General features: G+C 41.5%; 12 protein-coding genes across 18 annotated transcripts in view; 7 read left to right on the forward strand and 5 right to left on the reverse strand.

The window, feature by feature from the left end:
• Positions 1-9,134: 9,134 nt before the first annotated feature.
• pwwp2b (PWWP domain containing 2B) lies at positions 9,135-16,703 on the reverse strand. 2 transcript variants are annotated; one of them, XM_072391441.1, is made up of 3 exons: positions 16,274-16,703; positions 12,342-14,066; positions 9,135-10,437 (listed from the first exon to the last, which is right to left on the reverse strand). In XM_072391441.1, exons 1-3 carry the CDS (start codon positions 16,411-16,413, stop codon positions 10,431-10,433), a joined length of 1,872 nt encoding a protein of 623 aa, XP_072247542.1. In that variant the 5' UTR covers positions 16,414-16,703; the 3' UTR covers positions 9,135-10,430. The 2 variants fall into 2 exon arrangements, with proteins under 2 accessions (XP_072247542.1, XP_072247543.1); XM_072391442.1 differs by having other exon boundaries at positions 12,338-14,066.
• Positions 16,704-17,204: 501 nt separating this feature from the next.
• LOC140312641 (leucine-rich repeat-containing protein 27-like) lies at positions 17,205-30,653 on the reverse strand. The gene is made up of 10 exons (XM_072390411.1): positions 30,450-30,653; positions 30,200-30,330; positions 29,824-29,882; positions 29,356-29,508; positions 28,366-28,558; positions 19,373-19,483; positions 18,992-19,097; positions 18,365-18,456; positions 17,684-17,813; positions 17,205-17,579 (listed from the first exon to the last, which is right to left on the reverse strand). Exons 1-10 carry the CDS (start codon positions 30,651-30,653, stop codon positions 17,523-17,525), a joined length of 1,236 nt encoding a protein of 411 aa, XP_072246512.1. The 3' UTR covers positions 17,205-17,522.
• A 1,451-nt stretch (positions 30,654-32,104) lies between these two features.
• Positions 32,105-111,253, forward strand: LOC140313372 (serine/threonine-protein kinase 32C-like). The gene is made up of 12 exons (XM_072391450.1): positions 32,105-32,496; positions 58,496-58,551; positions 81,039-81,190; positions 91,488-91,661; positions 97,055-97,092; positions 97,882-97,971; positions 98,262-98,365; positions 98,499-98,615; positions 103,247-103,372; positions 103,645-103,773; positions 106,541-106,608; positions 108,322-111,253. Exons 1-12 carry the CDS (start codon positions 32,415-32,417, stop codon positions 108,527-108,529), a joined length of 1,344 nt encoding a protein of 447 aa, XP_072247551.1. The 5' UTR covers positions 32,105-32,414; the 3' UTR covers positions 108,530-111,253.
• A 766-nt stretch (positions 111,254-112,019) lies between these two features.
• LOC140313378 (placenta-specific protein 9-like) lies at positions 112,020-119,591 on the reverse strand. Of its 2 annotated transcripts, XM_072391457.1 has the most exons (4): positions 119,401-119,591; positions 118,586-118,675; positions 113,870-113,961; positions 112,020-113,528 (listed from the first exon to the last, which is right to left on the reverse strand). In XM_072391457.1, the coding sequence occupies exons 2-4, from the start codon at positions 118,647-118,649 to the stop codon at positions 113,379-113,381; spliced, it is 306 nt and encodes a 101-aa protein (XP_072247558.1). In that variant the 5' UTR covers positions 118,650-118,675; positions 119,401-119,591; the 3' UTR covers positions 112,020-113,378. The 2 variants fall into 2 exon arrangements, with proteins under 2 accessions (XP_072247558.1, XP_072247557.1); XM_072391456.1 differs by lacking the exon at positions 119,401-119,591 and having other exon boundaries at positions 118,586-118,871.
• A 7,820-nt stretch (positions 119,592-127,411) lies between these two features.
• Positions 127,412-132,779, forward strand: LOC140312642 (L-threonine ammonia-lyase-like). Its single transcript, XM_072390412.1, has 10 exons — positions 127,412-127,579; positions 128,600-128,716; positions 129,057-129,298; positions 129,501-129,666; positions 130,252-130,351; positions 130,563-130,638; positions 130,856-130,981; positions 131,265-131,432; positions 131,530-131,587; positions 132,596-132,779. The coding sequence occupies exons 1-10, from the start codon at positions 127,445-127,447 to the stop codon at positions 132,692-132,694; spliced, it is 1,287 nt and encodes a 428-aa protein (XP_072246513.1). The 5' UTR covers positions 127,412-127,444; the 3' UTR covers positions 132,695-132,779.
• A 3,703-nt stretch (positions 132,780-136,482) lies between these two features.
• tmem254 (transmembrane protein 254) lies at positions 136,483-140,738 on the reverse strand. Its single transcript, XM_072391444.1, has 4 exons — positions 140,569-140,738; positions 139,062-139,165; positions 137,110-137,169; positions 136,483-136,897 (listed from the first exon to the last, which is right to left on the reverse strand). The coding sequence occupies exons 1-4, from the start codon at positions 140,653-140,655 to the stop codon at positions 136,777-136,779; spliced, it is 372 nt and encodes a 123-aa protein (XP_072247545.1). The 5' UTR covers positions 140,656-140,738; the 3' UTR covers positions 136,483-136,776.
• A 2,812-nt stretch (positions 140,739-143,550) lies between these two features.
• Positions 143,551-146,106, forward strand: LOC140312510 (uncharacterized). The gene is made up of 4 exons (XM_072390305.1): positions 143,551-143,659; positions 143,761-143,807; positions 144,465-144,674; positions 145,088-146,106. Exons 1-4 carry the CDS (start codon positions 143,551-143,553, stop codon positions 145,829-145,831), a joined length of 1,110 nt encoding a protein of 369 aa, XP_072246406.1. The 3' UTR covers positions 145,832-146,106.
• Positions 146,107-159,314: 13,208 nt separating this feature from the next.
• Positions 159,315-181,241, forward strand: rhoq (ras homolog family member Q). The gene is made up of 5 exons (XM_072391452.1): positions 159,315-159,880; positions 160,219-160,277; positions 173,020-173,184; positions 176,090-176,185; positions 178,547-181,241. Exons 1-5 carry the CDS (start codon positions 159,739-159,741, stop codon positions 178,706-178,708), a joined length of 624 nt encoding a protein of 207 aa, XP_072247553.1. The 5' UTR covers positions 159,315-159,738; the 3' UTR covers positions 178,709-181,241.
• Positions 181,242-190,336: 9,095 nt separating this feature from the next.
• Positions 190,337-203,609, forward strand: socs5b (suppressor of cytokine signaling 5b). 3 transcript variants are annotated; one of them, XM_072391447.1, is made up of 2 exons: positions 190,337-190,728; positions 197,015-203,609. In XM_072391447.1, exon 2 carries the CDS (start codon positions 197,027-197,029, stop codon positions 198,710-198,712), a length of 1,686 nt encoding a protein of 561 aa, XP_072247548.1. In that variant the 5' UTR covers positions 190,337-190,728; positions 197,015-197,026; the 3' UTR covers positions 198,713-203,609. The 3 variants fall into 3 exon arrangements, with proteins under 3 accessions (XP_072247548.1, XP_072247547.1, XP_072247546.1); XM_072391446.1 differs by having other exon boundaries at positions 190,337-190,524; positions 197,008-203,609; XM_072391445.1 differs by having other exon boundaries at positions 190,338-190,728; positions 197,008-203,609.
• Positions 203,610-229,585: 25,976 nt separating this feature from the next.
• On the forward strand, positions 229,586-231,632 carry prop1 (PROP paired-like homeobox 1). The gene is made up of 3 exons (XM_072390413.1): positions 229,586-229,758; positions 230,580-230,809; positions 230,955-231,632. Exons 1-3 carry the CDS (start codon positions 229,602-229,604, stop codon positions 231,324-231,326), a joined length of 759 nt encoding a protein of 252 aa, XP_072246514.1. The 5' UTR covers positions 229,586-229,601; the 3' UTR covers positions 231,327-231,632.
• Positions 231,633-232,737: 1,105 nt separating this feature from the next.
• mcfd2 (multiple coagulation factor deficiency 2, ER cargo receptor complex subunit) lies at positions 232,738-235,639 on the reverse strand. 2 transcript variants are annotated; one of them, XM_072391454.1, is made up of 4 exons: positions 235,530-235,634; positions 234,733-234,915; positions 234,445-234,604; positions 232,738-234,322 (listed from the first exon to the last, which is right to left on the reverse strand). In XM_072391454.1, the coding sequence occupies exons 2-4, from the start codon at positions 234,912-234,914 to the stop codon at positions 234,191-234,193; spliced, it is 474 nt and encodes a 157-aa protein (XP_072247555.1). In that variant the 5' UTR covers position 234,915; positions 235,530-235,634; the 3' UTR covers positions 232,738-234,190. The 2 variants fall into 2 exon arrangements, with proteins under 2 accessions (XP_072247555.1, XP_072247554.1); XM_072391453.1 differs by having other exon boundaries at positions 232,739-234,322; positions 234,733-234,918; positions 235,530-235,639.
• A 1,042-nt stretch (positions 235,640-236,681) lies between these two features.
• Positions 236,682-288,358, forward strand: part of ttc7a (tetratricopeptide repeat domain 7A) — a 60,169-nt gene continuing 8,492 nt past the window's right edge. The window contains exons 1-20 of one of the 2 annotated variants that reach the window (XM_072391448.1): positions 236,682-236,964; positions 237,195-237,384; positions 242,064-242,227; positions 242,416-242,584; positions 246,979-247,109; positions 247,524-247,648; positions 249,440-249,518; positions 249,652-249,821; positions 251,983-252,046; positions 252,250-252,387; positions 255,088-255,171; positions 255,988-256,092; positions 259,584-259,701; positions 260,163-260,220; positions 261,744-261,816; positions 261,906-262,066; positions 270,766-270,882; positions 272,397-272,509; positions 273,060-273,194; positions 282,023-282,225. In XM_072391448.1, coding sequence (XP_072247549.1) covers positions 237,255-237,384; positions 242,064-242,227; positions 242,416-242,584; positions 246,979-247,109; positions 247,524-247,648; positions 249,440-249,518; positions 249,652-249,821; positions 251,983-252,046; positions 252,250-252,387; positions 255,088-255,171; positions 255,988-256,092; positions 259,584-259,701; positions 260,163-260,220; positions 261,744-261,816; positions 261,906-262,066; positions 270,766-270,882; positions 272,397-272,509; positions 273,060-273,194; positions 282,023-282,225 — 2,337 coding nt within the window. In that variant the 5' untranslated portion in view covers positions 236,682-236,964; positions 237,195-237,254. Of the gene's footprint in view, positions 236,965-237,194; positions 237,385-242,063; positions 242,228-242,415; positions 242,585-246,978; positions 247,110-247,523; positions 247,649-249,439; positions 249,519-249,651; positions 249,822-251,407; positions 251,855-251,982; positions 252,047-252,249; positions 252,388-255,087; positions 255,172-255,987; positions 256,093-259,583; positions 259,702-260,162; positions 260,221-261,743; positions 261,817-261,905; positions 262,067-270,765; positions 270,883-272,396; positions 272,510-273,059; positions 273,195-282,022; positions 282,226-288,358 lie in introns of those variants that run through there. The other variant, XM_072391449.1, reaches the window with a different exon arrangement.

Below are 288,358 nucleotides of genomic sequence, written 5' to 3' on the forward strand. Positions count from 1 at the left end.
TGTGTGAGGTGAGGAACGTTTTATTCCTGTAACGATGAACTTCTATTTGTTCTGAATGGATGGCACAGGCCTCTTTACAGTAACTTGTTGACCCCATCTTCACTGGAGCTTCTTGTTTAAGCTCAAGGTTTAGCTCCGTTCCGGAGGACAATTCCATTAACATCCGGATCATGTTACCCCTCGCACGGGACCACCCAACGTGCCTAATCTGGGGTAGCAGACATGTTGTCTATACAACTTCAGGACAGGTTTGCTTTCTTAGCCTTGGCTCTGTTCTGCGCCTGCATCCCGTCACACTGAGCTCATATAGGCCAGGCTTCTTCCAAAGTTAATTAAGGCCACAGCTTGCATGGAGGCATATCATTAGGAGTAATTGCACACGGCATCCCGCTGCCATGTGCCTTCCTTTATTTTTCTTTTTTTATTGTTCCAGATTTAGGCTGCACTGATCCACGAAGGGGCAGCACACAGCTCCACATGCTGCGAATAGGAACATGGAGGGGTAGGAGCGATGCAACTCCATTTCTCTGTGTGTGAGCATGTGGTCACATCTGTTAATGGGAGGAATCACTTTCTACGTCTGACAGCGTGTTAAAGACACCTTTGTGTAAACAGCACATGTTGTCAGATGGTACAGTTTCCTATCAACTCCAGGAAACACAGGGATTACCAAGAAGCAGAGCATGTTTGTTGTGTAAGCACGTGTATGTATTTGGGTGTATTTATTTTTATATCAACAGTGGTTCTCTTGTCCCCTCCTGCTTGTGGAACTGGTTGGAGCATACTGAACTGTAAACTATGGAGTTTTCAGTGCAGGAGTATTAAACCCGAGTGAAGGCATATGACTAACTTCAGAGAGATCCACTTGGAAAGTAGATTACTGCAGTACGTTGACATTCCACCTGTTTGGAGATGGAACTCTGGGTTTATGTAATCCCAAATGGGTTTCTATTACAGTATTATACAAGGAACCATCTGGCGGCTCACTGATATGCCTGCACTGCTACAGGATGCTAAAACACAATACAAAAAGTGCAAGCAATTGAAATAGGGCAGCATTTAAATCTCCCTCCAGCATTAAAAACACGTTTAATGTCAACGAGATGGCTTTTATGTGAGCCATGCGAATTGAGTGGAAGCGTGCAAGCTCAGCAGAAACTTTACTCTCCTGGTCTAGCCCAACAATCCAGGAGCTTGTGGTTTCTACAACGAGCGAGCTACTGGCCGGGTCTCACCGATTGCTCTGGCTTCCCGCTTGGCCTAACTTCTGCTGTGTGCCACTTATCACAGGAACTGACTTTACACTTGGAGCTCTGGGCTGGGCACCACTGGTAAATTGGCCAACCTTCTGGAGCTAGTAGCTCCTGGATCATTGAAAGCAAACAAAAAGTGAATGCTGCACATATGATCTCCTATAACTTATTTGACATTCTTGAGAACTGGTCTCTAGTTCAAATATATATGAATGAATTAGATTTTTGTTTACTGAACACATGACTAACTGACTAACTTAACTGACTAAACAAGTCTTTGAATAGTAGGCCTACTGTACAAGCTAGCATATTGTAGCTACGCTAACAAAGTATCCAGACATGTTTGCTAGTTTTAAAGGTCCGCTTTGTAACATTTAGGGCAATGTATTGGCAGAAATTAAATGCAATATGCATAAACATGATTACATTATTGTGTGGAATCTTGTGAATACAAGAATTGTTTTGTTTTCATCACTTTAGAACCAAGCAATTTAAACCCAAAGATGCCACATGTCCTTTTTTTTGGGGGGGGGGGGGGGGGGGGGGTTCAGCAGTTTACACAATTTTCTGAGCTGGGGTTATGATTTCAAATCTTCCGAGCCCCAAAATACTGTCAAAGCTTGAAAGCATAACGTACAAGTTTGGAACCAGAGATGCAAGGGTGTAACACACATCCTTTTAAAATAATTTCTCATGGCACAGCATTATAATTAATCCCAAGATTAAGATAAAATTAGTTTGGATCAAGTTTATCCATGCCTCATGCATGTTACAGCCACATGGGACCTTGCCCAACATTGCGAGTGCAACGACACAACATATTTCGGTTATGTGGCCACAGTTTAGTTATCACATTCCCACACAATACTGACTTACGGTCACATTCCCACGAACAAGGACATATGTTGCGTGCAATAAAGTTTTTTCCACCAATGTCACCAGAGGTGTTCTGTACTTAAATATGAGGATTTGAGGAAATGATGTAATAGAAAGTTCATATTGTTGCAATCTTAGCATGCAAGAAAATACAAGTATGTGGCAGCTTCTGCACCTTCTCTGTTAGAATTTAAAGCCCATAAATGTTATATATTCGGTCAGGTTATTTTTCATTTTCTATTTATGGTTACTTGTCAAGGACATGTTTAGAGATACACTCCCAAGATACAATATGCAGTGTTTCAAGGGTAAAGATTTGGAGCATTAACTTACTGTTAACACTGGCTTCATGACTGCTTTAGATGTTGTGATAACTGCAAAGGGAGAGTAGTAGAAAATGTCAATTTGACTGCTCAATTCATTCTGAATATTAATCTTTTGATAAAGTGGACAGTAGTGGCTAGTTCTCTTCTGCCAACACAAGCAAAAAGTAGCCTTGACTGAACATTTGCTGAAGTACAAAATATTATAGCTTTATACTTTAGCTATTCATTCACTTTATGTTGAAACTTGACTGGAAAAGGCTCTTTCAAGAGAAAGTGAGTGGCTCTCAAAAGAGCCTTTATTGAATTTTGATAAGGAAGGGTAGTGACAAGTGATGGTTGCAGAGACGTTAAGGAGAGAACATCAGGTTACATTGTACTGCCAGGGCACGTTGTCAGCTACGAAGAAGTAAAAGAGAAGTAGCTGAAGGCTTCCCATAAAGCTCTAACCTCATGGGTGGAGTGTTTGGCATCCACTCTCCTGACACAATAAAATGCAGCAATGATTTCTTCCTCCAGGAGGAAACAAGTATTTGGTCGGGAGCTCCACTTTTGGAAGTTTTGAAGGGCCACAGTGTCACGTTGGGTGTTGTGCGGTGCGTGGTGAAGGGAGGACCCGGACACAGATATTTAAATGAAAACTGGATTTATTCCAAAGAAACTAACAAAAAGCGTGGCAAAGCCAGAATACGAAAAACCTAAGCTGTGACTATGAAAAAACTCTTGGCAAACAAAACCTGACGAGGACTAGGACTAGCACTAGCACTAGCACTAGCACTAGCACTAGCACTAGCACTAGCACTAGCACTAGCACTAGCACTAGCACTAGCACTAGGACTAGCACTAGGACTAGGAAAACCTGACATGGACAACTGTGGCATCGATGACAGCGAGGATATCACACTGAACATAAAAAACCTGGAAACTAAATACTGAGGGGAGGTGATTCAGTGGTGAGTGCAGCTGAGACAAAACGCAGGTGATGTGGATTAAGCTGATGACCGGGGCAAGAGTGACTGAGGGAAAAAACATGGCAAAACTAAAGGCTAAACAGAAACCTAAAACATGATAAACTTATAGACATGACACACAGTTGCTTTACCATGGCAATAAGATCCTGTCGATACTCCCATTGTGGGGCAAGAGGTCCAAAGGCATTCTCAACCCCTTCTTTGACTTATGAAAGCTGGTAGTGAAAGTTGTAGTTGTCTTTGTATGGAGTTTTCTTCCTGTGTATCAACTTTAAAGTCAATTCAGAGACTGGGGGTTAAGTTCCCAGGAGAGGAGCAACTGGTGGGAGTTTCAGCTTCTCTTCCTGCAGGGCTTGTCCAAACGCAAGGAGAACAAGGGTCTCCTCATCAATGTTAGGGTCAAAAGCTTTTGCATTCACAACCCTGAACAGATATCTTCAACCCACACTTGCCCAAAGCACAACAGAGAATATTCCTTTGTAATAAAAAACGCTGGCAGCCTAAACTATGCGGTGCCCAAATTACCACGTTGCTATTGCTCCCCACATTGCTGGGAAAGTTCCACTTGGGGTTGGGGGTTGAAAGTCAGGGGATATGCCAATCAGCAGCCTCTGGTACAGACATTCAAAGTGCCTTTTTTTTTTGATAATGACTTTTTTTTTTATATAAATAACTTCAAAACTTACACTCAAGCGGATTTTTCTCATAAGAACATAGCCATTATAATCAAATGACTTGGAAATATAGAGAAATTAGTCAGATGACAGTTATCAATACAGAGCACTAGCAGGGGTAATGTTGCTGGGTACATATGCAATGCATACAAACCAGGATCTCACAATCTCCCAACAACAAAATGGAACGCTCCAAGTTTTGACCTAAACTCTACGACCATGTGATCACAAAGACCAGCGCAAGATATTCTATCTGAAATGGTGATGAGCTTTTTGAGTGTTCTTTAGCCACTGTAGTCTTTAGTTTTCTTTCCCTTATACATTTGGAGGTGGAGCATATTCAGTTTACTGCATTATTCTATTTATGCCACTAGTTTTTCTCAATTTCTACATATGATGGTGTTGTTTGCATTTGCAGTTTCTAATGTTTGGCATATCTACTAAATATGATTTCTTTTTTTTTGTGTATTTGTATGTTTTATTAAGTTACGCTGCAGTAAATGCTCTTGACCACTGTAACAATTGGCTCTTTCTGGTCAAGTGACTTGGTCAAACAGTTTGTAAGAATGCACATTCCTGAATAAAATAATCTTATCTCATTAAATACAGAAGTAAAACATCCTTGCCAAAATCCCAGTTGTGAATTTTCCTCTTCACAGCCAAGATCCACAGTGTCAAGCTATGTTGGCTCCACTTCAATAAAAACTGCCCCCACTGTGACAAATCTCTCCACAGTGGTCACTGCTCCTCTGCCTGCAGGTCTTACAGCAAACACAGATTCTTTGTTTCACACATTTTGTATGGATCTGTATGTGTTGATTTGCTTGACTCCACAGCGAGAGCTACAGCTGCAGAGCAATAGATGTATGCTATGTAAGGACTGTGCAGCAATAGCACTGCTGCAAAAGAAAGGTCACGGGCCCCAGTGCAGCTGTTTTACTTGCATCGATGGTCGACACACCTACGTTAAACAATCTGGTTGATCTTTTTAAATCAACAGAGACCAGCTTGCTGTCTCTGCTGGTTGCAGTCTTTAAGCAAAACTAGTCAAACAATCTCCTGTCATTTCATTGTAAAGGATAGATAGGAGATGAGTAAAGTGTCTACAACAATAGACCAAACCTGTTAAACAGTATATTTGCCACATTCTTTTCATCAGAAAGTAAGGTCTGGTAATTGTGTGAATTCTAATTTTTCATAAAGAATATTTGCTCAGCTTTTAGTACAAAAATATTATGTATTTGTAAAAGATTCCTTAAAAATTGACAAGATCAGACTATGACCAATTTTTAAAGGTGAAAAGCATTTTGATAAAGTTTACACTGAATCTCAAAGGCACCTTATCAGGTAGGACTTTTCTAAATGAAAGTAGTATCGTAGTACTGGCCTTTACACTTAAAATACCTTTTTTTCTAGTACACAACTAAGCCTTCATTTTCCCTAGAGAAACAGAGTAGCAAGTTATGAAATATCTGGCAATAGACACGGCCATGTCAGAGGTATGAAAGAGAGCAGGCAAAATAAGCCTCTACAGTAAAACGATATGATCAGGAAATAGCCATGCAGGCATGGGTCACCTCACCTTGACCAGCCTATCCACAGAGCTGCGCACACTAGTTATGCAACTGACATACTTAACCAGTCCTATTTATGACACAAAGCAATAAATCAACGTACATGACATGAACACAGTTGGGAATAGCCTAAAGGTTTGGTGAGGAGTGTGGAGTGAGAAAAGAGAAGTAAAAATGTACAGGATTTACAGGAGATTTCTACTAATCTGGTATAACCTGCGATGCCACTCAAGTATTTTTTTGCATTTTAGGTTTTAAAAAGGTTTTCCAATTATTTCAGTTAAGGGAGAACAGAAAGAACCCAAAGCAGCAGCGTCCTTTCAAGCAGAGCAAACCAACTTAATAAAACTGGATGACATGATCCCAGAGAAATCAGTGGGCAAGTGTTTGAAATACTATCTCAAACTTGTGCCTTGTAAAACACACCAAAGGCCATGGGCCAAGGCTTATTGCATGAGAAGGTTAAAGTATTATTTGACACTTCTGCTGTCTCATCTAATTGAATTAGAACATTGATGTCTCTTTAACATCTATGCAAGTTATTATGTTTACAGTAAGTGGCCTGTTACTTAGCTTAAATGCGCTGACCAGCCTAGCTGTGTCTCAGTCTTTTTGCTATGTTAGCAGTAAGCTAATTCTGGATTCACAGTATAAAAAGTTTTATTGTAACACCAAAACATGCTGAACTTTGGGAAAATTTATTGTTTGTTTGCATTTACAGTAAAAGAGGCCAGTAGTTGGCCTATTTCCATGGTCTCCTCCTAACGAACAAATACAAACAATTAGCTAAGTAGGAGGAGGCGCTGTGACTCCTAGCATGTTGACAGTGTTGAATTATTTCCAGGCCAACTAATCTAAAACATCATTTAGGAGAATCAACTAACTTTTGACTCTTACTTTAAGCTTAATTCAAAATAACATTTCTATATTATATTGTCAGACTGCTTTATAACATTTTGAATTCAAGTCTTTTGACTTCATGAGATGAATCATTGTTTTTCTGAGTAACAAGATACGAAGCAGACTTCCTAGCATTGATTGTAGTTTTCAAAGTAAGACTCCTTAAGAGAATTTTTGCCTTAATTTGAAGAATGGATACGTGGCAGAAACATGCCTCTTATTTGCAGAATGACAGTTTACAGAGTTTCTTTTTTTCGTTCATAATAACCTATGAAGATTATACTTAATCCCTACAAGTGCACATGATCTACGTAGATCTTCGACGCTGACTTTGTAGTTAATGTTGGAAGAGGGATGGCTGTAAATAGCTCTTTTCAAACTAAGCATGATTACCGCAGAGTAAGTAAAAGTAAGTAGAGAGCAAATCTGTCCTTACAGAAAGAACAGTTTCATGTAAATTTATTGAACTTCTTTTCTCACTTAACAAGTTAAATACACACCCATCCATTAAACTGGCACAGCATGTAAAATTGGCGTGGGATGAACCAATCCAACACTTTACATTTTTGTAAAGATAGGGAGCTTCTGAGACACTCCATTTCTTTACATTTTGGCTCCGAAGAGCCAGACGGTTTTGTAGTCTTCATCAGGCTTTCTGAAGTTTTTCTTTGGACATTGGCTGCTTATTCGCTCATTTTCAGTCCAGTCCTCGTACCTGATCATGTGCTTTTCTTTTGTTTGTTAAGCCACTAAACACTGACCAGTGACTCATTCCAGAATAAAAAAAGGCCCCCTAACTCAAGGGATAAACCAGCGTTGTGTCCACACATAACATACAACAAAGAACCAATTTCAAATTGTATATTTCGACACTTACAAGCAGCGTGTAACAAGTACATATTTGTTCCCATTTCTTTAGTTGCATATATGAAAAATGCCAAACAGTTTGACAGACATTAAAATAGTATTTTTGCATCAACTAGGTCATTTCCAAAGGCCTATTAACAGGCATGTCAGCATGTGCAGTGTGTCCTTAAAAAAGAAAGAAAAAATGAGTAAACTGGAAAGTGGGGGACAAAAGGAAGTGTAAGGCCTAAAAAAAAACAAAAAAAACATCTAAAAGCAATGCCCTTAATAGCTTTGAGAAAACCTGACAAAAGACCTGACAGATGCATCTGGCCCTTCAGTTGATCCATCTACTGCTCACTGAAGCCTCGTCACAATAAGAGTCTCCGTGGAAAGATGGCTGTCAAGAAGCCATCCTTAAGGAGGTCAAACAGGGAGAAAAGGCTGAGGTATGTCAAATGACACAAGACCTGGACTGAAAATAACTGGCAACAGGTCTTTATGGAGTGATAAATCCTCCTCAGAACCCCGACTTAAACGCCATTGAGTCAGAGTCGGATCATCGAGACAGACAACGGAACAAGAGGCAGCCAACATCCAAAGAAGAGCTTTGCAATGTCCTTCAAGACGCCTGAAGAACTATTCCTGAAGACTATTGGATTGACTATCAAGCACGTTAGAAAAGTATTAACTGTTTTTGCCTTATATACTGAATTTACAGTTATGTTTGCACCCACATGTTTTCCTGGCAATATATCAAGAAATCTGTAGTCCCAAAGACATTTCTGTGACACTGTGGGAGTTATTTGACTCTGACAAAAAAAGAAAGGCAATGCTTTAATAAGCCGAGTGGGAGTCTTCATGATGAATATTAGGGTTTAGGTGACATTGGAAAAACCCCTGAAGGCTTAACCATAAATTGTATCATTGAGGGAAAAAAACCACTAACTGCACTAACGACCTTTACCACAGAAACATGAGCCCTTCTGTTAATGGGTGACAAAGTGACTGATCCACAAGTGCACAAATATTGCTTGTATATTTTATTTTATGTACAGTACATGTAAAAAAAGGAAAAAAAAAACCAAAAAACTAAACCAAAAAAAAAAAAAAAACCAAAAAAAAAAAATCGTAGCCAATAACATTGACCGACACAGGCAACAGTAGACAACCACGTTGCTCATACTTGGAAAAATTCTGACGGCCGTTTCCCCTCTCAGGCATACATGAAGACTCTCGCACCGCGTCGCAGTTCGTGCGAGGCTGTCTGGGAACTAGCTGCGCTTAACAGTCGGCCCCAAAGATTATTAAAAATGGGAAAGAGAGCTTCAGCTGCTCCTCTTCAAAAAAGAAAAACAGAAGAGAAAATACAAAAAGAAAAATTCTGTCCGTGACAGGGAGCCTTATTTTTCCTCATTTCCAAACTGGCAGAAAGCAGACGAGCTTGTTGGCAAGCGTCGCAAGTGTGTGCAGCCTTAAGATTCAATTTCTAATACAGACCGGGTTGCGACTGACAGCCGTGGCCTCTTGCCTTCACTGACCCCCCCCACCCCGCCTTAAACCAACAGCACTGCTTTCGACACAAAAGTCACTAAAGGTCAGCGTCGCTCGTCTGCATTTACCCAATGACTCAATGGAACCAAATGCTCCAACTGGTAGCGAGCCGGCTTTTCTTCAGCCCAATCAGCAGCTGAATTCACAGTATTCTTACAGCATGATTTATTTATTTATTCCCTCCCAACTAAAGTCATAAAGCTATAACAGATAATGCATAAGGGGCTTAGACACACTTCTTCACCAAAATTTTCTCCAGTGGAAATGTCAAACGAGGATTTCTGTAGTGTGTGTGTGTGTGTGTGTGTGGTTGGTAAGCTGAGAGAAAACAGACCCGAGTCCAAATGCAAGAATACAGTGCACACAACCGTCTGCGTCTGGTGTCCCCACGATTCTTACTTTATAATGAAAACCAAAACATTAAATAAAAATAAAAAAAGGAAGGTTTTTTTTTTGTATTTCCAAAGCCACGGATAGTCAACCACACAGCCTTCTCAACTCTCCTGCTGCCCATCAGGACTGTATCTCGCAATAGTGTTTCAGACAGTGAGCTTACAGCAGGCCACCAAGGTACAGATAAAGTGCTTTTTCTTAAATGTGTCGCTTTAAATAATTCAATGTAAAAATGGTTCTCAGGATAGATGAAGAGTGTTGGGCAGGAGGAGAGTACAGACTCCGAGAGTTGCGAATGAAAAGGAAGAGCGAGAGACGCAAAACGATTCTGGAGAAGGATAGACTTCCGTATAAATACACCCACGAAAAATCCAACTAATGTCACACGAGGGCTACAAGGATGGAAACACTGTGGTCACTAAACAGGCTGGAGCAGTCACTACTGTCTCTGGATGGAGCCGTTCACATTTTCATAAGATTCAGGGTAAGACTTTCGGCTGTGGTGAAAGGTCTCGTTTTTTTTTCCCCAGGGAAAGGAGAGGAAGAGGAGGAGGATGAAGGTCATCCGAAGATGACACCGGCTCCCTTTCTGGAAGAGTCGGATCTCGGCAAGGACCACGATCACGACAGCAGCACATCAGGAGGTTTTTGAGACTTTAGTAGAAAGGTCAGCTGACTGGATCTTAACAAACCTTTACAGAGAATAAATACATTCGGGTCCTTGTAGTGTTGCTATTCGGCTCTACTGAAATATGATTAAACCTAGGAGAGAAAGAAAAAAGAAAGAAAGAAAGAAAGAAAGAAAGAAAAAAGCAGAATAGTTCAGTTCATAGCAGACCATGAGATGCCTGACGATTTTTTTTTCTTCCTCTTTTTTTCTGCTCCCTTATCCAGTCTCAACATCACTCCATCTTGGCGGCCATTTTTCCACCAGCCTGAAAAAAAAAAAAAAAAAAAAAGAAGACGGCACATAAATAGTAGCCGTGGTAACCGCACGTACTCCCTCCTGGGCCTTGATGACAGAGTCTGAGGATTCAGAAAAACCTCCGTGATCTCTCCTCAGTCCTCAGCTTCTACACGAGAGAGAGAGAGAGAGAGAGAGAGAGAGAGAGAAAAACAAAAAGGGGGGGAGAAGACAGCACACAGTAAAGACAATGAGCAAACAAGGCAGGTCACACAAGTGGAACGGATGTGGCTCTCGACATATCTTGTCCGCCATCTAAAGATTAGGGGGCAAGTGAAGTGAATGTCAGCTACTTTCCAACCGGTTGAAACCTCTGTTTCACTGCCTGGGCGAGAAAGAAACACTTCCTTTATGAGGTGTGGAAAAAGCACCAAATATAGGCTCGTCTTCACCCCTCACTGTTTATTCAGAGCAACGACTAACCTCCTCCAGGCTGCCGAGCCCAGGACAGAGTAAACAGAAGGGCTGGAAGCGACCCGTCTGCCCCCTTAACATTTGACAATATTTAACGTTTGGGTCAGTGTCGCGGACCTGCAGCCGGGCTGCCTTTGGTTCAGTGCCCCCCCCAGACACTAGAGGAAGGAGCTCGGCAATGCGCTTTTCAGACTGAAGAGAACTGCATTAACTGCACAAAAGCAATGTGGTCTACTCAGTGCGAGCCACTTTCTGACGTTACGCTTTAAAAGCTCCTCATGAGAGTCGGCAGGCAAACATATGCCGTGATAAAGGAGAGGGTGAAATGTAAAGACTTCCGAGTGTTGGAGGGTGTGAACATTTTCATTCAAGAATGGTGATATATGATATATAAGCATCTTATTTTCTAGGATTATTTCCTACTTTCCCTGCGACCCAGGAGTGGATTAAGCAGGTGTATGGATGGATTTCTTACTTTATAACTGATAAGAATAAGTAATTACAGTCCACCTACTGTCAGCCAGGGTCAGCAGTTAAAATCTCTGCTTCCATATACGGTAGTTTACCACGAGAAAATTCGTAATAAAGCCCTTCTTATTTGATCATTATCTGTATCTGTTATCAGACAACAAAGTGAGTCAGAAATGGCAACCAAAACAACACTTATTTAAACTATACGTTAACCAGCAATCACTGATTTTACATATGCGAATCTCTGGGTGGGGAAAAAGACACTGCTGCTCCTCTGCCAGGTGGAGAGAAGTGAAAAAAGTGCTGCTCTGGCGACACTCATCTGGGGAATCTGGCCACGGTTTGTTTAACATGCCGCCACATTCGAAACAAGTTGCTTTTATGAAAAGTGGGGCAGGCTAAGTTGGGATCCATGACAAACACTTGCAGTCTGAAGCTCACCTTGTTGCTGACACATGCAGAGGCAAAGGCAGGGGTGTGGCTGCATGTGGAGCAACACACAGCGGCAGCGTTACAGAGGAAACCGACGGCAACAGAGTCTGTCAGAGCTAATGCTGTTGTCTGATTTTTGAAAAATCTTTTTGAAAGAATCGAGAACATTAACTATAAGTCAGTATAACACCCAGTCCTTGATGTGAGGTGTCATTTACACGTGATTGTGAGACTGCTCCCTCGTTCTTTCTGGCTGTTCATGACATAACTGCCTTTCAAGTGATGGGGGGGGGGAGTTTTCTCTTGTGCCTGTCATAATGTTGACGTCTGAAATGATTACACTTGCGGATTTTGACTGATACACTACCTTAAGTCATCATAATAGCAGTTGACAAGTGATTTTCCGTAGGTCAGCTTTGGAAGTGCTTAACTGACTAATACTCGCAGCTTGAGTCATGCGTACGGTGTTTTTCCACATGACCAACCTGCCATCTGTACTCTGTAACCAACTCATTTGTTACCTACGTTAGTTTTCACTGAGTCAGACTGGTCACTCATGGTTAATCATGAACCAACTAGTCGGGCCACCGAATCCTAAACGGAGTACGTGACTGAAGCCATCTGACAATAACTTCCTGTTTTTCTTTCAGGTTCACTGAAGGCGTGTAGAGGCGAGACATACAAAAACTAACCTACGTGTCGCAGTGGGTGAGCAGCGATGCGATCTCTGGACCCATGTGACCCACAGCCTTGGCTGCCTCCAAGATGGCTCTCCGGTACATCCCTTTCTTCTTGCGGTTGAAACGGGACCTGAAGAGCTCTCTGAAGGGCGAAAGTTTGGCAACGGACAGCTGGGAGGTGGTGGGTGAACCGAACCACGCCACCTTCGCTTGGGGCCACTGAGCCTCGCAAGTGGCCGTCTCCTGTTTGCGAGTGCCGCTGATGCTGAGCACGCGTGCTGGCCACCAGGGGAAGCCGTGGATCTTCCCCCAAACAATGTCACCCACCGCCACAGCGTGACCCTCCTCCGTTACACATTTCGTCATGCTGCGGGTGTGAAGGCGCACAGTGAGCGGCGGCACCGTCTTGCAGTCGTCCAGAGGAGTTACAGAGGATGAGGTTACGGAGAGGTCTTCGCCCGGTGCCAGATCACACAGCTCAGGTGAGGTGCCGTCAGAGCTGAAGGACTTGGACTCATCTAGGCTGTCGCTGCTGCAGACCGACAGGCTAGAAGAATCCGCTTTACGCTTACGGAAATTGATCAAAAGGGTGAGGTCGCTATGGCTGCGCTCTGCCTCTTCTCCAGAGCTCCCTGACCATAACTCCAGAGAGTTCTTCCCTTCACCAGAGTCTTCAGAGTGGGGGAGACATGGACCAGGCCCTCTGGGGCTTCGTCTCCTTGTGTCTCCGACGAGTTCTGCCTCATACTCGACCATGGTCTCCTCACCGTCCCTCTGAGGAGGCCTCAAGCGGATCTTTGGAGGTGGCGAGTCTTGACCCACATTTGCAAAAGGCCTGGTTAGTTTCAGTTTGGGAATAGACACGGTGAGGCCAGACCTTGTGGCATCTAGAATGTGCCGCTGTTCCTTGGTGGTATCGGCAGACGCCTTGCCATTTTCTCCCACACCATTCTGCACCAGCTGTTTGGGGCAGAATGGCTTGACTGAACCGTGAACTCGTGAGGGGATCTTTATAACCTCCCCCTTTCCCTGTGGAGTGCTGTATGAAATCTTTATGACGGGACTGTGGGGGATAACATCACCTGCAGGGTACTTTTCCCCATCAGCTTCACCCCTTTTGTCCTTTCTGAGGCGTTTACTGTCCAAGCTGGTGCTATTTTCTCGTCTTTTGGTGTCCTTGGCTGCAACAACATCCTCTTTTCTTGACAGCTTAGATGCAGTGTCCTTATAATCGCCCTCATCGTCACTCTGGAGGGCATTCTCTTTTCTAGAAGTCTTGGTGTTGCTCATGCCATCTTTGCTGTCCTCATCACTATTTAACGTGTTCTTGCACTTTTCACAAAGTACCTGCCGTGGCCGCAGACGGATGGTACTCATGGTCATACGACCAGGCTCTCGCGTCCGCCTCTTCTTTCTCTTGATTGGTCGCGGAGGGGGTTGAGGTACCCATTGGCTGTAGGTGTTGCGCACCCATAAAGGCTGAGGGAAAGGGGCTCCTTCAAAATAAGGAGGATAAGGAGTCTGTCCAGCTGGAAGTGGTGTGGGGACGGGGCAGGGCAGAGGTGTCGTAGGTATGCTGCTTTCAGGAAGCGTATTTTCATCCTTTGGTCTGTGTGAAGCCTGGCTGGGGGATTTGGAAACGGGATCCTCACTCAAAATTTCCGGGATTTCACAAGGTGGTTTAGATATGGGGCAGTTCCCGAGTTTTGCTGTGAGATCAGGTAGACAGAACAGCCCAGTCCTAAGAAAATAGAGATAAAGACACTGTTAATTCATTAATAACTGTGGATGTTATCATTTCTCAGTGTTACATTCGAGCTTGTGTAGGCCAGCAACATCTTGCTAAAGCGATGACACTGTAATGCCGTGCTTTGCTTTTCACCCTGTCAGCCAACTTGAGGTTAGTGAGACAGAATAACAACAAAAAGAAAAAGAAGCCTTATTATTTAGCCAAAAGACCTCCAAAAGCTGTCTGAAATTAAACCTACAAGGACTACACCCAGTGTAGGCTTTTTGAAACAGAAAAAAACCTCTTTCACCATTTTTGTTCTACTAAGACGAGTCGACTGACACCACTCTCCCTGTCACCTGTGTGCTGAAAGTTGTTAGCGTGTAGGGGTTGGGGTCTGCTGTGCGATCCATGCAGTGATCTGTCGTTCTGCCTGAGGCTACAAAAGTAGAGCAATAGTATCACTGACTATCTCTGGGTGATTGTATGCGCCCCCTTTTCATACCCCAAGAGCAACAAACAGGTCTAATGAGGGCCCAAATGTCAAGAAGACTTTAAGAGGTGGCTGGCAGGGAAAAGTAACATGGCTGTGCAGCTTTAGTCAGGAGACAGCAGACAAAGAGTCTACAGGATGCCCAGGACCCCCCCTCCCTCCCTCTCTCCCCAACATCTGACTGAACAAAAACAATCCCATGAATCACTCGGGATTCACAGATGTAGCCAGGAGATTTCAGTTTGTTTTTGCATCCATGTCTATTTGGGGCTCACGTGTGGCGAGATTATTAATTAGTGCACATTTGGGGAGCCCATTTTCCTCCCCAAGAGAGGCAGCTGGCAGGGATCTCTGAATAAAAAGTCTCTTGGTGAGGTTTGCTCCTCTCACCTATATATATATATATATATATATATATATATATATATACGCGCCCCTGAAGCTGCCAAATATTATCATTCACTGTGACTGACACGGCACAAACAGTGCAGCCTGTGACAAGGAACACACAGTGCTGGTTAGGGCGCACAATATGACCAGCCATGATTCACTGCTTTGCTGCCATTTCATTATGTGTACAGTGTAACTCGATGGTGGAGATAAGCTTGTTATGAAGGAACCTAAGTATGACATTTATTTTAAAAAAACAAAACAAAACAAAAAAAAAAAGGCAGGAAAACAAAGCCAGGAAATTAATTTCCCTGAGCTGAAAAGGAAGAAGACGACAAATTTTGCCTGACGGAGGCCTGAAATATAGATCTATTGTGAGTAACCTCAAGGCCTGTCTTTTCCCTTTTGGGCGAGTTATTCTCAGGGCACCTTGGACTCTTGCATAAAGAAGGGGTAAAGCTGGTCAGATTTTGATTCTGCTAGTCTATAAATAGTCTAAAGCCAGTGGCTGTTTAGATGCACAACACTAAGAGCGACACAAGGTGTATACATGTGACAAAACAGCAAGAGGGCCAGACAAGTAAAGCTACTGATACATGCCAAATTATACTTGGATGTTCCTCTCATATGAACAACAGGGTTGTTGTCAAAGAAGGGGTCTTTTAAATCAAACAAGAGCCTACAATGGCAACAACTTATGAAAGCTTTGTTTATGTAAGAGGATCATAGTTGGGATTCATCAAATTCCAGTTTGGTCGTTTTCCCATTGTTTCTACAGATTTGAAATGATAGGCTCAAACAGGGCCATATCTCAAATCAGAGCCATCAATTGAGGATTTTAAAACACTGCTGCAGAAAAACTAGTACGTATTCATTTGTGTGTACTGCATGTAAATGAGACTGATATACTGATACTCTTCAGTCAAAGCCTACTTTTTAATGAATACGTCTTAGCTGCTCTATATTTGATGAAGCTAACAATAAGCTATAGATGAACCCAGTAACAGAAGCTGCTGTACAGCACAAGTCTTTAACAATCTCTGAAGACTGGGCTACTATCATGACAAAGTTATTCACCAAAGTGATATAACCCATTTCATTGTCTCGTTATGGGGTAAAATGTTAAGAGTTTTCCATTAGCCAGCAGGCTAGCCGACAGCTACCTTGTCAGCTACAATAACCTGTGTCTTTTTTTTTTTTTGAAGGCCCAGCTTGCTAGCAGATAGCTAAGGAGCTAACTTTGACTTAGCATCAAAGGTAGATTAGCCGTTAGCACAGTTTGGCAAAAAAATATTTCTAACAGGAATATAAAGAAAATGGAAGGAATAACACTCACTTTTTGCCGGAATCGAGTAATATCCCCGTGTAGTTCCTTTCTCGGTAGGTAAGCGTCACCACCAGTGTATCGTTAACTATATGATCGATAGTGACAGGTATCCGAGAGCCGGCCCGCAGCTCCTCGGCCGCAGCCTCCATGTTTCCCGGGATGAATTGTCCGGCTCCGCGGTACTCGATCCCGGCCAAGGGAGCCACGGTCGCGTCGGCCCAAGATCCGTCTCCCTTCGCTAATGGAGCAGTAGGCTACACCAGGGCATAAAATGACGCCATCACCCCCACCAAGTCAATTACAACAGTACTGCTACCGCTGACATCACGCTCGCTGTGCTACAGGAGCAAAAAATCTCTCAAGACAAGGCCTACCCTTTCTCTGTCTCACTCTGCGACGTTTGATGGCATTCATTACCGCGGAGTTCATCTCCGGAATGCCTCAGTTTATCCAACAAAGACTTAATAGCGTTTGCGTTCGAAACACTCTTCTGTCATTACATATCTGATCAAAGTCTGATCAAACATGAAGGCATTTTCAAATAAGTTGTAAAACACAAGGTAATAGAATCTGATGAGGAATAAGAGGACTTGCATTCACATGTTCATTACAGAAGGTGCAGCTAAAAATTATTTATGCTTTTATGGCGCCACTGATTCTGCTGTTTAGCAAAAAATAGGCTTTAAACTGTCAAATTTGGCAACCCAGTTGAAATGTGCTCTGATGCAAGTAATTATTACTCCAGCAGTACAAATTCCGTTGGGCTACAACTGGGATGTTCACCATCATTTTTCATGTCGAATTTTTTTATACACATTCGACATTCTAAAGCTTATTTGACTGCGTGTGGCAGTTCTTATCAAAGAGGTGCTCCTTTGTATGTCTGATGAAGCAATGATCCTTTTAACTACAGAACACACACACACACACACACTGTAAATGCAACATTATCATATTTATTTTGTATGAGTAACAGGACTTATGTAAAGGAGAGAGGTGTCTTGCATAAGTCCAAGAAAAAGGGAAAAAAGACAGGAGAACTGGAATAGATCATTTCTAATCACCCCACTGCCCACTTCAGAGGTTTATTTTTGAAACACAAGGATTATGATGACCATTCAGAAGGGATTAGTCTTTTCAATTGATTTTGAGCATGTATTCAATACCACAAAAACCCACAACACCAGGTGAGCTATCCCTTTCATCTATAAAGAAACCCGTGTCAGGTATCTGCTGTGAAGACGGTGAAACAGTTTCCCTAATGTCTCCATAGATTTTTCTTCCTCTCGAGAAGTCGTTCTTGTAACTTCCTCATCTGTCAGTCAAAGAGAGAGAGAGAGAGAGAGGAAAAAAGGTCAGTAATGGGATTTACATACTGCTGGCTTTTGTCAATAGCCAACATTGAATCATAGGCCTCACCTCTTCCAGATCCTCCTCTGCCGCTGCCATCTGCTCGGTCATAGAGCCCCTGGGATTCCTGCGTCTCTCCTGTATCCTCTCAACACGGGCACGGATCTGCCGCTCCAGCTCCCGGGCAGATCTTGAGCGGCTAACAGGTGTAAAGTCAAAATCAAAAGTTCTAACCAAAAGACTCAGTGTCTGGATGCTATGGTATGGCCGATGGCATTGGAAGCTTTACAGTTGGCCAACAGCAGATTAAGGAGGGCAGGGGCTGCAGCTGATTGTTTTCTCCTTGGTTATGATTGATTCAATCAGTGGAAACAGAACAGCACACGCTGAGCTATCTGATCTTGATCAGCAGTCTTTTTTTTTTTTTTAAAGCCATTACGTTATTAAAGAAAGAACAAAAGAAGCTGCTTATCTTCCATGATGCCTGCACAGCCTCTCTTTGCCCACTAGGTGTCTCTAGCGTTACACCTTCATCAGCACGACTCACAATGGGAAACCAATCAATGTGCCCTTTGAGGGATATTTTCATGCCTACAAGTATGTGCTGTACATTCTTAATGATAGAATGGAGATATTATCCTGTAAACATGCTGATAGAAAACAAACTAAAGCAAAGAAACACTGCTGGCCTGGTTTAGATTTTCTGAAGTGTACTCAACAGTATTTTGGTCCTTCAGAAGTCTTGTTTACCTGTGCTGTTCTGTCTCTGTGGTGGACCCATCAAGAGCCTGCCTCTGTAAGATACCGCCGCTGTCCTTCGGACCAGGTTTTGGATCTGCTTCCTGTAACAGAGCGGGAGGGGGGGTGGGATCTTTGTGCCATGAACAACAGTGTTTTCCTTTTGATTGCAGAGCTTGTGTACATAAAGGATGACACAGCTGTTGCATTATACAAAGCTACAGCCGGCAGCTACAGTTGGAGAGCCGCAGCATAACGGCCTCATTGTGTTAAATGTTTTTTTTTCAGAGCTTAGTCACAGTGGTGTTGCTTTTAAAAAATGATGGGCTGCTCTTCAACTACATGCATTAAAATGTAGCTGATGGCCAAATGACTCCAAACCATCCACCTGTGGTTGTCTGCAGCGTGTGTTTCGACAGCTACGTACTGCTGTCACTGAAATCTGTTGCTGTCATATTATCAATGCAGGCTCCCATTGCGCAACTAACTGACAACTCACTCATTGGCATCAAACTTATTTATACTGTTACGATATCATATTTACCATTTAACTTCTTTTACCAGCGGGGATAGAGGTGGCGCTCTGCTGCCCCCTGGTGGTTGGCAGGTTGACAGGTAAAAATTGGATCCCACACCTACCTCTTGCTTTTTTTGTCTGTCCTGTTTCTTCTGTTTGTGCTCTGATATTTTCCTCTCCTGTGTCGCTTTTGCTTGCGTACGCCACCTTTGAAGAGCCTCTTGACTCCTACAGGGAGAGTCAGATAAGCAGAGTAATCGATTCATGTCGTGGAAAATAGTTTCTGGGTTTAGAAAATTGCTCCCCATTGATAACACCGTCACTGACCGCTTATCTGGGCCAGTTCACTAATGCAAAGTGTTTGCTTTCTGAATAAACATTCTGACTTCCCGGTGTCAGTATTTTGTACTGCTCGTGAAATCGCTTTTGATGGCCGAGATAAAGCTACACAGACAAAAGATTCGAGGCAAAATTCGATTAAACTGAGGCTGAAATCAGCTTACATTTTCCTCTGCTCCAGAAAAGCCTGCCTCTTTTCTTGTGGCCTCTTCCACGGCTGAGTGTCATACAGAGGAAGCTCTGGAATTATGCCGGCCTTTGTTGTTGTTGTTTTCCTGAGAGAAGAAGTCAAAAGAGAATGCTCCATTTTCATTGCTCTCCAGAGTTCTGAGCCCCAGTGGACACAGCTTTGGGAGATTTTTTTAATAACCTGGGCACGTCTGTGGAGAGTGTCATTAAAGTGTTTAGCTCACCTTTTCCAAGGTATTATGCCCTCCACACTGTGGAACTAAAGTTATCTCCAGCAAGAACAAATTCATCTCTTTCATTGTACCACTGGATCGAAAATAGCAGGATATATGGAAGGTAATAAGAAAGTATTCTCAACTGATATTTGCTACCTGGCTCCACTGTACACACAAAAAAAGGAGGCTCAAACAACCCTTACAAAAGGGGGTATCATTTAAGGTTTTTCTCTGCTTAAATCTGCTTAAAGATTTATACCCTTCTCAGTAATTCGTGATAAAGCACACATTTTTCCACCCCAGCAGTCAAATAGTTCTTATACCACCCCCAAAAAAGGAAAATAAATAAATAAATAAATATAGGTGCAATGAGTCTTCCACTCACTTTTATTTCACTGCATCCAGCATGAACCCAAGATAATTCATGTTATCTCTTCAACTTAATGTCCATCGCTCACAAACATCCATTTTTTTTTCATTTCAGGCCTGCAACACATTCCACAAACAGGTTGCTGCAGTGCAGCTTTTACCACTTTGTAAAGTCATCATTCCGTCTTAGAATCCTTAAAAGATGTTCCGGCATCGAAGGTTCTGAGCAAGAAAGAGTTTCAGTTGTTATTTTGTTCCAATCCTCCTACAGTTCAGAGCCCCCTTTGTCTGATTTTTCAAACTCCAAATATCAACTCCCTCTCTGTCGGGAACAGGTCAGGACTACGAGCAGGTCAGTACCCTCCTATTCCTCAGACATGCCTGTGTAATGTGAGAAGAGTGTGGTTTTGCATTCTCCTGTTGAAAAGATGTGGTCTTGAAAATCTCAGAGAACTTTCCTGCATTGATGCCCGCATCGCAGAGGTGTACGTGAGCCACAGTGCCTGGCTTTAGGACCTGTTGCTGATAACAGCCACAAAGTTTTTCCCCCAACAAAGATCTGGAATACCGATCTGTGCGATAGATGCTTCCGAGCCTAAAGAAGTCGATGCCGCCTCTGGACAGAGTTAACACAGTAAAGTTTTAAAGAGGATTTTGTGAATGTTACTCTGGATTATAGTGCTTGACAAAGACTTTCCACAGTCATCCCTTGCCTATGTGATTAGATTAATCAACGAAGAAAGACAGCTGCTGATGCACTTTAGGCTTTTTCTTTCTTCCAGATTCCTCGGTTAGTTGATATCATGCACTGTAAACCGGTAATCATGTAAATCCCTTCCAATCTTTCCTTGAGGAACATGTTGTTCCTACACATTTCAACGATTGTCTCACACATTTGTAGACAAACCGGTGATCTTTTGTCCGTATTTGCTCCTCAAAGACCTGATTGCACGATTACAGTCACCTGCTCAAACCAGCTGTTTGAAAAAAACACCTGATATATGTTAGTATTGTGTCAAGTATGCTACACATTAGCCACCAGCTCATGTATGATTATCAATATTTTTGAGACCAAATTTCCAGCCCTAAACTGTCCCCGCCCAAGCTTTTTTAGGTTGATGAGACAAAACATGAAATATCCTGGATTCATATTGTTTGCAGTCAAATAACTAAATGCCAGAATTACTAAAATTTTCTTTTTCAATGCGTATTTTCTGTACCGTTCCCATTTTACTAACTGGAATTTTGGACCACTCCTCCCTGCTTTTCTCCATAGTTTCAGCTCTGGGCTCTGATCATATGTTTTGGATCACTTTGTTATGTTTGAAGGTGTGATGCAGCCCCACTGCAGATATGTTTCAGACTGCCTGATGTTTTCCTCCAGAATAACAATGAACGCCCCATTTCTCATAATTCCTTTCATGCTGACAAGGCTGCCTGCGCTACTGCTTGAAGAGAATTCCCAAAGCATTACACTCCCTTCACCCTGTGTTACTGTGAAGATGTTCTTGTGGCTGAAGGCTTCTCATCTCTTTCACCAAATGATAGCAACATTTTTATGTCCTTATGGACCTTGAAAAATCCTTAAATATTAGGACTACATGGAAATTGTTGTGGAAACCAGGTGAATAAATAAAAAATTGGAAGACAAAAAAAAACTTCTAAAGGGGCCAGGAGATGGCAAGCAGAGAACATGAACAATATTTTGGAGACTAGACTTAAATCGTATCGATCATACGTAAAGAAAGTAAAGACCAAAGTGATGGCAAGACAGCCTTCCAACCCCAAAGACCTGAAAATCACTAAAGAAGACGAGTGATCCGGAGTCACAGTAGAGATGACTGTTTGCCATGACTGCAAATTAAGGGTTATTACAGAGCAAGTATGAATAACTGTTTCCACTAAAACTGTGGAGAAAAAGAAGTCATTCACACCTGTAATGACTTAAGAAGGAATTTAGTAAATCTATATAGTTTTCCTACATGGTCTCTTTTTTTGTGAACTGATCAAAGCATCCTGCCATAAATGTAGCTTTGTTTAAACAGACAACACCAAAATCATTGCATGCACGGTGTCATGATTTTGCCAGTTTGAAATGACTGCAAAATAAACACTAAAATAATCCTCGAGCTGCAAATAAATGATCAAGTAATAAACTAAAATCAACTGATAATGAAAGAATAACTGGAACTGTAGTCATCTTGAATGACAATCCCTACATCTTGAATGTAAACAAGATAAAGGCCAGCAGAGCAGACTCTGTTTTCTTGAGGAATTTATATCCTTTAATGTTTGCAGTGAATCAAATGTAGTCTACGTCTGCAGTGGAGAGAGCAATTTCCCTTGCTGCCATCTGTTGGAGCAGCAGCATCAGAGCAATTGATTAAATAAACTGAACAAACTTATAAAGAGGGCTGGCTATGGAGCGCCTGGAGCTGATTATGCCAAAAAAAAAAAAAATCAGCTCTATGCACAACAAAATAAAAAAGGATGTAATTATGGAGAGAACTGCACACCCGCTACATAACATGTGAGGGATCAAGCAACAAAGTATGTTCAGTCAGAGGCTTCTTCACTTTCGCTGCAACAAAGAGCGTAAGTAAGTTTTCTTTTTTCAATAACCGATTACTATAATCTGTTATTAATTCTTTATGTTTTATATTATTTTTATATTTACATGTACATATTATATATATGTATATATTTTTAATATATATACACTGTTAAAAAATAAAGGGAACGCCGAAACAACACAGTGTAACTCCAAGTCAATCACACTTCAGTCCAGTTAGGAAGCATCACTGATGGCTGGGTTGCCCTGGAATCGCCACAGTATGGGTGGGTTGGTGCAGGTCCTGGTGCCGGGCTTGTTGCTCTGGGACCTCCAAGGTGTCCGCAAATAGTTGGTTTTTTTTCAGGGTGTTGGGGCGTGCGGTGGGGGGGGGGGGGGTGCTTTTCCCCTGTTGGGGGGGGCCTGGGTGATGGTGGGTCTCAGGCCCGGGCTGCTGCGACTGGTGTGACCGGGTGGTTTGTTTGTTTGTTTTTTGTTGTTGTTTGTTTGTTTTTTGTAGAGGTCCTCCGGGGTGGGGTGGGGCGGGATGGGTACCTTCTGGGGGTACAGTAGCTCCCGGAATATGGTCGCTGCAGGCCCCGAGCCTGGTGGACATCAGCCCCTCCTGCCCTGGGTTGGCTCCCAGGTAGCGGGGATGCCTACTGCAGCCAGTCCCTGGCTGCCCTCTCCGGGGGAGAGTAGCTCCCCCGGTGTATATCCCCATACCCCTCTCCCTTCTGGCTCCTGTACACAGCCCACACTCACACATGAAGGGTTTTGGGGGCGTGTGTGTTCGGTGGGGTGTAGTGGATGGGGCCACGTAGGTGGTCCCCTTTGGTTGCACTCTGCAGTTCCCCGCCCCTGTTTTAATTACACCTTAGACATTACTACTTATCAAACACACTCACACACACACATTAGGTCTTGGGGGGTGGTTACACTGAGTGGCATCTGGTGGGCGGGGCTCTTTGGGTATGTAGGCTGCCCAGAGGGCCGTGCTCCCAGTCCTACAAGTTTGGCTGCCCCTCAATTTTAATCGCTCACTATTAGAAAATATTGAAGAGCCAGAGGGGTGAGAGGAGGGGTCTTCTTCCCACACCCCTGCTTCCTGGTTGCTGCTCGGGGCGGGAGGGGCCAAGAGGATTAATTAATTATTCTGCTGGTTCGGGGTCTGTGGTGGCTGGGGGGCTGCTGGCCCCCTGGTGTGCCCGCTGCGCTACACCCCAGCGGAGTCGAGGGAGGGAGGACGTGTGGATGTATGGGACGTGAAAGTGTGGTAATGATTGGGCCTGGGTCTGGGACTTGCTGTCGCCTGGCCTGCCTGTGCTTCTCCCGATGGGGGGGCGGCGTTGCCTCTCCCCGCTGCTCGCGACTTCACCCACCTGTGGGCACGTCTTGACTCCCAGGGCACTTGGCCAGGGGCGCTGTGGCAGGCGCTGACCCACTGTGTGGCTGTCTGGGGCGCTTGGCCCTCCCGGGTATTGGGTGGGGGCTCTGCCGGGGGGTTTGGGGGCGCTCGGGCTCCTGGGGCCCGGGTCCAGTGCACGGCCCGTGTCTGGGCGGCTGGGGCCTGGCGGGGTCGGTGGGCTGTTGCCCCTGGCTCTCGGAGGGCCTCTGCCCTATGCTTATGGGGGCTCTTTCCGGGGGCTTCCTCTGCAGTCTTCTGGGTGGATGCGTGGTTGTCCCTGTGGTGGGCTTCCTGGGTTCTGTGCTCTGTGGGGGCTGCTGGTGGCCTGGGTCTTGTGGCCCTCTCTGCCTGCTTCTTATTGCTGGGGGGGGGGGGCTGTGGATTGTGACCCTGTACGCTTATACACTCATAACTAAGCACGGTTATCATGTAGGTCCTGTGCCATGGGTGTTGCATGTTCTCACACACACACACACATTCATTAGTCCAGTAGCATGGTCACTAAGCAGTTGATGTATTATCATGTCGTCTCAGGTCATCTATATCCACAGTTGTGTTGTATGCGATTGCTGCTACTTGTGCTTGTTTTTGTTTGTTTGTGTGTTTGTTTTTTCTCTGCTTGTCTGCTTTCAGGTGCTCCTGGTGGCGCTATGGCTGGATTCCCCTCAGAGGCCATGGATTGTTGTCTGTTTTGTTTTTTACAGGTGTAGCAGCTGGTTGTCTGGTTTTTGTTTCTATTTTTGTTCTGCTTCCTCTTCTTTCCTCTTCTTCTTTCCTTGTCCCCCGGTCCGGTTCAGTTCTATTACATGTCATATATTGTCAACAGAAATAAATAAATGGGCATCAAGGGGAGCTTTACATTTATAAAACTTCCCTTGACAAAGCAAATCTGTTTGGCATCAAAGGTATTCAGACTACAATTCTGCTGCCATAATGCTGAACAGGACAAGGGGAAAAAAAGAAAAAAATCACTGATTGTGAATCAATTTCACCTGCTGTTGTGCAAATGGAATCAGACAACAGATGGAAATGAGAGGCAATTAGCAAGTCAACCCCTATAAAGGAGTGGTTCTGCAGGTGGTGACCACAGACCATGACTCTGTTCTCATCCTTTCTGCCTGATGTTTTGGTCACTTTTGCATTTTATCAGCACTCGCACCCCTAAAGGTGGCATGAAGCGGTGTCTACATCCAACAGAAGTTACTCAGGTAGTGAAGCTCATCCAGCATGGCACATCAATGCGAGCTGTGGCAAGGTTTGCTGTGTCTCTCAGCACAGCGTCCAGAGCATGGAGGAGATACCAGGAAACATGGAGGGGGCCGTAGGAGGGCAGCAACCCAGCAGCTGGACTGCTACGTCCCCCTTTGTGTAAGGAGGAACAGGAGGAGCACTGCCAGAGCCCTGCAAACTGACCTCCAGCAGGCCACTGATATGCATGTTTCTGCTCAAACTGTCAGAAACAGACTCCATGAGGGTGGTACGAGGGCCTAACATCCACAGGTGGGGCTTGTGCTTACAGCCCAACACCGTGCAGGGCCATTGGCATTTGCCAGAGAACACCAAAATTGGCAGATTCGCCATTGGCGCCCTGTGCTCTTCACGGATGGCAGCATGTGAGCACATGTGTCAGACGTGACAGAGTCTGGAGATCCCGAGAAGAAGGTTCTGCTGCCTGCAACATGACCGGTTTGGCGGTGGGTCAGTAATGGTGTGGGGAGGCATTTCTTTGGAGGGCCGCACAGCCCTCTATGGGCTGGCCAGAGGTACCCTGACTGCCATTAGGTACCAGTTCAGATCCTCAGACCCATTGTTAGACCATAAACTGGTGCAGTGGGCCCTGGGTTCCTTCTGATGCATGACAATGCTAGGCCTCATGTGACTGAAGTGTGTCAGCAGTTCCTGCATGATGTAGGCACTGCTGTTATGGACTGGCCTGCCCGTTCCCCAGACCTGAATCCAATCAGCCACATCTGAGACATCATGTCTCGTTCCATCCACCAACACCACGTTGCACCACAGACTGTGCAGGAGTTGACTGATGCTTTAATCCAGGTCTGGGAGGAGATCCCTCGGGAGAACATCCACTGCCTCATCAGGACCATGCCCAGGCGTTAAACAGGCATGTGGAGGCCACACACACGACTGAGACTCATTTTGACTTCTCTTGAGGAATTTCCACTGAAGCTGGATCAGCCTGTGATGTGATTTTTTTTCCCCACTTTTATTTGAGTATGATTCCAAATCCAGACCTACATGGGATAATAATTTTGATTTACATTGATCACTTTTATGTTATTTTGTTCTCACCGCATTCCACTATGCAATGAATAACGATTTTCAACTGGAATATTTAATTAATCGAGATCTAGGAAGTGTTTTTTTGGTGTTCCCTTTATTTTATTTTTTTGAGCAATGAATATACACGCACATATATATATATATATATATATACAATTAAATTTTTTTCTTTTTTTTTTATTGTAGCTGACTTTCTAAAGATTTTTCCATGTTGGTTATGTATGCTGTGCTGGTTATGGGGCTTCTACTGGGAATTCTGGCACTTATAAACATCTGTTAAGATGAGTAACCATGCCAACCGGAAAGTTGTTTACATGTGGGAGCAGTAAGTAAGTAAGTAATGCCCAGAATAAGAGCCCAAATCTAGAATATTTAAAGAGAAGACGTCTATGATGTAGGGCAGGAGCAAAATAGTGAGCATGGAGGAGGAAGTTTAAACCATTCCTTCCTTTCATCATTATGAGGAACGTAAAGATCACTGACATAAAATAAAAGAGCTTGGAGCACTTATGAGGAAACTGAAGGAATAACGGAAATGCGTTTCACGGAAACAGCCACAGGAACATATTTTAGGCTCCGATGTGTGCTTTCACACATTAAGCTAGCATCTCAGAACGCGCCACTCTAACCAATGGTGCTGTTGCCACAGAGCTAATTCCACGATGTTGGCTTGATGTGTGAAAGAACACAGTGATGCTGTTCCTCCTCTGTTTGCCATGAATGAATTACAAGGATGAACAATGACAGGTTAACGAAGACGGCTTTCGTGAAAAGAGAACGCATGTGTGAGTAAGGCTTAAATTAGCATGAGTGCGTCTGTGTGGGCGTGCACTCCAAATGGGGAGTGGCTTAGAACAAGGATGGGAGGGGGGAACTGTGGGAGACTGCTTTGTTTCAAAATTCTGGCAGTTTTTTCTTTGCCTGCTGCAGCTTTAATGGTGATCACTGCAGGTGACAACCACGTCTCTCTCCGTCTGCTGCACTTCCAATGTTGGACAGTTGTTTCCCTCAATAATTCATGGTGCAACAATAACGATTTCTCTTTGGAGATTAATGAAGTATTATCAAAGGCGGTTGAATATCATGAGCTGAGTGTTGTCGGCAGTGATTTACTTATTCCAAAAATAGACTTGCTACTTTGCTTTCTGACTTGATCAGTGTGTATATACAGTTTGTTCTGGAGAAGACCTGCAAGTCTGTCACTGTCACAAGAACGTCCGAAAACAAATATTTGGCTGCCTGCTTCTGTGTGAGTTATCAACACTCTACCTGAAAAGTAAGTTTCAGTTTCTCTTATGCTCTGTAATCTAAGCTGTCTGCTACAAAATCAAATCCACAAATAGAGTATAAATAAACTTTCCATACATCGAAAAAATGTATTGAAATATATTTGAATAGATGGTTCTTTGGTAAATTAATTACAAAATGTCTTACAACCTCAGAAAGAACCATTTATATATATTGGCACAGAACATACTGTACTATACAGTACTGTTTGGAAGTTGGTGAGAAGGAAAAAAGTTCAGCGGATGTTGAGGGTGGAAGAAAGAAGAATACATTTTGGTGGGACTTTTCTTAAATGGGATAAATGGGTGACACCAAAACGGCGGCTTATTTAATCCTCAACAGGTCATTTAGTCGACCGATAGGTGCAGTTTGTCGCTTCATAGTGACTGGATGTCAGATGGTTGATATCAGCAACTTGACCAATAAATATCTAATGCATAAAAGTGGTTGTTTTTTTAAAAACCTTTGCTCAACGGTGAAAGTGCACATACCGGCACCTATGAAGTTCACGACTTAACATGCAGTATCTTGCTTTGTAAGCATGTTTGAAAACTGTAGAGTGAATAAACTGAATACCTTTTCACATGGGGTTAAAGGTGGCTGTTTTTCATCAGACCACATGTGAGGCAACCCCCTACAACTGCAGGAAGTAATCGATCTCGGCCAGAAAAAGATGACAAATGAGCTTTAGAGCTAGTGGAAAGCAAATCTTTCAACCTTCCTAAATTTTCTCCATTCCCTGTTTATATGCTAAGCCAGAAGTAGCTCTTTACTAAGTAATTTCCAGATACTCATATCACAAATCTCTTAGCTTTTTCACAGTTGAACACCTTTACTTACCTTTTGGTGATAGATGGAAGCCTTGGCTTTGGTGTTTTATCACCATGTGGCATTAAGCCCAGCTCAGCTTTGTCCAGTAGGATAAACTTGTCTTTGAGTTCCCTAAACTTTTGCATCTCGTGCTCATCCACTGACTCCTCCTGCTCATCAGTGTTGGACCCCATCAGTTCCGACAGCTGGAGCTTCTCCACCACTGGCGATGAAACAACCATGGCAACAAGCACGCTGTGAGGGCTGAAGATACTGGCAACAATCATCACTGTCTACAGCGACTGTGGCCGGTGCAAACACATTATGACCTGACAGGATACTGACTTTACTAAGCAGGTGCACACAAGTCATCACGGCAGGTAAAACATTTCTGTCTGCGCATCTACTGTATGCACTTGTGAGTGACACACTCAAATAACACTCAAACAGGCTAAATATTCCATATGGTCACACCTGAAAAAGTGATATTGCTGTATGTAAAAATGAAGCCTGTGCTGCACATTCAGATCTGCTGGACTTACACTCTGAGCCAATTACAGTAAATAAAAAGGAGATTTCCCACTGAGGACCGGGGTCTTGTCAGTAATAACCCTGCAAGCGAGGAGATAAATAATTTGATTGAGAGGTCTGGCTCTGCTCATTGTGCAGCAGCAGCTTCTCCTGTGGAGGGCTGTCTTGGGCTTCTCACAGTGATTACCTCCAGACAGTGCTCAGTGACAGAGAGTTCCTGTTTAAAGCCCGCAGGTTATCGATCATTTTCATCTGGCTAAAAATATTACAGAGCTAGAAGCTGGAGCAGTAGGGGGGGGGGGGGGGGGGGGGGGGGTTGTGGAGAGTCAGCTGAGTGGCACAAGCCGTCTCCAAGGTAACAGAAGTCACGCCAGTAAAGTGGTACCAGGGCGAGGAGCTATTTTTGTTACCATCCGTCCTATCTTTGGCAAAAAGAGCAGATGGCGAGAGAGCATGTGCTGCTGCAAAGTTAAGGTGCCTTTGATTCACCTGGAGAAGTCTTCCTCGCACTAACTGGTCGCTCCGCTAGAGCTCTCCGTAAGTACTGCAGGATGGACCGGAGTCCCTGGTGCACGACGTCTTGTGGAGGAAATTGGATGGGGCAATCCCTCAGGTTCAGGCCTCTGAGGGTAATCACGTTTCCTGGAAAACAAAGGCAAATGCTGCTGTTTGTAGAGGCTTACACTCTGCTACGTAACTGACTCTCTTATCCCGATTAGTTTAGAATGATAGCGGAAGAGGCTTGCATACGGTAAAGTCCTAATTACCAATATTAATATGCATGACAGCAGCAGTGCGGTAGCAGAGATAACGGCAACTACACCGTCTAAACCACCTTTTTCTTATTTATTAAATGATGTAAATGTGATGTATTTGGTACTCGACAATCATAGAACAAAAATAAAATCTATCGTTTAAAAGCGTGAGACAGGACTGAAGTGACTGAACTCAACTCACCCAGCTCTAGTGGAAGCTCTGAGATAGGATTCCCTTCTAGCAGCAGTGTTTGCAAAGACCTACATGAACACAGATGCAGATTAAGCTGAAGTTTGATTTATCCCAAGCGGAACGATGCACAGTAAAAGCACAGGAAGAGATGCTGCAAAGCAAGCTTTGGTTTGCTTTGATTCTTAATGGCCACAGTAAATGCGTTCATTTCGTTGGCCTGTGCACTCGTTTCATAGCCTCAAGAGAATCCTGCAACCAAAGAATGAAACATAACATAGTCCCATGGTGGCTTCATGAATTCATTTCCTTTAAAAGGGAACCACAGATGAAAAATAGCCCTGGATAACAAATAAAAAAGTAAAGCACAGTTGCAGAAGAGCCTGACCTGTGAGAGCCAATTTCAACAGGAAGCGATGTAATTTGGTTTTTTCTGAGGTCCAGCCACTGCAGCAAGGGCAAGCTGATGAACATTGTGTCTGGGATGCTGCAGATCTGGTTGCCTTCCAGACTCAGATACTAAACATGACAAAGTAAGAATGAGTAGATCACGCAGAACAATACTTATGCTGCTGTATAGAATATTTTACAGCAGACAAGATGTGGCTGTAGTTTAAAGTACAAACAATCAAACCGACTGTTAGGAAGCCACTTTTCAGAACTCGGCCTGGAACTTGTTTGAGGTTGGATCTCCTCAGACATAGCATCTCTGTGGAGAAGCCCTCAGCGGACTCCTGCCGCTCAGCGTCCTCAGCCGCAACGCTTTGGCTCTGCGGTTTGACGACAGTGTTCCCAAAGACGAAGCGTGGCTGCACAGAGTCCTCTTTCTCTGGGGGAGTCATTGTCGAAGCGATGCGGAGACGTGTTTTGGATTGAAACCGCTACTCGGGAGGGGTTCGAGTGTCTTTTAGCTGCCGCGGTTTCCTCTCTGTCACTAGAAATTACATTTCGCTGTTCAGTCGAACTGGAGCTAACGTTAGCGAACAACACGCTCCTTTTAACTCAAAATAAACACTTTTTTTTTTAAAAGGAAAAGAAAACATGAGCTTACTTTTGCCAAAAGCCTAACAAGTTTCACGCCGTAACCATGGCAACGAGTCCACACAAACTACGGCAACCGCCCGCGGGCAATACAAGTTTTTGGTCGCTAAGTTCCAACCAGACATTCGTTGATATTTCATTGAAATGTTAAATGTTGCCTCTCTGTTCATTGTAACGCGGTAGAACTATGACGCATTTAATTTTGATTCCATTCTATCTGTCGACATTAGATTTTGTGACATGCATAAACACATAATGTAGATAAAGTGTTAATCCCCCTTTCCCCCCCTCAGTGGTCCGGCTCCACCCATACATCTTCTAATGAGAATGAAATAATTCACCGGTGTTTATTTGGATTAGTGGTGGCCAGCACTTGTCCACTGCTTTCACCTAAGCTGAAAAACCCTCCGCTCTATACTGAGGTCCCCCCGCCTCACTTTCCCTCTCACGTAGGCTTATTTTATGTGTTCATACTGTATGTATGATAGTCTGTGAGTAGACCGTCGTCGGCTGCAATCACTGGCCAGCAGCAGTCACATTACTTACTTACGTCAAGTTTGGTAGAATGCTGAGAAGTAACTTCCGGTTGTGACTTTCATCTTAAAAGCCTCCTTTGCAAACAGACAACGGACTGAAAAGAAAGTAGTCACACAGAGAAGTGTTCGAACATTATGTCTGTTTATCCCTGGCTTTTTCTGAACAAAACCCACAGTGTGGAACGTTGCTCTTTGAATCCGTCATTCAAATTCAATACGATTTTTTTTAAAGTGCTCAAAAATCTGTGTTCATCAGACTGACATATTAAAGTATAGATCACAGAAAGATGTATCAAACAACCGAAATTAGATTCGAACACGTTCATAAGTAGCCCTAAAAATGACTAATTTAACTGAACAGCTACAAAGGCAGAGGATGACTAAAATGAGACATCCCAAATAGGAAATAAAAGTGATGGAAAACATAACAAAACAAAACAAAGGCGTGTTTCTGTGAATCTGGGGAGGGTATTCCAAAACAATGCCATAGGGTATTATTTGATAATATTGTCCAAACTTTAACCTCTAAATTAATTCTAAATGAACTGAATTAGGCAATCTGCTGTTTAAATGGAAACAGACCACATGACCAATGAGAAACCGTGGTATCATAGTGCGTTTTCTTTCTTTTATTTTAAAGCAACACTAACACACTTCCTGTTTCGGTTGAGCTAACTGTGTGCACCTTCACGCGGCTCCCACTCTCGGCACCGACTGTTGGTTTGGCTGCGGAAGACAACTGAGCACTACCAACACATTCCAACCTACGGCTCCAACTCAACGGAACTGTCTTTGTTTTGCATATTACCCGCTCCGTCGGCACGTGCTTGACGTCTCCGCCGCTTTCAAAAGACTTTGACTCGCGCGGCTTAAGATTGGTCGGCGGAGCATAATTGGGCAGAGAAAGCGAAATAACGGACTCCGTTTGGGTGACATGCACGACTGGTATTTCTTTCTTTTAAGGAGGGTGTCCAACGCAGGGCTGTAGTTTCTCTTCCAGAGGCGAGGAATGCTATCTGAGCATCAATGTTTCACTGGGGCAAGTGGAAGAAAAGGATGGGCGCCAATAGTTCTTCTAAGAGGCCGGTTTTCGACGAAAAGGAAGATGGTAAGTGATGGAGAAAGTCGAGCGCGGGGTTTCATTTGACGCTTCCTACACGAGCGCCACAGTTGTAGCTAAGAATGAGTCATGTTAAAGTACACTTGTTAGTGTCAGAGCATGCAGCACCGCAACCAAGTTGCCAAAGTTTCCGTTCCAGGTTGACTTTCAGGTTGCTGGAGCTAAAAGGAGGAGCGACCAAAGTTTGTTTTGGAAATGCTGGGGGCGTGAAATCCAACTTCACTCTCAACCAACTGTACAGTGAATTGTATCACCGGAAGACGACAAGACATCGCATACATAGATAGATACATATGCGTATATATATGCATTGCACTGGCAAAGTAAGTTTTAAAACAAAGATTTTCCCCTTATTGCAGAAAGTTTGGCGTGTCTTTCATGGCACGATGACGACATCTCGACGCACGCTGTGAGAGAACACACAAATGCCTTAATGCACCTTTTTTGGGAATGTGGACTGGCTTGGGGAGAAAAGCAAAAAAAGGCGCGTTATTGGCATAATTAAGTCACCATTAACGTCACGCGTGGAAATAGTATTAATTCATGACGATCTTGTCAGGGTGTTTGAAGGGGGTGGGGGTGGGGGGGGGGGAGCGAGCCCCTTGGCAGAACAGCCGGTCGGCTCAGCAGTGAATCTCTGTGATGGACTCCAGAAATGTTGCTGCAGAGCTGTCATATTGGAACGATCTGGCCAAGTTGCAGGCAAAACTTGGGGAAATGAGGTCATTTCACTGCAGGGCTGTGGTCATAAAAGTGTGTGTGTGTTTGGAGTGTTGAGTGCACCTTCTTCCAAGGATAACCCAATTAGGCCAATAGCATCTTGTCAGTCCAGCTCCAGTTCAGTCTACCATCAAGGCGAGTGAGGAGTGGCCCTACAGCTTTAAGTGGCATGCTCTGCCCTTTACAGCTGCTGATCAAAGCTAAGCCCCACATCTCGAATGTATTAAGGTTCAGAGACATTCCTGGGCTGACTGACTCTCTGTTACTCAAGGAGAAACCTGATGACCGATGGCTGAACCTCTCAGTGTGGAGGTGGTGTTTCTCAGTCTCGAATGAGTCATCTTTATGATTCAGTCTCTGCGTCTTCCACAAAAGCAGGTGCCGCCTCGCTCTCTGACCCACAAAGGGGTAACCACAGTGCTGTGCAGGATGAGAGCCGTCATTGTCCTGATCGCTGCCGTTGCCATAGCCTCCGTCATCACGCATACGGACTGGATCTGTTCTGGATCTGTTCTGCAGAGCAAAGGTGCTGTTGATGGAATCCCCACACCATGCTGGCATCATGGGGCATGTAATCGAGTGTGTGCGCTTGTATGCAACAATGAAAAATAAAGAATACACAGTGAGTGGAGCTTTTGAAAGAGTTAAAATCACACTTGTGAGCGCTCCGGCACCGCCTTTGTAAAACAGCTGCTTCTCTCTCACCCCGCGCGTTGTTCAAAGAGCTGCTGAGAGCTGATAACAGCCTGAGCGAATCCTGGTGCACTGCGTTGTGGATGCAGACTTAAAGTGTCTACATGTCTCTTGCTGCTTGTCATGTCTCTTAGAAACAGTACAACCCCCCTCACCCCCCGGCCTCTTGGAAGACAGCATGCGGCCTACATTAGGCAGTAATATTAGAGCGGCTTTTGGCTCAAAAAGGCTGCAAACATAATCAAGCGGTCAGGTTGATGTCCAAGCGTAGCTGCCAGAAGGGCTTTTTTGGCAGCTAGTTTGATTAGCAGAGGAAGGCTGTGGAATTGATTGAGGTACACATCCTGCCTGTTTGATCGTTGCTCTCTTTCACTGACACTGTTTGACAACAGCACCCTGGGTGGGAAATGGCGCTAGCGGTTTGATAAATAGTGATTAATTCTCATCTAGGAGGTACCTAATCATGGGTTTATCCTCATCTGAGAGATGCTGGGTCTTCTTGAATTGTAGAGCTCTCATTGCATGTTTTTGGAAATGGTGAAATGGCGGTTTCTTGCCCCGAGTGAGATGAGAAGATTGAGACCACACACTTATTTTAGCTTAGAAATAAAGACCATGGCTCCTGGAAGAAAATGCACGGAATCGCTCATCGGTCTTGGAGGATGTTCGTTCAGTCGTTTTTTTTCGTAAAAAGAAGGAAGGAAAAACACAAATCACAGAAGCCTCGTAGAGCTGTCATTGAACAGCTGACAATGTAAGGGAGGAGGGGGCACAATCCCTCAATCGTGAAGAAGAAGTGATGGAATCACCTTGTGCTTTGCATTTGTCAAACAGATAGCTGCACAGATCTAAATCTGTGGACATGTCTGGAGTTTAAAGATAGTGCTTCATCTTAACAAGCTGTTGCGCCGGGCTGATTGACAGGATACAACGTCCAAACAAGAGAGCTGTCAGTTGCAACAGTGAAAAGGATGATGGAAAAAAAAAATCCTTCCAGATGGTAATTTAACTCTCTGCGAGGCAAAATATGTTGGTCGTTCCCCGTCAGCTGTGTCCACAGTTTGGAGCCAACCAACAACATGGGGAAGGACGTTAAAAGGAAACGTATAGGTTGAGCAAGTAGGAAAAACTGAAAGAACGGATGGGTGAAATGCTAACTACCTGATGGCGCAGGCTGTGCAGATTCTGTTTAACTATTAGCCAGACTCCAGCTGAAGGGGCACTTCACACACTCTGAGGGCCCCATTGGAACAAGGAGCAGTGCCAGCCCGTCGCTTTTTAGAAGAGGCCACTTGTTGTGAGCGCGCTCCAGTTTGCGGGAGAGTGTGTAGAATTGAACGTTTGAAATTTTTTTTTCTTTTTCCTTTTCCTTTGCTTTAAAGTATCCACAAAGTCCTCAAAAAGCGCGCATGATTGTTAATGCAGAGCGTGCTGTTAATTGGGATGTGTCTGTTTGTTGCGTCATTTTGTTTGATCATTCTTGTTAAGCCAAAGGCAAATTTCCACTTCTGTGGACATTAAACATCTATCCTTCATGTAGGTGTGTGTGTGTGTGTGTGTGCCAGACTGCTCTTCCCATCAAGCATAACTGTCTGAGGCAGCGAAAGTAGATTTGGTTGAGGATAAAGATAGATGCGGAGAGAGACGGCTGATTACTGCCACTGAATACTGAGGCACTCGCATTCTTTCATCTTTGTCACAGACTCTCAATTTCTCTCACTTTTTTTTTTTTTTTTATAATTCAGTAGAGCATCTTGGCTGCCTTTCGTTACCGGCCTGCTCTCACAGTGGCGTTTGCTGTAATTTGCCACAGAAGCATCACTTCTGATATGGGAAGAATGTCCCGGTGGTAGTGTGATGCCACCTGGTTTGTCTTCATGCTTCTAATTGTCAGATGCAGAGTAACAGTTGATTTCCAAAAATGTTGCCACACAAACTTAAACGGCTCGGCCTCTTTGTTTCGTAAAGGCACTTAGCTTTGACCTGTGAATCAGTCAAACATAAGAAAAATGATTAAACTTAGTAAGGAACTCATTCTGTTTGATACATGTTGCAAAGACGCATCATTTGTTTCCATTTTTCCCCCCTGAAACTATTCAGAGACAGGAAATCGATGTCGAGATTCAGCGTCGGTGGAAGGCTGCCTGCTGATGGAAAAAAAAAAAGGATACCTGAACACACCACAAAGGCCTCATCCAACTGCGAGATCTATGCCTGTGTGAGAGGATGTTATTCTCTAATGTAGCAGGGGGCTGGAATATATTTGGATGCCAAGGAGGGAAGCCATGAGACCACATTGATCAAACAATTCATCAGATTAATTGATCAATAAATCGCCGCATGCTTTGTGCTTTTGGGTTGTGTCATACAGCGCCGGTCTCTCTTGAATCATAGCTGTCTGCTCGTCTTCACCCCCACTTGGCCGGGTTCTTGTGAGAAAGCGTTTCTTGTTTTGGAGGCGGAGATGACAAATGAGAGGAGACTTTGTGTGACATGTTGATTTAGTTGCTTTCTGTCATCACTGCTGCCTCCCTTCTGGTGCAGTCATTGGCTGCTACAAACAGCCAATCAGAGTGGTATGTCTTGCAGGCAGATCTCCATTCCACAAGTTGAATCAGCTGGAGACAAAAAAATAAATAAAGGAATAAATCCACAGCTGGATTCTACTGTGCCGATGGTGCATTATACTCTGAAGGCTGATGTTCCCAGCGGCTGATTGTTGGCAAAGCGTAACAGGATCTTTCTCTGGAATCATTTTCTCTTACATCCAAAGTCGGAATTGAACATACAAGCACTGAAAGGAGTTGCGTCGACATTTGGCATTTTGGATGCAAGCACCGGAGGAAGATGAAACGGCACGTTTTGACAGTCAGATTTTAGGAAATAAATTGAGACGTTTATGTAACCCGAGAGAAGAACGTCAGCGCTGTAAGCACCTGCGCTGTCAAAGCAGTTGGAAACACCGATGAACACAATTAAAGCGGTGCAGTCAATCATAGATACATTTAATTTTTATTCAGATTTTGCCTTAGTTGAAAGTACAAAGGGAGACAAGTCAGATGTTGTTTCTTGTTGCATAAACTTGCCTCATTTTGCCTACAAAAAGGAATCTGTGTAAGTTTATTCTCTGAATATGATGTAATTATTACACTGATCCATCACTACATTTAAATATGAGTACATGTTAATGCTGACTGCTTGTAAGTGTGGTCCAACAGTGTTTTTACGTCTCGACTGCAGCTGCTGTTCCTGTTGACAGCTTTGTGCTGACGTTTTCCCTGCAGACGTTTTGACTTGTCGCAGCAGGAAAATCACGGCGGTTGCTAATAACATTAACAATGGATCTGTTCTGCTCAAATGTCTCCGCGAGCCCGGATGAACAACAACACCACCTGAAATGGAATTGGCATTTATAGCCATCCTTTTCCCCACCGGAGCAAAGAAGAAAATGTGTTCCACGACGAAGGCCCCTCTGTGGTCAGCCGTGACATTTTCTGTGCTGTTTGTGTTTTCATAATGGATCGAAAGCTCTCCTACAACATCTTCCATATCCTTGTAAAAGCTGGTCCCAAAGTCGCATATGTGCGCCGTGTCCATCTCTCCGGGCTTATGTAACCTTGTTTGCTTCAGGTGATGTGCAGGTGATGACAGTTGTAGCAGCTCCAGGGCCAGAGCGAAGGAGTCTTCAAAGAGATTAACTCAGCTTGATGCTGACATCAGAGAGAGAAAAGGTCGCTCTTGCTTGTTGATTTGTGTGTGTGTCCACCTGATTCTGTAAAGGGAGGACGGATTAAGACGAGGGGAATACATTGAAGCAGGCTTTGTGGGTTGGAGGAGTGTCTGTTTGGCTCCTCTCGCTTCCATTGATTGCTTTGTCTTCCCTCTCTGCTGTTGTTGGACATGTTTGCTCTTTGCTGACCTGTTGAGAGAGAATGAGCCCACAGAGCTTTATTATAGACCATAAATCTGCTTCGTTTTGTCACTGTGAATTGATAAGAGGTGGTTCCAATAAAGCTAACAAACCCTCTAGGTGCCGCTGCAGCAGTTGTTAGTTCAGTATGAGACTTACTTAGTTGATGGGGAAATGTATCTCTTTCTTTCAGCTCATTCCCACTGCTTCTGTTGCTGAGCTGGTTCATGACAAACGGAAGACAAGTGGTGCTTTCGCACAGGTAGCCTGAATGAAGCTGTAAGTACATTTTCGCCGTGCTCAGGCTCAGGAGGGCTCGTAGCAACTGAGGAAGATCGGAAATTACAGTCAACACCAGTTGCTTGAAAGGCTAATATAAACTCTCTGTAGTTTGTAATCCCATTTATTACGCAGCGTTTGCTCGTGTGTGTGTGCTGCCTAATTGTGTTTGTGGGGAGGCCCCCGTGCACTGTAGTGAGACAAACCCTAAGATCCAACATTTCATTTAACAGCCAGCTCAGACGTTATTGCCCACTGAAACCAATTAAAAGCACTTTTAAGATTGTCTCAGATGGTAAAATTGTAGTCTGACTGGCTGGCTTGGCACATAAAAGTTTTTACTTCTTGGTTAAGTTACTGGGAGATTACTGACTGTCAGCTCCCTCTGTTATTGGTGTGAATGAATTAGTTCAGTCTCAGAATAAGTTGTTTATGAAACACAAATTTGTAGCAAAAGTCATCCCAGGGCACTTTACAGAGTAAAGTGTTCTATTCAAGTTTCATTGAATGCAGTCCAATTTGTTGTAACAGTATTGATATAAAGCTAGTTTGAAATAAAATAGCCCAGCTTAGTTTAAGGAAATCAACAGATTGCATTGAATCTTCAGCCCCCCCCATCCTGAGCACGAGTGCTGCAGAGGGCCACAGGGGAGAGGAGAATTCCCTTTTAACAGGACGAGACCTTCAATGCAACCAGAATCAGGGAGGGTGGCCATCAGCTTCAACCAACTGCGGCGGGAAAGTCCATACCATCTGACTGTGGTAAGGCACCACAGCAGTGATGGTCATTGTTATCCAGTTGTTTTTCAACGTGTTTGATGACTCACAGGTTAAAATAAAGCCCAGGTTGATGCAAAGTTATAATGCTTTCAATGTCCATCAATGCTGTTAGTCCGAACAGTAAAAAAAAAGTAGCTGCTGCTGTCTGTGCTCCCTGGAGAGCCTGGTCCCATCTTTACCTCTATGTTTGTCAGCAACAAGCTGAGCTGCACTTTACTAAAACTTCTCACTGATGACATTCTTACATGGAGCTACTTTGTGAACAAAATGTGACAAAATTCTGTGGAAGAGTGTTGCCACAAAACCTTGCGAGGTTTGTAAACAATGCTGCGATGGATAACCACACTCGGCTGGAAGATATTTTCCAGCACTTTGTATTACAAACGAGTCAGCTACTCGGGGACACGGCTTGACTCAGCACTTCTGTTTGCTCCGCTGTGATGTGTATTCTGCTACATGTGCTGCACTTAGAGCTGAGAGAGGTAGTGATGCATTCCGTGTTGCTCTGCTGGACAAACCAGCGATTCTATATCATCCCCAGGCTTCTTACAGGCCAACACGTTTACAATACTGGACTGATGTAGGCCGAATGATTTAGGCTCCGTTTATAAACGAGAGAATGAGGTTCGAGGAAGGTCCTTTGACAGGATGGACGGCCACTTTGATGTCGCAATACCACACCACCCCCCATCACCGCAAGTCTTTATGTGAGCTTGGTTTGTCACACACGCTATATTTACATGCACGCAACAAACACAATTTAATAAGAGAAGTTGGTGAGAGGCAGGTAATCAGAAACCATGTGTAAAACCCTGGCTGACATGCTGTTGGCTAATCAGATTTCTCCCCAACCTCAGTCATATTTCTTAACAGAGAGGGCTTTGGATCTAATTAATTTGGACACTAGTATGCATTACTACACATAACAGTCGACTCTGTCATCCAGCTGCACTTTCCCTGTCTTAAGTCTGTCATGCCAAGTGCCTTTATTAAAGCTCAGTCCTACTTACTGTGAAGTACTCGTTAGGTTATGTTTTTCCACCTGGAATCTAGCCATTTTAATCAGGTTCTCTTAATCCCTTTCCCCCAGTAAAGAAGTCTTACCGTTACCAAAGTTGCTCATGTAAATGCAAACACATGTTCTCTCTCTTGAAATACTCCACACTGAATGGCCGCTGAATGGCAACACTTATTAAATCTGACAGACTCCTCCCTTCCAGCTGGCTCTTACTCCCCCCGAGGCTGCAACTCGGCTGCAACTCGGCTGCATTTCTTAAATCAGAGGTCTGTCAAAACAGCCTCTTTACCGTTAACAGGTGTCAGAAAAGACATTTCTGAGTAGTTTTCCAGTCAGAAACAGGTGTTTCGCAGGGAAGGTTGTGAAAACTGGATTATAGCTGATGCATCATGTGAGTGCACACCTGACTGGTGAACTGAATATGCAGCTCTGTCCTGAATACCTGTAAGAACTAACAGAAGTCAGGTGTATCTGGGCCAGAACACTGTGTGTCCTGCCTCTGACTCGAGAAAGAGCTGCTATGGGGGAAAAACTAGGCCATGCTGTCCTTCTCCTCTCACCTTAGACGCGTGCACTTAAATGCAGCACTGTGCATGTTGTGCTTCAGCACAAGCAGTGTTTTGACATTTTAAAGTATTAAATCTCCTTCTGTAATTCCAAAGCTACAGCGTGGCCTTTCTCTTCCATTTGAGGTCTTGTTGCAACCTTTTGACTCGCTGTCGTGTGCTGTTCATCCTCTACTCTTTCTTTTAGCAAACCCATGCGTTGCAACGCACGTCTGCACATTGAACATTTCATGGATTCTTGGATTGAAAGAGAAGATACATTTTCAACTGTCAACGTGCTTTTCATTTTGCTCAAAACAAATGATGCTGTCTTCTTTTGTCACAGCTCAGTATCTATACTGTGCGCTTTTTTTTTCTTTCCACCTTACAGTAAAGCTCTCGATTTGCAGTCTAGCTTGACTGTCTTTCTTTTCTCACAAAGGCTGTTCGTGACTCCCTCAACTGCAACCCCCCCCCCACCTCCCAGGACTGTGCTCTAAATAGATCCCTAATGTATCTGTGAACAGTCAAAAGGTTGGTATGGCATTTTAACCCTGGAGTGTGGTCCTTTTCTTCTCTGTGATGTGTCACAGCTCAGTGGTTTGTGAAACCAGGTCCCACTGAAAATACACCAGAGCGGTGGCAGTGGTTGTGTTCACTGTAGTTCTTAATTGGAAGAACATTTTTGAAAGTAAACAGGATGCAGGGAGTTTGAACTGTGTGGTGACTGTTGACAAACCTGATTATGCATCGGCCGCTGTGTGTGTACAGATTTACTCGCTGTGTGTAATATTTCTAATTGTTTTCATGTGCCATGGTTCCACTTGAAAATTTCTAGGACCTAAAAGGTTCCTTTCAGCCGTTTATTAGAGCACAATGGATTTTTTTATTTTTATATTTTTTCTTGCTGAATTTGACTAAATGTTGCCCACACATAGATTTCACTTAGCAGGTGAATTAATGACCACAAAAGTACATTTGCTGACCACCTTTCAACATTGTTTTTACTTTTATTCTAATACCGAGGGCAAAACACCATCCGCAACTGACTGCTACATTGAGTATAGGTGCTAATCAGTTTTTCGGCTCTCTGGGTTATTTGTTGCGAGTCGGTCAGCCACTCGAACCAGAACTTGAAGCAGGTTAGAGAACTAGTGCATGTGCTGATTCGCAAAGCTGGCAGAGGCTACAGATTAGATCAGCGATGTCATAAAGTATGCCTGTGATGAGATAACAGCCTTCAAATGCCAGCTTCAGCTTCAGTTGGAGTGTGTCCGCGGGACGAGAGACTCGCTGAGAGGCAGCTGAGTACATTATTTATCTGTCACAAATTTCACAGTAGCATCATGTATCCGTGCAAGTAGAATCAACTTTTCTGGGGAGCAGAATTATTAAGCAAACTGATTCTGTTGTCAACTGAGAATAATATACAACAGTGATGCCATAAAAGGACGCGCACCTGCAACAACGGTATGAAGGAGATACTAGCCATGCTGCCGTTAATTGTCATTTACGTGGAGTTAGGGTTAGAAAAAAACACTGAGTCAGTGCAAGAGGAGTTATGCCAAAACGGATTTAAATGGATGAAATGCTAGTAAGTTAAGAGATTTCTGGTGCTATTGCCTAGATTAGCTACTTAGATGGACTGGCTCCACCCATTTCTTAGCTTTCTAGAAGACTTCTCTTTATTGTAGAATAACTTGCCATGCAAACTGGAGCTAAGGTTCCTAGCTCTTGGAGAAAGTTCCTGTAGTGGAAACATGGCTGTAATAATGTGGAGGTTAACTTGGTGTCAGCTTGTCCAACTGAATTACAAAGAGGTACATAAAATTACAAAAAAAAAAAACACATTTAGTTATACTTCAAAATACTTTATATATAACTAACTTTATCAACAGTATATTGTTTATGTTTTTTTTCATAAGTTTCAGGATAAATTAACAAAAAGAGCACCGTATGAGGAGAGGTTTGCCTGTTTTTACGAAATATAGGTTTTTACCTTTTCTATTTTTTTCAGTCCACCATTTCATTTTACACAATACAGCTTTTTTCTTAAATTAGGAAGGGCTGTTACACGTGTTGTTTGTGTATTTATTTGCACAGCTGCGCTTTGTGGTGCAGGAAGAAGAAAACCAGAGGGGTTTTAATTTGATTCAGCCTTTGGTTGATTCGATTCAGTCATTTGATTGTAAGTGCTTGTGTCATCGTACGTGTGTTTCATGTGTTGTATATCGCCATTCGGTCTAGAAATACTGGGATATGAAGTGTGGTTCATACTGTCAGCCCTTTAGCCACACTGGGCTGATCTGCGCACACAAGTATGTGCAACTTGTTTAATTTCTGACCACAGCAGTCTACAAAGTCAGCATAGAGTCACAAAACAGCAGACCTGCTGATAATTAGGGGTGGAAAGTTTACAGTAATAATGACACTGGTTCTGCTCGTTTCCTCCCTGCTTACCACTCATTGAGTTTCAGGGTTCAGGACCATGGACAGCACTGAAGCTGTGACTTGTAGTAATAATAACCCGAATGAAGACAACATAATCAACTTTTCTCACGTCCAACAACAACCACAGGAAACTGTCCTCCGCCTCTTTCCTCCTCCACCACGCTCGATCTGCTCCCTGCAGCTCCTCAGAACACCTTTCCGCATCATGTCACATTCAACATTTAAGACGTGCTGTGTTCAAGCAGAAAATATTTGACACAAACAACCTACCGCAAAACGTAAAAATCACACAATAGATTCAAACACTCCTTCTCATAATTGGCATTCTGGAAAAAAAAATCTGCATGAATGCATAAGCTTGAGGGCCAATGGCAGAAAATACCGTCCTAGCTTTTCATGCGCTCACTTACCACTGCAACTCTCTAGTTAATCCTGTTAGTAACTCCGGCCTGGAGGCTAAAACCAACAAGTCCTTTTTATTACCGATTCATCTGCAAATTACCGTAAAAAGTGTCCTTCACAGCTCATTAGTATTAACAGTGAAGTCTGCCCAGAAGTAAAAGGATAAGCTCAAAGTAGCTGCCCAACAGATCTTTACGCAGAGATTTTATAGTACAAATAATCTGAGACAGAGAACAACACACACTATAAGATGGTACCAGCACAAATCACTGAGAAAAAAAACAACTGCCCCCCCTCCCTCCCATGAATAAAATCCTATTTTTTTCCGCCTCTAACAGACACCCAACTGTGAAAGCAACATTGTTGTTGACATCCTGAAACTACCTTTTCACGTGCTGGTTGATGACCTTTTAGGGGTCGACTAGAGCTGTCCAATAAATCCATTCCTTTCTCACTGTGGAAACGTGACACGACGCTGCAGGAATAACTTACACTAAGACTGACTTTTGGTGTAGACGATCCATACGTATTGTCTGGACCCTGATGTAATAATAGGCTAGAAGAGTCTAAGTTCAGCACTGTGCTGGTACTAATGAGCCAAGACATGATGCACACACAACTTGCCGATTCTGGCCCGGGAGTTGTGAATCACAGTGACTTAATTATGCTGAAACAGGGACTAGATGATGTGGCAGCACTGAAACGTAACAGAGTAAAACACTCGCACACACAGAGGATCCATTGCCATGGTAACTTCAGAAGTTTTCACATGGTCCAGATGATGTTTTTTGTGAGAGTTTCCGTGCTACGGTACAGAATCAGCCTCTGAAGTGTCCTCGTCTTGCTAAGACAGACTTAGTCTTGACAGCCTTTAGTGCTATATGGCCCCCGTAGTGTTGAATATGCTTTTGGGCCTTTTTGTTTGTTACCTAGATGGTGGTGAGCCAAGACTTACTTTCTTCATTAGAAGTTATACCTTCATGTTAATGAATATAATGGCTGTTTGTCATTATAGATTTAGAATTGGATTAATTTAGTTGTGGAGGCATTGGCTACTTTTAGGCTCGAGCTGTCTGTCAGTCGTGACTAATTTAGTTTAAAGAAATTCAAAAGCTCTTCCACTCCTCGCAACACAAATTTTGAATTTCAACAGTAGATTTAGTTATTCTACCTACTTTTTTTTTTTTTAGTTGTTGTGGTATTTTTAAACATTATATGGTCAGAACTCGGGTTGCAAATTTCCAGGAATTTATGAGAATTAAGTGAATAAACTGGAAATGTTCCAAATTGAAGGTTTGCAATATATAAGTACAGTTGGTAGAAAAAAAAAATACATGTATATATATTTAGCATGATCTTGGCTAAAACAATGCAAATACAGTAGGGTGTCTATGCTATTCCTCAATCACAGGCACGTGGCACACTACTTACTGTAGGGCTGTTGAGGCCACAATAGTGCATTCTTCAGTCACAAAAAACAGATGATTTTGATACTCTTTTGAGCCACACCTTTGAGCCCAAAGGTTACATTAAGTCAAATAAGTTTTGATGATATTGTTAGGTCGATATATATTTGATTGATGGTGTTTATCTAGCATCTATTAAATCAAAATGTATTCAAACAGCAGCTAGCTAACTGATAAACCAAATATGCAAAATCTAAGCTAGCTAGCACCCTCACATTAAAGAGGCTATCTAATCATGGTGCTAGCTGCCTCAAATGTGATGCTCTTTCTTCTGCCTCCTGCTAGACCGTTTTTTTTAATCATCTTGTGCAACTGAAAAAATGCTACATATGCGATCCCGTGCGTGTCTTTGTTTAAGTGTAAATGATCTGCAGTGGACATTTACTGGAAATTTCCTGCCCCTTTTCCAAACCCAGTCAGAATACATTTGTTGTCAGCAAATAAGTGTATTGGGTTTGGGTGTCGATTTCTCTGGGTATGGAGAAAGTTGGATTTCTGCACCTGTCCTGGAAAACGTGAAAAGGGGAATTTGATAGATCTGCTCAAACACAACAGAAAACAGAGAAACACTATGAGTGAGCTATGTTATACATTTCAACATCGTTGAAACAAATGCAAATACCAGAAAATACTAGACACTCAAAAAGCCGCTTTCACCTACAGGTTCAGTGGTAAATAACGAGAGTAGCAGCACAAGTAGGAAAAGACAAGGAAAAATGCAGTTTCTGAGGAAGTAGCAAAACTACAGTGTGGTGCAAAAATCTTTCTCCCTTTATATTCTTTAGATATTCCCTGGAAAAACAGAAATGGATGCAAACATTAATCTAAAAAACATCAAATAAGCTAAAAACAGAGTGTGCAGTTCTAACGAGCTTGAAAGTCAGTAGTTGGTATGACCAGTCTTTGCAACAGGCATCTAGTCCCTCTAGTTAGATGCCTTTTTAATGCTTGGATAATTCATAGGTCAGGGTCAAGTGGCTTAACAGGCAAAAGATTCTTCCCTCTGAAAATGGTCGGGGAAAAGGACTGGAGTCAAAATTCCAAACAAAAACTTTAGGAGAACCCTCAGAAAGCCTGGAGACCTACTGCTCAAGACTACTTTAAAGGATTGCAGGAAGTCTGGCTTCCTGGAAGCAGAATACTGTCCAAAGGGCTGGATAAAGACTGCAGTGTCGTCATCCACATAAGTCGGGGAAGTACTGTAGAAAGTAGAGGATCGATAAAGGTTTTTGAAGTGATCACGCACGACTGCTCAGGAAAGAGAAAAAAAAACTGTCATTTCTCTCAGCTGATATTGAAGCACCAAATTGCACTTTGGCAGCTGATGTGCACATCCCTAATCTGTGCCTTCTGTTGATGTTCCCCAAGGCACCAACCCATCCAGTTCACTCTAATTTGATAAGTAACCGTAGCAACAAGGTATGGTGTAGGAGTCACAAGCCCCTTCAGTTGTTTGTGAATAGAAGTTCATCACATTAGCAAGACACACACACACACACACACACACACACACACACACACACACACACGCACAGAGTCTTGAAATAGCCTTAATGGCTGCTTTAATTTTTCAGTAGTAAGACTCTTTTGTGTTATCCTAAAAGCTGCCCACCAGATGGAAATTAAAAAACAAAAAACAAAAAGCCACTCTGAAGGTAATTAATGCACATCCAAGAAGACTGGAGATGGTACAAGCAAATGACTCACCGCTGGAATTTGGTGCATAGTTGCACCGGCACATCCTCCGTGTCTCTGTAGCCGTAGCTCCCTCTCCAATTATCAGCAGAGATCCATAGCAGAAACTGTCGTGCCTGTGAGGACGCTGGGCTCTGTAGTGCTCATGAATATTCATGCGCTGCTCTGGTTAGAGAGCCCCAATTTAACTCGTATTAGCGCTCCAGTGTGCAAGGAGAAAATAATGATGATAGCTGTACACTGATGATAGTGATTTAAGTCAACAAGTTCATCAAATGTGGCCCTCAGCGCGCTGCCGAGGCACTTTCCTGCCGTGCCAGTGTGAAATATAAGACTGCAAAGATTCTTAGGGGTTTTTATTTAGATTTTTTTTCATTTGCTACATGCAGATATCTTACAAAGGCAGTTACCCGTAGTTTTTCCTCACTATAAACAATCAGGGGAAGTTGACTGACTCATATTACTGACAGTACTTTGTAGAAGTGCTTGACAAGGAATTCCTGTCGACTTGTCTGAGGTGTCATAGAACACTAAAATTAGTAAATTAAAATGATAAGTTAATATTTGATGATGCGACTGTCTGGAGTTACATCTGAGTAAATCCAAAGAAGTTCAAACTGTTCGCTTTCAAGTCAAACTAAAAAAAAAAAGCGCACACAAAGACTTGGTGTCAATGTAATATGTCATAAAACCCTATGAGATGTCAAATCAAGCAATAGCCTCATAGATTTTCACTGTAAAATCATTTTGTGGGATGCCATGTACAGCAAACGCTCAGCCGTGAAGTTACCATGGCAGAGCAGCTGGAAATACAGATCCACCTCAGAGTTTTGACACTGAAGACAGTGACAATGTTCATTCACTACATTCACACCTACGCGACAGACCTCACAAGTGTGAGCCTGAAGGGCGTAGAAAAGAGCAGGAAAGCTGAGAAATGGGTAAAATGTCATCCATCAGAGAGATTTATTATTTTTTCTCTTTTTGAGAGGAGAACAAGTGGAGAGCTGTGCCATTGTGCTGGTAAGTTACCCATGTTGGCTAAACATTACTAAAACTGCTTGCAGGACTGAAAAGTCTGCCATCACATGTCAGAATATATCAAAGAAATAAGAGAGGTTGTATACTGCTGGAATATTAAACACGGACAAAAGCTGCACCCAATACCTGAGGATCAGCTGGAAGACTGTTAGTCATGTCACACATTTTTTGATGAAGCAAAGCTGTGTTTTACAATGCATGAGTGGGGGAAGGAAATCAAGAGAGAAGAGAGCGAAACAAAAGATTCAACTAGAAAACATGACTGAGGATACGCTGTTTGATCCTCTGTTGCCGTAGGTTTGTACACCTGTGCGGCAGCCTGACTCAATCACTGTCATTTACTAATCTCACATGATTCTGGCTTCTACATCACGCCTGTCACTCCATAAAGCATCGGAGCACATAATAGTCTTGTCTAAAACGAATACCACACACGGTCAATTTTGTTGTTACAGCTGAATCCGTTAAGTCCCGTCTCTTCACCGGCACAAAGCGCATCCAGGCTGAAAATGGCTCTGTTAGCGCTCCTAAGTCAGAAAAGCTCTGTGTCTTGAAAGGCGTTTGTGCCACCTGCACGAACAAAATGGTTTGAGGATGAAAACTGCATGAAAGCCCTACTAATATGGTCTCAACCCAAACTCCACTGTCACTTATACTGCTTTGGTGACAAAGGAGGCATTTTTAGGAGTGTTGCTCTGACTTGATACTTTTTCTGCATTTTTTTTTAATGTTCACATTTTATAAATTGGTAACTTTCAAACACACATTTGCCGCTAATGTTACACATGTACTTATGCATGTAGCACGTTGCTCTTTAGCCTAAAATGTAATGTTTTGCAGAGAAGGCTAAGTTAATTCTTTCATTTTTACCAAACAGCAATTGAAACAACAACTAAAATGGTAATTTAAAAAAAAACAAAAAACATTTCAAGTCAATTTAATTTTTATTCTTTAAGGTAAATGATATAATGATATTTGATGTTTGCTATGCAGAATAAGTGGTTTGTTGCACTTTATGATAGTTTTCTCGACAAAAAAATCTTAATAGCGAAAAGACAAAACACATATTCTTTCATGATCAGGAGTAATGGTATTTTAGGTAGATTCTCTGAAATTCATAACTTCATCCAAATTTGTCAACAACCTGAATATAGCTTGATTTGCACCACAACCTCCTCTATTAAGATGATCTTCAAGCTCAACGTGCTTAAAATCCAGCTGGCTGCTAATGTAATGACTGCAGCTAGCACATATCTCTTTATCACCATCCAAGACACGCAGCCTTCCCTTTGCTGATCAAAAGAATGTGTCTTTCCCCTATGCACTTTAACAAGAGTCCCATCAATAAAGATCAGAGCGAGGTCAAGATCAGGATGGCCTTTAACCGGCGTTCACGCTCGGAAAATCCCAGTGGCAGATTGAGAGGAATTTTTCAGTAAGTCCTTGTGTTGCTGCCTCTCTCGGTCCATTCAGTTGGATGTTCAGTATGAAAGACTCTGTGTGTCCCTGCAGCAGCTCTACTACTACACACCATGAAATATGGCTTACTGCTGCCTTTGAATATTCAGTGATCATGTGGTTGTTTTCATAATGCAGATCTTACAGTGATCTTGATTGCACAATCAAGGGTCACACGAGCTCAGTCTGATCCTTTTGATGTTGCCTGTGTGGCGATATTAAACTGCGGCGGTGACAACTTGATGTTAGCATAAAGCCCTTATCCTTTCCAACTGTGTCATCTGTCGATGCTACGAAGCTTCCAGGCATGCGGCGTATTGGTTGTGTGCACTGTGTTTGCAAATGGAAACACGCCGGCAAAATCAGAGTAGTACTTTGTACGCATAGTGATGATGTAGCGCAGAGCAGACAGCGTGGGATAGGAATATAAGCAGGAAAAGGATCGATGCTAGGAGATTTCTTTTTATGCCAGTCCAATCTTATGAGTTTTATTTTCAGTTTTCTTAATCATAATCACCCACCCATTATTTCAAAATTCAGGTATGGAATGCATCGCTATATCCAGTGATGATGTTAAGTGCACACTGATGTGGGGCTGAGTCGCCTCTGTTTGGCGTGGGGGGAATTTCCAAAGAGGAAAAGCAGCGGGTCAAAGAGAATGTCAACTGCCCTGACAAGGAAATACTGAGTGGTGAAAAGGGACCTGGCTCCATTGAATTTGGTGCTATTGCATAGATCAGTCCGCTGAGCGCCGCTGACATCATAGGTATTGGTTTTGCCTCCCTATCAGGATAGGGCTTTGCCTGCCGCACGGTCCCTGGTAGCGCCCTAGCTCTGTTCAGTTCAGGTGACAGCAGAGCAGTATCGTTGGTCCAGTTTATTGATCACTTAGGGATTCTCTTCCAGTTATCCTCTTGGGGGAATCAAGGGTGAAATTGGAGGCAGCAGAATGGAGAATGAGATGTTGTGGGTGATGCTTTGATTTACAGAGGAATGCATCTCCTTGCGTACCTCCCCCTTAGTGGTTGTAAAATACATTTAGTGGTTTATATATTCAACGCTCAGCTTTAGCTGTCAGTTTTTCAAAATGGGCAGTATTTTATAAATAATGCTTTTTCTACTGGAAAAGTCCAGCTGAAGCTAATGGTCAGGGCATGGTGACATATTGGCTATTGACTGAGCTAATATGTCACCTGTATTTAATCCCACCTTGACTCTTAAGCTGATGACATTGCATCACTAACAGAACCGCTTGTTATTTAGCTGTTTTTGCTGCAGAAGCTGTCCAGCATCTCCTTGTGCTGGACCACGGGATGGTGTTCGTATGAGTGGAAGTCATTGCTTCTGATCGATGGCCACTCCTCCTCCTCGCTCACTAACCTCCTTGTGCCAGGAGCAGTGACCGTGATGGGGATTAATAAAGAATGTCTCATGAAAATTCCATTATCTTAGGATTCATGATTAATGCACAAACATGACTATAAAGGCCAAATTTCTATTAATTTTATGTATTCTTGGAATTTCTGTCTGTTTCAGCAGATTCTTCCTTTGTTTGATATGAGTTTTTAATTACAAGCACTTTAACAGAGATGCACTTTTGGAATTTTCATAGAAGTTGGCTAATTATGAAAAACAAAAAAGAACAAAGCACATTTTTTGACAGACTGCGTTAGACCCAAAAACTTTCACTCGTATTTGCAATCAGCAACCTTAATTACCCCCTTCATGGTGTGTTTCTTTTTGCTCTTCACGGTATCCTCCACGCAGTTTGCCTCATCGAGCCTTCTCTCTTTGCTCTTTCATCATCCACTGTATTACAGTTGATTTAAAAAAAATTCGATATCTTGTTAGTTTGAAATGAGCTGTAAGGGGTTTGCTCTTGTTCTGGTAACTACAATCGCGTTCATTTTTGCTTCAGATATAAGATGACTCGACACTTTCAGGCCTTTGCTCAGCCTGCGTTTTAAGCTGTTAAAAGGATCACGGATCAAAAGAAATCTCGAGATACTGCTTTAGAAAACACCTTCTTTGTTAATGGTGTACAACTGCGAGTGGAAATCAGAAACTCAAATGTTTGCGCCCATTTGACGCCAATTACCAGTTGTCAAAGCGGCATAAAGCTGAAACGCACATTTGTTCATATAGGAATTTATTGGTCACACTGTTGGGCTGATAAAAACTTTGCATTAACGTCTCCCTGACCTTTGAAACCCACCTCAGCTCGGTCAACGGAGCCACTCCAGTCTGCCAAATTGCTGGTCTGTGTCACAGTAACCTTCAGGGGTTAATAGGTAAGTATTTGTGATCATGTGGTCATGTGAGCAGAATCATATCAATAAGTAGTAAAAAAAAAAACAAACCCAGAAATACTTGGTATTGGATCCAGTTATTGGCTCGGTTGATAAAAGGTCAACAGCCAAAGAATCATCAAAGGTAGCTTTGAAATTCCAGTACGGGACTGGGTTAAACACATGTGGAATCACCAGCTCTCCCCCCTTTGCTGCTCGCACCCCACTCTGAAACTCCCTCTTTTGATGCAACTTAACACAGTCAATCAATAACAGCTTCCCCACAGAAGCCAAACACCCATGGAGGAACCATTTGGTGCCAACTCAGCACACCGTCCCTGCGTGTGAGCAGCTCGCAGCCCCCAGAGTGGGGGGGGAAATCTTCTCCTGTTGCCTTCATGATCAAACAACTTGAGTTGCCTGCAGCATTTGGTTCTGGCTGTTAGTGCACGGTCCAATGAAACCTGAGAGTGCTCCAAGGCTCCAGCACGCTGTAGAAGCGCTTGTTTCCTATTCAGCCTCGCTCACAGCTACCTCGTCGGATTCTCTGGAGTACCACTTGACCGTGATACGACACAATTTACAAATGCATTCAGCAGGGTTTCATTGATTCCAGGCAGATTTTCAGAAATGTTATCTGAAGAGCAGATAAAGGTAACAGAAGCCTTTTTTTTTTCCTCAGCGTCATGCATCATGAAGAGTCTGCCTGTTTGCTTAACAAATCGCTGCCCTCCGTCCTTCAATCATTTGTTTCAACAGCTGCTTTTTTGTTGGACCTAGAAAACAGTAATGGCCAAACCAAATTTGTCAATATATTTGACAGGTGACGAAAAGTGTTGCAGTGCAGCATTTGGGCCTGCGTGAAGCTCTTTTTTGCACTTCACCTCTGGTGTTTGGTTTCACTGCTCAGCCATCACACAGGCAGCTCACTATATGTTGTGATATATATTGACACAAAGGACCTCCATTACCTCCCTCTCAGTTCTTCTTCCCAGCATGTGTTAGTCAGCCTACCACAGAAAGCGAATGTAACAGGAAAACAACAAGTCCGTCCAAATTATCCTCTTATGGTGGATCAAGGCCCGAACCTTTTTTGCTCCTTAATCTGAGGTCCTTTTAACGGAGTGGGGATGCCTTTGTTTTGCCTCACATTACCCAATGACTCATGCTTCCAGGAAGCGTTACAGAAGACTGGCTTCATGGATCAATCATGGAAAAAAAAAAGGTGGATGGCTATGATTGGGCTGTTAGAGGATGGCGAATGAACATTTCGTGACTTTCCTTAGTAAATATCATCTGACACATGACATCCACAGGGAGTCTGAGTGCTGTGTGAGTGGTTGAGCTCTTCATTTTGACGTCAGATTCGGGTTTTGTTTATCTTTGTGGAAAGTGAACTCATGTGGAGAAAGTTTTACAGTTGGGTGAATCCTCTTAAGGGCTGGTAACTTAATGGTCATGGTTATATAATCTGACCTTTTTTTTATTTTTGACTCACAAAAAGGGTTAAAAAAATCTGATGGGGGGTAATCTCTTACAGATTATATGATACTATACGATAAATTAGATTAATTCACATATTTCCTTAATTTTGACATGATGGATTGTTTGTCTTTAGAACATTATAACACTGTGTTTCAAATAAATAATGTACTTTACATATGATTACCTGTCTTTTCTATTCCAAGTCAAAATCCTCAAGTTTTACTGGAGAATACAAGGTAAAGTCTTCGATCAGATCCAAAGGAATAAAGCCGGTTTTAATACAAATGCAACAACAGAAACACCCTCTATACTGCAGCCTTTCCTTTCCTGTGTGTGTGTGTGTGTGTGTGTGTGTGTGTATATAGTAAATAATTCTTCTCATCACTTTAGCTGAGTGAAGCAGATGCCCAAAGCACAGCAGCTTTGTCCAGCTGTTTAATGATATGGCTTTTAATGTATTCTCCCCACTGTCTGTTATGAATTAGTCTTCACTCAGTCCCCACAATGTGAGTGCTTCTGTTAATACTAAAACAATGACATTGCCTGTGTGGCCTTCTGGAAACGAGGCAGTTGGAAAATATCCGCTTTCCAGAATCCAGTCATGCCCAGTGAAATGGACATCGAGGCTTGAATATGGTTCGGATGTGCAACTTGACCATAAATCTAATGCGTTAGAGCAGTGTGATACGCTTTAAATCTACTTTTCTCTCTTTGCACACTGTGTTCAGCTTTGGAAATGCTGCTTGAGAGAAATATTTATAGCCAGTGAGTTGGTAGCAGGGGTCAGTTAATGTAATCGCCTGCCTAAATCCAACATTTTTTCGACCGTGCTTCTTGGCACCATCTTTTGCAGTAAAGGAGGCTTGTTGGTTTTGTGATATCAATCTGTTTGTTTGTGAGGCCAAAGTGGACACGATGGTCCGTTGTTGTAGACTTTGAGTCTGATACTCTGAATCATTGGCGCTGTAAAGGTTGGCACTGGTTCAGATGGTAAAAAGGATTACTGGTGTGACCTGTCTTCGTGGGAGCAGGCTTTTCACACAGTTTGAAGTGCACGCTACTCAGCTTCTTGTCGGATGTTAAAAAGTCAAAATAGCTCCACACCACAGAATTCCTCTAACCCTTCCTTTCAACATTGTCCTATTGTTTTGAGCCTTTGGGCTGTTTCCATTGGGATGTCTTCTTCAGTAACACCGTTGAGTTATTGTTATGGAGTTGCTCAAACACGAGCACGTGGGCTGCCTTCTCTGATCGACCACGCCTCATAATTCTACCCATCGATAAAAAGTTATTTTACTGTTATTGTCTTTATCCTTGTATTGTCCAGCCTTAGCAACATACCACCAGGCTGCAGTGCCATGAAACTAGAAATCTAGAATTGGAAATAAGTTGAAGCGTGAATGAAGTTGAAATGAATCTATCCACGACTTTCCGTGACTGCACCATAAATAAGGTGCAGGGGTAGACATTGTTCCTTGGTCAGTAAGTATTTTTTAGAGTCACGGTTCGGTACTTATTCTCTTTAAGAGTAATGGCCCAAATAAAAGACAAGATTGAATTAATGCCGAAATTCATTTGCGGCGAGAGACTACGAAGATGCACAATCAGTTGTTAAAACACAATTTAGAGTAAAGTGATGATTAGTTTTAGGTCTGGCTTTTGAAAGAAAAGACGTGTTCGGAAGGCCGGAAAACAAAAGTCTATGATTGCTTTCTGATGGCTTCTCCTGAACCTTGGGATTGCTTTTGGTTTACTCAAGCGTGCATGGAAACAGATTAGTAAAGAATGAAAGAAGTGAGATAGTGTCTGCAATCCTGACCCATCAGGATGTAAAGTGGGTGTAAATATCGTATTATCCAAAGGACTCTGTCCCTTAAATACTGAAGACAGAATCTTCTCTGAGAACAGGGTGTTTCCTAAGTTCCTCAACGAAGCACAAACATCGGAATGTACCGGCGTGAAAGTCAGAGGAAACATTTCATCATTTTCATTGCTGCTAAATCTGTAGACCCACCAAGACGCAATTACATTTTTCCTCATATTTCACTTAATCCCTTTTCAATATCACACAGAGTTATGTTCATAGTCACGTCTCACTGTGTCAGAACGAGGGTGAAGTCAGGGCCACGCCATATGAGAGGATTAGCCATGTGCTGAGAAGAAGACGGAGAAGGGAGAATCCACGTTAGATTAGCCTCTGCTTTCTCCAGACAAAACACAGACGACACAGCTTTGTCTTTTGTCCAGAAATAGCGAGCATTATGGGATTTACAGGTAGGCTGTAGAGGAGCCCAGCATGTGCTTTTTTACCCCCTCTCTTGATTGCTCTTTGTCTGCACGGACAGGGGCCTGAACAGAGAGCGGTGCGAGCTTCAGAAGCTGACGGAATTTTAGGGCGGAGCTGCATGAGTTAGCATCAGGCCTGCTGTGCCCATATCTGTGTAGAGCAACGCTACACACACACACACACACACACACACACACACACACACACACACACACACACACACACACACACACACACACACACAAACACACCAGAAGCAGAGGCCAGTCTCCATCATTAAAACAGAAGACCAGGAGAAGGTCGGTTAGTGGCCTTCCTTGTCCCCCCCTTCATCAAATGTGTACCACAGCTAATCATTAAGTCATAAATAAGTGCTAATGGCATTGATAATTTTTTTCTTGATGTGATGCAACGATGCAACCCTTAAAAAAAAAGCAACCATTTTAATCAATAAGATAAGATTTAGCATGTGGTACTTAGCAGTTGTTACCACTGCTTATAAGGGCAACTGTTGCACAGCTGTTACTAGTTATAGTTAATTTTTCCAAGTTGCTTCTCTGTTCTCTTACTGCTTGTGTATTTATGCTCGAATAATCAAAAAGTGATATTTTCTTTGTCTGAAACGAAGGAGTTTGCTTTGTCCTTTTGTTTGTAAAAGACCAACAGAGAAACTAGTGTTTCGCTAATCTGGAGTTCAGGTTTTCCTCCATTGACGGATTACAAGGTAATTAGCTTTGTAGCTATAAATTAATTAACAACAGCTGAGGAACGAAGTTGTTTGAATCATTTTTTTAAATGCCTACACATTTCATATCATCATCTTAAGCTGATGGAAGCTTCTTAAAAGCCTTTCATCAGAGCTGGCATGCAGCCTTCCTTTGAAAAGCTAACGCTAACATTAGCTTCAGTAACTACAGTGCAAAGCTAACTGGGCCTAACGCTAAGGTTAGTGCTTCTGAAATTCCTGTGATTATGTTGTTATATATAGATTGAAATTATGTGTGGCACTAATTCAGGTCCTAAATATATTAAAAATAATAACCATTTAAATAATTTGCCACATAATGTGTGTGGGGGAAAAAAAATGCAATTTGATATTTTCCCCGAATTGTACAGCCCCTGCAGGGACAAATTACCCAAAACCTTTCATATAACTATTTATTATTTAGTATTTATCCGCAGCGTCTTTTGAGTTGCATTACATAGGATTTTTTTATTTATCTATGTCCGCTTATATGAATTCCTCATCAAAGATTGTAAAGCTCTTGCCATCAGTCTTACTCAACTACTTCCCACTGGGAATATTGTGATGATTCAATCAAACTGCATATCTGAAACATCCAACTATACTGTGCTAAAGTTTACATTGGAAAAAAAATTAAATGAATGATTGCAGGGCAGTGAGCAGGATCCTGAAATAAGACTTATGCCTCTGCTCTAATGATCTTATATAAGAAGCCACTATTCCAAAGAAGTACTTTCATTTCATGGGATAAGAATAACTCAACAACAGCTGGGCGGATGACTGTGAAATTGCATGCAGATCTCTGTGACTTAATCAGCTGTACTTGTGTTAAGCTCGAAGGTGTTAATCAGCGAATGCAATCGTGCAATAAACGTTAAACATTTGCATGTTATCGTGTTAGCATGATCACTGTGTCTTAGCTTGCAAGTGTTAGCATTTTCTTTACCCACTTAAAATATCTAGACTCCAAAGGCCAATGTATAGATTCTGTGTGCACCTCTGCAGACCAGATCATTAGAACTTTACACATTTGCACGCTACGTCATTCATACCGCACTTCAGTTATGAGCTCATCTTTCAGGCTGCCACGTTCCACAATAAATGATTCCGAGGGACGATGAATGTCATGAATGATCAAAGTGTGGATAATGGATAATCTCTTCGCACACCCCCTCATTAAACCTAATAAGGTCCTTATAAGGTCGAAGCTACTTTTTTTCTTTTTTGTCCCCCAGGTCTACTTGTGTAAAATAGTTTATGTAACCTTAACCCTACATATTAAAACCTATACATCTTTTTTTTTTTAATAACAGGGAGAGATGGAAAAAAAGAGAAAATTTAAACCAAGACACGTAAAAAAAAATCCTGTTTTCACTGGGGATTCAGATGTCAACTATGATAATTTACACCGTTGCTCATCCTGATTGTTTTTACCTTTTTGAATTAGAAAACGCCTTTGTGTGAAAACTACATTTCATCATAGGCTGTTAACCGATTACCTACTGTGTAACTTTTCAGTACTCAGTTGGCCAAACAAAGAGTTTTTGTGAAAAATACATTCCCTGCAGTGGAATTGGGCTGCCGTTTAACGGACATTGGCTGAATCTGCAGCTGCAGGCTAATCCTGTCAATGTCAGATGTGTAGATTGCAGTCAACAAGCTGAATGTCGGCCGATACATCGGTGATACATCAGTTGACATCGGAAGCATTAGCTGGGCTAAACCTCGCAGTTGTTGGCTGCAGTGACAGAGGGTTGAGGCCAACATCCCACTCTTTGTCTCTCCAACACTATTTATAATACACAGGACACAGATGCAGGATCTTTCAGTATAAGACAGTTTATTAAATAAACCTCTTATGAGTCTCCTGACAGAGAAAAATTAGGCTTGAGGCTAGTGTAACTATAAAACTTAATGAAAATCAAACTCACTCCATGCCAGGAGGAAAACGAAAGACTATAAAAGATTATCTTTAAACTCTACGCACTCGTCTAACGAGGCGGAACAAACAAATGACGCTCTCCTGAAAACGGAGGCACTATGAAACTTTACAGAAAACTAAACACTCTCCGTCTAATGGAGGTTCCATGAAATTACAAATCACTAAACGCAACCGCCCCTTTAATGGAGGTGCTATGAAACATTATAAACAAAAGATCACTCCCAAATGGAGGAAACCAAAAGAGACTATGAACTTTAAACGAATCTAAACTATGACTGTGGTTCAAAACTTTACAAACAAAAGATCACTGAAGGAGGAACGCTCAACTTCAAAGGACAAGGTAATCGCGACACTGGAAATGGCGAGGATGATGAACTCTCATAAGACTGTAGCGACACACTGGCACAAGACAAGGGAAACGCAGACTATTTGAACACACGGGGAGCCAAAGGGAACAGGTGGAATCAGGGAAGACAATCAGACCGTTGTTGCTTTTCTAAGTTGAGCGGCTAACCATTAAACGCGATGACTTCTTGTTAACACAAAGTTTCTGTCCCATTAAACCGGAGGAACATTGAACAAAGAACTTCAGCACTGACTGTCCAACGGAAATGATCAAATCAATGCTTATAGTTCGTGTGTTAATTTCAAAGTTTAAGTTCGAATCAGCATCAGAGTGAGAACAACAGGAAATGTGGCCCTGAGGAAATACTTTGATCAAACTTATTATTTTCTCCTTTTTGCTGAAATCTCTGATGAATCTTTTCTCTTTGTCTTCACAGTAAACTTTGACCACTTCCAGATCTTACGAGCCATTGGAAAAGGGAGCTTTGGAAAGGTAATATAGCTTTTTTATTTGTGCGCGTGCATGTTTGAGTGTGTGTGTACGTGCTCTGGACCCTTAATTACCCACCACATTCATTATCTCTAAAGAATCGGAGATGCCGGCTGAACTGGCTGAGAGAGATTCTGCTTTACACCTCATCACATTATGGCGCTTAAAAGATTATTAATTTTTCTGTTTTAATAACCGTATTCAACAGAGCTTATGTAATTCCTTCTGTAAAGTCACTTTGAGGACAGCCAATTAGCTTTCTCATCTCGTGGCAGCCAACCTGTTGGGAGTTCTGACCCGACTTCTCCATTTAATTACAGAGCAGCACATTACTGTGGCTGCATTTGTCTTCATGTTCATTGGCGGAGCTGAATACAATGGGGAGAAAACATTGCGTGTGTGTGTGTGTGTGGGTGTGGCATACTGTGAAACCAAATTACTGCTGTTCTTTTCAACACATTTTTTAGAATCAATTATGTTTACCAACGATGATATTGGCACCTGGGACAGACATTATGTTAGTTGAAGAATTTCCCTCTCTTTGCACTGAATGCCCGTATCGGGCTTCTGTAATGACTTTTGGGCGTAATGTGTTTTGCATCAACACACAGCTGAGCGGCGAAGATTGGAACAGTTTTTCCTCATATTATATCCAAAACATCAAAGCTAATATTTGTCCTTTGAAGCTGCTTGTGTCTTTGTGCGCCTTTTACAAATTCTTTCTGCTTTGCCTCTCTCAAATTACAATCTTTTCTTCTTTAAAAACATGTCCCTTGGTTATGATAAGTCATCGCACAATGCCAAATGCATTAGCATGTTAATTCCTACTTATTGCTGCTGTCACTCCCCTTGTGATACTAAAGGAACTCTGCTAAGCTAGGAAGCAGAATACACTGCGATTTTTTTTGTATTTCATCATCATTTGCACTTAATCTAATATCTCAAAGTAATCTCCACATGTAAATAACATGTTTATTATTATTATCATTATTGTTTGTTTATTTTTAGGATCTAAGTGTTGGTCCAAAAGCATTAGCTAAGCCAAGAACTTATAGCTCTGTTTAAAGAGTGCAGCGTCAAGATGCTCTGGCAACTAAGCTAACTCTGCTCCAAAGCTGTCATTGCAGGAAAAAGAATGAACCGTAGATTGTCTTTCAGAATACCTTCACAGTGCAGGTAAAACAGTATACATGCATGTACAGTGGCATGCAGAAGTTTGGGCACCACTGGCCAAATTTTCTGTCAATGTGAACAGTGAAGATTTCCAAAAGATCTCCAAAAGACAAAAGGAAAAGCAGCACCCTGCAAAACAATGTGAACCCCTGAGCTCTCAGATAACTTTAACTAAGGGATTTGAGAAAGGTTGCACATTTCAAGGCTTTATAAATACCCAGACTCCTCTAACCTTGTCCCAACAATCAGCAGCTATGGGTTCCACAGTTCTACACAAGCCTGCTAATGAAGTATTGATCTGAATCAGGTGTGTGGAAGCAGGGAAACATCTAAAACCTGCAGGACAGCGGCCCTCGAGGACCGGATGTGGACATCCCCGCTCGAAGCAGTTGCTTAACACACAAAGCAGGAGAAGGCTATTAGAAGATAGCAAGTGTTTTTAGGTACTTATTTCCTCAGTTTGAAATGTAATTAAGAAATGGTAGTGAACAGGAACTGTGGAGGGCAGGATTGCTAGAAAAGCAAGTCAGAAGCCCCGTTTGACTGCAGAAGACCTCCAGGAAGTTTTGGCAGACTCTGGAGTTACACTATCTTATTCTTTACACTGTGGTACACTGTGATACACACGGGGCACATTTCACGGGTCGAGGGAATAATGGATTCAATTAAATGAAGCAAACATAACACCATCTGTAAAAAAGCTGAAGTTGAAAAGAGGATGGCTTCTGCAAATGGATGTAAAGCCTCAAGAGGCTCAAGCTGAAGGTTTTGCCCTCAGTGTCCTGACCTAAACATCATTAAAAATCTGTGAATAGACTTTAAAAGACGGCCCGGGAATGTCACAGAACTGGAAAACTTTTGTCAGGAAGAATGGACAAAAATCCCTCAAATGGGAAGTGAAAGACTCTTGGCTGGCTACAAAAAGTGTTTTACAAGCTGTGGTAGTTGCCAAAGAGGGTGCTCCCAGGTACTAACGTGCCCAAACCTAACCCCTTTTCCCTTTTTTTGTCATTTTGAAAATCACAATCAACTGTTCACATTAAAAGAAATGTTGACCAGGGGTGCCCAAACTTTTGCATGCCACTGTGTCTAGTTCAAATATGTAATAAGAAGCGATATATGAGTGTTTTGTGGAATGCATGGATGAGAAAATGCATTGTTTAGGACCTAAATCGAGTTAAAAGGTGCTAAGTGTCGACCCTTTACCATTTCACCGTTTGTACCTTCTTCTAAAGAGACAAACTGCACTCGCACAGACAGATAAATGCTCAGAGACGTGCAGAGGAAGTTTGTCCTTGCCAGAGGTCACATTGTTTTTGTTTTCTGGCCCACTGTGGCCACACTCTGTGTTCCTGCTGCTTCTAAACACCGAACAGCACAAGTTTCCAGCTTCTCATAAAACACACTTAACTGGGCGGGGATTTGGTTGGAAGATGTTTGAACAAACCAAGGTGGAATTTCATATTTTTAGACTAGTCTTAACACCTTTGATTGTTGCCTTTTGTGTCATAAAGTATAGCTTTAGTCTCTGTACTATACTTTTCAAGAAATGAAATGTTGTGTATTGTGTGTGTAGCTGGAAATGGAAGAGAGGTGTTTATCTCACCGTGGCTTGAAACACAATCTTTACACTGTAGCCTGTGTAGGTAATCCAAGAAGGAGGTTCTGTACTGTAGATGTGTGTGTGTGGACTTGTGAAAGTGTTAAAATGAATCTTGCGGGGCTTGCTCCTGCATGGCAGGGAGTCCTGAGTGATGTTGGACTTGAGAAAGGAAAACGGAGGATTCCTTCTCACCCAAGAGCCATTTGCAACCACAGGAGACTCTGCTTCTCAATGCACTTCATATCCGTTTTGTTGTGCACTTTGCAGTCTTTTATATACATCAGCGTCTTCGTTTCAATCTCACTCTTTAATCTCAAAAGATTCTCTTTGGGTATTTCGTTCCTGTCTTCAAACTTTTGAAGACGAGGTTTTTTGTTCTTTTTTAAATCTCACTGTGGCCGCACTGCTCTCAGTGAACAATTTACTCTGCTATGTGTCCCAGGCTGACAGGTTGTTTAAGAGATGTGGTGATACCTTAAAACGGCGGTTTGAAAATTCAGTGGTTGAACATTATATTGTGAGACACATCCCCTGGCAGCCAATTAGGAATACTGGCAGCCAAAGACCCGGCGTCAAAAATCCCCCGCTGCTACACCTGCTGCCTGTTAATATGGAGTGATGCCACAGGTGTGTGCTCATACTGACACAAACTCTACTTGAAAAGCCAAACTCAGGACTCAATAAATCAATTGATATAACAAACACAAGGTCCGCAGCTAACTGCTGGTGCTGTTTGTGTCGGCTTTCAGCAAACCATTCCTGTAGGTCTGTCCAATTTTGAGTTATTTTGGTAATTTATTTAGGATTTATTCAGTAAATATCTTTACTGCGAGCGTTAAATTCAAAATTACAGCAAAAAGCAAACAGGACTGTGGTTAAAATGCATGCTGAGCCAATGGTAGCGCATGTGTTGTTGTCGCTGTGTGTAAAACAACATTCAAACTGAGATATCTGCGATCGCTTCAGTCAGGACGGGAGGCGCGAGCTGCGATGGTTGAGCCAGCAGCATGACCGGTTGGGAGAGAGAGCGCAGATGGTGACAAGACGTCAATCTCTGATTATTTTGCGGTGGTTAACATAGAAATACATGCCACCTGTGGAAATGTGTAACAGTGACATGAACAGATTTTTGAGTTCATTCATCTTAAGCTTTTTTTTTTCTTCTATTTTGACTGCTCAGTGAGCTGCCATTTGTGAGCCCCGACACTCCATTGAGAATCAGTGTTTCAAACCTTCAGATCTGCCTCAACCACCCAGCAGTTTAGGCCTCAAAGGAAAGAGGCACATTGTTGAAATAGCTCCTTACAGAAAAGCCGCAGTGTGTTGAGTTCTGGATGCTGTTGGTCAAAATGCACCTATAGACTCATGCCAGAGTTGGCCCTCTCAGTCCCGTCTTAATGGTGTTAGTGTATTTCTCTCCTCTGATTATATTTCCCTTGTTGTTTTCGATTGTTTTTGAGCTACAATTTTAGTGAAAACTGTTCAAATCTTTGTCACACACACTTGTTTTACTCCCTCTGTCAGCAGAAAGTAAGACTTTAAGTGGGGAGGGGGGGTGTTAATTTTCATTTAAAAGCATAACCACTGTCAAACGGTTAGTAAATTATCTTTTATTCTTATGATTTACTTCTTTGATCTGTCACTGTTTCTCAAACCTCCGCTGCCATTATGGTGCGTTGGATGGTAATTGGGAAACTCGGCTTTGTAAGGTTAAAGAAAATGCCACAAGGATTCAGATTTCTGTCAGTAATTAGAGTAAGGCTTCCCTAAAAGCTAAATGCTTCTGAAATACAATCAATGCAGCATTACTCTGTAACGAAGGGGTTGGAAAGGCTTACTTTTAAATTCTACATTTACAAACCTTGACTGTTTATTATACCTTTCATTTTGTGTTTTTTATTTCTAGCACTTTACAGACGATTTAAGTGAAAAATGGAGAAAAGTCTGATGAAAATAGAGTAGAGACGATTGGAGAGGGACACAAAGTAGGACTTGTAAGTGGTTTATACTGAAGTCTGTCTCAACAAAGGGCAAACACTTGTCCCTGCAGCCGTCTCAACAATGGCCTTCTGTCGCTCTTCCTGTGGATTCCTTCACAGAATCCACAGGAAGACTGACAGAGGGCTGAAGCATCTCCAACAGTGAGCTGATGACCACTCCATACGTCAACCGTGTGCCACCAAAAACAGACTATGAAGAGGTCTACGGTGTGGAGGGACAGAGAGGATGCATTACAAAAAATGCAACCAAGCAGGCTCTCTGCCTTTTTGGTCAGGTCAGGTTGGTGCTTGTTAATTAATTTCAGGTGCTGGAATACTTCACTTCCAGTTAATGTTGTTTTAAGAGATTGTCAGTGAAGTAACCTATATCAGCAAAGTGATGTAGTATCATTAAGGATAAAATATGGCATTAATATTACTTGAATGCCCACATCCTCTCCGTACTTCTCCCTCTGATGTTTCGGAGCATCTGCACTCTGGCAGATGGGGTGAGGAGTGACAGTAGCAAGGTGTGATTCATTCTTAAGCAAAGCTCGCTTGTGACATGACTGCTACAGCTCTGGAAGGTCCACGTACAGCCTTAGAATCGAGATAATTGCCTGCTTCGTCTTCTCTCCCCACCTTTTCCTCATGAGCATGGCACTATGCCCCCCCCCCCTGTGCCGCTCCATCTTTTCGCCTCCGGCAGCGTTGGAGGACTGGTGTTTCAGCTGAAGGGCTCATTAAAGCCTGTGCGGGGGGGGGGTAGACCCTCAAGGGGGGACATGACAGTCATCGGTCCTGACAGCAGTTTAGTGACAGCTCCCTAATGCCAGCAGTCACATGGACAGGTTAACATCGAAACAGAGAGAGGCGAGGCGGATGCTGAGAGACGAGGAAGGTCAGAGGTAGTGGAGGAACTCAGCTGGTGGTTTCTACATCTTCATTCCCTTTGCCATGCGGGCATTTCACTTGGAATAAACCTCATTAGGGCACAGTGTGATGGAGGTAGAAAAACTGAGACTGGCGGTGGCAGTAAGTGGGTGTTGGAAGAGACACAAGGGCAAAAGGACAGCAAGAGATACGGTGACATGCTCATCATATTGGAGAAAGGTACCAGCGGCAGTGGAAAGGACAGTCGATGATGAAGCCTTTGTGAGCATTTTCTCTCTTTGTTAGTGCTGCAGGGCTTCTAGTCAGCACGCTCGGTGTCCACCTACCTCTATAGACTGACAGTGGAGCCAGATATTGCTTCTATAGCCTTCTCCCTCCCCATTTACGTTCTAGCTTCAGGTGTGAAGCAGAGAATTCGTTTTACAAAGTGCAGCTTTGCAGCCCAGCCGAAGTGTAGCCCTGGGCAACCCTTTAGCCTAAAAAAACGCCGGCTGTTCCTTCACACTTAACCCTCGGTAGCTTTTGCAGTACACAGCTCTAATGCACAGCCGCTAAAAAGAAGCAGGGACCATATGGATAAAATGACTCGAGGACTTGGAAATCTGTTTGGAGACATTTCCAGGGAGCTTGTTTTTCTCTTTGCTTATTTTTGCTTTATAATTCTTACTGTATTTTTGTTGATATGTTGGCTGAGATTCTGAAATTTACAAAAAAAAAAAAGATAGATAATTTGAAGGCATAGATATTAACATTCCTGCCAGCGGGATATCACATACGTGGTAATGCTGGAAGTCACAAAGTCACTGTGACCTCTGTAAGTTTCCACTGCAGTCTGCATCTTACTTAAAAAGTTTTACAAAGTTCTGTACACATACACACTAATGAGCTATCTACCCTGAGTGTTGCAACATTTCCACTAACAGCCTGGTTAAACTCTTGCCTGTATTCATTATCATTCCAGCCATTCTTCCTCTGAGAATACCTCAAGTATCAGTATTCACATGTATACACATCATTATTTAATCCGCTGCCTGTCTTAGCCGGACATAGGAGGGAGTTTTGTTTCGCCTCCACATTTTTTATATCTGTGAAGGTCCATGGAGAATGAATTACTGTGGCAGGAGTCAGCATTTTGCGTCTCAGGATAAGGTTATATTTTCTGATTTGAAATCTCATCCAAATCTGTGATAGAATAAGTTGTTTGGCTTTAAAAGTTCAGATAAGAATTCCATCAAATTGTGGTCGGTGTCCTTTCATCGTCGGTGCACCCTGCCTCGCCTGGACACGAGGGAACACCAGACACAGACATAAAGATGTTCAATGAATCATTTTAGGATCCTGAAAAAGAAAAAAGACACCATAACCACCAAAAGTAAGGAGGACTATTGACAGTTTGAAAAGCCCCTGCCTTGCATAACACTTCCTCAGCTGAGGTTTGGAGGAAGGGTAAAACTCAGTTTTTAAGTTCATATGAATGGCCACATAATAGGCCATATAGGCCATCTGAATGGGTCACATGAGTGAGAGGAAAACTGATTTAAATTGATCAAGTGCTGGGTTGTTTAGCTCACTAGCCAAGTTACCTATACCAAGGGTTTAATTGATGACAATCTTACTTGAAAAAATCATATTCTGTCTATTTCTAATAAGATTGTAAAGAATAAGATTGGAGTAATCGGAAGAAAACGGGATCTATTGCCTGGTAAAATCTTGATTAATTTATATTATACTATTATCTATCCTTTCATTTAATTTTGTAATATTAATTAGGCATTTAGTACTTTCAAGAGCTCCCTCAATTGTATTCTCACCTTACAAAAACAATTCATCTAAATGATAACATTTTCTAACAGATTCGCTAGATCCACAGCCCTGTTTCAGTCCCCGAGTATTCCTTCCTATTTTTGCCGTAAATATGTTTCAAATATGTATTTTTGTTTATCTGTCCTATCTGTTTCCAGACTGTATTTCAGTTCAATTTCCAGATTCATCATTTCAACACCAGGTCAGCAAATAATCTCCATTTTTCAAGCCTACCTTTACTCAGTTCTCAATTAGGCTTAGAGGGCCTCACTTTTGGAATTCATTACCAATTCACCTCAGAAATTGTACAAGCATAAAATCATTTAAGAAACAATTAATTCACTTTCTATTGGCCCAGTTAAGCAGTTAAGCACCCACATATTTTCTTTACACCACCACACAATATTGCTTTTCTCTCTCTCTTTTCTAATTGTTGTTCTTCACATTATTGTAAATTAAGTTTATGTTGAATGTGTATCTTTAGGAGGACCACTTGATAAGCCCGTAGGGTTTTTTTTGTTTCTCCTGCACATTTGCTTTATCTATTGTATTCTTCGTATGTTTTTTTGTTGTTGTTGTTTTACCTTTTAATATGCCATTTTATATAGCTTTCATTTGCTAATAAATAAATAAAATAAAACAGATAAAAACACTAGAATTACTCCAAGGTTGGCATTTTACATTACATTTACTGAATAAGTGTACAACTTAGCAATCCTTTGATATTTGTTAAACACATTAGTTAGTCATCACCCCAACAGCGTTTCTTTCTCGGGTTCATCCAGTAAACGTTCATCAGACTCCTTCAAGACCTTAAAGTCTGGTGGAGCTGCTTTCACTGATCCAGTATTACACAAACCTGAAATAGCTTAATAATGAGAAGCGGGTGAAGATTAAAGTCACACGGGGGGGGGTTAACATAAAAATGATAATGGCCCCATCAACTCAATTATATTGTAATGATGCTGCCTCTCACATTACCATCTTTCATCTCTGTTAGATAGGATGATTCAGTCAGTTTCTGTGTGAAGACATGAAAGCCAGGTAAGGGAGCAAATGTTTTTGTCTGCTGTTGCACTTTCCTGAAAGAAAATGTGTTTTATGCATCTTAACACCAGCTGCTACCAACAGCTGAAAAAAAACTCCCGGGCGCAGTCATTATTTTAGCCAGTACATATGCAGTTGCTGGTAGTGGGTAGACCTAGAAGCAACGGTTTCGTTCTACATCTGAAATCAAGGACACTCATTTTCAAATATTATTTAAAGGTTGTAAATAAGGAGTATTAAATCTGCCTCATATGGTGTCATTGTAAATGGCATACATGCTCTGCGAGAACAAAAAGCTTAAAGTCGGAGCACGAAAATATGTTACGGTTGTGCGACACACTGAGAACTGTGTTGAATTGTGGAGTCGGACTGTTAAACATTTTCCTATAAATTTTCTGTTCAGCATTTTCGGAACCAGGTCTCCATGATGTTGTAGAGCTCAAGATAAGTGGGTATTTCAGGGAAGCAAAATTTAACCTTACTCACACTAATATTATGAATAAGCCTAACACATTAGCTTCAAACTATGTATCTGAAAACTAGCTAGCTAACTGTTCTGCAGGTAGGAAACACAATGTGAATTACTTTTGTGAAAAGCCAGCACTGCGTTGCGGAGTGCTGGCTTTTTTTTTTGTGCTGAGGCGCAATGGTATGGAGTTGAGGATCACCGCCAACACCTGTCTCATTTTTCACATATTAGTTATACCATTTTTTATCTGAGACTGATGGAATTTACTGTACATCAGTACACAAAGGCACCGTCTGAATTGAGTCTTTCTGCTTGTATGCCCATGCTATGCCAATATCTTGGCTGAATTCTTGGCAGGACATACCAGTCATGGTAGATGACTTTTAACATGTGCGTTTGTAATTCTACATCAAATTAACCGGATTTACCCTGTCATGCGATTAATTTGAGCAGATTTGGGGATCTGTCACTCAGGGTCCCTGATGCCCTCAGCCTTTCAGAGCAGAGAACTTCCAATTTTATTATGATTTTAAAACCTAATTCTATCTACTTGGTGAAGGCTCTAAACATTATTTACCTACCAAGCCATATGTTTGGCACATAGATGCGGTGGTTAATGACCCTGTTTTTTTGGTGTTGTGACTAACTGAAACTCTTATTTCTTTTTGCTTTACTCAAACTTTGATAGCAATGGGGGCTAAGGCATAACAAAATAAGTCAGTTTGGGGAAAAAAGCTGGCATGTCAGTGTTGTGATCGGTCCCACAGGGATTGGAATGGTGCACTGAGTGACATTTCTATACAGACAGCTCAGGAGAGGAAACCTCAGAGAGAGGACCAGAGGTGTGAGCTGTCAGAACTGACAGCTGAACTGAAATACCATGTCAAGTCTCTGTCATTAACAAGTCAGGGATCAGTTTAACAGGGAGGGTGTCAGTCAGTGCAGATTTACTGAAAATCGACTGGTCCTCAGTTTTAACTTTAACAGAAGACATACAGTTTCTGCGAGGTCACGGCAGTATGAGTTACCTAACAGCATCTATTTCCGTCAGGATGATCTCAAACAACATAGCAGATAAGTGCTTGCAAATTCTTCCATGTTAATGCATATGTATGAGATACTTCATCCTTAATGAAACCCTCAGTTACTCCTCTAACGTCGTCAGTACATCTGAAGAGAATATACTGGAGATAAGCCTTACTTCTCTCTTCAGGCTCTCTTCAGGCGCTCTTTGTGCATCTGTATTCTCTTTCACTTTGATGCATGTAATGCTCATTATGCTGTCCTTATATTTCCCCACCTTCATACATGAGCGGCTTCAAAGCCTTTCTGTTTGTTCAATTCAAACTGGAGGTAAGCTCATTTATACGTTTGTGCTTTGAGAGCAAATTTCTCCTCTTTGGTGTCTTTTCCCAAGAGGTGTTTTTAGAATATTCATATTAGTTAAATCCCATCTATTTAAAGTTTTGCTTCAGTTTTACACACAAAACACTATATTTAGACGTCTTGTGCTTCTAATGTCAATTTTATAACCCCCCCCCTTTAAATTCTGCTGGTGTACTGCAGGCAAGACAACCAATTGTTTAGATATAGATCGGTATGGGGGCAGAATAAACAGCTTGGGGTTTAGCTAGGACTGCTGAATTATTACATCAACTCACTCGGGAACTTTGACAAAGTCACAAAGTTGGCAACAGTGGAGAGAAGTTGTGAGCAAGTGCAGCTCACCTTGCTCCTGACAAATGCAGAGAGTAGGGCCAGCAAAACTTTACCAGCAGAACAGATCGAGTCCTACTGTGCTGGCATGCTAATCAATTAGAGGTCGATTCATTGCTGTGGGAATGTCCAACAGATGCGTAAAACCTACTTCCCTTCAGGAATTGCCCTCAGTATATTGAAATATTTCATATCCTCGATTTTGGATAGACTGCTCTGGGTCCCAGAAAGTTTGATAAAGTATGTATTGCATACCAGCATCCAACCCAACAAGCAATCATAGTGACTGATCATACTAACATACAAATAAGGTCTCCTTTTGAACATGGAACAATCGCAATGATTATTTACATTTTTTCTTACTTTTGCTCATAAGTCCAATCCATGACTTCTCTTACTGATGGTCACGCCTGCAGTAATAGTTCATCTTGCAGCTGAAGAAATGGATAGCCCCGCTCAGTAAACACTCACTTTTCCTGCAGGCTGACAGCAGGACACATCCAGTGGAATGAACCAAATGAAAGTGCAAATTGCTCCTTCTTCCCCCTGGATGACATGTTTATTAGACCCTGAAATTGTATTTGCCTGGCTTGCCTCTTTGAAAGCACTCTTTCCAAAATTTATGCAGAATTTTGGCGACAAGAGCATATATGGACGAGGAGAGTGTATGTTTCCAGGTTTTGCCGCACTTGTAACAACTCTTTTTCAATCACAGCTCACGGGCGTTAATCCATTGCACCATCAGCGAGAACATTCTGAAGCTTAAATTGAAGGAATGATGGAGGTCAGCACCTTATGTGCAGTATACTTCTGGTGAAGTTCATAGAAAAAAACTCAATCTGCTCTGTCTCTCTCCCATCCTCCCTCCTCTCAGGCAGCAGTCTTCTGTCTGTCCGTGCTGCTGCCATGTGTCTCAGTCAAGAGCTTTCGGTCGATTTGGCACTCGGCTGACCTAGAAAACACAAAAACTGCAGCTTCCAGTGTGCGTCCACTAAATTTAAAACCCAGCCTTTTCTCCTTGGTGCCTTGTTGTCCCAGGAGCTTTAGACCTCCTGACAACAATTGATAGGACGGTAATCTAAAGCAGAACAGTGAAGGGGATGAGGAGCAGGGCAAAGGCGCCGGATTGGAAAGGTAAACAACGCACAGACATCCCTCGGATTTCACAGCGATGCACCGCTTTGAAGCGCAACATGAAAGAGTCGAAGACCAAGTGATGTGTTCAGCTAATAAGCATTTAATAAGGCTGTGTGTTCAAGAGCACGTAACATTGAGATTAATCAGTGGGAGGTCTGGGTACAAATAGAAGAGCAGAGAGATGGGTTCAGAGCGAGATCACTTTTTTTTTACACACTGAAGATTTAAAGTTGCCAAAGGGGCTTTTGGTTTTATGCTCATTTGTTTAGGCTGCTGCCAAGAGTTCAGGTACACAAACACACCTACAGGATTCAGACTACTTTGTTGGGACTCTTTCAGGACTTTGATTCCCAGTGTTTTGAGATTAACTTAGTACCTGGTATGGCATATCAACTATATGTACTTTTCATCCGGGCGAACATAGATGTTGATGACGACTTCACTTAGGCAAGTAGCATCTAAGAGGATTGCAAAGTGGGACCTGATCATGGGACTTCTGCGTAGGTTTAAGTTTTGGGCATCAGTTTTCCACTTTTCATCAGATTGGCGAACTGTACCTTGGGATTTGTTGTTTCCATGTATGGAAAAAAAGCATTTTTAATGGTAATTTAACTAGGAAGAGTTTCATTGTTATCAAATCATCACGATCATAATACGGAACTCAGCTGAGAAACAAAGATCCAACTGTTAATACACATGCAGCATGAATAAACATGCTGATGAATTCATTAGTCATGCTTACAATAAGTGATTCATGCCCACATGTGAGATATTAGTGACTTGTGTTGTAAACTGTATGCTGGAAGCAGCGGTTTCAGTAACCTGTTAGAATCTGTTAGACTCAACAGTGACCGTGAGCTCATGAAGCAGAAACTTAAAGCAGCAAAAAGGAATTAAGCCACACTTAAATGTATTATTCGTGCCATCCGTTCCTTTTCTTACAGTAGTTATGATTGTGTTCGGATATTAAACTACTTCTCTCATATTATTCTTTTCATATTATGGATTCACTTTTACTGTATGAGTTGTGCAGTTATGGCAGTCTGAACTCAATGTTTTCTTTGAGCGAGAAAGTCAGCGCCGATGCCAGTATGACAGCCAAACAAGTGGGAGTCATTAAAAAGAGTCAGATGAGCTCCTTTTTGAATGCTGCATTTAAGATTAGGAAAAACGCAAAAATAAACTGCATCACAATGACAGCAAGAAATCCATATAAGCCATACTGTTGCCTTCTATCACAGTAATATATTGATATGCCACCCTGCTCTGTTATTGGATACCATAAATCAGCTGTAATGCCTCTGAAACCATCATGAGCCCTCTGGGGGTGCTGCTGCCAAGGTTTACAGCCACTGCAATACTTGAAATTCAATTGCTTTCCTGTGTCAAGTGTCCCTCAGCAAGGCTCGACACTCTCACCTTTCACTGACTTATCTGTGTTCATCGTAAAAGCCGCAACTAAGACTGGAGTTGTACTTGGTGGGATCTAATAACTCCTCTGTGATGGATGAAACACATTGTTAAAGGGTAGTTATGAACTTCCCGGTTTCCTGTTTTAAACATGGCTTGCAGCTTTCTCCTGTCGGCCTGTCAGCCTCACTCTGCCTCAGCCCCCCCTCCCCTCCTCCACACACACACATATTCTGTAATAACCGGCAGCGTAATGCTGAATTAAGCTAACAAAAGGTTACTGAATGTCTTGGGCCTCCAATCAAGATGAAGTTTTGAAGAAACGGTATGAGAGGGTGCCTCTTGGGCTTCATTAAGCTAAACAAAGGAATTACGAGCATGCAAAGCAGAAAGAAGTCATGTGGGAGACTTTTAGAAACATTTCCTCCAGCCCCAATGATATCAGATGCTTTTAAGTCTAGAGTATTAATCATGTTTTGATTTCAATTCTCCAACACCCCGTGGAATCATTATCCAGTGACCTACCGAATTAACATCCTCCGCCCATCCGGCAACTGGGCGAAAAGACCGAAGTTAGTGCCGGACTCATCATCTCAGCGGAATTTAAAATTAGTCTCATGATCTGCAGTAGATGGGTCATGCTAGCAGATAGGTCACCCTGAGTCTCAGCGGAATTTTCCGGCAAATTCTTCAGACTCACAGGGTCACATACATTTTTAATTTTTCCTTCTTTTTTTTGTATGTATAAAATACTCTTAATTTCTGCCACTTTCTTTCGAAAGATTCTCAATTTCAGCAATTTTGAGCCATTTTTACCCTCCCTGCTGGTTCTGTGCGCTGAATCTTTGATTATCTGTTTAATATGAACTGCTGAATTATTAATGGGTTGCTGTTTCTTTTTTTTTTTTAATCAGATCACTGCTAGATTCAGAACTGAGTTTATAAGTAGCTTCTCCTGTAATTGCTAATCATATTAGCTCTGTAAAGCATCCTCAGAGTTATTACACCATATGGGTGTATAACAGCGCTGGCTTTATTAAGAATATAGGAAGTTTTCTGGTGTTTTGTGGTAAGAACTGAGTCTCTCTGCCTGCCAGGTGCCCGTGGCTGACCCATGAAGATTAACTGCAGGAAACAGCCTGCTGAGTTCCTCATTATTGGTGCCGTTCTCCTTTCTTAGCACTGATTAAACAATGATTGTGCTGCTGGAAAAACAAAGTTAATGTCATGCTTCAGAGCTTAAAAGAATTAAAAGCAAGCTGTTGTGATGCAAAGCAGGGTTTCTTTCTGCAGCTTTTTCTGACAGACGGACACTATCATCTGTGGCACATCTTCCTGTGCCGCGTCCTTTCCTTTAAAATCCTCCACATCAAAAGGTTCTGCCCTTCTAACACTGTCCACAGAGAAATCGATAGGTCCCACCTTAATGTTTATCGTGTGTGCGCCTATTGGACCACCTTTAAAAAGCTCTCTTTAGGAGAGATAAATGGGTGCTACGTGCAGCTGGTGGTCGGAGATTACAGCCAACGTTGTGACAAGATTTCAGCCCGAGCCATGGCTGTCATCCTTCCGACTGCCTGCTGCCTGGAGACCGAATCTGAAAAGAAACCCTGTACACAGCCCATATCACTGACCGACTACCCCCTCCCCCTTAATTGTGTTTGCTCATTAACCACAATGCCATTCAAGTTCCCTGCTGCATGAAAGCAGTCTGATAGGTGCAGTGCTGAATTCATTGTCACTTGAACTAAAAAGAGTTTTACCTAAGCTCTGCAGAAACACTGTTCAAAGTTCAAACACTGTTGCACATTTAGTCTTCGACTGTAAACGAGGCTTCTGTTGGTCTTAATACAACCTCAGATCAAGAAAGGTTTGGATGGTGTGCAAAATGCAATAAAAGGAATGCTTTGACTTGTATTTCAGTGCAGACAGTATGAACCGAATGTATTTCATGTTTTGTTTCAAATGAATTTTATTGGTTTAAAACGTCATTTAAAGAACTTAAGTTTTACATTTCAGGCCTATAAACTGAAACCGTAAAGTTCTCATTCCTTTTCCCAACACTAAAGATGATGTGCAGGCTTTGAGAATACCAAGCAATGACGCAACATCCCTGGAAAATGTGTGGTTTTAAAGGTAGCAAATGTTGCATTGAGATCTCGATGTACTTTTCTGCATTAATGCTGCCTCTGAGCCCAAAGAATCCAATTCCGCCTTTGGACAAGGTTATCGTAAAGCTTCCCTTTAGCATAGTTAAGTGTTAAGTGTCATTTGTGGATGTAACGCCATGTTGTAGCGGCTGACAAAGATGTTCATGTTGCAGTATCAGCCGTTGATGAATGAAGGCTCTTGATGCCTTGCTGTTCTTAGGCTACGTTCAAACTGCATGTCAAATGTGGCCCATATCTGAGTTGTTTTTTTTTTGTTTTTTTTGTTCATATGCGACACGGGTTTATTTTTTTTCATGTCAGTGCAAACAGCAAAAATCACATGAAATCCCGATTTGTGCCACTTTAGTATGGGTCATAAATTGGATACAGATTGGATATGATTTTTTTGCAACGAAGCCTCAGTCTGTACGGTCAAATCGCAATTAATGCGACTTCTACCTGACTCTTGATCAATGTTTGTCACAATTTGGCGCAGAAGGAGGTCACCACATGCGTCTGTCTCTTTTAAACATGATGGACGAGAACACAGACTTTAGCCAGCGGGGGACATAAGAAGCATTTGGGAGGATAATTCCTGTATCTACTGACATCGGTTCAGCGCAGTAACCTGTTCACACTGAAATCTTATACTGACCACATTAAAAAAGGAATGAACAAGCCAACAAAAAGTAGATATTGAGTCACTTACTAATTTACGTAGTTTCCATCTACATGTTTGAATGATGCAAATGTTGACATATTGTAAGATAGTCATTAAACTTGGTTGAAAGTGGTGGACTAAAAGCAAAACACTAAAGTGAAGCAGAAACAAACAAAGCCGATAAAACATTTCCCTTAAATGTTCTTACTGCACCGGACAGATGAAAAACGGCCTGTCAAAAACACTGAATGTGGCCAGGGCAATTTGGAGGCCGACTTAGATGAATACATAAAACTGTCAAATCCTCATGTTTTCTACATCCTCTCCTATTGTTGCGCTTTGACTGGAGCTCTTTGGAGGTGCTTTGCACCAAAAACCAATTGTTGACATTAATGTTGGTGGAGGGAATTATTCTATGTATTTTTTTTTGTCTTTTGGTGTCACTTGTTGTCGATTCTGTGAATATAGAATATTTTCTGATTTTTATCATCATAATCTCTTTGGCAAATGAACCTCCTCGGGGCACCTCAGTGGTGTCATGTACTTCTGTGCACCAGTGCATTTTTACACAGATCAAAACACACCCTAAGAGTTCAGACGAAGCAGATTTAACAGATGTTTGTGTCCTGCTTACTTTGTTTATTTGGGAGCCACGTTTTTTGGCTTCAGTGAAGCAACGCGTCTTCCTTTGGGTGGATAAACTTACGTTGGCTTGAGGATAGTAAATCCAGCGCTTGATAATTTATTACCCAGCTTTTTCCCTACATCCAGTCAGCTAGTAAAGAGCTTTGGCCTGAGAAAGCACAACCAACCTCGTCTCTGGCCAGTGTTCAAAGGTATTCTGTGAATTAGAATTTAACACTGCAAACTTTGCAATAGTTTCCAGGCTTAATGTGGCCATTAGCCTTTCTAAGGTAATATTACAAGATGAATTTGGTAAACTTTAGCATCCACGGCTGCTGATAGCTGGTCTTTGCCAGTGGCTCAGTCACATGCTGGCATGTCACAGCGATAGCTGCAATCTTCCATCTCAGCTGATTTGAGTCTTGCTGAAAATGTCTCCATTCATATGCAAATGGTGGCAAAACTTTCCGCCTCAATCCTCTCGCCTCTAAATTGTTACTTTTTTCCTTGCCCTATTCAAAACTCGTCTGATGCATTGAATTGCTAATATACTCTATGAATACATGAATAAATTCCTTTTAAAGTCATCGTTTTACTCGGCTGACCGGATCCTGAGGATTGCACATAATTTGAGTCTAATGGGGGAAGACTGAATGCAGGATATCTGATTGGTAGGGAAATGAGGCGTTTTACAGTCCATACAACTTACACACAATCAATAATGATAATGCTCTGAAATGGCCGATGCAGTTTTCTGTAAAAGAATAGTCTCTAAACACGGTCAGCACATGGAGTCACATAAAGGACAACACAAGCCTATTCAAAATAACAGGGATTGTATGACATTTGACATCGTACAGAAACCTCGAGACGGCAGATCCTCCCCTTCGCATCCCTGTCGGCTCTTTTTAGAGACATGAATATTTCATGAGTGAAAGTATTTCCTTCAGTATTTGCTTACAGTAGTCCCAGCCACTGGGGAGCACAAGCCGGTGTATTTCTCGTGCTGGTCCCAGGTCTGGATAAATGGTGAGGGTTGCGTCAGGAGGGGCATCCGGCGTAAAACGTGCCAAATCGACTCGCTGTGGCGACCCCCTAACCCTAAACCTAATGAAGGGAGAGGCTGAAAGAAGAAGAAGAAGATGATTTGCTTACAGTCGTATTAACTCGCCCTACTGAGCAACAAGCTCAGAGCTCCAAGGTTTCTCTGGGTTCATATTTAAGTTGGCAGCGGACATTTCCGTAACGTTATCAGGAAGTTCCATGAGAAAATTGACAGTTTTCAACATGATTTTCAGCAGTTCGGTCCTCTTATGTGATGGAAGGATTGATGAGAACAAATTAAAAACTCACAGGCATTTTAATCACTGGCAGAAATGAAAGAAATGAATGCTGACACTGAAGATGACTCACTGAACGAGATTCCATCGGGCTCTTTTATGACAGACGAACAGGAGCAGCTGCAACAGTAGTACTGACAGGATGTAGTAATTCTTTTTTTATGAGCTTTCAGAGAAATATTGCAGAGCACACTGTGTAAATCTGGATTGATAACTGAGAACACATGAAACACTCGTTATTTGTGCCCTTTTCTAAATGAAACCGGTCGGTTTTAGATAAATTTTTCTATTAACAAGGTTTCATTCCTTCATCACACTGTGGCTCAAACCAAACTTAGAATATAGCGTGGTATAATAGGATATAATCTTTTCAAGATTGCATTACATTTGCATAGAAATTGTGTTTTTTTCCTCCTCCGTGCTGTTTTCACCTTAACGGATGGCATCGCTGGGAAAATTGTTTTCTCTTCCAGTGAATGAAAATAAATGTTATGTCCAATCAGTGCTGTGAGCGCAACCACGATTTCCAGTCTGTCACTCATGCCTCGTTTAAAGTTGGCTCCTGCTTTACGGTTTGTCGCCTGGACAGTGAATGGGTGGGTGGATGGTTCACAGTGTAGTGAATTGTGCTGAACTGGCTGGTGGTTTGCAATGGAAATGGACCTTTTCTTGAAAAACTCGTCTTTTGTTCCCTGAAAAAATGATCATAGGAACTGTTGCTGCGCGTTATTGAGCTGAGGGCTTAAAAGGAGAGATTTTTAAGATCTAAAGTGTGGTTAAGCTGAAATCCGTCATTTTTAGATTTTCATATCGTAACAAAGAATATGTTTAGCATCGTGGAAATGCAAATTTTTGAAAATCTTTGTTTGAGACCTTTAAACAGGTGACGTCTGAGTGATCGCTCGCCCGCTGCAAATCTGGCAAAACTTCGGGACAAACGACTCTGGTGCTGCCAAGCGGGACCGAGATTTCTCTCCCACGGCAGGAACACCTTCCTCTGCTTCCACACTCCTCCGTTGGTGGGAGAGAAAAGCGGCAGCATTAGTACATGTGCGGTCTTATGGTTGCGGCTTGTTTGGCAGGCTGCCGCATTTTATACACTTCCATCTTTGTCTCTGAGTGATCATTACACATGAAGTAACCTAAATCCCAGTCGACTTTCACTTATCTGAATGACGGGTTGTGTTGAATTGATTCTATTGATTAATTGTTGTTGTTTTTTTGTTCCTTTTTCTTCCACCTGCTGAGTTTGTCTCACTAAAGTCTGATGAGGCGCTTTCATGAACGTTTCAAAGTGGGTTTGAAGGTGCACCGTGAGAGATCCAGACATTTTCAAAGAGGGGAAATCAGGTTCCTTGCTGTAGGGTATGCTTTACAGTGGCAGGGGCCGGCTTATCTTTTTTTTCTGACAGCATATTTTCCAGACTTGTGTTTGGTTGCACGATTTCAAATCTCATTTCTCCATAACAAGTGACAGTTGTGGCCCTGTGGAGCGAAGAAACTGAAAACCAGCTGATGATCATGACTCGGGAGACACCTGCTCTGTTTGACGGTCTTCCACTTTCCCTCACTGTATCACATATGTTGTATCGCCCCCTTCTGCACTGGCAAGCTATGTCTTCTTTAGACTGTCCGCCCTGGGTGGCAGTTGGAAGTTGTCTTTGCGGTGTGTTCAAGTGTTCTTTCATTTGTCCAGACGCTGGTGTTGCGTGGGAACCTCTCATCAGCGCTGGGTTCCTCACGCCATTTTGCTGTAGAAGGGCCCTAACGGAGCTTTCATCACGAACACACGGTTGAATTGATGAAGGAGAAGCAAAAGGTTTGAACAAATAAAGGACACAAGTGGTGAAAGTCTGAACAGGGAGAATCCAGAAAGAGGAAACTGGAGAGGCAGCGACAGAAGTGCCACAGATTTGAGCTGTGCTTGAGGAAGCCATGAGCACAATTATGTTGATGGTGTTTTACACCGTAATGGGTCTCCTCCTGCCATCATTCACATAATGTCTATTTCAACGCCTCATTTACCCTGGTGCTCAATCTTAAAACCTTTTTTTCCATTTACATTAAGTGGAAAAAATAAGTGGGTGGGGGAGGCGAACATTTTTTATTCATCACCGAGCGTAATTTCAGTGTAATGTGAATAAAACAAACGTGCATTTTGAAGCAACTCATTTCAGGCTGTTATCATCGTTTTCATGGAGAATGTTGGAGAGCGCATCTGCACAGCTGCACAAATATCCATCTGGATGGAAGAGAAACCTCGCCCTCCAGTTGGCACTTTTCCCCCTTTTTGAGAGAATGAAAGAGACAAATGAGGAAATGACTCGCCGAATTTTTCAGTTTTATCAGAGCCGCATAAGATGGCCATTAGCCATCTGACTGTAATGAGACCCGTGGAAAGATCCTTGGGTGGACAGTTCAGTCCAGCTAAGGACTAGTGTTCATGTTCTGTAAAAGGCGGTCACTTACTTCACATTAGTCAGAGACGGGTTTTAGAACTGCAACAACAGCAGAGGCGTTTGTTCCAGAAGAATTTTGATAGTTATTTTGAAATATGCTCATGCTTTGGTCTTTTTTCCTCTTTTTGACTGTGTTTACATGCACGCTGGAGGCCAGGTTAGTGGAGTAAATTAAGTTGAGAAGAAAAACAAAGGTGCACTTAAGAATGCAGGTGGTTGATAATCAGATTCGACCCTCACCCTCCACAGTAACTGCAGGCTAAAGCTGGCATATTTTAAATGTGATACAAGGATGAGTAATGTTGTTCCTGCTGTTCCGCTGCCACTCTCCGTGCTCACATGCTCGTGGTGGACGTAGAATCTTAAATAGATGAATAACAAGCTTGTGCCAGACAAACGGAGCTGCTTTCTCTTTTATAAAATCCAGGATTTTCTTAACCTGTTTCTCCAGTAATTAAAAACTTTTTTGTTTTTGTTTTCCTTTTGGTCCACTTAAGCATTTTATCAATGGTATAAAATCTGGTGGCAAACACTCGTTCAGATTAAATCGTAGAATTCATAGAAGACCGTACAAAGAGACACAAAAGTTCCCTGAAAGAGCTGGAAGAGTACGTACTCCTTTTCTGTGGAAGCTGCAGGGACCCCTCTCTTAAAGAAAGCCCACTCTGCTCTGATTGGCCAGCTCCACTGGCCTGAACAGGCACCGCCCACCATTCTTCACCAGCTCTTCTAGTGACTTTTTCTGGATTTATTGCCATAGTAAAACTATAAAAACATAGAATAAAAATAAAAACACAACAGTACAGATAAGATGCAGCTGTTTATTTGAAAGAAAAAAAATAGTCCACACACTTTAATGTTTTTGCTTTCCTTGGATGGACAGAAAGAAACATCTGTAGCAGCTCTCTGCCTTATGGATGAGGCCAATCATGACGACTGTAGAGCAACTCTAACGCGTGTAAATCCGATTTGGAAAGAAAGTGACTAAACTTTCAAAGATTGCCCCAGATATGTTCCAGTTACATTGTTTATTCATTCATTGAATTTTCATGCATTGCTAAACTACAGTTGTAACGGTCCTGGTCTCCTGGTTCACAGTTAAAAAGTTTCCTGATAAATCGAGCGGGTGATGAAGGAAAAAGCCCACTAAAAATCACAATAAACCAGCCGTAGGTCCGCCCTCAGTTTTGAACGACATTTTTGATTCACACAACTGTGCCAGCGGTGTATAAGATGGGCTACAAGCTGATCTGAAATCTTAGACTGTCAGTACGAACCTGTTAATATGCAACCAGCGTATCCTCCTTTTTGTAATAATCCTACAGGCCCTCAGGCTTTATACGCCTCCAGACTTTGCTTTGTGAACTCCCGGCACACATATATCAAGTATATTGAGTATTTACCAGATGTTAATATCTGCGGTCCACTGATTCTTTACTCCCAATCCCTCGCCTGGCAGCGGCAGCCATGTTGAATGTTTTTTTTTTTTTCAATAAAACAAAGATGTAGGTGTATTCCCTCTTTACCCGAGGAATCCTCTGTGCTCATGTTGGGTTTCAAAGCTCAGCGTGCAGCCTTAACACCAATATCTGTCCACAAGGCAGCGCTTCCAGTAGACCTGTTAAATGGCTCCAAACCAAAACCACCAAACTCCTTTTGATTAAATAACAAGGTCATTTGTTTGGAGGCGCTGTCGGCTACACACCTCATGTTTGGAAATGAAGTTCATCAGAGCGGCTCAGCGTGTCAGCATTTTGTAGGGTATCCATCACATTAATCAACAGCTGAAGGAGGCCGCGTGCTGTTTTGAAAACATCTTTTATTTGCACGGCAGCGTGGTCGCCTTTTATGGAGCTGAAACTCAGCTCAGACGCCCTGGCAATAAGATCTGTGCACACACCGAGTCTCTGTCCGAGCTTGTTTTTGTGTGCTAATCTTTTAAACACATTTATCTTTTGCTAACGTGGTTGTATTTGTCTCTCTTTTCCTCTTCCTCCCCTCTCCTTCTCCACTCTGTCTTCGCAGGTATGCATTGTGCAAAAGAGGGACACGGAGAAGATGTACGCCATGAAGTACATGAACAAACAGCAGTGCATAGAGAGAGATGAGGTCCGAAACGTCTTTAGAGAGCTTGAGATCCTACAGGAAATTGAACATGTTTTTTTAGTAAATCTCTGGTGACTATCCTATGTTTTTACACTTTCAGTGTGGTCTGATGTTGTCTGTGTCGGTCGCCTGCTTTGCCTGTGTGTGCATTTTGCATGCTCAGCCTCCCAGATTCCCAGAAGACGCTTGCATGCTTACTTTTAAATCTGTTGCAGCTTTTAAATAGACGTACAGTTAGGGAATATTATGTTCCTTGTGTTGCACGCACGCACTTGGCACTAAGGGATATATAAAAGAAAAAGAAGTTTGGTTTAATTAGGGCTTGAAACAAAGCCATTAAGTTAAGAAACTATTTACACAAGAGAGATATTTTAGGATTTTAATTCTGAGCCTCGTGAAGTACAAATCTGATAATTACTGTGCTTTGAAATTACCTTACTCTTCCCTCGAGTCTGATATGTGGGTGAATAGAGGCTGCTTTCATTATTCAACGCTCATTTTCACACGGGACACATTTCTAAATGTAATTGGGGACCTGGCACGGCATTCACGGCATATTACACAAAGCACTTTACTCCACTGTAAATGGTCAAATAGTCACACACGTTCCTCTCTTCCCTGAGCAATCGCTGCCAGAATATTTTGTCTTCGACGCGTTCCATGATGAATTGATTGTGTTCAGAGTGTGCGGACGAACCGAGGCAAAGTCACGCCCTGGGCTCATTGTCTCAATAAGCTCTGAATGATTTAAGTTCAGCCGAAAGCACATTTTTTTGCCTGCTAGAGAAGCTCCTCCTCACCTCTGAACAAACTGAGGGCGATTTTAATGAGTGTACAGTAGTGGATCAGTATTTTTTCTTCTTTTTCTTACTTTTAATTCCCTGCGGGACGGCATGGCTGCCAGAACCTCCTGTGTGCTAGTTTTCCAGGCTCCACTCTCCCTCTCATACTCCGCATCCAGCACTATTTTAAGTGCCCATTAGTGACAAACATACTATATAATTTCATCTATGTGGGAATTAGAAGTTTCACACCTCCTCTCCCCACTCGTGAGATGCTCCAATATGGGCCTGTCCATCTTAACGGGGGCACATAGCAGCCATGTACCAGCCTCCCTCTTACCGGAGTTTTTATGAAGTTTTTATGAAGTTTGTACCTTTTTAGAGAGTTCTCATAATTTTGTTTGGAACTGTTATTTTTGACAGAAAAGACAAACAAGAATGATCATTTAGAAATCGTAGAGCTTCACTTTGACACCGGTTGCTCGAGCCAATGTTTACTGATCTCGTTCCTCTTCTCTTCTCGTCTTTTCTGGACGGAAGAAGAGCAGTCATCTCAAAAATTGGTTGGACAAGTGAAATGTGCCGTCAGTACTGCAGGAATAGCATCTGAAAGATCGTTTGTTGATTTTTTTCAAGCGATTTCAGAGTTGTAGACTGAATTTGGGAAGAATCTCATGAGAGTTGTGGCGCACTCTGTGATCAAAGTGGTCATAAACCTCAGTCCAGGCCGTTTCAAGGCAGTCTTTGTTTTATGCAAACTGTGTTGTTCAGGTGCTTCAGGTTGTTACCTCCAAACGAGAAGCAACTAATTGCTTTACGGGTTTTGGTTTCGCGAATAGTGACCCCACAACTTCAGCCTGAGACCTAAAACTTAGCGACTTTGTCTTTAGATGTGAGAGGCTGTCGGGCGAAAGTCTTTTTAAAATCTTTTTCAAGTCTTTTCAAAGTTGTCTCGTGTATGGGAGGGATTACTTACAGTTTTATTGGATTTTAATGGATCGTTGCTTGTAGAGACAGACCTGCGTACACTCACCTCTCATCAGTACTTGCATCTTTTTTAATGGCTGCACTTGCAGAGTGTGCCAAAGGTTTGCGAGGTCAAAGCAGGGACCATAAATTCAGCTGCAGTAAAGAGTTTAAATACAAAATCTGGCTTCAGACAAACTGTTCAGCTTCTGGCCTCTTCTTGACAGCACTTCAACACCTACATGTTTAACTTCTAGAGCAGATTTAGCCAACTGAACGAGAGCATTCACGATAATCATACAAAGCAAGAGAAATGCGTTAATCTGACTTTGGCAAATTTACACAGACTTGCTGATCATATTGTGCAGTATGAAGCTGGACGTGAAAGTGAGCACAGGCATAAAGTTTTTTTTACTGATTCACTGCCAGTACCCTGAAGAATTGGGAGTGGGAGGATAGAAGTGAAGGAGACGATGGTGAGCGTCAGCTTGGAGGAAAGAGACCTTGGCAGAGCGAAGGCAGGTAGGTTGACTGAGCTGAGTAGGCGGCAGAAGAGAAAAAAGGGTCTAAGGCAATGATTGAATGGCAGTAGAGAACGGAAGCTTTGCAGAGAGAAACGGTGTTGTCCAAACAAGTAAGCAAACTGCTTCAAAAGGAAAGCGAACATGTTGAGCAGTCTGGAAAGGATAAACAGCAGCTTAGATCAACAGACAAAGGGGAGTGTCAAGGAAAGAATGAAGTATACACACACACACACACACACAGTAGAGCAACAAAGACACCTGGAAAGGTATAACTTTCTCTGGATACTTGGCAGGTAGGTTTTTTTTCAAGCATCATGGAGAACTTGCACATTACTCTGTGGTATTCTTTTTTAAAATTGTAATTCGGGGGTCGTGTTGATTCCGTTGGGCCACATCAGTCCTCTTTGCTCTCTCAGTACTTTTGATTAACCGCTCTGAATCACGCACAGCACTCGGACTTGTTTGCATTGCTGCATCTGTAACTGTGACGATCCAGCTGTTCAGGGAAGGAGCGAGAAATGTCTGCGTTTACTCTGTATTAACATTTCTAAAAGAGGATGCCATGTAATCTCTCAGTACCTCGGTAGTTTGCAGGTGTAGTTTGCAAGCATGTTGATGCATTAAAAATTAAAAATGGTTTTAGTCCAACCAAAACTGATTTGCCTGAAATTGTAACAAACTGAGCTTCTCAAAACTGGGGTGAGTTGCTCCTGAAATTAAATGTTCAACTGGGCCTAAGCTCTCTGAACAGGGAATTCTATTAAAGTGTGACGTTCTCCCACAGACCAAGTCAGAAGTGGCAGAATATCGTAAACATTTTCTTCCACGGCCCACATACGGCCCAGACATACTTTGCTCCCATGCGTGGATACTCGACTCCTTATATAGCCATGTCGAGTGTAACCGGAGGTACACTCAGCTGTGCGTGTCACTGTGCAGTGTCCCAAGCTAACAGAGTGAGCCATAGAAAATACTTTAGAATAGAATAGAATACTATTCTGACTGGAGGCTGGAATTGAACAATCTTCTAGTCGGATGTCTCCAAAAAATAGTTTGATTTGGATTAATCTTAATCCACACAGTAGCTTCATATAGGACTACCCTTAAGATCTTTTAAAGGGACTAAAGCCTTATATAAATTAGTGCTCTCTGTACACATAAATGTGTAGTAAATTAGTAATTTCTGCTGCATTTTATGGAGTTTCATCTGAGCATCTGCACATGACGGCATTATGTTGCCCCTGTGCACATCGCATTGACTAACTGCTTTGTTTTCCTGCCTGCTTGAGACAACATCTCAGGCTGGCTGAGATGAGATTGGACTGATGCGAACTCTGCCTCATTCTCCTATTGTCTCTCGTACTGTATAACTAAGAGGAACGTAATTGGTTCACTACGTGGGCATGCTATTTTCCCTAACCCTGGGAGAGCTGACAGTTGCCTTATCTGTTGGCTCCTCAAACAGAACATTACAATTTCTGGCACTTGGCATTTGAGCTTTCAGTACATTATTAATGGATGTGCGATAGACCAGCTGGGGTTTCTGGGAACTGGCAATTCTCAAAAGCAAACAATATAAAAGGATGCAACTCATGAAAAATGCCAGCTTTGATTGAGCTTCATAGGAGTATTTTTATTGATAGAAATTAAGGAGTGAGCCAAAGAAACTGCCAACCAGCATCGGAGAGAATACAGGAAAATAGACCAAAAATGCTGTCGGTTGAAATAATGACCGCCACAACCACATAGTGGGGAGAGCATCAGGCAAAGAGAAAGGGAGCAAAATAGAGCAGGAAAAGTATTTTGCATTGTTTTGTTTTGTCAAAGCAGACTAAGAGGATTTGTAAGATATCCTCCAGCTCATACCTACATGCTCAGGCACACTTTGTGTCTGGAAATGGGGTTCTGCTTTCATTGAGTCATCCCGAATTGTGCTGTGCTTTTGAAGCACCGGCTTCAAAAGAAATGCATTTGGAAGCAACCTTGTGAAAGCCCACACTGAATCCCATCAGCCGGGGAAAGGCAGCCTTAAGCAGGCAGGATGTTAAGTCTGCAACCCACGGTAATTGCTGCGACCATTCCCTCACTGCACAGAAACCTTGTGTAGGAGTCCAGGGTACTCCGACTGGATTACTTCAGAGGTAGTAAATTTAACCCTCATCCGCTGCACCCACCAAATCCACACAAATTCTTGTAAGTATTTGCAATGCATGAGAAAACACAGATCTCTTATTTCCCTGATGATGTCGGAAACCGTAAAGTGCAAAGGTCATCTCTTCTCAAGCGTAAGAGGAGAAATAACAGCAGCAGGGCTAGTACAGTACTTAATTATAAAAGCTAGACTTTAACTCAAGACAAAATCACAATATCACTTTAAAACTGCATCACCTGTTGCCCCTAAAGGTCCAGAGACACACCACTGAATCAAGACTGAACAGGCAGTGCCACAGTGTTGCAGCAAATGCTATCAAAGGGTGTGAGCTTCACCAGTCTCCTGGGCTCCCCTTAAAGTATTGTTAAGGCAGTAGGGGTAAAAGGGGTGAGTAAACTGGAGCCAGAGTGCAGCGCCTTCTACACAATGCCAGTCCCTTCATGAGTCAGAAAGCGAGCGGGAGCAGTGTTGAGGATGGATTTGCCCTATCCTTTTCAGCCTCCATTAGGAATATTGATTTCAGGCCTAGATGGAACAAGGCCTTGGGAGAATGTGGAACAAATCAGTCAGCAGTTTTAACAAGCCCTGTAATAGGGTAGGGGTCGGGGAGATGGATAGATAAATAGATGGATAGTTGAAACAGTTAGTGCAGACGGTAGTGCAAAAAAACAGAGGATCTGATGGAATATGAGCTCAGGTGCCTTTTTTGTGCGCCTTGGAGTGGGTTGCAGATTGTCGATGAAGGACAGCAGTTTGTTTAATGACCTCATGTCACTCACTGACTCCAGTGTCACCTTGTTCACACCAACAATGGTTTCAGCTTGAGTGTATTGACCCTGTTGACATCTCTGGCTCGGATGTAGGTCACGACATTGCAGATGGAACTTGCGCAGACTGGGAGAGGATCTCCAGTATCTTGCTCCACGCCATGAAAGATCTGCTCTCCGTCAGAAAGTAGAGTCCATCTGCTTCTTGTGCTCAGTGTTGGTGTTGTAATGTCCTTCGGGTTGACACCAAAAGCACTTGTGCTCGACATTTCGAACTTACTTAAAATATATATAGTATCAGCCTCAGTTCTTGTCCTTCTTGGCAGAAGTAGATGTTTCATAATAGATTACTCCACATAGGCATCCTATGGTTCTCTATGCTCCTGACATCTTCCCGTCTCTAATCAGAGAAGCTCTGTACTGGAAGTCTTTGGCACTGCGCAGAGTGAACAGGACCGACTGCAGGACAGTCCCCTGTGGTACCCTTCCTACAGGTTATGTTCTGGTATTTCTGAAAAACTGTGCTACAGCTACTTTTGAAGGGGGACTTTTTGTAGGACATTCAAAGTGCACTTTGTGAAAGCAGGCCAGTGGAGGTGTTGTCTTAGGGCAACTGCTTGGAGGTAACACTCAGTCACACAATTGTTGGACGAATCCTCACAGGAGCATAGAAGTGTCTTGTGATTGAGTCACGTAGCCAGTCATCAACTTTATGTAGGCCAGTGAAACTCTGCAGACAGCTCGAGCCAACAGAATCACAAGCTCATGTTTTTTCTCTCGCTTTTTCCTCAAAACTGTTTCTCCTCTTCTGCTGTCCACCTATTTCCCTCTCTGCTCCCTGCCTCCCAGGGCTCATTTGTCATTGTGGCCTCATTATTTCAACCAGTTCCATGTGCTCCTCCCAGCCAGCTAACCCGCCTCTCTTCACTGCTGTGACTGTCCCAGCTTTGTCCCATCCTGGCGTTTCCACGTGACCTCCACGTGGTTTTGGACAGTAACGGCTCTGCCCTGTCCCCAAATAACTGCAAGGCATTCGTTCATTCATGCTCCTGTTTGCTCATTGTAAAGAACCACTCTATAATCTCCCATCACTGCAAGTACAGGGCACACCTTAAATAAGAATAGCGATTAAACATATTGACCCATTTCAGCATCTCAGGATGAAAAGATCTACAAACTGAAAAAAGAGTGTGAAGCTCTCTTATAAAATCAAAGTTTACAAAGGAGTGGTTCTGCATTATTATTATCAAGGCTTTTTCCAACCTCAATGTACACACAACTTGGCGATGTCAAACATAACGACAGCAATCTGTTACGCAGTTTATTGCATTGCGTCCGTGTTGATTACTTTTATTTCGTTCTTCCCTATCAGATTTTATGTCAAAAAGGTTTTATTTTCTTGGACATTCTGGTGTGTTGTGAGGTTCAGTCAGTGCCTGCGATGGGCTCGTGACCCGAAACTGATTTAAGACTGTCTAGAAGATGGATGGATGGATGGTTCATTCAGTTATTTTTGCATTGAAACAGCTTGAGAAATGTCTGTTACAGAGTTATGTTTTAGTTTCCTTTTTTTATTTACTGGACATTTTAGAGCCTGGACTTTTTCATTTTTTACTATGAAGTTCAAGCAGTGCTATTCCTTTTTATCAGTCTCAGGATGTTTCAGAAAGATACTGGATAAAGTTATCAGGGAGAAGACGGATGTTTATTCTTCCATACAGTGTTTGTACGTAGCCTAACAAATGGCAGTAAGTTCACACACAGTCCTCCCTTCATTGTGTTGTTGGTTTTGCACACCGAGAAGTGAAAGACGTAATTACATTTAGAGCAAAATGGAGGACTTAAGTGATGCTTAAACCTATTTTTCTCATTTCACATGGTGCCTTTTAACCTGCTTCAACAGATACAAGAGCAGAGTATATGCCATTAAAATCTCTTCGAACTCTCTTCTCAAACAAGTGCCCTTCAACTAATGTGTCTCCTTTCTCTTGCCACAGTTCCTTCATTTGTATTCCTTTCATCCCGATGAAGTCTTTTGCTTAAATTGTCAGCTCTGTCAAATTTGTGGAAATTCACATTGTGCTGATTTGGAGCAAAGAGTTGCCACAAACTGCGAAGACATTGTTTGTGTTCCCTCTGCCATGCTTTGTGAAAGCCTCGGAAGGTGTCACGGCTCGTCAGTGCTGGAGCTTTCACATGTTCCAGTTGTTGGCCCTTATCTGACATCTCCCCATCACCTCGGCGAGGGCAAGGAAAGAAGTGACAACCGCAGAAAGCTGCTGCAGACTCTCTGAGGAGCCCAGATATTTCACCGGTGGACTGGGAAGATCATTGTGCGGGGCTCAGAGATAGCAAGGGCCGCCTCAGAGGAAGCTCATCTGTCAACTGGATACCGGGAATCAGACTGTGACAACGAGGTGATAAAAAGGTGGCGGTGAGGAATCCCTGCCAAAGGCAAACAACATCCTGTGGCTGGCCATCTGCTGGGGCTGCTCTGTGTTTTAATAATGAAGCGGATCTTTAAAGGGTCAGGCCAGGTTGGTTTACCGTGGCTGATGTAGGTGGTTTTACAGTCATTTCCTATTGAGTGCCTGTGACAGCACCAGCAGGGAGTAGTAAATGTGGGAGTATTGAATGAAGAAACAGCAGGATTTTTTCCAGTTAGGTGGTAAAGCTCTTCATATTACATCCTGGAAAAGGTCAGTGTTATTTTAGTCCATTGTGTACAAAGTGTGCCTTTCAAACCCGTACTATACATTATTTTCGAAGCAGAGAAATCACCTAGAGGACTGCAAATGTTTTCTTTCTTTGCTTCCTCAGACCCAAAGATGGAATGATTTTTATCTCTGCTGCAAACTCAGAACCCTTTTCACGTAGAGATGCAGGAAATTACACCTGAATATAAGCAATCAGAATGTCCTTGAGGGAATTCAGGGCTTCACTTGAAGATGCAGAGGAAACCTGCTGCTATAAATAGACACACAGTATAAGAGCTTTAATAGAAAATCGATAACTGTCACAGTCGCAATCAGTAGGCCAAATTTGGTAATAAATATCACCAAAGGCTCCGATTGTTTTCCCTCCCGGGGAGGGGGGCTTTTAAGTTATTGGTCTGTTTAACTTTGTTGACTCTTTAGGATCTGTTGTACTAAAATAATTTATTCACTCATCATTCTCATAATATTTTGTTCAATGTGTGGGGCAGAAATTGTTGAGCGTTCCAAATCCCCACAAGTGGACCCGAGCGTCCTTCAAATGAGGCGCATCAAGTAAAGATGAGCTTTCGTTAAGCTCGGATTCAGCAAACACTTTTCTCCTTTTGTGTTTCCCCAAGTACCTCACATGTTTATCATAGTAAAGATCGATGTTGGTCATGTTAAGAGCCGGCTGGGAAACGCAGACTCATTCCCACAATATCCAACCCACAGTTTAAAAAATAAGTATCGCTTCAATGTCAAATAAAAATTGCATCAAAATGCCTTTTTTTTTCTTACAAACAATCCTGTTAAACTTCTTGAGTGAACATGGTTTGAAAATGACCTGCGGAAACCTGACATTTTTCAGCATTGGAACTTTGGGCAGCGTCTAACAGGATTTCTGTATCTGTGAGACATGGCTCCACTCAATCTGATTGTGAATTATCACAAAGGTGGAAAACCATACAGAAGGATTGATGGCAAACAAAAAATCACCGGAAACACCGTAATCGGGAGCTATGGGACGAGCCATTGTCCCACTAATTAGAGCGGCAGCTGCGTCCTTCTGAAATGAAACCAGGAGTGGCGTAATACTTACAAAGTCTATCTTCAGAGTTAGATCCAGAGATATCAGCGGACAGCAAAGATTATTTGACAGCTCAGACGGTGCAAGATATCCTTTGTGGGTGCCTTTGAGAGGAAGAAAAAAAAAAACTTGCTAAACCTTTGAAACAAAAAATATTTCTCAACAGGATGGGAAAAATATGCCTGTTAAATATTGGGAGCTCATTCTTTGCCAGGATAAAAAAAACAAAAACATAAATGACCTCAGTATAGATGAGGTCCAGCATGTTTGGAGTGAGTCTGGCCCAGACCACCACTATGAATGCATAGCTCTGACTGTGAAGCATGGAGGTGGGAGTGTGATGATATGGAGCTGTAGAAATTTCCCTTATAGACATCTCCAAAAAGGCCTGCGAATATGCCAAAAATGCTGACTGACAAGATCATGGGGTTGGCTAAGGAGGTGAAGCCCAGTATCACAGCCATCCTCAACACAGCGCCAGATTCCTCAGAGAGCCTTTAAATAAGTAAAGGATTGACCTGGCCAAGTTTGTTGTATGACTTCAATCCAGTGGGCGAACTCTGGGATATTTAAAGGAGACGTATTATGCCCTTTTTTTACAAGCTGCCACAATGTCCTTAAGTCTTAATTAAATTAATGTGACACACAATGGTCAAAATGCCCCATAGAGACAATACAACAGCCTTTTTTTTTTTCGACTTTGTTGATTGTAGAATGATTCATTCCACTTCTCTCTTTTGTCTGGTCTGTCTCTTTTGGTATTTGTAGTACTCCGTAACCCTGGAGCCACAGTATAACCATATGAGACAACAATACAGTCAATAGCCTGAGATCTAACATTAGCACACACAGTCAAACATGCTCGCACTGCCTCCTCCAAACTGACAAGAGAGCCAGTTTGATTTCACTGTCCAATACTTACGTTTCCCTCATCTACAGTTCTACCACGGACAACTGGTTCGGATCCCTGCAGGCAAAGTATTATTTGTTGAAGTGGCCCCAGGATGTGAAAACAAGATACCACGTAACCAACAAGTATATCATAACAGCGTCGATAAAATGACAGAATGACTCAGTTAGGGTTAGACAGTCATTACTGGAGCTAAAATACAAGCTTTTTACAATGTGATCAAGAGCGTGAATAGGACTTTTTGTTTATTATTTTTTTTATGGTTCTATGCAACAATTTCTGTCCATGTGTGGCTTGCCTTAAACATGCATGTCATGAGCTTTGCATATGGAATGTACTGTGTGTAATGCATGCAAAAGTATTCAAGGCCACGTATGGTATACGTTTGCTTTAATGTGCTCAGTGTTTGCTTCCGTCTGTCAGCATGCGTTTTCTCCTCCCTGAGACCCTGTCACTGAGTGCTGTGTGGTGCCGCTGCTCCCAGGTACTCATTCCAGGACGAGGAGGACATGTTCATGGTGGTTGACCTCCTACTGGGAGGAGACCTGCGCTACCACCTGCAGCAGAACGTCCAGTTCAGCGAGGACGCTGTCAAACTCTACCTCTGTGAGATGACACTGGCGCTGGACTACCTGCAGAACCAGCACATCATCCACAGGTACAACAGTCTTTGTTTTTATGTTGCTATTGCTGCCCCACAGTTTTGTTTATCCTGGGTTTATCAGAATTTGTTTCTTTATGAACAACCACGGTCTCACACACTGCAGCAATTTGATCGATTGTTAGTATGTAAAATAGTGTTTAAAGCCGCCTTGATTTTAATCAGTAAAACTCAAAATTCGGCATGAATTTACAAGGTGATTCTGAGATAATTATGTTTTTATTTATATGAAAACTTGCCACACAGTGGAATCCATCAGACCCTTGGCAGGTTTTCAGGTTTTAGACTTGATGAAACAGTGAAAACACAAACTCCCAAATGCACCAGTTCAAGCATTTACATCTTCCTTATTTACTGACAGTACTGTGAAAATATGCCAACTGCACTGTTGCAAACCCATTACATAATTTTGTGTAAGCACAATGAAAAAAAAAAAAGCCTCTGGTTTTATTGGTGTAAGCAGTTAGTCAGAACCACAAAGCCACAGTGCCATTTTAGATTAGCAACACATACAATTATTTAGGCCACAAACATGACTTCTTTGTTTCGGTGTAGATATTCTTTATACACCCACCTCCGTCATGTCCTCTTGACTTATCTCACCTGCACCCATACTGATCTCACAGTTCAGGATCACGATATGTCACCTTACTTTGCATTAATCTGTCAGATGGTTACATACTGCCCTACAGTTCTTTAGAGAAGCTTAGTCATGTTTTATTTTGACTGTTTGCTAAATTTTGCACCAATTTAAATGTCTTTAAAGACTCGTTCCCATAGCTTGATGAAGAATGAGCATTGTCCTCTCATTCCATTTATTAAAAGTCCTATCACTTATAAAAAGTGCAATTAAGACATATTAACATAATTTCTCCTTTAGCTTTAGTGAATTATTCCTGTTTCTTTGCCAGTTAATCACTCAAAGCCTTCTGGGCAGATTTGCATAAAACTTTTACCTGGGGTCAACTTAGAAATGATTCTTTTTTTTATTTTTTTTTATGCCTATCCGGATTTGGAATCAGGAATTTTTTTTTTTTCCCATCCAGCCTTGGCATGTATGCTCAGACCTGCTCTTGGATTTACTTTACATATCTAAAGATAAAACAGGCGTCTTTTTCTAAATGGTGCCACAGATCACCTTCAATCAGCGCAGCCTCACTATCTGCAGCTATCTGCCCAGATATGCTGAGCACAGCAATACACCACAGTAAGCGTGCGCGTGTGTGTGTGTGTGTATGAGAGAGTGCAGTCCACTAAATAAAAGAGTTAGATCCCCACAGATTGAGGATTTACTACCACAGATGGCTGAAAAATAGTTTGAACAATGTTCAAAACCTTATCTGAGCTACATTTTTTTTTCTTCAAACAAGTGTGTGTGTGTGTGTGTATGTGTGTGAGAGTGTGTAAAAACATTACACAAATATTGTGTGGACATAAATGTGTTTTAGTCACACTGTGGAGCTCTGCCTCACTTTTGGGGATGAAAAAAGGCAAACCATAAAAAATGCTAATCATACATTTTAGTACATTTCGGGGCTTAGAGTAAAAGTTTGGTTTAATCTTCTTTAACGTGTTAGAAACAGAACTGTACAGTGTCGTGTGAACCCCTCATTTCTTTAGCTATTTAAAGGAAATGAATGCTACAATTTACTGAACCATGTGCAGGCATCAATTGACATGCAAGTACAAACAGTTTGTAAAATCATAGCAAACTTGAAAGTCAGTTCAGCAGAGCCTGAACTCTCCTCAACAAGCTTTTCTTGTCATTTCTTTAAGTAATCTTCAGGAATAGTTCTCCAGGCTTCTTGAAGGACACCCCAAAGCTCTTTTTGGATGTTGGCTGCCTTTTGTTCCATTTTCTGTCAAGATGATCCCACACTGCTTCGATGATGTTGAAGTCCGGGCTTTTTTCCCCGTTTCCTTTCTTTAAGAAAGGCTTCATGACAGACAGTCCTCCTCTTCTTCAGCTTCCTTCATTTATTTAAGGACACACTGCACACCATGCTGAGAAATGCCAAGTTTTCAGCTGAAAGCTCTTTGGGAATCACCTTGTTGGTGTTGCTGTGTTATCTTCGTTTTTTTTTTTGCAGGTGTAACTTAAGAAATTGTATGAAATTCTGTGTTGTTGCAGAAGGCTGCTGGCAGCAAAGTGCCTGAACATGAGCGTTATTAGGTGCCTTTATTCAAACTTGAATGATTCATAGACCACTTTAGAAGATAAGAAGGAAGCCTGGAAAATATCAAGAAATGACAGGTGGCCCAAGACTTGTGTACAGTAGTCTTACACGATAGTGACCAGGGATTCAAATGAAACAACTGCACAATGGTTTCTCAGCTTAATCCAAGAAGAAAGGGATGGAAAAAAGCAGAGAATGTTTTAGCATATATTGGGGAGGACCCTGTCATTACTTGTGTGTGTTTCCAATGTTGCCTGTTTATTTTGAAGTATAACCAGGTACCCACAAAAGAGGCCGCTTTATTAATGGGATTGGATTAAACAAGAAACAAGGAACGGCCAAACCTCGAAAGACTGACTGCTGTCCCTAAAGAGAGCTCACACACTTCCACACATTAAAGCCATCCAATTCAGCGATTTTGTTGGATTTTTGGGCAGCCAGTGTGAAATAAGAGATTCTGCGTTTTGCCTTTTATCAGCTAAGGTTGTCTGCTTGTTACAATTCGTTTCCAGCTTCTGTCTGACACAGGCTCCTCTCTTTGTGATTTCTGTGGGGAAAGCCATTCGCTATTCACCAGGCGACTACTAGATACCGATGTATCCGCTTGAATTTAACATTTTTCTTAATCTGCACAGCCATGCCTACTGGGCTCCAGACTCGCTTTCTTCCACAAGTAGCACTGGTAAACATTTTTAAAAGAGACTTAAACCAACCTCATTTATATGTAATTTTTTACCGAACCGCATCACTGTTTAAATTCTTCTTCTTTTTTTTAAACAAACAATTTGCATCCTGAAAAGAAAAAGCTTCTGTTTTATTTATAAGGGATACTCAAGGTCAGGGTGAAGTAGTCCTTTTAACGTGAAAGCCATTAAGTTGAGCAGTTTCTTTAAAGATAGACACTTTAAATAAATCTAAACTGTCTTTTTATTGCTGAAGCATTTATCACTAATGATCACTAATCTCTTCAGCAGACCGATTAGCTGCTTTCTGACTTTGAGCTGCAGTCCTCTCGGGGCTTCTGCCTTCTTTGCTGTTTGTGAGCGTTTCTGTTTAAAGTTTGTGGTCAAAAGTTGGCACACTCATTTTTTTTGACAACAGTGTGGCCATAAGGAATACACAGAGTTTCGTTCTTTTCAGCATCTTAAACGTGTCCTTTTCTGTGAACATTTCATGTGTGCTAGATCAGGGAGAAGAGGGAGTGTCAGCACTCGGATAAATTTGGGACTGTGGGGTAAGAAGAGTCTAACTGATCTTTTGTGGGGTGGGGTGACGACAATTCTTATGTGCACCATTATAAATGACAAGAGAGGGATTATTACTCAATTATCACGTTGACTGCTTATTTTTTATTTTTTGGAGGAATGGCAGGCCTCGGAATGCTTGCGTTTGGTTAAATGCTGGCTTATAGCTCACTTTTCCTTATTCTTTATCCCCTAGATTTGAACTCTCGATATACAGCTGTTGAAATAAAATGCTCATTTTTGTAAAGTCTGGGATCAGTCTCCACTTCACGTCGCAGCTCACGGGCTGGTTCCTTAACACGGGATTGAATGCAGCCTCGCTGATGCACATCTGTGGCTATTTTTAGGCACTCGGGCAGGAATATATCATGCTGTATGCAGTGCACTCACCACTATATCTGCCAGCAACCTCACACTGAGAGTGAGTGGATGAGACCGTTGATAGTGGTGTTGATCTACCATGTTAGTGAAATGTTACACTTAGAAGCTATTTTGTTCCACCCTGTAAGTTTTTTGACAGTAGAATACTATACAATTATTTTGTTGCACCAACTGAAGGCAGACAGGTCCCCGGTCTCTTAGCAACAGTTAGCTGTCACCAGGCCCAAAGAGGCAAATTAGTCCTACGAGAGGAGAGGAAGTAGAATTTGAGTGTCCCTTTTCTCTTCATTTGTCTTCTCCACAGGTTGCTTCTTGTGCTCTACATGATTTGTTAGATGAGCTCACATGTCAGCTGTGCGCCTGTGCAAAATAAGAATTCAGTTCACGCACGGTTTCGTGTTTGAACGATATGTCTGCACTTGCTAAAAAATTAATTAAATGATACACAAATGCAAACAAAGTGACATGGTGCCGTATCTGGCTCTCGAGCCAGGATTCCCCCTGTGAATGTGTGTGCAACTCCCTTTATAAGGCAGGATCAGTCCCCCTTTATACACACACACACACACACACACACACACACCAGCTCCTCTCATCTTCAGGAGTTTTGGCAGACAGTATTAGCATCAGCATAGAGTTCAATAGACACAGCACACACGTGCGCTACAGGGTGTGTGGATGCTCTCTGCAGGCCGCATGTGTTCTCCACTCCAGCGTGATGTGCAGCATAATTAAATAAGCCTTGTGTGTGCTCTGGTAATTGCCTGTGGAGTCCTGGAAGGGCTGGGAAAAGTCAAGATGTGCGTGTGCAGGCGAGTCTGTGTGTCTGGATGTGTCCATCGCATTGGTTCCCAGTGTAATGAGCACATGCAGGCAAACCTGCGGGAGCCTCTTGGGGATCGACGATGGCTGTCTTCTCATTCCCTCTGCCAACGTTTGAAATGTGCGGGGCGAGAGAATCGTACTGACACACAGGCAACATGTTGCACCAACATGTAATTCACACATGCATCAGCCTACAAACACCTCCTGCAGGCTTTCATATCTACACAAGCTGGATGTCTAATCCCAGGCTTTCCCACTTGACCACAAACTACGACAACTTACAAAACATGGTTGTGAGTAAGTGGAGTGGCAAATTAGACACTTGGTCAATTATTTGACTATACCCTTCTAAAACGTTTTTGACTAAAACCCTTCTACTGACACTGAAATGAAAAAACTGTATTTTCATCTACCTACTCTGTCTGATGTTTCAGTGAAGATGAATTACCTCACGTCTGGTAGAAGTTGAAATTTAGAAATGTTGAACAGGCATCAAAAAGAACAAATAAATCAGAATGTTTAGAAGGTTTAAGTGTCCACCAATGCTCGAGCTGAAGAGACAGAAAATAGCTGCTGCCAAAAACACGACATTCAAGAGAGAATCATATTGACATCACTGTTTCACATGTTCTTTCTTCCTCTGCAGTGCTTCACTTAGCATGGTTTCTGGATGGTTTCTTGGCTTGTTTTCTGGAGAGTTGTTTGAAAATGGCATCACGTACAATATATTCAAGTTATTTACATGTCTTTTTGCATCTTTCAGAGATGTCAAGCCAGACAATATCCTGCTGGATGAACAAGGTAAGCATATACGTTGCTTTGTGTGCGAGTGCTCAGCAAGTGTAGGTCAAAACATCACAGTTTTTATTCTGCTTGAGTGGGTAGAAAAATAGTCTTCGGCTTTCGTTGATAGAACACAAATATCACAGTTTCACATAGACGGGGTTGACTGCTTCGACTAAATTCTGATCAAATGATGCAGACCTCTGCTGTCAATGTATCATGTTCACTGGGTAAAACCTTTTCCAAAACTACTTCCATATAAACGATAAATGGACTGTAATTATATAACGCTTTTGTAGTCCAGCTGACCACTCAAAGCGCTTTTACTCTACAAGCCACATTCACCCATTCATACACACAATCATACAACACGTCTTAGTCTATACAGTGTTACAGGCTGGGTGTTTTTACTGTCACACACATTCACAACGTGGGCTTCAGTATCTTGTCCAAGGAAGATGTGGTCTTTGGCTCTCTATATCCCATCTATGTCCTGTAATTAAGGAAAAGTGGGACTTGCATAATTCTCTAATTATTTCAGATGTACAGCATGCAGACAGCAGTAAGAGTTCATTGTACTTGCATAGCAAATGCGTAGCCTACTAATGAGTCGCAACGTTAACCAGGTCAGAGGAGTTAAAGGCATCTGACTGACGCACAAAATAATGAGGCCACATCGATGCAGTTCTTTGAAATGTCACATTTATTTCATTTTCTGTTTACATGCTGAAACTTTTCCGCTTTGTGTGACCGAAGAGACGGTCGCTTCAAAATTGTGAATAGATCCTTGTCTTTGGATTTCCTTAGGTCACGCTCACCTGACCGACTTCAACATAGCGACGATAATAAAGGACGGAGAGAGAGCCACAGCGCTCGCTGGAACCAAGCCCTACATGGGTAACTTTACATTTGCATTTGGAGTTGAGTTGTTGCAGAAAAGAACCGCATGTTGAACATAAGTAAGAATCTACATTTGAATGTGGTTTGTAATCTTAAACGCTCACATGTGACTGAATTACATTCTAATGCTAATAAGGTCAGATTTGGCTATATTTGTTCAAATCTGAGGCGTGCATCTTGGGTTGTCGTGACTGAGTTGGGTGGGGGGGTAGTTTTGGCTGACATTTTTCAAAGGAACACTTGCTTTCTCTGCTCCTGACCTGAGTGTCTGTCTGCTGTGCTTTCAGCCCCAGAGATCTTCCAGTCCTTCGTAAGTGGAGGTACGGGCTACGCCTTTGAGGTGGACTGGTGGTCATTAGGGGTGACAGCCTTCGAAGTGCTGCGTGGATGGGTAAAGCATCGCTGCCATTTGAGTTTTATGTTTTTGAAATCAAATATGAATGTGCTTCTTTTTACCCACATCTCCCATTTCTCCTTCTCAACCTCCTGTTTTCCAACTTTATGTAACATTCTCACAATACCAGAGGCCCTATGACATCCATGCCAGCAACTCAGTGGAATCTCTGATCCAGCTCTTCAGTACAGTCAGTGTCCAGTACAGCCCAGCCTGGCCCAAGGATCTGGTTTCCCTTTTGAGGAAGGTGAGCTGGACCTGATGAAATAACCATGATTATTTCTTATTAAGGTATTGGTCATTGATGAGGCTATGCATACAGAGACTGTTCAAGATATCCCTGAATGTTCAGCAGAGAATTTTCTTGAGGGACTGGAGTTTTTCTTTTTTCTTTTTCAATGACACTTTTCTGTGTAACCCATATCTGTCAACTTTTTCACTATCTACATACACTACCCATTAGCTACAGCCACTTAATCTTGTATGTGAGCCTTTCAGCTTACATTTGTGGCTGTAGCTCAGGAGGAAGAGCAGTCACCCACCAATCGGAAGGTCGGTGGTTCGACTCTGGCCTCCGAGGCTGAATGTCGAAGCGTCCTTGGGCAAGACACTGAACCCCATGTTGCCTCCCAGTGTATGAATGATTAGAAAAAAGCACGTAGTTAAGTATCTTAAGTGCTGTATGAATGTGTGTGAGTGGGGTGAATGCGGCATGTAGTGAAGCGCTTTGAGTGGTCAGCTAGACTAGAGAAGCGCTATACAAGTACAAGTCCATTTACCATTTGGCAAGAGACGAGCACCTCCCAGACATGTGGCCTGTCTACACAACCATAGCCAGTTAAGAGTCACAAGCTAACTCCAACCTGCATGATTTGGAGTTCAAGTTTAACCTATGATAATGAATCTGATGGTTATCATTTAGCAAGGACTCAGGCATACATTTCTTAAAATTTCCCCCAGGATACATGTTGCTTTCCAAAGGGGTAAAGTCCACGTAAAGCTCTTACAAATCTGCACCCTGAGTTTGTCACATGACAGAAAACTGTTCAACCATCCAGCTAGCTTTGAATGATTAAAAAAGTGTAACTATATCAGATAGATTTTTTATTTTTCTAGCTGAAAGTTCTGAATGAATGAGCTGTATTCTCTGCTCTGAAACGTTGAGGAAGTGTTCCCAAGCTGCAATATGTAGGTAGGAGCAGTGTAGGGCCAAATTTAACCAGCTGCAGGGTCACGGGGTCGGCAGCAGTAAAAATTACGGGAAGTTTTGAAGATAAGCATGTAGAGGAAGTCCGCAGTTAACTGTATCTTTCTGACGTATCAATCGAAAACGTCCATTTCTGGAGGAAAATGTTGGAGAAATGGAATGTTGGTGGTTCCGATTGGGTGTTTTTTCTTTCTGTTTTTGTCTGGTCTGAGTCATCTGGTGTGCTCCCGAGTGGAGTCCTACGGTAACAGGTGTAGCATACAGGCCAGTTTCTGAACAATTACGCCAACGATGGAGCAAGTTGCTTACATGAATGTATATTCCTGGCCGTAGAGGTCCTCGGCTCTCCATCAGCATGGCTCCTCACAAAGTCAATTCACTGTTACTAACAGTTCTATGAGTATGTGTGTAGCCCCCTAACGCTCGCTTTGTGGGCTCTTCATTCTTTGTGGCTCTAAATAAAATCAGTCACCCTCATTTTCTAACAAGAGATTTAGAAAAAAAGCTCAAGCAGTTTTGGAGAAGCATTTGCCATATGCAGGCAACATAGTCGAGGTGGCTAAATGTTAGGCTCATGACTTCCTGCCAAAGTCAACAATGATAATTCTGTCTAGATTTTATAATATTATTATGTCATGTATTCAAAGCAGACATTATTGAAATGAAAACAAAAATTTTAACATGAGAAAAGTTTCTATTTCCAGCTGCTTTTTACAGGTGTAATCTGTTTTTAAGTGAAAGTATATTCTATGTTTAAAGGCTGTTATGCTGCCCAGATACTATGAATCTGAATTGACCTTGAGCAGGAATTTGTTCTTATTTTCAGTTTCTCGAAAAAACACAAACAACACCTGAACATACTGTGTATGTTACAGTGTATTTAGAGTCCAGGAAGGGATTATAACGAGATGTGTGGTTACACCGTGAAAAGTTCTGCTCTGAAACTTCGAAAAATACACAGATTCACTAAACAGCTGTTGTTTAGTCAGCGCTAACCTTTTCTTCACCAGAAGTGAGGCATATCACCCGTTACTAATTAACCTTTTTTCGTCCTAGCTGTTGTGTTGTTCTGCCCTGTTGATATTAAAGCAACGTCACCCTGTAAAACCACTCTCCAACCAGAGCATCCGTCATACCACCAAATCCAGCACAGTGTGGAGTCTTCCACAAAAAAAATAATTGAATGAATAGATCCAGGAATGAAAATGCAAATTGCAGCATGTCCTATTTCAGTGAGATAGATTTTTTAAATCAAGTGAAACCTAAAAGTGAAATGAACCTGACCCTGCTGCCTGGACACACAGATGGTTTTCCTTGGAAAGAGAGGCAGGATGGAGGGAGGGCAGGGATATAGAGGGGATATCAGAGTGCATATTGAGATGGTCATTGAAGTCACAGGAGAGGATGCTTATTCTGAGGGGGGATTTGGAGGGAGGATGAGTCGAGACCCTCAGGGCAAAGAAGAAGAAAAAAAAGAAGCAGCAGATGGGAATCAGAGGAATGGAAGCGAAGAAATGGAGCAAGTTGGGAGAGAGAAGAGATGAAAGAGTGCACATCTTTAGACGTGCATACTAATATTCCTCATAACAAGGAATTTAACCTAATATTGGGGCTCAAAATTTTATATTTTCACAAATGAAAATTTGTCAATTTAGTGAGAGACCATTTCTTTTCTGTCAAATAGAGAAAAAAAATGAGCTTAACGTTTTCCTTCAGGATAATTTTCTCTGCAATCTCTGCAGTGTACCTTATTGTGCTTTGTGTCAACATGTTGCCACATGAGCAAATAAAATTTCTCTGTGAACAAATTACGTCCTCCCCTGATGGTTTTATGGGCGAGACTTTCCAGTTAACATGGAAAAACCGTGGCTGTTATGGAGGGCTGCTGTTTTGGCTGAGTGTTAGTTCGAGCATGAGTATGTGCTCAGTGTCTGAATGACTGAGTGTTCGAGATGGAGAGATGGTCTCTTCCGCTCTACTGCTGATTGATTAACGTGTCTGGACTGCACCAAGATGTACTTAAATGTGCTCACAGGCAAAAACCGAATCATTCTTTGGACCAAAAGGAGAAATGAAAGCAGAGGAAGTGTTAACATATCACGTAAAGCCACACCACATTGTCATTTAATGTGTTACCCTAAGGGGAAATATGAACCGGATGGTAAAAACATGACTTTATTGGTAGTTTGGATTTTTTTTCTTCTCAGGAATAAGTGGCTCCTCTCTTGTTGTGTTTTATGTGTCTTGGTCAGTGCAACAGCTTTTATTAAAAGCTTATCAGCAGGTAATTTGATTGATAGTGCCCTCTGTTGGGTACTTTGTAAGCAAAGATTAAAGTACTCCCTCCTACTCTTATTGGAGTATAATGGCAACACATTAATCCAATGTTTTTAATTGAAAGCCTATGTTCTTCATATTGATTGTTTACCATGAAATTCAGAACCAGTAAGAGTCTTGATAGTGGTGTTGTCAGTGTGTTGTAACCTTTCAGACAGTCTCCAACTAATAAACTCAACATCTGCTACCACATTTAGCCACTGGCATCTTAGCATCTGTTAGTTAGCATTGGGGAGGTAAATTTAAAAGACACGATGCATTTCGAGGGGTTTATGCTGCTGGCTCTCTGCCAAGAACGCTTAACGGACCCAAGTCTACGTTTAAAACATTTATTCCAATTAAACCTTTAATTTTATGGCAGCTAAAAAGTATTCATCAAACAAGTCAATGCATGCTATCTGCACAAAAGCAGCTAGCTAGCAAGGTGTGAGGTATGAGTTGAATTATTACTCAGCACTGAAAGGGAAGTGAGTGTAAAACGCAGAACCCGAGTTGAGCTGGTTTGTTCAGAATTATTTTGGCACACTAAAGGTGCATTTTTTGTTTAGAGAAAGACATAGACCGCTATGCAAGGCAAACAGACACCCATGGAGAGGGTTAACATTAGCTCTTCACTCTGATGCAGGCTTCAAACAAGCCCATGTAATTAGAATAAGACGGTTCACAGGTCATGTGAGCTAAATAAAAGTTTTTCCCAGAAAAACTGGGAAAAACTTTTTCCCTTTTTTTGACACTAGTAATAAAATAGAGTTTTTATCAGTCTTGAAAGGCCTTGATAGGAGCTGTGGGTTGACATGTTGTCCCAATTGGCTGCTTTTCAATTAGAGTAGTTTGGTCCTTTCACAAGATAAATAAAATATGTGATTGAGAACAGCTGCACTGGGAATTTGGCTTTATTATTATACAATATATGTGAGCACAGCCAATAGCAGAGAAGCAAATGCATGCAGGACTGACACAAAGGAATCAATATGCAACAACCAAATTCTCAAAATTTGATCAGTGCATGAAAAACCCTATTTTTGCCTGTCGATTCCATTCCCAAATGTATCCAATATTCTACACACACACAGGGCTACACTGTTTTTTCTTCTTTCTTTTTGTTTCATTCCTTTTCTTTCTGTTGCGTGTTCTTTCAAACTACACACTGTAGAGAAGTCACATTGAGGTTTATTTATCTCCTACAATGTTTTTTTTCTTTTTTTTTCCCCACCTCCTGGAGAGAGGAGCCTGGTTGTGAGTAAGGAGAGAAGTTGTGAAGGTGATATTTCAGCTCAGAAGGTGATGTCGGTGACATTAGTATGTGGGTTTGTATGCGTGTCCCTTTCTTCCAGCTGCTGACAGTAAACCCAGAGCACCGCTTCTCCAGCCTGTCTGATATGCAGACGTCTCCGTACCTCACTGACATCAACTGGGACGCGGTGTACGAGAAGAAGATGGAGGCTGGATTTGTTCCTAATGTTAGTGGAAAGCAATCCAATATCACATACAATGAATATTTAAAAGTATAGAGAAGCACTCGTTACTTACTAGTTGTTGATCAGAATGAGCATGTGCGGCAACTAAATAATGCAGAGGGAACTGAATGCAGCTTCTTTCCACATGCACTTACTGTAAATTCCTGTGAGTGTGTCTGTGTGTGCTTTCCACTCTTTGCAGTCCACTGTGTGATTGTTAGCTGCGTGTACGTGCTTGTCTTTCTGATTACCCCGTGTGCATCTCCCTCCCACAGAAAGGTCGCCTTCACTGCGACCCCACCTTTGAGCTGGAGGAGATGATCCTGGAGTCGCGTCCCCTTCACAAGAAGAAAAAGAGGCTGGCCAAGAACCGCTCTCGAGACAACAGCAAGGATTCACAGTCTGTGAGTGACATCACATGAGTTGTGCTTTGGGTGTGCACCTTCAGTATTATGCCTCTGATTTACGCAGCTGGCATAAAGTTTAAGAGTTAAAGCAATCACAGGAGATCAAACCAGTTAAGACTGGAAACTTTTGCGAATGTAATGATCTTTTAAGTCATTTTACAAGCCCTTAAATGTGTCTGTTGGACTACAGTGGAGGTGGCAGAACTCCTGAGAGCCATTTTACTTGATATGCAGTGCTTTAGCTTTGGTACTTTAAGTGTTTTTTGCTGTACTTGTAATAGAGGAGTTTTAAATTGTTTTATGAATGTTTTCTCTATGAGAGACAAACTCCATAGCTGACGTAAAGAATTTAGCAAACTTAAGTACTGAGAAAAGAAATAAAGCCAAAAACAGTGTGAATCATAATGGCAGAAAGGCAGCATAAACATTAAGGAACAAACAAAGTAAATGTAGCTGTGAATTTCCCCGCTGTGGGACTAATGAAGGTTTATCTTATCACAAAGCGCATTAAAGACCAAAACAAATAATGTTAAAAACCTTAGCGTTTGGTAAGACAAATTGTTAATTACCTAGTTAATTATGCGTGTCTGCATGTAGATGCTACAAATGATGTACTGGAATGCATCTGAACCTCGGAATTAACAGCAACATGTTCTCTGAAGAGGAGGATTTGGAGCTGTTAAGATGGAGGAATTCAAGATGTCACTGCATCTGTTAAAAAGCATTCATTCCTTTACCTTTAATAATAGCAAATCCTTTTCTTTAAATACATTTAAAAGGCTTGTTTACCATCGTATAATTGTATGTTTACTTTACCCGTATTATTCAATCATTTGTGTACAGCTTACTTGTGTTTTTTTCCAGTATGTAGGTGCTCAAAACAAATGATTTTGCAGAGGACATCGGCACGTGCCCATTCCAAATATCACCTGCAGGGTCTTACTCACAGAAACAGTATACATGACGAGGCTGTGCTGGTCTGAGATAACAATGCAGCTCAGGTCTGCCTTGGTCTCCAGTCTGGCAGTTCCTGTCAAAACTGCATATTTTTAGATTGGCGGTGAGCCAGCTTCACCAGCATTCTTTTTTCCTCAGCTGTTATGAATTGCCACCTACTCTCACCTCAGCAAACAAAATGAATAACTGTGTGCTCCAATAGTGAGCATCAAGAGAGACTTATTGTAGAGGCATTCTACCTGCTGCAGACTTGAACGACCTGTGTTGTATTATGATCTTCTGTGATCACACATACATCCAGAAGACAATTATTCTTCCTTTGCTGTTGTACTATGTATATGACTCCATCCTGAGCCGAGGCAAAGGTTTTTACATAGACTGTTGTTTTTAAACTGGGTTGAAAGCTATCCACCATTAAGGGTGGAGGTTTTCTGAATGACAGGTGGGTGCATTGACTGCTATCTAGTGGGCATTTAAAGTATCTTCAGGTACCTTTTTGTCCTAAAAAGCCAAGTTGGTGATGGTCAAAATGACAAACTCCAGGCTGCGAAACGTTAATCTTTTGCTTGTTTGAAACCAGCTGCACTCCTTTTTGTCCAGTATTCATAGTGGCCTGAAGCTGGAAGCGTTTGCTTCTCAGGGTTTACTTTTACATCTGTTTGTCTCGGCTTTTAAATTCTCCCTAAGTTTGAAGTGAACGCTGTAGACACATGTTGTTTTGTTAATCAGCATATATGACATTAAGAATCGTGATCGGTGGAATTCAGTGATTTTCTCAGTAATGTCCAAGTACTGAGCTGTTCGGCCTGTTTAATTTCATTCACTGAAAGCAGTACATTTGTGGCGTCTCTGGGGGCAGCAGGTTTGTATGAAACTGATTTAGGAAAACGAAACCAAGAGCTTTGGTGAGCTTTGGATGTTGCTCTCAGAGGCTTGATAATTGGAAACCACAAAGGGCTATTTGTCAAATGGATTGTTTGCTCAATTAGAAATAATCTTCAGAATTATGCAATAATTAGACCAGTCACCCCTGATTGGACTTACTCCACTAAGAGGTATTGATCATATTATCATATTAATGTAAGATATTCTAATTAGAATGATTACACCAGAACAAATGGGTTTTGAAACACCAGATGACTGGTAATAAATCTTGCCTTCATTTTGAGGAGAAATGCAAACATAACAAATGCATGTTAAATCCCGGGCTTGTGACGCTACGGTGCGACTGTGCACACACTCGTGGATTCTCCTCGTGTTGTGTTTGACTGAGACGTTATTTACCGCAGAAAAGAGGTATCTGAGAAACAGCCTGTTCTCATCAGACAGTCATCCTGACATCAGCGTTATCAGCGTCGGTGTGTTTGTGTCCGTCACGCGTTATCATGGCTGATCGGCGTGTGTGAGGAGCAGGTTTATGAGACATGGTTTTTGTATGTGAGTGAGGGAGTGTGTCTCTGCCTCCATGTGCCCGTGCTGCATTATTACTGAGATTATTAAATTATGAGGCCTTGCGTGCAGTTGTCATGGCCCCAAGTGCTTTTGGAAATATGAGCTTCTATTTTTGTCTCGGACCAAACGTCCAATTTGAGGAAGTCTCACAAACAATTCATGATTTGTCTGAGAGGGGCAACAAAGGCAGAAAAAAGACGGCTTCACCTCAGAGGTCAGGCAGTTGAATAATTCAAGTTGTTTCCTCTTTGCTCCCTCTATAGTTCTTGACGATGATAACAAGGTTGGCTTGGGTGCGCAGTGTGTTTACAATGTGGATGATGAGTGCGGCGTTTTGTCTGTTTGCTGCCTGCAGGAGAACGACTACCTACAGGAGTGCCTTGACGTTGTGCAGCAAGAGTTCATGATCTTCAACCGCGAGAAGTAAGAGAACATAAATGCAGCAGACCGTCTGTATAACATGAGCTGAAAGCCGTTTTCTGTTTAGTCATTCAGCAGTCATGCAAGCAAGTAGCTGGGAGGGAGCCATCCATTTACGGCACAGGACAAACTCTTCCTGTGAAACAGATTCATAGTAGAGAAATCTCATTTTCTTTTAGATTTAAGGTACTGTAGTTACAGTTTTGTCTTTCATCTTAAGGGAAAAACCCTTAAAAAAATCGTAAATCTGTTCTAGGAGCAGCAGTCCTACATCTTCAGTAATAAAATAATTCTTTATCTTAACTGATTATTTGCCATTTACTTTGAGATCAAACTGAAATGTTGCTAGTTTTCCTTCTTTACTCAGGAAAACCAAAGTCCATCATTTGCATTAAGTCTTATTTAATAATCTTTGTGTCCAAGAAGTCGTTATAATTACTTCCACTGAGTAAAAATGGAAGTTCAGCACTACCAAACTAACTTCACAGTGTTTCTGCAACATGAGTGTAAATTCTTTGGGAACTACAGTGTTATTGCATGTGCTTTACTTACTGTTTATTATTTCCTTTTTAAACATCAGATAATACATATATTAATCCAATTACTTTTTTTTCACTTTTCTAGGTTGCTTTTTAACAGCTTTTGTTAGTTACTCACTTTTTCTTCATTCTAACTGCAACAATAAAATTTTCCTATTGTGATCGATTCTTCAGTTCAAATGTAACAGCTGAAGATGGTGGTCAAGTCTGCCATGATATAATCCAGTTTGTAACTTACCATATCATCTCACTGGCTCCTGCTCTATGATATAGCACAGCATCTTACAAAGTGTATACACTTGGCCGTTGTAATGACGAGCTGAAGAGAATCCTGTGTGTGTTACCTGAGCTTAAACATTCACAGATGAATGTGGAGCCGCCACTGAAAACATCACTGCTCTGTAAAACCGTAAAACACACACAGAGAGCTTACATCCGCTGCAGAATGAGAAGAGAGTGAGATACTAATTTATTCTTGGTATGATGGAAAACTCCAGGGCATGCAGTGTATCTTGCTGAAGCTACTGACATGGGAAGGCATTCATCCATCAGGGTGGGTTGTGCTCATTACTTCCAACCTGTTTGACAGCTCAGCCTCTTTAATGAAATGACATGGATATGTGGATTTGTGATGAAGGAAGACTTTTTGAGAGTCAGCCGCTCTGAGGCTGAATGCTATCCGTGTAATCTTTTGTATATGTCAGTGTAATATACACAGTAAATCGTGAGTAAGATCCATACAGGCCATAAATCACAGAAAAGCTTTCTTCTCTGCAATGTAAAGGGGAGGATATTGGTTCAGTGCTGCACTCAATTATTTCCTCATATATTATTGACCAGGTCCTGCCACTGCAGTGTTACTGAAATCCTTCTCGGTGGCAAATATCGTATTATACCCTATTGCTCTAATTAATGGCAGTCTACTTATATTTATAATGAAGGATGTAATATCTAGAATTATGCACGGCAGTGAAGAGCGCTACTGAATATAATTCAGTCAGGGCCTCTCATTACACTCGGCTCCTATCAGTTCCTTTCCATATTTGTTTAATTTGAATGCTTTTCTGAGAGCCAAATGTGCTCGTTCGAGTTGAAAAAAGAATGTAATAATACAGAGGGAAGGATATTTTGTTGCCAAGTTCATGTGCGAGTTTCAAAGTTAGTTCCTGTGTCTAAGGTTGAAAAGGCGCCAGGAGGAGGGTCAGGCCGAGGCCGGGGGCGACGATGCCAGTGGAGACGGGGAAGGAGAGGCAGAAGCTGGAGCCACCGACGAGGACGCACCCGAGCCTGAACCTGAGCCCGATCCTGAGCCCGATCCGGAGCCCGAGTCCTCCTCCAAACTGAGCATCTGCGGCTCTGTGTGCTCCTCCCCCGGCAGCTGCTAGCGCCACATCGCCTCACAGTAACGATTGCAGGTCTCTCTGGCCGCTGCAGAGTTTGTGCCATGCCCGTACATACATTCTCATTCCTCTCCTCTGTTGTAGCCAAGAGCGGAGGAACTGCACAGAGGATGGACTTGATGCACAGCCGCACCCAAAATGGTCCCACGTTGTCCGCTCTCCTTTTTCTTTCTGTAGCATCCTTCCAGTAAGGCATGAATGAAGCAGATTCCCAGAGAGTCCCCTGCCTACTGTACCCACCCGCCCTAGAGTAAGCTCTAACTTCTATGCAATGTAACATTATAGCATGACAAATAAGGTATCACGTACTAGGAGGTGTCGATCATAAGCAGAAAGCACCACAAGCATGATGACACCCTCAGCAATAGCAGTCCACAGTTTTCTGGGGGGGGGGTGGTAGCGTTTTGGGGGAGGCGCGTCCCTGTTTTTTTTTTTCCTCAGCCTCCCTGTTCCAAATCTGATGGGGACGACTGAATTATTCAGCACACAAAGGCCCTCAGTTTATGTTGTTGCCTGTGTCTTCTCTTCCCATCAGCCTCTTTCATGTAATCCGTGCCCTAATTTGGGGAAACTGTCACTTTCTCCCGGAGCGCCTTCCCCCTGTTGCATCACCTTTGCGAGACACATTCACAGTAAGTGATGATAGCCGGTTTCATGTTGTAAACCTGTTTAAAGTTGTGCCTGTCTATGATAATCATTATAAGTTGAATTATATTATAATCATGGATGCATTATAGGTCAGGATGTTCGTCTGATTCTCCTCTTCTAAGTGTTCTGTTCCGAATCTCTTTCTGATGATAATGTACTGTAATTCAGGGGAATTGAATATAGAAATTGGAGTTTAAGACCCCGCTCGTCGCTGGGTCTTTATTGATTACAAAGACGCAGTATTTTGGCCCTGCACCATGCTCTGACTTCAAGAGCATGTGAAAACTCAGTTTCGGGGATGAATAAGAGGATTGTCATCCTTTAAGACTCTTATTTTAAAGCTCATTCCATCATTTTAAGTGCTTGGTTAGAGCAAAGATCAGATTGGAACTGTGCTTAAATGTGTAGCTGTCGGTTCTTCAGACTATATAGAGGAGCTAGTCTTTGATTGTAATAGTTATATTGGTACATTGAAGGTGATATGAATAATCTCAGACTTAACCTAGGCCTGGGAATATGTAGCAAAAGATAACCTTAAATCCTACGACCTGACTAAATGAAAACCATGTAAATAGCATACAGTGTAGGTAATCAAACTCACCACAGTTTTATGTGGGACTGCGAACTTGATGTGTAAACTTAAGGAAGAGCTGCCTGAAGCTCCATCCTGCTTCTCTCTGCTCTTCTTTCCAAGTGTGCAGGCACAACTTGTAGGCAAAATATGCCAAAGCTTTTCTAACATTTGCATAACCATTTTTAAGGAACTTTGAGTGTGTGAATGTATGTGTTTTCCTCTGTATAACATGAAAGTCTTTTACTTCTCCAAGTGAAGATATTATCATTTATACGATCGTAACGTGATCCTGTAGAAACTGTCGATATCAGGTAACGAGGGACCTTAAAGTTGTGGTGAGACATTTTGTGAAATACACCAATTTGGTATCTCAACAAGAACTAAACAAGAAGACCGATACCACTCTAGTGTCTGTGTGTTAAGTGCGGCGCTGGAGGGCAAGGTGGGATTTGCCAAGCCTGACGTGGAAAACCAGCAGTACGGGAAGACGAACCGACAAGCTCCATTCAGAGTTTAAAATCTGCTGACCAGGTCCAGAAATACAAGACTCTTTATTTCAGGGGACGTAGCGTGACGTTTTTTGTTGAGATATAGTTGCACGAGGTAATTTAGGATAAGATTAGAAATTAGTTTGTTTTTTCGTTGTCGTTGCTGTTTTTTGTTAAAGTTTTAAAAGATTGTATACAGCATGTTATTTGATTATTGACCTTTAGAGGTGAGGTTGGTGGGGAGGGAACTCCGAGAGAGCCAGTAAAGGAAGAGGCTGCGCCGTCTCCCTCGAAGTACTGCAAGGAGCTGATCGTTCAAGTGAGAAACGGATGCCACTGAGGGGATTTGGAAATACATTCTTCTTGCTAGCTGGACGACAGGTGCTGGGAAACTTTAAAAAAAGAAAAAAAGAATATGATTGAGACTGCCTTTAGTAGCTTACATAAGTCATAATATGAGGCTAATATGACAGCGATGCTGCGAAAAGTGGAGCTTAAGTACATTTTTATTCAAGTCATATTGTTTTACAGTATAATGTAACTGTTGACATAGCATGAATAAAAGTACAGGATGCATATTGTGCGTTGTAGCATTGTAATAATAGATTCAAGAGTGCTCTTTTGGTTTCCATCACACTAGGATTTCTTAGCTTTCCAACCGTACTTCGTCTTGGCGCAGGTGTGGTTAAAGCAGTTGGACCCCGGTCACAGTCTGATGGACACCACCACAGACACGTAGTTGCTCTCACTCTTCTGTAATTCCTTTCCAGTCCAAATTTCTGTACATGCGCAGTATGTGCGCATCTGCTGGGTTTTCGTGACTCCACGTCCAATGTGCTTTGCAGTGCAGGTGGTGCTTCGCGAAGCCTTGCAGACATCCTCTAATAATGAAATGTACGATACTCGATTCAAGCTAGCAAATGCAGAATAACACTACAAACTGATGAGGAAGATTTACTCTTCGCTGGGAACTGCTATGGAGCCACTGAAACTGATTGTAAAACAGAGTAATATAACAGATAATACTGCACACCAATCACCAGAGTGTTCAGTCAGAGGCTTCTGCAGCGCTGCTGCAGCAAAGAATGGTACAGGAGGTCACCCCTGCCCACAGCAACAGCTGTAAACAATGACTGCTTTTAATGACAAAGGACTGTTATGTATTTTTTTCATACACAGCAACAGTATAACTTCGAATTATGGAATGGTAAAGTATCTTTGATTTTGTTTTATTTATGCATGATTAAGACTTGCGAGCGCTCACATCATCTGACAGGTCAAGATGGCAGCTGCCAGTCTCTTTGTGATCCTACTTCTTAACCCAATACTGAATATTCAGACAAATTTAGGTGACATGCAGCATCTCTTCAGATAACCTCACAGCCACAGGAAGCATTGTTTTCCACATTGAACGAGGGTTGTTTTCCTTTAGAGTTGGACATGAGAGGGCTGCTAAACATAGCACAGTAAATTTAAAAAATGGGACTAGCATCAGCGATCTTTCCCGCTCTAGCTTCAGAGTTAATGCACAGACATGAGACTGGTATGAATGATGTCAAATCGTTCCCAGAAGGTAGGCCAAGAAGTGTATTTCCCAAAATGTGGAACATTTTCTTTTACAGTAGACATAATGATTAGATTAGATTAGATATAAAGTGGCATCTTCCAAGTCAAAATATGTTATGAATTTAACAGTGTTGAGCCTTGTGCTTGATTTTCTTTCTTTCTTTTTTTCTTTGCATGTACCTTAACAGTATAAGCCTGATTTTTGCCAAAGCCTGGAGCTTGAGCCTTAATGGCTGATTTGTGCATGCACAAACTGTCGGTAATAGCATACCTCACCTGATTATTGCCACAGTCTAAAATCAGAGTATAAACTGGCCTGCGTGACTGTTTCTGGACAGTGAGTTTCGTGAACCTTAGACTGCACAAACTGTATAATCCCAGTGTTACATGGAAGGCATGATATTTTTAGGTGATATGTACCTATTTTTTGGCATCCTCTGTAGGTTGCCTTACTGCTTTCTTCAAATATACAGCTTCAATACCCTTGTGGATGAGTGGAATGAGGTCAGCCACTGTGTTTGATGCTCTGTTGTGGATTAAGTGTTGCATTCTTGTCTGTGCAGCGAAGAGAAAGAATATTTGGAAGTGGGGCAATATCACCTCATCCCCGAGTACAGAATCTGCTGCATTATTTAAAGAAAAAATAAAGAAATAAAAATAAATGTCTCCATCTGTGGAGAGGAAAGTTTTAGTTTTTTGGATTTTTTTTTTTTCAGACTTGTGGAATCTCTCAAAACAGCATCAGAATCACCACAGGCCTGAATCATAGATGTAATTATATGTTAATCATTCATAAGTGGAAGATTTAATTTAGGTGTAGCTTTTCTCCAAGTTACAATACTAATCTAATGTTTTGGCATTTGCCTTGATATAAGTGATCATTCCTGATTCAACAGCGCTTGCAAACCTAATGTGTTTCTTTATGTGTTAATGGTTTGGATGCCGTGTTTGAGAAAAACAAAAGAAAAAAAAAGGCACCGTGCCAAACGTTTTTCCTACTTAACCCTTTTCTGAGTGACGCTCTTGAGACACGCCATTCTGTAGGTGTCTTAACTCTGTGGATACAGTTTGAAAGTCAGTGCCCTGTTTTAAATGTTAAAACCAACGAAGAAGACGATGTGATCCATGCCTCTCATTTCCTCCTTGTGATCCTGTTTTGCACAATGTTCTCGTGCGGCAGGAGTTTTTCCAGGGAATCGGTGAAAAGCCTTGTTTCTGTACCAACTGAAACCGCTCTGTGTTCAAAACATGCTGCTTTAATTGCTTTGATAAAGAAATAAATCTTCCTCCAGTAGCTCTGTGTCTTTGTGTCATTTTCACTCCTTTACAGCACTCAAGGTGTGTTAGACTGCAGGAAGAAGAATTTAGGTCTGACGGGGGGGGAGGCTGTCACAGGATTACTGAGAGTAAATAATGCAGAGGAGTTCTGCTTTGTGCAAGAGACTACCCTCTTTAAAGATAGATACTTCATTTAGATATGCAGAATATATGAGCAGACGGTTTCTAAAAAAAGTTCAAAAGCCACATCGAGTTCTCTCTTCATGGATGCCTGCTTGATTCAGGACTGGCCCCTCTGCTCTGGGTCCTGCAGGATGTCCACAGCTGTCTTTCCCGTGTTTTCCAGCAGGGGGCGCCACTGTGGGTCATCGAGGTACTCCAGAAGAGCAGCCAGCTCAGTCTCCAACTTCCCAACTGTGTTCTCCACCCTCTGCAGCAGACAGAAGGCACAGCGAATGTGTATGTGGTTGACGTATGAATAATGCATTAATAGGTTGTAGTATGAATTATAGAGTCATCATTCATGAATAATGCAAATATATGAATAAAACAGTAGCCTAAAATTGCTTGTACGATAGGGTTAGTGCACGTTTAGGGGTTTGGATGAGATGAACGTGAAGCATTGTGGTAACTTGGCAAAAAACAGAAGTCGCTGTTATCCTTGAAAGATGGTAAGAAAACCAATAAAACAAAGTTGTCAGCACAAAGAGACAACATGTCTGGAACCCTGATGGTTTCAAACCACTGACAGCTAATGAATGGAAGCCGCACCTTCTCCACCACATCCATGCGGTTGTGAAGGTTTGTGTGCTCCTGACAGGCACTTGAACGCACTGCTCGAGGTCTCAGGTCAGACTCGGGTCCTGAAAATAAAACAGACATGTAGCACAGTGTTATATATGTACAGTACGATGAGGGACTCCTCGCAGAAGCCAATGATCAACTGCTTTGTTAAACCCTGAGCATGAGGAACAAGAATAATGAGAATTTATTTATTTTTTGTGAGACCCTAAGAGATAACGAAATTGCTAACACGCTTTGCAGATTTTGAATGACTCCTCCTTAGCTTTAGTCTCCACATATGGAAATCTTTCCTGCCATCACTATGATATTTCATAGGATTAGAGTGAAGTCTTGCCTCAGGCTGGGCCACTCCAAAATGTGGATACTGCTCCCCATTAACCATTTCTCAAGCAGTTTGGCAAAGTTTTTCTGCAAAAAAATCTCAATGCACTCCTCTTTGCTGATGGTGTTCCATCCCCTTTATACTACTTTACCATGGGGTTGTTGGAGCCGAATGCTTTTCATTTACCAAACAAAAGTCACAACTTTGTACTTGCAGCTTTGTCGCCACATCAGTTGCCTCTGTTCTGGGGTGAAAATTCACCTTTGGTTCAGCCTGAGCATTATTAGAGCTAGGTGTTGACTGATTTTGCTTTCCTTGAACTCAGCCTTTTTCCTCTCATTTCCAAAGTTTGGACTGAAATAAGCTAACCAACTGCTGGCTGTGGCTTTGAATTAAGCACACAGGCACCACAGTATTGATACGTTAGTTTTTTTTTCTTTTTCAGTAAGGTTCCAGCACATGTATAAACTCAACAAAAACAATGGGTGCTATTGATTTATTCATTCTAAACGTGGGATCGTGGAATTCTCATGCAGACAGTAGAGTAGCATTTATCTCATTTAACTTTAAAGTAACACTCGAGAAATTGGCTAATCTTTGGTTCCCACCACAGTTGTGGGAGCTAACACTACTGTCATGAAAACAAATCTCTCTGTCCGCCTTGCAATTGTGCAGCCATATTCATGAGTGTGTTGTCATGCTGAAGGGGTCACAAAGGCAACAATCGAAAGCCCACAAAAATGTTAAGCGACCATAAAGTAAACATGTTGCAGGGCTGTAAACTGCTGTATCTCAGCCCACTAGCACTCTAGGGCAGTTTCAGACCTGGGAATATCCATAACAAAATACATTATATTTCATAACAAGTCTGAGGAATATCCTTTTAAGGTTCACAAGCTTTGCTAGTGTTGCTTTAAGCGAGAAAGAACCACAGCTTTAAGAAGGAGGCTTTTGCTACTAAAGAACATGAACAATGTAGAAAATGATATCCTCCATCCATTTCTATCCCACTGATGTGGTGTCATTTTGATAGCTTCCAGCTGAGATGGTAATTCAACATGCTGCCATTTTCTTTGATTATGACTTTGTTGTTTTGGTAGAGCAATCGTCTACTTGTGTGAAGTCTAAAATAAGGACCAAGTTGTGAAGCACTCCCTGGTGTAAATTCACTGCAGCGGGGGTTAGGGGTGCACATGCATTGTTCTAGCTGTTTCCTCCTCGCAGTTATGTTTCCAATTATCTGTCTCTCTTTGAAGCCAGCACATTCGTGGGGAAGTCTGCCATCGCTGTCAGGACTCTGCTTCCATTTTCGAACACCTTCGGTGCAGCAGCAGAGTGTTAGAAATCTATACGCTGTTCCAGACTGTACAGTTTAGTGCTCGTAGTTTCCGGTCATGTGACGTGATGCTACCTGACAAAAAAACAGTTGCCTACCGAAACACTGTCATCTCACCATTTCTGGTGAGACTGCTGGATTATTGGGAAACAGAAGAAACAATATCAACCATACAGAAGACATGCACAAAGATGTGTTTACCTGATAACTGTTGGTGTTTTTCCACATTTAAACAAAAAGGTATTTCTGCATTCATGAGTTTGCCCTCTCCTTTCTCTCTCCTCTTTGGAACACAGAGCTTCAAATGGGCAAGCGTGTGGAAAAATTTGTGTTAAAGCAAAAACTGCAGGCATATATACAGGCTGTGTTATTTTGAAGTCTTTCAAGCCCATCAGTAGCTGCTGTCCAGCTATTTGTTACCATGTTCACAAGTGATGTAAAACGAAAAGGCTAAAACGTGATAGTTTTTCTGCTCCACTGCAAGCAGTATTGATCCAGACAAGTAATTTAGTCCAACATCAACTATTAAAAACCTTCTCTTGCCAGGAACTATGTCCATATCTCATTCTCTCTTCCCACTTACATATGTACCTAAGCCTTGTACTGCCTCGATTTTACTATGATATCCCTTGGAAACATTTTACAGGCTCCATTATGTCGGCCGAATGGCTGCCAAGTTCAGAACATGCAGGAAGCAGGCCAAGAGAGCGCGACGGATGAATGGACTTTTTGAGGGAGTGGACAGAGCAGATGTTTGCCTCGGTGTGTGCTCCGCAGTGGGGGTTTTGTTGAACTCACTCAGGCGTGTGATAACTTGGCAAATCTCGCCTGTGTGTTGATATGACAGTGACAGATAGACTATCAGAAGTCTGCAAAGGACATGAATTTTTCCTACTCTGGATCTGAACTTCAAAAAAGGATGTCAATTTATCTAGGGGCTGGTTTTTGCTTCTGCTTTTCACAAGGGCTTCATTTGTCTGTTGTAACACAATGCGCTGCTGGTTTCTTAATCAAGTACGAGAAAAAGAAGTTGAAGGAGGGGCCGTGTAAGGGGGCTCTGAAAGGCATCCAAACCACTGCTGTGCTCCCATCTAAGTGTCAGTGTGCACACAGCGCTGCCTGCTCTGTAGAACAGTAGAAGTACCAGGTACTTGCTGACGTTGGTGACAAATGTCTCAACCAGTGAGTCTGCCAGAGCTCAGTGTGTATGTGTGTGTGTGTGTGCGATAAAATTGCATGTGCCTTCAGTGTGGCTGATGCAAAAGAGCTGACTGGCCAAGATGTTGTCTTATCACAAGCTGGTGTTACCAAGCAGAGAGGAGGCGTTTTCTCCCATAGTAGTTCAGCTTTGTATTTATCCGGCTCATTGGAGCACTGTCGCCCCCCTTTTTTTTAAGGACTGTTGCAGGATGTTGGGAAATCTCATAGCAACACTCTCCAAACCCCACCCCCGACAACACAAACACACACCAGAACAAGTAAACACAGATATGATGATCTAACACACTGACTCCACTCAAGCACAAAGGTGAATGTGTTGCTAGCTCAGTTGGTTTGTGCCCTGACCTGGTTCTCGACAGGAGATGTTACATTCAGCGGGATGCAAAAACTGAGAATCGGTGCAGGTCAGCGCATCAGACAAACCAAGCGACTGAAAACATTGTGCCATTTTACAGGCATGGTTCATAAGGAATGGAATACTAATCTGGGCTTGCTTAAATTTCAGCTGCTTTCGTGGCTCAAAGTTCAGCTGCTCAGTTCATTTTCATTGCTTACACTGAAATCTCAGTCTTTTGCACCCTTTTTGCTGTGCAACTTTCACATCAACTGCTTTCAGCAGTTACAAAAATAAGCCAACAAGTATGTTTTTGCTCGCTCTGCAGTAAAATAAAAAGGAATCTTTAGCGACAGGTAGACCTGTTCAGCTGTTTTCAACACTTAAATTCGAGCCGCTTTCTTTTTGCACATGTCGCCTGAGACTTTCAACTCGACGCTACAGCAGATATGTTTAGTTTAGCTGATATTAACACTGGGCGACACGGTGCTGCTAGAGCAATTCTCTGTGGAATTTGCAAGTTCTCCCAGTGTCTGCATGGGGTTTTCTCCCCATTGTCCAAAACATGCAAAAGATAGGTTAATTGATGTTTTTAAACCCTGTGAAAGCGTTCTGTCAAGGGAGTATCCCAAATACAGTTGGGGTGAACGCCAGTCCCCCTGCAGGGTTAGAAAATGACTGGGTGATGCTGAAGCTAGCTGGTATCCAACAAATGCCTCACCTGATTAACTTTAACCCTCTCCTATTCTTCAGCCTTACCAGATCACTTATTTCCCCTCACTTCACTGTTTACTTAATCTTTAGTGCGTCAAGCTCAGCAGAAAAACCTTCATCACAACCTAATTTTTCCAAACAGAAATGATGCACTTATCCTTACAAAATTACATGAAAAGAAGCTTTTGTGATGCAATAAGGGCCTCTCTGTGTAAGTGAGTGTGTGTGTATGTCCCCGTGTGCTTCCTGCAGTCGGCCATTCTTGCGGTATGAAGTCAGTGTAATTCACACTTGAGGCCGTCACTCACAGATCCGGCTCTGGAGGATTGGCCCACATTTTTGGGAATTTCCACTGGATTTCAGTAACACTGGTAAACAGGTCTGGAAACGCTGGCAGATGAACTTGATAGATGAAGTGAATGTCAGAAACCGCTGAGAGTATTTTAGATTAGTTATAACCAGAGCTGCGGCTAAATTAGTAGCAGATGTGTTGCCCAAAACCCTAAACACACAGCCTCACATATACCTAGCCCTGATCTACACACACAGCAGTGAAATATCTCAGATGTGTTTTATTGCCACAAACACCTAATATGTAACAGACAGGATCAACATCCTGAGATTTATCTCCAGATCAAATCCTCTGTTCTGGTAACACACAGATCAGCTCTTCTTCCTCACCAGGTGTGTGTTCTCTGGCTTTATCTGTCTGACCTGATGAACCCACTGCAGACTACACCCAACTCCATCACTTACCTGCCACTGTGTAGCCAATCAGGATGAGGAGGAGTCCAATTGTGGAGCTGCAGGGCCGGGTCATGATGAAGAGGGAAACCTGGCGTGCAGCTGGTGACAACGAGCCAAGAGCTTGTAAAAGAAACAGAGTGAGAGCTCAGAGTCTTCTTTTATTCAGAACCAGACCAAAAAGTTGGATATAATCTCTCCTCCAAAATCCCTCTCCTTTTCTGTGTGTGTTCACCCAGTTTCTTTGTAATTCTTCCCTCCTTGACTTGGTTGTGCCCAGTTTCCTAATGAAAACATTAAAAGCGGGACAAAAAGCTCGGTATCTGGGAAGGGGCGGGAGAGACGTACTGGGGAGGGGACTCATTTCTCAGTTCAGCTGCACACTGGCTGGCTTGTAAAGAAGGAAACTGGTTACAAAAGCCATGAGGGAATCGTTTCGATTACTTGCATTTTATGTCTACTAAAGTTAATTTAAATTTTTTTTTTTTTTTTACATTCTTTACGTAGTTTGAAGGAAAACAAAACATAAAGGGAATTATCTTGCCTGCTTCCAGACCTTAAACCCAGAATGAAAAGGCTGGCTTCTGTTTAATACCTGCCTCTGTTAAGATGCTTTCTATGTTGTATTTACAACTCCAATTTAAAGAATATAAAAAAAGATAAAAACAGAAGACAGTGATTTACAAGTCACATACATCAATATTTCATTGGCAATAGAACACAGAAAACATATCAAATGCTGAAAGACAAACATTTTACTATTCTCTTTAAAATGTTAGCACATCTTGAAATTGGGCAGCAACACACGGAAAAAAGGCCATGTTTACCTCTGGGAACCAAAGAGACCAGTTGCAGGATGTTAGGGAGAGGAATGTTGTCTAATAAAGGATTCTAGTTGCTCAACAGTCCTGGGCCCTCTTTGTTGTAGTTCCGTTCCTATTATGCACCAAATAATTTTCAACTGGTGAAAGGTCTGGACTGCAGGCAGGCCGGCCTGCCGGTCCATCGTCTGCACTCTTCTTCTATGAAGCCATGCTGTTGTTATTGATGCTGCGCGTCTAGCTGAAAAAGAGGAAAAAGCAGAAAAATACATCATCTGGATGGGAGCATATTTTGCTTTAAAGCCTGTATAAACCTTTCAGAATTGATGGTGCTTTTCCAACTTGCCAGTTCTACAGGCACTAATGCCCCCGGCGACAGCGTCTCTAGATCGTGTTCACATATGTGCTGATCTTTGGATAATTGAACCTGCATTTGTGGTTGGCTCAGTGAATTGTGTTAACCGACATGACTTCTGGAAGTGTTCCTGAGCCAATGTCGTGATTTCCATGACAGATTAGCACCATTTCTTTTTGATGCAGCGCAACCTGAGGGCCTGAAGATCACGGACATCCAAAATAGATTTTTTTTTAATATCATCTCAATCCTTTGATGGTATGATGTGCTGTAGATGATGGAATATTTAAAGGATCTACAGTTTTTAGATTTCGATGCAGTTTTTTATTTTTTCTACCAAGAGACTCTGTCTCTCAGGTGCTCTTTTTTATGGCCAATCATATTGCTGACCTGCTGCCAATCAATGTGATTTGTTGAAACATTTTCCTACAGCGGTTTCTTTTTAGTAGCACTAACTTTTCAAGCCTTTTTTTTGCCCTCATTGTTTTTGTTTCATTATTTGAATGGTTTCACATTGAAAACACTGAAAAATCCCTTGTGATTGCCAGAAAACTCAGACAGTATTTCTGTTCAGCAGGAAGTCAGCGAAATCAAAATCAATTCCCTTCAAAGAGTGCCCTTTACATATGATTGCATTGATTACTTCCTGTTACTCCCACCGAACTGACCTCTGTGGCTCGCTCTCTGCTGTGTGACTCATGCCGCTCACTACACACAGGCAGCCAAGGCTGTTACGTTGTAAACATGGTTATCTTCATTAAGCCAGACTGTCTTTGGCCTCCTGCTCTGCTCACTTGTCTGGATGCTTAAGCAGATCTATGGTTTAAGCAGCGGAAAAAACAAAACCGGGGGAAAAGTGAGAGAAAGGATCAGCGGAAGGATGAGAGAAGAGAGGTGGGGGGGGGGACTTCTGTCTAGAAACAGATAAAAAGCAGAGATACAACAGAAGGTCATGTCAGAAAAATAAACAGATAGTAAATATTATATCTCACATATGGTCTGCCCTCTGTGTTTATTATGAATGTTACTAAAGCCAGTCAAAGTTCCTCAAAGAAAAAAGACCTGATATAATGTGATGGAGGCATGTTTACCATTGTGATTCGTTACCCTTCCTTTAAGATAAACATTTTTAATAATCTGGGAACTGAGGATATGAATTGTTGCTGATTTGCATGAAGGATCTGTTTCCATTCTTGCTGAATACAAGATTTTATCTGCTCAACAGTCTGTGGTTGTTGACTGATTCTCCTCCTCATAATGTGCCACACATTTTTAGTGGGAGACAGATCAGTACTGCAGACAGGCTAGTTGTCTGATTCTCCTCTTCATAATGTGCCACACATTTTCAGTGGGAGACAGATCAGTACGGCAGACAGGTTAGTCAAGCCCACACACTCTGTCTACGAATCCATGATGTTGTAGATGGTGCAGAATGACGAGTTGTATTGTCCAGTTGACATATCCGTGGATATTCTGGGAAAAGATGTTCCCTTGACTCCACATCAATGGTACTCTCACACATATACAAGTCACGCATGCCATCAGCACCAATGCTCCGCCATACCATCACAAATAATGGCTTTTGGACTTTTTGGAACATAGGCTATAACATGACCTGAAGTCCATTTATCCGAAAGGCAGCTGAAATGTAGATGAATCTGAGTGACAGGAGAACAAGTACTCGCTTTCCTTCCATCCATGCGAGATGAGCTTGGGCCCAAAGAACACAGAAACCGTTTCTGTTGATATTTGGCTTCTTGCTTAGGTAATAGAGTTTCAGATTACATATCTGGATGCAGCAGTGGGATGTGATGAGTGACATTGGTACTCCCAAGCACATGTGGCTATGTTGACCATGGTGACATGACAGCTTCTTATGCAGGGCAACCTGATGCTTCAAAGGTCACTCGCACCAAGTAGTGTTTTCTGTCCTTTACACAGTGACATTTCCCCCTTACTCCCTGTTTTTTTTATACACTGCAGATGTTGGAGAGCCAAAGTTCTTTGCAATATGACACAGATTTGTTTTGAACCAAAAATAAGCCTTTGGTGGATGCTTCTTTTTTGCCCAATCCTGACGCTCAAACCTGTCAACCTGTTGTAGAATCTTTTTAGTGTGTGGCAGGCATCGAATTTTAGATTTGTTTATGTTGTACAGACATTGAAGCTGGTCAGTGAAGACACTGATAATCAAATTTTGTGTCTGTGTCAGTTAAAAAAAAAAAAACTTTTCTGGACATGGGGTCTGTTAGTCGTCTATGATTAAATGTAAATATTTGTTTAAGTCTATCTTGTAATCCTTCAATCGAGTATTGCGTGTAGACTCAAGACCAGCCAGCAGAAACAAAGGTAAGGAACAAAGCATCGAGGAGAGCACACCACCAGAGGATCATGGCACCCAGTGACCAGCGTCACACTGATCCATGGTGTGACAGACTGCTGGAGGCAGGGTGACCTTCTCACCATCTATTTCTATCCTCGTCTCCTCTGATTGCTATCCATACATCTCTTTGTTTTGTTCAGTCTAACACCTGTCAGTGGCAGTGATGACCAGATGTCACTACAGGCGTGGCGAGATTAAGGAACCCTCAAAGTGCTTGTTTTATCCTGTCCGTCGGTAAACTCCACCTTGACATGGGCCTCATTTAGCTTTGTTGTCTGAGCTCTCTGTGCCCACTTTGCCCCCCGAGCATGCACTGCTGTCCTGCTACTTTTTAAGACGCTAAATCTAATCTGAATGAGATGTGCTGTGGGGTGTGTGAAGTCATTAGTTGACCTCTGATTTCCCTTGACTTTGTCCTCCTAATCCTATTGTGGATTTTCTGTACTTATAGAAAACCTTTTTAAAGTGTTATGTTGGGTGAATGTGAAGTCGATAACTTAGTTACTATTCAGATTTAATTGCTCACGTTAAAGCCATGGACCCATTAGAATCCAGCCTCCTAATTGTTACATCAGATACAGCAGAGATACAGTGTCGACATTATCAAAGAGCACGCCTCTATTTTAATATCGTCATTGTAATGTTACTTCCATTTGTAGTAATAGCAATATACTTTAAATTAGAGACTAATTATTGCTCAAATTTCTCAATTGATTTTTAGAGATAATCCTAACATGCCTCTTGCTTGGTCAGTATTGCAGTCCATGCAGACCAAGATGATCCACATACTTTAACCCCAGATTCTTTGTCTTTCACGTGGCGCTTTAGCTGTCTTGATGTGCTGGCAGCAAGGACAGAGACATCTCATCTGTCACCGATCATCAATTCAATATTGCTATTATAAGTTTTGGACTCACAGTTCCAACTTTGCACAGCACAGTATAGAGGGTGTGGACCCAACATTCTGAAGTTGCATTTTATCTAAAGAAGTGAAGTAAGAATGGACCATTACAAACTCTGGGCAGTCCCAAGAACACCTGCATTCTAATTAGTTTACTTCTTTGTGGCACTTTATTTTGACATTATCTGCCCCATATTTATTGCAGATCATTCTGCAGTTTGATTTAGGGCATCATGTATTACATTAAGGAAGTCTGTTCAGTAAATACTGGCATCGCTGAAAGTGTCATGGTCAGATTGGAGGAACACGTGCAGCCAGACAATCATCAAAGCTAAACAAGATCTGGACCACCTGCTGGGTTTTCGCTGCAGCCAATTTAGCTCTTCTCCATTTCCTTTTAAGAGTCTATTGTCTGGCTGACAGCTTGTCTTTTTCTACAGTCCACTTGATTAACTATTTGTGTGAAAATGTCATTTTCTCCTGTAAGAGCACTGACTGTTGATTACTGTCACACCCTATGTGTCTCCTACATCTTGGAAAATAAAGATAAAATTGCTACTTGTGAATTCTCTTTTTGGTGACACATAAATTAGATCATAAAATGCTCCAGGCACAATGCTCCAGCAGAGCACCCTCTCACCCCACAGTCCTTCACTTCTGATCCTCCCTCCATAGTTCTCTCTCCTGTGTTGTTCAGCTGCCAGATCACTGCTCCCCAGATAAACCTTAATTCTGTATTTATCTCCTTAGACTGTCTTATTAGCTCTACGTCACAGAAAGGGGACGTAATCCAGGTCTGGGCCCAGGAATAGAGCTCTGGGAGGGGCCGGGCCACAGCAGAGACACTCCACAATGGTGGTTGTGGCGTGTGTCCATGAGTAATCCCTTCTTAAATAACCCCTGAGCAGGGAAAGAGGGAGGGAGCTTGAGTAGGGGACTTTACACCGTGGGAGCAACAGCAGCCAGTGTCCCCTCATCCCTCGGACACAACGCAGCCGGAGCAGGAGAGGGATTCAGCATCAGACGCTCATTGGATTGTAAGAGGAACGGCCCTCGACCAGGATGAACTTTGCTGCCCAGTTATTCTACTCAAGCTACTTGAGCGAGCGACTTGATCGTTTGTTCTCACCAAAACCTGCAATTAAAGACAGCGGCGAGAATGATCCCTTCTGGGAGAGGTGGGAATTTCCAACATGTAGCACCCTGGACACTTCTAGACCTCTCCAGACCTCTCCCCAACTCAGATCAATCTCGTAGCAGCACATTTACCCTAGATTTCAGACGTAGCTCCTACTTCCACAACATCAGTGCCTGTTTTTAAAGTTAAGTTTTATCCTTCTCTACATCCTTTGTGTTTTGTATTCTAACCTAACATTCACATCCCAAAATCCCCTTCCACTGATCCCAAATGAATTCCACAAAACCAGCCTTCAACCCTCCATATCCACATTTGGATTTTGCTGTACCAGAATGAGGTTGTAGTGAACTCCATTGCAGCATTTGTCTAGCATTTGCCCTCCTGCTCCATCTATAGCCCCTATACAAATTGCTTTCCCCACTTCCATCTCCTTCACTCCAGCACCTTGTAGGAGTGGTACTTCCTACCCTCCAAACCCTTGGGACAGTATCCTCTACTTGGGCCTCTTCCTTATTCTCCTCTTTCTTTTGTAATTATCTTTGACTTATTTAGAGTAAGACAAAGGGAAATTAAAAGGTAGCACTGGATCAAAAGAGGTAAATAGTCTGTTAAATACTAATTTAAGTGAAGTGTGGTGCCTTTGTCAGTCCTAATTATGTTCTATTCAAGTCTTTGTCTCAGCTTTTATGGAGCACCACAACTGTTAGGATTCAATAATACGAAACAAGAATCGTGAGGCTACAGAAATGTATCTTCAGATACCTAGTTTTCAGCTGCCTGTCTGAACATTCTAGAGCTTCTTGTCCAATATCCAAGGAGGCTAAGAGAAACCACATAAAGAATGCAAGGAGGCTGCCTAAAAGGAAGTTGAGCTGCATATTACAATGAGGCACCATCAGCTGTTAGGGTCTTGTGCAAAGAAGCATTTTTATTTCCCAAAAGAACTTTTCCAGTTGGAAAAGGAACCAGCGCAACAGCAAGTAAGAGCATTTAATCTTTAAAAAGACCTTAAGAAGCTGAGAGTGCAGTGATGAAAGCTTGCTAGGTTGAAATAACGCCTTCCCTTTTTGCTTTGTCCTGATTTTTTTCTTTTTTTAAAGTAACATTTTGGGGTAGAAGCTATTGTTTACCATTTCGCCTCATCACCTTCTCTTTTGATGAGCGTCTTTGAGGTTGCTTTTTGAGGTTGTTTTTCTTCTCTTTGATGCTGTTTTGAACTTGCCTTTGAACCAAAGTACTCTAATCACAAGTGCAGCCTTGGACTTCTCTTATTTACATATGTGAAAAATTCTACTCTTCATGCACAGTACAAAAAGTAATGAAAAAGTGGGGCACTGAATAATTGATCCAGGAGGCCAGGTGAAAGGTCACAGTATTGTATTTAACAGATCTCCGTGCCATAAATAGAGCAGGATGGTATATGAAGAGTGATGGCGCCATTGATTGTTCCGATTCAGATATGTGTGGGGAAGCAGCTCCACCTGGTGGTGTTTGGAAATGATCTTAGCACATAACAGGCTCAATGAAAGCACTTTCACAAGGGGATTCTTTTCAATCTTCCTTTTTATGAGCTCCAGTCATTATGCAGATTAGCCCACCGTCTACTGTATATGTGAATATGAGTGGCAGGATTCCAACACGTAACTTTACTCAGTCTCAAACTTATATTCAAACCGTTAGATATCTGCTTTAGTGGCTTAATCTCATGACTTAATCTCCAATAAGTGAAGGTAATCCTATTGTTCTGTCTTTACTGTGGACAGGGCTGTCTCAGTCCTCATAAATGATGTTGTAATATAAATAGCCACAAGAGGATCTTATTCCTTTTTTGCATTGTGTCATTTCAGAAATGAGAAAAGATTTGGAGAGAAATTGAACAATTTAAATTAATTGTACCATCCATTGTCCATTTACTAAGCTGTTATAAATCAAGCTGTCTTGTTTTTAGCTCTAAAATGCCACTTAGGTAGTGTGTCTCCACAAAAAGAGGAGCCAAACTATCCAATAAATCATAAGCTGACTTATCGACGTAATCTGTCACAGAAAGTGGAAGCTGAGTTGATGTGAAAGGTGACTCAATTAATTTAAGACAGGAGAATGGGGGTGGGGGAGGTGGTTATGGTTTCTTTGTACAACTGTTGAGGTCAAGTCAATTTTCTTCTAAACCTCTGAATTGTCTCTTTAGAACAGTTCTCACAACCTGTCTTGAATTCTAATAAAGCTGGCTACTCTAGCAAGAATGTCTTTGCTGTAATTTCAGAGCATCATTAAGATGTGAATCAGAATTCTAGTTTGTGTGTGAGTGTCTGTGTGGCGTAGACTGTAAATTAACATGAGGCTCACAAACACAAAATCTTATAATCTGTGGGAATAAGAATAAAATTAAATGATTCTTCTCAGTTCCACTTCCACCAAATATTGTATCATACATTAGATTTTTACACAGCAGACCAAAATTACTGAAAGATTAGGGGCTTTAGCTGTCTTTTAATCAGAATTTGGTCGCAGAGAATATGTGAATGTGATTTAGTTTGAAACAGAGGTCACTGCTCTTATTTGTGGAGAAGCATGCTTTTTCATTATTTTCATATAGTTCATGTGCATGTTGCTTTTCCTTGCATGAAGGATCTGTTTCCATTCTTGCTGAATACAAGATGGAGGTGCACTGATTTGCTTTTGGGAGAAAATACAATGATTTCTTGATTTATAGGGGCTCATTAATGACATTATTACTTTGAGAAGCTATTAATCCATGTCATGGTTTTCAAAGCATCCACCTCTGCTCAGTATTCACCTGGGTTTGTACTATGCAAATCAAAGTTCAGAAACTGGAGCTTCTTGACTGCAACATTAAAGCGAGACCGCATGTTACTTTTTCAAACAATGCAAGCCTCCTCATTTCTGCTGCATTAACAAGTTTAACAGAACTTTACAGTTGAAACAGGGAAACCTGTTGAAAGGATAAAGAAAAGAGCTTGACGTTTCTAATTGACTGGTGCAATTTGTGTTGTCAGTTTTCTAAAATTTGGGATCTGTTTTGCAAATCACTGTAAATATCTATCCCTTGTTTTCTCTCTCAGGGAGGAATTGCGCCTGGGACCCAGTCAGCCGGGTGGCCCTTGCAAATCCGGCCCCTTCAGTAACGGCACTGCGGGCCGCCGACCCACCCTCATTGAACCAGAGCGTTTGAAGGACTTTGGTGAGGAGGAACTTCTCAATGGGGACGTTAAGGTCCATGAAACCAAAGTGGTGGGAGTTACTGAAATCAAGCTCATGGAGCCCCCCAAAACCAGAAGAGTCAGCGAGTTCAGGATCATCCCTCGACCTCCAGCTCAGTATCTCCGCTTTGAGGACATCAGCGCAGCAGCGTTTAGGCTCCAGGCAGGGTTACAGAAGACCCCTTGCACGGTACGTTGGCTGTGCTCTCTGCCAGAGGATCAAACATCACCTCTGTCATTAAACAAAAGAGGTCCAATTAGAGTTGGACAAAGGACCAGTCTGAGGCTCATATATCTAAATTAGTTCAATATGAAGAGATCAAATAAAAGGCCAATACAAATTTATTGGTGTGAAATAATTAGAAAAAGTTTGATGTACAAAGAATTAGAAGTTTGGCAGCTAGACTCCGATGCCACATCAGTGCAGAAAATGACATGATGGATGACGGGAAAGGCCTGGAGTCAAGTCATATTGGGCAACTGGAGAAGGCGCAGTTGGGGAGGAGGCGGGATGCATGATCTGGAATGGGAAGGACACCAGAAGTGAGATTTAAAAAGAACAGAAAACAGGCCGAATGGCTGTGTGAGAAGGAAGCCGGAAGACAATTGGACCAGAGCAGTGAAGTCATAACTAATGTGGAAGGGGTGTGACACCCTGGGAAAGGACGGAGTGGCAGGGGAGCGCTGGAAAAGCCCAAGTGGCAAGAAAGAGTGAACAAAATGTATCAGATCTCCCTTCATTTGGTTATATAGTTTAAAGTAAGGATTCTGGTAAATTGAAAATATAATACAAGGACAATACGCATTTATAATACTATCTATCCACCTCAACAGGAAACTTTGGAAGTTGTCTGCTGCTTTGACTTGAGGCAAGGACTATAGAGTTAGTACTTCGCATATACATATGAGAGAAAATTGTTTCATTGTCCAAAAGGGCACAGAATGATTTTTTTCAAAGACAAACTGATGGGCTCTTTACCATTAATATTATGTATGTTTCTTGTCATTTTGCTGTATTCAGAGATTTGACAGCTTCTCTGGAGTTGTACCTTAACATTTCAGTTTTCTTAAATCACACCTGTCTCTATTTAAACTGAAAAACACAAAAACTAATTTTTGAATATTACAGAAAATATTTACCAATGACAGAACTCAGGATTCCTGAATTTACATTTTAGATCAAGTGAACTATGCTGCCTCTTTATTACAGTACTCCAGACTGTCCAAACAGTACGGAATGGAGATCTATCTGAAGAAGGAGCACCTGCACTACACGGGCTCTGTGAAGGAGAGAGGAGCGCTGTACCTGCTTACCTCCCTCACACAGGTAAAACTAGCAGGAAATGGGCTGATAGAGAAGGGATGATCCCTCTTTGTTGGTCAAGTCTCAGCTTGTGTGACCTGCTTTGTATGTTAGTGCAAGTGCATAGGTTTACTGATCACCTCTTACATATAGCACTAAAAATAGTCAAGCTATTTGGAATGGCTCCTTTTGAATGTGTTTACTTTGCATCTGTGAAAAAGTAGGAAAATTACGGTTTAAGCTAAAGTCTTAGGGCACTGCAAAGGTATTGAGGCCAAATCTTTATTTCCGACTGATTGTATAGTATAGTATATATATATATAGTATATAGTATAGGTCAAGCAGTGAGTTTGTTTCCTTTCAGGAGCAGCAGAGAAAGGGTGTGATCGTGTCCACTGACAGTAACTTCTCCATGGCGGTGGCTCACCACGCAGTGGAGCTGAAGATCCCGGTGTTTGTCATCATGCCATCAGGCTGCTCCTCACCTCGTCTCAGGATCTATAGAGACTATGGTGCCATGGTCATCTCTTACGGCAGCACCAACCATGATTCCCAGAATCACGCACGCCATCTGGCCAAAGAAAACGGATACCTCTACCTGGAAGAGTCAGTCTCTATATCTTCATCCTTGGATTTTAGCATGAGTTTATCCATTTTTGTCATTTAAACTGCAAGTTGCTCATTACCAGTTACAATGGCTTAGCTATAAAAGATCTGTATACAGAACAATGACAACATAGGAAAATAGTACAATCCTTCAGTCTTCTGTTGAAATAAGTCTGCTTTTTCCCTCTTTGCTGATTAACAGAGATGAAAATGCAGCATACCTGGCAGGACTGGGCACTGTTGGCATGGAGATCTTTGAGCAAGTGCCCAAGGTGGATGCAGTTATTGTTCCTGCAGCAGGACAGTACGGTCTTCTGGCTGGCACTGCTGCAGCCATCAAACACCTCAATTCTCAGATTCTTGTTGTAGTAAGTAGAAATGGTTATTTCTTCTTATTTTTTCCATCACATCAAATACTTGTACATTCTATTCCAGATTCCCATTTGTGACCTTTTCCCTCAATATCAGTTGTATTACTACTGCGGTTTCTCTCATCTTATATAAACCCTTACTTTTTATAGCAAAGGTAACTTTGACACCGACGTACCACATTTCCCTTTAAGTGTGTGTTTCATTCTGGTTGAACCTCTTTAACAGTTTGTTTCCCAGTTATTTTAGTTATGTTCTCAAGCACAAAAAAATTCTGCTGAGAGTTTGCAGCACAGACATTTCATTAGTTGGTGTCTACTCACTGTCTTGTCAAAGGATGCTGACCAAAAACATCCCAAACACAACTAAAGAAGACAAAACAAGAGAAATACAAGCAGAGGGGGGTGTCTCTACAGAGAAATATACCGCCACACAATCCTAGTGGGTCATAAGACATGATTGAGGGGTATTTATTCTGTCTGAATTTTCTTTAAGATGTTAAGATGGCAAACACAACCTTCTCTTAAGTGCACCATCACCGTTTAACGCCGATAGAATAATAACCAAAGGGCTTCCCTCAACAGGGCATCGAACCAGAAGGTTTCCCTCTGCTACTCCAATCTCTGAAAACAGATGGACCAATTAAAGACATGCACAGCAACCCCAATAAGAAACTATACGGAGGTAAGCTTGTGTCATGTTTGGGTGCCTCGTACAAACCTACAATGCTACTCATGAGTCACTCTTCATGCTACGTTCTTTGTGCAGGACTCATACTGTATATGTGAATGCTGGATAGAATTAAACCTTGTGGTCACAGTCCACCTGTTGGATGTCTGTTTTTTATTTTCATTTCACACCTGCAGTGAATAAATATATGATGATTTTTCTGCAGATCTTTTGGAGCGTTCACTTGGTGTAAACACCTTCCAGCTGGCAAAGAAACTGGTGGATAAAGTCATAACTGTCAGGTACTGCATCTCCACACAGCACATGTACTCTTCAAAGACTTTTATTCAGGAATCACATATGTGTGTCATAATGTGTGACACAAATGAGCTCATCATACCAGTAAAATAACTGTGTTTTCAAGTATATTTTATCCCATAAGGTTGAAAGATATGTTTGTGCGGATTCATACTTGCACATGGAGGGTCACATCACATAAATTTTTGTCTGTACTCTCAGAGAGGAAGAGTCTCTGGTGGCGATGCTGCGGTTTCATGAGTTTGAACGTTCCACAGTGGACACGGAAGGAGCCATGGGGCTGGCTGCTATCTTGACTGGACAACTTCCAGAACTAAGAGGAAAAAAGTGGGTCAGATAAATCAGCTTCGTAATGGCAGCTTTTTAGTCTTTGCTTCAGTCTACCCCAGTCCTCTGTAAAGTCAGGGACATAGTTCAGCAGAAGTTATATTGTGTGGCTCAGAGCTATAACTTAAACAGTGTAAAAGGTCTTTTTTAACTTTTTTATTAGAAATTTCCCTTAGTCTGAAGGCTGACATAAATTCTTTAAGGTGACATCCAGGCAGTACAACAGTGTCAGCAGTGCTAATCCATGGTTCCAGTTAAAACTGGCCTCCTCTCTCTGCTGCAGGGTTGTTATTGTGGTAAGCAGCGCTAACATGGAGTCGGAGCTTGTGAGGCAGTGCCTGGACCGGGCTCTGGTGTTGGACGATCGGGTCAGTAAGTTCTCGGTGCAGTTGGGAGAATGGCCAGGGGATATGGCCAAACTGCTGGATGTACTGTCTAGAGAGGATGTGAGGTAAGGACGGTTCTGCTACTTCAGCCTTAATCTCTTTCATGTTCGTCACCTGATGCCTCCTTTAATTCCCTCCCACCTCGTTTCTTGTTTCTCCCAGGTTGTTGGATGTCTGCCATCGCAGACACGGTGACAAATCAGACCTCTTCAAGGCAAAGGTAGGCGTCTAATCTTTCTTTTTCACCTCATTCTTTGTCCGCCTCTTCTCCAATCTGCAAATGAACTATTTCCATCATTGCCTAAGAAATCTATGCTTGAAGTTGTCAGAGTGGTGGCAGGAACTATATGGCCCAAAATTCAATTCAACTAGAAGGCAGAGCTATTTTTCTTGTTCTTTGTATTAGGTTTATATTTCAAGAAAGACTACTTTCCAACGGATTCCAATACCCTTAAAATGCCTCGCTAATTCTTTATAATTAAAATGATAGAAATAGATATACACCAATTTAGGCATGTCATTTTGAGTAGACTCTGTTTGCTGCTTTATTCATGAAAAACTGGCTCACCTCATTTGACATTAAACTTCCAGTGTGAGGGGTGTCGTGACATCTAGTGGCATAAACTGCGGATTGCAACCAACTGAATACATTCGCCCTCCTTTTCTAAGCTTTTAGGAAAGCTATGGAGGGTACACAATGCAAAAAAAAGCCTGCTACAGAGCCAGTGTTTGATCTGCTTGACTACTGTAGGGAAATGATGGTGCAACATGGCAAGACACATCAGTTGGTGGGGATACACTCACTGTGAAATTCTGTTATGTCAACAATAATATTAGCAGATACTGATTACTGACTGTTTTCCTTTAATTCCAGGGAAACAATGAATTATGCTTTATAAGAAATAAATTACAGGTTTTGATGTTTTTCATGACCTTTCATATGAAATAATAATTTCTGTCAATAAATACATGAATAGATAAATGTTTTGTTTTCCCCTAAAAACAAATAAAGAAAAGAACCTTAAATAAATCATCTTGACCTAACTGTCTAATCCCAATGACAGAGTTGGGCTATACGTGATTACCCCGCACTGAATAAACTGTTCTCTTTATTCACCAGCCTTGTCAAAAGGTGAAAGACCAAGTGCACTAACCAGCAGCGATGCCCTAATTCTAACTTGTGCTTGTCCGTGTGATGTAAGAGTGCTAACTGTATGTGTGTTGACAGGTGGAGTGTGTGGTGGAAACCAGAGATAAGACACAAAGTGCTCAGTTGCGCAAGATGCTGAACGAGCGCTACCCTTCAATATCCTGGCTGGACCGGTGATCACGACACCATACACAAAAACTATACTGAAAACTGAAAAAGTATTGTAATGAAACATGGAATGACTTTAAAGCACATCTTGTGACACACACATACATCTATGACATAAGACCTCTGTCATGTCATACCAACATGTTTAATGCAATCTTGTTCAGCTGTGTGTGTACAGAAAAGCTGTGAGATTATAGAACAAATATAATTTGTATCACTTCCTTTATTTCTGCCGCTGTTCTTGTTCATCATGGCTCTCTGATTACTGTGAAGTGGTTGAATCGCATCCAGGACGAATCTAGTTCTTATCTGAATCACTACATTAGCTGAAGGATGGGCTGCATGGATGAATGCAGGCTTACGCCTGAAGTACACGACACAGATCCATAGAACAGCACGATATGAGATTTATTTTTCAATGAAGGATGTTTATAAAGTACTGTATATATTTCTGTATATATATATATTACCAGAGATGATAGTGAAACGGTGTTCTCTAAATAAAACCAAAATAAATTAGCCCTGCTCATGGACTCATTTTGTGGTTTGTTTTTTTATGCATAGTACGGTAAAAACTAGGGGTAAAGCTCGAGTTTCTCTTTGTTGTATATATTCCTAAGAACAAAAGTGACACATAACACGAGGGTAGGTTGTGTCCAAACTATCCACCCCGATTAACGGCTTGAGATGCTCTAATGTAGACTGGGAAAGTTAAGACGAGTTAATGCTCTTATGGTTGTCAGCAGAGGACATTGTGACCCTATGTTATTGCCTCATTCAGCCTATGTCAAACTGCTCACTTGGATGATACAAACGCCTTCTTGTTGTTAGGAGTCATGAAACAACTTTCAGATTTGTGGTTTTTGAATTAGAGTGGGAGTATTTCAAAGCCAAGATCTGATAAAACTCTAATAAATATTCAGACTTTCTGAACATAAATTCAAGTCTTTGTTTATATTTTTTTTTCATAATATCTCACAAGAATTGCAACCAACAGAATTTCCCCTGCATCACCTTCCCCTAAAATCATGAAAAGTACATTCAAGTGCCTGCGTTTGATGTTTATTCCCCTTCTTGGCTATTGACTATCATAATTTAAGATGGCAGATGAGTGAGAGGCGACCCACTGCATCAATGGTAAAGAAAACAGTGAGCTGTTAACTATTTGTAGGAGATCACTTTCAACTGAGGTAAAAAAAAAAAGTTTTTATAAAGTCAGATGGTATTATGTCCAGAATGCAAGTTGTTGATTTCAGATGCCAAACTGTTTCCTCAAGAATTTTTTTAATCAACAATATTAAATTGTGACATAACATCAGGTCGGTTATTTCTAGGTTTTAGACAGATTAGTTTTCTTGTTTGTCTGTGTGGCATGAATGTTTTGTCTAATTGTTTTGATTTTTTGCCTGAAAAAGTTGGCAAATTCGTTGTATTTCTCAGCGAAGAGGAGGTCTGGGTTTGACTGTTTCGGAGGATTTTTGAGTTTTTCAATCATAGCAAACAGGGTTCAAGAATTGTTGGCATTCTTATTAATCATTTCAGATAAATGCAGCTCTCTGGCCTTGCACAGCTCATTGTTATAACTACACAGGCTTTGTTTGTACATTTCACAGTGAATTTGAAGCTCTGTTTTCCTCCATTTACGTTAAGCTTTCCTGCATTCTCTTTTCAGGTTTTTAGGACCGTAGTGGTGTTTCTCCATGGTGTTTTCTGTTTGCTCAAGGTGCGTCAGTTTCCATTACATTCAAAATTTTCAAGTTGAAATGATCCAGCAGTCCGTCAACCGATTCTGCGCTCATTGTTGGTGACATAAACTGAGCACTTGTTTTTTCATTAATGCACCTCTTCTTAATTAAGAAGCTGGTTGTTTGAACATTCTGAGTGATCAATAAATCAAATAAAATACAAAAATGGTCAGGCTAAATCAATAACCACAACAGAAGAAATATCAACACCTTTAGAAATGACCAGGTCCAGAATGTGACCTTTAAGGTGGGTCAGTTCTGTTACATGTTGCCACAAACCAAACATGTCCAGCATAGAAGAAAATTATTTGGCATTACCATCCGCCGTATTATCTATGTGAATGTTAAAATGTTCAAAATGGTTAAAATCAGTCGAGATAACAGACAATAATTCAGAAAATTCATCAATAAAACTTGCACAGTATCCTGGAGATCTGTAAATGATTAAGAACAGAATTTTAGGAACACCCTTTAAAATAAAACTAAGATATTCAAAATAAGTGAAATCACTGAATGAGCTCTCTTTCCACTGAAATGTATCTTTAAATAAGGCAGCTTCTCCCCCACCTTTCCTCCCATTTCGGCATTTATCCATAAAATTAAAATTTGGGGGTGCTGCTTCATTAAGAACAGTAGTTCTTGTAACTTGTGCTTTCTGTTAACTATGTTTCTGTCAGAAAAAGAAAATCTAAATTGTGTGAAATTATGAAGTCATTGGCTAACAGTGACTTATTGGACAGAGATCTAATATTAAGTAAAGCTAGTTTTGTGGAGTTTACACTGGTCTCTGTTGTATTCTGAGTTGTACATGGTAAAGAATTATAATGTATATTTCTCTGGCGCACCGCTATCGCTATGGAAACAGAAGGAAACAAGCAGTCTGAGCAGAGCAGTTCCTAATAACAACAACACTAATAATAATAATATAAGTAATGATAGATTCACCCAGCAAGTTGACTGTTTTTGATTCCTTCTTTTACTAACTAATACAGGAATCCTACTGGGTCCCAGCTTGTTCTCAGCTGCCAATAGTGGGACTATAGCAGGGACCCTGAACGCATCATGGCATGTTATCTTTTTTTTTTTAACTCTGCTGCTGCTCCTTGAACATCCTGCACATCCCCTTGTGTCCTGCTCTGCCAGGACAGATGATGAAAGAGGGTGGGGGGGGGGGGGGGGGGGGGGTTGGTGGATGGTGGTCGCTGGAGTCCTGGCATACTAACATTCACACTGCAAGTCTCAAACTTTGAACAGCCTCACAGAGCTGCTTCCATGGCTGCAGACTTGTGCCTTATTCATACTTCTTTGCAAACTACGCTGTTGTTCTTTTCAGCGTTTTCTACTTTAACTGGATAACACATTCCACACATAAACAGTGGATCTAAATGAACAGGTATTCAGGGTGAAATAAACTGTCTTTAACAAAGGAAAAACTGCATCGATGCAGGTATTTAATAGCATCTTCACTCACCTCTTAATATTCAGTGTCCGTATCTGTTTTCCATCTCATGCACGATTGAAACCTCTGAAGGGTAAATTATCAGCACATACTCGGAGCCCTGCATTACCAAATTTACTGTACCCCGAACACACTGACATGACAGCGGAGTTTCAGCTTCCCATACATACATGTATATGGGTTTGAATAAACGATTCTGTTAAATTCAGGGACACGCAGGGTGAAGTAATTCAAGCTTGAGCAATCTTGGGCTAACAAAAAGTTCGGAAAAATTCTTTATTGTTAATGCAGTATAAATCGATAACATTAAGACTTTTAGTTTGTTGTTTAAAAGCTCAAAGCACCTTTATATGAAAAAGGAAACCTGAGGGCAAGCCTCTTTATTTTTGATCCCGGAGCACATTTGAAGTCAGTGGCACCCGCAGCCAACCTTTCGTACAATATGATCGTGTTAGCAGCTGAGGAATATCCCTAGAGCTATCATGGAAGCTGATTGTAAACATCATGAGCACAGAACAATTCAATTTAAAACTCCCCTTGTATTGCACAGACATTTCGGCTCTAGGCAGAGTCAACAAGTCAATTCTATTAGGTTTTTTTTAGAAAAACTACAATTTTATTTTCTACATCATAGTACAATCCCCCTTAAGCTTTTTTTGTTTAGAAAATACACGGAATGAGACCATTATCTGTCCTATCACGGAGGCAGAGGTTATAGAAAAAAAACTAAGTCAGAAAAATACGTAGTGTCTCAATCACAGATATATCATTGCATTTACACTCATCTGTGCACCTCAACACTTATTCATATAAAGGGGAAAGAGATAGTGGAAGAGGAAGAGGCACTGGGGAGAGACTGATTCAGCTGTAAGCTCCTGCTGCTGGCATCAGTGCTGTTTGGGACGCTTGGGGTCATACTTGAGGAGAAGGCCAAGGGAGGCAAAGCCAAACAGAAAGGTCTGGACAAACCACAGGCGGCGAGTGGCCGTGTTGCTGATGCCTTTGTTGCTGCAAGGAAACAAGAGATGAAGACGAGTTTTCAAATGTTCCATTGCTTCTGCAGTAACTGCTGATCCGTGGAGTTGCACAATGATTTCAATTCAAATGAACTTTAGGTTTGTTACAAGACACCCAAGTTATGTGGAGAACCTGCGTCAAAAAAGTCAAAGTTCAGATGGTAATATTAGGGTATAGCACCACCTCGTGGACATCGTTCTTACCTGCACACATTTAGTGCAACACAGGACTCAAAGACATGAATAGCCAGGGCCGCCCACCACCTGGGAAAAAACAAAAAGCAAATCTTCTTTAACTTAAAAACAACGTGGTCTAATAACACAGCAACAGTGACAGTATTCTTCAAGCCCAAATCCAAAACTGTTGGGACGCGTTGTAAAATGTAAAAGAAAGCAGAACGCAATGATTTGCAGATCTCACAAACCAGTGTTTCATTCAAGATAGAAAATATAAAACACATCAAGTGTTGAACGAGAGACGGTTTAGTATTACATAATACAAGATATGACCTCATTCTGAATGTCTCAAAAAAGTTGGGATGGGCCAACAAAAGGCTGGAGACACAAAAAAGAAAGACTGATTAGGCTAAACAGCAACAGGGATGTGCACCTTAGAGATGCAGGGGTTCAGCAGTCTGTAAAAACATCTGCTTGGAGCCACTTCACAGTAATCTTCCCTCCAATCCTTTGAATATTCCATCATACACCGTACATGCTATCATCAAAAGATTCAGAGACTCCGAAGACTTCTCGGTGCGCAGGGGACACGGCCAAAAATCAATATTGGATGCGAGTGTCGGGCCCTCCAGTTAAAGCTCTATCATGAGACAGATGTGAACATGATCGTCACCAAAGCTAATTTCAAATGGACTGAGACAAATCGGTTCGGTGGTCAGACACAGCAAATTCTGAGGTTTCTTTTTGGAAATCATGGACACCAAGTCTTCCAGGCTTAGAAACAGAGAGACCATTTGACTTGTTATCAGCGCTCAGTTCAAAAGCATTCATCTCTGACGTTATGGGGATACATTAGTGCTTATAGAACTGGCAACCTGCACATCTGGAAAGGCATCTTCACTGCTCAAGCGTAGATACAGGTTTTAGAGTAACATTCATTGTCAACCAGATGACGTCTTCTACAGGGAAGGCTTTGCATATTTCAGCAAGACAATGTTAAACTGTACACAGCAGATGTTTCAACAGCATGGCTTCATGGTAGAAGAGTGTGGGTGCTGGACTGGACAGGACTGTTGAGCAGCTAGAATCCTTTCTCAGGAGAGATTGGTACAGCACTCCTCTCCCAGGTCCAACATCTGCTGGTTCAGTTCAGTGGGTTCAGTTTTCGTCAAATAGTAAAATGTCTTACTTTCGAACTTTGAAATGTTCAGTTGTGAATAAAACATTGGTTCATGGGATTGGAAAAACATTGCATTCTGTCTTCATTGACATTCTGCATAACAGCCCAACATTTTGGAACTGGGGTTGTAGGCAACATCCACCTGCCACTGCATCACCGCAAGCTGAAGTCATATGACAAGTCTAAAGAGAAAAAAAAGGTCAACCACTTCACAAATGATTCAACATCAAACACTGGGCAATGGGTTCAAGTTACCCTCTTTTTTTTAAATAAAAAGTGCAGCTTAGAAACAACGCTGCATGTCACATGACTTCAAAAAGAACTGAACCAAAAGCTTTGATTGCTGTCTGACGGTGCTGCAGCGGTCATGTGACCTGAAGGGCTAAACAATAATAATAATAAGGACCTGTGGAGATGGTGGTAACGATCTATCAGTGAGGAAAACCATTAAGACTGTCGTTGATTAAACGCTGCATTGAAGCCCTGTGCGGGTGCTTTGCACGTCATTAGAAGTTGTTCTGCTCAATGCAGACCCCAAACAGTTTCAAATAGTCGTGCATTTCAATTTAGGCCTGATTCAAGTCTAAACTCTTTCTGACATTAAGTGAGAATGGCTGTGTTGTTGTCATCCTGACCAAAGTGTTTATATTCTTAACCAAAAAATGTGATAGTGTTGTAGTATTAATGCATCTAAACATTGTCCCTTCATTTATCTAAAATTGTTGACTTAATTCCATGTCTTTCTTCAGGAAGAGTAGGTCTGATGCCAGCAGAACAACAGCGGCATCTACTCACTTACCCTTTGTACATCAAGCCGGCGTGGTTTTCCACAAGGTATTCGCAGAAGCTGCCAAACGCACCGAGGGACCCGAATGGGATTTTTTCTGGTGCAAACACTATACACTGCAAAAAAAGTTTTAAAAAAATTAGTAAAGTGGCGTGTATGTCACGGTATACATCTGACCAGAAGAAGCATGACTCGCTCCTCTTTTGAAAGCCCACACTGTGGCACTAATACTGAGAAGTTCTGGGGTTGTTGATATGACTTTCCGAAGAAGACAGCGGTTTGGCACTATGAATGACTCTTTGGATCATGACTGTAGCATCTGTATCCTCCACAAAGTGCAGCCTTGTTGTGAGAACAAGTACCGACTTTAATAAATGGGTTATACGCCATGTTGTGGTTGTTGTTTAAACTTATGTCACATGAAACAGAACGAACAGACATATTTGGATGATCTGAGTGAGCGTACTCTAAGTTCCTGTCAGACTCTAGAAGAGTCTCACCACCACCAATCACATCAGAATCTCCTTCAGCATATTATCGGTTTACCTGTCAACTTCTCGTTGTGAAACATCCCAAAATAAATTACAACGACCAAATTCGTACAAACGCGTCAGCCAACTGAAATGGCCTTGTCTTTAACCGTCACGTTCGCACCGATGACGTGAATGGAAAAGACAAAAGAACTCGGTTGGACGGCCCCAGATAAAGGCTGGAGTCCATTTATTGGATTGACATTGAAGTGCACACCAAAAGCGCTAAAACTCTCAAACTTGAAATAAGTGCCACTTGTCAACTTTTGTACCACCTTCCTGCCCCCACTGCTAAGCGCGTGGAAAGTGGTAATAAAAGAATATGACGTGTATGAAGAACTGCAACGTTTTCCAGGATAAAAAAAAAAAGGCATTTTGGTTGATGCTGACCCGCACAGCAACATTTCTGACTTCTTCGACAACATTTTGAAAATATAACTGTTGTTGGTCAGTGCAGCAAACGCTATCTATTAATGAAGCACTTCTATGTAAAACCACAATGCAATATCTATTTATTAGCTTTACTGTACACTTTAACGAGCACCTGCCAAAGAATGGGGGAACATTATGTTGCTATATTTTCGTCACATCATTGTTAAGACGCATTAAAAAGACCACGTACGGTGCCTGTTCAAATATTAATGGGTGCTACGTTCAATGGACAGATAAGTTGCACAAGTATAAATAATGGACTTTGCACTAAAGGTTGTTTAACCTGTCTTCCAACTGGGCTTACTGAATGCCGATAAGATTATCTATCATCAGAAAAATGGTAGCAATGGCGACGACAGCATTTATACAAAACACGGCACGATAAACAGCACCAGAGGGGGGAAAAAACCCACAATATATAAATTATAAACATGTAATTTCAGTAGACCCGGACGATATTTTACGCAGCACAGAACGGTGACGTTTACAGAGAAGAGACAGAATAGCAGCTATTCCATTTCTGCTCGAGCGCAATTCAACCGTTTTTTTTAACTTACAGTATAATATCCAACCATCACTGTAACGGTGACAATCCAGAAGAGGCTGGTCCTTTTAAAGTAATCGCTCCCATCACTTTTAGCCATAGTTGCTGTCCTTTCACGTTGGTCCCACTGACAAATATGACCGTGTAATAACAACCGTGAAAGGAATATAAAGAAGGCAAGGGGGCCGGGAGAGGGCGTTGGTAGAGTGCTGGTATCTTTTTTTCCTTCTTTTAAGTACAGATTTGTACATAAATGGACAAGTACATTGAAACAAAACACAAAGCAAACCACAGCTGCATATAAACATGTGAGGTATTCTAACGGTGGGACTTTCGAATCATGCTTTATGTTTTAAAACGTCTATCTAACCTCAGAGGACAGACCAGTATCTGCTGTGTCTCAGTGTTGCCCCCGCGTGGCATCGACTTTTACAATGTAGGCTAAAGTAGATTTAAAAAAACAAATCAAATAAAAACTTTTCATGGAATGCTTGATTAGTTCAATTAGATATTAGAATTTTTAGATAGTTAACTGTTTATCTTGAATATCTTTTAAAAGACGGAAGCCATGGTTTTGTAACAAAAAAAGTACTATCACACTGTAAAACCGCAAACTTTGAGAATTTTTCGCATTTCAAGAGAAACTACTATGTTTTCCATACTTTAAAGGAAACATTATAGCAACAAAAATGCCATATATTTTATATAGAAAATGATCTTCTAGTTCACACATACATCATCATGCTACTCGACATGCTGCTAGAGGTTATTTTATTTTACCCATGGCTCTTTCTCAATGTACAGTATTATATAGAGCTATGAAGGAGTGGAATGGCCTATGCCTATATAACTATGTCACACAAGAAAGAAACATGGTCAGTTTTAAAATGAAACTAAGAGATTATTATTCAGATCTTAATTTTGACCATTAGTGTAAAGTGGGTCTGGGTATCTTTGTGTAATCTTTGTATAATGATTCAATGTAGGAGCTGGTAGGGTTTAGGTTTGGTGTTTGTTGTATATGTTTTGTTTGTACGTGTATGTATTAAGTATATGTTTTCTCATTCATTCTTAGTGTAATGTAATAAGTATGTATTATTTGTCACAAATGGATTTGAAAAGACTCCAGGAAGAATAGTTTTTGCTTGGCAAAAAGCTAATGGGGATCTTAATAAACAAACAAATATTTTGGATTGCTGAATCCTTTTTAAAGCTGTGATGTCCTTTATTTCTACTGAGTAACAGCACCAGGTCTTTGTTTACTTCAAATGACAAACTATCACTTTGTCTCATCTTTTTTTTTTTACTTTTTAAGATCGCCAAGTCAACAACAGTCAATCTTAGCTAAAGTAAAATATGTCTCTCTGATTCATTCCTCCTGGGGTTAAAACTGCACAACATCCACCGTCCACCCTGTCCCAAACTGCAGCACTGCGGCCTCACGCTCCCACACACTTGCAGCATCACTGTTTACCTCACTGGAGGATTATGGTTTACAGTTCACAGGAAGTGATAAGCTGATCAGATGACTTTTTTTTTAACCAGATGACAGTGAGATTGAACTAAACAAGACTCTTTATAGTGATTTTGCATTAGCTGAATAGGCTATTGGCTGAAACAGTGTTTAGTTATCTTTAATCACTCGTTCATTGTATGTAAACTTGAGCATAACAAGTAATCTGATGAGAAGGTTTACTGATAGCACTCTTTCCCTTTTTATTATGTCACCAGATTAATCTGCATGTTAAAGTATTTTCTTTTTTTTTTTTAATAGCAATTATGCAATAGTCATCAAAATCAGTAGTTTGCACAAACGAAAGTTTGAAAGCTTCCACCAGCTGGGAAAGCCCAGAGGATCTTTGATGGGATTTCAGTACAGCACAGAGAGGGAGCTTCTGGGACTTTCAGGAGCCGCGTCCACACACAGGGTCATTGATTCTGGCCCTTGTCCAGATAAAGATAAACAGCATCGGCTCGTTGTGCTCACATCAGATAACTCTGGACTTCAAGCTGCATTGTCTTCTAATACACCTTTAAAAAAAAAACTTTAAACCAGTTCCTGCACTTTGCTCACCATTGAATGGCAGTGTTTACATTGTCAATGCTTTTCACGTTTAGCTGATTTTGACAAATAATTAATGCAACCAACAAGGGGACAGGTCAAAGGGGTAAATAACCATATGTCATAACTATAAATATAAGAAAATAAAAGCAAAGAAAAAGGCCTGGGCATGTTAGACCAAGCTTGCCACTTACTTTGAGGCATCCTTTCACAGAAACGAGGCTGCTGTGTGGCAGCAGCTAAATGTCCTATTAATCACTGGATAAGTCCCCTTTGTTTTTTTGCCCCGTGTGACAAAAGGAAGCTGCTCTGCATATGAAAGCCGCTGATAGGCTTCAGCTCAAACCATTAGCGGTTAGCTAAACTCTGTAAGTTAAATATTTCTTTGAGGCTATTGTTGGTTGATCAACGTTAAATAGTTTGCAGAGCTGCCTGTGTATGCGCCGACCACTAATGATGAACAGTGGCAAAATGGGAATTATTTCATAGTCTTCCTTTACCTTTATGCTCTGCTATTGCACATTTACAGACATCTGCGTTACATTGTATCCTGGCATTTGATCTATTATTATGCATTAGAATAACATGCATTAATGTCAAAATATATATATTAAGAACCACAAAACTCTAACACACACTCAAACAGCTCATGCCATCAGTAACATTAAACAACCTGATAGAAACAAAGTAATTGACACAGAAACATTTATCCTGACTCTCAACTTTGCCGTGTGAATCTAATGTCACGTGTCACATGTTGCTGAATATGTGACACAAATAATCCCAAAGTGGTATCGACGAGGCCATCAATTACAGAGAGATTTTCTTTTGTCTCTGCCCAAAATCATCCTGTAATGTGTCATCATATCTACCATTGACCTTGCCACCACTCTGAAATGGAGTAGGAGATAATGTGAAGTAGGGGGGTGGGTGATGCTGTTGGGGTCAGAGTACTTCTTTCAGCCATCCATCCTCAAAGTAAAGCAACACCCCACCCCACCACTCTGTTCTGGCCCCCGATGGATCCTTCAGGGGGTTGCAGGTGATCATTATAAAAGGTACTCTGGTACACACAGACACTGAGACACTCAGCGAGGCAAGCACACTGCCACACTGACCTCTATCCTGACCATTTGCGTCCAGAGATCCGTAAACTTCAACTGCTGCCATGTGGAAGGACTCCAGCAATGGTAAGATTTGTTTGATGATATATTAGATTTAGGAAAACAAGGGATTTTGCTTGTTGTGTTAATAGAAACCAAACTTTTTTTTCTTTTAAATCAAATGTTCTTCTTTCAATTAGAATCTGCAGCTGTAGGTAGACGTATATAGACAGTTTTTGTATTCAAATTAAATTTGGATGAAATAGTGTCAGTAGAGATGAAATAGTTGCAAATATTCTGTTAGTGTGCAGAAGGTATGAGTGCACCAGTGACAGAAGAAACCTACCGTGAAGATAGACCCAAAAACTAAAACCTGCAGAAAATGTACACATTTTGGCACAGAATCCAGTTTAATCATAGATTTATTTATAGTGGAAGTTCAGAGAAGTAAATTACAAAAAAAAAAAGCTATTTACATATCACTGCGCCTCTGCAATAATGAGCACTTTGTTCGTACAGATAATCAGCTGCATAACAGCGCTATCTTCATTTTACTGCGTGTTTGTTGAGATAGTACAGTGTAAAAACCACACAAAGAGAGAGAGCACATTCTTCAACTGCAAATTGGATAAGTGGCATCTCCTGTTTGGTTACAGCTGTGCACACAACAAACAACTTCTGGTTCAGTTTTTCCATGAAAAAAGTTGCACTGAGAAGTAGGGTTAAGGATCCTGTCTGATGTAGACCCTGCTGCTCTCTCTCCCCTCAGATGATTCCAGGTCCGTGGCCTCCAGCGGCGGCTCCTCTCGCAGCGCCAGCCGCAGGAAGAGGACCAGCTTCTCCAAAGAACATGTGGAGCTCCTGCGTGCCACCTTCGAGACTGACCCGTACCCTGGCATCAGCCTCAGGGAGAGTCTGTCCCAGACAACAGGCCTTCCAGAGTCACGCATCCAGGTACATGATCATGAAACAACTTAAATGGAAACTCTTAAGAATCTGTGAAATTGTAAGGTTACTTCTGGTAAAATCAGGACTTGTGTCTACTCACGGAGGTGAACACGTACATGAAGAACACATACACATGCAGACATGTTGTAAGGTGTTTTGCACCTTTAGGAAAAAGGCTTTGTTTTCAAATGCATCCTGCAAACAACTGTAGATACCATTATCTCTGTATCACTTTATTCCTTTATCTTCAAAGACAACACACGCTCAACACAGAATGTACAACTCTGCCAGCTGACAACCGCTACAGCTGCTCTCCCCCTACTCCACTGGTGCCTGTTTGGCCGCTGATGAACAATGATTAACAGAATGTGTGGTTTATCAGCACTGCCGTCAGTCTAAACTTTAAACTTCTTCACCAGGTTTGGTTTCAGAACCGAAGAGCTCGCACCTTGAAGTGCAGAGGAGCCAAGAAAGCACTGTGGCAGTCTGACAGCCATGGCCATGACGTTTTTCCTCCACCTCACATTGTTGCCAACAGGGGGCCGCTTGGTGTCCCAGTGCGGCCTCAGGGACCCCCACCAGCCTACCCAGCTCAGGTGAAGCAGGAAAATGAGGAAGGCAGCTACTACGAGCAGTGTCCTCCTGCCTACTCCACCTCTGAGGACAGTGGACAGTACAGCTCCATGTATGGACTCCAACAAGGAAGACAACTAGGCAACTCAGCCAGTCCACCCCTCAGGGGTTACTGGCCTCAACCAGGCAGCCAAAGCTCCCCTGTCCCACCTGCGTGGTGCAATTCTCCCCTGGGAGGCTTCAGCTCCAACTCCAACCAGACAGCCTTCATGTATCCAGGATCTGTAGAGCAGCAGATGTTCATGCCTCCCTCCACCTCTCAGTCCTCCACCCCAGATACACCTGATTCTGGATACTGGGACATTAGCCTTGAGAATAGCCCACTAGTAGAAGGTCAGTACGTACAGATGGAGGATTCATGGAGCAGGGCTGCTACAGAGGACTGCAGGGGGTCAGGACAACTGGAGCCAGTCCAGAAAGCCTCCCTGCCTGTTCTGTCCCTGCAGGAGATTCTGAGGGAGTTGAACGAGGACTGGCTGGGAGGAGGTTTGGAGAGCTCCTTTGCTGGAGAGTCATCAGCTTTCTGCTGATGACTCTGTGATAATGATTTACTAAAGAGAATTAAAAATCATATGTATCATTTTAAATTTTAAGCATTTGTATATTGCTTACAGAAATTCTGCTGTGATTTTTGGACAATCCTGCAATGTTTTTTTTTTCTTAGCTTTTTTGCTTATGTTCTTATTCCCACAATGACTAGTTTGCTTTGGTTAGTGTATTTATTCATCAATTCCCTATTTATAACCTCTATTTATGATGTTCTGCACTTTTGTAAAAATAAATCATGAGCCGTAAAGGGTAGCATTGTTGTCATCGCTTTATTTGTTCCATGGTCGACACGGTGTTAATTCCTAGCCAAAGATTTGGCTCTGTTGACATTTGCAGAGCAAATCCATGACACAAATTCCTCTGGTATCCAAATGTGACCGATTTGATTTCAAGCGTGGAAGGAGGTCAATGTATGTCACCCTAGAATAAGTCCTTTGAGTTGAGAGAGTGAGAACAGGACAACTTCTTTCAGACTGTTGGGATGTGACTGGATGTGACTGCAGAAATTAATGGTTTTGGTCCAGATTAAACAATAATCAATTCATAAAGACGAGCTAAAACACTGATCTGGATAATCTTATGATAGCGTGTGCCTCTTGACACAGAGACAGTCATTGTCTATCATGTACAATCCTGGATATTTTGTCAGTGAATACTGTATATGATCTAAAGTTTCACACCGGCACAGAGTGACTATGCTTTGTTCCGTGGGTACTCCAGCTTCCTCCCAGGCTAGGTTCATTGGCGACTCTAAATAGTCCCGAGGAGTGAGTGTGAGCGTGCATGGTTGTTTGTCTCGTTTGTCTCTATGTGGCCCTGTGATGGACTGGTGACCTGTCCAGGGTGTACCCCGCCTCTCACCCAATGACAGCTGTGTTGGGCTCCAATTCTTTCCAAACTGATTTCTGATGACAGTTTGAATAGTAAAGTAAAGTGAGAAGATGACCCTCACCCTAGTCACTGAGTTTAAATCTGGGAATAACACAAATTGCCAAGTCACGAAAAAACTAAGACGCTGGTAACAACAGAGAGTAATCAAAATACTTAATTTCCTGTGTTAGTCAATTCATGTTTCTGTAAATTCAGTTTTTGGTGCCAACGTCTTCTGCAAATATCAGCTCCAAGTTTTGGAATGATGAGCAATAATTCAAATACGTTTATTTATAAATGTCTAATTCAGACAGGGGCTAAAGATAATTGGAATTTATTAGCCATTTCTTTTTATGTTATCACTTTGTATTTACATTCTCTCTTTTCTTCTCTCCTTCTGGTGTTTCCTATCTGCTGGTTTTCCTTTTGGTCATGTTTTGAGGTTTAATGTTGTATTTTGGTAATATCGTGTCTTTTGGTTAATTTCTGTCACCTTTACTTCAGTTTTGGAACACCTTATTTCCGTTGCTAATTGCCCCACCGGTTGTTTATCCCGTCATTACTCCTTCAGTATAAATATAGATTTTCCTGGTGGTCCCTGCCAGATCATTGCACTTTGCTGTTACTCCGTGGATCTATGTAAGAGGGCTTTTAAAGTTATGCAAAAATACACGTTTTTTTTCCAAGCTAAAATACATTATTTTCTTCTATTCATAAGGCATGATAGCTACTTTCACCTGTTTTAGTACAAACGGTAAACAAATTAAATTTCCTCTTATAACTGATCCAGGAACAGATTAATTATACATAGTTTAACAACAGATGACTAAACTGCCAAATTAAGGTTTTATGAAAATGGAAATATCTTTTATCAATTAATCATTGCTATCTCTTTTTGTTGTTGCTAACCTAGCTTTTACTGAATACAAATACAGAAGTGAACAGTTACTTTGTATCAGATTTAACTAAATTACTTGCAGTGGTACATGAAATTCAACTAATTCAACTAACACTGTTTCTAAAATCTTTTAAAGTAACCTGCCACCTGTGGAATGTTAATTCTGATCCCTGACATAGCTTTTGCTAAGTAAACCAACCAGAACCCCAAAATCCAGATGGCAATTTTTCATTTGGTGTTTAGCCACAAGAGCATAGTGTCCAGTTAAGCTTGCCAACCAGCATGCCTCTAACTTCCCTCTTAGTATCATTATTTCGTTTACGTTGGTTAGTTGTTCCAGTAGCACTAACGTTACAGGGAGTGGCGTTTGAGGACTACTTTTTTTTTTACAGGTCTAATGACGGAAGCCTTGCCGGCAGTTAGCATCTTTGACTTTTGACTGTGGCAGTGCAGTCATAAAATCACTTGTTTTCCACTTTTAAAGGGTAAAACGTTTACAGAATGCGACTATATATCTCCTACAGCTCTGAATCAAATTAACACATGATGTTAAAAATGTTTCAGATTATTTTTCTCTTTAGAGATGTCGTTGTTCCCTGCGTTACTATTACAACCCGCTAGAGGTCCTCAGTGTCCCTCTACTCCGCCTGGATCCAGCTCTCCATGCTCACCTCATGCTCACCTAATTTTCTCTCCTTTCATCATCTCTCCGTTAGCTCAGCTGTTTCCGTTCTAATAAGCGGTCCCTTGGTACATACCTTTTCAGGTGTACCAAGCATTTGGTCATCTATCTGAATTACTGTGTTGTTGAGAGCTGTATCAAGTTTGTAGTGTTACACTTGAGACTACTCTCTTTTATTTTCCCTGGACAAACCTTGATCAACCCCCCTGAGGGTGTGAAAGATTACATTGTCAGGTCAAGACTAAATTATTTAATGTAGTCTGTGTATCAACCCTGTGTGTTTTCCCTAACCTGACAGCTCAAATTTATTTATCAAACATGCAATGGAAAAAGCCTAAGACGGCACTCAGGATATTATATGTTTGCGGCTTTGTGTGGTTTCCCGCAACCGTGAAGCATCCTTGTGATGTTCATGCTGTTTTAGCCTCATGATGAGAGGAAGGGTGTTGGTCTTTTGTTAGTGTCTGGTGTGGGTTCCTGTCCCTACAAGTTAAAAAAAAAACACAATAAGCTGAGACGTAGGAGGCAATGTGGCTCCTCACCCTGCTGTACTCACCAAAGATAGAACAGCAGAGGAAATGTTCCAGAATGCACAATAACGTACCAACAGCTGAGGGCTGGAGGTGAACCATGATAGGATTTGGTTTTTAGTGATCCGTAAAGATAATCTTATTTTCTTTGTTAATATTTTCTTTTTTGGATGGAAGCAACAGAATTTAGGCACATAAAACAGGCAAATCATACTTTTTTCTCTTGAATGAAAGTTAACATGGTTAACGAGGAGGTTAAGAAAAAAGAGTTTATCACTGGATCTGTGTTCAGAAGATCAGATGCTTGTCATTTTAAGTCGAACTATTGGGTCACAGGGATATATTTAGTCCTATTCATAAGTGCCCAAAGGCTTTAAGGTGCATAAAATAACAGAAACCTGGAAAATATTATCAGTACCCATCTGAAATAGAAAAGAATTTAGCTTGAAATTACGTGAAAAATTAAGTATAGCTTTTTTTAAAAATGCAGAAGCAATGTGTGTAAAAAACTAGATGCCCCCCATAAATTATTCGCTTATGAAGCCATTTAGCAGAAATCACAAGTTCTCACATTGTTGTGGAGAAAATTTGGTCCAATGTTGCTTTAGTTCACTTAGTTTTCTGAGCATTCTTTTATGCACAGCTCTCTTAAGGTTAATTAGGTTGAGGTCTGTACTTTGACTGGTTCATTGTGACACTTTGATTCTTTTCTTTTTAGCTGCCAGACAGTTTTCTTCCCATTTGACTCTAGAATACTTTGGTATACAGAGGAGTTTATCACTGACTGCAAGGTGCCCAGGTCCTGATGCTGCAAAACAAGCCCAGATCATCAGCCCTCCACCACCGTGCTTGACAGCTGGTTTGAGGTGTTTGTGCTGACAGGCTGCGTTTGGTTTTCTCCAAACGTGCTGCTGTGCATCATGACCAAACATCTCCACTTTGGTGTGGTCTGTCCAAAGGACATTGTTCCAGTAAGTCTTGTGGTTTGTTCTGATGCAACTTTACAAACCAAAGCTGTGCTGCCATGTTATTTTTAGAAAGGAGGCAACCTTTCCAAACAAGCCATACTTGATCAGTCTTTTTTACAATTGTATTGTCATGAACTTTAACATTTGACATGCAAACCGAGGCCTGTAGTCAGAGATGTAGCTCTTTGGTTTTTTGCAGTTTCTCTGAGCATTGCACAATCTGACCTTTGGGTGAACTTGCTCGGATGTCCGCTCCTGGGTAGATTGGCAGCTGTCTTGAATGTTCTCCACTTGTGAATAATCTTTCTCACCATAGAATGATGATCTCCAAACAGTTTGAGAAGTGGTCTTATAACCCTTCTCAAATTGACGGACTGCAACAATTGCGTCTCTGAGATCAGATCATTGGTGATGGCTTTCGTCCTCAGCATTTTGAATGCTTCAGATCAGCAAACTGCCAAAACTTCTGCTACTCAGGAAGCTCACATTCTCGAGGTGCTCACATTTGCTGATGATCAGTGAATCAAATGTGCTTGACTAGTTGTACTTGGCTGCTACTTAACCTTTTAATAGAAACAGTAAAAGTGCGTTTAGTTTTTCGCACACTGCTTCTGTATTTTGGCTTAGTGTTTGTTAAATTAATAACACACTAAGATATCTCATGTATTATTGTTCACCTGAGGTTGTATTTAACAAATTCTAAGACGGCGTACAGACCAGATTTAAAAAGAAATTGTAAAAAATATGTTAAAAAATCAGAATCTTTAGAATTAAAATTGAGTGTATTTCTTGTTTTTAGGACCGTAGTTAAAAGCAACGCAAGTAGTTGGCGTCACTGCTTTGTAGTGTCCATGAATGAAATAGAACAGACTTTTTATTCACAATTTCACTGTGACAAATGAACCGAGTATTGTGTGGCAGAACAATTAGAATCAATCATTACAGCTAAGAGCTCTTTGTTATTTTTAATGAGACTTCTACACCTCTCAGCTGGTAGAATATGAGCCTTCTCCAGTCAGCTGCAGCTGTTCCCAAAGGGTTTTCACGAGGATTAAAATCTTTGGCCTCATTTATGAAACCGTTAGTTTTAAGATCATTTATGACAGTATACTTTATTTCTGAAATACGACAAGCTTAAAAGAGCATTGCTTTAAAAGATTCTCAGAGCTACATTTGTTCTGCATCTGTGACTGATGAATCTCAGATGAACTTAAGCTGAACTCCCTAACAACTTCACTTTATAAAAATGATTATGATTAGTTCTATTACGTCAGGAGCCAGTTGATTTACAATTGAAACAAACTCACAGACAATGGGAAAGAATGTTTGAGCGTCATGTGATTTAAGTGTGTGTCCTGCACAGATTCAAAACATCCTGCTCCAGTAAAGCAGCTCATTAATCATAAACTATGACTGGCCTGAAAGAGCACATGATAAAGCTATCTAATTAATTAATTGCTCGGGTTCTGCTTTGTTCACGTAAGATCCTGATTTATTCATTTTTTAAAAGGAGAGGACTGGCGTTGTGCAGAAAACACACCTTATGCACAGCTTCAGGTTATCTGAACCACAGAACGTAACCGTTTAACCAAAAAGCTTCATTAAAGTAATGTTGTAACAATGATGTTAAACTTTCAAAAAGTAACTGCAAAAACCGCAAAAACCACAAAAACGAATAAATAGATAAATAATAAACAATGGTGAATAATTTCTCAGATATTTACATTTCCCTCATCTGCAGTTCAGACACTGAGAGTTGGAACTTATACCTCTCTGAGGCTCAGTCCAGCGTTGAACTGGACCAAGTTGTTGAAATAGATGAGAAATGGTTGCTGCACATACAAGCTCTTTAGCTAACTCTTGCTAGAACGTTACCCTCTTTATCTACTGCATTCTTTTATCCTCTGAGGCTGGTGGTAGATGTAAGATGCATGCTCCTCGGTACAGCTGACAACAGAACATTTCCACCAGAAGCTGGCTGGATCAGTCCTGCAGGATGGATGCCAGCAGGCAGGACTCAGAGGCCGAGGCTGAGCAAAGGTGGCGTGAACAAGAGGAGAGACGTAACATTGAAATGGAAATCAGAATGGCTCCTTAAAATGAGGAACTTTCAAATAGAGGGGCACTAAAAAAAATGCCAGAGTTGTGGTTTTGGGGAGTTTTACACTTCCTGGTGACTTCAGACACCGTAATATATACTCCCAAAAACAGAAAAAAGCTAATTTTCCGTAACATGTCACCTTTAAGTGAAAGGAAATGCATATTCAGATAATCATTTTTATTTACATATTCATATATTACTTTATTTACATGTATTATGATCACTCAAAGAGAAAGTTAGAAGTTGCAGAGAGTCTCTGTTTCTCCACTTCGGAGGGCATTGCAGCTGTGCGAGCGGGCCGTCCTGCTACTTCTGTCACTTCACCACAAGACACCCAAACAGCAGACAGTACTGATGAATCTCTTGTCTCTGAGGTAGGAAAGGTTCGTCCTAGTTGCCTTAATTAACCAATCGTGTCTTGCAACTGAAAAAGGTCCACTGATTGAGAAACTCCCACTTTCATTGAAAAATGTGCACATGCATTCTGCAAAGACCTATAATTGTCCTGAACTGGCAACCTGCACATCTGTAAAGGTGTGTATATACAGGTTTTCGAACAACATATGCAAGAAATGGAGGGTTTGGATAGTGCGGTCATTCACAGCTCTTTTAACTCATGACACAAGTTCCAAGCCAACATGAGACAACAGCTTATGTACATCTGAGTTACGTTCAATCAATAACGCAATAAGATTTTAATACAACACTTTTGTCACTTCCTGGTCTGGTTTAGTCAATAACATTAGTTGGTTGGAGTCAGACAGAGATCATAGTTTAGGCTAAAACAGATTAAAACCTCACCCTCATGGACATTTTGCTGGTCGCTTGGTTACATGTAAGCACATGTTATCATGAAGGTTTGTCGCTTCCTTGTCAGACTTAGCCAATAGCTTCAGAATATTAGTGTTAAGATTCAAAACTACTTGGTTAGGGTTCTAAAACAATCATACTTAGGATAAAAAAAAGCACTCTTTCTGTAATGTGATGGTGAACATCACCTTCATAGATTCCTTTTTAACAATTCACATGTAGTGAATTCTCTCAAGAGGATGAATATTCTACAAACATAACTCCATCAACAAACACTCCATGGGGGCGCATCTGGGTGGAGAACTTCCTCTTCGGTCACGGTTAAAAAGATTCTGTGTAACTCATGTGCAGGATTTTTAACTGATGAGATTTCTAGAATGCATCTTCCAGGAAGTATATCTGGTAAAGCAAAATAAACGGTTTAAAAAAAGAGTTAAAAAAAAAAAAGTATTCCTTTTTAAGTAGTAGGGGGTTTTGCCGCAGCACTAGTGCAGTCACGACAAGCACATCTTTTCCCAAGTCCAACCATCTTTCTGCCAACAGCGGAGCCAGGGAGCCAAAGCAGTCATGAGGACTTCAGCTGAACTGAAAACTCGCTGAATTGAATATTTTCTCTTTGATCCCCAGTGTTTAACTTCCTTTCTCTCTCTGTGTGCAGTCCGAGCAAAGCTCCCAGAGTAAACAGTGAAAGGCCTTCTCGTCGTCTTCCTGATGTCTTTTGATAATTTGTCGAGCGTAGCCTCTCATACAAAAACTGTGATTCATTTTGAGAGTGAGCTCTGCTGTGTGTGTGTTTCCTTTTTTAAAGCATATCCATGTCCATGCTTTCTGTCTTTATCTGTCTGCTCAGGAGGATGTTTGTAGTCTATGCTTTAAGCAGGATCTATCAGTGAGGATCCAGAGTGTCCGGGGAAATGGGTACACTAAAACCATTTTTAAAGCAGATGTATCTGTTCCTCTCACATTCACACCCCCTGCATTTGTTCACTGTATGACCTCCTCAGGAAGAGCTGCTCCGTCTGAGGTAAGCCTTTACTTATAGCACATTTAGCTTTGGAATCAAAGGATAACTGTGAAATTTTCACTTGTTGTTATCGATGATGTTCCTTTTTTGAAAATTCTTCCATGTGAGTTTGATCAGCAGGTGCGTGTATGTTACTGTCCTTCATCATTTCTCCTCAAAAAATCATCACAACCAGCCTTCACCAATGACACAGCAGGGTAAACCTTTACAGTAACTTGTGACTTCTGCTAAATGGCTTCATAAGCTAATAATTTATGGGGGGCATCCAACTCTTTACTCACATTTATCTCCTTGTCTTACCCTTGTCTTATCACTATCATCCTAAGTGACTCTGGGTCACATTTCAGGCACGCAATATCCTGATGGCTTCCCTCACAGCAAAAAACATATTCTGTCTCTTCAAGTAACTAATTTGCCATGAATTATTTGGAGACATGACTTTCGTTCGGACACATACTGCAGAGAAAGTGACAACATGTAAAATGTTTCTTTCTTTGTCAGAGGATCAGAACGGTGGATGCAACAAACCTGAGAACCTTTAAGCAAGATCTGAATGGGGAGTTACTGCAAACCTTTAAACTTACAATGATTAAATGTCCTAATGGCCTAAGACAATGTCATAGTTTTATGGTCATTCACGTTTGGGCAGGTTTGCTTTAAGTCAGTGAAAATATTGAAGCCAAAAGTCTGGTGATAGGCTAGATCAGCAAGAGGGACACTGTTGCGATCGGTTGCTTGCCTTGAGGAGAGGCCAGGGAAATGGATACAAGTGATCTTTAATGAAAAAATATGTTGGTAGCAATTACTCCCCTGTGCTCTGAGTTGTTGACTAGAAAAACAAGATTTGGAACTGTAATTTCTGTCCTGAGAGCGACTGAAATTACAGCTCTAAAAACAGACACGGATGCTCGCACCACAACATTGAAAGGACTTGAGCAGTCAGCATCAAGTAAAAAAAATTCTAAATGTCTCACTGGATCAACTTAACCAGATATGTTCACTACGTCAGCAAATTTTTGCAGCAAGAGAAATCTAACTTTCCAAGGTGAAGAGAGGACCCGCTGATATGTTTTCTGGTTTCGTGAGTGAGGACTGTTATTTTTCAAAGTGATAGAAATCGATTGATAATGTGATTCAACCACGTGGGTCTGAATCACACCAGTACTGGTCCTGGCCATTACATAGTGATGTAGAAACAGGATGGGCAGGACATATGGGTGGGGCCAGATTAACATATTTCTAGATCCTGATGCCAATGGAACGTTTTTCCTCCTATAAAAGATCCTAGCCATTGTTTTTACATGGCTGTTTTCATTTGGGAAAACATACTGAGCTGAAATATATCTTCTAAAGTAGACTTCAATGTGCTTGATGTTTTATATCATCTCACTCGTGGCTGTAGTTTCTTTTTCTTTGTATTTGTGTTTTTTTTGTGTTTGTATCCTTGCATCTTTATGATTTAAATAAAGGTTGAATGACATAATCCACACTGAAGCAGGGTCACCTGAAGCGACAGTGACCTGTTGTGTCTCTGTTCCTGTTTGAGTGAAAACCAAGTTTCACAAAGTGTGATATAATGCACTGACAGCTCTTTCACTGAATAAGCGTATGCGTCAACAACTAAAAACATGAAAGACAGAATTCTGGTCCTGATTAGATGCTCCTGCTTGGTGTAAATGGTGTAACTTAATCGCGATCTTGTGCTCAGCAGGAATTGCAGAACAGAAACATTTTCTGTGCATAGTTATAGTGAATCAGCTTTCAACATGCGGTGTGTAACATCATGAGGTTTATCATGTGTTTCAGGATTACTAAATAATACCAGGGCCTGTCTACTTGACTGACTGGCCCACTTCCTGACATGGCGTCTTTTACTTGCAATCAGCTGAGCGTTTCTTGTGAAGAGGGTTGTGTGTGTGTGCGTGTGTGTGTGCCTGGGGTTGCCGAGGTACAAAGTATTTCTTGTTCTGTGTAGACAGAAATCTTTAAGGTAAATCAATACAGTATTTGTGATTACTTACTACACCATGCATAAATGAAGCAATCAAAGAGGAAACTGTTTTAAGAAATGCTCTCATTTTCCTCCTTGTCATCAAATGCATGCGTGCCTTCACAAGTGTTACTAGCGCTATATTAGACAAATTTGTAGCAGACGGGCATGTGAGTGATGGCCCTCAGCTGCTGGCAGTTCCAGGGATGAAGCCTAGCCCTCACTAAAAATATGGCCTGTAATTTAACCAAACCCTTTCAAGGAGTCCACCCGGCTAATTTAGGAGGTCATTAGAGTGTTTTGTGATTGCATTGCGCCACTCTCTCCTGTCTACTGCCTCACCCTTGCTTTGCACTCTCAGGCAGCGAGATTGATCTTGGTCAGTGACAGGGAAGAAGGTTGTGTGCATGTCTGTGTCTGCCTGCCTGCACTCATACTCCACAGTCGAGACGATAGTTTCAGGCAAGTGGATTGCAGGCATGATAGTAAAGAGCTCTTGCATTTGTTGCCTTTCTTAAAATAGAAGAGCTAACCTCTGGCCAGCCAGACTGCACTCCTCTGTAAATAGGCTGATGTAATACTATACCGCTTGTATATCTATTTTCAGTACACAAAAAGATATAACCAAACACAATGTCATGGTTATGATTATAGGGAATGTACAGAATTTCTTGAATTACAGTTGATATGTGGAAATGATGAGCTTCATTACGCAAAGCAGTATTTTCCAATAAAGCCTCCACCTTTCATCTTAGCTCCATACAGAAATAGACAGTTGATATTAAATACCTTGCACATGGGAAATAAGTTCAGGATCTCACTGACAAATGCAAGGGTAGCAAAGTCCACTGGTACCTGTCACCACTAGAATACGCTATAGCAACTCACTGAACTGGATATATGGTTTCATAGCAATATTTGCTCAGTACAAATGCCCTTGAAAATATTGTAAAATGTTCTTCAGGGATGTAATAAGAACGTCCTTAAGCACAGAGGAGATGAATGTGTGAGTGGGTAAGGTAATTTGAAAAAGCAATCGTGGACCATAGACACAATTTACACCCATCAGACATAACATTATGTTACAACATAACAGTGTTACAGGTGAAAAAATAGAAAACCGGTGAACATTTTTTCCTTGTGTTGAAAGCAGAGGGTGGTGTGATGCTGGGAAACGTTGGGTCCTGCCACGTAGATCTTACTGTGACACGCGCACCCGACCTTAACACTGTTGCTGACCAAATACTCGCTTTCATGGAAATGATATTCACTGATGGCATTTTAATTTGTCCTTCATATTCTCCAGACTTCAATCTCATGTTGCAATTTATAGGACTCAAAGGATCTGTTTCTCCTGGCTTGGAGCCATATACCACAGCATGCTTTCATTGGTAGTGGAGTCCATACCTTGACTCGTCAGGGCTGTTTTGGCAACACAAGGGGGGCTTTACTCAATATTAGGTCATAATCTTATGGCCGATCTCTAAACTGGAAACATCATAGTGAAACGTGGTGTTATACATGATGTTTGCAGTGCATATATATAACATTTACATACCAATGGGATTCATATATTTGTCCTATCCCTTTTTTTGGAAGCAACTCTTGCCAGTTCTGCTTTTAACTGCGTATATTTTGGCTGCACCACCATGTTCACATCACATGACGTGTTATGTACGTTTGTCCAATGCCGTTTGTAAAAGTGCATTTATCAAATGTCAAACCGCATACATTAAGTGGTGTTAGCATGGATTTATACCACACATCAGAGTAAGAGTACCAAACTGTATAAATACTTAATGACAGCATTAGAAAATATATCTACATAGTAAGCTGGAGGTTCTTGTTTGGTTACCATTTTCCTTATAATGCTATATACTAACCTCCTTTTTTATTCACAAACACCAGTGACCAAAAGGAAGGAGAAATGCAACTGATGTTTGGAGTCTTGGAGCAGGTAGACAGGAAGAGATGAGGCTGCGTTTTCTATTATTTCAGCTGAATGCCCCCCAACAACAGTCTCCCTGTTGCTGCCCAGCCCAGAAGAGGATGAGCATTGTCTCCAACACAACACCTTCAGCAGGAGTACTACATGTATGAGGTAATTGTTGTTTGGTCATGTGAGCTGCTGCAGCAGCTGTCAAATGTGATGATAGCAGGAGAATCCTCTGCTACACTCCCTCCCTGCAGCTGATTGGACAGCTCACAGCAGCCTAGGGACCATCGAGCAAGAGATCAGCCTATAGAGAGGCACAGATTCAACTCTAACCAGGAAACACAGAGGGAGCTAGAATATCAAAACTGTGATCACGGGCAGGTGCATTCAGCAGATTTAACAGTCAGAAATGTCCTTTCAACATGTGGATGTAAAAATGCACGTTATTCATTTGTGTTTTTGTTGTTTTAACTTCTTGAAAGCTAAGCAGTTTAACTGAGCTTATGTTCTCTTTTGAGATGCCTTCATTTTAGTTCTTTATTCACTCAGTCAGATAACCAGCAATGAGATGAAGCTTCCTGTCAGCTATGACTCAGCTGATTATCATGTCATTTCTTTCGATAAAATATTGTAATATGACTGGCTCTTACTCTTATGTTACTGATACATACATGTTACTGATACAAGGGTTTCAAATTCTGACAAAACTAACACATACTTTGATGTAAGATTTCATTGTAGTAGTATTTCTGTGGTAAAATGCAATGATTCCTCAACTGGTTTAGTTCAGACAGAGTTTCTCTGACCCCGTGGTGCTCCAGGCACCCAGACTCTCGGAGCATTTGGCTCAAACAGCGAGGAAAATTTAGAGAGACAGGAAAATAATATGCACATGTGCTTGTGCGTGCTCCTTAGCATGGCTGTGAGTGCACTAATTGAAGGAGACAGCCCACACCTGGCCAACTGCACCACAGAGGTCAAATCTCCGTTCCACCTACTCCTTCCTTTCACAAACACACACCTCCTCCTGTGGCGTCTCCATCTGCAGCTCCGTGGTCCCATCGCACATATCCCATCAATCCTATACTCACACACACACAAACATACATACACATACTTTCTCCATGAGGGTGAATCATCCACTTATCTAAATCATAAAGTCCTGTGAATAAGTTACTCCAGTTCAGGACCTAAACAAGCAGATGGGGTGTGTTTTAGCATTAGATTCTAGACGGTACAGTGAGATAGAGGCACACCAAGGAAGTGGAATCTATTTATCTTAACATTACAGTTGACTGATGTATATAGAGACTTTGTTAAGTAATGACGACAGGCTTGAGTCTGTATCACCCTCATTAATATTCCACATGAGACCATTGGACATTGTACCGGTATCATTATTGGAGAAGTTATGATCTCATAAATCACGGTTTTCCTTTATTTCCGCATCACTTCTTGTGCCTCTCAAATAGGACAACCAGTTTTAGAGAATTTTCCTGCTTTTTCAAAGTCTTTCTAATGATGTAATTTCTCGCAGTCCTTAATTTACGCATCCCCAGCAGACGGAGTGCAGGCTACTTTATCCAGAGCCCCTTGGTTTTAAAGTCCAAGCTCCGCCTCTCCAGCAAGCGCACCCACCTTGTCCAACAGTAGACCAGTGCGCCAGGGAGCGAGAGGGAGCTCAGGCGCAGGACACACCGCGGAGCGGGCACGGCGGAGCGGGCAGCTGGAGTTGCAGCGGCGGAGCAAAACACGGTCCTTTTTTTTCTCTCTCTTTCTTTTGTTTTAACGGGAAACTGCATTAAGCCTTATTTGGACTGAGTAATCTTCTCTGCGCTGAAAATAAAAAGAAGAAGAAAGAAGTCTAAGAGTGCAGAAACCGCTGTTGGGGAGGAGGGGAGAGAGAGATGCTGCTCAAGTCCGTCTCGGTGCGCCGCTCAGTCCGCCTCCAAGGCTGGTGATGCCCGCCGCGTGGGGATCCCCGCCCAGCAGCAGCAGCAGCCGCAGCAGGAGGAGGAGGAGGAGGTCGGAACAACTGGGCGTCGGGGAGCCGATGATGATGGTGGTAAGGTCGGGATCATGGCTAACGGAACCGGTACTATCATGTTAAAATGCGTCGTGGTTGGAGACGGTGCAGTGGGCAAAACGTGTCTTCTGATGAGCTATGCCAATGACGCCTTTCCCGAGGAGTATGTGCCCACAGTCTTTGATCATTATGCAGGTAGGGGCACAATGGTTCTATAAGTCTTACCACTTTATAATAAGCGTCTAATAATGACATCGTGACGTGCTGAACTGCTGTTTTTCTGTGTTTCGTGATGATTTCCCAGACTGAAATCTGAAAAGGGGTCAGATAATGTGAAATCCCTGGCTCCTCCAACACTCAAACTGCATTGCATCTGTTGCTATAATCAAAACCACTTGTTTGCCTTCTTCATAGCACATAGGGGTTGGGGTCCCTGAGACCCCCTCCCCTCCTTACCACCCCTCCCTGCCTGCACCCCCACCCCTCACCTCCCTACTTCCTTCTCTTAACTGTTCTTTGTCATTTCCTTGCAGTGAGTGTCAACGTCGGGGGAAAGCAGTACTTGTTGGGACTGTATGACACGGCTGGTCAGGTACAGTTTATTTTTTACTCTGGCGAGAAGCCAAACACGCCAAGGACACACAGTCACGTATACTCTCTTTGTGTCTTGCACTCTGTCTGTGTCTTGGTCTCCACATGCGCTCCTGGGACCTGTAACTATCCGGCAGTGCCTCTGAAACGCCCACAGGCTTCATACTGAGGCCAGACACTAAGCTGCAACAGGTGATGGTTTTCGCACATGGTTTTACTGCCAGAGTCTGGTGTACCATGGACAGTGATGGTAGTGAGGGGGCTTCAATAGTTCTATTATGTGGAGAACAGGGCTTCTATGTCCAGTAGTGATGTCACAGATTTTGCTGCTTAATGCTTGGACTTTTTCGTGACAATGTGTCATTCAGTGGGCAAGAGTTAAAACTTTACTCAAAATGCACTAGCCTGCACACAAACGCACACACATACACCCACACATACTCCACGCATGGTAATGTTTCCTCTCAGCAGAAGAGCCAGTGTACACACAGATGGAGGAAACACAAGACAGACACTAGACCATTGAGGGCATCGTAGCGAGATTTTTTTTTTTTCAATTATTTGTATTGGGTTTGGTCTGCATGATAATTTAGAGCTGATGAGTTGATACAAACTTGGTGAGTAAGTGTTTGCAAAAGTGCCAACAATACACTTGCTACTTCATGTTTTTCCAATATAAATGTTGGTTTTGCTCAATCATATTTGAGATTACAATGAATGCGCTGGGGTTTGAACCTTTAGTTGGACAAAACATGCTAACAATACACATTTTACTGTTGAGAAGTAGAGAAAATCATCAGGGGGCTTACTGGCCAAAACAGACCTATATAAGACTTTACTCGTCTTTTAGAGAGCACATAGCCCTGATAGGGATTTTCTATTTTTTTAGATAAATAGGTTTCTTGCTGTTAAACATTGATGGATGCTCACACATCCACCAGGGAGCAATGCTGCAGTTGATAAATGCCAAAGATAACTCAGTTTGACAGACATAAAATTGTATTTTCGTGCCACCAAATTGATTTCCAAAGATGTATTAGCTGAAAACTTGGTGTGTCATAGCATGGTGTGCAGTGCGTCCTTGGCAGACCCAAAGAATCGTTTACAGCAGAACACTATCTGAAAGGTAAAGAAATCTAGCAAAGACCTGACAGATGCATCTGGCCTTTGAGTTGATCCATTGAATAATGTTATGTTTATGCATTTCGCAGACACTTTTATCCAAAGTGACTTACAGGTATGAAGGGTGAGGGGGTTTTGCCTAAGGACCCCCACTGGAGGTAATACTTTTCATACAGGGTGTTTGAACCCAGGTCTCCCACACCAAAAGTGGCAATAATACCACTATACTAACCAGTCCCTATAATAATTGTCTCCATGGAAGGGTGGCTGTCTAGATGCCATTCTTAATGTAGGCCAACAGAGAGAAAAGGCTGAGGTATGCCAAATGACAGAAGAAGTGGACTGAAAAACACTGGCAACAGGTCTTATGGAGAGATGAATCCTCCCCAGACCCCGGGTCTGGAGAACTATTCCTGAGGACTACTTGCCAAGAAAGCTTCTCTATGGGGGTTCGGGCTGTGTTGAAGAATAAAGGTGCTCAAAACAAGTGTTAACTTTCAAGCTGGCTAGAATTGCACAAAGCCAGTTTTTGCCTTATTTCCATTGATGTGTGTGCGTGTTTCAATAAATTGCTGCACTTTTTTGCTTTCTTGGAAATATATGAAAAATGAGGGGTGGTTCAATACCCTTGCACAGTACTTTATTTGAGTAAAATGTAAACTGGCAATATTTCTGAACAATCTCACCTGTTTTTTTTCTGATGTTGGTTTTAAGTTTCTGCTCCACTTACAGTATTTGATCAAATCAGAAGCATGGTCGTAACGATAGTTTCAATGGGCTTGATCGGTAAAAATGTTCACAATAAGTTTTCCTTTACTTTAATTTAACATAAATTTCAGGTGTACTGTAGACAGTAACAGCTATCTCAGACCGGGACAGTGGCTGGAAGTGATTACATTATTAGCTTAGGACATGCCAATGTTATAAATAAATTTGTTTTCAAATGGGCAGACAAATTACCATCACTATTCTTGACTGGTTGGACATTTCAAAGTGAGTGATTGCACAAAGAAGCCCAGAGTTTCTACAAAGGAAAAATTGCGGACGTATAAATCCAGAGTGGCATATATTTTTCTTCATTGTGTAGTTACAATACAGAAAGTCTAGTGAGACAGGATCAGAGTTTTGCATTTTGAGATATGAAGTGGGCGCTGCCGAGAATTTGCTGCCTTTGGGACTTGCAGTGCACCAATATAGCCTTTTTCTGGCTTGGATCCACAAGCTTTGACTATTGGCAAAAAGCCATTCTCTTTGGAATATTTATTTTCCCTTGGGATTGGTGCAGTTGTCATCTCTGCTTAGGAGCTTGGCTCTGCCAAACAAACCAAGATGAGGGCTACTTTCTGCTCTCTGCGCACGGACGCCTGTGATGATGTTGAACAGAAAGACATATATTGAAAGTCAAACTGTTAAAGGCATCGTGGGAAGTTTTCAACCACTGATGGTAGAGTAATGTTCCTTCCATGGTTTGTTTTGTGCATACGCAAGAGGACTTTGAGCATGAAGGTAACCAGATACACACTCCTGCAGTTGGTTGAGACTCTATCCTTGTGATCGACAGCTGCCAGCTAAAAAAAAATGCTAAGGCACTGAGCAATGAACCAACAGCGCAGAAGTAGAGGAAAAATATCATAAGTAAACATTGTGCAACTTTAAAATTATTTTGAACAAAAAGCTTTGCAACTGTGCATGAGGAAGGAACTTGAGCCAGCATTTTTTCAACCTGAAGGATGTGTGTGCTTTGGTGAGAAATACCAAAGATATACAAGCATTATTCAATCTCTGCAGTCATTTCAGATGTGTTGCAGTACTCGCCAAGAGTGCAAACATTCTCTGCCCCAAGACCTTTAACCTCCTGGCCATCCTGCAATCTTAAGCTACATATGTCGAATGTTGAATAGTTAACACTTTCTTCTGAGACTGCTCTAACTGTGTGAAGTCACATTTCAGACTGTAAATGAAATGTGATATTGCCTAAAAGACAAATGCTAAGCTCCTAAAGGTCATCTGAAGAATGCGTTGTAGTTTTCGTTCATGAATGATAAATTCACTTGTCGGAGAGTGGTAAAGCACATCCACCCTCTCTTATTCCACCCACCCAGCCTGCTACCTGTGGCTGTGTTATTTTTCCCTTGTGAAAACAGATGGCAGAAGTGTTACCACTCACTAGTAAAAAGAGGAACACAACCTAATTGTCCATTCTAGCGTGTTTGAATGTGTGTCTGTAAGAGGAAGGTTTGTTTTTAGCTGAATCAGAGTGTCTCTGAAATGGAGAAGTCCTCCCAGATGTCTGCTGTGGATGCCGCCAGTCGCCAAGAGTAGAGTTACTGCTCCTTAAAAATGCGGCCCCCTCCGCCCCTGACTCGGCTGACCTCTTCATGTGGAGCATAAGGCCAGCTGGTAATGTTTATAGCTTCAGCTTCTGATCAAAGAGCTGGTGCCCCAAAGAGAGAAGGAGAGAGGGAGACGGAGGCAGAAAAAGGAAGAGAGAGAGACAGATGGGGGGAGGAAAGAGCGGAGGAGGGGGTGGAATTACTCTGAAGTGGATACATTTGGTCCTCTTGGTTTCACTTTTCTTTCCCTCATTCTTGTGAATTTAAAACTCTTCTTTCATCATCTCTACAACTGGCTTGTGCTGTTCATGATTCTCTTTGATATTTATACCCCCTGGCATAGCCAGATCTCCCATAATGCTCTGCTGGTCTGTACAAAGGTATCAGCAGCATAATGTACACAGCCGGTGGTCGCGCCCCCATCTGATGCAGCTCCCTGCCGGCACATCGGTGTCACATGTCAGGGTCACGTAATCATGGCTGGGACATGCTGGGACTGTGCTTTGTCTGCTCTTGAAACTGCTTCCCTGCCTACTATCGTCTGCTACGTCGTTCTCCCCAGCCTCTTCCTATTGAATTATTACATATGGAAGGTCTGTTTTGCTGAATATCATGAGGGAACAGAGGGGAAAGCCTTTACTTATTCATTCGCCCCCCTTCCTGCTGTAGCTGTACTCAAGAAAGTCTAGCATCACTGCCAAAGGAGGAGTAGGAGGGAACAGGAAGTGGGTGCTAAGTGCGGTGGTACTAGAACACTTTGGGGACAGGAACCCAGGTGCTGCGACTCATGTCCCGCTGCCCTAATAACCTCTACTTTGTTTTTGGACTGTTCATTTGCTCAGCACCTCAGATGCTCTCACAGTCAACTGCACATCCTGTAATCACTTTTACCACTTCACTTCACCCATTTACTCAACGCTGCCCCTCTAGTCTGCACTCTGTTTTTTTTCTTCTTCTTTTGACTCAGCAGCCCAAAGTGGCCTAGTGACCCTCAGATGTCCCAGCAGAGGGGTGGGGCAGGAGATGGTTTCACCCAGCTGGGAGCCTGTCACCACTCAGCTGCTCAGACACACAATGACAAGAATACTATAGACATGCATCACCTGACACTTTCAGCATGAGTGACTATAGCACCAACTCTTCTCTTGTACAGAGAGAACTCCAACCAATGATTACAACTGATTGATCCGTCAAGCGGGATACAAATAATTTGATCCACCTTTTGTCTAACTGGATGTCACAGTTGTGAAAACTGCCCATCAGGCTTTCAGATAATCCATCCACCCATTTCCCATGCCTGCTTTATCCTATTCAGTGTAGTGGGGGGCTTCTTGAGCCCATTCCTGCTACCACTGGGCAAAAGGCAAGGTACACCTAGGACAGGTCAACCATGCACACTAACACTTCTACAGCCACTTAAGTAGAATTAATCAACCTGACATGCATGTTTTTATACTGCAGAAGGAAGAATGAGAACCTGTTTGCCAGGATACCTCAAATATTTCAGTTCATATCATGACAAGCACATGATGAATCAATGTGTTTGACACATTGGGAATTTATGTGCATGATTAGGTTTACATGTTAAAAACGGTTAGGGTTAGGGTTAGAAAAATATAGATGGTTACTACCTATTGAGTTTTATACTCAGTGCTGACAGTTTCTGTTGTGTGACATGATGCTATCAGACAAAGAGTGAATTGTGAAACTAGTATGTTGAACATGTGGACAAATGTTCATATTTTAGCATTTCTAGTCAGGCTGGGCTGGAAAATAAGAGGAAACTGTGGCTCTGTCTTGCAGAAAATCTTACTTCCTGTCCCTTAAAGCTCAATCTTTGTTTTCTAAAAAGAAAAAAAAAAAGAAAAAAGAAAAACCAAGTGTAAAAGCAACCTGCTCAGCCAGCTGCCAGGCAACCCAGAAGAGAACCCAGGAGGATACTGGTCCTGTCCACAAAATGCCAACCAATCCCTGCATAAAATAAAATTAATAAAAAATTTTAAAACATCAAATTGTGACTTTAGATCACAACAAAGTGACAAATATCAAGCCTGGGACTAGGTTTTATTTATTAGGTATATAAATCTGTAAAAAAAAACGTAGCAGAGCAGCATTAGCAGTTTTTTGTGTCTGCCAACCAGGTCTGAACCTAACACCTTTCCACTTATTATAACTAGTGTGATATGAATTAGTGTAACACTGAAGGGAACAGTGAGAGAAAAGGGCTGATATCCAGTCATCTGAGATGACTGAGATGAAACTAATTGAAGTTTCTCATGTTTATTTGATCAATTATACTCTAATGTGTCACCTCTGAAAAGTTCAGTGGAACCAGAATTTATTCAATGTCAACTAATTTTAGCTTCATGTCAGCTGAACTCTGAGCAGCAGAGACAAAGACCTGACCTGATTTTATAGGCATAGAGCAGGTCAAGCTCCAAAGATACTGGATCCCATCTTACACAGCGCAGTTAGAAGTGTGTTATCCTTTGACCGTTCCTTCATGGTGAATCCACATTTTCCCAATTCTACTCCCGAGCGTGTGATCAAAACTGTCTGTTAAAAGATGGAGCTGACATTACTCTGTACTTTCCTTCCTGTAAACTAAAACTTCTGACTCAGGCACTTTGCTTTGAGCCTATTTGCTCTGAGTGCAAGCTAAAATCCAAACTAACAGAATTGCATTCATACAGCTGGACACTGACTTCCTTTTTCTCAGCAAATGTTAGCGAAACACTTGTTGGGGATTGTCTGCAGCTGCAGATTTGCACACATTTGGGCCTGTATTTATTTCTGTTTCTGGCAGCAGCGCGGTGTAAGCTGCCTTGCTTGTGTGACTTTAACATTTTTTTGGACAGCAGATGAGCTGTAGAGCAAAGCCAAACAAAATACTGCGTATCAGGTGTTAACTACACAGAAAGAACCAGTTGACAAGCAAGAGTTTTGTTCTGTTTTTCCTGTCAGCTTGAGAAAAGTAGAGAATTTCCAGGTTTGGCAGTTTGTAGTCTACAGACTGAATCTGACACAACCTCTAATGATATCATCGGGGATTTAACAAAGCTCTCCCAGAGCTCCACTGGCTGTGTAATATTTTCCATGAAGAGTGAACTGAAATTCATGGATACAATCGTTGATATATTTCCTGCTGATCAATCGATGAATCTCTGATAAATCTTATGTACCATCCCTACTAAGCAGAGTAGCTACTTTTGTTTTATTGGTGAAACATTTTATTTAAAAGTGTTGTAATAGAGTAGCAGCTCCTAATCCTTCATAAAATGTTAGTTGTCTCATGCCCTCTACCATTAAAAACCATTAATGGCAACATTGAATCGTTAGATTTTTGATTGGAGTCGAGCAGGATGTTCTGACCATGCAAGCATGATCAGACAGAGCCCTGGCTAGAAGTAATCATCATTAATCACCGTAAAGAGACCAACAGAGTGGTGTATAGCTTTCCCCATTCTTGAGGTTGAATCCATTTCACTGAAATGTGCAGATTTGCAGATCAGAGGCCACATTTTTTCAACAGAATATTTGCGTTTGTGTCTGGGCTTGCGTTCTCACCCAGCGGCCGTGTTAGTGCAGGCGTCTCTGACTCTGTTGATATAGACGGCTTACAAGAGCCCCCGAGGAGGCGATAGGAGTAGAAAGGGAGAAAGATAGAGAAGAGAGAGTGGTAGAGACGGGGAGGGCTGTGGGAGGTGAGGAAGAGGAGGAGGGAATGACTCACTGATATCATAGCACTCATATGTCACTGAGTCAACAGAGCACAGTCATACAGCTGAGCTCACACTGCAGCCTTGCCCTGGTGGAAATGTATGGACATGTATGGAGAGAAGTTAGAGTTTATAGTTTACCATGTATGCTGCGTTATTTCTGTCTTTCTTTTCTACTGATCATAATATTTACTGTATGCTGACAACCTTGGAGAGAGTGTCATGCAACGTGTCAGTGATATACTCATGAACTATTGAACTACACTTATAAAACTGTGTGACTTATTTTTGTTGGAAATCTTCATCCAAAGCGGCAGGAGTGTAAACATATCTGGACGAGATGCTGATTAAAATCAAGACTGAGGGGCGAAGCCAGGCTGGAAGAAACTCTGTATCCAGAATTGAGCGGCTGGTTGACTGTCTTTGGCAATATGTCAGAATATGGTCTCAGACGAGTTATAAACAGGCCTGTTTACAGTAAACTGCTGAGCGCCTTATACTGTGTCTGCAGCTGAGAAGATTCACATGTGCAAGTAAAGGTCATGAATGCACACTGGCACATAAAGACACTGTGTACTTGATCCTGCGTGACAGATATTGTGTATGGGGACTGTGGAAAGCACATAGAGCGATTACGATTAGCTGGCTAAAGGTTAGCATCTAACAGAGGTGGGAAACATGAGGTCATACTGATTTATTTTACAGCAATAGTAAACCAATCAAAGCGGAGTGGATTGTGTGTTGCAAACTAGCTTAAATGGCTCCTTAAGAGTGTTGCACTTTGAGCTGTTTGGTGTTTAACAGAATTTTCTTGACTAAAACCAGACTTTGTATGTTTTTTAAGAAGGTCAAGTAAATCTCAACGCCGACTAAGATGTGTCCTGCAAATAAACTCGAGCCTGTTGGATAATGGATTTTTGGAGTCAAAGCCAATACAAATTTTCAGGGAGTAAAAGGTTATATTTTAGAGATTTTATAATATTAGCGACCAGCGTTTTAATGTTGTAATGTATATATACATACATAGATACATGAGGCATTTCTTGCTATAGACATTGCATGGTATTGCACGAGCAGCAGGCTGTTGCAGTAGCTCTGGTCATGTGCTTTTCTTTCGATGATGAGCAACCATGCCAAAGGCAAAGTTGTTTACACATGGATTGATCCAAAGGCAAAGTTATGCATGGAAAGGTACAAATTCAAATGAGTTAAAGAGGAGCCATCATGTAGAGCAGGTGCACAACAGACAGCAAGCAGGAGGAAACTTAAACTTTTTTTTCCCTGACTGTCATGAAGAATGGAAGATGGCTGGCAAATGAAGTAGCTGAGCTTTGAGCGCTGATGAGAACATCTGAAATGCAGCACTGGGTGTTTCACTGAGACTGTGGAAACATATTCCCTACTCCCAACACCTCTCTACCTGGCTTAAACACTTTGGGCAGACAGAGACTCCTGAAAGAGATTTAAGAGTAAAGGGGGAGGGATTGCAACTCTTGTTAACAAAAGACAGTGTAATCCTGGACATGTTACTGAGAATGCATGTCTCTGCAACATTGTCCTGTTGGCTTTGAGTTTCTGTCCGTGTTTTCGACTGAGACGCTGGTCAACAGGTGAACTGAGAGAACTCAGCCTTTTTACCTGCCCAGACTGCATGTGACATCATCAGCTCAGTTGTTGCCAAGCTGCAAACGCAACACCCCATTCTTGTCAAACTCTGAAGATTCACCACACATCTCTCTCTCTCTCTGCCACACTTCCAACTTTCCATCAGTTTATTAACTTATTTATGTATGTTTTCATTTATTTATTCATTTGTGTATTTATTCTTATTAATTTTTACTGCCAAAGATATATTTTCTTTTTTGAGCCTGAATAAAGTATTGTTTAGTTCAGTTAAATTCTTCTTGACTTATAAGTGGAACCCATAAGTGGTAACTGTTAACCGACGGATTTCACAAACCACTTAGCCGTTTACTTTGAAGACATCACCGAGCACTGTCTGTTGTCATGTGCACTGTGCTACATGTGCTGCAAACATTGATGAGAATATAAAAAAACGATGGAGCCAGAGGCTTTCTGCTTAGGGAACTATCTGATGGCCTCATTTTTAATTGCCTGAAGGGATTTTTTCTGATTTATGTTCTATAAACTAAGCCAGTGTCAGCCAGTAATATTTGTCCATGAAGATGTAGGTAAGATGTTGGTAGATTTCAGCTTTAACAGACACCTCGCTCATTAAATGCACGGTATTTAATGTTGTATGAAGGCTGATTTATATCATGATATGGGCTATAACAGGTTGATAAGCCAAATGTTAAATTTCCACAAAGTATGTTAGCTTTTTCTAACATCAAAGGTGGTGCTTGATATTTGGGATAAGGTATGACCCCTTAACTCTAAAACAAGGCTTGGAGCCATAATACACAGTACCAGTGAGAAGGGTGGACACCTTTTCCATCTTCTCATGCATAGATTTTCTTTTATTTCTGTTATCTTCATTGTGGAACAATACAGAAGAAGTTTAAACCATGAAAAACACATCTGGTATTTCACATCATGTGGTATCGAATGTGTTTCTTATTTTCGATTCTTCAAAGCAACCAGCATTTACTTTGATGGCAGCTTTCCACACTCTGAGCGTTCTCTTTCTCAGCTTCACAACGTAATCTCCTTGAAAGCTTTTTTTTAAAGTCTCGCAGGCATTCCCAGATATACTGAGCAACCGTTTGCTACTTATCTTTCAATCTGCAGTCCAGCTCATCCGAAATCATCTCAGGTGGGTTTTAGTAAAGGGATTGTGGAGGCCTGTGATGCAGCACTCCTTTATGCTTCTTCTCAGTTGAATTGTCCTTACGTAGTCTGAAGTTGTGTGTTCATTCACCGTCTTGCTGAAAGACGCAAACCTCAAAGTGTGAAATAGATGGGATGGCATGATGTTACTGAATTCTGTGGTAGTGATGCTAGGTAAATGCCCTCAATTTAGATAAAAAATGGGGTGTGGCGTCACCAGGAAAGTACGCAAGCACCATCACATCTCCTCCAACACGCTTCACTGTGGGATCCACACATGCAAGATACTATCCATTCACTTTGCCTGCGTCTTGAAAAGGCGTGGGACATAAAACCAAAAATTAAGATTTAGATTCAGCAGAAACATTCACAATGACAGCTTATGATGACAAAAAGTATAACTTCCCTGTGCTTAGATATAGCAGATTATTAAAAGTCTAAAATATTAACCATATGCTGTTTTTCTAAAACTCTTTTCTTGTATTGAAAACAAGTTTGGTATGTTTTTATATTCTTTTCTTTTTCCAAACTTTTGTATTGGGATACTTATTTTCAGTTGACAACCTAGAGCAGCAACTCGCAGCAGTGATTATCACACATTTGTTCACCTCAACTAGCAGAAGACATTCTAACCTCCTGTCCAGCATTTATTATGGATGTCAATACAACCTACATAACATTGCCTTTAACATTATCATCATGGCGTCTGTTGAGGATTAAATGACACAGCCCGATTCCAAGTTTTTAAAGATGACCACCTGTCAGGCTCCTTGAAAGAACCGTGTAAATGAACCTCACAGGACTGATGACGTTTTGAAGGAAAAAGCTGCTCACACAAAAGAAAAAATGTATTTGTTTTTAGCACCTTTATAAATAAAATCTCCTTCTCCAAAATCAAATGAGTCTTTATTAATGGATGAACATGACCAGACAGGAATGTTTATGCTTTGGCTAACCCAATGAATTAAGTACCTGACAAGTCATGGCCCTTCATCTTATTGATGTAAAGCATAAAAATGCCAAAATCCAATATTGCTCCACGTCAGTCTTGTGTGCTGATTTGCAGCATTGCCCAGAATGAACTCTTTGCCCTGAGATGAAAGCGTTTCCAATGTGACTCAAGCGTTCCACTTTCAGAAGGCTGATGTTCTCACAAGACAAAAACAGAATGCTCACAGTGAAAGCAGCAAGCTGACTTCATTCCCTATTATGTGTGAGGCTCAGACATGCTGGTTCCTATATGTCTTATAATGCAGCTCTTTAATATTTTTCTTAAGATACCCAGTGTCCTAAATGGTCATTTCTTTAAACCTCATTCCTCCGTTTTGTAAAGGAAACTAAGATCTGAAAGTCGAATCTGTGATAAACCACACGGCATCATTGGAGTTATCCTTTTTGGATGAGCTTTCTTCGGGCACAGGATGTTATCCCACTGAGTTTTATATGTAAAAAGCAATAGCTGAAATGACACAAAAACCACAGCAGGATGCGACAGCTGACAAACTATATCACTATTACACAGTGAGTTCTTCAAGCTTGAGGACTTAAGTTTATGAAACAAAAAAAATAAATGTGTGTTAAAAGAAAACGTCCTTACTGATTGTTTCAGCTCGCTTAGAGCACCAGATGGTCCGCACTAGTCTCAGAACGAGGAGTTCGGTGGTTGTAAGCTGTCAGACACAGGAGGGAGTCTTACCTGACAGTGCTGTCAAAACACTCAATCCAAAATGTCTCCTTGAATGCAACGTCCCAACCTTTTTGCTTTTTTTTTCAACACATCTTTCTTGATCCAGTCCAGTGACACATAGGTGACTCCTCTGATGAGTGAGCTCAGGCGTAAATATTTGTATGTGTTCATCATCTACCTCAAAGCAGTTGAGTCAATTGCACAGGAAAAGAAGAGGACACTACTACCTGTTTTTTTTCCTCCATCATTTAGCTCATTTATCTTTCAAATGTTGTGGAAGAAAGCCCTCTTTTTGTGGGGAGCGAATTGGAATTGGACTCGCTTTAGACCGAAAAAGTGTCATGTAAGTGTGAGCTTGGCCCTGTGCAGCTATCCCCAGCACAGTCAGTCATTGTATCCAATTTGCTTAGATTTTTCAGTCGCTAATATAACATTTCCAAGACAAGAAAGTGAGGATGGTATACTTGGTCTGGTTGAGTCATATGTAATTACTAGAGATCCATTGATTCTGGATGTCTGCATGCCAGTGGCTTAAAGGCCATGTGCCGTCAGCAGAAGAAATGAGATGGGTCATGAATATTAATATGTGTGCAACTCAGACAGTGTTGAAAAGGATTTATCTTTGGTGAGAACAAGGGCGAGCCTGATCCGATGAACAAAGTGGCAGTCTGGCATCTGTGAGTTATCCATTTCAACCTTCTAAATATCAGAGATGACAGCGTGTTTGGCTGTTGGCGTCTCATGGCACTGTCATATGCTCAGCCTGTATTAAAAGACTGAAAACCTTAAATTATCCTGACCAGTCTTCGCTAGAAAGGGCGAAGCACAAGTATGAAGAACGCTCACGTAGAATTATTCTTCTGCAGCTTTTTCAAGTGTATAACTCCAGTCATAACACCCCTCTTCATTCGTATAGAACAGCAAAGGGTAAAGTAAGCTAAGCTCTCCAGTGAGAAGCAAAAGCCTCTCCGTTTTGAGCTGATTTTTTTTCATGCTTTAATAATTGATGAATGATAGTTTCTGACATGTTAAGAAACAGATGTCTGGTTTCTGATCTCTGACGTTAACATAACTTGTTGTTTCTTCTCCCAGGAGGACTACGACCGCCTGAGGCCTTTGTCCTATCCGATGACCGATGTCTTCCTAATCTGCTTCTCTGTGGTCAACCCGGCCAGTTTCCAGAATGTGCGTGAGGAATGGGTGCCTGAGCTGCAGGAGTATGCACCCAGCGTCCCCTACCTGCTCATTGGCACCCAGGTTAGCTCTTGACATGCCTTCCAAAAACAATTTTTCTCTCTTAAGTAGTAATACTTCAGTACTGCGTTAGCGCCCCCTGCTTTTGGCACCACTTTAACAATACTAATTTATGCTTTTTTTTAGTCGCAACAAATTTGGTAGATATCCATTTCTGTAACATTAGTATCACCGACTCATTGTTACGACACTGGTATTTATTAACTAAATCACAGTTTTAAAAGTAAAACTGTATTTTCTATAAATATTTCTTTGGCTTGGTGGTTTAATATGTTTAAGAATTCTAGGCTGTTTATTTTGACTGTACAATTTATGAAATAGCATCATCTCACAAAGCGGAAGGGGAAATATGCTTCCTAACATTTGTTGTTCACATCATTTGGTTCTGCCAGAGGTTTGTCTGGTTCTGTCTGAGGTTTCTTCCTGTTAAAAGGGAGTCGTTCCTTTCCACAGTCACCTCAGACATGCTCAAGATGGGAGATTGGACTGAAGACAAGTTTCGGTGCAATCTGTTGGTTTCCTTAGCTAGGATATTGTTTTTGAATTGGCTCTATATGAATTAATTGGATTATCTTGAAATTAATTACTTGGATTTCATTGGATTATGATTACAATGAATTGAATTCCAATTGGCTTGAATTGGACTATATTAAGTGCCTTGAGATGACATTTGTTGTAATTTGGCGCTATATAAATAAAACTGAATTGAAATCATTTTTCACCTGGAATTATGCATTGTGCTGCCCCATGTCCAATATTCCGTCTTGGCTATATGGGCGTCACATTGTGATCTTAAGCAACAGTTTGTGGAGCTCTGAATTTAGCTGAATAAAGTATTTTAGTCAAATGTTCATGGGTTTGGCAAATCAAGTGAGGTAATTTTCTCCCAGACCTCCATACAATCAGACTTCTTTCAAGTGTAATAACAGGGGTCACCACCTGCTGGCCATTGGAAAGAATGCAGGTTTAAATAGAGATCAGTTGTCAGCCAATCTTCTTGGTCGATTCCGCTGCTGATTTGACTTTTTTTTAAGGTCTGATCTGCCATACTCAATTCTCTCTATAAGTATAATTATAACTATAAGCATACATTCCTTTTTTTATTTCTTAATTTGAAAATAAACAAAGAAATTGTTATATTACAGGATTTATGATAATAGTTGATAGATTAATTATTGGCTGAGCCTGATTTGCTGGACAGAGTTGATCGACCAGAATAGCAGTGGCTGCATCCCAATGTTTATGCTACATCTGTACTGACTTCACTTTTAAGACCCTCACAGTTAATGGTTTGTACCCTCCCAAGGGACATATCTTCCCCTGTGACTTGTTCACAAGCTGGCTGATAACTACAGTTTGTCTGTTATTTTGTGGTTCTATATGTTGACACACAGTCAAACTAGTGAAGTCTTAGACTTTGCTGAAAAAAAACCCCAATAAGCTGAAGTATGTTCCAGTGTTCAGTAATGTTGTGATAATTCTCTATGTAATTATGAATTATGGATTCATAACAACAAGGGGGCGAGTTTTAATTTTTGTCAGAATAAGTACAAACCTCGGTGGGAAGCTCAGGCTGATATTGCTGTAGAAGGTCTGTGGTCTGATGTTAAAGTCCTCCCAGCTTTAAAGGTAACCATTAAATCAGAGCTTCCAAAGCACCAATTAGCTTTTCATTAAAGCTGCAGTACATCTGGACTAATGTTATTTTTTTTAACTGATGCAGTACTGAATGCTTGAAGATTTTAAGAGCTGTCATTAATTTCTAGGATTAGGTTGTTTCTTGAACCCTTAAAACCCACTCCTAATACCAAATGCCCTTTAAAAACTCCTCACAGACTTGTGGGCGATTTATTTATTTTTTTTCGGCCTGTGTTCCCTGGCAACCAAATGCCAGTGCAGCCAAGGCCCAGCGGTGATGAGGAGGATGGAGTGGGTGTCTGATTTATATCTTGTGTCAGCTGATGTTTTCTGCTCTTTTATCAGTTCCCGTCATAACTCAGCCGCTGCTCAGCGGCTGGATGCAGATATGTGCACACAAGCTTTAAAGGGGAACGCCGGTAACCTAGACCTTAGCTACTGTTATGTGGCTACTTGCAGCTATAGGAGAGCTAACGGAGGGAATTCTATACACACCTCTACTGGGACGACTTCATCGAAACGCATGGCTGCAGCACAGAATGTCCATCTTACTCAAAGTCGTCCACATTGTCAAAATTTGATAAATATCCTGCCATGTTGCACAAAACTAGCAGTAGCAAACTCCATGTGAAGTTAGCCAACTGTCACAGAGCAAGAAGTAAATAAACTGTGCTCCAGGGGGGCGTGTGGATGAAGTGGTCCCAGTAGAGTGCCTGTGTAGAAATCCCTCCGTTAGCTCTCCTATAGCCGCAAGTAGCCACATAACAGCACCTATGAGCTAACAGAGCTATAGTACATGTTCTTTCATTCAATCGTCTTAAAGTATTGGTGAAATAAAGACAGATAATGCCTTATTTAGAGGCTGCATCGTCTTTGCCCCGTTCACTCCGTTATATGGATCGCAAGTTATCTAAATAGCAGATGGATGCGTTCACTTTGCCTGGTTATTATTATTGGTAAATGGGATGTGCGAGTTTGCACTGCAGTGAATGAAAGAAGAGTCAGTGAGTGAGTGAGTGAGTGAGTGAGTGAGTGAGTGAGTGAGTGAGTGAGCGTGAGGGAGTGAACCTTGTGGTTGGCTGTGAAATTGCTTTGCACAAGAGCAGGAAGTGTGGGTCAACAGGGCTTTGTTTCAAAAGAACTAATCGCACTAATCGTCAGTTACTAATCTCTCAGTTCAACTATTTGACACAGCGAGCAATCCAAAAAGTGTCTGATTTGGTGTTGACAAATCAAGTTAAAACGATAAGTGCCCCTTATCTTTTTTCAGATTGATCTTCGTGATGACCCCAAGACCATTGCCAAACTGAATGACATGAAGGAGAAGCCCATCACCACTGAGCAAGGACAGAAACTAGCGAAGGAGGTTTGTTTGTTGAAATAAACAAATACGGCTGCCGTGTGCGAAGCCTCGATTTTCACTTTCAGTCAAATTGAGCTGTTGGGCCCCGTTAGATTCCTGTTTCTTGATCCGACCCAGGAATGCCTCTGTATGAATGTTAAGTCTTCAGTGAATTGCTTGGAATCAAACCTCTGTGCATTCTTTGCCTTGAAATGAGTCCAGAAATACATTCTAGGTCAACGTGGATGTCCAGCTCAGTTTGGGACTATAGGAGACAGATACCAAATGTGGTCTGTGATTTATCACTCCTGTCCGGCAAAGAGCAGGTATAAAAATCAACCTTTCAAAACTCACAAAGTGCATTCATGTAAAAGTTTTAGAAAAGTAAGACAAAATTTAGGTGGGATTCTTGTCTCATGGCGTGACCAACTATTCTGAAGCAAGAAGGAGCCTCAGGAAGAGGAAAATCAGCAGAAATACGTGCTGTTTCTCTCAGTGTTTTATGATGGCCATCATGAGCTACTGTTGCCATAGACGACTTGTCTTACAAAATAGTCACGGTCATCTAATAAAGCTTAGTTCTGCTCCAAAGGTGTTTGCAAAGGCCTATACCACTATCCTAACACATCCAGAGAAATGATAAAGCAATTTTTAACGGTACAGTTAGACATTTCGGCAGACAGTCATTTGAGAAGTTTACCCCTGTGGAAACTGCTCTTGGCGTTCTTTGTTATGCATTATCAGGAATGCAAAGTGCCTTAAGGAAACTTTTCACATTTGGCTCAAACTCACAGTTTTTTCCACAACTCAACAACTCATACTTACAACAGTGTACCAAAGTTTAATATCACAGCCACAGCAGTATAGAGGGAATCCAGTGAAGTCACTGTTCTATCCAGACATGCCCCAGACAAGCCTTCAACATGACTGCTACCGCTAGTTGTGGAATCCAGAGTTTAACAAGTGATAGGAATCTAAAGAAGGCTTTTGGTATCGACAGGGCCTACCAAAAGATCACAAAAACATTAACATCTGGAAAAGAAATTGGCTTTCCAGATGTAAATATGTGTTTCATTTATATGCCAGGAAAGTTCACAAACAAAGCCTGAAGGCATGAAAAAGTCCGGATACCTGTTCATACTTCAAAGAGGGATTTGTCAGCACAATAAAGGTGATGAAAATTAATTAAATGAATTCAGTTAAATTAGATGAAAAATACTGTATTTATCCGAAAAGGGGAAATTATATAAATAATAGTGATAAAGACCCTAAGAGACATTCTCATAGTATACAGACAAGTTTGCACTAATAGTTTTGATAGGCAGGCAGTTTCAATATGATTTTAAATGAAAGTTTATGTAACCTCCCTCAGCTTAAACATATTTGGAACAAACTTTAATTATTAAGTCGCTTTCTGGACAAATATCATTAACAGAATGCCCCCATTAATGTTACTCAAGAGTTGTCATTATTAGCAAACATCTAACCCTTATCTTCAATGCTGACCTTAACAAGCATTGGTACATATTTTTTTCCATCAAAAACAGTTAATTTACATCAACTAGAAATGGGAAATGCTCGATAGCTAAACTACGTTTGTCAAAATATTAAAATAATAATTTTTTACTAATCTAACAGCGGACACAGTGTTCACCGCAGATCTACATTTCCAAGCCTGGACTCCAGGTGTCTTTATGAATAGCAGAAATCCATTTGGCTCTCTTCTCTATGCTTTTTAGAAGTCAGTAAAAAGATAAAACCGTCCTCCTGCTTCAGTTGATCGCATAACAGCTCTTTTCCATTTCAGATGTGTTTTTTTTTATTTTCCCACTCGGTGAAACAGTCTACGGTCGTGGAGTCAGCTGTGCTTTTGACACTCGGTGGACGTATAATTACATGACAGTCTGATGACATCAAATGTATTCTCTCTATATTTGCAAAAGCACCTTTCTGTCCATTCTTTGACACAATAACTCCCAAATAGAGGGAATCTGCAGCATCATACACTGAGGCAGTAATTCTGAAATTGGTGGGCTTTATAATCGTTGTCAAGAAAGTGGTTCTACTATTTGATAGATAATCAATTTTCAATATTTGGGTTTGGATATTCAGATATTTGAATATTTTTTTACCCTCTTTGGGCTTTTTTTTCTTTAATACCTAGCAATGAATTTACCAACTTTTTGGACAAACATACAATAAATAGTGCAAAAAGTGCAATTTGGGTCAGCCCTACAAAGTGTATATCATTACACTTCTACCCCTGTCTAATCAAAGCATTATGTCACAGAAAGACACTTAGTCTTCCTACCTGATGTGATCTTTGAATATACTTTGAAGAAGTTAATATTGGGATTGTGACTGATTTTCTGTCTTTCCCATCAGATTGGTGCATGTTGCTATGTGGAGTGTTCGGCACTGACCCAAAAGGGCCTGAAGACAGTGTTTGATGAGGCCATCATTGCCATCCTGGCTCCCAAGAGAAAGAAAGGATCTCTGAAGAGAAGACTGGGACCCCGCTGTATCAACTGCTGTCTGATCACGTGATCCACAAACCCAGAGATCATTGAGCAACCAACCACAAACCAAACCTGGACTGAAGGCAAAAGAAAAATGCACAGGCAGCCAGACAGAGGACTAAAGAGGACAAAACAAGAGCTAATTTTAAGCTGCAGGGCTCTTGAAAAGCTTCAACTCTCCTGCTGTCCAACGCCGGGGTTGAGGATCCAGTTTTCTACCAAAGGAGCACAAAGCCCGGTCATTCTCTTCTTCTAAAAACTTTTGCCTCAAATGTACCTTATTTTATAACCATTTTTAATCTTTTCTTTTTCTTTACTATGTCGCTATATGCTGTCATATGAAAAAAAAAACACAAATTGACATTTCAGATTTAAGAGAAATTCTAAATATTTGGGATTATTTCTACGGTCTCTGAAAGATTGTCGATTTGTTCATTTATAATATCAGAACAAAAGAGATAACAGCTAAGAAACATGAACATGAATGAAAGTCTGTCTTGAGTGACTCTGTGTCTCTCAGTATACTTACATTTAGTTTAACTTTTTTCTTTTTCTTTTGTTCTTTTAATTTTATGATCCTCTAAGTCTGACTTTTGTAATTTGTCATCTGAGGATTAAACCACAAAACCTCACCCTATGTGGTTCCACAATACAATTCAACAAAAGTGAATTGCCATTTAAATGACAGAATAAGGACCTACAACTGTACTTCAAGTTTGAGTTTTTTTTCCTAACAAAAAGTTAATTGTTTTGTAGTGTGGCATGCCAAAATATACTGTAAAATAAGATGGAGCGGAGGTCTTCATAAGAAACAGAAGAAGATTATTATTCATTTTCAAAATCTATATTATCCAGAGTTTATGATTCTGTATCTTTAGAACGCAGATTATGCAGTCAGTGCAAATAATATTTTATCAGCTTATTACTTCCTTTTTTTTTTTGTTACGCTGCAATATTATCCTTTTATCACCTTTAAAAAGGTTTGGAAGAGAAATTAACTCTGATTCATATTGAGATTTATAAATGTCCAAAGACGCAAATGCACACTTTCATCAGAATCAGGTGGCTAAGATGACCCAATACTGTATTTCTAATGCACAACATGAAGCACAGTCGGTGCCACTTCATTTCGTAGCACAACAACGCACATTCCCATGCTGTCAAAACTCTCCCTGTCCCTGAAATGGCTCATTGAAGCACAGAAGATGCACACTCTTCCATCAGGCACAACAAGCACAGAACATTATCCTAGCAGAGTTGCTCATGTCACCAAAATCCTTGTACAAGACTCCCTAGTATGTCTCAGATGTCATCATTTTAGGAAAAAAGAAAAAAGAGAGACACTTTTCCGAACCGATTTGTGTAAAGTAGGATTGTAGCTGGTTGCACCAGCCGCTAATAAGTTACAGTCTTGAGTCTTTCCCAGACAATACATACACACTACTATAGCAGGTTTCCTTACAGACACTAGTTCACAAGGACACTTTGGTTTATCCCTACTTACACCCATTAGTGGCCTTTAGCTGTTACGCAGCATTAGCTCGCTAAAAGAAGTGTCAAAGCTAATGTTAGCTTGTAGTTTCTTCATAACTGACCTTACACTGGTTAATATGCTGTTGAATAATTCCTTTATTGATAATATTCTAAATTCTGTTCTCCAAAAACAAACAGAATACTGTGGCATATAAAACATTATTTAACCCCCTCCCTTAAACTTTACTTTTTGGCTGTTATGTTACAGCCTTTGAACCTTCATTCTACAGATGTCCCAACTATCATATTCTACAACCCCCCCACACATTTTTATAGGAACAGCTATTAATTCTTCCTTATAAATGGGCGGGTGGTTATCAAGAACATAGAAACACAAACAGATTTACGAATAAATCTTGCAACCCAATCTGTTTAAGGTGATATTTTGATAGAATTTGAATGCAAGTTTTCATTTTATTTTCTGTTATTCTATAAGTAATCATTCATTTTTGTAGTACAGTCCCATTTGACAACAGTTTAAAGAGATGCAGAAAAAATATGTGGTTTACCTGGATTCAGAGAGTAGCTTAAATATCTATGATCCCCCAAAGCGTATGCAAAGGTTCCAAGCTTACGTGTTTATCGTAGGTGCAATAGGTGAAAACTTGAGATTGTGACTTAACTTTCTTTGCAAACCAAACATCAATTACATCAGTTCCTCTTGATTTTTATGCATTTTTATTTGCTTTTTCTAACTTTTTGAAAAATATGTTAATCAAAGGTGCCAACTCATACTATGAATTTGTTAGATATGATTAATTAAAGCTTTAATGTAAAAGGTGCTCCTGCTCTCTGTCCCAGCCTGTGTTGTATAACTGTTGCCTGAGCAGCAGAGACGACTGCAGGGTGAACAGCCTTGTCTCTCCGACAGTTTTGCTTGCTTATGTTGTGTGAAGGTCCACCCTCAGGATCCAGGACCTAAGTGCCACAGCCACCAATGCATTCTGCCAGTGATACTCCTCTCTTCTCAATAAATGTGTTTACTGTGTCAATAAACTGGCTTGGGGGGTTTAACTTTGCAAATGTCAGATGTGCTGCAGAGTGAATTTGTGTAATTAACTTTTGGTCTGTTTATTTCTGGAAACAGGCATTGGTGTTCATAATGGGTCAGACATCACCAGGTTGACATGATTACTAGGTCAGCATGATTAGATTGTGAGACATATGAATGAAAACAAATCATAAATGTCCACAGATGCATGCTTTGTTCATTGCACTTTATAGGCTGTAAACTAACTTTATATGCTGCTTGCACTCTTCTTCTTTCATCTTTGTAAGAGTTGTTTTTTAAGAGTTGCGTTCATATCTGGAACATGAGCGCCCCTTGCTGGGTGCAGTTTTGTATAAAACTTCTCTAATATCTCTGCTGCAGGACCTTTGCAAGCGCAATACAAAATTCTGCTTTGCTTCATGACTATTGAGTCTGCTTCAACTAAAGGACACTTTCTGCACTAGTTTTGGGGACAGCTTGACTTAGAAGGTTAAAGATAGTAGAACAAACATATGTTCTAAAACATGTTTGTTTGCGACAGTTCTGCTTTATGTTCTGACAGATCAGCTTGCCTCAAAATAATTCAATTTATGTAACAAAGATTTTGAAAGAAATTATTCAAACGCTTATTCTGTATCTATAAAGCTGATTTTGTTCGACAGATACAACTCAAATTTAGGCCATGACTGTTAGCAGTGCTTCGAATGTTTCTACCATTTCCAAGACATGGATTCTTCTCACGGTCAAGTAACAGTTTAGCTCAGAAGCCAAGAAAAAAAGGAGAGATGCAATGAAAGCAATGAATAAAGGTATTCATTTTAAAATAATATAATGACGCAACATGAACAGGAAAAACTATGAGATATGACAATCAGCGTAATCAATGAAGTGGATGAATGGTAAATGGACTTGTACTTGTATAGCGCTTTTCTAGTCTAACTGACCACTCACTACATGCCGCATTCACCCCACTCACACCCCTTCATACAGCACGTCTTAAGATACTTTACTACGTGCTTTTTCTAATCATTCATACACACATTCATACCTACACTGGGAGGCAGTGTCTTGTCCCAAGGACGCTTCGACATGTAGCCTGGGGAAGCCAGAGTCGAACCACCGACCTTCCGATTGGTGGGCAACTGCTCTTCCTGAGCTACAGCCGCCCCCTGGATGAGTGGATGAGAACATTGTAGCGATGCATATGTAGTTAGGCATAAAAAATAAAGAGTGGCCAGGCGGGGTTTTATAGGAGGGAGATAATCAACACTTGGATCTGCCTCCAGCTGCCACAATATAGAAATGGAATAAATTGATATTAACAGATGAGCATCAGACTATCAAATGACTATCAAATCCTTCTCCACAAGAATAGAATCCCAGAAGGCACTCCCAGCAAAAAACAATGCACTTTTGCAACATACAGAATTAACCTACCAAATCAGTTACCAAAGTGTGAAATAAAAGTGTAACTGACAGGCATTCCTTCCAATATTTTCCATCTCAGGAGGCTTTTAAAGAATTGGAATTAGGGAAAAGGACAACAAAAGACAGGCACACGATTTCGACGTGACCATTCATCTGGTGACCCTGAGAAAACGCACCCACCACAATGTGGTCAGTTCTCTTTACATTATGGATGTCTAAGAAGAAGGACAGCAGGAGCAGAGATAACCAAATTAGCCTGTGGTTCTGACACCACAATGAGTTTAAGGTTAATGGATTGTGGTCAGTATATACAATCACTGGAGTGCTACCTACTACATGAATGTCACAATGTTGTGAAGCCGAAATCTGAGACACAACTTATCTTTTGATAACAGAATGGCTGAACTGACAGGGATGAAACTTTTCCATGGAAAAGCTTACAGATCTTTCTGTTCACAGATCATCATCCTGTATAAGGACTGCTCCTGCACCTTCATCTCCTGCGCACAGGAGAGTTAAACAAGGTCATAAGCTTTTTGACATTCTGGGGTTCAAATGATCAGTTCAAACAGTTACTGGTGCTTCTACAAAGGAGAAATTCCTGTGAAACTCCTGCAGTAATCAATGAGGCAGGGAAACCCCATTAGCTCTTTCTTGGTTGTCAGAACTGAGTGTTTTTCGACAGCCTGGATTTTTTCACTAACTGGACGCATCGGGATGTGTCCAAGCACTCAGCTGAGGTAGGTCATGGTTTCTCTGGCAAACTCACACTTTGTATGGTTGACCATACGATACTTTATAAACAGAGTTGAAAGAGGCAGTCCCCTGAATGACTGTTTAGTGCACTACAGGCTGAGACAGGTGAACAAGATAGAACGGAGTGGCTATGTGGTGGTGTTAAGCGTTGCTTGGCTGAACACACATGGACTGCATTTCTACAGACAGTCTAATACTTTGTCATTTTACCAGGCTAATGCTGATATGGATCCCTTTTTCGTTATTGCCATGACAGTTTGGTAAGGACCATAAAAACTGAATCTATGGACACAGAGGAAATAATAATTAAACACAAACAGAACAAGCACAGGAAGCAAAAGTGACTGAATTGCACGGAGAAAATGACAATAATCTCATTTTAAAAAAAAATGTCACCATCTATTGGGGCAGCTTCTTCAGAGCCAGCTAAAGAATATTGGACAACACTGAACCGGTATACTGAACCAGTATAGGAGGTCATTTCTGCCTATAGTGATAGCTTTTTACATTGAAATGTCGCGTACTGATTCATACAGTACTGTATGAAGCATACTGTATGTATCAGAAAAGGAAGCTGAAAATAAAAATGATAGCTAAATAAAAGCTACATGGCATATAGTTTGTCCTCCACTGATTATGAATGCTTTACCAAAGACAGACTCGTTCATGCTTTTAATGTTTATTTTTGCATAGAGAGTAAATCAATTCCTTTCTTTTGGAAGAAAACAGCAGTCCCAATACAATATGTACAGGTATACGTAACTTCACAATTACCAGTTTTGTTGACACACAGCACTGCAGTCTTCCCAAAGTCGTTGATAACCGAACAGTCCAATAAATTACCATATACAACGTCTTCTATTTTCTCCAGTTAATGCCTTAGTGTGAATTCTTCGCATTTAACACATCCATCCACTGATTCGTGTACCAGTTTTAATCTGATTTTCTTAGTTAAAGCTTGAGACTGTAAAGTATGTAGTCTTTATTTCTTTCTGATGAGTCCTTTAAATGAGAAAGACACAGTAAATAGAAGACACAGAGACCATGAAATGCTATTATGGTACAGTCTTTGCAGGCATTGTGAGTATTGGCTGTACGTGCGTCAGCTAAACACATGTGACTCAAAATGAGTCTGCCCACATACCATGTGACCGAGCCATATACACTTTAAATAGAGATGTTTGCTTTTAACAGTCTGCACTGAAAATTGATTCTGCATTCATATAAATAACAAGTGTCAGACTTATAACGCACACACAGAAGAGACATAAAATACACACACTGAGTTAGATATGATGAATGTCAGCTGACTGTTCCACAGACCAATTACACTAAAACAAATCAGCAATTGTGAACCGTGAGGACAGTCAGGAGATGTTCCTGCCCATCATTCCTCTGGTAACACTGACTGCTTTGACCCTCCATACACTGCTGCTGATGCACTGATCAAGATCTACACAATACCTTAGCTTCTCATGTTCTAGTTTCTTATTACCATAGATGTAACAGTATCTCCTGCTCTCTGTGTCGAGTGTACCTCGATTGTATTTGTTCTAAATCATTTACTGTTCAGAAAAAGAACTGCTTATGCAAAAAATATGCAGCTATGTCATCCCAACCATAAATGCATAGTGAGCTGACACTCCTTGTTCTGGACGTGCCTGTGAAACACTGATCTGTGGTTACTGCCACAGTTTGGGCCAAGGCTTTGTTAAAAGGAACCTCAGTGGCAGTAACAGAGAAAAATTAAGTGTGTGAGTTAAGCGGTTTGATATTTGTTCCTTTCCTTACCAATTCTCCATGCTGTTCAACAGCTTTTTGCCACCATGGCCTGATTCTTCTGGTTGTTATCCTTGTGTAGTGACAACTAGTGAATAAAGACTAAAAGTATGCTTTGTGTTCAAAATGAGACCAAAAACTATCTCTGCTGACTGTTTGTAGGTTACTAGTTTGTAGAGGGATACTGGTATCTGCGAAAATAGTGTCTGGGCACCCGTATATATATAACAGCAGTCTGGCCTATGCAGTAGTCACATGATCCGCAAACTAATCAACAGTCTGGTTTCTCAACATCTGGAAAATCTTTTAAATTGTTTTTATTATTGTTTATTATTCAACACTTAAGCTCACACAACTTTCAGCAAAAATACTATCCCTAGCAACAATTGTCAAAAATAATTTCTCAAAAAGAGCAGGTTGTTAGACGCATTAACGGCAAAGTTATTTTCATGGATTGTGCAATCCATGGTCCTACTGAAATGTCTGTGCAAGATACAAAATTCCTACACCCCCGCTTCGACATGCTTCTCTAAAACTAACCAGTAAAAGCAGATGACTGCCCAACCTGACTCTGTCTCTGTCTGAGAACTTTTCCTCTTTAAATTCTACATTGTTCAGCCATAACATTATGACTACCAGTGTAATATTGAGGAAGTCCTCCTCATGCAGCCAAAAGAGTTCTGACCATTTAGAGGTCTGACCATTCAGAGCAACAAAATGTACAATAAGTCCAAAATGTAGTATTGTTACAATAAAGGTGCAGAAATTGTGAGACGGTAATGTTTTCCCGTTGGTTTTGGTTCCATAAAAGGAAGCTTTCTGACAATCTATAATCTAACACATATAAATATTTAGAACCATGTTCTTTTGCCTCCAATCAAAACCATCCATCCATCCATCTATCCATTCTCCAGTTATGCCCTATATAGGTTGCCAGTTCGTCACAGAGCTAACCAAAACTATGCTTTTATCAATATCAAAACCTAACCCTGTAACTATTTAAGTCAAACCCTAACTAACAGTGACTGAAAGCAAAGCTGAATTTTGAGGTTTGTCCTGAAGTCTCTAGCATCTGGACATTAGCAATGGGTTTTTTGGACCCTGTGAATTTCGGAGTGTGGTCTTGGTGGATTGAGCTTGCTTCCCACAGATGCCATCAGATCTCTTCAGATTGGTATCTGGGGAGTTTGGAGGCCTTGTCAACACCTCAGACTTTTATGCGTTCTTTTAGCCCTTCCTAAGCGGTTTTTGGTGGCCCACCGTTGTGTTGTGGCTGATCAGTGTATAGGGCTAACGAACAGTGAGCGACAACAGTTCAAGCTCCCACACTAACACCTACTTGGCTCACTTTTGAAGCACCAATTAAATATGTATTTTGATTGCATGGGAGCCAAAAGGCCTGGAGAAAGGCCACACAGGCATAAGAAGAAACTCCTAAAAGAAATACCTCAGCTGACAACCAGCTTTGAACCCAGAATCTTCTTACATGCAAAATTCATCAAATTACTTGTGTGTGTTTAAAGGTACCTCTAATAAAAGGAATCTAAATTATATCTAAAATAATACATTTTTAAAAAAAAATGGAAAGTGCATCATGGGAATATGACCTAACCTGTGTATACATGAGGGATGAAGTGATAAAAAGTCAAACTGACAGGACAAAGGAATCTCAGAAACACAGTTAATGTATGGATGGAATTTTGTTCTACATGAAGGAACAGAAAGCTGAAACCAGCATCTCTACTTTGGTATTTTCCTGTACGACCTTATTCAAGGCTCTGTGTTTTTTTCATGTGTTTTTCTCCACAGACTTGCCTCTGGCCATTAGCCCAAATTCACGAGGTGCTGTTCTGCCTGTGATGCCAGAGTCACAGAACTCTTTTGTACTGTTTTACTCATATTAGGGTACTCTTGATTTCCCTCCTTGCCATTCTTATATTTTCCTTTAACATAACCTGAGAGTAGTGTTTGACGTGAATGTTGAAACAAAGTATGTATGCCTCTGTGACCGAGATAAATGGATACCTGACTGGCAAGTACAACAATGAAAGCCTTTTGTTTTTTTTAGCTATACATTCAGCAGACGTGGGTATTTAGCAGCACACGCTGTTACTAGAAATGATGATGTAGATAGTTTCTATCCTGCAGCCACAAGATGGCAACCCTGCTTTTGTGACCACATGAACAACCCCGTCAGTACTCTCCATCAACATTATTGCAGTAAACCAGAAATTATGAAAACTCTTTTGCTTATATTTCACTAGTCTGTGTTCTTTTTATTTGTTTTAAACAGATTTCCCTACATGTACTTGTGGGATGAAATGTTCTAGCAAAATATCCAACATAGTAAAAGACTCAGTTGTTTGGATTTTATACCGTCGATTCACATGGACTGAGATGCTGGACCAAATGATATCGGCATCGTAAGGCAGTTGAATATTCAATGACAAGAATAACTTTGTGAACCCTATGGAACTACCGAGATTTTTTAAGTGATTGTTAATCAGTTTACATCTGCTCTTCATCTAAGACACATTTATAATCTGACTTAGCTGACAATCTGATCAAAGTAATTCCAGACAAACAAATCCAACAACCTCCATCAGACATTTCCTTACGGTTAGGAGGAAATTTGGACTATTTCTCATAACACTAGTGTTTCAAGGCATCAAAACATCTTGGGTCTTGGTTAAACAGCTCTCTTTAGATCATGCCATGGCATCAAAAATAAGTGCAGGTCAGGAGTCTTACTTTTTTACTTAAGTTTTCTTCTTCTTATATGTTCTTTTATTGATTCCACTTCTGTGCCATAGATCATGATCATGATCATGTTCCGTCACCCAACCTCCCATAAATTTCATGCCATGTACATTCTATTGCGCATGTATTTGTTACAATTTTGAGTTCATTGTTTTCCTTAATGGTTGCTGCCCCATATCGTGATGCTCCCTCCGCCATGCTTCACATTGTAAATGAGGTTTTGAAATTTGAGTGCAGCACCTAGTTTTCTCCTCCTAACATGGCATTGTGTTGTACATTATAGACATTAAGAAAAATATTTTTTCTCTTCTGTCCTAATAGCATTTTCCTGAAAGTGTGCTTTTGCGAGAGTAAATCTTGCTACAAGTATTTCTTTCTTTCTTTCTTTCTTACATCATTCTTTTTTTGTGTTTTTCTTACAGTGGAGTCAAGGTTTCGGCAAGTTGTGGACATTTCTGCAGATGTTTCACTGTTAGGGTTTGGCGTGTTTTTACCTTTTACAGTATTCAATTTTGTGCTCTTAGATGGATCCTTGCAGGACGCCCAGTAGCATCAGGGGGAGGGGGAGTAGCATCAGTCCTGAATCTCCTCCATTTTTTGTCATTTCAGTGGTCTTTTCCACCGCCGTGCAAGCAGCAAATCTTTCTGGACAAGATCAGACCTTGTACAAAAATAAACTTTGTGTCACTTTCATTGTGGATTGGGATTCAAAATATACTTCTATTAACTGCTGGTTTTAGAGGCTGATCCCTTCTTGTTTAAAAACACTAGCAGTAATTATAGACGTTTTGAATATGCTCTCTACTTCACACACAAAAACCCCATGTGGTTTTCTCTGTCCTGTCACATATGAACCATTAAACGCCCTACCAGCCCACTTTTCAATACTATGTCTGATCTATATCCAGATCTATTTCTATGTTGAGTGACTGTCCACGCCCAAATGTTAACTCTAAGCACTTATGATTTGTATTTTTTCATTTAGAAGTTGGATTTGGTGCTTGCTGCAATTGATTAAAGAATATTAGATTGATCCTGTTAGACTCTACCTCCAACTGTATCAGTCAAATTGGGTAGCTAAGTGGAAGAAACTGCTTTAAGCTAGACTGTTTACTCTCTTTTGTTAAAGACGCATTTCTTCTTTATCAAAGAGAGCTCATGCGAGCCTGTAATACTGTCAGAGCTTTCTTCTTCAGAGCGAGCTAAATCGCTCGGGTAGATTATCACATCCTTCTTGTGGATTGTTCGGAGATGACGCAGCAGTGACCTGGTGGGAGAGGTCAGTGTTGACTAAAATAGTGTGAATCACTCCTGATAGAAGAATCAGTGCTAATGCAATTTCCTTTCATTTCCTTTCATAAGCACAAATTAGATCAGCATCACAGAGATGTAAAAGCTAATGTGTTCCTCTGGTGGTTTCCCCCTGAACTCCATCTCAGATCCAGCTAACTACTACTTTACTCATCCCACTTCCACCTCTCCTTCCGCCAAGTGTCATGTGCTCATGAAGAGTCCAGAAGATGACATGTGCGGGTGCAAGTGACTATGAGGGCTTGTGTGAGAAATTCTAATTGTTCTTTGTTGCAGGATATGACACATATTTTCTGGTCTGAAGCACTTGAGGTCTTGAGAGGTTGTCTGTGATGTGTCTGACTTAATTTAGCACACATAAATACCACAAATGAACGCCTTTATTTTCTATATGCAGTGACAAATTACATTACTCCATGTTTTAAAGTCCAGTCAACATGGCTGAGAATGTATGCCGCTTCAGTTGTGATCAGATTATCATTGTACTGAAACCCTGGTACGAATTGCCTCTTGGGTTTATAGCAGGGAAGTACAGAGCTGAAATGATAAAGATATTTTAAACCAGATTTTAACGCAAGGATTTTTCTCAGAACAGGCCACGAATGCCAGGAAACAATGTACTTCTTAAAACCTTTTAACTGCACAGTTAATATTGAGCTTTGGTGATACTTCATCTCAAAATAGTTTTATTTCAATCTAATTCTCAATATTTAAGGCTTGAATTTTCCACGGCTCAGAAGTTCGGAGGTTTGGGATTGAGTTGGCTTCCTTACCCAGCTGTAGTCATTTGAACACATTCTTTACTCATGAGTCTCATTGGAAAAAAAAAACAAAGAAAAAGAAATGCGTTAAAACTTTACCTCCCTTCGTTTTCTTGTCTTATGATTAACTTCACAGGCAGATGACTACTGACACCATGAGTCAGTGGTCCGGCCTGGCCGGGATACCACCAGCATCACTTCACGTCTCCACGTTTCCATGTCGCTGCCAACGGAGAGCGTCATCCTCCCACCCCGTTCATTGGTGACAACGGACGCCTATCACGAGGAGCCAGCTCCGGGTCATTCCCTATCCGCGTGCTCAGTCGGAAGTGGTCGTCCTTTCCTTGAGCTCCATTGGATCCAGCCGTTGTCAGTTGGGTTCGCTCACGTTGAGCACTGTCCGCCTCTCCGGCTCTGTGTCTGCCGAGACAGCCGTCATATTGGTTGCTACAAGCTGCGGCGACCACGGCAGAAAAGAAGACCCCACCATGATGAAGAACGGGCTGTTGCGGCATTTGAAAATTAGTTTAGCTTTTAAACAATTTTGACTTGTATATAAATATATATATATTTTAAAGAATTCGGGATGATACCATCAAGTATTCGCGTACGTTTAGTGCTTTCACCCGTTACCGTGGTCCGCAAGGGGGATATATGCCTGACTTCTCTTAATAGCCATTTTTTGCAGACAAAGAGAGCTGTTGAGTAGGGCTTTCAGAAGGCACACGGGTAAGACATGAACACTCCAAGCAAACCATTATTTGCCAACCATGTCATACTTGTGTACTCGGCACCTTACAACAACACAGCAGCACCTGGGTTTATTTTTATAATTTTGTGCCGATTTTTTTCCAAGGCTAACATGCTAGCCCTGCTAGTTGGTTAGTTAGCCAAAGCTAACCAAAATGTTAGAAATCCCTATTCTGGGGGGTTGCTAACAGTTAGCATTTTTGACAGCTTGTAAGCCTGAACGGTGACTTCACATCTATCCCTACTTAAGATTTTTTTAAATGTTTTTATGACGTGTTTCTGTACAGTATTATGCATTTGACTGAGGTCACCGAGCTAGTTTGGCAAATGTGAGCCTGTATATCGTTATCTTTGGTGTGTAGATACATTTAATGGTGTAGTGGGACTGACTGTGGATCGTTAACGGGTTAGCAAGTCCGCTAACTTGGCAGGGACCAGGGAAAAATGGGGCCTCCAGAAACCTAAAGGCCTTCCAACCATTTCTATAGAGCCGCTATGATGGCTTAATAGCTCGATAGATATTTATTCTGTTGAGTTTAGGGATAAATAGAGCAGTAATCTCTCTATTTTTTTTTAAAATCTTTTAGCTAACGTGGGTATAACGGGACAGTTGTGTCCACAGAAACGAAGACAGTTTGGGGGTTTCAGGGTTAATTGAGTGTGTTAGCAATGATTCTTAACAGATCTAATTTTGAATAACATAATATATATATGTATTATTTGGACATAGCTATAAAGTCTGAATAATTTTTCATTTAATTACCAGCAAAGCTATAACAGAGTACAGTACAATAGTTATCTTACAAACACAATGTTGATGCACTTTTGAAGAACATTGCACTCTTGAATTATGACATGGTTGCATGTTTTGCCTCAGTTAGCAAAGGCTTACTTGCAATGCAATTTACTGTCACGTCCGTCTGCCAGATCAGCATTTATGTCAAAACATTTAACGGTGGTTGGGATTTAAATTATATGAATAAAAATCAGCCTGTTTTATCAGTTGGTCACTGACCCAGTATGGCTTTCTGCCATCCCACGTATCTTTAAGAACACAAGGCGCTGCAAATCTCTCATTAACTCTGGTCTGGGCTGAGTGGAGCAGAGAAAGCGTCCTTCCCTGAATCCCGTCTTCTCTCCAGCCCTCTCTTAGATCAGTATGATCCCAGGAGAATGGGTGTGTTGGGCTGCCGGAGAACAGAAGTAGCCCAGTTCAGTTTCAGGGTGGCTCAAAATGGATGTGGACTGGATCACACCGTTGGTGTAGTTGCTGTTGTCTGTGGCTTCAGTCAGACTTGTTCAGGATGGCTTTCTCACTCTTGAGTTGGCTGAGCCTAGATAATTGCAGACAGAAATGCGTGATGCTGCGTTGTGTGTCCTCTGTAGTTTATGTGTGTGGTCATGGTTTAAAGTCCTTCAAGTAAATTTGTCATCTAATTTTCAGGATATTAGGACACAAAACGGTTTGCACCACAATCATCGCATGAATTAAATGCACATAGTTAATTAAGTTAATATGATTGAGGTTTTTGTTAGATCCAAGAGTTGTCTCGTGTCCAATCTTACTAGACCAAGAGGCTAACTTGCTAAATGGCCCTGTTTCCTTTCATGCACAGTAATTCAGAGGTCCTGTTCCCAGCATTCAGCCTCTTTTTAGAATCTGAATTATTTTGATTTATTATGATTTGACTTTTAAGACTTGGAAATGTTTGTGTTTCTCATTCAGAGGTAATCTGGATTGTAGAGGAGAGTTCAGATACTTTGGCACAATTGGTAGTAGCACAGTTTAGGCAACATATTTCAAAGACAGACAGAATAGTAGAATAATATTGAATTGTAATAGAGAAGTTTTCATTAGCTTAAACTTCTCATTATTTTTTTTTTTTTTTTTTGAAGGTGATTAGCAAGCTGTGGGATAAAACACACCAGTCACGATGGAAAGTCTAAACTTTTGACATTTAACTGACAGAATATTAGCCTCAAATTTTTGGTTAGTAAAGAAACTGCTGCTTCAGTTGGTAGATTTGTGCTTTCAAGTTGACCGCACAATTGCTGAAAACTTACTTTGGGACTGACAGGACTTTGTGCCACAAAAAAATTTGAACAAAAGAGAGATTATTTGCATATTTTGCCTTCTCAGAGTGAGACTTGGCAACACAAGTGGTAAGGGTTCACTTTGAACCATGCTTTTGAGTCTCTTTCTAAATCGGGCAGTCTGAGACTCGTGCACTTTCTCAGAAAGCCTGTTAGCATGCTTTTCAGCTTCACAACTAAAAGCTTTCTTGTGACTCAAAAGATACATCTGTGGCATGTTTGGAAGTGCAATTTTGTTTTCTATTGAAAAAAAAAATATGCAAAGCTCCCTGGTTAGAATGACTTATTTGCTTCCTTCCTCATTGACAAGAGTAAGAATTTCAGAGGTTTAAAATTAGACGCGAAATGCGTCTGATATGATGGCAAATGCTGATTTTGTATTTAGAGGGGAAAAAAACTTGCAAACTCCAAATTTCCACTTGCAAGTGAGGGCTGGGAATCTTACACTGTCAGTGGAAAAATCTGAAAATGACCCTCTTAGCATTTATAATGTAACCCTTTTACTGGTGAATCTGTAAATATATAATACAATATGTCTTAAGTAACTAGAAATGAGTCACGGCATGTATGAGAAGTTCTTGAATAAAATATCTAATATATATATATTATATATTTTTATGTATGCCTGTATCTGTTGTTGCATAATTATTGTATAAAAAATTGACTTTCTCACTGTCGTATCAGGTTTTATTGGCGAACTTGTATAATCAATTGGGGCATCACTAAATATGAGAGTAATTTTGTAATAAATGTTATTAATTCTTATGGCTTTTACGTCGGTTCCGAACCACTAGAATCATTTACAGCTTGATGGAGTTTACGGCGGATGCTAACAGTCGATTTCACTATCTCTTAATCTTTTAGTTATTGACAGTTTGGTTTATTAAACGCCATTGAATATATGTTTTGTGATTTACATATGACGGCTTAGAAGTTGTACGAAAAAATGAAATGTATTCGGTATACAGCGAACAGATCTGCTTAATGTGCAGATCTTTTAAAAAAACATCTTAATCAAGATGTATTCGGTTGACAAATTATTTGGATCCTTTGGACAGCTGAGATTCCATAGTGTGGATACTTGCCGTAACATAAGGAACTATTTTCAGGGCCTGTTCTGTGACTACAGATGACCAGTTTCAGTTTTCTTGGCCTATTCTGATGTCCATTTTTATTGACTGACCTGCTGACTCCCATTTTCTTCCCAAAAACTGCAATTGACAACAGAACAAAATAATTGATTCCCTTTTTGTTTAACCTGGAAAACTCAGTTGTGTCCTCATGATAAAAAGAGAATGAGTGGGGGGTCTTTTTAGATTAAAGCTGAGATGGATGCTTTGGCTTTTCTTTCTTTTTCTATCTATCAAAAATGTATTTGGAGTTTGGTAAAGTGGTGCAATGTGTATTTGTCAGCAGCTGGATTTTACTTATTCTGCAATAGGAATGATGCTTTGGAGCCTTGGTGTTTTTTTTTATATTAAATTAACCACATCCAGCTTGTCCTTTACTAGAACATTATAGAATACAAAGTGTCCCCCAAGCCTTGCCTTGGACTGGATTTCTTGCTGCTCCATATTAGTTAAAGTACAGACTCTTGAAAGATGAGTATGAAGACTGGCTGCTCATCTAATGGCAGAAATACCATTAGACCAGTACAGTTGCTTTAATTTTGCATTGTTGGGAGCAGAGGTTTCCTGTGGCTGGTTGTGTATTCACGTTAGCTTTGATTTTAGCTGCATTGCCTTTGTTTGCTTCGTCAAATTGGGCATGCTCACTGGGGTCATGGTATTTTAAGTGTCAGAATTAAGTTTGTTCTCACTAACTTTTTGGCGGTTGTTTGTTCACGGCTTATTTTTGCTTTATAGAAATGACAGATCGTGGGCTGTGGATATTCTCTGGGAGGTTGGAGAATTGAGTTTTGCTTTAGATCCTTATTAAAGTAATTTAAGTGCAGAATTGATTAGCCAACAACAGTTCAATATAAAGATAAGCACATCTGAATAGTGTAAATGGAGAGTTTGCAATTTTTTTTTATTTTTTTTTAACTTCTGATGTTATGTTTTTGGAACTTCTCTTTTAACAAAAAAAAAAATCCTAACTGTATATTCATCATAAAACTTTGACTTTTAAATAACCCTCCAAAAGAGCACCAGGTTAGAGGACAAGGTATTTTTGTACAACCTGAAACCTGAAAATGAATCGCAATAAGTTGCAGTTTATCCAACGAGATAAGCTGCTGCTCTTAGGCCGGTTATTAAACTGTCTGCATGGGTGTTTCATAGCAGGACACACAGCATGTTCATCTTAGAGGACATATTTTGATTAAGATGAGGCTTCCTACAGTTCTACGGTTGGAAACGGACGTTCATAGGGCTTTTCCATGTTTAATTCATGAGTTGTTTCGATGCTTGAATCTGTGAAATGGGAACAACAGGCTTTTGGGAGACGAGCTGCTGACTTGTACTGGCGGTCTGTGTTTGTTCCAAAACATCAAAACAAATCATAAGCTTTGTGTCATCCGGACAAATGCTGAAGGACTTCCATAATGATGAGATTTTATCCTCCTGGTCTTATGTTGCTGTGCACACGAACGTGAACCATTGTTTCTTGGATGTCTTTTAACTCGAGTCTCTTTCAGACAGCGCTGCATTCCAATCGATCGGATGGCAACTGAATGCCAGTTCTGAATGAGCACCTCAGGTGGTTTTCTGTAACATTTTGCAACAACAGTCTGACAGGAACGAAAAGGCTAACATTAACATACCGCTTTCAACTTGTGTCAGTCGGAATCCTGGAGCGCCATCTAAAGCCAGTGATGACAAGATGAGGGAGTGCAGAATATTTCTTTGTTTTTGAATGACAAGAATTAAAGAAATATGCCTGAACTAAACATGTCCAGACATGCATGAAGCATTTGCTGCAGCAGATTGGTCATCATGTCACATTTGGTGATGTACGATACCTCTGCTGTATCAATAACAGTGACACGGCCGGCTCTTTTCTGGTTTTATCTGTCACACACAGTAATGACTGATAACGGGAGAGACATTGAAAGATTTTCTTGACTTGGGCACAACTTTGGCTGTCAAATCTATCATCTGCATTTATTGGCTAACGTCATTCTTTGTGCTGATCGATGGAATGCCAAAATGTTGGTCAGTAGCCTCCAGTGAATACCAGTTTATTATATACTAAAAGGAAAAAAAGAGAAGAGGGGAAAGAGGTTTGTTAACTAACCACAGAGGGACTCCTTCTTGTGGTTAGTGAGTGGCACATGAAATCAGTGTTGGCAAGATTGAGAATCATGGTAGTTAATGTTAACTCGGATAATTGACATGGGTCTCATAAGTATGATATATTGGGTTGCTTGTATCTTGCACTTGGTTGACCTCAGTAGATATTGTAGCAATTAGAAGACTCTTTCTGCGTTAAGAATGGGATAAAACTGAAAAATGACCAGTGTTGGGATACATTTTCCAAGAACAAATAGCCTTAAAACATGTGAAGATTTGCAAAGCTGTTTAGTTGAAGATATTTGCAAGTTTTTTTCAAGTAGTTATTTGCTAGAGTTATTTGTGTACACTGTGATTAGCTAAAATCATCCTGGGTGATTCTCATCAGAAACTCGTTTTGAAGCAGGTATGTAAATGCTTTGTTGTGGCAGGTGGTTAGCTATCTGTGGAGACTTTGTTCGCTGATAAATTTGTGTCATTCAAACGCTGGTGCTGCTCCTTCCAAATATCTGTCAAAATCTAGTAGTGTGATAAATCAACAGCATGTGTGTGCGTGTGCATGTACATGTACATGTACCCTGTCTGCTGCTGGTACAGGGAAAGTTTTTGGTCAGGTCTAGACTGGCTCTGTAATACAGTACATACCAGCAGATCAGCTGTGAGCAGATCCCAGGTTCATTTATAGCTGTGGCCTTGTGTCCCTGCACGTCTGCCTGGCAACTCCTATCTCTGCTGTTCCAACTACTCAAGCTCACCCACGTCTCAGACACTTTGGCCCTGTTACACTCTCACCATGTCTAATTACTAGATACACAGTAGTCTGTGGAATTAAAATGTAAGACATTCTTTATGTGGTTTGTTCCTCAGTGTTAAATGGAAGTGCCATCAAAGTTGTGAAATGTTAATTTGCTTTGTCTCTTCTCATCGTCAGGTCCAAGGGGCTCCAGTTAATGAAGAAAGTGGGCAACATGTGGAGCAACCTGAAGAGCAGATGCCAGACGTTCTTTCACGGCTCAGCACCCAGTGAAAGCAAAGTTGAGGCAGATGCTGTCCACTGTGTGGTGGATCACGGCGATGGAGGCAGCTCAGGCGAGGCTCAAAGCACAAGAGCCTCCAGCCCATCATGGAGCTTCCTACCAGTGCCAGTGGTAACAACAGGACGCCGCCATCATAACTGTGTGTCAGACATCCCACAGATTCTAGAGATTACTATTGACAAAGACAATGAGGATGTGCGGGGAGGTTCAGGGGGTGTTCCCCTGGCAAGGAGGGACTCTTATTCCCGTCATGCTCCATGGGGGGGCAAGAAAAAGCACTCGTGTTCCACTAAAACCCAGAGCTCATTGGAGGCAGAAAGGCGTTCTGGGCGCTTAAGGGGGAGCGGGAATCGTAGAGACAGGCGTTTTGGAATCAGCTCCATCCAGGAGATCAATGACTCTGTATCTGGAGGGCGCAGTTTAAATGCTCGTTCTTTGCGGCAGCGGCTAAGTGACACGGTTGGGTTGTGCCTACCCCTGCCGGCACGCAGACGCTCTCGCACTTCTAAGAACCCTGTCGCCTCCAAACGGAAGATTCACCTGACAGAGCTCATGCTGGAGACCTGCCCCTTCCCACCAGGCTCAGACCTTGCTCACAAGTGGCACTTGATCAAACAGCACACCGCACCAGTCAGTCCGCATTCCTCCACCGCCCTCCTGGATGCATTTGACCCAGCCCACCCCTCACCAGAGGATGAGGAGGAACGTCTGCGTGAGCGACGTAGACTGAGCATCGAGGAAGGTGTAGACCCACCGCCCAATGCACAGATCCACACCCTGGAGGCCTCAGTGCCAAGCTCCTCTCTTTACAAACTGGGACCAAAGATGGCTCCTGGCATAGGAGAGTCCTCTGGGGAAGGACGGTCCTGTGGGGCTGGCAGCTCTGGGGGTGCCGGATCATCAGGAGCTTGTGGGCCGGTGCTGGGGGCTACAGCATCAGCCCAAGACTGTGATTCTGAGGAGGATTCAACCACCCTATGTCTGCAAGCCAGGAGGCCCAAGCAGAGGCATGCCTCTGGGGATGGTCACGTGAGCCGGCAGCAACCCGGGCCGTGGAAGGTTCACACCCAGATAGACTACATCCACTGCCTGGTGCCAGACCTGTTGGAGATTACAGCTCTGCCCTGTTACTGGGGCGTAATGGACCGCTATGAGGCTGAGGCACTATTGGATGGACGGCCAGAAGGCACCTTCCTGCTGCGTGACTCAGCCCAGGAGGACTACCTCTTTTCTGTTAGCTTCCGCCGTTACAATAGGTCCCTGCACGCACGCATCGAGCAGTGGAACCACAACTTCAGCTTTGATGCTCATGACCCTTGTGTTTTCCATTCTTCCACTGTCACAGGACTGTTGGAGCACTACAAAGACCCCAGCGCTTGCATGTTTTTTGAGCCGCTGCTCACAGCGCCTCTCCATCGGACCTTTCCCTTTGGCCTGCAGCACCTGGCACGAGCCGCTATCTGCCGTTGGACCACTTATGATGGCATAGGCTCTCTGCCGTTGCCCCCTGCTCTGCAGGACTTTCTCAAGGAGTATCACTATAAACAGAAAGTACGAGTTCGCTGGCTAGAGAGGGAACTGCCACTCAAGGTTAAATAAGGCGGGCTTCTCCATCGCCTGTACACACACTGCAGGAGAATTACAGAACTTTAGAAGTTCCTCTGTTTCCAGTTGGGGGCTATACTGACATGGCTCTCTTTCTGGTGAGAGATGGAATTAAATATAAAAAGCTATACAGAGTTCATTCTAATCTTTGTTTTCGTTATTACTTACATCACAGAAAATACATATGATTATATTCAGTGTAACGCTGTCTAGCAAGCACATGTTTTTGAGTTGAACAGGTTGTTTTGACAGGGAAGGAAGGCACAAGTATCAATGCTTTGCATCTCTTCTCTCCTCTTTTGTGCTAAATGTCTGCCTGATCCCACAACAGCACCCTACTTGTAGACCTGCCTGCATGCCTCCGCCATTCATACCAAATAGCTATTTCAGCCAGCAAGGCTACGTTGTACAGCTCACTTAGTGCTTTTTCTTTTTCTTTTTGTTTTCCCCATTGTCAAAACAGCTAGTGAAGCACCTTACTGAGACAAAGGTGTGGGTTGAGAGGGCATCTGGAGGTGCTATTGTCATATGCAGTCGGTGCTGATTCCATGGATAGAGCAGCATAAAACACATTCTTTGCTATCTTGTTACAAGTATGAGCATCAGTTAAACCTGAGAAAAAGATGGATTCTTAGGTCTGTAGGGTTCAGGACAACACATCAGGGAAATAATGGACTATAGACTAGTCTAACACCAGCTCCTCCTTAAGCAGTAATGATGAGTTTTGAATAATGAATCAGTCCACTGTGTCCTATATTGTGAGCAAGCGTAGCTTGTTGGATTTTTTTTTCCCACTGTGAGGCAGTACTTTCTTAACATGAGGGACAGATTGTAAGGGAATTCTGTCATTTTTGCCATTATTAAAGCTGAAAAAGCAGCCAGTCAGTTCTTCACAAGCCAGTGACACATTAGGACGCATTTCGGGGCACAATTTGCGGAGTACGCGGTCTGCTAAAAGGTTTTATGGAGGTGGTACGAATCCACACGAAGGCCACCATCCAAGGTCTCCTCCAAAACGAGAAATTACTACAAGCTGATCGGTGTTCTTCACTCCCTGTAACTGGTTTTAATGTTATGGCTTACCGGTGCAAAGAGTGTCAACTAATCACCTCTGAGATATTGGCATATCCTTTAGAGCTTAAGATGTGAAGAATTTTAGTTGTGGCTTGGGGACAAAACCTCTGCTGACTAGTCTGTCGTTTGTGTCATCTTTTCAGCTTCAAGAGAGGGAAAAAAAAATAATAAGAGTAACCTTTGTGCCTTTTAGTAACCTTTTTGTTTTTTTTTCTTGTTCCATAGTCTGTTTGCTTTTTAGTCCAAACCAGGGGCAGGAGGTGCTGCAGCACAGTCCTCTCAGATGAGACTGAAAAGACAAATAATGAAGAGGTGCATGAGCTCTAAGCTCACTAACTTATGTTGCAGGTTGCAGTTTAGTGGTGCTATTTCGAATTAAGATCTCATTACTGATATAGGCTGTATGTTAGTCGTCTGTTCTCACTCACGAATGCATGCATCCGTCTCTGCTGCATAGTATTAGTTTATTAGTGGCTTAGTGGGTAGCCATGTTGCTGTTGGCAATATCAGTGCAAGATGCTGATGTCCAGCTCTCCCATGTGTTGGTGCTCGTCTGCAAACTTGCCACAGAGCTCTAATGAGAAGACAGGAAGGTTAACTCAACTTCTAACGCCAGCTCTGCAGTTACTCAGTAACGGTGTTTGTTCTTTTAATTTGTAACAAACACGGATGAATTGATTTTTAAAAAGTGGCAGTTGTAATAAATCCCTTCACATGACTGTAGCATAAGATGGATGGGGACAAGCACAGCGGTTCCCTTAAGCATTTTTTGAGAAAATGCACTCGGCATAAAAGGAATTCCGTTGAAGACGAGAAACCATGCCAGTGCAAACTTACAAGCAGTTTGTCAGCCCACATTTGACTTCACATCGGGAAGGGAATCTTTCTCATTTCCCAACAATATCTGCATCTGTGGCCTAAAGGTCACAGCCACATCTACATATATTAACTCGCAGTTTAAAGCTTGTTTTATTCAGTGTATTCAGAGCTACGTTAAATCAGGTTTTAATGCTAGGAGCAAGTAAAGGCTAGTTCCATACGATGGAGTTAAAATCCATCAACATGCGAGAGCCTGCTTGTGTCAGACTTGAACACCTTTAATTCAGTGCTTGATACCTTTCCACTGCAAAACCGTTGTCCAGTTTTCATCTACTTATCAGGCAGACATTATTATGCAGCTAATAAAGGATATTTGGTGACGGTAAGGAGATTGAAATCTCATTTCACCAACGAATTCCTGCTTTTTTATTTAATTTTTTTTAAACGGCATTTTTTAACATCTACGTGGTTATTTCCTCACACACGAGACGGAAATATCTTCCGCTGCACTGCACTTTGTCGTGAGAAATCTTGCATTCTGTATGTTACACACCTATTGGTGTTAAAATTGGCAGTGACTTTTTATGTTTTCGGACTGTTTGGCATCCACTCTAATTATCTGAAAACCCACCCGGTGCATACATCTGTCTCTCTTTACCATCTGTCAGGCTGCTCCTTGCAGTGCGCCGTCCCACTTAGAAACACCGATTACGGGCTAACTTTGCCACGCTGGGATGTAAATGTATTTGGTACTAAGGAGCTATTGTGTCGCCTTATGGCTATCGAGTGATAGGGGGAGGCCCCTTTTTATGATATCCAGGTGGCCGCATCCCTGACACCCCTGTGGTGTCGAGGAAAACCCCGTTTGTCCTGCCCTCCAGAGAGATGGAGCTGGCTCACTGAGAGCTCTGGCTTCAGTTGGGACAGCGGCGAGCGACCAGATTTTTAGACGTAAATGGCACTTTAATTGTGTATTTGTGTTCCATAATGCAGTCTGAAAGTATTAGGACAGTGACATGCTTTTGTTTGTTTGCACTTTACTCCAGCATATTGGATTCAGAACGACACATTTGTCATATTTTTATTTTATTGCAGTTCATTCTTGCAGAATTTGACACGCTGTCTGCTACGGTGACCTGAATCCAACACCTGAGATCAGGTGAATGACTTGGCTCGTCAAGAAAGTTCAGTTTGGGCCTCGCTGGTTGCCTCTGTATGCGGAGGGTGACTGGGAAGATTTTCCCTGTGCACGCATGCATTGAACGCCCTTAAACGCCATCAAAGAGCTGGTCGTTGTTTGATCAAAAACGCTGCCCCACAGAGCAAACTGCAACAAATGAAAATGTCCCAGTGTCCAAATGCTTGCGTGTGTGTTGGCATGTGCCGGTGACAACATTTAACTCTTGTTGGGATGCCATGTGCTGCGTGGATGGAGTTGTGTTCGCAGTTTTGTTGCAGATTCGGCGCACGCGTGTGTCGTGAGGGAGGATGTTAGCGTATGGAAAGCGCCACACGGGGATCCTGTGGAAGGGGTGCAGAGTTCGGTGTGAGGGGTGATGACAATGACTCCTATGAACAACGCCTCTGCCCTCACCTCTCCCTCCATTCTCAGGCAGGCCCATTGCAAGGAGAGTCCCTGGACCCTCTCAACCCAGTTTTCCCCATGGGAAGTATCTGATATTAACAGTAGCACATGTTTGCCATGTAGCCCGTAAATTTAGGGGAGGGGGGGGGGGGGGTATGTATGATGATGATTGATGGGCTCATGTAATAGCTTGATGAAAAGACTTTATTCTTCTGTGGTGCATAAATTGTCTGGAACACTCATGCATTTGCACACTCTTGCTATCAGCGCTTCTTCTGCACTACCCCAGGTGTTGGCACGCACACCCACACCCCCTCGCAACCCTACCCTAAGCCAGGGACAAACATGGACCACATTTGACCAGCACCAGCTTTCTGTTGGACTCGCCCCCCCTAAAAAAGAGGGAAGGCAAAGATGGGTATTTGTGTATATTTTCTGTTCTTAAATCCTAACAAAGCAAACGACACAAATTTAAGTATTTTTACCTTCTGTTGTCATCAGGATGACATTATTTAGCTGCACTATTAGCGCCTCACTTGTGGCGAGAAACCACTGGGTCAGGATGCGAGACAGGCTGCTTGTGTCGTCGGTTGTCCCATTTTAAGAAACAGCAATACCCCTGAGTGTTGGAATCCTAACCCCCCCACCACCACCCCGTACGACTCGTCGTTTCAGATCGTGGAGGAGAACAAAAAGAGAAAAGGTTATTTTTTTCCTTCATATTCCCACATATATTGTAAAAAAAACAAACAAACAAACAAAAAAAAAAAAGCTGGTTTAAGTGCGATATGCAAACAGAAAAAGATTTATGAAAGAATTATTTTCATTATTACTTCTCCCGAATATGCAATGGAGTGTAGTTTAACAATGGTTGCAATCCTCTGTCACTTTAATGCTGTACGTGCACATTGGTTGCTGTGTGGATGTGGGTGCCGAGGCAACGGGACTTGACAATGATGGGAACTAATGGCTGTCACTCTGCAGCACCGCCGTGTTCCCAGACTAACTGCCTTATTCGTTCTGGCCGACAAAAGCCCTTTAAAACCCGGGGCCGCAGCCACCGCCACAGACCGATCGCGCTTTGCTGTCGTCAGACGAATATCGCCGTTTTCTGCTTTCTTCTGCTTTTTCCTCCCTTTTTTTGCTCCTTTCTTGTTTTTCCTTTTTTTTCTGCTGTCAGATAGGATTTTGAGCGTGTAAATGGCATTATCATGTTCACATTTCACTGTCTGTTCTGTGTATCTGCTTAACCATTCAAAGAGAAGAAAAAAAGAAGTTTTCCAGTGTAACCTGTTCATTTTTAAGAGCCGTATGATGCGACACTTGTAGCTGTCACTCTTGGTGCTTGGCTTATGCTTCATTGTCTTAATATTCCAAATAAAACTGTTAAGTGTAATCCACACTGGTCCATGAGATGATATTGAGTGTTTTTTTTTCTTCATTATGCAGTCATCACACCAGAGATGAAACGGTGAATTAGGGTGGGATTTTAGGCTGCCGTGTACACCAAGGTGCTCACTATCACATTTAATCATGATTGGATTCACTGCTGCCCTCATTTTCAAATGTTTAACTTGAAGTTATAACTTTAAGTAGTCTATTTCCACCTATGTCAGGTTGTCCCAGAAAACAACAAAGTGTTCAAACATAGCTAAAGGATCCAAGACTAAATGAGATTTTTTTTTTTTAAAGTCTGCCAGCTGCCACAAAGCAGCCTACACCTGTAAATAAAAAGAAAAGTAATAGTTGTAATGTAATGAAACTAATTCAGACATTACCTTATGAATCTCAAAATCTACGACCTGCTTAAATTTCTCACTGTGCAGTGAAGTGTGAAACGTGAGCTTCCTCAATTTTGCGTCTTGTAGCTGCTTGAAAACTGAGGTGTGAAATTGCCTAAAGCAAGTTGGCGAAATAAGAACGTGTGTGTGCAAAAACTGAAGAATAGAATCCCACCCCACCCACAGGGGAGTAACAGTTTTCTACATGTATCGCTCAGATATCAGAATCCTTCACAAATTAGTCAAGCTACCAAATCTGTTTCTGATCGAATGTCTGCAGCAGTAGCTGATGGGATGTAGGGCTAAATGGGATCAAAATGATTTAGCTTTTTGTTATAGACGCCCGCAGCGCCCCTTCCCACTCGCTCTGCCATCCCCTTGGTCTTAACTCCCTGGCTGTTCCCAGCATTAGCTGTCCAGACAGACGCGACCGAGCTGCCTGGAACTTCACAGTTAAGTATTTGTTCATTTGAAATGAAGTATAAATAGCATGTGGGTTATCGGTTTCAAGTTAGCTACCCAAGGCTTATGAATAATTGATGCTCACCCAAGAGGAGAGAGATGGTGAGGGTGAGCCACCATACAGGACAGAAAAGTTTCTACAAAGGCAAAGCTAGGACACGAAACAAACTCATAAAAATGTACTAAAGTGCATGCAGGCCATGCTCTCAAAGCATAGCCTCAAGTCCCCCGCTGAACCCTCTGGCACATCCAAAATAGAAACCAAGCAATAAGTTACGGAATCTGGAGTTGGATGTGGGTCACTAATGAGATGAGGAGGAGGATGAAAGTGCTAATGATGAAGGTCTAGCCAGTTTATCAGGAGGCCCAACCTCACAGATTGTATCTGGTTGTGGCCCAGTCAGTTGTGTCGGAGACGCCTCCTTATCAGCCTGGTGTGCCGGCCTCCACTGTACTCATTGCTCTATCTGCGGTTGGCACATTGAGCTGCAATACACAGCTATGGCTGGCAGTGACATCAAGAGACGTGTCAAGGGTGAGAACCATCGTGCTATCAAGATTTAGAATTCTTTGTTGTTGTTCTTTGACAGAACATTCTTCAGTGTTTTGATGTCATTTGCAAAACGCAGTCACACTTAAATTGCTTGGCTTCACATATAGCGTGCTCTCCACTCTTTATTTATTGCAAGAAACTGGAAAATGTTTTGGTGTGGCAATAGTCTCGACATTTTAGGAAAATACATTAGATCGCTTTCACGTCAAAGGTTTCAGAGGGAACGATTGAGCCCGCCTGAGCCAGAATCTGTTAGCTTAGCACAAAGACTAGAGAGAGAGCTGCTCTGCTTTGCACAGAAGTCCAATTTAAAATCTGCCCATGTGTACCTCTGAAGTTCCCAAATACAATGCGTGTATGTTGCTGTATTGAAATCCTCTAAACTCGCTTTGTTTTTGTTCTGAGAAAGAAAAATAAAGCTACAAAAAGTGTAGAGCTAGTCTGAAACTGAGAAGCCTGTGTTGGTATTTTCTAATATGAATTCCAGACACAGTTCATCCACAGCTAACCGTACATATATGTACTACAAACCAGGAGATTGGCCGTGTGAGGCGATCGCTACCGCTGGAAATATTCTGGGAATGGCTTCCGTGTTGAGTGAACAGAAGGCCAATTATGTTCTTGCGCTGAAATCAATACACTGTGAAACAGTGCAAAGCATATATACAAGCCAGCCATAAATGTGAAACAGTTATCGACACACACACTCTTGCTGCGTAAAACTGACAGCAAAGAATGTCCGGAGAACCTACGGGCTGCAGTGCACCTGTGAAAAATGCTTAAAGCTTGGTACACGAGATGAAAGACGATCAAGGTGAGGCAATGGTTGGGGAATATTTGATCTCGGTTTGTATGGTAGTCTTACGTCAGAGTGTGAGAGGTTCAAAGACTGCTGTTGCCAGAGTTCTTGCGACCAAAGATAACCAAAGGGGAATTTCTGACTGTATCGGAAATTTATGGTGATTATCTTGCAGTGCGTCTGCTTTATGTCTCTTAAATCAGCCGATTGGACCATGGAATGGAGGGACATTTTGATCAACAAGACACGGGAGCGGTTCTGTGAAAACCAAAAAGCTGAACAGTGCATATTGAAACCAGATGAGATAAATGCATCTTGTGGAATATGAACTACGGAGCTAATCTGGTTTAGTTGTTGCAGCAGAAGTCTTGTCTCTATGATGTGTCCTCCAACTCCGACCATGACGCAGAAGGACGCAGCAAAGAAGGAAACAGAGGAGCAATTACAACTTGGAAAGAAGTTGCAAACCACAGTAGTTAACAGAGCAGTCTTTTCATTCCTTAAGCTCACAAAACATCCATGCCTGTAATGTATAGAGTCTGTGTTGCTCTTCACAGTTTGGGGTTGCCATCAATGGATTAAAGTGTTGTTTTTGTAGTTTGGCAGCAACTTAGCTGATGATGTCACACACAGCATCTGCAGGTAACACAGGTGAACTCTCAGTAGAGAACATGGACAGGAACTTACAGTCACCATCTGGGGTGCTGTCTGCACTCTGCTGCAGAGATGCTCCCTCTCAGTGACATGTCCAGGATTACATCATTATGTGCCAGTGATCTCACACTTCCATGACGATCAAGGGAAGAAATAGTTTAAGCCTTTTGCATCCAAGACATATCCTCTTAAACTCATCTTGATTTGGAGGTCTTATTCCATTACTTGGACTTTGGAAAGCTCAGTTAGTTGCTTCAGCAGGTTAACAACTCTCATGTTGCCATGGTTAAGCATCATAACAGATGTTTAAAAAAAAAAGTTACCAGCAGAAGTCCTTCCAGCAGCACAGCATCCAAACCAGCATGGAAAAATGTTACAGAAATCTGTGCTTTCACAGAAAAAAGCTCAGTAGAAAATCTCAAGAAGATGCTAAGAAAGACCGTATGTTCACAGCTGCTGCAGCAGGCCGTCTGCCTGTAGGCCGGCGCCAAGATCAAACAAATGCATATTGCCCTGTGTATGATATTGCTGTCTATAGCTGCCTTAAAATCACTATTCGTTAGCTTTGAGCCTAGAAACCTAGAAACAAAAGCATAAAGCTTATCTGACTCTGTCAGGATAAAGCTCACTCATAAAAAAAGTTACAATTTGTGATTTCAAGTGGGGTTATGGATTACAAATACGAGTTAATGAGTGAGGATTGAACATTGGATAAGAGTTAAGAGATGCTGGTGGGTAGATTTTTTTCCCCTTTCCTTTCACCTTTGGAAAGAGACATTTGTGGGCTACGCTAAGCTATCTGATTTCTAGTTAACTCCATGTGCAGTGTTAAAATGTGCGGCAGATGTTCAGAATGCTGACCTATGTCATTAGGTTGTAAAATACAATCAGTGAGATTTTGTATTTTCAGCTTTTAAAATGGCAATGATACCTGTGAGGCTAGTTTTACAGCCCCATTTTCTGAAATCATCTGCTGTGAGGGGAAACTTTCCTTCTGTTACACTCGCTCATCTGATTCCTGTTTCACTTGTGAATTAGGTAGGCTTTTCATTTCCTTCACTTCTGGTGCTCTGAGCCCACATTTCTCATGCCACACACGGAGCTAAGCTCAGAGCTCAGCTGAGATACACACCACATTGCTCGCTGCGTGTTATCTGCACGCAACCTACGGCAACACTGACCAGAAGTAGAAGAAGACGAAGAGGCAGAGAGCTAGGACAGGGAGTTAGAAAGAGACACTCTGCTGCTTTCTGCTTTGGAGCGCTGCCAAGTCTGTGGCGGCAAACTGAGCATTGCCCTCCAGTTAACCTTACGTGCAAGCACATGCACAGACAGGCACACGCTCACACAAGGCATACATCCATTTTTCACAGCAGAAATATATCCGCCCAGCAGTATTTTACACCCTCTGTGGAGCTCACCTTCCAGTGGCTGAGAAGGGCTGGGCCTGGAGGCTGCACCTCTTCCACCGACCAAGCCAAGAGCAGCAGGGCCAAAAGAACAATCATCAGGAGCTGATGAGTCAGTCTCTGTCTTGGCCTACTATCTATAGTTTCTCATGTTCACTAACTGGATCTAATAGAGGTGGAACTTGCATACAAAAAAACTACTGACCTATCCCCCCTGTGAATTCTCAGACCTCCTGGATAGTTGTCCAACATCTGCAAGCTAAATGATATCCAGGTTCTGCTTCACGTAATTTGATTAAAAGCAACCTCCCCCATTCACAATTAACTTTCCTCTTCGACACCCCTTCTTTTTGAGAATCTCTCCACCCCTCATCTCTAAAGAAGTTGGACCACATGTGTAAAATTTTTTTTTTATTTGGGTCGCTGGCAGAAACACTGGAAAATTTCAGTGGGCATGTCCTGTTAATTCTTCTTTCTTTCCCTCCTCCTTCTCTCTTTCTCATTTTTCCCTTACTGGCTCCCAGATTCTATCTCAGTTGCTTTCTGGATATAAGTACAGGACATACACAGGTTCTGAACATTTACAGCTCTGACAGAAGAGTTTAAGTACATCTTGGCCACCCTCTTTTCTTTCCCCTTCTCTCTGATTTGCTGTCTGTATTCTGCCACTTTTCTTCTCTCCCATTTCCCTCTGCCATTCTCCTCCAGAGCAGTGTATCATTGCTGCTTGGCTGGCCTCTGAGTAAACCCTGGGCCCGTTCAGCAGCCCTCCGTACTCTCACCCTCATCCTCCCGAAAGTTCTCCTCCCTCTGAGAACTGGCATCGGGAGACAAATCCATGAATGTGTTTACGGAGTTCTGACAAATTCCTTCCTCTTCGCTCCCTCTCTTGCGTTACAGACTTGACATGTGAGCATTATATTTAATCCCTCATTCCCCATGCAGGCAGAAGCAGTGTGGTGGAGGAATTATGGGGCCTGGAGTTTAAGCCATGGCCTCTGTGGTGGCTAATGCACCATTATGCAGGCAGCAGGACAGACGAGTGATGGATTCAGACAGATCTTGTGGTTAAGCTATGGGATATGTGGTGAGGCCATATTTTCTTATGGTAGGGACTTGCCTGGGTCATTGGCACAAGGAATACTGGTCACTCTGTAATTAATTGAATTATAAATAGGCTATTCCACCCAGTGATATTAGGGTTTCCAACAAATCAAAAAGAATGTTCCCCCTTTTGCGTTCAACAAACCTAGTTGTAGAACAGGTATGGTCGCAGCTAAAGCTAAGACATACGGTAGAATTGTGACGTGTAAAGTTACCACACATAAATTTACAACAATTATTATGCTTTGTGTGCTAGACATACAATCCAGTGTTACCTACAAACTGGTATACATTTTTCAAAATGCTACTACTTTGGAAGTTAACTTCACTGAGATGATTAAGAAGTGTCACATGACTTCTAAGTACCTCGATAAATACTTGTTGAATCTTGCTGGATCATCTCACAATGTTTGAATGTGGTCTCTCAACAGTACATCCTTTTGAAACAGACCACTCCCCCATCAGGTCTAATGTTCCCATTAAAGAGGTACCCATGAAACAAAGAGACCGAGCTGCTTGGTCAGAGCTGGACCTTGGATATAGCTGTTAAACCACATTGAGCAGCCGTGGCTCGGCTGGTAGAGTAGTCCTCTTTCAGATGCAAGGTCAGTGGCTCAATCCCCATTGTATACATGTGTTAAAGTGTCCTTAGACCCAACATTGCACCCTAAATGTTCAACAGTGTTGCTGCAGAGAGAAAGCTTTGCATATGGTGTTTGTGTGTTTTAAAAAGCTGTGTAACCTGACCGTTAACCATTCAGTTAACAAGGTGCTCCTTAAGGTTTGCAGGAATCCCTCTAGTTCTTGCTGTTTGATTAAACTCTTCACTAATTCCATCACTTGTGTACAACCAAATGAGCAGCGATTGTTTTTGATAGATCGGCCAAAGGCATCCAAGACTTTGACGGAAATTGAAGAGGCGTTGTAACAGGAAACTAGGAACTGTATTGTGTGATAATTGGCACTGGTAGAACACATAAACATAGTCAAGATGCAAATTGTACAACCTATTCGTGCAAAAGATTATCAAGTCTGATATTTTTAAACCCATCGTAGAAAGCCTCAAAATCCATGGTGCTTCCAATGTGAGCAAAGTAATAAGCAACCTTTTTTATATGTAAAGTTTTCAGACTTGAATGTTTCCCACAGAGCAACCTGTTTTACAACCTGCTTAATTTAGTTAAGCTGACTCAGTCATGATGGTACACACAACTGTCTGTAGAGGTTTTGCAGTTGAAGGTGTGACTGTAAAAATCAAACCATGAGGGCAAAGGAAGTGTTTGTAGACTTAGGAAGCAGGATTGTGTCAGTATGCAGATCTGTGGATGGGTACAAGAACATATTCTGCAGTAATCGATGTGCTCATAAGCACAGTAGCCAACTTCCTCTGAAATGGAAGTAGTTTGGAATCTTGGATCTGATTACCCAGTTAAACTGATTACCCAGTTAAACTTTAAACTGAGTAATCAGAGTGTAATAGCCCCGGTCAAAAATGTAATAGTCACTATAAGTGAGATCCAGAGTTCCTTAGTTGAAACGGGAGAACTTTGTGAAAGGACAAGTTCATCGGTTTAGAACTCCACCTTTATGCTAGAGTTACCAGACAGAGGCCATTCACTCACTGAAAACATAAATCATCCCCTCCTGGGAAGTTCCAGCCAAACGTGGTTCGCGGCTGCATCGTTCCATGGGTTTGTTTTTTTTTGGGAACAGGGACAGGGCGAGTGAGCAGTATTGAGGGAAAGATGGATGCAGAAAACTAAAGAGCAATCCTGAGAAAACTTTTTGTAGACCCCATGCTGAGGCAAAGGTTTACATTTCAACCAGACAACGACCCCAAGCATGCTGTGAAGAAAACACAGGAGGACTCTCAACAAGACTTCAGGGTATTAGTACTAGCATAGGTACTTTAAACTGGTACTTAAAGAAGGGACTTTCTCCACCAACCCCTGATAAATACATTTGGCTTAGTAGCTCCAAGGTGTTCCCTGGTTTATGTTTAAATTGGTGTGTAAGTTGTTGGGGGCTTGGCAAGAAGTATACCTTCTGAGCTGAAAGATCAAAAATATGCTTCACAGGGCTCAGGGTTGAAAGTTCTGTCACATCACTCATTCATCTAATGCAGCATATTATAATATTAAATCATTGATGGGCCAGTTTTGAATAAGCTTATAACAAAGGATACAGTGTTCTTAATGGCTTCCTTAAAAAAAAGTGTAATTATTCATTTTTATTTATAGGAACAACAGCTTTAACAAAGAAAACTCTGTCACTGTCTCGTTTTTTTCTTTCTTTTCTTTTTACAACAAGTTAAGAAAGAAAAAAGCAAGGGAAGGAAGAGAGAGGCATGAAGAAAGACATTGAGAAACAGCTTGTTTCTGCGGTGTCCTTTTTGAGTTGTTGGCTTTCCCAGAAGAGTGAATCAGCTAAGGGTGACCACAAAGGAGCCTAGAGGCTTTTCATCTAGGCCCCAGGGTCTCTTCCAGGATGATTGGAATGAAGCAGAGAGGGTATTGGTGGGAGGGTATTTGATCTGTCTTCTGCTGACTCACAAAGCTGTTGTCTCACCACTGTTTACAAGTTATATGACCAGTACCCACCCAGGTTGTGTAAGGTTCACTTGAACTGTAATGTGTTGATACATCTTCTCTGGCAGATCTGGCCCCTCAAGTCTCCATATGCTGTTTACATGCTGCTGACATGTGTGTTTTATTTTGTCTTGCAGCTTTGACACATGTAACTCTGCTCCATGATAATAAACAAAATATATAGGCCTTTGTGGCACTGAATGATCTTCTTTGATCAGCTTTAATACATCCATTATGGCTGTTGATGCTCCGCTTTATGAGGGTTTTATGACATTATTTTCAGAACACAACAAGGAATCACAGCAGTCACCATTCTTGTCCATAACATATCAATGTATGGATTGAATTTATTTATTTTTTTCCAGGAAAAAAAGTGGTTCCAACTGCCAGGATGTTCATTTTCAGCACTTTTGCTTCAGGCAGTACCTTTATTATCACGCATACTTTTCTGGAATTTGGCCTGAGTCATTTTAGCTGCAGTTTCTTGTAATCTTTGTTTCACTAGAAAATGTTCTTGGCAGTCCCTGCTCTTTTCTCAGCAAGACTGAGCTTCACATCCTTCACAAGGAGCTGTCTAGAGCCACTGCAGGTCGTAGAGCAGCTCTGCTGGAACTGTTGTTTGTTGGCTTACTTACTCAAGGGCATCTCTTCATGTGAACCTGGTCACGTCTTCCTTATCTACCCAGTTATTACAAAAGGGCCTGACTCAGGCGTTTGCTTTGTCTACTACTGTAAGTAAAGTCCAAAAGTCATGATATTTCTTTTGGGGTTAAAAAATTTAAGATGATAATGCTGCTCAAAGTTGGAGTCTTGACCCAGTAGGGACAGAGCAAGCTTTTACACAGAGAAAGAAGAAGAAGTAGCAGGTAACAACAGAGAATGACCCACAAGGAATGGAATCACATTTCTACAGAGCTGTCGATTTATTATTGTTATTTTGGTCTGTGAGGTAACAGGTCAACTGGACAAAGACCAATCCCAACAAGCTGAAAGGGGGGGCATGTCAACACCTGTCGTAGTGGATTCAGACGTGCTTCAGTCAATATACTGATTCCCCTCCAGTACTTGTACATTGGGTCAAGTCAAGCTGAAACTGTAGAGTGACTTTACTACACTCTACAGACTTTACTACACGTGAAAATGTCTCTTTAAGGTGCTCTTTCTGAACGCTGGGGTCTGCTCTGATTGATCAGAAATCCTAACTGCTCAGTCTTGGTTGAAGATTTGCCAAAATCAGTGTTGTCAACTTTGATTTGATTGATGAGATTTAGCTACTCAGACACCCTCAGCGACTTTCCTTTTAAAAAGCAACCAGCAAGAAATGTAGTGACTTTGAGGACAAACCTTAGCTACTTTATAAGGAAGCGACAGGATCTTGTTGTCTGCTGCATGTGAGTCGTGCAATCTAGAGAGGGAGAAGAAACAGATCGAATCGAGCTAACATCACTATGCAGTCTTTAGCCTTGCAGTGCTTTTGAATGGACCATGACTGAACAGTTAGTCTTAAGGGGCCATTTTTAAGTCACAATTTCAGGCTTTTTTTTACCCTCTGACTTTAGAAGCAAAAAAAATGTGCAAATAGAGCAGCTTAATTGGGAAGTAGGCTGTATTAAAACACAGTTTATGTGAGCACAGAGAGCAGAAGAGGAAAAAAATATGGAAAGAGCTGGAGCTATATTACATTGGAAATAGTTGGCAACGCTGGCCAAACTGGCACCAGTCAGGCATTATGAAAATATGTTTTGTGTTGCTGTTGTCAAGAGAAGAAAAGCCTGGAGTCCTCTGAGGGAGAGACACTTTGGTGTGGCTTTGAATCTTTGTTGACCTCCTACTCAAATAATGATAAAAAAAATTTTTAAATGGCTAGAGCTACTCGTAATTTTCTTCGTATTTTTCTTCCAAGGAGCCAGAGTTTTCTATGAATTGGTCTTGAGCAATAGTTATCCATGCCCTCTTGAAGACTTTTCAGAGTTTTCCCTTCGACATTGGCTTCTTTTTCACTCATTTTCAGTTCAGTCCTTGTACCTGACCATTTTCAGGAGAATGTGTTTTTTTGTTGTTGTTGTTGTCAAGCCCCATGACAAACCAAAGCCAAATTTCCAATAAAGCTGTCTCTCGTCAGATGGCTAAATGGGCCAGAAATTGTGACGGAGAGGCAGCCCTTTAAGGCTATGTGTCAATTCGCAATTACTTAAAGCATATGCAGACTGTCACTCTGCTCTAATAGAATCCTCATTTTATAACCGCAGCGTCATCTGACAAAAACACAATTCAAGTAACTTAAAGCCAATGTCTGCGCCATGATTTCGGCTATACTTACATGTACGATGATCTACTACAAAGAAAATTAGAAACAGCAGGACAGCAGAAACAAATGTCGAGATTATTTTCTCAACCAGTGCACAGCGGTAACTGATAGAGGATGGACATAACTCTGTAAATAATTCCCCTTCTTGCAAGTATACTGGGACAAAGACTGGACTCTAATTAAATAGCCAGCTCGACTTAACTGTGCATGTAACTGTACTGATTGTTGCTTCACTGTTCTTTTACCTCTGGAGTTTACCTCTGGAATACAGGACAGTTCCCAGTATGACAATACATTTCACCTTCATATGATTCAGGGGCTTCGATGAGCTAGAATTTTTTTTTTTAATCAACTTCTATGACTGAAATTTTATTGTAATTCTACCACCATGTTCAGAACAGCAACCTTTGCAATTGTAATGTGCTCACAATCAGGAAATAAGTCCAAAGCTGTGAGAGCAACAACAAGGCCTTAAGAAAATTGATTAATCCTTTACAGAGGTAATCCTTGTGTCATTTCATTTTGGTCCCAGCTTTGATCTGGGTTCTTAATTTGGTTAATGTTACTTCCTAGAGTGCCATGTGTCAGTCAAATTGTACAGCTCCACCTTAATCCTTTGATAAAGAAATCAGTGCTCATCATGACTTCTTTGTTCGGCTGCATCAGTCCCCATGCAACCCCTGAGTTCCAAAGAAGTTCTCAAGTAAATTTAAAACTACTATAAAAAAGCCACAGACGAAGGATATTATGATATTGCAGTGTTATAAGCTGAGATTCTCCATAATGTTCTCTGTCGTGGTGTATATGGTGGTGTGGTAATATGTCTGCGGCTTTCCAACACTCTCCAGGGGATTCATTTCATTGTTTCAAGTCCCTGATGATCTGAAAGCTCAGCACACATAGGTCCGGTCACCACTCTTTCCTCCACAGCTGCAAGCCGCCATTCTGCTGCCTGCTGTATGTATATTTGTAGAGTGATCTGTATAGTCTACTGCCCAAACTTCGTCTTGCACCATGTCTTGCATGTGAGGTCCTCAGTCTTTTTTAAACAAGCATTTACTATGATGTCTCTGTGCCAGTGTAAAAAAAAATAAGACAGAAAAAAAGATCATCAAAGTGCGGGATATTGTGTAACTTGTTTGCTGAAAGAACTGGCTTACCAAAGCAGTGCTTTATTTAACCATCTTGTCTTGTTTTGTGCTTATTTTGACAGGTGTCAGTCCTAAATGATATGCAGCTGTAAATCACAGCACAAGCATCTTGGAAGTCTTGCAAGACAAGAGACCGCTCTCCTTGCTGGGGCTTAAGACAAATGGTGTTATACTAGAAGAGGAGCGCAGAGGCTCAGTGTTTGAGTCTGCTTGTGGTCGAAGGCAAAGCGAGCCCTGCAACAGGAAATGACCGAACTCTACACAGAGGCTAAAAATAATGCCCGTTGTTAAGGGAGAATAGAGCCAGAGAAGCAGTGGAGTACAGCAAATATTATTTCAATTAAACCGCAGGCTCAAAACTAAAGCCTTATTTTCAGTGAAAAACCCAGGTGACTGCCAGGGGGGAGAGGAGAGGTAGAGATGATGAGTTGAAGCTCTCACAAATGAAGTCAAAGGTTGGGTGTTGGTGATGGTGGTGGCTATGGGAAGGGTGAGGGGGGTTTCTTTTCAGAATTCCTGTGAAGCGTTGCCACAGTACAGAGTGAGTCACAGACTACATTGTGGTTTTTGGAGGGGTCTTTTCGCAACAGCTTCCACCGCCTCCTTCCCTGAATTTACTTTTGTTACCACGAGAAAGAGGAGGGGCCACAGAGAGCTGTAATGTTGGCATCAGGCTGACACTAACGCCACTTCGGTTTACCTACCCCTCTCACGCACACATACACACACTCTTGCTGACACACTGGCAGGCTCAACATAACCCTGGCACTCAGTGGTGCCGAGCTAAGAATGGAGCACTCCTTCAGCTCACGCAATGTGGTGTGGCTGAAATTTCCTGCAATAAAAATGTGATTGGGAAGATACCCATTAAACGTGTGAGGAAAAGGGAAAGAGCCCAGAAACCGCCAGTTTGGGAGGTAGCTGGCTGGAGAGGTAGATCACAGAGGGATATTCTCTCTGTTGACCACTGGTGCCCTGCTACCAACCTGCATAAAAAAACACATTTTGTCCTCTGAGGCATTTTCTCGCACCTCAATCCCCTCAACCCCCCCCCTCAACCTCAAACACCACCCCCCAAATCCTGTTTTCATTTAGTACATGGCAGTGCTCCCTCAAACTCTTCAGTTTCCCAAACCAAGAGCTATTTCCTGATTCACTCCCTCTCTCATATAATTATTTTGCTGGACTGTGTTCCTTGGTTCTTTTTCAGGCCTTCTTTTCCAAGACTGCCTGTTCTGCATTCAGTGTGACATCACAGCCTCAATGGGACAAAGGTGACCCGGCTCATACGCTATAGGTCACAGGTCAGGCCTGTTTCCTCTCATTCACACATACTCAATCCTATTTTGTGCTAGCATTACATTACATGGTGACTTGATGGAACTTTATGAAACACTTTAACACGGGATAATAAAATTTGCTTGACTTATACGTAATTTAAGAACTTGAGTAGTATGCAAGGTTTATGACACGGTTACATGTTAACCGTCACATGGTTAATATGTTGAGGGCCCTTGTTAAAGGCTGTGGTATTCTCCCCATAAATAGCCACATTGTTCCCGCTCATACACACACACTTGCACATACACTGAAGCTTTTTATACTTTACTGAATCACTTCAGTAATACCCCCCAACTTTGCTGCAAGTGCAATTCAGTTGAATTTGGAGTTCATTTTAGCCACTGAATCTGTGCAGTTTTCCAGACCCTCTCTCTGCATCTGCGGGTGTTAACTGTTATGCTGTGTTAACACTTGTCTCTCATTCTCGGGTTCTCTCAGGACCAGCTGTGTGCTTCTGTCCTCTTCCCAGCTGCACGGGTGTGGCTGCCCCTGGCACCGTGAAACTCCTCCACAAACTTGGTAAAGTCGTTCTCATTAACTGACTGCTGGTGATGAGGCTCTGAGAAGCCAAGCAGGCATTAGCTATACCATCAAACATGCATTCATACACAATAATTATGCTAATAAACCTATATGACTGCTCCCTCTACATAATAAAAACATCATTTAGAATATCCTCTGAAATAAAGTCATGTGTACCAATTCAGTTCAATTCAATTCAATTCAGTTCATATATACAGTTATTGATCAATAACAACAATAAAAGAGGCTTTTAGATAATGTGATAACAAATTCAAGCACATATTGTTACCACTCTGTTGATGTGAGATAGATAGGATTAGTTCCCAAAACAAAATTCTAAATAAATTAGACTTGGTGATTGGTTTTAATTGTTCACGTAGGTGCTGTCTGGAGGTGACCCATGTCGGTGTCCTCTAAAGTACAGTAAACTCAACTCATATGTGTGATTCAAAATCGGAGCACGCGCCAAGTCTTTCTTTTAACAAGCCACAAAATCCTTTGGGGTGGCTCAATCAAACTCCTACCTTCATGGACACCATTTTGTTGGTCATCGTTACCTGTAAACTAAACACATAACAGAATTTTGTCACCTTCTGGTTAGATTTAGGGATTCACATCAACTGATTAGGTTTAGCAATCAAAACAACTTGGTTATGGTTAGAAAATGATCGTGATAAGGGCCTAAATACATTCTTTTCACAACGTGACCCTCAAACTTGTACATAGTTTGAGAAAAAGTATGACCCAAAAAAATCTAAAGAGCTTTGAGCTGACTGGGAGCAAGTCTTTTGAGGAAGCAAAAGGAAGTCCTGGTACTGGAAGCACTGAATGTAACAATGAGAGCAGAAAATTATTATGGTATTTCAAAGTGATACGTGTTGGCCACTGACCGAAAACTTGATTTGAAGTGAAGCTATTGAGTCTTTAAGCGAGTCAGCAACCCAAAGCATAGATCCAGCTGCACAAAAGATTGGTTCAAAAAGAAAAGATGTAACTGGCCTGCAATCAGTCCTGACCTGTAACCCACTGAACACCATTTGCAAGAGATAAAATCTCCCACTGCCAAAAGAACTCTCGCTAACTCTCTGAGCTTGAACACAGTGCAAAAGAGGAATGACACTAGAACTTTTTCATAGTTTCTTCAGCCATCCATGACCTAATCTGCAGTGTGACTTGTGTTTTATTGGTGTGATTTTCAGTAATTTTTGGCATTTTAAAAAAAATATTCAGATCCATATTGTTGGTGAATTTGCATTGATTTCTGAAGTGCGGGTTTATATTTATATTTCAGTTGTTCAAATAATTTAACCACGCAGATTTTGATCCACTCTTTCAACATATAACCATCTGTGTCAAACTGCTGTCAGTTAATTAGTCCAAGGTTGCTCAGACTGAAGCCATTTCTTCATATAATAAGTATGTTTTTGTAATAGGTTGCTCAGTTGTTGAGACTAAATCTAAATCTTTCTGTGTTTGAAACTGAAATTTTCCCTTCTTGGCACTTTGTTTCAGTCGGCACATTTTAGTACCATAAAAAGCCCTTGAAATACAAATCTGATCTGTAATCTGATTTGTTCTATGTTATTCTAAGGGAATGAAAGCAATTATTTTCCCATTTGAGTGCTGTACATACACAGTGCCTGTAGAGTGAGATGGGGAGAATGCATTATATTTGGGCCCAATCGTACCAAAACTTCAGATTCAGCAAGTTTCTCTAGTTTGGTGAACTTTTAACGTGTACATTTATACTGTTGACCAAGAGCAAAGCTACCCTGAGTATGTTTCTCTCGTAAAGGGTTTTTAAAATGTTGGAATCCAAAATCCCTGAACAATTGAAAGTTACAATGCTGCGTACAATGTAAATAAACATAGAATGGAAGGAGTTGCATGTCATCCAAACATTATATTTACCTAAAAATAGCACTAAATAATATATCAAATGTTTTTCATTGAGAAGCTTTAAAATCTTGAAACAGAATTTTAGTATCATAAAGGTCTAGGATGTGTAAAATGGTAAATTAACAAGCAGTTCTCGTTATGAACCCGCTGGACGTAGAAGAAATGAGAAGGTATAAAGTGACTTATAACGACTTTTTCAAGGGACCGAATTGTCATGGCCACATGACCGATTCAGAGCATCTCACGAAATGCACAAGGCCTCTGGGGTGTTCTTAGTCAGAACTGGTGGGTACTCACCAGGAGTGACCTGAAGAGTGACAAAAGACGGGCAAGCGACAGGATGTTGAAAGATGCTCTGGAAAAAGTCTGATCTGTGGCAACTGCAACAGACAACTCACAGGACTTTAAGGTTTTTTTCCTGCAAATGTCCTGCTGCCAGATACAACAGGACACCTTCAAAGGTCTTGAAGAAGCTATGAGTAGAAGCTGTTTAGTTGGAAAAACTGCCCTGTAGGCAGGGCTGTATATGATATTTTGGTCCATCAGTTTGTCTCATGCATCTTCTTTTGGAATTTCCTCAGTTAGGAGCTTCAAATCTGTAGTGACTGAAAAAAAATGGAAACTCGCCTCAATGGCATAATAATACGTCCGTCGTGGAGATGACGATTAGTGGAAATACATGGCATATATCTGATCTGCGTCTTTTAGAAGACCTCCAGCTCTTCTTCTCATGCTTTCACTTATAGTGCAGCTAAGAATAGCCTGCACACCAGACTACAATATGCACTGTAATAGCAGCAGACATTCTATATTCGACTAGAGGTCATACTGTGTGCACGCAAAGCGCCGGTCTGAAATGAGAGAGCACATATGAGTTTGTGAGGCAAAATTTAGCCTACATGTGTGTTAAGTTGGGAGGAATGCGCATCTACATGAGGATGAGTGTGTGGGGTGTTACAGTGTATGATGAGCAGACACCTGCTCAGCGAGGTTACGATGGCTTGCTTGGGGTCAAAGCGGAGCTTAGCGCCACTCACCATGATATAACATGGCAGAGGCACAGTGAGAGACAGCACGCGGCACTTTGAGACCGGTTAGTGTTGCCATAGTTACAAGATGCTGACACACCCCCACCTATGACAAACAAGCTGTTGCACAAGGGGGGATGCTTGACAGTCATCAGAAATAAATACTTGTAAACAAGATTGCACAAACAAAGAAAAGTCATAACCATGAGGTTGTGAAATAACCTCACTGAATACAATGAGGTAAAAAAACATACAGAGATACTCCAAGATTAAAGAGTGTGGTCTTTTAAGCCTTTCTTCAGCCCAAACAACAAGAGAAAAAGTGTAAGAAATTGCTTTTATAGTGTGTTTAAGGATAGAAAAATCATATTGACTATTTAAATGGATCATGACAGGTGGCTTTGTCAACTTTTTGGCTGGAAAATGCAGGTTTAGGTTCAGTTATTGTCTCTATTTAGTTTTCTCTGAAATCAAGGACCCAAGGAAAATATAACACTTAAAGCAAAAGCAATGCTAGCAAAGAATTAGCAAAGAAAGAAAATTTGATATGACTAGATCTAAACAGATAGAGATGGGTTTTGATGTGGTCAAATATACTTTAGTCTCAAGTATACTCATCTTGCTTAGGTTACAAAATTGAGTCACAGAGGTATCATAAAAGATGTTGTGAAGAAACCAAGGTACAGAGATGTAGAAAAACGATAATTACACCATGCTACTTTCTACCTCCTCCAGGCCGTTTCCTCTCCTGTAGCAGTGGGAAAGGGCTTGGACGGGGTGGCAGACCTGGGGGCAGAGTATCATGCTTGGGTTTTAAGAAGTGTCTTTGAGGACTACAGGAGGCCCATGGAGCCCGTAAAAGGCTGTCGGGGGGGAAAGTGGACACCACCTAGGGAGTCTGGAGCAGGAGGAGGCATCCAGACAACAGCTCTGCAAATCCACTGGCTCCCTTTGCCAAGCAGCTGAATCTTGAGAACCTCACACAGGGCAGGCTGCCACACGCCACAATTATCTCAATCGCTCAACAGTAAAGCTGAAATTTACGTGGAAGAGTGAGAGACAAAGCTACTTTTAAGAGCTCCGGTCAAAAAAGATATATATTTTTAACATAGTTCAAAGTTTAAATGCATAAGTTGAAAAATGCAACGTCTTTGCCCAGGACAACCTGTCCAGTTCAAACCTGCCTTTCTTGGCTTTATATCTTTAGCTGGGAAAGATGAGATTCCCAAGGCGCTGGGTAATGTAACATTCTAAATTAGTTAAATATCCTTAGAGAAGGACACACTGCACACAGTATCACAGCACCCACAAGGGCACTGAGAGGTTGGTGCTGTACACAGCACTTTCTGCGGAGTCATAATGGGTACAATGGTTCCCATTTCACCTTGCATGCTGGCCAAGGGGTCAGAGAGACCAATTCCCAGAATGACACGGGTTGTAAGAGTACGGTGAAGGACAGCCATCATTTCCTTGCCATCATTTTGTCTTGCCTGGTCCAAGAAAAACAAACTATAAATCTGTTTAGATAAAACGGAAAATAGGAGATTTCAAAGAGCAAGTGTAAAACTTCTACGAATGCTTTCAGCAAAACTATCTATCATGTTAGCTGCATGCTATTTCTACTACATTTGTATCACGTGGGATGAAAGAAAGTGGTAGATGTTTCCATGACAAGCATAATGATCACTGGACACCTCAATGTGGTCTTGTGGTACAAATAAATACATAAACAATAAATAGCATAAATAAATTAAGTTTATGATTCAGACAGAGTAAGTCACATGGGAGTAGATGATATTAATTTACCTCAAATTTGATTTATTGATTTGACATTTGTGTATTGTATTAAACTGGTAACATGACAGCATTGCTGTGGAAGATAATTCTCTGTAGGTTCAACTTTTAAAACATCCCCTCTACATTAAACATGAGCTTTTGATTAATTGTTTTTAACATGTTTTTTCTTGTCAGTTGTCATAAGGTCTTCTGTTTTTTGTTTTTTTTTCAAACTGAAACTCAAATGCGGTCAAGTTGGGTGTGATGTGATTCCCAGCTCTGAGTTCCAATTTTCGAGGCAAATACTTCATAGTATAATTGTCTTGATATAAATAATCATCTGGGGAAGTTTCATGGTGACATAGTTATTCATTTGTCTCCACATAAAACGCAGGCCAAAGAAATGCTGAGATGTTTCATTCACACGATCAAATTACACTGGCTCATAGTGGCATCCCTTAAAGCAGTGTTTTCCAACCCTGGTCCTCAAGGCACACCACCCTGCATGTTTTCCATGTTTCCCTGCTCCAGCACACCTGATTCAAATGAATGGGTCATCCTCAGCCTTCTGCAGAGCTTAAAGACCTGACCCAATTAGGCAGCTGTGCACACTCACTTTCTTCGTCAATTTAGAATCTTAAGTTAACTTGACATGCATGCCTTCGAACTGGGGGAGGACACCAGACCACCTGGAGTAAAACACATTGTCAAGTTTTGTCGGTGGAGGCGAAGGAGGACCCAGATGCAGACACAGGACAGGAGCCAGGAGGAAACCTAAATGGTTTATTATACTAGAAATCAAAATCACAGCCAACGCTGGAGCACCACAAAAAAAATAACTTGAAAAAAAAAAAAAACACCTGAGAAAATAACAAAACCAGATAACATTAACAAACAGGCGCAAGGCTGAAACCCACAGGTACAATGACAAAGCATCTGCCCAAGACTGAAAAGAACTGGGAGACTAAATATTGCAATGACAGTGCTAACCACTGCACCCTGATTATGCCCACGTATTTTCTTTTTCATTTTATTTCACTTTATATGCAATTAACTACCTAGATAACTGCCTATTGTGAGGTTTAAGTGTCTCGTTATAAGCTCCACCCTGCTTCCGATTCTTGTAAAGTCCTCGTTTCAACCACAAAAGATTACACCAACCATAAAGCAAGTCTGTGCGCTTCTGCAGTGCAAACCAATGGATGACACAAGTGCTTGCCACATCCATCTTCATATACGGTCTGACTAACAAAGAAAGTAAATGTGGCTCTTAGATTAGCATATTAGCTGTGAATTTCAAGTCATATCAACGACAAGCTTCTATTTGACGTAACCTTATTTGGTGGACAAAACCATAGATCACAATGACTTTGTCCATCTTTTTTACAATCCATGGACTTTGGTCGTTTCCACTACTGTTACACTGTTGTTGTATTGATGATTTCGTTTGTATTGACCTTGGTATAGAGTCTCATGGGTTTGCTCTTACTTTTTTGTAACATCTGATGCAACATGAAAAATATAACATGGCTGCTTTTGAGAATGTTCCTTTCTCTATGTGGTTACGTAGAGCTCCTTGGTCAAGCTTGACGCATTTCATGCTCTGAGTTGTATAAGAAAAAAAACCAGTACTGGACTACGTGTCCAGACACTTAATGTCAAACTCCAAGCAGATAGACGTTTCTAAAGAAATTAATGTTCATCTCACTGAGCTAACTCTGACTCAGAGTTTCATGAATTTCTGGGAGACAAAAGATGTTTCTGTCACCCAATAGTACTTCATGTTTCTCTGTTCTTGCACAGCTGGGCCAGCATACTGCTGGATGGTTTGGGTGTGGGGTGTGGAGGGTTGAGGGCGAGATGGGGGGAGTTGAGTTACATTCCTTCCATTGGGGCTGTGTGTCTGCCAACCAGGTCACTCCCAGTTCAGTCCCAGGAAATTAGGAGGGAAGAATTTCCTCTATGTGTCCATACAGCCACAGCTACAGAGGCCAGTGTGCACCGGGGGCACGTGTGCGTGCACGATGCTTGAAACTGAGCACCCGGTATAATATGACTTGCATGTTATATTCTTACACTCTAAGGTGTTGGAATGTACGTTGTCTTTAAATGTGTACACGTGGATACTGTATTGAATCATGCAGGTATGTTTTTACTCTGCTTCAGCTGTATATACATTTTCACATTTTGTTGAATGTTATGTATATGAGGTAACAATGTGCAAGAAAAAAAGTGGTTCACAGCCAATTCAGTGTGACTCGCATGCCTACTGATGGTCTCGGTAATGATGAGAACTCAAAGCAGCTTACTGCATGTTTATTGCTCTTTTCTAATAGGCATCCCTGCATCTGCTATCCTGCTCACCACTTACATGGATGATAGATGCCTCCAGATGATTCCAGGTCTTCTGGCCCTCATTGGTGTCTAATAATAGCAAAATGGAAAAACAAACTTACAAGCAGAAAGCAAACTTGGTTTATTCTTTGTGTGCTGTTGGTTAACGCTGCTTTTAACATCAATCTCTGTAGGTCAAGAGGGAAAATTCAGTGTGGGCACAAGCATGGTCTAATGTTATTGCTGAGACATTAAAAAGACATATATCCTGTATTGTGCACAAACAAGAAGAACATGTGAGTAGAGAAATCAAGATCTACTGCCATTATAGCTTCTAAAGTGGACACTTCACACTCATGCTAATGGTCCAATTCACCTTCTTTTGTCTTTACGGTTATTATATTATTATATGCAAATCATTAGCACTTGTGGTAAAATCACATTAGAAAACCTAAAAGATTCTCAACATCGCGGCAAGGAAACTGTGAGAACGCAGACTGAATAAAACATCAGCGGCTCTATCAGCTGTAAAGGTGTCAGCAAAAAGTGATGCAAAGACAAGAGAACATATTCTAAAATCTGCACTAATCAGCTTTTTCAGTACAATGTTCTGTTTTATGGTCCATCATTTAGTTTGGTTCAGTCTTTTCGTTCTAACCATCCATGAGCAGGCTGGAATGTTACGGCAGAAGATAAACCAACTAACTGCTCAGCACTAAAACAGCTAATGTCTGATATTTGTCTCAGAAGAAAACAGGAGATAAAATCGTGTAAAAAGGACACTGATTATTTGAACTTACTAAAATTTCCAAATTAATCCTAATTTAGACAATTAGAATGTGTCTTGCTGCCCCCAAGAGGCTTGAAAAGGGAACCAGTGTTGCTTTAAAGCTGCTTGCCCTTTTTGAATAATTAAAAGGTTAGTGAAATATTTCTTAAGCAATTAATTTGTGGTTTATGTTAATGTCCATTAATGTTATACTTTCAGGACATCAAGACCTTAAAGCAATACATTTCCAAAGAAGCTCATATGCTACTTTGGTAGCTACTTTTTAAAGAAGCCTGAGATTAAATTTTCATGAACTGACTTCTTACACTTTCATGTAAGTGCTGGTACCACTTTCATGTAAGTGCAGGATACATATGTAAGACGTACTTTTAATCAGGATATGTGGACAACTCTTACTTATATCCACATCAGGCCAACATGTAGCAAGATTAGCATTTATTTTAAGCTGTATTACTATTTTTCAAGTAAATTTTATTTACTCATCTTTAGGCACGGAGTTTCTCTAATTGAGTCTGTTTGCTGTTTTGTGTTCTGCTGGTGTTCACGTTGGGTTGCCTTTGTCAATGAAATAAAAAAAATTTGAATTTGAATTGGAAAATTAGTAAAGCTACAGAGTAAAACCTCAACAGTTTGCTAAATGATGCTAAGTCAGTAGCTAAAGGATGCTAAGTCAGTAGCTAAAGGATGCTAAGTCATGGTTGTCAGGTTGTCATCATGTCACAAGAAGTTTTAATATGATCTTTTGCTAAAAACAGACTGACTACTCATTATTCCAACTATGCAAAGGCTGAGAACTTTGCTGTAAAATAAAAGGAGTGAACAGGTTCTTATCTTGACTAGCAACCTGTCTGAACATTGCTTCGGTTTTGCCATTGACGGTTGAACTTTACTTTTATATTTTTCTGTGCCTAAACATATAGAGCAAGGAAGAGGACCTACAGACTCAATGGCAGCTTGAGGTCTGGGGTTTCTCTGAAATCATCCTGATTTTGTGATCTAGACATTTCCAAACAAGACCAACCAAGATTTCTTTTCACTAATGAAATATACATTCATTAGCAAATTTGTGTTCGCTCGAAATGATACCCATCAAAGAGACCAAGAGAAGTGGAAGTACAAACAGAACACAGATGGGCATGGCTCTTTTCTGAAGGGTGGGGGATTGTGGCTGGGTCCTTGTCTGGGACAGGAAACATGTGAGCAGAATATGGGATGCCTAGAGAACTTGGCAGCCGTGTGTGCATAAATACACAGGGCAGGATGGAGGCTCTTCCAGGACACACAAAACTTGGCTCTCACAGACTGCGTGTCACAAGAAATTGAATTAGATGTGAGTGTGTAGAGAGTCCGGAACAAGGCAAGGGACTTTCTCAAGTAATCTACAGTAAAGTTGGTTCGGTCTCAAGGGTTATTTGTCGATTCAGCCAGAGAACTAATATGTAACAGGCAGGCCTGCTTCCTCACTGGGTCACTGAATCCCTGCATTTTGTTCGTTACACTTTCCAGGCAACGCTTCTGGTCGGAGGGGGAGCTACAATCCACTATATCAGTCTGACACATCTCAAGTCTACGTTTGCACCTCTGATTTACTGGTCTCTGGGAGTCACATGTATCTCTAGGGTCAAGTGACTTTTGATGTTACACAAGAAGGAGAGGGGCTACCCAGAATTCAAGCACACCCCTCAAGTATAATAAATTCCTTAAACCTCCCAAAGTATGCTACTTCCTTGAATCAGCTGCATGCCACTATATAGATTCACACACACAAGCAAAAAGCATTGTTCAGCAAATATAGTGCATGATGATTTACTGTCCCATGCTGAGCCCCCATAAAAAAGCCAGCTGCCGCTCGCAACTATGTGCTATGCTGCCCTGTCATGACTCAGTGCTGAGTGGGACACTGGTGGGTTTTTTTTCTGTTTCAGGCCATTCCCCAACTCTGGCCCCAGTCTGAGTTTAGCATCATTTGAGCTGCAGATAGTTGCTGGGGTCCTGGAAGGTTACACAAGAGTTCAGCTGAGTTAATCCAGGCGACGGAATGCCTGTCAGTCAAGTTACAGCCAAACAAAGGTAAGAACAGGTTCTGTTTCTGGAAAGCTGGGTAGTGGACTCAGCTAGGTGGTCTTCACTCTCATCCCCCTAACCCTCTTTCATAATATAGATATAACAACACATGTCAGACATCCATGTTCTGTAAAGCTTGCCTCAGGCTGATGTAACAGGGCCACCTGCTGGTCTCACAGGTTGTTGTGCTTCATCATACCTCGGTATAATATCTCGATATGACAATGCTCAGAATATTCCCACCATAGAATATTAGTAATAAAATTATCTGCCATAAAAAAACGGTCTATAAGATTTTGATTAGATACTTATTAATACAAACCCACCTGACCCAAGACGAGTCGCTCTGAAAACACCTCTGAAATACCTGTTACTAAACATAAGGCAGTCTGCAGTACATGTTTTACTGTTTCATTTTTATATGGGGAAATAATTCAAGGGATGTCTCTGGAATTAAAAGCAAAGGACTGATAATTTGACAAAGTGTAGTTGCAAGTGGAAATGGGTGCAACATTTACAAATATGGAATCGCCACCATTCGATGATGTTTGTTTAGCCGTTTTATTTCACAGAAAAAAAGATCACAGATAAAGCAAAGCAATATAATTCAAGAAGTTCACTTTATTGTTTTATAAAGTGTAGCCCCCAAAAATGGAATAGAAATATTGTTATAATGTATGTTTTCAGATGAAGTAGAGGAAAAGATGTGGAATCAGGATCCAAGAAATCCAAATCTGAACTTGGTTGCAGCTGCTCTGGCTGGCATCCCGGCTTAAAAAGTTTGATACATGAGTTTTATAATGAACAGCAACATTCTCCATCAATCAGGTTCTTACTTTTTCTTTTAACAGTTGACAGATCAGCTTTGCAGGATGGAACCTTGTCAGGGACCGATGTTTTCAATTTCCACCATAAATTTGACTCAGTGTGAGATCCAGTCACTGAGCTCCGTATTACTGAGTTGGGATCCTTCCTGAAGAAACGTTCGAACAGTCTTTTCTATGTGGCAAGATGTCTTATCATCCCTAAAGGGGACTTCATCATCACCAAACCCTCTTTTGATTGATGGGAGTTTTAAAAGAAAGTGTCCAAAATTTGAATGTCCACCTGTGGAAGAGATTATGATGGCCATCTCCACTGGTCCTTTAGCTGACATCAAGCCAGTATCATTAGTGGTTGTGGAAATTTGCTTTACTTCAGGCAGTCATCTTTCAATTTCCTAAAGGCCCTGCACAAAACTGAAGTTCCGGCATTATCTGCTTGCCCAATGTACATTCCTTCATCTGATTTCTTAAGACTTGGGCCAAAAACATTGGCTCCTTTTTCTGCCCACTTGTTATCCATTTGTTCTGATTCTCAGGCATTTTTTTCCAACCGGGCGCTTTGACTTCTTCCTTGGTCCATCTGTACATTTCCCTTTTACAGCCTCCTCATTCTGCTCGAACTTGCTCCAAATTTCAGAAGCAGCCAACATCTTATCCCACACTTTATGCTGAATTACATCCTTTAATAATGTTTTATAATCAAATGATAGCTGTAAACATATATATGGTCAGGCACGGTCAGTCGTGTCCTCATGAAATGTCACATTTCAACATGTTTATTTGTTTTTTGTCTTTTATCTTCTAACTTTCTCTGTATATTTTTGTAAAATTCATATCTTTTTCTCTGATAGCATTAGAAAATCTTTTTGATTTATAATGCTAAGCCCCACCCTATTTTTGGCTATGTGAGCAGGGTTGCAATGAGGCTCAATTACCTGTCGAATGAATCTGTGTGAGATTGCCTACTGTTGCCTGCCTTCATTCTGTGCCCACTTTGACTCTGATGAAGACAGGAGTGTCGAAACGTTCTGTTTGCACTATTAAAAAACTGCAGAAGAACCAGGGAACCCCATTCCTAATTTTTTCTTTGATAGTTGCTTACTGTTGGAAGATACACAGGGATTTCTGTTTTTAATGCTTTTAATTAACCTATTATTAATATTTTGTCATTTTTCTTCATACTGTATTTACACATTTACTTATATTTCCACGTTTATTTTCTTACTGTTGAATAGATTTCTTCATTTCCAACTCGTTTCATTCTATATAATAAGAGGTCCTGGTGATCTGTGGCCCACAATCCATCTATACATTTTCTATACATGCTTAATCTAATTCAGGGTCACTGGGGGGGTCGGAGTTTATCCCAGTTGCCATTTGGCAAAGATAGGGTTAACCCCAGAGAGGTGGCCGGTCGTGGCCTACAATAACAAACAAAAAAGAGAAGCTTTGCATTGACTGAAGCCTTAAACTGAAATGTTCAGTATTTAACTTATTTTATTTATGCAGTTAAATATCAGTCAAACCTAAACTCTACAGGCTTCATGTGGACAGAAGTATTGTTTAAGACCACTTTGAAAGGTTTCAAGGAAGCAAAATATAAAGAAATGAGGGACAGACCAAGACCTTAGCACAGCACTTGTGTATTTGTTTTGGAAATGGAAAATAAAAGGTCAGTTAATAATTATTTTCTTTTGATCTAAAAAGGATAGCATTAATCTTCTTAAGTGTGTTTAGCAACAGGAATGTTCAGCTCTTAAATTAGAAGAGTTTTTCTGGCATAACCGGGATTTTCTTTACCCATACAGTGAAATAGCTGCATGAACATCCTCCAAGAGTGAAAGTGAAAACCTTTGCGTCCCCGCTGAATCTCAAAATAACATCTCAGTCATTTGAATTCAAAAGCATAAAGTCATCAGAGAAGAATTAAGGTGGATCAGCAGAGACGTATGGTGCCTTTCTTGCAGAATTCATCCCAATGCATCCCATTGGCTCCCACACAGGTAAAGGCGAACCAGATGGGTGGGACGTGTGACTTTATGTTAAGCTGTGTATCCGTTTGGGGATGCAGAGCTGAAGAGATGGCCCAGGTTAAGGTACCAGGGGACACGGTGAGGACCCACCAGGATTACACAGACGTTTACTCTGACATGGCGACTGTCACTTCCAGTGCAGGTGAGTCAAAAACAACAAACATAACTACATTACAAAATTTCAAATATAAGATGTCTGGTTTTCTTGCACTGTATCTACATTTGAGCTAAAACAGTAAGTACGCTATTGGTTCTTTATACATTTAACTAGACTGCAATGCAAAGTGTGGTGTGTGTTAAATTGTTACCTACTTATGTACACATAGAAACTACATTGATGTTTTCAGTGGAACATGGAGCTGACTTCTGCTGTCACATTAACAGACTGTAATCATATTGTGATAAATAAAGACATTCAAGCCAGTTTTCAGTCAATATGTCTCAGGGATGAATGTTATTTTCTGTAGTGCAGCACTGGTGTTCCAGCAATCAGTGAATGAAGGTGTGTGAATGATAAAGAGAACAAAAAAAAACAAATGTTAAAGTTACCTAAACAAATCTAATCATCAAATCTGTGCATTCCATGTCTTTTCTGGCAATAGTGATGTGAACAGACAAGTTCATCTCAGTCCTCCATTTTGACAGATTGGTCACTTTGTTCGTGACTCTGGTCATAATCTCGGTCAAATCCCTCAGTTTCTGGTATCTCTTTCTCACGAGCTTGTGTTTGGCAACTAAAGCTCTGTGGTTCTCAGGTTCCCTGGTGGCAGTGGGAACCAGAAAGTCAGTGTAATCCCTCTTTTTTCAGGCAGTCATCGGCGAATTGCGCTCTTACAAGTTAAGGCAGCTCTTTTTTTGTATCATTCCAAAGAAGTCAAGAAACAGGAGCTGGAGAATTGTCACTTGAAAATTAAGGTCTTAATTTCCCCTCGACTCCTTTTTTTTTCTGCTAATGAAAAACAGATATAGGCGAGTCGGTGAGGAAGGGGGCACTGTGTGAGACCTCCATGGCCGTGGGCCTCAGCAGGCGGAGCAGGGCTTACCCCTCTCCTGCCAGGAGACGTCACCGCACCACCTTCAGCCACAAGCAGCTGGAGCAGCTGGAGATAGCATTTGGGCAAAATCAGTATCCTGACATCTACTACAGGGAGGAGCTGTCTCGCATAACTAAACTCAATGAGGCTCGCATACAGGTGGGATCACATTTCTCTCACAGTATCTTAAGTTTTAGTAATTTTTCTGCTTTTCTAGCTCAGGCAAAAAAGGAAATACATTTTTTTGTCCTTTATTTTGCTGTTATATTGTCAGATGTGTATGCCTGCTTTCTTGGCTCAGCAGGTGTGGTTTCAGAACAGACGAGCCAAACAGCGCAAGCAGGAGCGGGCATCACAGAAGGTTCTCCCGGTGGGTGTGATGCCGGGCCACAGAGCGCTGCTGGGAGGCATGCACGTCCAGCCACCCGGCATGGCTCGACAGTACTACCCCCAGCCCCTGGCTCACATCCCCCGCCTCTCCCCCATGCTACCCACAGGGGCGTACTCCCGCCACCCAGGCCCAGTCAGCCGATGCCCCTGCCCCGGCGTCCCCCAGCAGCCAACCTCCCAGAGGCAGCACGACGACTGGTACAGCCCTCTGAGGACCAACCTGGCCTCACCCATGTTCTCACTGGCCTCCATGCAGCCTCTGGAGCCGGCCTCGCATTGGAGCTAAGAAGTTACCGGGGCAATGTTTTCAAATAAAATATTAAAGAGAAAACAGTGTCGCAGTCATATACTGATACACACATTAACCCCCCCCCCCCGAAAAACTAGACCGTAGATTAGCCACTGTCTGAGGCGTCTGTGTGGCTCAACTTTCTATTAACAAGCATCCTTCTCTCATTTCTAAACCTTCACTGAAGGAATTGTCGTGTGTGTTAAGACTTGTTTGCACCCACAAACCTTAATCAGAAGAGGTTTGGCTGGTATATATTGGGAAATGCAAATAATTAAATAAAAAGATGCAGTGATTCTTAAATTTGTGTTGACTTTTATTTAATTGCAGACAGTGTGTCTGTTAATATATACCCATTTTTGCACTTCGGAAACACATCCCAACAAGAGTTAGGACAAGGCAATTGGGGGGGGGTATGTTGTTAGAAAACAGATGATGTCAACACACAAAAGCAAAATCCACAAAAGGCTTTTGAGGTGCAAAGATGGGCAGAGGTTCTTTAGTTGATTAACAAATGTGTGAGAAAATCATTAAAATCTTTAAAAACAACATTCCCCAAAGAAAGATTGGAAGTGATTTGCATATTTCACCCTCTGCAGTGCATAACGCCATTAAACAGTTCAAAGAATCTCAAATGTTTTGGCGCTTTTTCCGACATCTCAGACGACAACGCATCAAGAACAAGTTGTTCATCAATAGCTGAAATAACCACACGGGCGAGGGATTGTAGGAAAAGCTTTGTCAAGCACTGCAATACAGACTTCCATCCATAAACGCCACTAAAGACTTTCCCGTGCAAAAAAAGAAGCCTTATGTTAAGCTTGTCCAGAGGAAGCGTGAACTTCTCTGGGCTCAGAGGCAATCTGGGATGGGCCATTGCTCCAACAAACTGACAGAAAAGGATCATCCAGGCCTTTATCAACATCGAGTCTAAAAGCCAGGTTTTGTGATGGCATGGGGTTGCGTCAGCTCAAGGAATTGGGTTGCACTGGAAGAACAGGACAAAATAAGAAATGAATCCTCCGTATGTGAAAGTCATTTATGAGATGGAAAAGCGGGAAAAGCCTTACGGCCCCAACTTTTTATAGAAAGTGTTGCAGGACTGACACACAAAAATGGAAGCATATCTCTAAAATAAATCCATTTAGCTCTGTAATAACACTCCACCCCCCACCCCCCAAATCTTTCACAGCTCCCCAATTATTTAAAACGAGGCCGAAGTGTCTTTCGAGGCTTTGGAAGAGGGCCCACAACCCAACAGTTTAGACAGGCTCATGTTCTCAGAACTTGACTGACACAGTCCAAGTCCGCAAGTTTCATCTCCGGAATGTGTTCGACAGCGCAGCAAAAAGAAGCCCCATGGTGCTGAAATGTCTTCATTCATTCAGAGCCACACAAAGATCACAGCCACTGAATGTGTTTTCATGACTTTAATGTGACAGGAACAAACACCATAATTTACCTCAACAGCAACAGAGACAACATCACCCACCAACCCACACCCCTCTCTCTTCAGATTCCAGCCTTGCATTTTTTGTGTCTTTTAATGTTTTCCTTAAACAAACCGAAGTGACTAGATAATAAACACTGGATGGTAAAAATATAGAATTCATCTATATGAAAAAAATTATATTTCAGAAGAAATGGATGCAACTGACTTGACCCGACATATTTAATCCATATCTGTTTAAAAGGCAGCTAATGTCCGAAGCAAACGTGTTGCATTCAAGTGATTTATTGTCACTGCAGCGGCAGCAGCATCAGCCAGTGTGCTTTCAACCTAGCTTATCAAGTGAGCTCAGTGTGGCTCTGTTTTACATTCCTTCAGCGGTGACAGATTTGAGTCAAGTATCTTTTGGTTGACCAACTACAGTGAACAATGATGGCTCATTAAAAAAAAACAAAAAAAAACAACAAAGTAGAAACCACCTCAGGAAGGGAACTGAGGCACCACGCTGGCTAACATGCTGCAGAAAACATGCTGGCTTCACCTCATCAAGATTTAGCCATCAAAACTCTTCATCTGATCAAGTCGAAGCAACTCTGTTGTCATGAAAACGATCAGTTTGTCTCATCATTCTCACCGCAAACGACAGGGATTCACAGAAGGAATCATTTGGTCCACTATGCTGAAAATCAAACAGCAGGTGTGTGCTACTTAAAGTAAATATGTGTGTGTGTGTGTGCGTTTGAAATGCTCCATTTAATGTGATGACTTTCTGTTACTGCTACCCGAGTGGACTGAGTGCTCAACGCATGCTCAAGAGTTGGTTCAACCAAACTACTTTCAGGCTGCGTTTATGTTCAGGGAGCTCCGCTGCAGCTTCTGCTGCGACACTCGTCACCAGGCACGAGAACTGAAAAGAGGTCAAGTGTTACGGACACTAAATGTCACACCGTAATGTGAAAAAATAAATTAAAAATTCTGTGCTTCATTCGGTGCCACCACCGAGATCGTTAAAGCTCGCCGAACAGAACACTGAGTATGCCTGTTTGGCTACAAAGAATGAAGTTAAAAAGAAATGGAATTTGGTTGAACCGACCCTTCAAAAATGACACGATTTCAAGGAATCAACAAAATGGATGGGGTTCTTCTACACCAGAGACAAACTAAAACAATGAGCATCTTGTGTTCCAGCTTTTTTCATCATTTATCAGTTCCGCTCCAACTAGCTTGTATGAAAAGAAAACTGTTGCAAGCTTTGTAAATTACCAATACCCCTTATTGATTCCCCTGTGAGAGACCAAACAAAGATAATCTTCTAAAACACGGTGCAGCCTTGAAGTTTAGCTCCACGTACGCTCACTGGTGGCCCCTCTCCTCTCCGTTGCTGTAGACGTGAAAACACGGGGAAGACGCTCTACTCCAGCGACCTGGCGAACTCTGCGTAATCTATGTACCCGTCATTGTTCTTGTCATCGTCCTTCAGAACGTCGTCGATTAGCGCCATGAGCTCTTCCTCCTTCATCGGCTGGCTGTGCTCTCCTCTCTCCTAAATCCACAACAATGGGATGTGTGTGTGTGTGTGTGTGGGGGGGGGGGGTTGTACAACAGAACTTAGGGGTATGCTTTTACATCAAAGAAGAGAAAAACACTCGCACACGCTATACCTACCTCTCGGTGTACATGCGTGATCGCTGTGGCCAGCTCCAGACCGTCCAGCAGGTTGTTTCCATCGTAATCGTGCATCTTGAAATAATGCAGCTGAAGCTCCTGAGGTGTCATGTCTTTCTCCGGTTTGTCTATCACTCCTTCCAAATGTTCCATGATGTGGCTGACAGCAGAGGAAAAAGCAAAGTAAACACAACTTTCAGTTAAACAGAGCGTGAACCCTTCTTCTGACTGTGGTCAGAGTTCACCCAGGCCTGAGTCATGCGTCTACATGGCAGAGAGGTGGCTCACTCTTTGTCTTGCACCATGTTTTTGTCCAGGCGTCCGTGGTGGGATATGTGAGCAGCGCTTTCTATGACTGGAGGCTGCTGCTGATGGTATGGAGCCTCCTGAGAGTGGACGCACAGCAGCAGAGAGCAGGACAGGAGGAGGAGCGGACTCCCCCACAGAACACTGAACTTCACACTCTGCATTCTGCTGGGATGAGGGACAGATAGATAGACAGACAAACAGACAGACATACAGACATGGAAACGGCAAGTTAAAGAGTACTACAAGTTTAGAGTATATATATATCACCCTTTACATACCCTGTTTTTGTACTCTGCAATTTAGTTTTCTTTACATATACAAGTGTTCTTACAGCATACATACGTACATAAATAAATACATATGTTTCCCATATTAATATCTTATTACCGCTGTATTCGTTTCTTAAGTGTGACAGGTGGCTCTGTCGAACAACTACAACATATTGTAAACAATAAAGGTAACACCAAATCCGTGCTGTGTAATCTCGTAATTGTTTGAAGTTCATTTTCAATTAACGCCAAAGACAAACAGTATAACATAACATGTGCATAGGAGCTCACGGCGTTGCTGTTGCTCTGCTCGGTGCACTCAAACGTTACATTTCAATGCTGTTTCGGGTTAAATTCCCACAATAAGAGGAAACAGGCATTGATGTTAGCAAATAAAAAAGATTACTAGCAAGAGGATTCATTCTGATTCGCCGTTGAAATAACAAAGCGTAAACTTCAACAAGACTAACTCTGACATGACTTGTAAAACGCCAGTTCCATACTTACTTTTATAGGTAATTTATTTCTTCGCCCCGAATTGTTGTGTTATTTTCAGTAGTTGGCTGTTAGCAATGATCATTCCTAGCTCTTTATGGACCAACTGGCTTACCGTAGCAATGCTTGGACACGACAGCTCATTATGATTGGTTGAAGGATGCAGAGAGTATACAACTGAACGAAGAATATCATCCCTATGAAGCTACACATTCAGTAAAAAACAAAAACATAAAAAAATAACCCGGAATTTTAGACTTTTTGGAATTTGGTACTGTTTAGAATTATGATATAAATACACTACGAAGTTGTTGCATTATATTGTAAAAGGTTTGAAATATCACGATATATGTAGTTATCAAAAACTTCAAACTAGCCTGTTTCGAACCGCAGACAGGAGTCACCATTGGCTGTAAAGTATTTCGAGTAAATTTAGCGTAATTGACAACAATGAGGTCAATATTATATAAGGTCGCCGGCCAACATTTAATTTGTATGTCCGTGACTGACAGCTTTTTCACAAGGCACCAGTTTATGAAGTGAACTATCTCTACAGAGTAAAGAAACATTGAGGTGGCTCTCTGTTTACGTCGACTCTGGGAGTGACGCTGACGCTCAGCTGTTAGTCGGGTCCACATCGCACAGACACCCTGTGTAGTGAACGTTAACAGAGACGACGGACAGGCGCCTTTCATGTCAAGCAAATGTCAACTTTCCAGAGAGAAAATGACGCTCCAAAATCTCTGTTCAAGCGGCTCGAGGTTTTTCTTAATGTCATAAAGTAGCTCGCATAGACTCTCAGTAGTGAGTGACAATTGAGTCACTCAGTTTACTCCCAGTGTTTAATTGTGGTTTAATTGGCACACTTATACCCTCCTCCCCACCTTTACCTGAAGCTTCTCCACAGCTTTATGTCCCCGTTTAGCTCACTGGTTACTTCCTTTCCACAGCCTTCAGTGCATTAGATAGTTTTCACTATCCTGTGCTCGACTAATTGAAACTATGTGTAAGGTTTACAGCGGCTAACAGACAGTATTATTTTGTAACTGAGCCAGAGGGTTAGCCAACGTCAGTCTGTCAATGTTGCAGCACCCAGAACCGGGAAACAAGCCAAACCAAGCAATTGCAAATGGACCCCCCCCCCCCCCCCCCCCCTTCAATGAACCCATTTATGATAAATGAACACTATTAAAAGAAGAAAACAGCACTTTATATGCATCATGCTGCCCCTTAAACACTTGGATCCTAGTTTAGTTGGGCTGCACACTTTGCTGCAGCTTTGTTTGCATTGCTGTTTCTTAAGCCCCACCTGATCCAGTTAAAGTGTTAACAGAAAAAAGATTAGGGACATGGGTTTTATAAGCTGGACTCCTCTCCCTTCAGACAGCTTCAAATCAAACTCTCAAAATGCCACACGTATTTCAAGAAAAGATCAGAAGTCACATGAGTAAGGACATGCTTTGGTTTAACTATGCATATTGTGACGTTAGGGAAATAAATATGGTTATAATAACAGTAAAATTACTGTAACAAAAAACCCCCACCCCCCCTTTGAACTTGTTGTCCATGTTAACATTTATATGTGAACAGTGTTGATGATTTTCTGCGCGTGTACAGTAATGACCCACACCCCACCTCCTGCGCTCTCACAGATTACACATTTATTTCTCCCGGTAGTCTGCAGTTACTCCCATCGTGTCCGGGGAGTACAGCCACCACCACCGGGACAGAGCAGCGATGGCATCCCGGGTCTCTTTCACCCAAGTCCGACTGGACGCGGAGCTCGAGCGCTACCGGGCAGAGGGCCAGTGGGGCAAGATACTGGCGATGGTCGAGCAGATGCAAGCTGCGCGGATCCACGAGGACGGTGAGTGACAGCTGTCCACACACGAAGGCTTGTAAACCGTGGTTTCTCCTGTCACTTCCTGGCTGTTTTTCTTTTTCTTTTTCTTTTTTTTTTTTTTTTTTTTTTTTTTTTTACCGCGCTGCGATTTGCTTACTGTTTCGAAAAAATCAAATATTACTCATCCACAGGGTTCCGTGGTCAGGTTGACAGTTTATGGGATTCTGCCAAAGGTTGATTAAATACCACTTATTTATACTGGAAGTTTCAGGAAGTTGTTTTCAGAGAAAGTAGACTTATCTTCTTTTTTATGCATAAAGTGCGCTGAAATTATTATTATTATTTAAATGTTTTAAAAGAAGGAGGATTGAATGTGAAATAATACTTTGCAGATTTAGTCAGACAACTATGTGAAAAGGCTCAGTTAGAATTCCAAATGTTTGTCCAGAGTGGATATTTCTTGCTGTGCGGAGATCACACTGTACACAGGTTGGACCTTGGACTCTTGTAAAGGTAGAGCGGATTACTTTAGTTGAATGTTCTTTCAGTAGATCTATCCTGCAAATAACTTCTGTGAAATTATGGAATTTCATGCAGTGGATCAGGCCAGAGGCCACAGAGGGGTTACCGTTGACCTCCAACAATAAAACGGCCCTCCTCAGAAATTTACAGTGTATACAATGGAAGTTTGTGTGTGCAGTCAAGGGTTGGATTACCTTCCAAATGCAGGACAGAAAGTAACACCTGCTCCAGTTCTAAACTTTGACATTTCAGGTCATTATAATGATAAAAGAAAGATAATCTGGTCCTTACCAGGTCTTAAAATATGGTAAATAAAGCCTTAGATGAACAACAACACATAACATATTTTACTGTGGAATCGTTTAACGAAAACTGAGCCAAAATACAGAAGCCGTGTGTGAAAGACTAAGTCCAACGTTACAGCTCTCATAAGAATTAAGAGGGTCATCAGCAGCCAGATGCTGTTAATCAAATTAACTTGATTAATTAATCATCGTCAAAAGTTAACACCCTCGTAAAGGCAGAGGTTTGGGAGTCTGGAGCATTCCTGGTGTGCATTAACACGATGCCAAAGAGGAAAGACATCAGCAATGATCTTAGAGAAGCAAGTTTCGAAGGCCATTTCCAAACAAATTGTCCATCATTCTACAGTGAGAAAAGTTATTTACAAGTGGAAACCATTCAAGAGAGTTGTCGATCTTCCTAGGAGCCGGGGTCTCAGCAAGTTTAACTGGACGTCAGACAGCGCAATGCTCAGAGAAACTGCAAAAAACCCAAGAGCAACGAGTACTGTTAAAAATAAATAAAAAAATCATGAAAAAGTTCAATATTTTTTAATACTGAAAACCCAAAATTAGAATCTTAAATAAGATCAATAAAAAGGATATTTTAAACAAAAATGTCAGGCTTCTGAAAAGTATGTTAATTCCTATGTACTCAATACTTGGTTGTGCCTCCTTTTGCATGTATTACTGCATCAATGCAGCGTGGCATGGAGGCGATCAGCCTGTGGCACTGCTGAGGTGTAATGGAAGCCTCGGTTGCTTTGATAGCGGCTTTCAGGTCATCTGCATTGTTGGGTCAAGTGTCTCTCATCTTCCTCTTGGTTCAGGTCAGGCAAGTTTGCCGGCCAATTAACCACAGTAACACCATGGTTATTGAACCAGCTTTTGGTACCTTTGGCAGTGTGGGCAGGTGCCAAGTCCTGCTGGAAAATTAAACCAGCATCTCCATAAAGCTCGTCAGCAGAAGGAAGCAGGAAGTGCTCTAAAATGTCCTGATAGATGGCTGCGTTAACTGTGGACTTAAAAAAAGACAGTGGACCAACACCAGCACATGACACGGTCCCCTAAATTGTCACTGGCTGTGGAAACGTCACACTGGACTTCAAGCAATGTGGATTCTTCCTCCAGACTCTGGGACCTTGATTTCCAAATGACTTGCAAAATTGACTTTCATCTGAAAAGAGGACTTTGGACCACTGAGCAAGAGTCCAGTTCTTTTTCTCCTTAGCCCAAGGTAAGACGCTTCTGACTTCACCTTTGCAGGTGTTTTGAGTTAATTAGCTGATTAGGGTGTTACACAATGAGTTTCCAACATTGAACTTTTTCATGATATTCTAATTTTTGGGGCTGTAGTTGTAAATCTCAGACTCTACAGGCCTCAGTTGGCATGTTGAATGTTACAGCTCATGACAGCACAATTACAAAAAAGACATGGCGTGTTTGGATAGGTTGCAGGAGAAAGTCCTTTCACTCTAAAACAAACGTGGCAGCACAGCTTAGGTTTGTGAAGTTTAATCTGTACAAACCACAAGACTGCTGGAACAATGTCCTTTGGACAGACTAGACTAAAGTTGAGATGTTTGGTCATAACACCACATTTGGAGAAAACCAAACACAGCATATCAACACAAACACCTCATACCAACCGTCAAGCATGCTGGTGGAGGGCTGATGGTTTGGACTTGTTTTGCAGCCTCAGGACCTGAGAGATCATTGAGTTGACCTTAAACCTCTCTATATACCAAAGCACTCTTGATTTAAATGGGAGGTCATCTGTTTGACAGCTAAAGCTAAGCATGACATTGATCCCAAACACAGCAGCAAATCTACAACAGAATGGCTGAAAAAGACAAGAATCCAGGTGTTGCAATGCTCTATGCAACCACTAAATGTGGTTCTAAAAGTGATCGAATCATGACATTTGCCTAGTTTTTCACATACTTAGACGAGTTGTTGTAAAAAGTGGTGTAAAATGTCATGTGTTGTTGTTCATCTGAGGCTGTGTTAAGGACCTGGTAAGGACCAGAATATTTGTTATTGTGTCCTGATAGTTAAAACCATAGAACTGTATATCTAGGGCAGATTTTTCTAAGAGAAACTTAGTTACTTGTCTTTACACTTGAAATCATTCCACAATGTACGTGTGTTCAAAGAAATGCAAACACACTTATCATTCTCTGCTTCATAAAGCATTACTTTGGCAAGCCACTAATGCACCTGCCTCCAACCTTTACCTTCTCAGAGTAAATATGGGTTCAAGTGACCTGATGGCTACAGTCTGCTGTTATTGTGCTTATAACTGCAGACCAGCAGTTTCTCCCTGCCTGCACATGCACTCAAATGTTAAATTAATGTGATATTGCTGTGTACATGCATTGACTGATCTGAAGATGAGTGCACGTAGTACACCAGGAGATGTAGTTTAGGATTAGAGATAGAGGAACTTTGCGGAAGTTAAAGCAATAAATGATTCCCCACACCCAATTGTAAAACTGCTAAAAGCAGCAATATATATTGTACACTGCTTTCATACATCAGGTATCCTATTGTTTGAAGTGTTTTTCTCTTGAGAACTTCTACATCTGGTGACATATTGATGAAGAAAGGACTGTGAATGAAAGCTGATATTTCCAATAATCACACTAAGAGATTTCAAATGAAGATGTGGCAAAAAATACTGCCACCTTAATATAAATACTGTACTATTAACAGGAGAAACCTCAGTCTACCATCAAAATAACAAATGGTAATTTTATTGGTTTACACTAGCTCTGTATCTGTTTACTAAATTTCAGTGTCAGAGCAGCACATTTTTCTTCATATATTGAGAATAATAAGAATTGTAAGTATTAAAGTGTGGCCAAGGGTCATGTAGTTATGGTGAAAGGATAGTTAAACCAACAGTTGCATTTGATGTATATTAGCGTGTTAGCTAGCTAGTCAATAGCGAATTGGCTGGCTAGCTGTTGGCTAACTTTGATTGCTGGTCGTTTGAAGGTGGTTGCTCAAAAATCAACATACATTCTGGTCACAGAGATAACTATTGGTATAGCTGCACAAATGAGCTTAAATGTAGTAAGATAATAACAAAAAAGGACATTTTTGGGGGAGTCTTTATCACAGTAATGATCCAAAGTGATTGATTACAACAGTTTTTTTTCTCATGGTGAAGGTAGTTCTGCAGCAACCATACACCCCAACTGAACCTATTTCCCTTTGATTCTTGAATTGAAACAAGAATATTTTTTAGCTTCCGTCTGTAACCTCTTAGTTACTTTATTACAACACTAAGTCTTTCCACACTTTAGGCTCCAGCTTGTCTGAAATCATGAAATAGCTCTGACTGTGGTCATAGGCTGAAACAAGTCCTGCTGCCTGTCCCCCACCCTCCTCTCTGAGGTAGGTTTAGCCTTGGCTGGGCTGATAATGGACTAGCAAGTATATCAGGGCCTAAACACAACTCAAAGAGTTGGCATCAGAACACACACACACAGATTGAAAAAGCTAAACAGGAAATCCTTAATCGAGACTGTGTGTGTGTTTACACAGACACCAAGGTTTACCACTGAGTAAATGTAAGACCCAGTGAGAGTAGAGTTGCTTTTACATTTGTGTAAACTTTAATATCTTTATTAAGTGAAGGTGGAGGGAATGCTTATCATGTGCTTACAATTGCTAAAGCAATTGAAAGAAAGTGTCGGGAAAATAGAGACTGTATCTTCTAAACAGAATTTAGGTCTGAGACATGTTTGAATTGCTCTTCCCAATTTGGTGCTGTTTTTAACGGGCTGAGAGAGGTTTGCTTTGGCTCCAGAAGCAAATGACCTGCAACCCCAACTGCAGACTTACTCCAACAATCTAAGTTCATTTTTAACTTTTTCAATCCAAATCCCCTAGATGATTACGGGACACTGTTGATGGCTGAGGCCCTGCTGGAGGAGTGCTTGCTGGAAAACATGGATCTATTACGGAAATCCATACCTTTGATGGACAAGACCCAGCCCAGACTCTCCAAGGCCAAAGGCTACATCAACACCATCCTGAGCCGAGGCCGTCTCACAGTCAGTCTAATCTGGGTTCCCTCTGGTCATCCCATAGATGCCTCTATTCCCCTCTAAAGTTTATTTTCTTTCAAAAGCTTCAAAAAACCTTTTTGGAATCATTATGGCAGATGTTAAAAACTAAAATCTTTTCTTGTACATTATTTCCTTCAGGCTTGTTCAGTCATTTGTTTCCTGTTGTCTTGCAGCCCAGGTACTTGAACGAGGCCCTCCTGCTGATGGCCAAGGTGCACTATATGCAGGGCCGCTACCGGGATGCACAGGGAATGTGTGCAAGGGTGGGACTGGAGGACCTGACGCAGGATGACCAGCCTACTTACCACCTCCGCTTACTGGCTGAGGCATTTGTTATTAAAGGTATCTATGTCAGTGTTGTTGTTAGCATTTGTTATTCAAGGTGAAAATCAAAGGATTTTCACTATAGTAAGAAGTGGAGGGTCAATGTAAAACAAAATGATCAACACACACACAAGCACACATATATTAGAGGAAAGGGGACAAAGTAACAATGGCTTCATGGGAAATATCATGATTAAAGATTAACTCAGTTTGAAGGTTTGACTGGGAGACTGCAGATGCCAATTGTATGCTAGTGATGTCATCCATATGTCAGCTATTGATTTCTTATTACGCTACTGATTCACACATGGCAGCAGCACAAAGAAAACTAGGATTGCGTGCAGGGTAAAGGCAAGTTTGATTTCAACAATTATTACAATGCTCAGCATCCCATAAATTCACATGTGAGCTGTGCTCTGAGAAAAGGGTATCCCACAGTTCGCATGGTTCTCATGGGCCACGTCAGTCAAGTTGTTTGTGGGGTACCAACAGTATAAAAAGTTCTAGGACTATTCAACAGACATAAGGAAGTTTATGTGTATGATATGTTGGATTCACAATGGGTTTGATCATTTTTGTTCAAAACATAAGAGGTTATTGTAGAATTATGACATACGGTAATCTAATAACACTTTAACCATAAGTATGAAACTGGGCTAATCTTAAAAATTATGTTGCACTTCAGGAGCAGATCACATTCCTCTCTTTGTCTTTTCAGTGAAGGAAAACCTAGAACTTTGCTCTGTCAAAAGGAGACACTGGTACATGAACACACCACACAATGAAAACAAAAAGCTTACGAGCAGGAACTATGAGGCAGGCAGAGTGAGAGATGTTGTACGCTCTGGTAAGAACATTGAAAAGCAAAATTAGTACATTAAGTCACAAGAAGAACTTCACTGCTTCTGAATTCTGCAAGTATGTGTTAGGACAGACTCAACATATCCTGCTTTGTTGTTTTTTCCCTTTCCTACAATGTTTTATATGTATATGATTTTTATTCACGTATAAGGTCTGTTATATTTAAAATAAAAAAGTTATCGTCTGGTGACATGCATACTGGGCCTTAAAGAGACAGGAGCTGAAACAAATAAGCATTTCAGACAGAAGGTGACGTGAGATAGTGCAGTAATGTACAGTATGAGAAAAATAATGTGCTTTTTTTAACTTTGAAGGATATAAATTGATTCTAATAGATCCTAAAACAAAATTCTGAACTTGTAGATGTGCATGAAATGGCATTTTTAAATTCTCAATGATTTTATTAATGTGTAAATGCTTGTATATAATCTGTCCAGTACCACATATCTCACACCGGTGAGACCAAACAATTATTTTTAGGTATTTCTGATAGTGTTTTATATTTTGTCATTTCCTCAAAAACTATTTAAACATGCTAATGTCTCACATGTGCTTATTTTGCATCCAGTGAAATGTGCTTTTCATTCAGCTTCCGATTGCGCTGACCAATCAGAACAGACTGGAAATTTTGGGACGGCGTCAGAGTTCTTAGCTTCTAATTTCTCAGGAAATCTAAATATGCTGAGACAAATAGGACTTTGACAACTGTTTCATTTGACTTTAAAAAATCTTTCCCAGCTGTATAGCGGCTCACAGACGTTGTGTAGGACAGACACGACACATGACTGTGTGACCTTATGGAGATGCACTCTTTGGCTAGAGATTGGACACTGTAAGTGTAACAATACCTTCATTAGAAATGAGTCAAATAGTAACTTTACTATCTGTTGCTCTCACAAAGTTTTTAACAATGTGTGTAAGGACTGTGAGTATTAGCTGGTTCACATAATGCACGTCAAAATGACTCGTTTGATTAAACGTGGGAGTTTTATTATTGTTTTCGTGGTGTTACACCTATCTATGAGTGTTTTTGCAATTCAAGCACAATAATATGATGTGCTTCATAAAGCTAGGGTATATCAGCTGGAGAGGATGGGTTACCTACAGACAAAACAACTCCTAATCCCTTTGGTGAGAGTTATTACAGCCCTAAATTCTAAATGACCTTGTATGGGGATTGGAAGTAGAAATGGAAAGGCGGTGGCAGGCTGATGAAATCCAGCCTGTGGTAATAAATGGAACATGGCTGGAAAACATCAGCTTGATTGGACAGATTATGTCAGTGACCGCCTGATGTTTTTTATCTGAATCTTAACCTCAGTTTGTGGATGACAGTATTGATGTTAAAGGGGAAATGTGAGATTATGGCACATGAAGATAATCTAGTGTGTTGGGGTTTTTTTTGCCAAAAGCTTCCCTTTGAGTCTCATTTGGAAGGAAACATGGATAAATTCAAGGCTGGGTAAAAATGTAAAAGCTGTCTAGGAGGAGTTTTTTTAAAAAATTTTTTATTTTTTTTACCACTGGTGTTTTAGCAGATTAAAAATGTTTTTAAAACCCAGTCATTGTGAGTCATAGGTGAAGGAAGGATATACAGGTCGCAACAAAGATGTATTCACACAAGTTAGCTCAAGTACAAAGGAAAAAGATGGGTTTGGTGCTGAAAATATGCATTTTTGTTGTGACAGACTGAAAGGAGGCATTATTAAAGGCCAAAGATCACATTTCCAGAACATCACACTCAAATAGTGGATAATTTTGTTTCACTCATCATCATCATCATCATCATTATGTCGTTACACTCCCTGTTTCCTGATAATCGGACATGACCTCATGCTTATGAAACATAAGAGAATTCTACAGCAGTAACTGTCCGATTTAGATATCCTTTGTTTGTTTTGATTCCCTCTGAATGATATTTATGGTGGACTGTTATGGGGATTGGAGAAAACAAATCAGATCCTGAGGGGCAGCAAACTTTCCCTTGCATGCTTTTCTGTGTGATGTATAGCTTATTGCTGTGGGAATTAAGTCAGATGTGGATGTTTGGATGATGATGTCTTGACAATTGGCAGCTGTCTGCTTATTTGATTTGGCCTGGCGTCAGGCCTGAGGCTGTGCCCTGCCAGTCTTGGAAAGTTCCTGACCCTCTGCTTATTTGTTTTCTCTGTATTCTTATATCAAGAGGCATATTTTTGCTAAAACCTCATGAAAAAAAAAGAAATATACACCTATTTGATTAAGAAAAGACACTAAAAGTACAACTCCAACTCTAAAAGGTTGGAACGCTAATAAAAACAGGATGCAGTGGTTTGTGAGTCTCATAAACCTGCATTTTATTCAGAACAGGAAATAGAAAACAAATCAAATATTAAGAGAGCCATGTTACCATTTTAGTTGGGATGGGAACAATAAAAGATTGGAAAAGTTAGTGGTACTAAAAAGAAACCGCTTGAAGAACATGTTGTAAAAAATTAGGTTAACTGGCAAAAGGTCAGCAACATGACCGAGTACGAAAAGAGCACTGTAAAGAGACAGAGTCTCTCAGAAGAAAAAATGGGCAGCGGTTAAGCACTGCAAAAAAAAATGTGTCTATGAAATGTGGAGCAATTTCAGTATTTTGTTCCTTAATGTAGAATTGTGAAGATATTGAATTCTCCATAATCTACAGTGCGTAGTATCATTATAAGATTCAGAGAGTCTGCAGACATTTCTGTGCGCAAGCAACACGGCACTCAGGCAGAACAGCGATAAAAAACTGCGATAAAAAACATTGCGTGGGCTCAGGAACTCACCCAGCTCACCGTGCCATCCACAAATGCAGGTTAAAGCTGTATCGTGCAAAGAAGAAGCCATACATGGATATCTAGCTACCATCGTCTCTCTTTGGAGATCATGGAGACAGTGTCCTCTTGACTAAAAATGACCAGCTTGTTGTCAGTGGTTAGGGCTAGGCTAACCCTAACCTTAACCCAACCTCGGGTAAAAGTTCAAAGTTGGATGTAGTGTTCCACCAAACCCTGTAACAGTGTTGCTAAAAGTTTCTTCAGACTAAGCCCACGAAACTTGCTCAGCCGTTTTTCCCCTTCTGCCTTTTTGGAGTTTATGGTCTTAAGCTGTGAGGTGAGGAAGTGAGATCCAAATAGATGCCGATTTATTTTCACATGGAGATGCATCCAAACTAAAATAGCCATGAGAAAAACCAGAAAAAGGATATGGAGCCAAAGATAAAATGTCCCACAAACTACAAGCAAAAAGAAAACTGGAACACTGAAATGTGTTGCTATCTTCAGTCATAACAAGAAAAAAGGTGGAAAAAGAAACCCACCTTTTATTTAGCTCGAGACATGATACACTGCAAATCAAGTCCACGTTCTGTCCTGGATGCCACAGTTCAAATGTTTCTCACTGTAATCTTGGTGCGAACAACCTGCACATTCTTACAGGAAATACCACTGTACATTCAGAGCCTCACACTTTTCTTGCATGACAAACCACACAGCGTTCATAGATGGTTCCTACATTCAGGATAGTCTGTCCTCACATTTCAGGTCTGTCTCTGGACCACCAGACACTGTCGACGGTGTCTCGCATTCGTCTTTTAGAGAGAGAAGAGGAGAGTCTGTCCTGTTTCCTCAGGGCCTGTGACGCAGCTCTGTCCTACCTGCAGGAGCTCGATAAGGTGGCTGTTCATACATGTAATGTGGGCGTGTGTGTGTAAAGTCCAACTGCTTTAAGAGGAGATTGTTTCAGTTGCCTGCTTATGTGTCTAGAGTTAGGGTTAGGGGTTAAAGTTTCTATTTATCCTATATTTATTTTAATTGAAACATTTATGTTTACACTCCTTTTCATTTTATTAGTTTTTATAGTTCTTTACTGTTTCTGGTAGAATTCTCTGTCATGATGATGCAAAGAATATACACATGTAGTAGTTAGAATCAACTATTATTCTGTCTCAAGTACCTTGAATATTATAGTTCAGCTGGGACTTTTACTTGTAATAGTAAACAGTTTTGTCTAAATTGTTTTACTTATGTTCAGGGTCTTAGTACCTCCTCTAATGCGTATCATTATCTTTATCTATCTGTATTTTCAGGTAGTAACAGCACCCCATGCCAAGACAGTCAAAGCCAGTGTCCTTCATTCACCCGTGGATGTCGACCTGGGCTACTTCCTGCAGGCTGCGCTACAAAGTGCTTACCTTTGTCTGCTACAAAGAGGGTGAATAGATCAACCACACATACCCACAGTATATTCACACATTGTGTTTTCCTTCTGATGGGCCTTACACTTTTCCTGTGAAAGTGTCCATGTATTGGTTCCTCTATGATAAAGGGAACTTAGCCTGAAGACGAGGAGATTAAATCAGAGAAAAAAACAAAACCTTTTGACCACAACTTGACCCCAATGCAATGGAGAGACGTTTTGATTTCAAACCAGCAGGTGTCAGTGTTGCACTTAGACAAGTTAAGGTTTTCCCTGTCCCCATCACAGCTGCAGAGCTCCGATTTAACCAGAAGAGCAAATAACAAGAAAAAAAACAAGAAAAAGCATTTGAGTTAAACACTCCAGTCTATGCAAAACTCCCTTTTGCTTATTATAGTAGGCCGTAGTTAATCAAGGTCTCCTATCACTTTGATGAAAAAGGAATAAATCTGTTAAAGAGTAAGAAGGTGAATGAGGAAATATACATGTTGTATAAATAAATCTGAAAACACAGTATAAAGAAACTTATAAACTTAATTAAAAACTTTCTGATATAGTTTCAATTGTTTCTGTTAATTTATTTTTGTACATTTTATATGTATTTACTAGTTGTACATATAAAGTTCTGTGCAAAAGTCTTTAGCCAGTCTTTGTGCTTGACTTTTTTTTTCTAAATGTTTATTAGTTAAACCACTTAACACTGACTTGGAATCATTCAAACATAAAAAAGGCACCTAACTCTAGGAATGAACCAGTTCTGTGTCTACACATAACAGAAAGAACCAATTCTAAATTATATTGTTAGGCACTTTGTTTACCAGCAGCCTGACACAAAGACACAGAATTTCTTCCTATTTCTTTAATTGTATCTGAAAAAAAACAGCCAAAGATAACGCAGTTTGAAGACCTGATATTTCTGCACCAACAAAGTGATTCCCAAAGAGCCATAAGCTGAAAATCTCAGCCCGGTATGCAGTGTTTCCTTAAAAAGTATTAGGGAAACTAGACAGATGGGTGACAAAAGAAAAAGTTTCAGGCCTAAAAAAACTCTTTACAGTAGATGAACAGTATCTGAAAGTGATGTCCTTTAAAAGAAGAAGGTAAAAAATTCAGCTAAGACCTGACACGGAACCTGCGTGATACATCTGGCCCTTCAGTTGATCCACCTACTTTTCACTGAAGCCTCATCAGAAATGGTGTCCATTTAGAAGGTGGCTGTCAAGAAGCCATTCTTAAGGAAGGGAAACAGGGAGAAAAGTCTGAGGTATGCAAAAGGACATAAGAATTGGACTGAAAATCAGTGGCAACAGGTCTTATGGAGGGACTGAATCCTCCCCAGAGCCCTCCACATTATTGAAGCAGTGTGGGATCATCTTTACAGAGAATAGAACAAAAGGCAGCCGACATCCAAAGAAGAGCTTTGGGATGTCCTTCAAGAAGCCTGGAGAACTATTCCTGAAGACTACTTGAAGAAATGACAAGAAAGCCTGTCTAAGAGAGTTCAGGCTATGTTAAAGAATAAATGGGATAATAACAAATACTGACCTTCAATCTCATTAAAGATAATTTCTAGTCTATATTTTCTCATTTATATGAATATTTTCTGTATACATTCTTTCTTTTCATGGTACTTCTATCAATTCATATTATCATTCCTTTATCACTGTAACGCCATAGTGGGCTTAGCAGAGTATTAGCTGCTCTCCTCTAATGTCTTAAATGTGTGTCAGCCTCCACTTGTGTATACTTATTTCTGTCTAATGTTCCCAACCGATGCATCACACTGATATGCCCTTACTGTGTTAGTCATCTGGCACAGGGTGCTCACCAGCTGCGCAGAGTGCTCAGAGTGGTGGAGTCTCGAGGGTCTCAGAGCTTCAGGAAGGTGAGACGCCCAACACCGTTGTCACGCTATCTTTATCTCCATTATGAATAACTGAACTCTTTGAGTCAGTTTAGCCACGATTAATGCGTTTGTTAATGCATTGCTGCTTTTGTGCATTGTGGTTGCATCTTAGTCTGCAGCAAGGAAGCTCGCACAGGTGTTGCTGAGCTCTGTGAGTGAGGACAGCTTCTGGCCCCCCCTGGGCCCCCCGCCCTCAGTCTGGCTCCACAGAGAGGGAGCCGCCGCCCCCAAAGATGCCATGTACCCAACTATTAAACCACCACAACGTTACAGCACAGACTGGTTCGTATCGTCCTCATTCCACCACCTTTGTTTTCTGAGCCAGTTTATGTTTCAGTTTGTCTTAATCCGATTAAATCTCTCGTTCAGTCTCTTCAGTTGTCAGTACTCTAAGTGCGATTACTTTCTCCAAGCTAAACGTTTAAGGAGGTTAATGAGTCCCATGATAGGGTTTTGTTACTCGATTGTATCAACTATAAATAATTCAGCTAACAGTTATGTCTGGGTGTCAGTTTTCTTTATCAAAGTTGTGCTTTCAAGTCATGAGCACACTGCCCAAGCCTGGGATCATCCTGTTAATATCTTGGCACTTGGTACAGTCTGAGTTATGGACAAGAAGAGGTGGGGATCAAACTGCCAACTCTGTGATTACCTGGAGGCCGCTAGTTTACCAGCACCACGAAAAAAGAAATATATTATCAGTATGAGACAAAAGATAAGGACCGACCTTTCCACTGGTAGCACTGAAGCCACGAAACTCCACAAGTGGGTTCAATCCAAATATAAAATTAAATATTTAGAATGAAAAATGCTTGTTTTTACAAGTGCGACTCTCCACGTGGTGATTAGTCTCATCTAACTGCTGAAAACTATACCTGAAAGGTTCAACTGTTTCAGGTCAGTCCTTGTAGGTTTTAGATTTCTGTTGTTGTGCAAGCTGGAACTTTAAAATGTAAAATCGAAACTGCTTCGGCCCGGTAACATGGAAACACCTGGTAACAAGGTGCCGGCTTTAGACAGGCCACATGGCCTCAGCACACACACAGAACCACGTTCCCACTGCACCACAGCCTCGTGGGTTGTGTCTTCTTCACCGGCTCTGTCGCTCTCTCAGTGGAACTGCTGTCCAACCCAGTCTCATGAACACAGTACCTCTTGAAAAAAATTATTGTCATTTCATCAAATTTGGCACAAACACTGAGTTTTTATTTGATTTTGGTGGCCAAAGCTCAAGTTCATCGTGACCATATCTCACATTTGGTTGTTTACTAGAGTTGCTGATATTGACCTTGAGAGCTCACCATGAAACAAACCGTGGTGATTGTGTAGCTCTTCCATTCTGACAGGTTTAGGGTTATTTTTTTTAAAGTTTACAGGTTATAACAGTTTACAACACCCACATTTACAGTCAAAACAACCATTCTGGTTGCAGTCTATAGGCTTGCAACAAAAGATGGACAAAAATCTCACTTGTGTGTCCTCAGAGAGATTTAATTGCATCTGCGGTTTTGCTCTGTTCTACAGAAACCATCAAAATGCCACTAGAGGTCATGATGTCTTAGATTTAAACCTGTTGCAGGTTAAAGTGACGGAGCAGGCACATTGCTAAAGTTCAGCTCACTGATAGTTCAGTTTTGATACCAGAACGAGAATGAAGGTTCGTACTTCCAGACTCGGTATGAAGCCAGTGTATGAGTAATGCAGGTGGATGACACCTGTGAACTCAGTTCTATTGTGGGAAAGAGTATTAATCACATATTTTACATAACGTATCAGCAAGGCATGATATGATATATAAGAGCATCGCAAGCTTAAGATAGCATGAGAAATGACATGACACAAAATTATCTTCCTTAGTCCTAAAGGAACACACTGGTTGTCTGATCAGCGCCCTAAACTGCATCACCATAGCGTTGCTGCATTTCACTGCTTGTGGGGATCCTGCGCTGGTTGCTCAGCCCCCTGCGAGCCATACTTAGTCATTGCCACATGACTAATCCTGCCCACACTATCATAAGTGAAGATCTAAATCCATGTCTGAGATTAGAAGGAGTGGAGGAGCAGCAGAAATCACCCTGAGGAAAATTTGTATGTCAGTTTTGTTCATGGCCTTTGTCATCACTCACTTCTTTTAAAAAGGCCATCACGTCATCTGATCAGTGTGTCCTTTAATATGACACAAAGCCAACCAGAGAGGGAAAGGGGACTGAGAAGTTGATGACCGGTAGTGTGTGTGTGTGTGTGTGTGAGACATCTGAGATGGTGCTGTATTGTGATACATCCATGGTGGTCAGGGTTGTGTTACAGCCCTTCAGGTGAGACAGAAACCAGACACTCCTAACAATTCACCTTTGAACCATCTTTTATGTGTGTACTTGTTCGTGTGTGTTAAAGGGATAAACTTCCTGTTTTGTACTATTTCCTGTTTTCTGTGTCCTGGCAGTTGCTTCTGTCCACAGGACGTAGTGGAGGAGGCCGTGTTGCTGCTGCTCATCACGGAGTCTATGGTGAGATGCACACACACTCATATGCACTCTCTCTCAGTTTCTTTCTGTTTTCAAAGCACGTAAGGAATTGGAACGATCCAACATATTTATTGGAAAAGCCTGCAGCTAGAACTGTCTGTCAAACCACCTTTAGCTTCCTTTGTCTTCATCCCTTCCTTCATCTTCCTCTTCCTTTTCTTCTTTCGGTGTGTGTGTCCATCCAGGCCAGTGGTGACGCCGTGATAAGTCGTCTGCCAGACCAAGCCGAAGCCCGGCAGGCCAGCCTTCAGGATGCCACCTCCGTTTATGACCTGCTCACCATCGGCATGGCCAGGAGGGGGCAGTATGCCATGCTGTCTGAGGTGTGTAGATACATGCTTGCCTTTATTCTTACACTGTGGTGGAGGTCTGAAGAGGGCTGGGGCAAAGAGTGAGAGATGAGACGTGCTTGTGAGAGCTTTGCCTTTGCCAAACTTTTGAATGAATGTCCTTATCACTTTGAGCTTAGGGATTATGTGTCTTTTCCTTTTTGCTTCTCTGTCTTTTCCTCATCTCTCAGCATCCCCCACAATGTCTGTCTTTTTCTGCTCCTTCCACCTTCTCTCGCTCAGAATTCCTCCTCAGTTTTTCTCACCTTTGTTTTACAAGCTCAGTTATACGACCTCTACCCAGATGTGGGAAGTTGGAGAGGCGGAGATTTGAGAGGTTGTCTCAAATTAGGTTTGTCCACCTGTCTGACTGATTCATAGATAGCATCAGTCATTTTATAAAGCAGACCACACACACTCTGAGATAGTTCCTCCTACACTGCTGGGTTGATTTGCTGATATATGAGGCTGGGATGGGACATTTATTTGAAATTAAATGTCAGCCAGTCAGTGCCATGCCTCTTTGATGTCAGGAATAATATTAACATTGACTGATTACATACTTTCTGCTGCATTGATAAATTCATGGAAGCTGCCGGTGTAACATAACTGTGTTATATCAAATATCAAATTGATATCACACAATTATGTCTTTATATCATTACAAGGCTTGATTTTTCTAATGCTTTCCAAACACAGTAAGAAAAATGTTTTCAGAAAAAAAAGTCTGATTCAAACTCTGTGAAGTCTACAGAACAGCTTCAGCTATCTGCAGTGATGGAAGATATTTCAGAGTCAAAAAAGCAATACCGCATCAACAGTTCTATGTTCAGAGATTTGCTTTAAACTGTGAAATGAAAACTAAACATTTAATTTGTATATTACATTATCACAGCTTGTGTTATTGGGTTATTTTTGAAAGTAATGCAAAAGTGATATAGGTTATTATTTCAATACCAAAGTTAAGTTTGTGAACATATTGTTTAAGTGTTACAGTCCCACTCCTGCACTTATTAATTCCCAAAAAACTCATCTTTGTTCATCATAATTGTACATTTTGAAGTTTTTGCCATTAAACCTTTCATGGTCTTAAAATGGCTTGGTTATCACTCTACACCTTTTTCCTTATTTAGGGAATAGGGAACTGGGAATAAATATGTCTCCTTCCATTAGCAGGTAGTCTTGCCAGTTAGCCGCAAGCACCTGCTAGTTGCTTGCCACTAAGTTCTGGCAGTTAGCAACAAATGTCCGGTCCCCTTTTTAGGCCTTGTCGTAACAGCTGGTGTTCACTCACTCAGCTGAGCCAAAATCCTGGCTGCTAGCGGTTAGAGTCTGTTCACTTAGCTGACCGAGTTCTGGCAGCTAGCAGCCGACACTCGCTCACTAGAACGGGCCTAGTCTTTGCAGTTTGCACCCGCTTGCTCAGCTGAGCCAAGTTGCAGCAGCCAGCACCTGGTCACTATCACTCACAGCCTGCGCTAGCTTCTGATTTCATCTGTTTCTCATGCCGACATGCAAAATGTCTGTATAGCCCCACCCCATAAGCCATTGATTTCTCTAATCTTCTATGTAGAAAACACAGGCTATATAACCTTGCCTTGTTGGTGGTGTTTAAAGCAAAAATCCACAGCAAAAATCCACAGTACTGAGGATATTCATGATATATCATGATATGAAAAAGATATGTTATGGAAAGGTTAAAGATTTTGGGGACTTAAAGGGTTTTGTCTGAAATATATTGGTGAAGAATTACATACTGACATAAGGCTGAAATATTCCATGCAGTTCAGCACAGTTCAATTGTACTGAAACCTGTATTATTTATGACTTAAACGCAATGCAGTAAGCTATAAACTTACTACTGTCAGTATATTTAATTCTGGCCAACATAGCTAGCAACCCATGCCTCTTTACACACCCACATGACAAAACTATTCTGTTTTAGGTCAGCTTTAACTACAGTATCCACTTCAGTTTCCCTAATTGCAGTTTGACTGAACGCCAGTTTTAGCTTTACACATTAACCCCAGAGCTTAAATAGAGATTTGTAATAGTTTGGGCCTTCATTAAGCTGTATTAAAAATGGTCAGAGCGCTATATATCAGCAAAGACAGTAACAGCATCACATTCCTCTTTAAATACCACCAACCATCCATGAAACATTAGAATTCACACACTTAGTTCAGTTGTTCATTTAAGAGAAATCTAGAGCTCAGTCAGGATTAACATTTAGTTACTTAGTCCACATTCTCTTATTAAATGATTAGATCCTGATAATGTCCTGTGGCTCTATCCAGCATGGGCATCTTTGTCTGCATGTCACATGGTCAGTGGCATTTCCAGTAAAAGCATTATGCAGTCATAATAGCAGGCAGGTCTTTTTCCTGGTTTAGCTGGCTTCTGCATGACTGACAACATCTCACTGAGCGGCACCCCACACATATCAATCACATCATTATGTATAGAAACAGCACAGAGTGGGTGGTGAGCGGTGACTGACAAGCAATTTCGAGCGAGAAAGATGTGGCCAAGAACAGTGGCCTTTCAGTTGAAATTATCTGTAAAGAGGAAGTAGTAGATGCATTTTCTACACCTAAATTACAGCATGTTCACTAGGCTCTGCCCAGAGCTCTTCTTGAATGTCCTCTTTGTACAAAGTTAAATAACCAAAACATATTTGTGTCTGCATCTCAGTGTCTGGAGCGAGCCATGAAGTTCTCATTCAACGAGTTCCACCTCTGGCATCAGCTGGGCCTGTCACTCATGGCGGCCGGGAAGGTGAGCTCATTTCTCCTTATATATCAGCACCAGTGCCTCACATACACAGCACACCACACCCAAAGGAGACATCTATCTTCTGCAATGCCTCTGTCCTGTTCGTCACAGTGCTCCTTCCTTAACCTCGTGTCCACAGGTGCAACAAATAGCTCCGTCTGGTTGGCGTGGCAGATATAGAGGCTACAACTAGACTAGAACTGTTTGGATGTTACCAAGTACACTGAAAATTGCTAAAATGAACTGTAAAAGTGCATCTATCAGCATTCTTATTCTAAACCATTTGATAAATCTTGTCTATGTGAACTACATGGCAGTCTCATGTTGTGGTGATCTTGCAAAAAAACATTCTTTAACTCCTCACAAGGAGCTGGGATAACTCACAGATGTCGCTTATTCTTTTTCTCCCAGTCCCTTAGTGTGTGTTTTCATGTGTGTGTGCCGATGTATGTGACAGAAAAATTGATTTGAGTTGCAGGATAAAGTGACACTGCAGATCAATGGGGATCTCTTGAAATAGTCTGCTCCCTAGAAGGAGAGGGGCGCCGCCTCAGTGTCGTCAGATCCGCTTCTATTTAGGGCCAGCCCATGTGTGTGTGAGCACATGTGTGTATGCATGTGTCCATTAATGATTGCCCTACATGTATTAAGTGTCTGTGTTTCTAAATGGGTCTATTAGGGCTGTGTAAGGACAGTTGATGTGTGTTTAATACGCTCACTTAAATCCGATCCATGTCATCTGTGCCTGCTGTGTTCACATGAATCACAATCTGATCACTGACATTTGTGTGTGTGTGTGTGTGATTTTGTGTTTTCCAGTGGGTTGGTGCTGTGTCTGTATTTAAAGAGTGTGCCAGGATGAGACCCGAGGACCCTTCATTGCCCCTGTTGGCTGTTAAAATCTGCATTGGTCAACTGCACTGGGTGACTACACAGAACATCCACCTACACCACCTACATGATGCACGTAACACGCACGCACATTGACTGAAATACACGCATTCAGTTGGGTTTTCTCATCTGATGCAGCTACATAGATTATTATTAGAATGCTTATCATATAAAAGTATCCTTACCTCTTGTTTATCGGTCTTGGTGAGATGTTTTTGCACAGACAAGAAGCTGCTTGAATTTAGTCAGGATAAGCTTCTGTGGGGGGCGCTGTTTTTTTACTTGTCTGTTCGGACTTGCTGTGGAGTTTATCATTCTTTCTAAATGTTTTTGTTCAAAGATTAGACATAGAAGTTACACAACAGGAAATTTGCTCCCAGCAAGAGATTTATGAAGGGGTCCACACAACCTGAAAATGAGCACTACTGCTACACAACACAAAGTATATTTATATCCACCTTTGCAATGCTCCAAAACCCTTCAACTCAAAAGATGTAAAAACAGAGGACACATTCTTGGCTTGACCTGCTCACAACTGTCTCATAATATTAGCTCAACATGTGATAAGGTGTCACAAGTTGAGGAGCCAAAACATTATATTCACTACCTCCTACAATGTTGTTGTCCTTCCAAGTGCCGTCGAGGCCTTGAACTCAACGGGACTTCCAAAAGTGTCCCGTGGTATCAAGCACCAAGAATTTATCAGCAGATTGTTTGAGCCTTAACTAACTGCTCACTCCTTTTACCTTCCTTTACTAGTAACAAACGAGAAAGGGAATAGTTTATATCCTGGAATACTAGTTAGTCAGTAGTTACTCACCACATCTGAGCGAGAGCGGCCCACAACCGTTTTGGGGATAATGCAGCCATGCAGTTTGGCCAATATTAGTGTTTCTCTGGCTTTTAGATCTGTCCGTTTGTTGTGCTTTCAAAATATTACACTTTGTGTTAACCAACCAGCCACAACATTTTGCCCACTCCCCTAATATGAAGTGGGTCCTCCGGATGCCCTCAAAAGATCTGAGACAAGGAATATCTGAGGGTGTCCTAGAGTGTCTAATGTCAGGATCTTAGCGATAGACCTAGTTTATGCCGAGGGGTCTTTGAGGATCTGGCTTGTTTCTCACAGATGTAATTTGGGGAGTTTGGAGGCCATTTTAGCCATTTGTAGCCTACAATAGGTCTACTACTGTAGGGGGAGTACTGTTGCTCATAATGTTATGGCTAATGTCAAGATCTGAGAGTGATAAGTTCTCACTAGTTAAAAGAGTCAAGAACCAACAACTTCACAGGAGTTATTCTTAAAAAATTAGTTAATGAAGTTCTTTTTATTGTTGATTTAGAAACAATTTTTTGTAACGTCCCAAAAAGTCACAGTTTGTGTTTCTTGTGCATCAGTGCTGTTCATTCCACTGACAGACCACAAGCTGCAGCTCCTCTGCAGTCATATCAAATTCTTTTCTTGGCTTCCACAGTTGCAGTTTACTGACTTTTTTAGACAGTAGGCATTGGAAGCACTGCAATATATTTTTGTCTCCGTCCTTTGCTTTGCCGGAATATTTCATCCATGTACCATGTACAGGTCCGCAGTCAGTCAGTCAGTTCGTCACCTGGCTTTGTTATGATCAGTTAAGTCCAAATGAGTGAATGAAGTATGCTCATGTCATAATTACTGTTAAATCTTTAGCTTTTTATTACATTTATGAGATATGAGAGAGTATTAACATCTAAAGAAAGGTTTTCTTAATATTTTCAGGGCATCAGAGACATCAAAGTTAAACAAATGTATCATATGATGTGAATATATAATTTCCAAAGGAATGCAACGTCTCTTCATGGAATTTAGTGTAACAGACATAAAACTGCAGGGTGTGTGCTCTCTAAGTTTTAGCACAGCGTCACTCTGTTGCTTGCGTTTTGGGGTTGGCTCTGAGGTCAAGCACATCACTGTTTCCTGGGTCAGCTTGGATACTCATCCGATTCATGATCTGGGCAAAAGGGAGAAAGTAACAACAGCTGTATTTAGCGTGCAGGCAGAGAGGGAATGAGCGAAAAGGGTAAGAGTGAGTCACATACGCAGACAGAAAGGGGTCAGATTAGAAAAGAGGAGCCAATGGCCGAATGAAGAGAGCACATCTGTCAGTGGCTGGAGATCATGGCAGGCCAGAGACACTAAGGAGCTTACAGTTTTAATCACAATGGGACACTATGGCCATAGTGCAGTGTGGCATTACAGAAATGGGCCACCTTTATCCACCATCAGCTCCACTTGACAGCCTGGACTGTAATCTATCCAGCTACATTTTGTTTTTTTACGTCAGTCCACCAGCTCACAGAGTAAACAGTAGCTTTGTGATGAGGTTTAGTAGCCCCATAGGTGGACAAGAAAACCATCTCAAACTTGTGATGTCGCCACAAAGTGCGCGTTCAGTGATCTAAAAGTAAAGCTGCTTTTCTAAATTCTTGAAGAGCAGCAACGCACATGTGAGGTTTCCTCTGAACGACAGTGACATGGAGAAGACAACGGAGAAGAAAAAGAACCCAAACCATAACACTCTTAAGATGTGCGCGGACGGGCTGTTTGTTTTAATGACTGCCTGTTGTGTGCAGTCTTTAAAGTAGAAGGAGATCAGAGAGAGTGAGAGCAGAGCAGGAAGATGAAGGGGAGGGTGCTGGAGCAGTTGGCTCGCTGTAGCGCTGGCTTGCTGTCAAAGGCATTACCCCCTTACGACCACCTACCCACCTGCCCACCCGCCACCAGCTATACCTCACACGGAGTGACAGAGCACCTCGGCTCGGCTCAGCCACGCAATGCCTGCAGCCCGCCGTTGCGTGTGTGGGCGAGCGTGTGTGTCCTTCAGCAAACTCTGTGCTGTCCTTCAGCAGAATCTGTTTGGATGGTTCTCACATAAAACTCACACAAGGCTCAACCATCAATACTTTGATCCCTGCTGCACCATTTTCTGCACAGTGCTGCTAAATTTTCGTGGACAAAGGGATATCAAAAGTCTTGTTTCCATTACAATGTCTGGATTATGCTCTGGAGTTAATGATCTTGGTGGATTTATCTATGCCTATTGTTATAAATCTCACCTGTCCTTGGAAACAGTACTGAGAAAAAGTTTTACACGACTCTTATCTATCCTGCTCACCCATGTGCGAGGCTATTTCAACCCCAAAGCACTATGTTGGCTACAAAAATAACTGACAACAGAGTGAGCTACAGTAGCTACAGTATTGTCCCCACAGAGCCTTGCTCACAACATCACTAAAGCAGTCTGTTAGTATGTTGAAAAAAAACCAGACAGCAAGCCCTTTAAAATAACTAGAACAACTTGCCTAGTCAGTACTGTTGCTGAATGCATTCCGATGTAAAGTGTTGTCACGTCATTTACTGATTTGATTATTTTTAATGTGAATAATAAAAACTTGCGCATTGAACTATCTTTTAAATGAACATAAGCTTAGTTTTATACAATACTGCACATGCAATTAAGAGTATGTGTTTATGTGTTTGTGTTCAGCTCAAAGAGGCAGAGGCTCTGTCCCAGAGTGTGGTGTCTATGGGGGAGGAAGCAGGGGCATTCCTGCCCAGGGCCTACCTGGCTCTGGGACTCTGCTTCAGTCTTCAGGCCTCTGGGGGTAAGAAAAAATGAACAAACAAAAGGAAAAAAATATACGTATAATATGCTCTCACTTAAAAACAAAAAGTGAAGGGGAGGGAGGGACAATCATTTTTTTTCTGATTGGAGCTATTTTGTCATGAAGTTTGTGACTTTTTTCCAAAACCTGACTTTTAAATCCTGTATCCCACCAATGTTAAACACATCTTTTTTTTAACTATGACAAAAATCTTTCAGTAAAATGTATGTCAAGTAGTTTTGTTGCTGAGGGTTAACCAGATTTGAAACACTGAACTCAGTGAATCCCTGTGACTCTGTGGGTTCTCTACATTCCAAAGACATGCATGTTATGTTAACAGGTAACTCTAAACTGGCCATCAGTAAGTGTGCACAGTTTCTGTGTCAGTTTTTTCTTTTGTGGAATTACCAAAAATGTAAAAAGCTACAATTGAACTAAGCCTGATCTTGTTCTCTCTGCAGCTACTTTGAAAGCAGATCGGAATGAATTCAACAAAAAAGCACTGGAAGCTTTGAACAGGTATGTCGCAATTCTCCTTCACATGTTTCTCAGTTGCTGTGTTTTTTCTTCACACATTCATATAAACCTACATGCATAAAGGTATACTTGCTTATCAGCAACAACATTAAAACAGGTGGAATTATTAAATTTTATTATCATGCTATGTCGGTCGTTCGCTTCTACCATCAAAATGAATGGACCCAGGGCCTGCCAGTGGTCTCTTGAAAGGGGAATGCTAGTCAGGGAACCGTTGTATGCCATAGATACAGGAAAGAACTTATCAGTGTGGTATCTGGTTTTCTAACTGCCTCTGATTTAAGTCGCTGTTCTCAATTTAGCATACTGGTATATGGCTCAAAGTGCCACTCCACTTTGCAGATTGGCAAGAATGTTGTTGTTGTTTTTTTAAATATATATTTATATTAACATTTGGAACTGTGGTGTTGGTGTTGGATTTTTGTAGAACTAAAACAACATGCTGCTCGTCAAGTGATGCAGCATAAGGGTTAGCTTCCAAGCTAGCATATGTTGACGACAAGAAATATGGATCTACACAGGAGTGTTAATGCTAAAGAAATTGAATCTATCAATTCGCAAGCACGTGACAGACCAAAGCCTTAAAATTATGAGCCTTCTAGGTGCCAAAGAGACCAGGAAAAACAATGATTAGAAGGGGTAACTGCAGAGAAATAAGTCAGTGTTGTGAGAAAATCCAGTGAAGAATTAAGCCAATTTGCAGGTGAGATAATGGCACTAGCAAATGCTTTCTAACACTGTGTTCAGAGAACTGTTAAGTTCGTCATCAAATATCTGAATATACTAAAAACTTGAAATGCTAGAGTAGTAAACAATACTACAAACAGGACCAAATGCTCACAGATTGACTGGTAAGCTATTAGTCATGTAACAAACTGTTTAACATAAAGTGACACTATGCTTTAAGATGCTGAGCGAGAAAAAGAAAGGGAAATCAAAAGGGAAACGTGAACTGTTAGATTAGCAAATAAGAGTGAACAGTTCCTGTCTCTGTGGAGCTGGATCTGTCACCGTTCTGTCACTATCGCTTTCTCGGTCTTATATACCAGCGTCCTGGCAGGCTGTTGCTAATGAAAGCACTGAAGTGGCTGCAGGGAGCGAACTACTAGCTACTCTCCATACTCCATACAATCTCTGGGTACAATATGCTCCTGTCTAAAATGAGCACATGTTTTTTGAGATACGATTGAAAAACCTGTAGACTTTGTGTTCACAGTGCAATCTGCAGAAGCTATAAGGCAGAAATAATTCACAGTGATGACAATAGCAAAGAAAGATCAATGCAAATTTATATCTCACAATATACATTAAATTGATTAGTAACTTTTAAAACACATTTCCACAGTAAACTTTGCAATTAACACAACCTGCCAATGGCCTTTTAATCTGTTTAGCATCACCAACATCTGATTTATGATACTTACAACCAATTAAAAAGTCTCAGTTCTTCTTATGTAATTTGTTTTTGACACAATATGACGCTTCTATCTGTCGTTCCTTCACAGAGCTCGGACATTAGACCCTCAGGATGCACAGATTTCTATGTACCTGGCTCTGCAGCTGGCCCTTGTACGCGAGGTAGAAGCGGACACATAAGAATGACTTTGCAGTGTTTTTCATCAGCTTTTTGTAAGTTTTACCTGGAAAAATGGGTTTGTAACTGTCAGGTGTCAGCAGCTATGGAGCCCCTGCAGGCAGCTTTATCTCTCCGTGGGGATGACTTGCACTCCCTCCACCTGCTGACCCTGCTGCTGAGTGCCCAGAAGCATCACCGTCATGCCCTGGACACCCTGGGCCTGGCCCTCAGCCAGCACCCTGACAACTTCAAGTAAAACCCACTGCACCATCCCACTCATGCGTGAAACAGAAAATGTTGGCAGAAGTGTTGGTGAATTGAGGATAAGAAAATCGATTGCTGTACTTATGAAACTTGTTTATGATACTTTTCTAAGTTGGCGCGTTTGTGAAGAAGAGTAACTCCAGTGAGTTGTGCAGCGAAGGCCTGTCCTAACACCAGCCCTCTCAGTAGGGATAGGGTGTCTCAGCTCCACTATGTTGGAGGCCAAGCACACAAACACACTCACACTCTTGAAGCCTTATTTAGATGTGCCGAAGCAGAAGCCTGCATTGCGGTACCTATGCCCCTCATACACCCTTACCCTTTTAACACTGCAGCGTGACCCCAGTTTAGTGCTGCTTTTTTGAAAGAACTGGCACGTCCTACCACACTAGCCTACCTAATGCTACACACAACAGGTTGACACAAAAAAGTAATAAAAGTAAATAAAAAATTATACTGACTTTTAAACCCTAAGTTAGGGCCTTGAACCTATAACATTTAATTTGTTTCTAACATATGGATCCATGCATGCCTGAATACCTGCTTTAATACTGCACAATACTGCATACTTTTTCCAGTATAACAGACGTGATAGATAACATAAGCATGAGAAAATTAAGGAAGTACTGAACAGACTCAAATAAGTAAAGTAATTAGTATTGTTAATATTCCTATTACAACCCAGCTCACGCTACTGATTACTACTAGACATGATTCTAGTTACTCTTCTGCAGCAAAAACACCAAAAACATGCTCATTTGCTGTGGAGGATGTCTGTTGTATTAGACATTGACCACATGAATTGTCATGGCTAATTATTTCACATTAACAATATTATGGAAGCATGTTGTATCATCTTTCTGATGTGATCTTACTATATTACAAAGCTCAGTAAAGCATTTCGTAATGCAGCCATTTGGGGTCAGTGTTGGCCTCCACGGCCCCGGTGCAGACAGATGGGTTGCATTCATACATCAGGAAGGAGAGGAAATGCAGAAAAACAAGATAAAATTGATTAAATAACGAAGGACACACAGTAGGAGCCTGACAGGAGGAAGAAAATGAAGGGATAGAGTGGGTGGATGCTTTTATAACTATGCAAGCTTTGCGGATCAGTGCTGTATCTACAGTTGGAAGACAAAATCTGTTCTCTGTCTGTCTAGATGCACAATCGCACACTAAGAAACGCACACACCTCCTCCGTAGAGACACTTGACTGCTTTGACCCATTTAAGAGCTCTTTTCCGGGCTCAGCCAATCACATTGCTCTCTGCGCCAGGAATCCCCATCGCCCCGGTAACCATGAGGTCATATGGGCAGAGCAGGCAGCATCAGTTGTTGTTTCTAAACTGTTGTTATGGATTGGCAGAGAGACATCGAGTCATACAAAAATAAAGAGAGATAACAATCTTTGTATTTTTAGTTTGCTGAATGAAACATCTTGAGTTCACATAATTTGTTTTTGTTTTTTTTCGAAAATGGATTAACTGAATCGTTACCTTTGCAACTTATTTCCTATAGCTTTGCAAAGACAAGACTTATTTCCTATAGCTGTTGCAATAACTTCGCTGTCACACCAGTTAAAGCTATCTGACATGAAGCAAAAGATCAAGAGACATACAATGAAGCTCTGCACAGGCATGAAATTCTAAACCAAAATCTCAAATGCCAAAGAGTACTGGTGTAAGTGTATTTGGGTAATAGAAATATGGTAAGCTTGCACTTGAATGAAGCTATCCATAATAATGAAGAAAACAGGCAAAGGCAGCTTTATGGCCCACAGTGAGCATTAGCATTCGCTAACTAACTGAGAGTTGCCTAGAGTTACCCTTTAGAGTTTAAGTCAAAGTTAGCAACTAGCCAACTTTACTAGTCTGTAAAGCATTTGGCAACTAAATTGCATATTTTGTTATTGGTTGGGAATTAAAACCAGAACTGAAGGGAGAGTGAATGTTCCTCAAATCAGCAGAGACACAGCTGTAGCTAAATTAATACCAATATAACTCTATGCCTCCTGCTTAGTAACAAACTAAATGTTTGCTAACACATTAGCCTCTATCAGTAAATGCAGTTTTATATACCAAAAGTGAATATATTGTGCAAATTATGCCCGAAATCTCCACTATTTGGCAGGAATATGGGAAAATAAACAAAATGGGAAATTAAAACAGCCAAGTTTGTTAGCTGATAAATTGGAGGCTGTTAGCCTCTAATGGAGAGGTGTTGTCCCTTTTACATTCCCGAGGATTCAAGGTTATGTCTTGGTGTCCTTCAACTCTCCCGCAGTTAAACAAAACTCTCAGATCTCTACATTGTGCAGCTAAGTATCTTATAAAAAGTTGTTATTTGTGTCAGCTTTTAAACTGTTACTTTTATATACCGCAAAGCCACACAACAATGTAACATAATTCAACTAGTTGCCTCTCAATAACACCATGTTTGTTTCCATGGAGATAGAAGAAAAAATTCCATGTGAGAACAAATACAGCATTGTGGCTTTGCACTGTAAACAATATGGTATTAGAATTGCAGTAGTGAAGTGCTGGATTTCAACATGTAATCACCAACATTATTTCCATTCTATAGTAAACCGAAAATGCAAATGGAAATCGACTGAAATCCAGCCACCCCGGACCTGCCGAGCGGAGGCCAGGTTGCAGACCTCAAACTCAGAATGAGAGATCAAGACAGAGACAGAGAAAAAGAGTGAGAGGAGGTGTTTTCTCAGCAAGAAGCTCATAGAATAGAAGTGAGCATCTTAGATCAAAGCTCAAATTGTGCACAGCGCTGGGCATTCTGCGACTGTCATACGTGTGTCTGCGCTTGTGTGTTGTGAGGGTGGGAGGATGTGAACATTTGTACAAGAGCACAATCTTACACATGCATGTATTGTGTTTTTGCATGTATGCATGGATGTGTGTGATTGTTGTTAGCCACTGGCTCTCTGCACCACAGCAAACTGTCAGCTCGCTGTAGCATACCGAATTTCTCCTTCCTCCTCTTCTCCCACATCCTCTACCCCCGGCTTCTGCCTTCCTCTCTCTCCATTGCTTCCTTCCTCTCTTTCTTTCTTGCCCTCATTTTCTTTCCTTGCACACACTGTCGTTTTTTATTTTCTTTTATTTCTCTCTGTCTCGATTTCTGCCTTTTCTTTGAAATTTTAATCACCTAGTAAATGGGCATGCATTTCAATGTGAAATGGGATTCTGCTACAGATTGAGAGAGAGCTGAGGCAAGAGAGGGGGAGGGTTGTGTTTGTGTGTGTGTGTTAAAGGAGGGGGGGGGGGGGGGGGGGGGGGGTCAGTGATTGTGGTCTCGCAGTTTGTACTAAAGAGAATGATTAATCCCTGCCTTTGATTCTTTATTCATCTGACGGGTTGTGTGTCTTGGGTGCACGCTTGTGTGTGCATCTGTTCAAACATATATTAGCCTGCACTTGCATGCCTAGCTCACTGTGTGATGGGCTTCACAGTGTAGCATGTCTGCACAGGCTTGTGTGTGTTAATCTCTATGCATGTGCCTCATACATTCACTATCTATGTGTGTGCACAGACAGTATATACTTGTGTATGATGCACATGTGCACTTGTGCGTGCTCAGGTCTCATGTGCTTGCAGCGAATGCACACTCTGATCTGTGGGAGTGCAGAATGAGTAATACTGTAGCTGGACCATTTTTTTCAAGGGAACATTATTAGCTATTTTTATGTGGAGTTTACGCTGGCACTCACCACTCTTAGCCGTCCACCACCGAGCATTTACTCCGAGCTACACTACTCACTGCCTTCAGTCCTCAAATATGTCACTGTGCACACGCCAGGCTGTAAATGAACGCCTTTGTAATCTGCTGTGTAGTTTTGAGTGTTGCAATCTTGATGAAATCCATCTTCTCTGAATCTGCTGGTGAACACACGGATGGTCTTGAAGCTGTGACTAACAAGGAGATTCACAAGATTCTGTGCCTTGATAGGTTGGATCAGTGTCTCATTATTAAATAGTTATCATCTTTTTAATTCATCGTTAATTTAGTAAAAATTCATGATGTAAAATTGTGATTTAGTTGCTTTCCTAAAAAGGCCATATTAGTTTACTTTTCTATAGTACTTTTCAAAAAGCAATAGGTTAAACATCTTAAATCTTCTTAAATGAAGAAGATTTCCTGTTTTCTGTTTTACTACCAGTTAGTAATGTTTGCTGTTTCTCCAACTCAAGCCTTCCTCCATGTTTCCTCTCCAACAGTTGCTTCTGTGTATCTGCTTTTTCATTGGCTAATCATGATGGTGATTGATGCCGCTGTCTGTCAATCAAAGCTATGCCTTGCACAAGGGGGCCACATGGGTCAAATGTTCACGTTTCCCGGCAAGCTTTTAATCTAAATCATCAGCAGCTTTATTGAAGGGGATGTGTGTGGAAAAAAATCACTGTTTTCTGTACTTGGCAGCTTATTGTTGGAGTCTTAAGTCACCACCAACTCACAACCTCAGAAAAAACATGATCTAGCATTCCTGGGCCCCCTAGATCTGAAAATTCGGAGAGCCTTTCCCAGCCTTCTGTATCTCCACCTAGCTTCAGCCTCAGCTTCAGCTTCAGATGATGCTGCATTCGCTGCTCCTCAGAAGTGAAAAGTCATTGAATGCACCATCTGTACAGTGTCATTAGCTGCTGTTTCAAAAACACATATGGGTGAAATATTGGATATATAAGTGGAAGTTGTTAATGTTAGCCTCTAAGAACATAAACAAAACACAGAGGAATGGAGCCACAGGGAAGTTAAGAGTTTACGGAGCCGATATGTGACGGAGGAATAAATTTGGGAGTAGTTATTAACCAACCGGAGGCTGTTACATTCTTACTTTCAACTTCGGCCTGTTTAACACATGGCACTAGTGACAACACAGTGCCTACAAGAGGGATCAGTAGCTCACCAGTTGTCTGTGGTTCAACTGAAATTTAAGTATATAAGAATAAAATTGCCACTCAGATATTATATTTTATTTTGGTTTGGTGTGTGGTCTGAGCTCTTAGGCTATTTATTGAATGCTCTCTTTCACCTTGATCCATCTCAAAAGAGGCAGACCCTGAAGAAGAGAGGGGTGGGTCCACAGTCCAGTGGCTCACGCCACACCCCCTTGATCCCCTTGAATAGAGATGTAAATTAATGGAAGTGTTTAATGAAGTCATGGAGTTGCTGCACTGTCTCTCTGAATTATTTTGACCAAAGCATGTTCCAAACATTTTATAAGGACCTCAGAAAATTGCGTGAGCTTCTGACGAAAAAAGGCAAAGCTTGTCTCATTTAATAATAACTCATACTGCACAGTCGGAAAACATGTTAAACTGTAGTTGTGCAGTAAAAGAAGAAACAAGTAATGGCAGTTATTTAGTCAACAGTCAATTAGAGCGAAAATCATATCTGTTTTGTTCGCACTCATGGCCTAGAAATATGAATACATTCCAAAGGATCTGTCTCAAAAAGTGACCTCGTCAGACATTTTATTTGCAGCTCAGTGAAACTTGACACTTTGTATTACAAAGTACATATCAAAACAGTTGAAATGCTGTGTATTCACTGCAGTACAAACTAGAAACATATCAAACTTTTGATAGTGAGACATTTTACTATTTCATGAAATAGCAAGCAGGCCGGTTCAGCACCTGAGCTCTTCTATTAAGAAGTCGTGCTGTTTCTAACAGATGCAGTATGCGATTTAGCATTGTCTCGCTGAAATATGCAAGGCCTTCTTTGAGAAGGACATTGTCTGGATGGGAACATATGTTGCTCTACGGCTTGTCTACACCTTTTAGCACTGATGGTGCTATTCCAGATGTACAAGTTGCCAGTTCCATTGGCACTAATGCACTCTGGTGGGTGGATCATGCTTCCATATGTCTTACTCTTTGCATGATACAGATTTAACCTGCTTTTTTGGATGGCACAACGAACTGTGTTCACAGACAGTGATTTATTTGATCACATTTGTTGCCCTCCAGCTTCTCAAAAAGGGGGGGGGGGGGCTGTGTCTACAAAGGTTGTGTTTTATATTTATATCTATATATATACATTTGTCATCCGACAAAAAGTTTACAGCTGATCCAGTGCATTTTATTCATCTATCAGTTGTGGATATTCCCAATCTGACACCGAAACCAAGCAAAAGCACCGCTCACTCTTTTTTTCAGTCCTTTATAGCTGTCTTCCAAAACCTTTTGATTTGATACTCCATTTTTTGTCAGTTTCTGTTGCGCTATCTGCTGTAGGAGTTCGGCTGCATAGTTCTGTGCATCCGTAACTGTCATAACGTGTCTGTGATAGGTCTTGCAATAGGCAACAGGCATTAATAGTTGTATATACAGTATTAATACCTGAGATTGGTGCAGAAATCACTACAAGGTCTGTGGCTTGCAGGGTGCAAGCAGACACAATTCAGCAAGACACATTCATGGTCGATCTAAACTGTGTTCAATACAGCAAGAGGAAGCTGCCACTCGTAATCACACTCATTTGAATGTATTCAAAACCTCAAGAAATCAAAAGTTTTTTTTTTTACAACATTAGCTGGAAAGCTTCATACCCGATGTCGATAATGAGTTACCAGAGTTACCCCAGAAATATACTGATGCACTGCCATGGGGGGGGGTTAAGAAGAACTATGCCTTCCCATGTCTGCCTGCGCTTCATTCTGATCGGTATCTACTTGTGTAAGAACAGAATTTGTGGTAAATATACAAGTAGTGCATCGGTTATATGAGACTCGATTTTGTAACACAAATCTAAGCTGATTTTCTGTTTTATATCCAGCTTACAAAGAGAATCCGTTTTTTTTTTTTGTATGCATAATATACAGCCCTACACAAACACACACCCACACTCACAAACACTTTGTCACATATCAGCACCCTGATGGGTTTACACCGTCGCTATCCTTCTAAACGCTTTGTCACACTGGTAATGGGAGGCCCAGAGACACACAATCACACAGACACACTCTCTGGTGGACTCCTACTGGCAGGCGTATCCTTAACACAGCATCCCTTGGCAGCACTTGTCATCTGCATGTCAGTAAATCCAACCTCCTTCTCCCCACACGCATGCACTTTCAGTTTTTTCTTTTCAAAATCCCATCATTTTCACTTCTCACCATTCACACACACCCATCCCCCCAATCTTCCACCAACCCTTGAGTCTGTAACGAGGCCCGTTTCAACAAGAGTTTTCTCCCCTGACACAAGCTCCTTTCTCTCTCTGCCATTGATCCTCACCCTTCTTCCATCACTACTTCCATCTCCTCATTTTTACTTTGCTCCTTCACTCTTTTCCTCATCCTCCACCTACCACTCCCCACCCACCCTCTGACAGGAGAGCACAGAATAATTGGAGGAGCCTTCAACAGCAGGGCGGGCGTCAGATGTGGTGAACTCCATAGTCTCTCCATCTTTCTCTTTCTCTCCTCACTCTCATGGATGAGTGATGCCCACGACAGACTGCCTCCTCTGAGAGTCCCTTCTGGCAATTACTCAACGTGCACACACACACACACACAAGGGCACACAAACATGTTCTCGTTAGAGACTCCCACATCACTTAACCAGTTGTCTTCAACTTAAAGGGCCGAACGGAAACACTCTATGGCGTCTACTCATCAGCCTCTCAACACACCGCAACATGGACACAAGCACACCTCACACACTCTTAAAGCTTGTTGTTGATGGCTATCTTTACCCTGGGTCTGTTTTTATTGATCCATGTTAATGTTGCCTGCACTTTACACGGTGATTGCAGGACTCCAAATGCACACATCCAGTACATACACACATGCATGACCTCATACACATGTTTATATGTGTCATCCACACCACTGTTTCAGATAGATTTTTTTCTTGCAAATCTATATTGTTTGCTTACTACTTTTTTGCTGAGTCTCATGTGTTTCTTCCTCTTTTATTGTATGTTCACCGCTACTGTGATCAATGACAATAAGAATAGGTTTGACTTGGTTTGGCTCCAACTAGACATGACCTCGAGCTAAGTTTTTATACAGTTTATAGTTTGATTTCTCGATTGGTGTAAAAGTAGTGGTCCACCTGATCGTGTGATAAAGTTATCATACATCAAAGGGCTCGTTTTTTACACAAAAATGACTGTGTTATAATTGGCTTTGTTCTTAGACATTAAGGATTCATATTCTGTATTTTTCTGAACAATCTATGTTCTTATTTTGTCCACTCTGCTCATACTACATAATGTATGGTTCAGAACTTTAAGATAGTTAAAAAACTGGGACAGGTCTATCTTGTCAGATAGGTCTGTTATATTAGATACGCGCCTAAAACAACACTCACACACACACACACACATTGTTTAACACATCCCAAAGAACATGATGTGGGCAATGGTTGGCCTGTTCATGTCACTAATAACTGGCCAATTATACTCAGTTGTGTGTAAGTCTGACCTCTGTAAGACAAATGTGAAGAAGATAGATATGAACTATTTCTGGATATCGGGGGCTACACAGCTGACGGATTTCCTGTGAGAGCTCTGTCACTCCGAGTCCAGCGCTGCCATTCTTCACCTGTGACCACTAAAAAATACTTTGTTTGATTTAAGATTTCTCCGGTTTGTTCTTGGGCTTCCAATGAAAGAATCGAGCTGACAATTGCCTATGTATTTCCCGTGTCTTGGTCCAGTTTGCTGCTGACAAAGGTGAAGCTTGAAGAAGTTATGTTTGGCCCTGCCACAGCCCTGCAGACCTGTGAGGAGATGCTGCAAAGCTGGCAAAGCCGTTATGATGTCAGCCGCTCCAGGTGAGTGTGCTCATTCTGCTTTGCCTATCACTTAATGCTCAAACGTTTTTCTGCACGGGCCTCGGATTCAAGCACAACTACTGTCATGGTTAAGTCCTTACACTTATATTGCTGATGGCTCCTCCATTTAATTTCTAACATGTGAGAGAGGTTGTAGCTAGAAAGTAAGGGACGAATCTCGTCTTATATTGATTTCAGTGTGTGTCAGATCAGTGATGGAACCAGCCATATTTAATATACTCTCATTGGGATGGCACAGAAACCAAGGACTGATTATTATTTTTCCTGCATGGCACATAGCTGTAGGGTGTAAGAGTAATATTTTTGGTCACCCTTATTTACATACATGACTGCTATGTAGTAGTACACTACGTTTATTTAACCTTTGACTAATCAAATGAGATCAATCATAGTGTGTCATGTAAAGTATCATCCCTACAAGCGGCAGAAGGGTAATATGACTCATATGAGCGTTTCCACACGAGAGTAGAAATTATTCTTACGTTTATGAAACCACAAAGTCCTTATAAGGAGGACGTGCTTTCAGCCATGCACCTTTGTGTGACATGAGCTTGAGATCAACATATGTTTCCATAAATGACACAACGATACTTTACTAAAACACTTTTGACACTTCCAGAGTTACATTCAAATCCAACGTGTTAAGATGAAACTTTGTTGCTTGGTTGGCTCTCGGCAGTGGCATCACCTGGTTAGGGTCAGAGATCAAAATTACTCGGGCTGGGCTAACGAATGCAAGTTGCTCTCATGACATCTAAAGGTCAGATATTGTTTGAACATAACTATTGACTGCGTAGGTGAACAAATACCCCATGAGTATGTTTTGGAAAGAAGAAGAGCCTCATTGGTTGTGTGGTGTGCCAGACTTAAGTCCACCATGACAATGGCCACCCCTGGCCCCCTCTTGGCTCCACCCGTGCCAGATTTTTAAAGGACCTGCTGCATCACACATTAGGTCCAGTTAAGGGCCGTCTTCATCACTTTTTCTTTAATACCTTCAGCAATATTGGAAACACCTATCCATTTATCCAGATGAAAAGATGGCATGACATAACTGAAACTGAGTCATTTTTTATCCTTTTTTGCTTTAATTGTAATGGAGTTTGGGCGCACTGCTGAAAGGTGTTCAGTTTAGTATACAATGGAGGTCATTACTGAAAAGCCACTTATAGCAAGCATGGATTGCAGAGCCTCGCAGGGTTTTCATCTCAACACTTTTTTGTCCAAAAAAGCCTTTTTAAATGAAGGATGTGCATTACCAGGAAAACAAATTAATTAATTAATTTGGATTTATTTTGGACAGACTTCCTCTTTGAACTCAAACAGACTTGGAGCTTTTTTATCTAATGCACCACAACCCAGGAGACACATTTTTATTCCTTAAAAGGATTTGTACATGTGTGCATAAAATGTCTGTATTGACCAACAAAAAAACATTACTAAGTCATGTTAAGTTTCTTGTACGTGTACATGTCCATGTTTGTGTGTTACAGTGAGACAGATGACAGCAGCAGTATACCGATGGCTGAGAGAACAGAGGTCAGCCCTGGAGGAAGGAAAACCTCTATCCACCTCAACCTCCCCGATTTCCAGGACACCTCCACAGGTAAGCTTCCTTCTTACTTCAAATCTTTTCAACAGCGCTATCACTGTGCATATTTGGATTGCAACATGTATCGATTACTTTAAGGTAAACACCCTTCCCTTCGGCTTTGGGTAAATATCAGTAAGAAAGGTTGATTTGTAGGTCAGGCTAAATCTCCCCACATTTGACCTATGCGGGATTAAAACCTTGTTTGCCTATCTGCAGCTCAGTTTGGGGGAGCAGATGTGTTGTTTAAATACCAATTATGTGACTCAGCTCTACACCTGTGTTTCTTGCAGGATCACACTGATCAGACAGAGGATATATTCTGGAACAGAATGAATGTTTGCTGTTCTCTGCCTGACTGCACTATCATACTTTGTGAGCTAAATGAGCAAACAAATATTCTTGCCATATCTGAAAGGGGTTGAACTGTACTTCAGAACAAAATATCAGTCAGGATTCACTGTATTAAAGTGTCATCGTGATGCCAACCAGGATCAAGCTTGTTTCTGACTGCATCAATCTCAGCTATAACAGTTTATTTGTCTTTTCCTCTCTTTCGGATTAGGTTCGCTCAGCCCTCCGTCAGTTGCAGTGTCTCGTCTGGAAGCGGCGCTCTCCGAGATATCTGACATTAGCTCCGCCCGCCGCCAAGGACCTACCTACATCTGGGCCACCCTGGAACGCATTTGGCTGCAGGCTGGTATGGCAGCAGCACTCATGACTTGTAATGATATTTCCAAAAACCTTGAGGTTGGGATCCCTTGGGAAAATTAGATTTTAGAATTCCCCTGCCAACAAGGAGTTGTTTTTCACTCCTGCTTGGTCTTCAGGGTCAGCCACTTATCCTAATTTGTTCCATGTGAAACCATTTGCTTTTGATAAAAAATAAACAGGGAAACTTCTATTGACTTTAAGCGATGAATAAGATGACTATGTTGAAATGTTTGGTGTAAATAGAATAATTAGATCCTATAGTTTTTTTTTCCCAGAGATGTAAAGCTTTGATAATATTGATTTTATTAGCATGTTCAAAGTGGACGAGATGTAAATCTCAGACAATAAATCCTCATTTTTTTAATCTAAACTGTGAAACCATATGTATTTAAGGAGCATAGCAATAGACACCACCTGTAGCAAAGTGCATCATCTGTTGGTTTGCGGATTACTGCTTTGAAACTTTGAGTTTGTAATATGGTTGCCGCCATCTTTGGTTTCAAAGCCCATACATGATCATTGGTTAAAAGTTGAGGCACTCACCTGTCACTCTAAGCAGCCACACTACAAACTACTTATGAGCCTTACCTGCAGTCAGAGCGCTTTCAGTTTGGAGAATCCCTGAGGAGAGCCAGAAAGAGAGCCGAGTTTGGGCAAACGTTTTTTAACACTGTGTCATTTGTGCATCAGAAATGTACTTACTTACTGTGTCATTACATCTTCTCGTCAGAAGCTAGTCTGCCGAGAAGATGGCTCCTCCAAATAGACATATTTGTTGGTGTCTCTGTGTCAGTCACTCTCCTTCCTCTCTATTACAGTACACAGCAAAAGTCTTGAGTCACCCCTCATTATTTTATATTTTGCTTCCAAAGAGCCAGACTTTCCTGTAATCTTTTTCAGTGGTCTTGAGCAATAGTCCATTTTTTAGACATTGGCTGCTTTTTCACTCATTTTCAGTCCAGACCTTGTACGTGACCATTTTTAGAGTTTTTTTTTTTGGCTTGTTTAGCCACTTAACACTGACCTTTGAATCATATCAGCATAGAAATGCCACCTAACTCTAGAAATGAATCAGTACACACAGACAACTTAGCAAAGAACCAATTATAAACAAGGGAGACTTTTGCTCCGCACTTTATATTTCCCTATGTTTGTGTTATTGCAGTCACATGAAAGAAACATCATCAGCACACATGCTTTATACTTTTGAGCTGGCAGGGTAAAGTCTGCACATGTTCGGTGTAACTGATTCAAAGCTTTGTGTTCTCCCTTTTAGTCCTTCGGGGTAATTTTGAGGGGATTTTTTGGCTGCGCTGCACGTGTGAAATGGATGTGATTAGCATGCTGTCATGCTAACGCTTGCTAATTGGCTCTATGCTCAGTGAATCACCGATTACATTGGTTTTATTGATGTTCAGGCACTTGGTCATAATTCTGTGGAGCCCGTGAGTGGCCACAGACAGAGAATTCTATTGTGTGCACAGGAGAAACAATTCATCTACATATTACGATTGTGCCCACAAGATAAGTGTATATGCAAAGAGCGAGCATGGTGCACAAGCCTTACTCCCTGAAGCTTGTCTCCCTTTAATAAGACATGAGCTCTCCTTTGTGAATCATGTTTTCAGGGGAGCTCATGTCTTATTAAGAACAACCAAGCTGGCTTTAGAGCACACTGTAGCGCGGCGGTCTGCTGTGCTCACTTTGCCTATTGCCTATGCCTATTTTATGCTCACAAATTCAAAGTGGAAACAAAATAATGTCTTCCATCTTAGGCCATTCACAAGTTCCATGTTAACCCAAGTGACAAAATAATAGCGAAACAGCCGTAAAGTCAAACTCACTACCAAAGGTTATTCTGAAGCCAACATGAGTTTCTTAACCAAGTATTTTGCTCTCGATTCCATGGTTAATGAGGATGTGAAATCCCAAATGCCAACTATCTGGTAGCGTTGTAGGAGACATTAGGATTTCTCTGCAGTAAGTATTTTTCATCTTATGGCAGCCATAATCTAAATGCTAAATGTGCTGCAATCTATCCAGTTGCTGATATTTGAGCTTTGACTAAAGTCATGAAGAGTACCTCACGAGGCCTTTTGGTGTAAAATATATTATCTGCACCAGTTTGCAAGGGCCCACCAGGTCACTCTGCAACCTGCATATTTGTAATTACATGAAGTGAATGTGCCTAATACGCATGCGACTGAGTTCACCTCCATTCAAGGGAGAATTATCATCTGCTACAGCTCTACAATGTACAACGATGCTTCAGCACAGCTGACCCAAAAGATATCATGAATAGAACAGTATGTGCAAACCGACCTGTGCTCTTTAGACACAGAAACCATGTGTCCGGCCTTAGACCGCACATGCCTTTACTAATGCTTGAGCATACTGGTCAAATGGGCCTTGTTAATGAGGGTCTGAGTGAGGACAGAGACTCTCCTCATGCTTGGAACAGAAATCCAGATCAGATTTTAATAAAAAAGAATTTCTGATTGTGAAGGTGCACTGTGCAGCTGTGCTGCCTCGTTGTCTTACACAACTTGCTGACCTGCTTATGAGCTCAGTTTAATTTCAGTTTCTCTTGGGAGTGAGACTTTGTTTATGCACTTAGTACAACGTGAGCGTACTTTTTTCTTGTTCTGAGCACTGCAGTAACTGAGAAATGCAGTGCTGAGAAATGCAGTGCCCATCCAAGCTATGACCTGTTTGAAACCTTGTTAATGTTTAACATTACATAACTGCATAATTGTATTAAATTATTTTAGAATTTAACATGGTCAATGGGATCACTGCAGCCATTTATTGCAACATCTGACTTTGCAAACAAGAGTAAATGAGTGCAATTTTAACTGGTTAGAGGTCAAAGCCTTTTCAGTGTAGCTAAGTACAGCCCACTTTGTATGGGAGAGTGTTCTGCATCTGCATACATGTGTCTGTTAAGGACCGAATAACTACATCCCTTCAGTTTTCAGCCTGTGGAAGTTTACAAGAGAATGTAGCATTAGCAGGAAAGGAAGGGAGAGGGATACAGAGATGTAACTACACTCCATACGTCCTCTCAGCTGGAGGGGGTGAGGAGAGCAAGAATGGGAATCAATAGTGAAGAGGTAGTGTTGCATCCAGTTTACCAGTTCATTACAGTGCAAGAGTGGAGGTCTAAGGGTTTCTGTCTTTGTATTTAAATGTTACCTTCTACAATCTCACTTTTTAAAAATAGGGACGCTATGTAAAAGGTAAATAACAATGTGCAAATTTCATAAACCAATATATTCATTCGCAGTAGAACATAGAGAACATGTAAAATGATGAAAGCGAAAAAGTGACTGTTTCATTCAAAGTATTAGCTCAGGGCGCCGGTTAGCTCAACTGGTTGAGCAGGCATCTCATATGCAGAGGCTGGAGCTGCTCGATGCAGCCGTCCCCGGTTCCAGTACCGGCTCGGGGCGCCTTGCTGCATGTCCTCCCCCTCTCCCTATCTGCTCTTATTTCCTTTTGAGCAACTTTCCAATAAAGGCCACTTGCGCCAAAAAAAAGTATTAGCTCATCTTCAATTTGATGGCAGGAACACATCTCGAAAACTAAGTAAGTAAGTATACAAAAAAGGTAAATTTATTTATATGGCACTTTTCGCAGAGGAAAAAAAACTCACAAAGTGCTTCACATAGCATCGTCAAGGTTGCTAGTTAAAAATCATGAAACAGGTACACACACAAATAAAATAAAAATACAAAGACAAAACCAACAGACAGAAACAGTCAAAATGACACTACGACTCCTTAAAAGCCAGCCTGAGCAGGTATGTTTTAAGATGTTTTTTAAAAATGTCCACGGTAGCTAAGTCTCTCAGGTCCTGAGGAAAACTATTCCACAGCCTGGGTGCGACTGGAAGGCTCTGTCTCCTCTGGTTATGCACCTGGTTCGACGCACAACCAGAAGACCCAGGTTGGTAGACCTGAGAGACCTGCTAGGGACATGAGGGCGAAGAAGTTCAGACACGTAATCTGGTGCCTGACCACGAAGTACTCTAAAAGTTAAAATGAAGACTTTAAAATTAATCCTAAAACTAGGCGTTATATGGCAACTCCGCCTAGATTTAGTCAGCAGCCTGGCCGCAGAGTTCTGCACTAACTGCAAACGGTTAATAGCTGCCTTGCTGAGATATGTGAATATGGAGTTGCAATAGTCCAGCCAAGATGACACAAACGCATGAATTATCAATTCTAGCTCGGCCTACGACACCATGGTTCTCAGTTTGGCAATGTTTCTGAGTTGGAAGAAACAAATGCGAGACAAAGAATAAATGTGTTTGTCAAAGTTCATATGTTGGTCAAAGATAATGTCCAAATTTCTCAGGGAGGAACATACATTGGTGCATATAGACCCAACGTAGTCCTTCACAGCAGAAATACAACTCTCTGGCCCAATAATGAGAACCTCAGTTTTTCTGGTATTTAACTGAAGGAAATTGTTGTACAGCCAGACCTTAATAGCTGACAAACAATCATGCAGCACATTCAGACCATCGATTCTGTTGGGGTTAAAAGAAAACTGTAGCTGAATGTCATCAGCGTACATGTGATAAGAGATGCCCTGGAACTGACTTATGATTTCACCAAGAGGCAACATGTACAAAACAAATAAAATAGGACCTAAAACCGAGCCCTGGGGCACTCCACATGATAGGGGAGCGGACGAAGAAATAAACGGGCCAATAGCTACTGAGAAGGTTCTGCCAGAGAGGTACGAGGCAAACCAGTCAAGGGCCCTGCCTGAGATACCAACATGGTCCCTAAGCCTGTCAGTAAGGATGCCATGATCCACAGTGTCAAATGCTGCACTGAGGTTGAGTAGCATAAGAACAGTACATTTACCGGTGTCAGACACCATCATGATGTTCTTAGATACTCTAAGAAGAGCTATTTCAGTTGAATGCCTCTGACAATAACCGGACTGGAATTTGTCAAAGATCCTGTTCACATTCAGAGCAACGATGAGCTGATTAGCCATAGCTTTCTCCAGGATATTTGACACAAAAGGCAGCTTAGAGATGGTCCTAAAAGTTTTGTGGGAAGACGGATCCAGGTTGGGCTTTTTAAGAATTGGTTGAACAATGGCCTGTTTACAATAAGAGGGGAAACAACCAGAGACCTGTGAGCAGTTAACAATATTGAGCAGAGCAGGACCAGTGGATTCTAAGACTTTTTTCAGTAATGATGTGGGTAATACATCTAATGGGCTGGAGGAGGTCTTCATACCACTAACTAGCTCAGTTAACTGTAACGGGGAGATGGGCACAAAATGAACAAGTATTGGCTGCCTTTTATATGGGGTGGGTAGAAGGGCTGATGCTTGCCCTGATGCTGGCGACTTTGTCAACAAAAAATGACAAAAAGTTATTACAGTCGTCCTCAGAGAACACCGGAGCAACAGGCAACTGGGAGGAGACAAGGTTGTGGATAGTGTCAAAGACAACTTTAGGATTCCTCTTATTGGAGGAAATAAGGTATCTAAAATAAGGAGCCCTGGCAGCCTTTACCCTTGAGTTAGATTCAGTTAAAAGTTCTTTCAAATAAATTCGGTGGACTAGGAGACCCTTGGATTTCCACAGGCGCTCTGCACGCCGACAACTACGTTTCAAACAACGGATGTCCTCATTCATCCAAGGATTCGGGTTTACGGCAGCGACAGAGCGAGATTTTACTGGAGCAATGTAATCTAAAATAGATGAACAGTGCAGGTTGAAAGTGTCAACTAATGAATTGACATCAGAATCATCAAGAGACGGCTGCACTGCCCGGTTGATCACATTCGTGAACGCTTGACGCGCTTGTTGGCTGGGCAGTCAGAATTAAAAGACACATTAAAAATAATACAATCATGATCATTGACAGGGAACTCCACAGAAATCACACTGTCAATCATGAGACCGAGTGTAAAAACCAAGTCAAGAGTATTTCCCCTTACATGTGTGGATCCACTAACATGCTGACTAAAGTTAAAATATTCAGTTACCTCCAGAAAATTAGCAGCAATGCGGCTAGTAGAGTAATTTATAGCCATGTTAATATCACCAAGGTGGAGGATTTTCTCAAATTAAATGATGATGAGGCTAAAAAGTCACTGAATTCTGACAAAAACGTTCTGACAAGCGTTCGTAAGTTGCGGCTGTCAACTTCGAACCGCCTCGCAGAGCGTTTTGCGGGATCGAAGGCGGTCAGCTGATGTGCCGATCCAGGGAAGACGGGCCTGAGACATGACAGCCTCACATCGGGAGCCGCAGACAGCCAAGGAAACGGAGACATCGGGCCCTCCGAAGAAGCAGGAAATGCAGAGGAACAGCGGTTCCAAAGACGATGAAGCCTTCTCCGCCTTGCCCTCGTCTCCTGGCCGCGGAGGGAGCACCCGCGAGGATTCAAAGTTCCAGCTGGGAGCTGGGAACGAAGATTGGGGCAAAACGCTCAATATTCCGGATGCCGCTGAGGCTTTCATTTCAAATAACTTCAGGCGATCGTAGATGATAATTGACTGTACACTATCCAAACAAAGTAGTAACAAAAACAGAGATAAAAACCACAGGACAGACAAGCGTGAAGATGACAAGCAGCCGGAAACACAGGCGCGGCCATGATCAACTGCGGCTCAGAGAGGGCCACGTTTGCCACTGTCAAGCATCTCCTCTTCTTTTAGCAACGGTCTGTAAAGCATCTGGGAACTGAGGAGACCAGTTGCTGAACCTTTGGGAGAGGAATTTAGTCCCATTCTTGTAATTCAAGCTGCAATTGGAAAAAATGTTTCCAATTGGTGAAAGTTCTGGATTGCAGGCAGACCAGTTCAGCACCTGGAGTCTTCTGCTATAAAGCCACGCTGTTGTAATGGACACGATACGTAGTTCAGCATTGTCTTGCTGAAATATGCAAGCCCGTGCATTGGTCTAAAACATAACTTTCAGCACTGATTGTGCCTTTCAAATGTACAAGTTTCCAGTTACATAGCCACAAATACACCCCCATACCATCAGAAATGCAGACTTTTGAACTGAATGCTGGGTCCTTTCCTTTTAAGCCTAGAGGACTCATGATTCCTAGAAAGAATTTCAAATTTCGATTTGTCTGACCAATTTTCCATTTTGTCTCAGTACATTTTAAATGAGCTTTAGCCTGGGTCATGTCCACATTTGGCTTCTTTTTTGTATGATAGAGCCTTAAACCACATTTGTGGAAGCCACAGCATATTGCTCTTTTCGTACCCACTCTTACTGCTGAGCAGTTTACCTAATTAGTTGCAACATGTTCCTCTATCTGCTTCTTCTTTGTACCACTTACTTATTCAGCTTTTTGTTGCTCCTTTCCCTTTTAGACGTGTTACTTCCATCAAATTCAAGATGAGTTCATTTTTTTTCCATGAAAGACGAAGACGTCTCACGCTTATTATTATTTGATGTTTTCTTTTCTTTCTTTTTTTTTCATATTTGCAAATGATTGCGTTCCGTTTATTTACATTTTATACAGTGTCCCAACCTTTTGGAATTGGGTTTGTATGTCTTACCTTTAAACTCTGTGTCTCAGGCAAGATAGAACATGTTTGTCAAGCTATGTTAGTGTGTGTTTGTGTGTGTGTGTGTGTGTGTGTGTATGCGAAATCCCCCCACCCCAGTCCCTTGTCCCCCTTTCCCAGCATTCCTCTTCTCATCAGTCACTTCCTCTCTCAATCTCACATCCTCATCAGCTACACAGGAAAGCCACTTAGGGGTTTTTAAAGGGGATATAATTAGCTGTATACATACCTGCAAAATTAAAAACTGTCTTTTTTTTATTCTGAGAGCTCAGGTGAGGAGCGAGAGAATAAAATTTACGTAAGCAGTCTCTCAATCTGCTCAGCAAAATGAAGCTACGAAAAGGAACCCCGAGGCTGGTAAAAAGCTTTTTTCTTTTTCATCCTGCATAGATTGGTTGTATTCATGCTCTAGGTATTCCCCATCTGCTCACCTATGAGACACAAGTAAATAAACAAAACATCCGCTACCAAGCACACACATGGGTTCTTCGCACTCAGGAGCAGACGACACTCTCAGTATATTTGCCCAGCACAGTTCACTTGATCTTGTTCTCTATAACACACGCACATACACAAACAGAGGTCTAATAATGTTTAACGCTGTGGGGTTTATTTCTCAGGGTTTCTCTGGGCGTTGACCTAACGTCCACTCACAGAAATGATCGACAGCTCACTGTTCCAGCTTCCTGTTCAGACATTGGCCTGCTCCAGCCCTAGGGGCTGGTCCTCTGGTCGGCTATTTGCTCGAGGCCTATTGGCAAGGGAAGTGCTTGTGGGCGTGATTGTGAGTGTGTGTAAGTTTTCTGTGTCTGGGATCTGTCTACATCTTCCCAGAGCAAGGAAAGGAGGCAAGCAGCTTTAGTATGTGATGGCCATATTTAGGCAAGAGTTTCATGACTTCCCAGGCATTACACTGCTCCCGCACTCTCCTCCAATCTGTCTTTGTGCGTGTGTATATACATCTCTATACGTGTATGTGTCCATCCAAGTATTTGAGGGCCGTGCTGTTTATATTTTACCATGAAACTGCTGAACTCACAGTTAATCTCTGTCACTGTCACATGTAGCTGAGTGGATGAATTCCACTGTATTCTTGTCCTGTCTGAACTACTCAACTCATTTTTTCATTGCTCCTTTCACTCCACTTCTGCTCCCACACCACCTCACCCTTCTCCTGTTTGCCCTTTTCTGCCGTCCTTCCTCTGCAACCTCTTACCTGTCTCTCCATTCTTTGTCCTGCCTCTCCTGCTGCAGGGGAGCTGTTCATGGCGGACGGTCGGCTCAAGGAGGCCCAGTTCTGCATAGCCGAGGCCAGCTCGCTCTTCCCCAACTCTCAGTCTGTGCTGCTCCAGCGGGGCCGCCTTGCTGAGCTCCGGGGTCAACTGGACGAAGCCAAAGGCCTGTATGATGAGGCCCTGGCCATCCATCCCACAGGAGAGCGCATACTGGTGCACTTGGTGAGAGACAGTGAAAGCTTCAGAGGATGTAAAATTGAATTAAAACTTATATAATACTCTGCTCTGTTTAGTGTCACACACGCAAGCAGTGGTCAGTGTGCACATACAGAGACACAAACCCCCCCTCACTCACAACATGCATGGATACACTAATACATTAAGTGCTTTATTTGAGTCTATTAAATTAGAACTGACGTAGTATGCAGGCTGAGCATGTGCACACACTCGTACACATTTCTAATGCTTTACTTGAGTTCACAAATTACATTAAATTGTTTGTTATGCAAGTATTTCAGAATTAAATCGAACGTGGTCTCTTACACGTAAGGTAGAAAAAAGATAGTCTTCAATCCTTTAGATTAAACTGACCTGAAATGAAGCTCTACCAACTGTCTTTAACATTTATTCCCACATATAGGCACATTGACTAATCATTGATACTGTGATTCTGTTAGGTCGAACAATCACATTACACTTATGCACATGTTTATATGCCAGTTCTACACATTTATTTTGTGAATAGGTGAATTCATACACACTCAGCAGGTCTATGTATGTACAGTTCATTCTGTTAGGTTCCAGATTGAAGATTAGATCTCATACTTGAGAGACCCAATCTTTTTAGTTAATTTAATAATCTAAAGCAAAAAAAAATACTGGGGTTATGATATCATCTGAATATTTAAGAACATCCTGATGATTGTTATATACTAGAATGACTGGTGAAAGTATCAAAGTACCCAACATAGCCTTACACTTAGTAGATCAAACTAAACAAGTTAAAGAATAAATCAGAAATGGCAGCTGTTTTGCTTCCTCAGACAGAACAAATCTCTGTTTGTAAATTGGCTCCAGATAATGATAACGTAAAAAACGTGTTTAAAATGGTAATCATCTCCATTTTTTCTTTGAAGAAGCAGAAATGTTAGCGATGAAATAAAAAGATTTTTGTTAATCCAGCACAAATTTTAGGCTAGTTTGCTATTAGCCACTATCAGAGGTTAGCATCCTTGTATCAGCAATTGCAGCTGCTCACAAACAGTGTTTTTCTCCTGTACACAGTTTCCTGTGAACAGACACTCACACAGTAAGAAGTTAATTATCACATTACAGTCTCATATAGTCTCAATTCCAAAAAAAAAAGAAATACATTTTCATCCATAACTGATCAATTAAAAAAACAGTGCTTAAAGACTGCCTGTCTTTCTCCTGATCACTCCCCCACCTTCATTTCATCCCAGCAGATCCTCTCTCTCTCTCTCTCTTTCACTGCCACACTATAAAGATCCTCTCTCGCCCACTCCCACCCACTCTCCTGCTCAGTCTGCCAGTCTGTCTTCCAGATGATCCACTGGATTAACCACAGCTACTCTAACCTCTGAACTTTCTCTGTTGTCATGGTGAAGGGACCAGAGAGGGATATTCCTCAAATCCAAAACTAACACCACTCGTCATGTGCTTACACATGAGCGCATATGGTTTTGGTCTCCATGGTTACAATAAATGTGCTGCTTGATATCTCTTTGACTTAAGAACAAGCCATCTTGTGACCACATAAGGCTAATGCGTTCGCTCCTACTGTGCACTTTTGAAGGGGTTTTTGTGTCTGTAGAAGTGCAGTCCCAGGGGCAAACAGAGGTACGCATCTCTTCCATATTTGGCCTGTGGGAGAACCAATCCCAGTGGGTGAAAAGTTGAAACAAAGCCAGCTGGCAGGGTCCTACTCTGGGTCTCTTACTAGACAGATGTGTTCTCAGTCTAAGTTTTGTGTGTGTGTGTGTGTTTAGGCATAACTGTGTTTGTGTATGCCAGTTTTCCTCCATGGATTTGGCGCACATGCGGACTATTTGTGCTTTTTGGAGTAAACTATTCGGAAGCACTTGCATTAGGTCACATATTTTGGCAAGAAGTAAATGACCCAACTACAAAAAAATTGTGCATTCTCTATGGAATGGAATGTCGTAGAATAGTCCGTCATTAGATATGCTAATGGAGGATTGAAAAAAATAGCTGTATTCTTACTTTGACCGGGACGAGTGGGACATTTGATCTGGAGCATGCCTATATTGTGTCCTGCATCAGCTTCAAAATACAGACCACAGTTGCTGTTACTTTGCGGCTCTGTCTTCATGCATGTATTTTTATACTGTATCTGCTGTGGACACTTTGTGTGCCAGTGGCCCACTTATTCCGTGCTGCCTTAAGGGGAATTCTGATGATATTCTTGGTTGATATTTTTACACTTGAGCCATTATTCTGCAAAAGAACATACTGTACTTTCCTTGACTGTCCTTTAGATGCATTGCAGCTTTTATTGATTTGGCTGTGGATAAAAGTGTGTAAGTGTGTGTAAATACGCTTCTAATTCTAAGGTTTTATGTATTACGCCATAATACTTAAAATTTATTATAGAAGTTTGCTAAAATACAGAAGCGTGAAAACTTATAAAAGACAGAAGTTTTGGCAGTTTGTTGGTTTTGAGCATTCAGGTTTGTATTAACATAACGCCAAGGAGGAAATATATCAGCAATGATCTTAGAGAAACTAGAAAAAGTATAGCGTATTTGAAAGGATGCCAAGAGAAGCAACCCTTTCAAACAAGGAGCCCATTTTCTTTAAAAAGAACAGCACAGCTTAGGTTTGCAATGTTTCATCTAAAATATTCACAAGACTCGTGAAACAATGTCCTTTGGACAGATGGGACCAAAGTGAAAATGCTTGGTAAAATACATTACCGCTTCTGGTGAAAACCAAACACAGCATATCAGCACAAACACCTCGTACCAACTGTTAAACACGGTGGTGGAGGGCTGATAATGTGGGCTTGTTTTTCAACCACAGGACCTGAGCACTTTGCTGTAATTGAGTGGACCATGGACTCCTCTGTATACCAGAGTATTCTAGAGTCAAATATGGAGCCATCTGTTTGACAACTAACGCTTGGCTGAAATTGGGTCATGCAACAGGACAATGATCCCAAACGCAGTAGCAAATCTACTACAGAATGGCTGGAAAAAACAAAAGAATCAAGATGTTGCAATGATCAAGGGGTCCAGACTTCAACCTGATTGAAGTACCGTGCCTGTTCCTTAAGAAATCTGTGCATATAAGAATGCCTGGAAAACTCAATGAACTGACGCAACACCGTAAAGAAGAAAATTCCTTCTCAGTGATAGAAAATGATTATTACATATCATCTGTTTTTTGTAAGCTTTTCTTAAATATTAGTAACATAGTGTGGTATGTCAGTTGTTGCTGTTAGTGATGTTTTTACGTAATTTGAAGATCTGGCAAGGACCCAGACAACTTTTTATGATGTCCCGAACATGCAAACAAGCTCTCAAGAATCAAATAAGGGTGATAACAGGCATGTCCTATGCATCATACCACTGAATTAACTGGCCTGTGCCAGAATACCAATGGTATAAGTGTTTATATAACCTAAAACATATTTGTTGTAACCTAAAACTAACAAATAGAGAAATTGTTAAGATTTGAATAAGTAATTTAAGTCTAAAAATAACTGACCTTTTTGCTCTCTATACCTAACCTTATTTTTTTAAGCCTTTCTTGCTGAAAGGATTTGCTAGTAACTGTCACCACATGACACTACAGCCGCGCACAGTTAAGTGCTACTTATTTGTTAATGAAGGTTATTCTTTTAAATGTGAGACAGAGCTGACTGCATTTTGGTGCAGTCCAAAACAGCCCACTAATGTTCCACTGAGCTCTCGTTGATCACAACTTGTAGGTTTTCTAGTTAGAGGAAAAAGTCAATTCTACTTCCTTGTCTGTGTGTTTAGCCTAACTAGCTTGGCATAGCATAAAGAATGGAAGCAGATGTGGAAGCCAGCCAAATCACCAAATTGTCAACCAGAACTCCTAGAAATTTAAACTGACACCCATCATTAAATTCACTTTAATGAAAATAGAACAAGACATGAATGTAGATTTTTATAGAGCTTCTTTCAACCAGTGTTTAAAGAAGTCATTCCCCTAAGCAGCCAATGCAGGCGAGGAAGGGGAAATGTGAGTCAGGGAAACCCATAAGTGGAATCCTTACAGAGGCTCACCAATCAGTACTGAATTTGATTTTATATACACCACTTCACTTAATCCAGCTCTTTATATTAGCAACAGCCATCTCCATGTGGTTTTTGAGCATGTGTGTCAGATCGAGAGGGAGAAATTCGGTGATCAGACTCACAGCTCTGGTCAGCTGCTGGTTTCAGAGTATTTTTGGTTGAACGAGGGTGTGGTTGTGAACTGGTGTGGTACTATGTGTGTGTGTGCATATGTGTGCTTATGTTTTGCAAAAGTATTCTAATGTCATTATGTTATTTGGATCTCCAGGCTAACTTCAAACATGTATTATGTTTGTCTGTCAAAGCCGAAGCAGTGTCAAATATTCCACATTTGTCTGTCCGTGCTGTTAGCCTCATTATGATAAGTGTTTGGTCGACACGTGTGTATGTACGGCATGTGATACGTTTGTGTGTGTGTGTTCTGGTGGGTTGCTGATCCTGAAATATGGCCCAGCCTCGCTTCTGGCAATGGTATGCAATGAATCTGACCCACTCCCAGCATCCTCCACATCTCATCCTGCTCTGCTCTGTAGTGGAACTTGCTCTGAGTCAGTCAGACACACACGCACACACACCCCCACCTTACTTTTACTCCCCTTCAACAGAGGCATATTCATACACAGCCTCACATATGCATGTATACTCTCAGGACGAGGACTTGTGCTCATTGAATTAATCGCGTTCCAATTATCAAAAGCCCCCCCCACCCCCCTTCATTTCTCTCTCACTCCCTCTCTCTCTCTCTCTCACTCACTCTCTCTCTGTGGGTGGGGGTGGCTGTCAGCTGATTAGATAATGCAAATACATTATTTATAACACTTTGGTCGTTCTCATCGCTTTATGGGATTGCCTAGCAACCAGGGAAATATATTCTATTGAGCAAGACCTCTGATAACCATGAATAGAGAGAGAAAAAGACAGCGTGTGAGGGAAAGAGGGAGTGAGGAAAAAAATGGAGGTGGGGGGGCAAACAGAGAGACAATTAGGAGTTGGCTGGTGCCTCTTGTTTCTATGTATGGCTCATGTGAGCTCACTTATTTTTTCCTTTTTCTTTGACGCCTCTGTCTTTTTCTTCTCTCCATCTCCCTCTCTCTAGTCATTGTTCCCAGTTTAGCTCTTTCTCGCTCACACTCCCTTCCTTCCTAGCTTTCCTCCTTTTCCTTTCCTCCATGGCGCCAACAGCAGCCTCTTCTTTCATTCTTCCTTCTTGATGCTAACTGCTCATGTCAGTGTGTGCATGCTTGTATGTTTGTGAGCCACATTGACTTTTGTTCTGTTATATATTTATATATGTGATGTAATCTCTGGAAAGGTGGGAATATACCGAGAGGGGTTGATTTTGACACATGCACACCACAAACATAGATGGTGCATGTTTTGCCACAGATTCTTTGTGAAAACATGTTGAAAAATCATTGCTGAAAATGTGAAAGCTTGGTTAACTTTGCAATACGGAATTTTGGAGTCATACCTCCTTTAAATGAGTAAATTTGGAATTTGTGAGCTGATGATTATGATAGGTAAGCTGGAAGAGGTTTCTGAACATTTTCACTCATAAGGTTGCTCATACTGACTCTCCTGTGACCGTGGTAAATACAAACAAAAATTCAAACAAAAGCAGTATTAGACACAATTGAGTTTCTTGATTTTCATTTTTGTGTTATTTCAACGACCAGAATTCAGGGATTGATACAGTTTTGTAAAAGCTAGAAGGCATAACCATATAACTAGCTAAATATGCTACCAAGCAATGAATCTAGCTAGCGACCTATGATGTCTGTATACCACAAATGCAGATTCCGTGGTTCTCAGAATCCTTAGCTAGGCCTCCTTATTTATAAACCTCTGATAACCATAAGGACTCTAATAAGCATTATCTTTGAAACATAAAAATACTACTATTAAAGAAAATAAAAATCAGAACTGAAAATGAGGAAAATTAGGCATCTTTTTTTTACTTCTCCCTCCCTGACCGTGCTGCTGATGGGTTTAAAAGTTCAGGTGAAGACTACCCCTGGTTCAGTGACTTGGGTTTTAGGCTACTGGGT

The sequence above is a fragment of the Leuresthes tenuis genome, unplaced genomic scaffold (genome assembly GCF_036924035.1).
Source record: "Leuresthes tenuis unplaced genomic scaffold, fLeuTen1.0.hap1 SCAF_8, whole genome shotgun sequence".
Taxonomy (NCBI): domain Eukaryota; kingdom Metazoa; phylum Chordata; class Actinopteri; order Atheriniformes; family Atherinopsidae; genus Leuresthes; species Leuresthes tenuis.

What these genes read in the sequence shown, in the direction of transcription:
- tmem254 (XM_072391444.1), bottom strand. Translation starts at nt 140,655, where the DNA reads ATGGCTAAAAGTGATGGGAGCGATTACTTTAAAAGGACCAGCCTCTTC. An exon ending in GCCGGCTTGATGTACAAAGG is followed by an intron (nt 137,170 to 139,061) that starts GTAAGTGAGTAG and finishes GTTTTTTCCCAG; the next exon opens with GTGGTGGGCGGCCCTGGCTA. An exon ending in GTTGCACTAAATGTGTGCAG is followed by an intron (nt 136,898 to 137,109) that starts GTAAGAACGATG and finishes GTTTCCTTGCAG; the next exon opens with CAACAAAGGCATCAGCAACA.
- mcfd2 (XM_072391454.1), bottom strand. Translation starts at nt 234,914, where the DNA reads ATGCAGAGTGTGAAGTTCAGTGTTCTGTGGGGGAGTCCGCTCCTCCTC. An exon ending in AACATGGTGCAAGACAAAGA is followed by an intron (nt 234,605 to 234,732) that starts GTGAGCCACCTC and finishes CTCTGCTGTCAG; the next exon opens with CCACATCATGGAACATTTGG. An exon ending in TCACGCATGTACACCGAGAG is followed by an intron (nt 234,323 to 234,444) that starts GTAGGTATAGCG and finishes TTGTGGATTTAG; the next exon opens with GAGAGAGGAGAGCACAGCCA.
- LOC140312642 (XM_072390412.1), top strand. Translation starts at nt 127,445, where the DNA reads ATGGAGCCCCCCAAAACCAGAAGAGTCAGCGAGTTCAGGATCATCCCT. An exon ending in GGATACCTCTACCTGGAAGA is followed by an intron (nt 129,299 to 129,500) that starts GTCAGTCTCTAT and finishes GCTGATTAACAG; the next exon opens with AGATGAAAATGCAGCATACC. An exon ending in CCAGAACTAAGAGGAAAAAA is followed by an intron (nt 130,982 to 131,264) that starts GTGGGTCAGATA and finishes TCTCTGCTGCAG; the next exon opens with GGTTGTTATTGTGGTAAGCA.
- LOC140312641 (XM_072390411.1), bottom strand. Translation starts at nt 30,653, where the DNA reads ATGACTCCCCCAGAGAAAGAGGACTCTGTGCAGCCACGCTTCGTCTTT. An exon ending in TGAAAAGTGGCTTCCTAACA is followed by an intron (nt 30,331 to 30,449) that starts GTCGGTTTGATT and finishes TGTCATGTTTAG; the next exon opens with TATCTGAGTCTGGAAGGCAA. An exon ending in AGAGCTTCCACTAGAGCTGG is followed by an intron (nt 29,509 to 29,823) that starts GTGAGTTGAGTT and finishes TTTGTTTTCCAG; the next exon opens with GAAACGTGATTACCCTCAGA.
- LOC140313378 (XM_072391457.1), bottom strand. Translation starts at nt 118,649, where the DNA reads ATGACCCGGCCCTGCAGCTCCACAATTGGACTCCTCCTCATCCTGATT. An exon ending in GATTGGCTACACAGTGGCAG is followed by an intron (nt 113,962 to 118,585) that starts GTAAGTGATGGA and finishes TTTTATTTTCAG; the next exon opens with GACCCGAGTCTGACCTGAGA. An exon ending in GCATGGATGTGGTGGAGAAG is followed by an intron (nt 113,529 to 113,869) that starts GTGCGGCTTCCA and finishes TGTCTGCTGCAG; the next exon opens with AGGGTGGAGAACACAGTTGG.
- rhoq (XM_072391452.1), top strand. Translation starts at nt 159,739, where the DNA reads ATGGCTAACGGAACCGGTACTATCATGTTAAAATGCGTCGTGGTTGGA. An exon ending in AGTCTTTGATCATTATGCAG is followed by an intron (nt 159,881 to 160,218) that starts GTAGGGGCACAA and finishes ATTTCCTTGCAG; the next exon opens with TGAGTGTCAACGTCGGGGGA. An exon ending in ACCTGCTCATTGGCACCCAG is followed by an intron (nt 173,185 to 176,089) that starts GTTAGCTCTTGA and finishes ATCTTTTTTCAG; the next exon opens with ATTGATCTTCGTGATGACCC.
- prop1 (XM_072390413.1), top strand. Translation starts at nt 229,602, where the DNA reads ATGGGTGGGACGTGTGACTTTATGTTAAGCTGTGTATCCGTTTGGGGA. An exon ending in GACTGTCACTTCCAGTGCAG is followed by an intron (nt 229,759 to 230,579) that starts GTGAGTCAAAAA and finishes AATGAAAAACAG; the next exon opens with ATATAGGCGAGTCGGTGAGG. An exon ending in TCAATGAGGCTCGCATACAG is followed by an intron (nt 230,810 to 230,954) that starts GTGGGATCACAT and finishes TTGGCTCAGCAG; the next exon opens with GTGTGGTTTCAGAACAGACG.
- socs5b (XM_072391447.1), top strand. Translation starts at nt 197,027, where the DNA reads ATGAAGAAAGTGGGCAACATGTGGAGCAACCTGAAGAGCAGATGCCAG.
- pwwp2b (XM_072391441.1), bottom strand. Translation starts at nt 16,413, where the DNA reads ATGGAGGCTGCGGCCGAGGAGCTGCGGGCCGGCTCTCGGATACCTGTC. An exon ending in TTACTCGATTCCGGCAAAAA is followed by an intron (nt 14,067 to 16,273) that starts GTGAGTGTTATT and finishes CTATTTTCTTAG; the next exon opens with GACTGGGCTGTTCTGTCTAC.
- LOC140312510 (XM_072390305.1), top strand. Translation starts at nt 143,551, where the DNA reads ATGCTGTTGGGGTCAGAGTACTTCTTTCAGCCATCCATCCTCAAAGTA. An exon ending in GTGGAAGGACTCCAGCAATG is followed by an intron (nt 143,808 to 144,464) that starts GTAAGATTTGTT and finishes TGTCTGATGTAG; the next exon opens with ACCCTGCTGCTCTCTCTCCC. An exon ending in TTCCAGAGTCACGCATCCAG is followed by an intron (nt 144,675 to 145,087) that starts GTACATGATCAT and finishes CTTCTTCACCAG; the next exon opens with GTTTGGTTTCAGAACCGAAG.
- LOC140313372 (XM_072391450.1), top strand. Translation starts at nt 32,415, where the DNA reads ATGTTTCACTGGGGCAAGTGGAAGAAAAGGATGGGCGCCAATAGTTCT. An exon ending in GAAAAGGGAGCTTTGGAAAG is followed by an intron (nt 58,552 to 81,038) that starts GTAATATAGCTT and finishes CTGTCTTCGCAG; the next exon opens with GTATGCATTGTGCAAAAGAG. An exon ending in TATCCTGCTGGATGAACAAG is followed by an intron (nt 97,093 to 97,881) that starts GTAAGCATATAC and finishes GGATTTCCTTAG; the next exon opens with GTCACGCTCACCTGACCGAC.